Below are 265,055 nucleotides of genomic sequence, written 5' to 3'. Positions count from 1 at the left end.
TGACATGTAACAAAAGCAGAAAGTCAATCAAAAGACACTTCAAAGTACTGACAATTTCAGTTGCCTGCCACTAGCAGTGTGCAAAATTTTTAAGTCTGCATGCTCCAGCGGAACTACTCGTATTTTTATTACTGCAGCCATTTACGTACCTACTGGCACAATAATCTTGCAACGAGTAGAGAATACCCTTCTCTGTGATCACTCTGCAATACCATGAGACAGTCAACTTGACTTTCACAGATGCATTGATGATTCACCTAGGTTTCAGCTTAAAGTCTGCTTTCTAAATAGTTTATTAGCACCACGTATTAATGCAGCTCTCTGTATTCATGAGGAGTCACAGATGCACAGCTCACAGAATCCTGTTAGCCAAGCAGGTATCACAGAAGACAGACCAATTCACCAACTGCCATGAAAAAGTGCCCTTTTTTGTTTATTTTTTCCCCTTAACATTTATTTGGGGGGCCATTTTTTTCCTGCATAGTGCATTCAAGATAGAAGAATATCTAAGCACATGACATCAAGGCACAAAGACCCAAATTACATAATTATTGTTTTCACAGTAAATACCTTCCGTCATTGTTGTGAGCATGGTCCTGCTGAAGTTTATCGCCCCGGACTAATCACTGCTTAAATAGTGAAAGTTGTTCTGAAAATTTGAAAACCAGGATGTATGTGATTTCATTGAAGACAATATTGAATTTAACACAATATATGTTAATATTTGTTAATATATGTTAATACTTAAAGCTGTATTGTAAATGTCATTACTACAATAAGAAATACTTTTAGTTAGTAGGTTTTCATCTGAGTTCCCTAGGGTGGTTGGTATTGCCACAAATTCAACAAATACCTTCTGTTCATTGTCCACATAGTATAAACAGCTGCAAGATCAACTGGAATGACATAATTCTGCAGCCATGGATTTGGTTTTCAGTGCTCCCAGATGAATCCAGCTATATTAACAGAAAGTACAATTTTCTTGATAGCACACCAACGCTGCTGAGTCAGAGTATATATTAGGTAGAAATGCATCTGTGAATTCACCACAGTAACTGCATGGCAGTTGCTCCAGGAGATCATTCCTAACTCTTGACAGTTACTTTACAGGCAGAACTTAAAACAAAAGACATTTTTAGAAAGGAATCTTTATGATCCTCACCTTAAAAGAAGGTGAAATAGTCTAAACAAATCTGAGTTTTAGTGTCACCTACTGTAGGACTAATGTCAAGTACTCAAACAGCAAGTTCTCTAGAACCAAGAATTTTTTGCTGTGTGTTTGCATAATGCCGCAACATACGCTGTGACACAACTATCCATGAATACAGCCAGCAACTTCTGGGAGCTGCCTTAATGCACCCGAAATATTTTTTCGCATCTTGCGCCTTTTTTTTGTTGTTGTTGTTTTGTTTGATTGTTTTCCTTGTTTCAAATGGGGGTCAGTGAGAAGTGTTTCTCAAAACAAAGAAAGAAATGAGAGTATCTGGGTGTAGCTGAAATTACGTTTTCTAAGATGCCCTTTCATAAATAACGTTCATAGGGCTTGGTAATTCTGAATGTTTGGTGCAGTTTTAACTGGAACTATTCAGGTAAGGTCTATCAAATCAAGCAGTTGTACCCTAACTACCTGGCTATCTGTCTCGTATGTCAAGGTTATTTACGTAGCAGTATATTTTGGCCACCTATGCCAACTTTTACAGTAAAGCAATTTGTAATTAACTTGTATATGCATGTAGATGAAGTGTTACATACCAGGGATCAATGAACGTAATTCCATCAGCAGCTTCCTGCAGCTGAAGTAGCAGAAGGTAATGTGATTTGCTGGAGAAAGAGGGGTTTATTTTGAACATCTTTAAAAGTTACAGCTCATTGAATTGTTTCACTTTTCAGTTCTCATCTGTGTGTTGAGGGGGAGAGTTGGCAAACTTTTCTCCGTCACTTCTTGCAATTCTACCTGCAGAACTTGACACAAAACGTAGCAATGAGGCAAATTTATTATGACTGATGATTATCAAGTTTCTGGATTTATCAAAGGTACTTTAATACTCAGTTGCCACTTAGTACTAAATAAGCACTTAATAAACCAAATCAAATGTTGATTAAATCATATACTTTAATTACATAGTACAACAAAAGGATGTTTTGATTGTAAAGTCAAGTTGTTGGATAAGGACACTGTTTTTTAGAGGTCAGCTCAGAGTTAACAAGCTTCTGACTTCAGAGAACCTAAGCTAACTTCCACATCCTGCAGTAAAAGAGCTGTGTCCATTATGTCCCCGTTGCAGGAATTCTTAATTTTAATAATGCTAGTGTTGCTAACAATGCTCACAATTTCTGATGTCCTGCAGTCAGGGTGCCAGTTTAAGATTTTATATTTGTTCCTGTTGAATGCAGAAAATTAGGCCGTGCACTGTGGGCTCCTCTTCAGCCTCCCCAACTGTTCACTGTAACTATCTCTAAAAGGCTGAGTGGATGTTCCAGGCATAGTTCAGGTAAGGAAAACAGACTGCAGACAAGTATTTGTTTTCCTGGTTGTCCTCTCTTTCTGAACACCCATGCTAGGGGTGTGCATGTTGAGATTTCATTTTTTGTCCTTCCTCCCTGAAGCAGAAAGATCAAACTGGATGCAAGAGCAGTAGCCTTCTGTCTGAGTGGTAGCAGAGGGCACCCAAAGTGCACCAGGGAGGCTTCACCTAGACGCATTCTCAGTTGTATTTGTTTGTATTTGTACAGAGACTGAACGGGAAGGATACCTTAGTGTGAGCCATTACCCTTCTTCCTGCCTTTTCCCGAGAACCTCAGTATTAAGCCCACACATTCATGTGTGAGGTTCCCAAATACAGCACAGCTGTGCATTATGAGGCAGCTAAAGTCTGCTGCCTATTGACTTTGGGGGTAGGAGGGGGTGTAATTTCTTAAGAACATGGATTTATTCCCCAGATTCCATATGCTCTACACTTTTTTGTTGTGGGGTATCGTCTTACCTTTGCTTAAAGGTCTGATCATCTAACTCCCATTGAAATTGGTAGACACTGAGATCAATTACAGAAGACTAGCCCCCCAAATGTCCAAGTTCAGGAGAGAGAGAAGCACTAGGCCATCAGACCAGATAGATATTTCAGAACTGCTGTTATCATAGATACAGTGTTTGCATAACTACTGAAGTGTCTTTATATAAATTTTGAAATAGATATTTATTTGCATTGACAAGAAAGAAAGCTCAGCAACCAGATGTTTAAGATGCCTGGACGTGCCTCTGAGTGAAAAGAGCCAAACCTGACCATAAAAATTTTTTATTTTTCCTTCAACTTTCTTTTAAGTGATGTTAGTCAGCCTGAAGTCTAGACACAATACCAATACCGTCACAAGGCCAATGCATCAGGAACAAACAGAACTGCTGCTGCAAGGCAAGCACAATGCAGTGCTAATTAGCATTGGTATGAAATCACTCTGAATGCTAAACTGGTTGGCTTTGTGCTTTTAACCACTGTCTTAAAGATGTTGGCAACTTTTACTCCTTCAAACCTCACTAAAAAAATAAGAGAGACAGCACTATGTCCTATAAACATCAACCCAGATAAAATATTCTCTTAAAGCAGCAAGCGTCAGTTTGAGTAATAGCTTTATTAAATTTATAGTTTCAGCATCTGCAACTGATCCACTGTAGTCCACAGCAATAACCACTAAGCAATTAGTAACCATTACAGCATGACTAATGCTGTAAACAGTACATCAACAAAAATGAATGATTAAAGTACACACTGTGTACAGTGGAAGCATAGGTAACAGCCTCTCTAAATTTTCAGTTTAAAAATCTGTGCAGGTTAGTAGAAATCTGGGTCATCATGTTCTGAAATTTAATCATTCTATACGAGGCAAACATGATTACATCCCTTTGCTTAACAGCGTGAGATTAGCAATTGCAAAGTAACTCATCATAACAGGCATTTTCTTGGCAATCTTCCCAAGGCAGTTGTGGACTTGACTAGCCACCAGCACTGAATTCTTTACAGCAGGAATTATCCAAATATGGCATAACCAGCAGAGATGATCAAACATGTGGTGGATTAAATAATTCAGAGGAATTTTGTGTCTTTAACTGACACAGAAGGAGAACGTACTTTCTGCTAATGCTTGCTAAGCTATCACGTCAAATTAGCCTTATACTTTAAGGGTTAAAGAACTTCTAGAAAACAAATTTGTTTTGGTTTTGGGCTTTTTTTTTTTTTTTTTAAGATTCTGAGATGATTAACTGCTGAATCCCTCTACAAACTCAAATCTGAGACTACTTGGAATCAAACTGCAGATTTAGTACAGGTGATGGACTGTTCTCTAGTTACCCTAACAGGTGAGTATACAGCTCTAAGCCAAAATAGCTCCCCACTCTCCAACTTTGGGAAACTCTTAACTACTTCCTTTTTGAATATTAAGTATATCCAGACACAGCTGCATACCAGCTAGGGGAAAAAAAAGCCAAATTAAAAAAGTTATTAAGAGACTATATGGATGGAATTTATTTATTTATTTTGTTCCTAGCCCCAAGGATGATCTGAAAAGGGCAAAGGATTTACAGCTCATGCCTTGTTCACAGCTCTCAATTTCTTCCTCAGCCTGTTACTTCCCAACACCTCTGTTAACCCCTTACGTCCTCCCATTACCACAACCCTTTTCTCCTGCTGTCCTGGTTTGAGATGCCAACATCTTACCTCTGCTACACACAGGTTCCTCCCCGCCTTTCTACAGGGCTCTAATGACATACTCTCTTGCTGTTTCTCATAATTTACAATTTACTCTGCACATTTCAGGCCAGCCCCAGCATTTAAGACAGAAAGGAGATACCTGACTACGCAGAGGATGACGACATGAAGGAAACCAGTTTGGCACATGAATGCTCTCCGCTGCAATGTAGTATGGATGTAAATCTTGGTAGGATGCTGGTGTTTGGAGCTACTTGAAGGGAAAAAGCTGAAGAGTAGATGAGAAGTCCATCTCCAGAAGTAGATGTCCATGAAAGCGACAAAAAATGGCTTGTAGCACGTGGGAAGGCTGCACATAGGAAACCACCAGTCGGCTGGGAGGTAGGAGTGGCCACTTTTCAGAATCAGGAAATCATTGCTTTCTCACCCAGGAAAGACTGATCAGAACCTAGTTACAGGTAATTTCACCTATTGTAGACTTGCTTTTTTCTATCACTAATTTGTAGGGTTTTGGCTTTTTGTAGAACAAATGCTTTAGTTCTGTTGCACTGATGATTTAGGATAGTATTCACAGAAGTAAGATTCTCTAGTCGAGTTTGCTGTTGTCTAAACTTCACTGAATTTCATTATGAAGCATCTATTTAAACAACAGCCTTAGCACAAAGCAAATTTGCTACTTTCCTGCTAAGATTAAGAAAACAAGTTTGGCTCCCCTACAAATTGCTGCAATGTACATGCAACTTAGAGGCGAAGGGGAGAAAAACAAACCCCACAGATTCTTAGCAGATTTAGAATCCTTTCTCATACCAAAAAGAGTTATTACGTAGTTAAAAAAGGAAAGATTTCTCTTTAGGATGCAATCCATGTTCAATAGTTGTGGGAACAGGAGAAAAAAGTATTAGTCCCAGAAGGGGGAGGGAGGGCCAGAACATTAGAGGTAAGTACAAGCAAGCATACCAGCCATACTTAGAAAGGGCTGCTATATATTGTACCAAAACCACATCATGTGTAAAGCAAATACTTGCCACACCACCCGGAAAAGTTATTGCATGTGGTCAGAACAAGGCAACTGTATAAAGCCAGAGCATTCCGTTAGGTCAATAATACAGGGTGTAATAAGTATTTGAGAATTAAAGGCATTATAAGAAAATCCTTTGGAAAAGAAAAACAAGTGTCTCTACATCCAACAGTTCTTCACAGACTAAGGTTAAGACACAGGGAAGGCTCTATTACAAAATGTAAAAAGGGGGAAGGGACAATTCCCAGTGCAATGCAGCTTTAAGCTTTTGGGCAGGAACTCGCTTTGCTTTCTGCAAAGTAATTAGCAAGCAAAAAGTCAAATCAAATCAGACAATCTATATGCACATCATGGCTAAACTGATGTCAAAGGACTACTAAGGGTGACTTGTACCTATAAAGGTTTATGCAGTTCTCCTGCATCTGGTCCACTCTTGTGATCTAAGAATGTCACAGAAAGAGCAACAAGCACAATATACAACTGAGGAAGATCCGAATCTATGGAGATATAGTTATCAGTTCAGTAATATTTGGCCAGGATGGGCTGATCAAAAGAATTCCAATTACACTTTTCTGGTTGTAGTTCATGGCATAAAATAGAACTGCCATGAGTCGTATCCATTAAGTTCCATCAGTTTTTTAAGCAGATCAGGAATGCTTACTCCAAATCCCTTCAAAATTATTTTATTTAGAATGAAGAATTAGAAAGACCAAGCACTTTATGAAACAAGGGACCAGAGCTTTGCTTTGGTAACAAATTAAGTCCTTATACCTCTGCTTTCCCAGCAAAGGCCATAAACGGTTACAAACATCAGTGGAATGATGAACTAACATTTTGCCATCAGAGGTGTGATTTAGTTACATTTGTTGTTTTTCATCATGTACTTTCTGTTGAGTTTATCCTTCTGGGGTTCTTTGAGTGTATTTTTTTTTTTTTTGTCTCAGCATCTTCAAAATTATCTTGAAACTTATAGAACAAACAAATAACCAACAGATATACATTTCTGTGGTCCCTGGAATTAACATCCTGGTTTGACAGCTCTAATAGGACAAAAAGGCCTTGGTAAGAAAAAAAAAAAAACCAAACGACACCACCACAGCAATCTCTGCAAGTTGTCGGAGATTTGCTTAGGATAAAAATATGAGTTCTTACATTATGTAAGAAGTAGAATCTTGTGCACCAGCTCCACATAAATCCTTCCAGTTAACAAAACAAGGAGGAACACTGTACAGCACCCAGTAAGTGGATGTGAAATAGCATAACAGCTTCCTTTTAAGGGACACTCTTCTAGTGTGTTCTGCAATACTGTTCAGCTACATTACTTAACTGCTCACCGGGCATTGCACAACAGCTGGAAGAGAGAAGCAAGAGTTATGCTGATTAGTGGGGTTTTTTGCTACACTTCTCTAAGTAACTTCAGGCTTCTTAAAGTTAATACAAACATACAAAAGAACTAATACTTTCTCATGCATGTTAAAGCATCATGGGACCATGGTAGAACAAAATTCACAGTGTTCTGAAATTAAGAGTATTCTGCAATTAGTCTGGTTCACTAAGCAAAGCTCATGCAAATATACTGGTTACATGCATTCCATGAAAATCTACAGATATTCATTAGTCTGGGGAAAAAATAGCTACAGTTGGACAATTTTCAAAGCAGATTTGGGAGGTGAGCAAAAGTTACTGGAAGGTGACCCAACAGGATACAAATTCATGGGGTTGTTTTCTATGAGGATTCTGATTTCAAATAAGGACTGAGCTATCTCATTAAACCTGCAGCATAAGTCAAAGCAGTAATTGGATACCCACTGGAAACTCAAAATTCAGTAGTCCCAGAACTTGTGAAACTATTTTTTCCCCCACAATGGGCACTTTCCTAGAAAGCAAGTTTCTTGTCAGAATGAGAGCATGCTTCCATATCCATTTATTAGCGTGCAACAAGTGACAAAACCTACAGAAAGATACAACGTAAATCTTGTATACAGTTTGATCAATAGCTTGTTTTATTATTTAGTATATGAAACTAAACAATCCTCATTTTAAGCCAGCAAAGAAAAACCTAATTTCAGTATTTCCTCATTCTTTTTCCTAAACTTCTGCATCTAAAGCCCACACCTTAAAAAGGTAATATTGTTCTAATGATTATTGCTATACAATAATATGAATATAAGTTTTCTTGTGATCAGTGTTTTATGCTTGTGGTATGTGTCCAGCCACATGTCCCTTGGCACTGGAAGGAATAAACACAGCAGAACACTTTGAATCCAACAGTAGTTTATTACCCATTAATTGCAGATGAAATTAGACACTTCAGTTACCAGTCAATATGCGTTTAAATATCAGTTGACAACTGCAGGAAGTGTACAATGAGTATAAAATCATTAACAATAATATAACAAAGAGTTCCAATGTATTAATTTCAAAAACATCAGTTGTACACTATTATACAGCAACCATTATATGATCCTCAAATAATTCAGGGCTTGCATTTGAAAGTACTTTTTTTTAATATATAAATAAAGTTCTCAAAGAGGTTGAGAGACTGGGGGTTACAACTGCATTATTTCCCAAAATACTGCTAACATACAGCCTTACATTATACAGACAAAGCTGTTTTATATTTTATGAACATTTGCTTTTATCAGGTAATGCAGTAACAAGAAAAAATCTATAGATAAAAAATTAAACTCCAATATGCAATATATTATATATATATCTATATTGTACTACAGATTTCATATAAATCAAGTATAGGCCAAATTTTGGCATCATGTTTAAGTGCATTAAGTTTAATACAAAATCCCCCTCAGACTTTGCTCTTACTTTTCAGGTTACTAGCTCCTGGACCGATCTTTTTCGGTGATGATACTTTAGACATCTAGAATTGTCTTATGATCTAATTTCCATTTCAGGAATATCACCCTTGTCTTTCATTACACTTTCTAACAAAAATAAAGTTGTGGGAAAAGTTTAGTGACTAATTTAGTCAAAGTTTAGTGACTAATAAAATGGCCCAACTTGACGGGACTTTTTATTTACATTTACTGGTCAATATATTTAAGGTAGGATTCTCCTGTGTACCATCTATTCTTTTTTGATCCTACAGGAAGAGTTACTAATTATGCACTGCAAGTCCATATTGCTTTGCTTCATTTTGTTAAATGAACTCTTACCAACATGCAAAATATTTCTGGTGCAGAATGGAGTGCAAAGAAATTTTTCTAATGCATAGTTAAATTTGCCTCAACTCCAGCGTGTGATAATCGCTTTTTAGAGTAACACCTAAAGAGCTATATCCTCTCTGCCACACAATAAAACATTTTTTTTCCAAATTAAGCTTTGTTTGCCTTTGTTTCAAGTAGTATTATAGGAAGAAAAACAACGTTAGTGACTCAACTATTCTGTCAATTTGACAAATACAGTATTATAGTAAATTTTAAAATAGGCTTATATATTTCTGCTGAAATGAAAAGGCCTCAAGCTTTCCACTAGAATAAAATTCTGGTGTGAAGACATTCAATGAGACTTTCTCCCACAAAAAAGTCAAAGTTTCCTCAAAGTCATTTGTAGAATATAACAGTACATTATATAACCTAGAAACAGTCTACATTAGACCAAAAAACCACCCAAGAATCAATTACAGTAAGTTGAGTCACAATACCCCAAGAATCAATTCTCCTGTCATTGTTTTACCTACTGACGTTATTCTGGGATGTCATCATTCAGCACTATTATGGTACAGAGGAGGAAAGCATCAATTAAGTGTTGCAAATGCACAGCCAGTTTCAGTTCCTAAGAAACAGCTTTAAGTTAGGCCCTTTAAAAGTCTTGTAAAAACGGGTTAAGTATGCTGTTAAAAAGAACAATCTCTCAGACCTCAAAAGCAAGGATAATACATTTACACCTTAGAAGGGAAGTCTCTTCACCCACGCTGATGCCTGTACGCATATCAGAGCACAGACGTGACCTTCAGGGTTCATTCTCCCTGTAATACAGAAGGAACTAGTTGCAGAACTCCCAGTGAAGTTAACAGGAGTTAGACAGCAATGCCCCTTCATACCAATTAATTATTAAATATATGTTGTGTGTGAAAAAAATCTCAATTTTATATTGAGAAAGCAAATACTGAAATAGAAGCAACTTTTAGCACAACAGATGTATTTACTTACAGCATGCAAGGTTTGTTTTTATGTATTTGAGCAGCTAATAGCCACTAACAGCCCTTAAGTATTTACAAGTTCGAAGTTACAATCATCACATAAATTGCTTACAAAAAGTTCAGGACACTCCGTGGGAAAGAAGCAAGAAATGCAGTAAAAAAAAATACTGAAAGCAGTAATAAAAAAAACCAATAGCAAAGGAAAACAATAAGCTTTTAGAATCCAGGCCATTTAACACTGTTCTGGTAAAAAAAAAAAAAGCCAGAAATCACATTTAGAGATGCCATTTTAAAAGAAATGCATCTTCCCGTTTTGTTTTTGTTTTTTTTTTTTTTTTCCTTTTTCACCACAGGAGAAAAGCTGTACATAAGCTTAAAACAATTTCCAAGTAAATAAACAAAATACAAAAACAAAATACAACACCCTTTGGTTTGCCAATTTACCTTAAAATAGCTTCTCCACCTCCCCATTCTCCTTGCCCCCCAGTTTGCACAGTAAGCAGTAAGGCAAATGTGATCGGAAACTGAAGAGCTTCATAGGTGATCACACAGGAGAAAGACGCTTCAACCCCGGATCATGGTATGGGAAGCAAAGGTAATAGCTTTTTTTATAAACATGAAAATTTTTTCAAAATAATAAATTCTAAAGCTTACCCAAGATGCAATGCATATGTTAGTTCTGACTGAGGGCCAGGTGAGAAAAATCCTGCTCCTACGCTTAAGGCAGACTAAGACTAATTCAAGTCTCTTCAGCCTCTCAGAAAACAGAATTTTGCGCCAAATTATGCTCCACGTGACTGTTACTTTCAGGTTTTATTTCATGCAGTAATCGATTAAGACAAATTTAATTCCTAGCTTTTATAATAAATGTGTATTTATATCTGCTTCTATGAAGTAGTAGTATTTATTTCTTTGGGACTATACAACCTGGAACTGACGAAGTTCACTAGCAGTGACATATGAATATGTTTCTGCACCACTTCATGAAAGGTTTCAAGAGTATTGTCCTTCTGAAAAGACATTTAACTACCTTTTAAAGCTATGTTAAATTTATAAATAATTTGGTACCAGCTGATGCTTAGACTAGAAACATTTTTCACATTCAACTCTTGGAATATCTTAGGGCAAAGAAAGTGCTCCAGTTTTGCCTGCTGTTTTGTTGTGCCTGATTTAGAGGAATCTTAGCTTATTTTTAAAAAAATATACTAAAATACAAACATTTAAGTTGGATTTTTAAATTCTTGCATTTCTGTGATTCTTTTTTTTATAACAGCATTCATACTGCATATTTTGTGCTAAACTTCCCTCTTGAGCCTAGCCCCTTATAAAACATGAATAGTAAAACTTTTCTCATGCAAACTTCAGTAAAGCAGTTGCAGTCTTAGAGATAGGGTTGTAAAGGTGCTGTATAAACATTCTGATATACATTTCCTGTGTACAGAACTGTATGGTACATGGAGCATGACATTTTGAAGTTACCCAGTGTATTGTATAAAAATATAAAATATATATTTATGAGTGACAGTAGAATAAGCTACAGTGCAATTTTCCTTAGCCTGTTGAAAGCCCTCCCTGCTTATGATTTTTTTCACTCTTTCTAGATCTTCCACAGTAGATTCTATTTTCCATTAATAGTACAAGAGAGCAAGCACAGCCAGAAAATACAGCTTTAAGAACATTCTTATGCTGTAAACTTGAAGTTCCTAGAAGTCAAATATGTACCTTAAAAAATTAGTTTTGCTCACTTGTCTCTTCTGTGCTTGAATTTAAACATTTTTTGCTGTAAATTGTAAAGCTAGGATATTTAACAAGAATATGCCCTAAATTTCAGAAAAAGTTACCCTATTATTTTCTCCAGTCCTCAGACTAATTTAATATAATTGGAACACCACCACTTGCTCCGGGCTTTAAGCGTAAGGCATTTTGTGTACATTCCCCTCAGCTATTTCAATGACTTAGTGTGCAAAGCCAAACCAGTGGAAATCCCCCCCTCAAAACCTTGGAAACCAATTCACCTTTTACTGCACATTCAGCATTAAACTGCAAAAGAAGAACAGATACGAAAAAAAAAATTCAAATGCAGAAATATGCAGTGAAACAAGCTAACCATTTTCTAGTAGGTAAGGTCTTTTCGGTCACACAAGTTGTTTAACACACTGTCAATTCTGAATAGAACAGTTTGAGTACATTCATAGCAGCGTATTCTGAATGCACTGAAGAAACGCATCAGAAAAGTTAGCTTTTCCCATCATCGAATGCCAGCGTACCATAACTTTGAGTGCTTTAAGGAAAGAGATATAGTTAATTTTGTTAATTTACATATTAGCAATTTGGAAATATGAGCTCCAATACAAAAAAAATCCTTCCAATTCCAAATACTGTTTACAAAAAAATGTAGGTTTTGTAGTCTATCTAATCACTACCCAACCAAATTATGTTTTCCCTAAAAAGAAAAAAAGCCCAATACAAAACTAAGTAATTCATGTCTGGCCAGACAGTACTACAGCTGTTGCTGCAATATGGCAGTTCCTGACATGGAAAGAACAGATTAGGCAACACGTTAACATAGACAAAATGAAACACAAGAAGCACATGAATTTACAGTTGAAGGGTCATATTCTACTCATCACTGGAAAAAGGATCATCAAAAGCTGCAAAGTGCATAATAATTCAGTAAAAATTTAGATATGCACAAACCATTTATGCATTGACCATACTGTCTTGACTGCTCCCAGTCTGCCTACCAGAATGATTAAAAATTTAATTTGATCGTTATATTGTCTATAGCTATCTAAATTGGGTAAAGGTGATTATCGCCTTTAAATACAGTATGTTAATGCATAAAAATACATGTTTTTTTCTAGAATAAGGATTATATTTTCTAAGCAAATATCTAAAACTAATGGTCCTTCTAAATTAGTTTGGAATAATAAGCGAGGCCCATTTCTTTGCAGAATGGGGTGTTTTTATTGTTTATATGTTTAGATAATTAATTGTAATATCTGTCCACTGTATAAACAACCTCCAGAAAAATATATCCTCTTCCAGTAACTTACAATACACATTAAAAATACTTACAAAAGGGATTATTGTCCATTTACAACACCTTGAGCTTATGGATGCGATTCTTGGGTCATTCCATTTATGCAATTTTGATCAGGCTAAACTGAATATTCCGGTTAACCTGAACCATGCCAGCAACATGGAAAAATTTAACGTTTAAAAATATCTGCCTAATTGTGTAAGATTTTAAATAAAATTAGGCATTTCTACATCACAGTATATATGGCATTTCTTAATTTAGCAACAGAAAGGCACAGTTATTAAACCATAAAATACAGTACCTGCATCATAAATACTCTAGCGATATCAACCAATGCCAATCCAGACATTTTACTCTGTAGAGGGAGCTAAAGAAAAAGGCGTCTCTGTTTTTTTAGAAACTTCAACCTCATTGCAGGTTTGGTCCATTAGAAATGCCTATTAGCTGAAACATCTTGAAGCAGGACTTCAGGAAAGAATAAAGCAAATTTAGCAGTCTATGGTCCAACAACTTGAATAAATTACTACGAAATGGCAAACAGATCATGAATGGAGCTTTCTGATTAGCTGTCAGACATACCTGTTAAAGTGTCAGTGTATACAGGTACAGCATGACAGACATTCCACATACATTCATTGCATCACACACACACACAGACTTTGTTATAGCAATAAGTCTAGACATAGCATTTACAGAGTTCAGCACTTCTTGTGGACTGATATTTGACTTCTGTCCCCATACCATACCCAAAGTCGTGCAAAGTTCTTTAAATGCTTTGCCTGATATGTATTGCTGTTAAAGTGAAGACCCTGCTAAAGCCAAGCTCACTGGCCTTCCCTTAGCAAACTAGTGCACCTCTTCAAAAAGCAACTAGCTCTGTTCTCCCTACTTAAAGTGATAAAACTGCATCAAGAAAGACCAATAAAATGGAAGAGGGAAGGAACAATAAACATGAGGGAGAACCCAACCATTCCATACGTAATATAGCGATAGGGAAGCTCAACTTCCATGCGTTGTCTTGCTTTCCGTACATCATCGTGTGGTATGCGAAATATTTTACATGCCAGTGGAATAGTGGCTTTTTTCATTGCTACTTTTGTTAACAACAAAACTATTACTCCAATCAACAACCGCAATATGGCTTTTCCAAACACAGTCACAGTGAGAGAGGAAAGAGACAAAGGTAAGGTATCGGGAGGAGGATCTAGCTTTAGACCCATCATGTAGTTAATGTGAGAGCCACAGGCTACTCCTGCACCACAGCCCAGTATCTGAGCTGTGTCTCCTCGTGATGTGCTCCAGGTGTCTAGAGTAAAAGAGAAGATGCCCAGGGCTAAATGGAGACTGATGATAATTAAGGGTGCATATTTGTAAGTTAAGTTGAAGTTATCGATCAGGTCCACAACTGGATGGAAGACAACCAAGATAAGAATAGCATACAGAAATCCAGCAATAACATCCTGTTGAAGAGAGAGAAAGATACAGTTTCAGTGTAATAACTATTTTAAAAAATAATTTAAGTTACCTTAGAATGGAGACAAGCCTAGTTACTCTGTTGCTAAAAGCAACTTGTGGATTACCATCTTTTCTCATTTACTGTAAAAGATTAAATCTTTAACTTAAAGAATTGCATTTGATCACCTATTAAGAGGACATCTGTATGACTATCAGATGATGACTGATCACGATCACAAATAAAGCTACGATCAAAAGATCCATGGTCAAACGAAGTTGTAGATCTGCCTATCTGCTGGCTACAGTCATCCTTGTCCAGGACTGGGGCATTTCAGCCTCCAGTCAGCACAAACCTAGCCCAGCTAAATAAGTTCTGCCACCTTAGTTTGCTGGAACAGTTCAACACTGGATCTAAGTGCCTGAGTGCCAACACATAAGCACGCTGGCAGCAACAGCTGGTAAGGCAGTCGAGGACCACAGCAGCTAGGCATTGGAGCAGCTTAGACTTCCGACTCCAGCTTCAGAACTAACAATACTGCAAGAGTGGAGAACTGTTTCCAACTATTAAACAAGAGGAAGAGGGAACTTCTGTGGCTTCATACTTGATTTTCAGTTTTATTGTTGGTTTAAAAATATCTTTTCTTAATTAAAAGGTTACTCTAATTATTTTTTAATTTAGCATTCAATTTCAGTTACTGTTGATTAATCACTTGGTTGCACAGAATTACCTGCAACTTTTGTCACCTTTAGTTGCTAAGTAATTTGTCGAAAGCTTTTTAGAAGTTGAAGCACTAGAAACCAGATCACCTTTATTTGCATGCTTATCAACTTTTCCATATAAGCCAGGAGGTGGGACTTTCATCAGCAGTATTTGTATTGCTCTGTCTTCAATGAATCATTTTAATTCACTTCCACTAATTGAATGCTTGATAAAAAGCTCTAACACAATTAACTGAAACAAAAGTCAGACTTGCTCGCCTCAGAAGCAACCACAACAACTTTCTGCTACATCTGCCTACTCCCCAAACTTAGGCACCATGGTCGATTTATATTACAGGTAACACATGGTTAATTGTATTCATTCAAACACTATAGAGGATTCAAATATGAAACTGATGAATAACCTAGTCTACATGACGCATTTCTATTTGTTGCGTGACTTTGTTCTAAGATGTTACCTGTCAGCTGAAACACAAGTTCATCCCATCATCCTCCACATAAGTGGTTCTGACTCAGGAAGCCTCCTAATCACTAACGCAAATATGTCATTAAGTTTGCCTGAGCTACCTTTATTTTCACATGTCCCTTGTACACTGTGTCCATCTATCAGCTTTACTACTCACTACCAGGCTGTTTTCTGTCTGTTAGCTATTCTTCTAGCAAGCGAGCCTCAAAAACCTCTTTAGCCATCCTTATTAGTGGTCTTACATTCTGATTACTATTTTGTTGCGTTCTTGTTTTCTTTGTTATTTCATTCGTTAGAATCCTGGGTAAGTGAAACCCTAGCATTTAGCATGGCACTCTGAAATGCACGTGCTTTGAGTAGCTAATGTGGAACTCGAGCAGATATTAACAGCCACTCTCTCATCCTGCAAAATTATTTCTACTCTTTAGAGGAAAACTTAGTCTACGCTTTAGCACAGTCATCAATTTCTGCACTAAAACTACTATTAAACATCAGCTAAGTTTCAACTGTGGATTGAGTTTATGAAAGAAAAGTATAAGTTATCAGAAGACTAACATCTACTTTTAGCTATTGTATCAATTTCTCTGCTGAAAAAAATGCAAGTTTTCCTATATGGTAGGACATTCTAAAAAAATTATCTATATACAATTACTGCACTGTAAAAACTCAAGTGTGATGGAAGTTTATGAAATCAGAGCAACATTAAAATAAAAGTTTAATAGAATTATTTTCTTACCAAAATTGAATGCATTCCCATATAAATTCGACTACAGCAAACCAAAGAACACCAGCAGAATGCAAGGATCAGTCCAAACATAAGGGGATACTGGTAGGGAAAAAATGGAGAGATTATATTAGAATTTGAAAAAAAAAAAATCACTCTATAAGGATTCTATAATTAATTCCAATTAATGTAACTTATGCTTACCCTTTTGTTGCCTTAGCCTACCCAAGCCTATTAGACCACCTCAAGTAAGTCCCCTTTTCATGAAGTCAAACCATTATTAAGTCAAACTTCTTCAACTTTTTCCTTGTCCTCTTCCTTTGCATTCAGGATATACAAATTTCAGGGCATTGGTCATATCTCTTCAGACAAAGCAATAAGAAGTTGATAGATCTTTGTAGCAGTTAGTCTTGCCATGTTACGATATCCTCAATTTACAATATGGGCAGAGACAAGCCTTGCATTATAAACCGTGGAACAGTTTTACACTGGGTAAAGTAGCTACATAGTACGTTAGTATTATTAACAATTATCCAGGCAGAATCTAGTAGCTTCACCTTTCTCCTGCAAAGGAAGAACTCAAGAAAATTTGCAAATAAATTCAATTCCTTACATACAGTTTTAGAATTTCTGCAATTCTTAAGTCTCTGAGCATCAGTATGAAACTCCTAGAATAGTAATCTTTTTTTTTTGTCTCTAAAAACCCAGATAAATTTCCTCTTACAATCCATGTTTATGAAATAAAAAAATATCAAATAATTCTTTCCAATTATTTCCATCTTCTGACAGATTGTGTTATTAATAAGGATTGTTTACCAGGAACAAACAAAATATCTTAATAAGCACATATCAGCACGTCTAGAAACTTGGTATTTTAACTTTCTCGGGTTTTGGATAGAAGTATGCTAATTCACATCTTACAGCACAGTAAGAAATATTTTCCCCACTACCATACTGCAAAATGTTGTGTAAGACAGGATGCAGCTTCCTTTTTTCAGTATTAAAAATAATTATTAGTTCTATAAAAGAAGCAGTCACAAGACAAAATGGCATGTTTCCAAAATTGCTTGAACTTCCTACATGAAAGCAATGATAAACATTTTTTACATAAACAGGCAGTCTAGATGTACTCGAATCTCAGAATAAAAACTAAGAATTACAGGCAGTTTTCTTGACCTTTCATGGATAACCTGAAAGGTAGAATATCCAACAAATTAGAGAAAGTATCTTTACTCCTATCGGAGAAAGCTGTACGTCCTCTGTGAAAGCCACTTAACAGATCAACAAGCTTCTAAATCAGTCTTTCAGTGATACGTTTGAGAAAAGTTTATCAATCTTCTGCACTATTCCAACATTTTTTGAATTCTCAGCTCCAGGACCATGTAGCATGACAAACCTACAAAAATTTTCTCAAACTAACAGAAAATTGGGAAGCTCGTGTTTCACTTAAAAACAGACTTCACATTAAAATAAATTCTAAATGCCCAACTCACAGGTATGTTACATCTAGTTTAATTTTTAATTCCTGTAGCAACATTTTTCTTTGTTTCTACTACCTTCATCTACAAATTGTACCTAAACGAGATTATGTACTTAATGATTCATTTCTAACTGAAATGATGAAGGAACAAATTCCATTTTCTGCCTTTCAGAATTATGCTAATAATGGGCAATACACCAGTAACTAGTTCATACCCAAGACACGAGTGCGGATTTATCAGATGCTGATGTTGCTATAGCAGCCACAAAAGTCATCTTTGTACCCTGTGCTGCAGCGCCAGGATACATCACAACTGTAGCCCCATCATGCCTCTACCATCATTTCCATTGATCTCAAGGTAGAAGTAATAGTGCCTGCTCCAGGAAGACACTCAAGCTACACAACCTCCCTGCCTGGTGCTGCTCCACTCTTCCCAAAGCAGAAACACTGTATGCACCTCTTTACATACTCCAGAAGATGAAAGCCTGGGAAGACAGACTTCTTGTTTGTCAGAGACTAGGGAAGATTCACTACTTCCAGAAGCAATGCAAACCTCTTGACCAGGAAATTTAATAGCATTACAATTACTTGGTGGTAGAATGAGCTTGCACGTGTTCACACACGTGTCAAAAGTTTCAAATGGTTTTGCCCATCACTTGATACCATACATCCATTCTGGTTTCCTGGCACACGTTTTTTTGTGCTTTCAGGCTCCAAACAGGGGTGAGGCTTTTCTTTAATAAATACTTTTTCCACATTTCTGAACTACCTCACAGAAACAGAAGCTGGAGCTTTAACAGGAAGACCAATGAAGTGCCAGGCTCAGCCTGCAATAGCAGATAACGATACTGTGGGTAAAAAGCTGGGATTATGGGGGAGATGTTAGAGCTGCTAAACAGCAAGACCCTAAGAACAGGGACCATGAAGCAAAAGGTGTATGTGATAAGTCTTGTTTTAAGAGTCCTGGGCAGATTGTTTTAAACAGCCCGGAGAGTAGCATCAGTTCTAGAAGTGAAAATAAATGCTTGCTCTCAATTAGGAACTCTCAAGGGAGGGGTGTTTGAAGAAGGAAACTGTCAGAAACTGCAACTTTGAAGGAAATATTGGAAAGAATATTTGGCTCTATGATATCTCACTCTAATTCTGTTTTTAACAGAATTGAGAATAAATCCCCATTAAAACATCTGGAAACACTGGCTAGTTTAGTTCCTCTGTAGCAAAGTGTCTGCATCCGAGACCTCAAACGCTTCCCTATCATATCCCCAATAAAAAGCCAATTATACGTTTAACCCTGATTTGTATATTCTTAAAGTAACAAAGAACTTTTAACTTAAACTCAGTGAAATTATTCTTACTGAAGTAGTTTAGCATGACCTGTCTGCAAATGTGTTTGAAGTATTAGGCACATGCTGATTTACGGTATTTTTAATGGATGATAATCATAATCACTGAAGTCCTAAACCCAGTTTCTTTCCACCCGAGAGCGCTTATTCACTACAGTATACCTAGCTGTACTTTATTCAGTCCACTAAAAAAGCAGAAGACAAAAAATTATTCTAATTTCCTCTAAAATAATATTCCTCAATACAACAGTTAAGTCTATTTTTGTGATTAGTTCCCACACAAAGCATTCTCCTCTATGCTCCCACTATATAACCAGCACACTTGGACAACTGTCAGTTTATGTTTGATGCTTACTTATCAGTCAGTAAAAAAAAAGTATCAGTTTAGATAAAAACATCTTTATACATAAAGTACAGGAATAGATTTTGATCTAAAAAGGTTTTAACCTTTATCTGTCCTGGTTTCTTCTAATGTTACAGCCATACCTCGCAGGATTGCCCACATAACCAATCTGATTTTCTTCCCACTCACATGCAGAGCATCACAGAATGGTTTGAGTTGGAAGGGACCTTAAAGATCATCTAGTTTGAACCTCCCAGCCCTGGGCAGGGACACCTCCCACTAAATCAGCTTGCTCAAAGCCCCATCTAACCTGGCCTTGAACACCTCCAGGGATGGGGCATCCACAGCTTCTCTGGGCAACCTGTTCCAGCGTCTCACCACCCTCACAGTAAAGAATTTCTTCTTAATATCTAATCTAAATCTACCCTCTTCCAGTTTTAAATCATTACCCCTTGTCCTATCACTACATCCCCTGATAAAGAGTCCCTCTCCATCCTTCCTGTAGGCCCCCTTTAGGTACTGGAAGGCTGCTATAAGGTCTCCCCAGAGCCTTCTCTTCTCCACGATGAACAACCCAACTCTCTCAGCCTGTCCTCATAGCATAGGTGCTCCAGCCCTCTGATCATCTTTGTGGCCCTCCGCTGGACCCATTCCAACAGGTCCATGCCCTTCTTGTGCTGAAGACTCCAGAGCTGCATGCAGTACTCCAGGTGGGGTCTCACCAGAGCAGAGTAGAGGGGCAGAATCACCTCCCTCAACCTGATGGCCATACTTCTTTTAATGCAGCCCAGGATGCAATTGGCTTTCTGGGTTGCAAGTGCACATCGCCTGCTCATGTTGAGCTTCTCGTCCACCAGCACCCCCAAGTCCTTCTCCTCAGGGCAGCTCTCAAGCCATTCTCCGCCCAACCTGTATTTGTGCCTGGGATGGCCACAACCCAGGTGCAGGACCTTGCAGTTGGACTTGTTGAACTTCATGAGGTTCACACAGGCCCACCTCTCCAGCCTGTCCATGTCCCTCTGGATGGCATCCCTTCCCTCCAGCGTGTCAACCGTGCCACACAGCTTGGTGTCATCTGCAAACTTGCTGAGGGTGCACTCAGTCCCACTGTCCATGTAAATGACACAGATGTTAAACAGTGCTCATCCCAGTACTCACTCCTGAGGAACGCCACTCAAAGCTGTATGTACCTTTTGGGGCTCCATAGTTCACTGGCCTCCTCAGACATTAGCAGAAATCAAGCAGAGGAACCCCCCTACTTCAACACAAATAACGCACAAGACCCTGTCTACTCCTTGGCATGTTTTCACTCATACCTTTTAAAAGCAGCCACTGGGTCAAGAATTCCTAGGGCACTCAACTAATACCACCTGCTTAAAATCTGCATTGAGGTGATAAGACAACCATGTATTTTGTCCTCACATGTAGGGATAAGCATACAGGGTGACTAAAGGAGAACATGAGCACACTCACACACCTTGTAGCTCAGCAAGAAGACTGCTCAGTAGCATGCCAAGTTGTAACACCTACAAGGGGCATCACCTTGATTCTTATTAAAAAAAGCTGATGTCATAAATTTACTTCCAAATTATTGTCTGAAAATAATGTAATATTCAGGTACTAGCAAGCATTTTTAAATGTTATTTCATCTAGAAAATGACTGCCTGTATGTATTTTGTGTATATACATTGGTTATACCATGGTTGTAAATATCCATAATCTCCCACTGCCTAGACATACAAAACCCTCCCAGACACCAAAACATCTTCTAATTGTGTAGTGCCTTAAGACTATCTAATATTTTTTAATCAGCCCTGCTTTACAATCATGGATTTCAGAAAGCTTCTCTCCCAATCACAAATGAATCTTCAGAGAAAAAAAAAAACAACATAAACAGCTTTTACTGTTTTCTACTGAAAATAAGCATGTTTTATGAAAAATTAATGTGAAAACTTTAGTATAAACTAATCTCAAGCATTCATGGAAGAAAGCCATAAGCAGTAAATTTTTTTAGGTTTTCTTGGGTCTCTTATTTTGGAAAATACTGCATTCACAAATTTGAAAATTAACAGTTATTGAGTTATAAACTTTTGGATCTTTTCTATACAGTTGTATATAAACATGCTGACATTCTCTGCTTAAATGAAAGATATTAAGGCAAGACTGCTGAATTCCAGCAATTTTAGTCCCACAGTTCCTTGCATGCCAAATCAGAACTACAGAGGCACAAAGAACAGAAGATCACAAGTTTACTTCTACCCCTCTTCCCCAATTCATTGCTATTCTTACTCATTTAGGCATAAGAAGGCAGACTGGCATCGTATCTCCTTTCAGATGAGGATCAGAAAGGTTGTCAGAGATCACAGCTAGCAGAGGTAGACATAAAAAACGGGTTTCCTGCTCTCAGGTTGTTCTTTCTGATAACAGAATTGATGAATCTTCATTTTTGACTGTACTCATAGTCACTTAAGAGTCAGATATCCAGGAACAGCCCATTTTAGACACAAACATCTCAAACCCTGCCTCCATGCTCTCAATTAAGACCATCCTATCAAAACCATCGAAAACTCATTATGCCTCTGTAGCTACCATACTACCTCAAGAATTTTGAGTATGGGGAGTATTTATTGAACTGCATACTGCTTTCTTTTTTTCAAATTAAAAAAACAACTTGCAATTTGAAAACTAACCTTATACAAAAATAAAGACACTTACATAGTACTCAATCTGAACTTCAAAAGTCACACGCTGACTCAAAACCCAGTATTAACCTGGCATTTTTCTCTTTGAGAAAAGTACTCCCCATTCCATATTAGATCACTGATACACAGCTTGCACAATTTTTTTTCCAAAGGCCAGAATAAAACTTTGATAATATGCATAAGTATGTAATACAAATACAATATCAGAAGATGAAGTGGAGGCAGATGGAACTGACAACAAGGCAGAGGTTAGAGAGAGACAGACAAATGCAACATATAGATTAAAAAGATACCTTTGTTGACATTTTGGCTTTTAAATGTTTGAATGGGTATGTTCCTTTGAAGGCATCATACCCATTAAGAAAAGTGCCCCAGTCTTAATGTATATGACCGAGGGACAGATCACCAAGCACATTATTTAAAAAAAAAAAAAGATAAAAAAGGATAATTGGTTTCTTAAATTCATATATCGAGTTAAAGACAAAGCTAGGAATAAAGCAGATTGAGTAAACTACTTATCTTCTCTCAGGCCTCAATTTTGTTCCCACATTCGGATTCTTGTTTTAATCAATTAAACTGAATTAAACTGGTCATATTTGGAAAACAGCAGTTAAACTACTCCCAGTAAGTCTTTGAGAATTTTATGCCCTACGTTTTTTAATGGGAAATTCTCATTTTGTTCAGTTACATTCCCTGAAAAGTGCTTGCAAGCTTTTGACTAGATCACATAGAAAACATTTCCCTCAAGTGCCTATCCTCCTCCCTCCCCTTAATCTGACTTTTTGCCAAGAGTCTTAATAACATAACCATTGTTTAAAAATGCTCATAAGGAAACAATCTGTCCTAAAAGCTTTGACCTAGGTCAGAAAATACCTTCTTTCATAATGGAACATTCTTAAAACACACTCTAGATGCTTATTTCTTTACTTTTTAAAAGCATTTTTAAAAGCACATTCTAAACTGGAGAAGTTTCCAGCATTCACAACGGGTTCCAAACTAATTTTCTAATATTTTCAGTGTTCTACAGTATTACTCAATGATTATTTTTTTTAATCATATGATAATTCAGAAGTTCAGCATGAGTTTGAGAAAATCATTTTGGGTCAGAGTTCACTGAAAGAATGTGAGCAGCACTTGCAGCATCATGCTTTTAATAAGATATTTGGGCTATGTATTAGCAATAGGCATATGAAAATCTACAATCAATGTTTACAGGAATGACTGAGACACCAGTTGGACAGACAAGTACAAAAAGCACAGCATATAAATGATTTTGTAGAGGGAGCAGAAAAAAAGGAAGAGGATGGTTAAAAAGAAAAGACCACTTACGAGTCAATTTAGGTAAAATAAAGAGACAAAAACTGTCTTTTCAAAAGAAGCCAAGTGGTAAATAACACAGGTTAAACTACATTTATCAATTATTTCCTTCCTTCTTACAATCTTAACATCAAAAAGCATAAAAATTTGAGTGTGCTACATGTCATTGCAAGAACCTCCTCTTTAATTTCCAAGATAAAGATTTCAATGCCATCCCTGCAGGGATTATAAAGTTTTAACTTACTGTTACACATCATGTGAAAAGAAATTAAAGAGTTACAATAGGAATTAGAGCCTGTTATTTCTTTTCCTTGCAGTCATTAAATAAAAAAATAATATCTCCCTGAACACACCCACAAGAATCACCTACAGCCCCCGAACACCTAAAAAATAGTTTTTCTGCAAACTGAAGTTTCCTCAGGTTTAATCAAGACACCCTATTTAAAAGTAAAAGAAGTGCTTTACATGTGCTAAGGAAAAAACAAACTGTTTGAGAAGTATTCCCTTTGAAGCCTTTCTTCATCAAAAACTCTGCATCTCACCTTACAGCATTTGTTTTTACATATTCCCCCCAAGATCCTGTACATTAACAAAAAATTTGCTTATGCAAAACTAAAAATATATTTAATGCCAATCAACACAGTTTAATAGGACAGGCTGCTGTATACCTGTAGCAGAGATTCCCCAATGGGATTTCTAAGAACTGACTATGCTCTTTTCAAACTTTTAAGAGCATCTGAATCAAATACGCCACACGACTTTTTCCAGCTTCCTTTACAAATAAACTACAGGCATTAATATGGCCCACAACAGAAAGCTTTGTGACTCAAACACACAAGACAAGGCCAGTGCTGACCCTCCAAATTCCCATTGCTCTTTCTCAAGAGCTTTTCATTGTGTGGGCAATTCTGTGTTTTCAGATCAGCCCTTCGGCTACACTTCTTGTGTCAGAAGAGTTTTTGTTTGTTTATTTTAAGAAACACGTGTAAGAAAACCAATTAGACAAGCACATCTCTTTGCCTAAGTTTCTTCACAACTTTTTAGTATTTGAGCCAAAAACCATTTGGGCTTCTCTGAGAGATGAGGCATCTCTTTCTGAAAGGAGTCTGTACTTGCTCTTACACGCAGACTTTGAATGTAAGAGACAGCCACCTATGTGTAGCTTCCAGTTTTATCATTACATAGTTCTTACTGATTATGCAAGCCCTTCAACAAGGGCAGACACTCAGAAACAGTATTTGCCTACTTTCTGTAAAAGTCTTACTATAGCAGTGTTGTGATTAGACTATTCACCCAACCCCGATAACCAATTATTCCCCATTCCCAGTGAGGACCTGAGAGAAGTTAGCCTTTTGAAACGAAAGAGCAGGCAGACAATTCTAGAGGTAATATTTAGTAGTGGTCAACCAGAATCACAGAACAACGCAGATCTCTGAAATCCCAATACAGATCCTGTCAAACCCATCTCATTTGATTAGATTCATCAGCTTTGGTTGATAAAAGTAATAGTGCGGATGAAAGATCTCTGGACAGGCGTTTGTCCTGGTACCACATGCCATTCTTACACAACTGGTATAGTGCAGAGTCAGGAGAGCACTAAGTAAATGAAAACTGAAAAATACTTTTAGGTGCATCAGTCAAAGGTATCATTACAGAATAGATGCTCTCTACTGTGGGTTTAGCAGTATTGCTTATTAAGGTCACAATTACCATCAGTGGGGTGGAAAGACAGTCACTGATGATAACACTGTCAGACAAGTACATAGGGAGGACAACACCGTCAGTGATCTGAACTGCGTCAGAAGATAAGCCCATTCAAACAACATTGGTCAAAGTAGTTACGGAGGCTGGCTACTCATCAATCAAGGCTCTGAGCTCCTGCTGAAAAACAAATTAATGAAGTTAGTTCCATGGCCTACAGTGAGTGTTATCAGTTCCTGACTCAGCTCATTAATGCAGAGCTCAGGAAAGAGTGTGAACCCATCACTTCCTAATCCAGACAACTACTGCTAGAGCCAGGTTGCATCCTGGAGGAACTCTGGGGAAAAAAAGCATATTTTCTGTCTCCCTGACTGACTTCTCCCCCCCCCAGTCCTCAAAATAAAACACCAGGCTTTTGGAGATTTTGTAGATAATTAGCAGTTCACAATATCTTTCCTCCTCATTCAGAAAATTATATAAACCAACCTGGCTCAAACTGTCACTATTTCAAAGAAAGCAGGTTTTCCCCAATGTGATAAAGGTATACTTTTCCTCACTTCATATCAAGACCTATAATCTCACTGTCTTTTAAGTGTTTGTCCTCCTCTTTCAGGGTATCAGAGCTTCAAAGACAGAAAGAAAAGCATCAACAACTATAACACTCCTAAATTCTCGTGAGCCTTTGGCATGAGCTTTTTATTTGAAATACAAAGTGTCTTTTGGTTACTGAAGTGTCTTTGAAACAAGTGGCTTTCCCTGCTGAAATTTAACAATATTAAATAAATAAATATATAAAGATCATGCAAGTGGAATCAAAAGTTTTAGGCAAGCCCTCATAATACAAGAAGAAACTGAAAAATTATATTCCACAATGGACAGAACAGTTAGCTATTATGAAAGTTATCTTAACATATAGTTTGTTGCTGTCTGAAAGTTGGTTGTGTTGAATATTCCCTATGTCCAAAGTCTCTAATTGTGAAAATTTGTCACAACCATCTTTAAAATACATCATCTCTGAAAATATTTTACTTGAACAATTGCATTTATAAGCAAATACGCTTTTGAATACTACGTGATAGAAAAATAATTGTAATAGGATTACTGATAGGCATTGAAAACTAGGACAGCACAATCTTAATTCAACAGGTTAAAAGAAAACCTACTGGAATAAAAAAAAAATTAGTTTTAGATGGACAAATTGGGCCTTACCTAGAAAAATAAGAGCAGATTTGCTCTGTTCTCTATTTGTTCAAGGGAAAGACTCATAGATTGTCATTCTCTGACAGAAAAGAACTATTACACAATAGTAGGAAGTCATAGCCCAATGAAAGCAAGCTCCAAATAAGCTACACAGGAAAGTGATTCCCTTCTCACTGGAGTAACCTCTTTTAGAGCAAGAGTGGCTTTCTTTGGTTTAGTATAAACTTCAAAGCACCATACTCAATTAAAGTTACCTGTATTGCAGAATAAAACTCCCTGCAGAGAGCTACAGCTGCGTCTGCTTAAATTCACACTCAGTCTTGCTCCACTATGATTTTTGGGACCAAATAGTGCTAAGACGTGGACTCATCACGATCAGGATCTGTGTAATGCTTGCTTGTACTGAATATATAGGAAGACTGTACCCCAACATTTGCCAACAAGTTTAAATCTAACCATCAGTACCTGCTGATAAATATGGATAACTTAATAAAAATCAGAGTTATTACAAGCTTCTTTATCATGAAGAAGCTTTCCAAGAAGTTCTGAGGTTAGTCTTGCTTAACCCCATCTATTTCCAGAAAAACATGTCAAAAAGTTATCATGTAGATTCTGCTCTCTTTCAACACCAGTAAAATACAGAGAACAGCAGAAGCACTAGATGAAAGCTTAACTCTCTTTAGAGGTGAATCAAAAGATATTCAACATGCCATAGGTTAACTGCTGATTAATATTTTGAAGTAATTTAAAAATCAGAAGGGGCATTTTTTTAAAAATTAACATTTTGAAATGGTAGAAGTTGGTTTCAGGGAGGTCTGTTACTTATACACTTCTCATAGGAAAAAGAAATTAAAATAAAGACCCAAACACTTTGCTTCCTCATTTCTTAAGCATGGTTCTAAATGAATAACAAGAAGGCTGAATGTTTGTGATTTCTTAATATGCATTCATTATAAATATGTTTAGTCAATTAGCACAGTATTTCACAGACTGCAGTTGCAGGGCTGGCAAACTGAAGATCGAACTCAGCTCACTGGCAAAAATACCATTTCACACAACGTCAGTTTGCTGGTTCTATAAAAGCAATCAAGCCGGGTTCTCCTTTGTACACATGACATCAGAGTCTGCACAAAGCTAATCAACTGATAGTACTAGATGATGTTTCTCACATGCAAATTTGTAGAAATCCAGTTAATTCCTCCAACTATCATCAGCCCTACACATCTAACAAATAATAATCAAGTATTCGGATTGTAGTCAGTCACACAAAAAAAACCCCAAACATTTTAAGATTAAGCATCTCGGTGACAGAACTCCAAATATTTGTTTCAAACACCCCAAACCATGGCATTATCTGATGCCTGCACAATTCTGGCAGAGTGATACTTCACACTTTCCTAGCAAATGTGAAACCCTAATAGCTTTCTGTTGAGCACACTGTATCACCTTGCAGAATCAGAGACATAAACTTTCGGTTAAGAGAGGCCAAATACAATCTCTAACCTTCAATTATTTCTTTCCTTTCAGGTACACAATCTATATGCTGAAATAGACCCACAAAGTGTCACACAGTGACAGCAGACAACTGGTGATTGTTAACAATAACCAGGAAGACAGGAATTCAGCCCACACATAAAGCTTAAAAAGAGAGTTCTCTCTACCAAGTTGACATATATTTGACTTAAAATAAGCAAGTATTACAACAAGAATTTGTAAACATTATGAACTTAAGAGTAGACTCATTGCATAACATCTTAGACGTTACACACAGAGCACTCAAAATCCTGCACTGAACACTTGTTGCCTAGGAAAGCCTTCTCCCTCTTTTACTACTGAAATTGGTGCAGTGATTTAGAGAGCTGAATATGTGTTGTGCTTTCTTTGGAGTTCTTACTGTCACCTGTACCACTAACAGCAAGCACCGAAGCACATGCCACAGCTTGCGTAAAGCAGATATCAGCAGCGTTATTTTAACTTCAGCTATTGAACCAAAGTGCAAGAGGCAGATTTCAAGATTTTGCTGAATGAAGGAGCTGAAAAGACCAGAGATTATCAGTTCCAGCTAATTATTAGCACATTAATAGTTGTAAAACCATCTGAAAGTATAAGTACTCCTCAAAACTGAAGTAATAATTTCCAGTTTATGGGTAATGAAACTAAAAGACACCGTTAAAGAAAAGGCTAAAGCTATAATTTGACTCAAGCTACAAAGTGACTCAAAGCAAAGAAGGACCAGCAAAAGGCCTTTTAGTTCCTGGCTCTCCACCAAGTTCTCGGTCAGTAAAACCAAATGCCTGTAAAAATATCAGATGCCTACCCAGACTTTGTGCAAAGCACTCACCCTACAAGAGGTAAGTTGAAAAAAAAAATCTCACAAGAACAAAATACAGACTGTTAAGGCAGACTTTTAATGCACATTGAGTTAACCATTCACTAGTCTGCAGAACTTCCATTCAGAAGACAGAATTATTAGCACAGCTCTTGCTACCTGAGCACTCGTGTAGATCATAGAAAAACTAAAACAAACAAAAAAGGGGGGAGGCCAAGGAAAAAGAGCACGAATGTCACATTTCACCCAACCTCTGCCCCTCTCCCCCCACAAAAGAAATCAAATCTGTCACAGCCTTACACCCGGGGGCTGGAAAACACAGGGAGAAGGACAAGGAGATGAGCATTACCTGCCAGCGGCCGTAGCTGAGCAGCAGGAGCGCCAGGGGGATGGCGGTGCCCGACATGGCGTGGGTGGAGGGCATGCTGTACTCGGAGTTGTAGAAGACTTCCAGCTTCACCACGGGCGGGGAGGCAGGCCGCGGCCAGCGGATGACATCCTTGGTGCACTGCCCCAGGTACATCACCCACACCCAGATGATGATAAGCCTCCGGCCCAGCCAGGCGTCCAAGTTCCAGATGCAGAAAGGGAAGAAGAGGATGTAAAAGAGCTCGTTACCCAGCTCCGTGCCCAGGCTGAAGAGATAGTAGAGGAAGCGGCTGCGGGTGGAGAACTCCTGGCTGCCGTCCTCCTCCGTGAGGGAGTTGCGACGCGGCCTCCTCCTCCACCGCTGCTGGGGGCCCGCCCCGCCGGGCACGGTCCCGTTCCCGGCGGGATGCTCTGCGGCCGGGGGGCCGCCGTTAACCACCGGCCCCCGACCCCCGGCCCGATGCTCCGCGTCGGCCCAGCCCGAAGGCCCCTCCACCCCGCAGAGCCGCTGGAAGGCGGCCACTTTCCGCGGGTCCTGAAGGTGGGCGGCCAGCCGGGTCAGGCGCCGGCAGAGAGCCATGGCAGGAGGACGAGGCCGCCCACTGGGGGCAGCTGAGCGCGGCGAGGCGCTACCCGGGTCGGGCGGCGGGCGAGGAGCTGAGGGGACTTCGCCTGAGGGGCGGCGGGAAGGACCGGGGCTCCCGCGTGCGCCGCGGGGAGGGGAACCGTTCCCTGAGGAGAAGAAACCTGCTCGAGGGCGAGGCGCCGCGGAGCGACGGACACCGCCCGGCTCCGGCCGCCGGCTCGGCTCGGCTCGGCTCGGCTCGGCTCCCGGCCCCGCGCCCGCTCCCTCTCTCCCCCTCACGCGCGAGCGCGTCCGCCGCCACCGCCCCTCGCCGCCGCCACCCCCCCGCGCCTGCGCACAGACTCCCCCCGCACGGGCGGGGAAGTGCCGGGAAACCTCACCGTGGCGCGGATTGGCGGCGGCTCTCTGACGATCCCGCCCCTACTGGCAGAGGAAGCCAATCAGGGCTCGGCCGTGCGCGAGGCAGTGGGGCGGCGTGCCTCGGCCTCGAGCCTGAGGTGCGGAGGCGGGCGCGGGGGGCAGCGGCCCTGGGCGATACCGGGGGCGCGTCGGTTCCTCCTCGCCGGCCGCAGCCCGGCCAGCGGCTCGACCAGTACCCGGCGAGCTGGTTGCCCGCCCTTCTGACTTAGGGTGAGCTGCTGCCCGCTCGTCTCAGCCAGCATGTCTGGTATCAGCACCCCCTAGGCCCGCGCCCGGCTCGCCCTGCCTTCCTCTGCCTCAGCCCGGCTCCACCCCAGAAGCCCAAATGTGGTAGTGTAAACATGAGAGGGAAAGCTGACTTCAAGCAGAGACTGTGAGGGGTGTTAGCCCCGGCGGTCAGGCTGGTTAAGTGATGGAGGTGGCGGGTTGCCCAGAGGGACGTGGAGCAGCCGGGCGCTGAGGGAGGCTGCTGCTGGCGGTGAGGGAAGGCGTCGTGCCTCGCCCTGTCTCTGCGTAATCGTGAGGAGGTGCCATGCCTCCTCCTTGGTGGGTGTGCAAGGCTTTAAAGTTCAGCAGGACCACAAAATTTGCAATCAGGTACTTTGAAAGCGGACAGTTTCTAGGGTTTACATCCTGGAAATGCCATGAAAAATGCAACCTTTGGTCACTGCCTGTCCAACTGATACTGACCTGTGGCTTGCTAATACCCCAGTGTGTTTGTATCTTGCCTTAAAATTAGGAGGTTAAGCAAGTAATAAATGTGTCGCCTTGTGCCATTTTTGAAAAGGGTGAGCAATATGACCAGAATGACTAGTAAGCTTAACAGCTATCCTAACCAAAATAGAAAATTTTATGTGGAATTTAAGTAACAAAGAATATAATACAAGTCTACACAATGTTTTAGTAAAAAGAGCTATTAATACTGTTTTGAGGAGGTATTGCATGTGCTGCATGATGTTCTCATTAACATTGGGTGCATGCAGTGCCAATAAATCGTGCAAATGGAATTTGCTGCCAGATGTCAAGAAGAGAATCTCATTGAAAGAGATGGTGTCTAAAGAGTTTCCAGTAGTAGGTTCCATGTTGTACTACATTTTTAGCAATGATCCAGAAGCAGATCTAAACCTGCTGCTGCAAAAATTCAGCTCCAGGATTAATGGAGTTATAAACGATGAGGACAGGCCCTGATCAGAAAGGTTGGTAGAAGCAGCCCATTCAAAATTAGTGAATTTTAATCCCGCCAACTATAAAGTTGTCTATTTTATGAATCAAGTGTGGAGGCTGTAACTGGAGAATAGAAGACTATAGCCTGGGAAGGTAATGACTTTGAGAAGCATTTAAGGGTCAGAATAAGTAAGCAATGAGATAAGGACTCTCCTGTATGCTGCTATAGCAGGAAAGGATTAATCAATGTATAAATAAAGGAATAAAATATGTTTATTTTACCTCTCATGTTTGGCCTCAACAATGCCATCCACAGCAAAGTGCATACAGCTCTGGTTTTCATATTTTTAAGAAGCACATTGAAAAATAAGAGAGAGCAAAAGTGAAGCAAAATGTTCTGATGGCTGGAGAAAATGCATTACACTCGAAAATTTTAAGAGCTCAAGCTCTTAAAAGTTATCTAAAAGAGGACTGAGAGGTGACTTGATTGTAGTGTGTAGGAACATTCCTGGGGAAAAATACAGGATATTAAAGGGCTCTTTAATCTATTGGAGAAAGGCATAATAAGAAGTAATGGCCAGAGGCAAAAGCCAGACACATTTAAATAGGAAATAAGACGCACATTTTTACATGGTTAACCACCAGAACACATTCCCAAGAGAAGCTGAGGATTTTCCGTCATTTTATGTCTTCTGTTGAAGATCAGATGTATCTCTGAAAATTATTTTTTAGCTGAGCAGAAGTTATGTTTTATTTTATTAGATAATTACAGGTTGAAATCTGATGGTCCGTGATATGCATAGTGTCAGGTTAATGTAGTGGGACCATCATGGTCTAAATTTTAAATGCCAGAAGCAGACATTTCATTAATAACCATAAGCATTAGAATAAATTTTTTTTTGGCTTTGAAATACTTATGCTCCACAAAAAAGCTGATCTGAATTAAGCTCTTGGCTGCAGAATATACTTACTAAGACAATATCTAAAGGTTTTGGCCTTTTGCTGCCTAAATTTACACTCTTGGTATTACTTGGAAAAATTTCTCTGCATTTCCATTTAAATTTATGAAGGAAAAGATCCTTAGAAGAAAATTTCTTTAAAAATCTGGATAATAATCCTCCAATAAACATTTCACAATGTGAACATCAGTTATGTAAAATTGCCTTAAGGCCAAGAGAATCAGAATGCACGAAATGAATCCTGATAGATTTCCTATATTGTACGTTACATTTGTATGTTGCATATGTTTGCATAGTACAGTCTTAACCTCACTTGAGGCACTATCAGAATATAAACAATTATATTACCAATGGAGGAGTTGCTATTACTGAAGGAGAAATTAATGAAATATAAATAAGATTTCAGATCAGCACCTTGGCAGAGAAACACGAAAAAAACCTACCCCTGAATTGGTACATGATCAATTTTTGTGTCTTGAGAGTGGAAGGTATGCTGTCATTTCTCTGCCTACTGAGGAATGTGTGATGCTAATCCTGCAAGATACATGTGCTTCCTAATTTACATTCTTCCCTTTTTCCTGGTTCTTGAATGGAAAATGCAAAGACAGGAGCTGAAAAACAAGCTGCTGCCTTCTTTTGTGGATTTTCCCAGAGTCAAGCCACAGTCTCCCCTTAAACACAGAACAAACTGAAATCTGTTAATTAACTTTATGATGAATTCTGGAATGAGATCTGAATAACTGTACAGGGAAAAAAAATCAGTGATTACAAAGGATAAAGTGAGACTTGTCTTTATGGTATGCACTTGGTAACTTAAAAAAGCAGAAAGTGTTTGTGTGTGTGGTTGAAACTTGTTTACTTTGCCTTTGAACTATTAGTGTGAAAATTACATTATATTAATACTGAAGTAGCTTTTAAATTACCTTTGTGCATTTAAAGTATATAACCATTGCAGTGGGCACTCCCAAGAGGAGTGTGGTATGCACCCTATAACTGAACTTTTCCAGAAAACGCATTTCTTTGTACTGTCTGCAATAGATTCCCCAAAGCTGTTCTGAATACATTTCAACTTACCACACAAGTGCTGTCTGAGCATGACAGCCGTAACACATGCATTTTCAAGGATGCCTGGCAAACCAGCGTACTCGCAGCCATGTTCCCACAGGCTGTAAATATTTGACAAGACAGCTGTGGGAATTGATGGCAGATGAGGTGCAGAATACATCATGCCTACAGCTGCTGCTGTGACCACCCTGCCCAAGTGATAGGAGCAGAACCAGGAGTTCATTTACGAAGCAGAACATCTTGCTTGGCATCTATTTGGATGACCACTGGTTACAGAGTGTATTTAAGGTACTGGTTCTGCCTTGTAAAGCTTTAAACAATTGGAGACCAGTTTATCTGAGTCATCGGCAGTCAGTTGTTTTTCTCTCCTAATGTAACTGAAAGAGCAGGTGGCAGGGAATTCTCCATGATTGTGGGACTTGTTTTCTGTCATCACCTGAAATAGTTTGAATCTGGTCATCTTTTTGTGCAAAAGACATCTGTTTGATAGCATTTTGTGAAAATAATTAAAATTATTTCACAGCATGATGAAGGATGGAAAGGAGTACCTGTAGAGGTCTGAATGGCTAGTTTCCTGGTGAAATAATTATTCTAATGTTGCTAGGGTTTTGTTATATTATTAATGATGTTAGAGCGCCTAGAGTCAGAGGGAAGCTTCCTTTTAGGAAGGCTTAATTTTGAGTGTAAATTAATAGAATGTGCTAGTCATACCAGGTTTATTATTATTTTTTAAAGAAATTGTTGAGTACCCAGATTTGAGAAGGCGAGAGTCTATTTATCATAAGATTTAGTCTTGAAAAATACATGGGAGAATAAGGAAATCTATTTTATATCCAACGAATACATATTACTGTAAGCAAAAAACCCCAGAGCGCTTTAATTTATTGTTGAGTATGAGCTATGGCAATAGCTCTGTGAAGGAGCACTGGAGAAGTGCTAATGTTCCATTACAGCCATGGGAGAAGGAACATACAGAAGGGTTTCAGCTTACTTATGCTATACTTGGTCATTGATGAATTCTGTACAGTACTTTCTTAGTAAACAAATTAAGGTATTAAAATATAGCTTGTTTCTGTACAAGTTATCACTCATGAATTCCAGTGATAGCTTTTTCAATAGAACTTAAAAGAATTTAGCTATCTTTCATAAAGATGTATTTAATGATCTAGTGAAGCACTTCTCTTAGACAAGGTCTAACTGTTGTTCTCCATGGGTAAAAAAAAGTTAAGTAGTTTGGAAAGAAAAAGGTTTGGTTCTTGTCTCTTTTCTTGTTGGTATTCTGATTGCTATGCTAAAAATTTTCCAACTGCAATAAAAATTAGTTCAATGACTTGCTACAATCCCCTCAATTCAATTTAGCCTAATTATGTATTTATTTTTTCAGGATAATGTTCAAAGTTCCATATGTAAGAGCTCCTTTTTATTCTACATTTGGTTTTATAACATTCTCCCTGTATTATTTGCTTTTGTAAATCTGTTAAATTCTTTAGGCAAGTATCCTTGTTCACACACTATTAAATTGCTCTAGCATTTGGGTATGCTAGAGAAAGGTCACTGGGTACCTCAGAAATTTGATCCGTTGGCAGACCAGCTAAAATGAAAGGTGGAGGCCCAAATAACATTAACTTAGCAATAGCACCATCATCAACAAAAGCAGAGAGTACAGGCTTTGTTTAAATGGTGAATGTTTTGCTTCAGAGTTACAAGCCTGGATTTTCAAGGGAATGGAATCAGATGGCTTTGGTGTATCCCTGTTTTAGCACAGGGTGGCACAGCAGCACATGTTCTCATGTCACAAGATGTACTACTTCTTATACTGCCGCCTCATTTAGATGAGGGCTGAGTGTGCCCATCACTACTGAATCTGCCCAGCTGCTTGGGTTGGGTTTTCTTTTTTTTCTCCATGTGTCTATATTGGCACATAATCTTGGAAAGGCACAGAATTTTAGTGACTAGAGAGTTGTATGCAGATGTAAGGTGTACAATGTTGTGATTTGTTATAAGAAACAAGAATAAAAAAGTTGAAAATAAGTAATAAAAGAAACTGCAGTGATAGGATCTCCTCTGTAAAGTCATTCTAGGAATGCAGTTGTTACAGTCTTAATTCTTCTATGAAGTTAAATCTATGTGTTTAACCATGTCACATGCTATTTCAAACATAATTCAGATAAGGTGACGTTATTTAAGGTGTGTTTCTATTATGTTAAAGACGAGATTGTTCCATTTTTGACATTATCTTGAATTATTATATGTCCTCGATTATAGCATGAAAGTGTCTTACAGTCATTGATTGGCAGCTCAGAACAACTCTATGAGGGAGTCAAATGTGTAATTGCGACCCCTTTCATTTTTCAACTGGGAAAGAGATACAGATTTGATAACAGTTTCATTTTTCTTCCATTTTCCCAGGTTCCTGTAATTTTAATTTTTCAGTTTTGTAATCTGCTGTCTGTATTGTGAGATTTTTCTTTTCCCCTGTGGTGTCTCAAAAAGACTAACAAATCCTTAAGCAACAGCAAACCCTTGGTCTTTTCGCCTCTTCATCTCAGGATTTGGAATTGAAAAAAATTACATTTGGGAAGGCAGGGGAGAGGTTGGTTGCTTTATGGGTGGGTAGGGTTTGTATACTCTTTTTTCAGAAACAAGAAATCAGAAAAAGAGGAGGAGGTTTAGATTCCTGCTTTTTCAAAAGCTTGGGTTAATAGTACCTAGTTGTGGGTGTGAAACTCATTTCTGGAAGGTGTTTCTTTGCTCTGGCTACTGGGAATTAAATTGTAGAATTGCCTGGGTTTACTCAAAATAGCTGACTGTGCATTCATTCCCATGCTCTCCTTTATTATCCACACTGTTTGTCTGTGAAAGAGAAAAGTTATTAACCCAGTGCATGCACCTGTTTGGGTATCATCACTGCATTATTTTATAGCTATGTTTTATTACCAGCAAGACAGCAGAGGAGGGATAGAATAAAAAAAAAACACAACAAACTTGTGCCTAGCTCTTCATCATCCTAGAGCCCAGAATTAGAGGGTTTCTTCTTCCACACATTATCTCAACTTTTGTGGTTATACAATACTTGCAGCCTTTTTATCAGTGTAATTTCTGCAGATGCTTTAAAGATATTTGTCCTTTGAGAAAGAAATGAGTTCTTCCATGCTGACTTGCATCAACTGCAATTATTGCGTATTGGATCAAATTTTGTGTGCAAGAGTGGGAGTTGCATCGGTGTCTGCAAGCCAACTGTGCTGCAGGGGCAAACAACTGCTGAGAACTCTTAGCAGCGGGAAGCTTCTTGTTGGAGCATGCCAAGGGCAGCAGGGATACCAGCTCCCGGTTCCCCAGTGGCAGAACCCGTTCACTGATGGGCCAGTTCAAAGAACATATCCCCAGTCCAAGGATGAAAACAAGCCTCTCCGTAGGGCACTGCAGAGTTGAGGGGCGCCCAAGACTCCTGTCAGAGACAAGGGGATCACATCCTAGCAGTTACAGCTTCACAGAAAAAAAAAAAAAAGAAAAAAGCACCTTTTCAAGAGGCTAGACCTATTCTGATTACTCAAACCCATTAAAGGAATTCACCCCACTCTACGCTAATGGGAAGGAACTCATGGGAATCAACCTGACTAGCAGGACTAGGTGGTTTACCATGTGGCATCCAAGGACATGAAAGGGAGGAGAAAGGTAGCATGTTTAAGTCCTACCATCAGGCTCAAAAGTTCATGTGCAGGAAACTAGGCAAGGCATGTACGCACCAAATAGGCGCACAGGGAAGAGAGATTTGATGTGATGAGAGAGTGAGGGTGTGAAGTATAAGATATAGAGCAGATGGGAATTTGCTTTAGCACATACAGATGCATGCTTTAATCAGTTCTGGACTTCTTTCTTGGAAAATCCCAGTTTGCCGAGATTATGAAATGGAGCCGATTCATGTTCAAGGGTGTGTCAAGTTACTCTCCATTAGAGTAGGAGGAGTGAAAGCTTCCCTAGGGTTCTTTCTGACAACATTTGTTCATTTTCCATTCAGAGGTGGAAAAGAAGCCACAATGTGGGGGAATATGTTCATAATTCATACTAATTATGAATTCTCCTGGGTTTCAGGAGCACTGTTTGTAACCATAGCTGTTATTACAAATGAGGTCATCCATATTAGAACAAAGATCTGATCTGCAGCCAATAAAAAATATGTGTGTGAGCATGTTAAGCACTGTAGTATTTTCTTTTTAACTCCTAACATTCAAACTACAATCTAGAACCCCAAATTAAGCCCTTATGGTCCCTCTGCAATTCACTGGAAAGGGCAGGTATCTTGACAAACAGAGCAGGAAGTCTGCAGGCTTATGAGAAAGCTGTTTGGAGTTAGCTGATACAAATCAAATGCGAGAATGGCTCTGAAACTCCATCCCACACCTCAGGCAGGACTAAAAGTGAGATACCTTGAACTATGTGCGATAGAGGATCTACTGATGGTTGTCAGTTATGAGTATTTTTATAAATAATTGGCTAGATCTCACTTTTTTACAGGATAGAATGCTCACTTTTGATGTAAATGCCTAGTGGTCAGAGCTCTTGCCTGGGAAGGACCTTTCTAAGCCCTTTTAAAAATGTGATAGTAAATATTAATCCACTCTCACTAGGGTCCTGTTTGTTGCAGGTGAATTGAGAATATCCACATCACCAAGGGCTTTCAATCTGCTGAAAATGCCAGTGAGCCACCTCCCCCAGTCTTCCGTCTTCAGGATGTTCCGTGTTCCCAGTCCTGGGGAGGGTCTCAAGGAAAGGCCAGACACGATGATACTCAGGACGACTTGCTTGCCTTACTGCTGCACCCTTTTCCAGGTAATGCAACCCATGCATCCCAGGGCAATTCAGAACCTGTATGACAAGTATTTTGAATGTAACCGGTAGTTCTGCAGGCTCTCGCTCTCAGGGTAGCATGAATATTGCTGCTTTTCTTAATTACGCAGAGTGCTCAGAATTATGTGGGTGTCTGTGATGTTTCCTCAAATGTAAATTAACCCTTAAAATATCATCATGAGGTAAGTAATTAAAATTTTAGGGGTGTGTGAGTTAAAATACATAGGGTTATGTAGCTTGCCGTCAGACGTCCAGGTCCTTAAATAAGTGCATTGTCACTATCGATAGGTTCTACAATATGTCCTTTGGGCACCAGAAATGGGGCTCAGGTGGATTCATTTGGCCAAGTTCAAGAAAACTACCTATAAATCTCCTGCTGTGGCAGCTGTCTGACCCTAGAGGTATGTAGAAATTCCTATCACCTACTCATTTGTTCTGGCAGTTCCCCAGGCCACTAAACTGGAGTGCCCATGACTGGACAGGCAGCAGTGACAGGTAGGGCTAGGCTCTTGGCTGAGTCTTGCCATGGTTCAGGAGCACAGCAAAGACGTGTCTATATTCCACCTGAATCCCTGGAGAAGCCCACTCTGCTGTACACACTTGGAGCCTCGTAGTGATGAGTCCAGCGCTGTTTGTAGAAAAAACGCAGGCTTCTGTGAAAAGGGTAAGGGAAGAGAAGCACCAGAGCTTATCCTTCCCATAAGAGTTTAATAAACGTCATCAACTAGGGAGTGTGAAATCTAAATTCAGTTTTATCTTGGCCTGATGGGATGCAACCCACTCATGACTCAGAGACTGCTTTAGGTACTAGGTTATGGCATAATCCAAGGCATTGCGTCTTCCATCCCACCTCCTGTATTTAGGCTTGGCTGTGAAATGCAGAGGGCTAGAAAGAGACCTAGCCAGACAGTGCTTGACTTGCAGTTTGGTGATTGGGGTGTAGGAGATCCATATTTGATGGAGCTTAACTACTTTGGCTGAAAAGGGAGCAGAGGCACTTGATTAGGTGATCTGAATCAACAGATACTGGGAGTTGCAATACTTGTGTCAGAGGCCCCCTAAATCCTGCCCTTGGAGTTCAGTGAGATTAGTCAATGCAACAAAAGTTAAGCAGCTGTAGATTTGGAATCAGGTTATGTAAATGGTAGAAGTTGTCCAAGAACCCAAGATTGCTGTTTCACAGAGCTGTGGTGCAACCATGCTTAAAGCGTAACTTTAGGATGCAGGAGCTCTGTGTTAGTTTGCCTGTACATCTTCTAATACCACCCTTGTGATCTGCTGTGGCTCCTGAAAAGCAAGCAATAAAATATGATGGATAGTAAGAGAAGCATTTTTTGAAGAAGTTATTAATTTTGGAGGCGGTGGGAGCTGCATATCTTTTTGATCACTGTATTTTAGGAAAAAAAATTTGTTTATAACCAAACATGACTGGAGGAACTTGCAATATAGGTTCATCAGTTAAGAGCCTGAGTGTTCTAAGGATTGTTTAGTTTTGCACCTTTATTGTGCTAGAAACTACATACTGCTGATGAAGGGGCTTTCAAAACCAGCTCAGCCGGACAACAAAGGAAGACAAAACACTATTCATGAAGGGGTTGGAGTTGTCACATTCCCCTCATCTTAAATTTTGCAGTTTTTCTGGCTAATCAGATGGTTTTCTCCTTATTTCTTGTAGGGTGAAAATGCTCACATCCTGTAATGTGGTTTTGCCTTATGATTGTCCTGCTGCCCATCTCTGTGTATCTAGATACAGATGTATATGTATGTACACCTTTTTTAATACACCTTGTTATTAGCTCTGTCTGCTTTCTCCCCTGCATTTTTTTTGGTGGATACTTAACCCATGTTTGCAGTCAGGAAAGCTCTTAAAACTCTCTTTGGTTTTGTGCACATAGTGTGTCTGCCGGCACTTTTGCAGCTGCGAACTGTACAACTGCTTCTGTCCGATGCTGTAATCCTACCAACACTGGTCGACTGCTCACACTTCTGGTCATGTGGTAGCACCAGGGCCATATAACTACATTTCACTATATTTTTCTCACCCTTTAAATATCAAGATAAAGCTTTGTAGGTAGAATTGCAGGTTTCTGTGTATTATCCAGCATGTAAATAGAGCTTACCCTTCTGTCCTAGAGAAATTTCCAGCCTCTCAGTCCACAAGATTTGGCATTCATGCTATAACAGCTTGCTCTGTGTTGTGTCCAAAGAATAAGGGAGAGAACGAGACAAAGATGGTATAGCAATGACTAAGAGCCCTATTTCAAGTGCAGATTTAATAAGAACACCTTCTTAGTGCAACAAAATCACCACTCTCCAACAAAACCCTTACTAAAATGGGACTGGGACTTCTGTACCCAGAAAGAAATGGCATCTACATGGTGCAAGAGACTGTTCATCATGCTGCTATTGCATATCACATTCAGAGAAATCGTGGCAAATGGTACTTCACCCAAGTGGCAGATCCTGTTGTTTAACTAAATGAGAACTGCCTGCAAGATTTTTAATGAAGATGCGGTAGGTTTTTCAGTAACTTAGCAAGCTGGTTTGTTTTTTGAAAGAAGCGCCTAGAAAAGCCACATGTCAGGCTCTCTTGATATGAGCTCAGTGCCTGTTGGAGTGCAGTCTTGCAGCACCCCAACAGGCTGAGCAGAGCAGCCGCAGTGACAAGAATTGGGATTAGCTGTAGCCCAAGGATGGCTGGGCAAAGCCATGACAAGGAGGTAGGGCCATGTTCAAGGCAGAAACGCAAGTCAAGGAGGCAAGAGCAGGATCAGGCACAAGGCCAGGCGTAGCCTGGCCCAAAGGAGACTTCTCACAGCTCTTTTCCCTGCAGTCTTGTCCCAGGTTTAGAGACCTGGCCCTGAACACGGGCACAAACCCCCTCGGAACAGGGGAAAGAGGTTGCAGAGTGTGTTGGTGCACAAGGGACCCTGACACTGAAAACTAAAATGCAGTTGTTAGGGCATGCAAAATACTTGAAGAAAAACTGAAACCAATGTAAATCACAGATCTGAAGCTGAGATCAGATTCTCTGTAAGCCTGGCTAAGTTTTATGATCTGTATCACTGAACCTGAGCCATGTGTTCAACAAATCTGGCTTGTTTTATATATTTTGGCTTAAATGGTTTAAAAACTGAAGTTGAAAAAGTTTGGATAAATGGTCATTTATAGCCTTTTGGTTTCAGCTGCTTTTTTGACCGCATACAGTTACTAATATAAGTACTCTTTTGATGCAGAGATGGAGGAAGCCTGTATGCGTGAACCTGGGTGGCACTTAAAAAAAAACCTTAGAAAATGTCACCTTTTACTTCAAGGGTTATTTCTTAGAAGGCAGTCTGTGTAGGTTTTCAGTATGAAGTGATCTCCGAATTAAAGCAGCCACACTATGCTCCCAAATGTGTAATTAGAAAAAAATACCTCTTTGTACGACCTCACCATGAAATGTTTAATTTCCAGTGAAGATATTGCCCACTGCTGTGATTCTGCAAGGACTTACCTTTATGCATCATGCTCACACATCCCTTTGGAGTCACAGGGGTTCCACTCCGTGCTGAAAGTTGAACGTGTCTGAATCTTGGTAAGGTCGTAAAATGTTTGAAATGAGTTTTGAGAAGCCTGTGAGACTACTGCTAGTAGAATCATGATGCAACTTCCTTTCTTAGTGTCGAAATACTCTCTGTAAAGACGGTAAATAGATTGAAATGTAAAGAAATTATTTAGGTCAACGTTAATAGTTGCCTAATGGGCCTCCAGGGCTCTCTTAACTCCAAGTAAAGTCAAGAGGAGCCAGCAGTCTAACATCTCTGCAAAGCATTATGTTGTTAGGAGGCATAAACCTTATCAAGTCCTTTTTCCTCTCTTTGCTTCTGTACCAATAACAGGAAAATACGGACACTGATTTCCTTTGTAGATCATCTGATGAAAAGTGCCAGAAAAGCTATTATCAATGAATACCTGCATTTGTGAATAATTTCCATGTAGCCTTTCAGATGCAAAAAGCTTGGCACCCATGTAGAAAAATACTATTAGATTGAATCCACTGATGTTTCCTTACCGTGAACAATTAAAATATGAGGTATAAACTGCCAGCACAGTCCTTGATAAAACAAAGTTGATACCTTGCAAAAGCTGTTTTTCACACTCTTCCCCATACGGTCTAACTGCACTCAAAAGAAAATAATTGAGAATAGAGGATTATAACAACATGTTTGTTGTGCTGGAAAATTGCTGTCAAAGTCCTATACATGTCCTCTAACTATACCAAACCAGTAAAAAACATCACACCACAGCATGCATGTCCCATATTTATCATAAGACTATTTCACAAAGGCATAAAAGCAAAGAAGATAATTCTGAAGGTGACAAGAGAGAAGCTTTCAAGAGGAACATCTAACAGAAATACCAACCGCGTGTAAAGCATATCAAATGTTCCCATGACCAAGAGCCACAGCCTCTACAGCAGTGGGTATCTCTGAGGGCTGGGAGAAAGGCAGGTACCTCATAGGCAAGAGGTGGCCCTGGCCCGGGTGGCTGAGCAAGGCTTTGAGAGGTGTCCAGCTGCCTCCTGCAGTGGCCCCAGGTTTTTGCTTTGATATCCCCATTGGGTGATGCCTCCTCTGCTCAGGGCTTGCACTCACTGACAGACGTCATACCGAAATCCCTTTGCACAGCCAGGCCTGCAGAAGGTCCAGGAATAACCCTGACATGGACACCCCACTTTTCATTGCTCATGCGCTGTAGCTCTCGGCTTTGGCTTGTGGGAACAGTGAATTAAAAGCAGATGATGGAAATCCATGGAGGGAAGTGTTTAAAAACCATGCAGGGCTGTGACTAAAGTTTGCTTCCACAAGGACTCTTCAGGCGTATGAATAAAGCTCCATGAGGTGGAGAGGGGAAAAGAGAGCATTTGACCTGAAAAAAAGTTCTGTATAAAGGGCAGAGCTGACTGAGGAGTACAAAGTTTGATTTAAAAAAAAAATCACAGGACAAATCTACGGACTCTGGGCACAGGGCGGGGGCTGCAAAATGTTTAGCTAAAAGAAGCCAGGGAAAAGACACGGAACTTTTTAAATTACTCTGTCTGAAAAAAGATTGTATATAGATTAAGGGAAGTGCATGTTTGCAGAGATAATACAGCTTGAGGGGCAGCCAAGAGATCAGAGGTTGTCCTGAACTTTACTAGTCATCCAGTGCCTTTCAGCTGGTGAAGCCATGTACAGCAGCGCTCACAGGGAGTGAAATACTGCCGGCACTGACTGGCAGGGCTTTCGGTTCATGCTGTGCAGGTACATTAAACTCTGCCGGGCCAAAGCAAAGGCACAGATTATGATGAAAGGACTTGAGCGTGACAGATCTAAACTGCCATGTTTGGGGTTTTTTTTGTTACGATTATTGTAACTTGAAGATCAGCCTAGACATGCACCTGCATGTGTATTGCAGGTAGGTCTGGTACGTTGGTGTGGCATGCACTGAGATACCGCAGACGACTCTTGCTTGTGCTCCATGCCCACCAAAAGCTGTGTGCCTGCGTTCGCATAGTGCCAAGCCGCAGCAGAAAAGCGCCATGGGAGTAGAGTATATTGACTTTGAATCAGGACCAGGCTAATGTGATAACATGGCTTTTAGTTGGCTGCTCAGGCAGAGCTCACTTGGGTCTGAGCGGATTATACTATGGACGGTTATGCTATTTAAAGGCTGCTTGAAAGGTATTTGTATAATAAAGAAAAGTCACGTATTCCTGATTGCTTTATTTATTCAGCAATATTACTACCCTGTTTTAATGAGTGCCAGTTTACTCCACTAAATTTAACTATTATCCTCCTCTTTCCCTCAGAAATCTGGTGTTAGTCCATGGCCTCTGGGAAAGCTGCGTATTGAAAACCAGTTGGTGTAAAAAGCTGGCTGCTACAATCAGGGCAGAGACTTGGATTGAAATGGTGCAAACTGGCACATAGAAACCAAGAGCGAGTAGTGCTGCATCAACACAGAGCAGCTCTGAGTGTGTTTTTCTCAGACAGTGTTTTTGGGTCCATCTTTGCTGATTATCTGGAGGTGGGACCAGCTTTTACACAGATAATCAAGTCCAAAAGGCTCTCTGCGGTTTTCTAAAGCAGGAGCTTTCTCCAGCCTTTTCATCAGCAGCTGGCATTCCTCTTTGAAATCTTACCTGATGTGTGTAAAATCAGTTGCAGGATTAGCTCCCCTAAAATTTGCCTGTGAATCCCAGGTGTGTCACTGTGTTTTTCCTGAAAGGGCTGTTGATGCAGCTTTTCACACCACTGAATGGTACTTGTCAGGACAGAGCTCCATGGTTTCTCTCCAGTGACTATATGGCCATTTTTATAATAGAAAACAAGAGTCAAACATGTGAAAGGAACAAACGTCTGAAAAGAATGAAAAATGCAAATCCTGAGTTTGTCTACCAAACTTTTAATATCTCTCTGGTCTGTCTCTGCCCAACTCAGCTGTGTTCTGCTTCCAATAAAATACTTGCAACTCAACATGGCCAAATTTAAAGAAAAACTAGGGGAGGATGTATTTTTTTTTTAACACAGCTGTGGATATGTGGCCCTCATCCCTCCCCCCGTACTGTTCTGTACTCTAGTCAATGAGCCACTCGGGGCTTTCCTTTTTGGGGAGAATTTGAGACATTGAGTGCTACTTGGAAAAGATACTACCAGTAGCCAGACATTTGCAGTGTTTACATGTGAGTAAAGTTCTGTAGTTAAAAAGTTTAAGTTAAAAACTGGCATAAAATATCTGAAAAGGCAAACCTGGATTTACTCTTCCTGAGAACATGGTCATTAAATAGTACACATCCTGTTTCTGTGTTACTAATTAGTTTATTCTGATGAACTACAAAAATGTCTATCATAAAATCAGACACATGTGGTACTTGGCAAAGTTTCATAGCTGTAGAGAAATGTATCTGAGCACATACCTTATGCTACTCAAAATCTAGAAGTAAGCTAGCTAGCTGTAACTAACTTGAAACAACACATTAGAAGGACTGACAAGGGATTGGTAAAGATTTTGCTAACGTATGGGGAGTTTAAGAGTTCATCTCCTGAATGATGTCTTAGCTTCCTTCTCTCTTTTCCACCAGTTTGATGGTTGCACTTACCAGCAGATTCATTGTACTTGTAGTAACTTTGAAGTGACTTTGAAGAAAGAGATACAGACTACCAGGTGGAAAAGCCACCTAGTGGTACAGAGAAATGGTGCCGAGCAGGTACCTCTGAATTCCAAGGAAAGATTTGTTCTCATACTGGGCGACGGTGCTGTGGCATGCTATAGAGGTTATTTGGTATTATTCTTGGGAGTCTGGAATGTGTATTACACACAAGCAGGAAACCCACAAAAGTATTAAAGAAATTTTCTGAAGGACGCCACCATGAAACTTTATGTTGGATCATTGCCTGTTTTATATATGCTGTGTAAACAATAAAATCTCATTTAGGGCTGTCTCAGAGAATTAAAATAGCATGAATGAGTTTGCCCCGTTCTTATTTCCACCTGTCCAAATAAATGCAGGAGTTGCTGTAAGGCCAGCTGTCCAGAGCTCAGAAAGGGAAGAAAGCCCATAAAACATCTGTCCTCTTTATTTTAAATCATCTTCATTATGTCATGGCTTTAAAGCACACTAACTTCATGCCTTTGCAGAGCTAAGGAAGAGCACTGGTTCAGTCTCCCTTCTGGATCTCACTGGTTACTTTTTTGAGTATAATTTCTACACCTGTTGGAAAGAATTGGGAAAGGCATCCCATTTGGGAAAGCAAAAATTCACCCCCTTAGCAAAAGGCTGCTGGGTGAGGTGGCTCAGCACAGTGTATGATCAACACGTGAAGGTCTGTCTCTTAAAAAGGCTGAGAGGAGCTGGCAAATGATTACAACAGCTCCATTCCTTCAGGACCCTTCACCTCAGCACAGGCAGTGGAGAGTTATTGCAAGAATGAAGGCGTATCTCCTTGCGGCACAACAATGACTAAACCTGAGCCTTTGTAAAGAGTAATAGAATAGGTGGCGTGTTCTTATCTAAATAGTTGAAATGCGAAGTTACAACCTGTGTGCTGGAGGCTTGGTTTTCATAACATCAAGGTCTTTGCAGCCTTGTGCTCAAACCGTAGTGTTTTCTCATTTGCAGATTCATCTGTGAACGCGCAGATTGGGGAGTTTTGCAAACACGGAGAGATTAGCTCATACACGTATGCAGATACCCACATTGCGTAGCCAGACCTCGCGGGATTCTTCAGCCTGTGTTGGTTACTGAGTGGGGACAGAGGGAGGGAGAAGAGGATGCCACGCCAAGCTACAGGTGGGTTATATATCTAGTAGAAATTGTGGGATTGTGCAAGCAGACACAACTTACTGCAGACTGCCTGTGACACATGCATCCAGCTCGGAGGATTAAGCAGCCCTAGCCATTGCCTGCTTCTAACGTGAAGGGTCACGGTGTGGGAAGGGGGATATGGCAAAGCTGTTGGCTGTGTAAGTGGCAAATATGAATGAAGGAGACTATGAAGATGGAGCCTCTTTAGGTAAATCAATTTCATCTTCAGAATGGGAGTCTTAACAAGTCAGGCGAGGCAATTAGAGTAATTACTCCTAAATGTTCAATTACATAAATGCGTCTGTATACACACACCAGACCTGAGGTTTACTACATGTAGTAAGTGCATAAATGTGCCAGTCTGTGCATCAGATAAATCACAGCATTTATGAATGTGCACCAACAGAAACACGTCTGCTGAGCTAAAGGAGGAGCAAAGATGTGTAGGAAAATATCCAGAAGTACTGGCATTGCCGTCGTTGGCATGGAGCTTGGTAGCTAGGGAGATTGGGATGCAGGATCAGGGAGCAAGGACAACTGATCCAGCAACTGGCTTGTGCTCACTGAGACCTGCTCCAAGTCATGGGATGTTGCTCTGACGACACTAATTTCTTTCTTCTTTCTGCGGCACTTGGCCACTGTAAGCCTTTTAGGCATCCTTGAAGTAGGTACCCTGTGGACAAAGAGAAACCTAAACCAGGGGGATGGAAATCTGTGGTAAAAAATAAAAGGGACCTGGGAAGGAAATTCTGGAAATGTGCCCCATTTGTAGGGTTGTGAGGAGCAGTGTTCCCAGCCTGTGTGCACAGACATTACATATAGCTTGGAGTGAATGAGTCAGCTTTCCAGATGAAGGTAAACGGAAACCTGTGAGAGTGTGAGAAGGCACATATAAATCTCCCAGGACACTCACCTTTGGCTCTCTGTGCTCATTAAAATTAATTAGGAAGTTCTGGGGATGGATGTGTGGGTGTTTCTCAGAGTGCCTGAGAGCGCTAGCATTTATAACTGGACTCAAGGCTCCACTGATTTTCTCTGGTTAAGTCCTTTCTGTTAACTAAAGATTTCCAGAGGTGCGGTAGCCAAAGCCTCAGTGGACTGTCTCTGAGCACTTCACATGGGTCAAGAAATCCTGCGCGACTACAGGACCTGCGCACTGTGCTGCACATGCCTGTGCAGTGGGTCCTCTGCCCTCCAAAAAACCTCAGCCGCGTTCGGTCCAACTGCTTGATGTGCTTTCCAAAACCACGGGATTTACGAACAAGTCTCGCCCACGCGGGCACCACGGTCACAGAGGAAATCTCACACCACACACGTATTCTCATTAAGACTGTTTACAGGCAGAACAGCCTCATCTGTAACCCATTTCCAACCTTTGAAAGATGTGGGGAAGTCGCTCCAGTTTGCACTCCATTTGCTTTGGTGACTGTAAAGAGAAATGCAGAAACCTCACGAGCAAACACTCTCTGATGAAATTTCTGTAGTAGCTTTTCCTAGTATGCCCAGATCCCCAAATCTCCCCTGGTGCAGATCCCTCCTTTAAATGGGTTTCCTGCATCTATCGCCAGAAAATGTAATCAGTAGAAATCCAACAGCCTCCTATTTGCTTCAAGAGGGGAAAAATAAACCAAAAACTTCCTACACCAAGCTTTTACCATCCCACTGTCTGGTTTTTCAGTGAAATTTCTTTGCTGTCCTTCCACAGGGCAAATTCCCCAATCATTTACACCAAGTTCTTATCTGTAAATCCTCTCACTGACATAAGGACTCACAGCTTTTGAACCCTTTTCTGATTTTCTGCTCTGCCCAACCTGTGTAACACAGGCCAGCAAATTTCACATGGTACTTCTGCATTACATCCCTCACGTTTTGTGGGGAGTTTTAAACGGTCACAGACAAGCCTGTTGAAATCAGCTGGGGTAATCCTGGAGTAAAGTGCGGCTTGACAAGTATAGCAAGTATACAGGCATCACCTATAAGAGGGTACTGATCCATGATAAACTAGTGCAAGCCTTGAGAAATGATAGACTAAAGGGGGCTGATATCTTGGGAGCTGCACATCTGCCCTTTTCTATACAGCCCGGAATACACAACCGGGAAACGAACCCTGCAGCTTTAATTGCTTTCCTACTTCTTGTGCACTGGCTTGTGCTTTATGGGCACGTGGTGGGGACAAAAATAAGCCACTGCTGGTAAATAAGTAAAAAAGGAGCACTGCTGCTTAGTCACCTCGAGCGGAGCGTGGAGATTTCCTGAATCTCAGCAATGAGTTCGGTTATCTCTGTGGGCAGCTCACGTTGTGTGGAGGAAAGGGGAGCCCTGTGTTTGCACTCTGAGCGATAACATTAATGGAAGAGCGGGGTGGGACTGGAAGGTGTTTGGTCAGTAACTCAGGGTTGCCTGCAAGCTGCTGGGAGCTGCAGGACATGAGCTGGCACATGTAAGATGGCCACAGCTTACCACCCTCTGTACTCTAGGCAGAGGGCAGTGCCGCTGCGTGACTACCTGTTGCTGTCCATAAGCCGTAAGGGGTGTACTGGTGTGCCTTGTGCAGGCGTTTGAAAACAGAAAATAAATACATAAGCATGTATGGGGAGTCTGAAATATTGATACTGTTCTGGCCAAAGAGCCAATGCCGGGAATGGGTTTTCAGCATCTAGATCTGCCATTTGAGACTGGAAGGGAATACTATAAGGCACTCAAATACAGACGTGATTGCCTGTTCGGTATGAATTGCTATTTCCATGCAGTCCACTCTGAGCAAACACGACTTGGTGCTGGCAGGGTTTACTTTTCATCCTCTTCCAGCGGTTGCATTTTTGTTTTGTCTGTGTGTGACTTCGCAAGTTTCAGGTTAGCGTCCCAATAAAGCTTTAACAAAGCACCAAACTGGAAAGGCAAACAAAAGAGAAAGACGTGTAAATGTCATGAGTAAAATTGCAAGAACATGGGATGCTGGGAACTGCTCGTGAAGGCAATTTGGTTTAAAAGAAACTATCACAGTGGAAATGACTTCAGAAAAGCCCTCCTGCTTTTTGGTGTTTCTGTGGGCATCTGCCATGCGTGGATGAGGAGGATTCAGCATCCCTCCGCATCTAAGTCCTGCCAGTCTCGCCAAGTCAGGCAGGGAGCCATGCAGGGTCTGCAGGCTTTCTGCAGCGGCTGAAAGGGATATTGTGAGACACAAGACCCTTTATTCAGGGAGAAGCTTTATTGCCTATTTAATACACTCCCAGAGCAGAAAATGTGAGTCAAGTATTTACCTTGAGATTTAGGCGGAACACTACAGTAATCCTGAACAATCCCAGAGTTCTCTATTAGTGTTAAGTTTTAATGAACAAGACTAAACTGAGGAATGCTTTAGGTCTCTGTGTAACTCATTATTTAAGGTCTTGATTAAATTTTTTTAAACAGCGCATAGGAATGCAGCCTTTGCAGCCATAGGAATCCCTACTTTTTAAGAAATTTCCTTAAGTCAGTGAAAACTAGACATTCTCTTCTACATATTGCCTGAGAATATTCCCTATTTGATTACAGGTCTGTTATAATTCAAGATTGAAAAAGCAGAGTTTTCTCAAGTTCCCAGGCCATGCTCTTTGCACACAGTTTCTGGGATCGGGCAGTCCTGCCAATAATGTTTTGCTGCCACCTCTCCTAGGGAAGCCCCTGGAAGCTGCTTCTGCCTCTGTGTTTCCTGTAGGAAACCTGGGTCTTGGAGGAAATTTAACCTGTACAGTCTAAAGGCTTTGCCCTGGACACGCAAATAGCATTTTCCAAACAGGATGCTTATGGGTAGACCTCATGCACTTTGAGTTGAAAAAAGCAAAATAAACTTAAAAAACATGGTGCTTGTCTGGTTTTCCAGCCTCTCCTTGCTGGCTCTGGTGGTAGCAGGTTTTCCTAGTACCCCACTGGGGGCTCTCCCACCTTAGACTCACACTCGTTTCTAAGCCATGGGAGGCTTATCATTCCCTTTGATATCTTTCTTCTTATCAGGACTATAAAACCAGCTATTGCCTTTTCAGGTTTCTTGGGAAACACCTTCCCCTTTAACTTCTCTCCTGATCCAACTTGTTGGCAAACTGTCCTTTAAAAGCACACAGAGAGGCACGGACTACAGGCATAAAAAATCTGATTTCTCATGTTTTCACAGCTGACGTCAGATATGATTACAAAGGAGCGATATATAGTGTGTGTCACTACTCAGTATTTACAGAAGCATGCAACGTCAATCGCCGTAGTACAAAATGGGCAAAACACAAGAGTCACAAGAGTTTAGCTCAACAGCAAGATCCCTTCCTTCTGCTGCTTTAACCTATCATTTTTAAGGCTGGAACATGAAAATTTGATTCCATGGTGCTTAAAACAGTGGAAAACAATAGGGCTGGTCTCAGTGCTGGGTACCAGCTCTCCCCCAGCAACTTGGGGTCACGTAACATTTACAAATCATTGGGATAAACTTTCAAAAACGTTCATTGTTGGTGCCTTTCCAACCGCTAGCAACAGTGGTGGTAATTTCTCCTTGGAAAAATCCCTCCCAAGTACTCGTGACCTGCTGGCCCGCAGCATTAATTGCGATTTCCCCCTTAGTGTGAATAATGCGCTTCTCCACTAGATGTCATCGTTGCTTCTGCAAATCACATGGGTTTTGATTAAACACATTTAATGTCAGTTCGTCATTTAGATAGGCCTTCACCGCGCTGGTGGGAGACACCCCTCCCAGCCAGGGCTGGGACTAAACACTTTCTGTAGGAGATTTGCACCAAAGTGCTTTTGACTTCATTTAGGAGGATTTGCCATACCAATACGTGTCGCTAGGAGCCCACCTACTACCCCAGCTCTTGGCATCACTCTCCCAAAAAAACACTAAGATCATTGGAGTTATTTAATTGTATTTACTCTTTTGGCAGTAAGGCTATTTATAATTAAATATGTCCCACATCAGCCACAGTTTAATGCAGCTGTAAAGACACTGCATGTTGTAGAGCCTGTCTCCTGATAAGGTGCTCTGGTCTGAGGCTCCAGCAGCCAGCACTGGCGTGAGGCAGGGTCCTGGCTTTAACAAAAGCCTGCTCTGCAGGAGCAGAAAGAGTATTTCTTATTTTCAATTCAGTCAGTTACCTGGTTAAGGATAGCTCAAGAAACCAACTGACAACTGAAAAAGCGGGAAAATTTGCTTTTTTCCTCTTACCTGAGAGCTAGCATTTCTGAAATCCTGAAAACCAGAAAAAAAGTCCAAATCCAATGACAGAAAATGCTCCTTTATTTAATAAATCAGTTGGTTTTATTTTTTTTTAAAGTGTAACTTCTGTGTCTTTTCCTGTATGTATTCGGGACAGTTAACATATTTTGTACGGTAAAAATAAATTTTAAAGCACCTGTTTACTCGTTTTTAATTGCAAGCCAACCTCCATTGGGTCTGACCTAAGTGAAAAATAACCTTCTTAAAAAAAAGTATCACTCACCATTTCTAATAGTTTTATTAAAAAGATAATTAGGAATCTGGATAAATCCTTGTAAAGTACAGACTTTCTTCAATAAGCAAAAGCTACAGGTACCCTCCTGGTTAGTCACATCTGATTAATTCTAGCAGTTACTGAAATCAATCTTTCTTTAAAAATGGAAATAACTATGGAGCCCTAATGTAAAAAGAAAATAAAAATACTAGATACACTTTTTAAAACCAAGATTTCCCAGTTGTTGAACTCTGTCATTGCTAAAATTCATCTTTTCAATCCATCACTGGAATATACAGTTAATTGCCTCTTCTAAATATAATGCACAGTAGGCAATTACCCTTTTGCAATTACATCTCTGGATTCAGCTTTTTCATTAAACTATAATTATAATAGATCTTCAAAGTTGTCATGAAAATGAAGGACTAGCAGCATTGAAAATGAAGGTTTAGTGGCACGAACTAAACATCGGCGATGAGCAGCTTCTTTTTGCATTTCAGCTCTGGCCTCTTACCCCATTCCCATTTCACTTTTGGACTTGCCTGAAGTGAATAAGGAGCCCAGAGCCAAATTACGCAGTGAACTTTGTTATTAAAACAGCATGGGGTAATACTTTGAACTTGTGAGAGATTTACATTTTGTTTTATCCATGGTGGCAGTGCAATAACAGCATCTCTGTGTCACACAGGGCTTTCTCAGGGGCCCATCTGGCACTTGCAGATGAGTCGTTTCATTGCTCCAACAAGCACATGCTCTCCCACATCCAGCTTACCTTTGCTTGCACTAGCGAGAGTTGAGTTTTGTCCTAAAAGATGTGTTCTTTTATAGAATACAGTTTGCTCATGCACGTCTGCCTACAGCTTGTTTTGTATTGCCTGGAGAGACCTTGACCCAGCTTTTTTTTCCGGGTTGGTGAAACATCTGGAGCCCAGCGCTGCATCTTGCTATGGAAGTGTAAGCTGCCACACGGCAGGATGGTTCACTGCACATCTGCTTGTGAGCATCAGTTTCTGCCTGCCAACTGGCACTGCAGGTCTTGCTGTGGTCTTACTCTGCTGCAAGGTCATGCTGGAGGGGCAGCTTTCGGGTACGGCTCAGCTCATCAAACCACCAGCAAATCCAGTTCCTCTGGTGATCCCTTGCTTTGGTGCTCACTGGCACGGTGAGTCAGGGCACTCAACCAGCCGAGCCAGAAGCTATTGTTATTTCTGCAACGAGCTGTTGGTTACTTTAGAGATTGCTGCATGGTCAGTGGTACCAGTGCCAGCACTGCAGCCACAGGTGCGACGGGGAGGGGAACAGGGACCCGACTGTGCACACTGGGGACTCTGGGCAGGTAAACAGGCTCAGCCACATCACAAAACCACATGCTTAAGATTACTCCCTTTGCATTGCCTCTAGTGATGGCATGACCATGGCATGAATTTGTTCCGTAAGCTGATCTGATTGATCAGAAGCATCCCAGAAAGTACCTCCATGAAAGAGTAGAATAGAACAGAGCTTTTCAGTTGGAAGGGACCTACAATGATCACCTAGTCCAACTACCTGACTACTTCAGGGCTGACCAAAAGTTAAATCATGTTATTAAGGGCATTGCCCAAATGCCTTTTAACCACTGAGAGGCTTGGGACATCAACCACCTCTCTAGGAAGCCTGTTCCAGTGTTTGGCCACTCTTTCTGCAAAGAAATGCTTCCTAGTAGTTTTCTGTTGGATCTGCTAGTTGAGCTGACTCACCCTGCGGGCCTCTCATCACTAAATCTGGTGTAGGACAGAAGGAGAGGGCACGGCTGGGGTGGCTCAGGATGGGATCACCCTACTGTGACCGCCCCACTTAGATAAACTTAAACAAAACGCTGGCTCATGCTCACCCATGTGGACATTGCTGCCAGAAGCTGAAGTCCTTGCCTTGCTTGCTTGCTCCCCCCGCCTCTGATCCATCAACCATCGTCTCCTGTGCTGGCTCCAGCCATCCAACTGAAAACCCACTACATTCCTTTTTCCGGACTGTTCTGCAGCTGTATCAGTTTATTTAAGCTGGGATTTATGGCTCTCACAAGTGCCGGTCCTGATGCAGAGGAGATGTGAAGACCATCTGACTAGAGGTGGTAGGGAAGGATAGAAATGCCTCTTGGAGTATCAGTGAGGTCTTGCTTCGGCCACCCTTCACCCAAGCCCTGGCCCTGACAGGACTTCATCACTCTTCATGCCTACGTTTCCCCGCTGTGACCAACCCCTTCTCATCTGTGTGAGCTTCTGCTCTGACAGGGACCCCTCTGCTCCTGTCTTCGTCTGGCTGCTGACTGGGACCATTTTGCCACCTGTCCACCGAACCCTGGAGAGGCTCAAGCATGAGTTCAACTGACTGAGGCTTGAACTGGTCCAACCTCCGCCTGCCTCCAGCAGGAACGAGCTCCTGCACAGGCACCCATAATGACTCCATTACAGCTGACACCTCCAGGGCTGTGCACCAGCTCCTCTTACCCTTTTTCTGCTGGCGGCAGCGATACGCACCTTTGCCACAACAGAGTCCTGGATTTTACGCACTACAAATCCTAATAATAACAACTCCCAGAAGAACTGCAATCGTCACAAAATTTCCGCTGTGCCTGAAAGCTGTACTTCTTTGACCTTGTTTTTTCCAGCGCAAGCATTGTATGATACATGATAATGTATCGCACTGGCCTACGTATCAGTAGATGTTCTCCAGAAATTAAAATTCAGAGAAAGTATTTACTTTATTTCTGCAGAATAAGGGCCAGGGATTCACTGTGTGGCAGCCAGGAGATGTCCAGCAGCTTCCTCTGGTGCCCAAAGCTGGAGGCGGCAGCACGACTCCCCAGTGCACACTGAGACCAGGTCTTGGTAGTACGTATCTGAGCAAGAGATCTGGGACTTGCCGCAGGACAAGCCCATGTCAGGAGCAATTTAGGAGTGATAATGAGAGGAATCACCGTGATTGGCAGAGAGGACAGAGGGTTACTGCTGCCCTCCGAGGCTGAGGAAGCCCAAAGCTGGCTGTTGGAGGTGTGATCGGCTGCCTCTGATCCAGGTTCCTCTCCAGGGCTGGCAGCCAGTGTGGTGGGCAAGCACACCCTGACACGTCAGCTGTGGGGTGCAGCATCCCTGGGGTGGGGCTGGCAGGTTGCAAGGCCATGGAGAGGTGTGCGGAGAACAGGGGTCGTGGGTCCTGTCTGTGGGGCCCTGCAGGGGCTGGGGTGGGATGACAGCAGCGCTGCACCGACCCCACGGATTTAACCCCAGCTTTGTGCTGGTACGGGCTCTTTTTGCCGTTTTCCTTCCCTTTCTTTGAGATGTGAGGCTGACTGTTGATGTTTGGGCTAAACACAAAATAACAGGTTTGGGTTTTTTTCCCCGCAAATTGCAAGCAAGGCATTGCTCTGCGGTCAGTCCCGGGCAGTGGATGAGCAAGCAAACCTGTCACCAGTACAAACATGTGGCTGGTGGCTGCCTGCCCACGACAGGATGGTGGTACACGTGCTCCCGCGGACCAAAAGGTCCCCCAGCGCCCGGCACCCAGACCTTGACAACCAAAAATAGCAGAGCCTGTCACAAGGAGGGTGATATCACCAGGGATCCAGGGCCACGCTTCAAGGGACAGTCTGTCATGCAGTCAGAAAACACATCAGCATCTTATTTAGCATGCATTTCCCTTGGTTTCAGGAAAACGATTTACAAATAAATACCAAAGCGTTTGCTCAGGAGAAGAGGACTTGGCTAAAAACCTGCCGTGCCACTGCACAAGTGTTTGGCAGCTCGGGATCCTCACAGTGGGTTTAAGGGAGAAGACATGACCTCTAAACACTGCTTTTAAAATAGAGCAGTGTGTAAATGAAAGAGCAATTTAAGGACTCCAGGCAATGCAGGACAGCAAACGTTTCTCAAAACATGGGAGCCACACAAGTTATAACACATGACAGTTTACTAAATATATCCGCAATGCCAAAACAAACAGCATGTACAAACTAAGTACCAAAACAAGAGGTCACTGCAGTCTGTCTTCCATGTGCCACTTGTCTTTCTGATCTGCAAGAGATTTTCACCAGGAGGACTGAAGCAGAGAGGTGGAGTGTATGCGAGCGTCTGCCAGGGAGATGCATTTCCATTTTGGCAAACACTACCAATTGTGACTTCGAGGGTCAGCGTAATATCTCATTATAGTCCCTACCTATCCCTTCTGACCAAAAAAGTGACAGTCACACAGAAAATCTTACACTAAAGACAACGGCAACTTTACCAGGTAAGGACTGAGTGAGACTTTTGAGCTAGAGACCAGGATAACTTGGAAAATAATAAAGGTAACAAAAAATTAATCGTATCTCTTGCCCCGAAGCACATTTTAAATATTGTCTGCTTTTCAGTCTTGTGCATAAATATACATAATTCTGCATCTTTAACTGAAATATGTATTCAGCGTGGTTGTTTTTCTGCTGACAGCTCAGTGGAGTTACACTGTTAATAATCATAACAACTATTTGGTAGTATGTACATTGCAATCCTGCTAAGAGATCTGAGCCATGCTCTAAGATTATAGAAACCTGGAACCAAAATGTATTTATTCCAAGCCCAAGAGCTGAAATCCAATCATAAATTTTATAGTAAAACACTCCCTTTCTAGCCTTTCGTATGAAAATATCAGCCTAAGGGAGTCAGGAACCCACATCCGACAAAAATTTTTACAAACCGTAAATCTAGTTCCCTCAGTCCTTGCAAATCTCAGCCAACTGAGTTATCAGTGAAGAAATAATCATTTTAGTGGAATTCCTAAATAGCCCCCTGCATGGGTCTTATCCCAAGTGAGAGCAGTCGACGGAGTAGGGCAATATCCAGGCGGGCTCATGTTTGCCCGAGCTTTAATCCCCTTGCAGACAAAATCCTGAACTTGAATGCATGGAAAATTGCTGTTGCTAATCTTATTTTGCAGGAAAAAAATGAATGTATTTCAACCAGCATCTGGCAAGGTACAGGCTTTTAGCTTCTGACTTAGAAGAAACCTTGTCTGCATATGCATTTTACTGGCTGGTAAAGTTTCTGGAATCACGTTTTTTCCTTTAAAATTCTGAAGATACAATAGCAGCCTGAATTCCCCTTTTCTGTGTTATGTATCACTGCACAGTGGCAGCAGGGCAGTAGACATTTCATAGGCCATAAAACCAGAATGGGCTTAATCCTCTTCTCACACTAGATTTACATTTGTGTGACTGTTAGTAAAGTTGGCAGTAAAGCTGTTGACAGAGCTGAGGGCTGGTTGGGGCCCAAGGGCACTGATTTTTAAAGGTGGTGATGGGGATTACTAAACCCTGCTTCCAAAGAAGCCTTAGCCCCACTTCCTTCTCTTGAGAGCTTTTTTGTTCTCCATTGAATCATGGTTGAAAATGGGCTGTAGCCACCCAAGACATGTAGGTGTTGCAGTGGAAGCAGAGGCAAATCAAACCGCTGCCGCCCGAGAGCTGCCCAAGGGTGCCGTTCCCCAAAGACGGAGGTGTGAGAAGGGTGCCTGGTATGGTATAATGGGGAGGCAAGCACTGACGTCGTTTCTGCAGTCCCCAGCCCGTGTGTGTCTTAGAAATATCAAGACGTGCAACTACGGAGAGAAGGCCTTTTCCTGGAGGTGGCAAGGAAGGGAAAGGCTGCCAAGAAATTAAAACAGTCACTGCTCAAAGTGAAACTACTCCATGTCTCGTCTGAGCCTCAGAGAAAGGGCCTCAGAGGTGAGAGGAAGCCATCAAATGAAAACTGCGTAAGCCCTTAGGTGCTTTCTGCTGCCCAGTTTTGCTTTACAAGTGCCTGGAGCTTGCAGATGGCCAGTTGGAGCTATATTGCAAAGAAGCTGCTTGCCCAGCGGCTGTTATTTTCTCATACGTCCTGCAGGTTCCTGAATCCAGACCTGGCATTTGACCACCACGCAGTGTTTCTCCAGCTTCTGCTACGGTTGGCTGTATACAGTGTTTTTTGGCAGGTTTCTCTCACCCAACTTCCAAAAAATAGAGCAAAACTGAGATGCCAAACTACTGGTGGGATGCGGCACGCTTGGGAGGCACCAGCCAGCTTTGGAGCACGAGGGTAAAGCCGATAGGACTGGTGTGGTCTCAGTTGCAGGCTCACTATGGTGCTCTTACAAATACACTGGAGTACAAGCGCTGCAGCAGCGACAGTCTAAGGACAGAAGAGATAATATTTTTTATTAGATTGACTAACGTAAGTCAAAAAGGCGGGTAAACTTTGGGGATAAAAGATAAGGGGATTCTTTCTGCAGTCACTGATAAGACCGGCTCAAGGTCTTATGGACCTTTAGGAGTCTACGAGTACTGACTGTCTACTTGTAGACTCCTAAAGTTCCATAAGATTTTGGCCCTGTCTAATCAGGAGTCTAACAGACTCCTAAAACACAGTCTCCTAAGCCCACTAAGCTCATCAGGATAGCAAGGTGTCGAGTGGGATCCAAAAATGCACTTTAAGTACCCAAAGCAGAACTTAGGCAGGTTGGAGGTGCCTCAATAAAAACCTCTACTCAGCAGGTATTGAGGGCTGGGGGCGCTCAGCTTTGACTTTTAATTTCCAGGGTGTAACCTGAAGTTACATCTCTTTGCGTAACAAACCCACCTCGCCTGCAACCAAGGAGCTGGCGCACTTTGGGAGGTGGGAAAATGTAGATTGTAAACCTTTATCAATGCACAGCACCTGTATTATGAACGGAGTAAAATGAGCCCTGCTCAGTTCAGATTGCAGGTGCCTGTCCTCAGGCCACTAACCTGGGCTGTGTGTATCAGCGGAGTCACAGAATCACGGAATGACTGGAAGGGACCTCTGGAGATCATCTAGTCCAACCCCCCTGCCAGAGCAGGGTCACCTTAAAGCAGGTTGCACAGGAACGCGTCCAGGCGGTTTTGGAATGTCTCCAGGGACGGAGACTCCACCACCTCCCTGGGCAGCCTGTGCCAGTGCTCTGCCACCCTCAAAGGAAAGAAGTTTCTCCTCGTGTTTAGGTGGAACTAAAAACATTTGGAAGTTCACCCCAAACTGCATGTTCAGCATTGGTTACCTTAAGACAGCTACCCCCTTGAAACACCTCCCTCATGCAATGCTGCATAGGAAGATGGTACAGCACGGTGCAGGCTCCCAGGTGCTGCTGTACGATTCAGGCACTGATTTTTAAGTGTAGAAGTCTTCAGTCTGTCCTGTCTTTACCCAGGAACCACAGTCCACTGGCAAAATCAGGGGAAAAAGGGAGCTGAAGAAAAGGTGAAAATATTTACTTTGGGAAGGGTCGATTTACTAATTACGAACCTATTCCAGGAGGCTTCCCACAGATTTGCTGCAACTTCAGTGTTATTAACCTATTTTTCTCTTTCGGAGCTGTGCTTCTCTGTCCTTAAATTAGCTTGTGACCTAACAAAGCAGTTAAGCATGTGCAACTTCAAGCATCGAAGTGTTTCCACTGACTTCAGCAGGAAGAGTCAGGTGTTAAAGGCAGCGTCCATGCCTAAGTGTTCTGCTGGACTGCCGTCTTACATGCTGGGGACTGTGTCATACGTAATGCTTAGATTAAATGGGAGGGGAAAAGGGAGCATTTCTAACATGATTACAGTCAGATTTCCTTTTATGTTTTGCAGAGGAAAATAGTATGCAAATGCTGCACGTGCCTACACGGATTCAACCTTTCTTTCCTCTTTTTTTGATCTCCCTAATTCTGACAAACAAGTTGCCCGTGATTGCTGAAGAGAAACGCTCCCTGAGGGACTGGGCCATGGGCACTTTTTGAGAGGCACCGTGGATTTACGCAGACCCCTGTTCGCCTGCTTCTGGCTACACTTTCCCAGTCCAGCACTCTTCTTGCAGTTGCACCTCGGTGGAGACGAGGTGAATCGCGCCTTGGACCTGAGCCAGGGTAAAAATAACTGAGGTGGGGAGGGTACTGCTTTTTTAAAGCAGTCTCCTGGTCTGTTTGACAACACAACTGCACAAAGAGCTGCACCAGCACAACGTAACCCAACCGCTCCATCAAAGCGCTGCCACCAAAAAAAGATGCTTGCAAAACCGCAGCCTTATTTCCTCGGTGTTGCTGCGCCAGCGGGATGGAAGGTAGGACAGTCCGAAGGTGAGTTTCCACTCTCACCCCTCCCTCCCCTTTCCCAGTCCTCTCTCCTGTGAGGGACGGGGTGAGCAGACAGCAACGGGGCACAGCAGCTGAGGTTTCTGGCACGGTGCTGGTCCCTTGTTCTCTTGGTGTATCGTTCTATCCCCAGCTCCAGCTCGTCCTGTGCATTCCTGTCTCTGTGCTGGATCCTGCTGCCCCCTCAGTTGTGCTGACATACCTCTCTGTGTGTCCACACCACAATCAAAGCCTGGGAACAATCCAGCCGAAAACAAAGTATTCTTCTTCTGGGCTAATTTCCATCTGGCTCCCAGTTCCAGCGCACACACCGTGCCACTATGGCACAGGGGGTTGCACGCAGGGGAAAGAGGAGGGTCACCAGGCCAAAGGTTTGTTCTGGCAGACTACAGAGCAAACATGACTTGGAGTATCCAAACAAACTTAGTTTACACAGCCATCACTACCCTTCAGAGTTAACACTTTATCGAGTGGACTTGGGGCATTTGATCTCCCACCAATGCTGGAATCTAGTCGTGCGAATCCTGCACTATAGAAGGGATGTCCTACCATGAAGGTCATGCCGTTCATCCACAGGGACTTGTGGACATACCTGGATGCCTTGTACAAGAGACATCCAGTCCTGTGAGTTTGCTGTTCAGAGTGGTGTTGGAAGGTGGGGGCAAGATACATTGTTGAACTGACCATACATTCGTTCAGGAGGCACGCGGGAATTGTGAGGGCTTCTCATCCCCACCGCAGTTACCTTCACCATCGACGGCTGTAGCCTGCAGTGCTGCTCTGCGGGTCTTTTCCCCAGTGTCCCGTGCATCCATCCAGGCAGCTCATTTTGGACACTCGTGGGCAGTAGGTGAGAGCCCTGCTCACGCAGCTTCCAGATGTTCACCTTCCACGAAGGCTGATCCATGGCAGTTCCTTGCCAGCCTCGCTGGCAGCACCGATATACCTGTCAAAACACTAATCTGAACACAGGCTTTAGCAGTTCCTCGCTGTAAGGCTGTGTATAAAAAGAGCGATGAAAGCTTATTTTCGGAGTGTCAGGCTGTACTGAGTAATCAACATCCGTAAGATGTGGATATAAAGTAGGCATATATGACTTAATGACTTAATTCTACCTTTGTGTCCCACACCTGTTTTTATGGTATTACTATTTAATTGCTTGCATTATGCCTGTCCAAAAATACCATTTAGCATTAATAATACTTAGTGCTGTATCTTCAAAGTGCCTTCCAAGCTAGTTATGAAATGCATAATTTAAGTGAAAACAAGCACCTTGGGCTGGGACCTGTGCTTGTGTTTGACAGAGCTTGGCAGGTGCCTGCAGTGCTGTGTGTGCTGGGACGAGGAGCTGCGTGATTCACCGCAGGGTTAAGCCAGTGAGAAGAGCATGGAGCGATAATGCAGGGTGGTGTTCTCCAAGGCACAAAAGGTCAAGACTCCATGAGACGTTTTCTGCTGAATTTGATGGCATGTGGAAGAGTGATCAAGAGGGGGGTTGAAATAATTCTTCAAGTAATAGAGCTTGGCTTTGATATTGCATCTTCTTCTCTCCTTCCTTAAGCATAAGACTAAAATCTGATGGTCAAGAATAGTAAATCAGTCAGAAATGCTTGTTTCACTTTGAGGATATGCAACACAGTGGCCATAACACAGAAGTTAGGAAACTACAGCACAGCCTGAACGCAGCCCTCTGCCTTCAGCTGTGTCCGTGGAGTACCAGACAATTGTGTCGCTATACCAACACTAATTAATCCTCAATAAAACAAGTAAAAAAGTACACAAAGAGCACTCACGTGTTGATTTGTTGCAAGGACAGCATGACAGGTGTTTGCCAAGGCAGGGCAGTCGAGTTGTAACCAGCTTTGACTGATGCTTCTGCAAGACATTGTGTTCTTGGGCTCCAGCTGAAACAGCACAAAAAAAGTACAGGGTTCACTTTTGCCTGGAGAAGAAAAATTTCCTTACAGAAAATCAGGGCTCCAAATCTGTCAGTTTCTTTAGACATATCTGTGGGTATGAAGAGAAGCTTGAGTAAGTAGGTACCTTTGGCTTTGGAGCCTTCAAATACAGGACCTCGCTTGCTTCCACTTTTTTAAGCTGGTTGATGTTTTATCAGCACACATTGAGGAGAAACCCGATGTAACGGCACTGCAGGAAGTGGCTTTTGGAAAGTTACATTTTTCTTTGGATAGCCGGCTGACCTCTGAGCGTGTAAAGCAAATCTCAATCTCAGTATTTATATCCTCTAACTTTGTGAAGCCTACAGCCAAAAGCTATCTGGTATCAAACAGAACAAACGTAAGGAACTCCTTCCTCTTCCCCTCCAAAACCCCTCTTCTGAAGTTCCAAACAACCCCCAGTTTGCTCTGTGTTCGTATAACTGGCTCCCATTTACCCTTTCAGAGATCTGTCTGGGCAAGGCCAGGTGGTGCTGCCCCTAAAGCTGAGGAAAGTCTGCATCTGAGAGAGAGAGGAAGGCAGCTGGTGTCTGGGATGTGTGCGTGAGGCGAAGGGAGCTGAGCTTGGGGAGGGCTGCGGAGGCTGTGCAGGAACTCAAGAGGTCTCCAGTTTTTGCCCACTTATATTCCTGATCTTCTGAATTTGATTTGGGGGTGCTGCAGATTTGTGACAACACTAAAGCATTTTAATTCTTTGTATCACCTCTGACCCCAAATCTTCCCAGACCAGAAAAAGGTTCTTAGCACTACACAGGTTTTCTTACTTACTTCCAGCCCAACCCTTTACCCAAAGCGCAGGGACACCCAGCGCTGGTGGCGTCGCCTGCCTGCTTCCCAGGGGTGGGATGAGCAGCATCGTCCCGGCTAGCGCTGGGAGGGGAAACCCCAAGAAGGAGAACAAGCCTGGCGATGGCCAGGAGCGGGGTGAGGCAGCTGAGGACCGTCCCCTTGCTCTCGCCGGGTCGTCCCACGAAACACGCACAGCCGCGGCTCAGCCTGGGGCGTTCCGGATGGGAACGGCCGGCCCCGGGTGGGAGGCTGCAAAGCGCGGGCAGCTGCGTGCGCCGGACAAACGGCACGCGTGGGCTGCGGGGGACGGAGACCGCCCCGGAGAGGCCCCCCCGCGGCCGCCGGCGGAGGCGGAGCGGCGGCCGGGCGGGCTGCGGGGGCCGCGGCCGCGCCGCCTTCCCGCCCGGGAACGGCCGGGGCGGGGAGCGCCCGGTCCCTCCTCCTCCTCCTCCTTCTCCTCCTCCCGCCCTCTCCGCCGCCGCCCGCGCCCGCCGCCGATGCCGGGACTGCGCCCGCGGTGAGTCTGCCCCGCCGGGAGCCGCCGGCGGGAAGTTGCGGCGCGGCCCGGCTGCCCCTTTGTGCGGGGAGCGGCGGCTTTGGCGGAGCCGGCCCCGGCCCGCCGGTGCCGCCGCCGCCCCGCCCGGCCCGGCCCCGCTCCGCTCCCCTCCGCAGCTCCGCCGCGGCGGTACCTGCCGCTCTTTGTTCCCCGCCGCCTTTGTTCCCTCGGTGCCGGCTTCACCTTCGGCACCGCCCGCGCCCCCCGCGGGACGCCGCTGGCACGGGGGGTGCGCAGACACCCCGCTGCCGGAGCGGGTTCCACCCCCGCTTCTCCTGCCCTTTTGCCGGGGAAAGGGGGAGAACACAGCTGCGGGGCAGCGGCGGGAGTTCACTCGGCGGGGCGGGGGGAGCGCGGCGGGAGCCGGGTGCTGCGGGAGGTCCCGCTGCCGCCGCCGGGCCCTGCCCTCCCCGCCCCGCAGCCGGGTCCGGCCGGCAGCTCCGCCGGTAGAGTTTTCCCGGCCGAAAGCGGGAGCCGGGCTGGTTTGAGGCGGTGGGGAGCGAGCCCCGGGAGAGGGAGCGGCGCAGGGGGGTGGGGGCAGGTAAACGGCGCTTCCCTGCGACTCCGCTCCCTGCGCGGGCGCGGCGGGTTGTCGCTTACAAAGCCGTTATCTCTTGGGTTGCGTGTTTTGAAACTGATGGCGATACTTACTCAGGCAAAGTTTTCGGGAAAAGGAGTAACTACTTTTCTGCGAGGGCCACGGCGGTGCAGGCGTGTCTCCAGTCGCTGTATTGTCAGTGCCGGGCCGCTGCCGCTGCCCTGGATAAAGCGTTGCCCGCTGAGGGATGGTGCTTTCTGTTCTTCCCACCGCACATGGGTTCCTTTCTCTTCCCCGCCTTGCGTGCCATCCTCCCTTCTGCCTTCCCTCCCTCCCATCTTTCAAGGGCTCCTGGCAGCCTCCTGTGTCCCTTCGGAGCAGTTATTACTGATGTGTGTTACTGCGGCCCATGGGACGTGGCACGCGTGGTGACTTGGTGGTGACTTTGTGTGAGGTGCTGTGCGTGCATGGATTTAAGGGGAGGCTCTCTGTCCTCCTTTCACCTCAGTCCTCTCCCTCTCCTCCCCCAAATGGGGTAATCTTTCTTTTTTTTCTTTTTGCCTGAGAGCTGCTGGGGGAATCGGGAGGTTGAGCAGGTGCACGCTCCTCGGGTTATTCAAAATGTACAGAGAAAAAACTTTGAGCAAGTTTGTTTGAGAGTTTCTCCCAACCATTGTCAGGTCAGTGGCTGTGTATTCCTCACACCTCTGCTTCTCTCTTTCACGGTACCTTGTGTCCCATCCATCCTCTCCCCGCTCTTGCCATCATTCTCTCTTTTTCGTCCCGCTCAGTTTTCAGGGCAATCTTCCGTCACAGGACAGACAAAGACGTAAGCGCCATGTGCAGGATCTCGTATAGTTATTGCGACTGCTGGCCAAGCTGACAAAACTGTAGCTTGGTGGGCACGTCTGTTTATACTTCTTGAAATGCAATACCTGCAGAAGGGACACACATGGCCTCTGGTGCCTGGTTAGCTGAGTCATGGGCTTCGGCCACTTCTGGGGTGGTTTTATAGCTCCAAGGAGGAGTGCGGTGGCGGCTGTTAACACTACCCACAATAACAGTATCCTCCACCCCACAGGCACACGCACAGACACCTCGCGTTGAAATCAGGGCAGCCTAAATAATTGATTTCCAAGGCAGAAGGCGGCACGTTGTAGCGGGAGGGGACGGGGTGGTGTGGAGCGAGTGTGCGGTGGCAGGGGAGCAGAGGCCCTGGCATCTGCCGGCGGGGGCGATGGGGACGAGTTGAAGCAGAGAGGGATGGGCGGTGACACACGGGAGTTTGGAGGGGTGATGAAAAAGCAGCGGTGACCGTAATAAACGCATCGCCCTGGACTGATGTGTACTGTGGCGATGTTTGGGCTCCCCTTGTGCGAGATGCTGTACAAACGTGTATTCAGAAGTGTATAAATGATGTTTGTTCTTCCTTCCTTCATAATGAAGGGTAATGAATGATAATTGCCTTTTTACTCTAGTTATCTATAAAAAACATATATCAAAGTTCCTTTATTTAAACAGTTCTTTACAAATAACCTCAGGAAACTGTATTTTAAGTGCTGTTAATATACCGTGTTAAGAATTGAGCGTGATGGTTTAAGAGGGGCAAAGGAGCTTTTTTTTCTCCAATAAAATCTGATCAAAAATTCATTAAAATAAATGAGAACTTTGTTGGTGTCAGTAGCACCCGGCCAGTCCTGTAGTGTGCTAGCTAATTTTTCTTTATTTGTCAGGCAAAGATTTTAAGCGTAGACACAATGAAGTAATTCAAGAAGCGACATGCATTACTGGCTAATGATCTAATAGGTTGAAAATGCTTTATCTCCCTAGTTGTTAATTTTAAGTTTTATGGTATAAGGGAAAGTAACAAAAGAAAAAATTGTTACTATTCGTTCCTGTGCTGTTTTTAAGCGTGGGTTTTGTGTTATTTCATCTGATAGGTTTTTGGGCAAAGTTGCTTCGTGTTTCAGGAGAAAAATGCCTTGTTTTGGGGGAAAAATGGGCCACAGTTTAGCCCGTTTACTGAGTTCATTGTAAGTGTTGTAAAACCCCTTTACCAGTAATTAATTCCATAAACAGCAAATTTAGCTCTGCTCGGTTTCCTCGCCGTTTGAATATAGAAATGAATTAGAGAAAAAAAAAAAAAATCCCAAAGAGGGCATGAAGAAGCACAGCTTGGAAGATCAGGTATAAAGAGCCTCATTCATTTTGGTTTATCTGTAGTACAGGGATATGCCCTTACTCCATGAATCATCTCCTGACGTCTGTTAGCAGCGCTGTTTTCTTAGCAACTGTGGCTCTGTTTTAGATCTGGACTCTCAATGGCCGGGTTTGTACGGAGAGATGCGACGAGACGATCCAAACTCTTCCTAGCGAAGCTGCGCCTTTCAGCCCATTTACCCAATTTCTTTTCTTCCCTGGGGCACAATAAATACTGGTTTTAAAAGCCTACCAGCTGAGATGCTTTTTCTGTGTATGTGCAGAAAGATGCTTATCTGTTGCTTACCACAACAGAAGTGTTTCCCCAACGCGATCTGGCAGCGTGGGAGAGCACCTATCAGGTTGCAATGGGTTGTGTCGTTTCTCACGTTGAAGGAATGAGCCGTGTGTGCCACCACACTTGCCTTAGGTTTCCCGCGGTTTATTTTGAACTGTCACAGGGCTTTTAGGTGTGGGAGAGGATGTGGTCGCGAAGGAACGCTGGAAATGTAGACAATGATGGCAAGGACCTACTCCTAGCAACGTGCCTGTTTGAACAAGTAGTTGGATTAGGCGGTGGGATTATACATGTGGAGTGTGGAGCGCTGTATGAGTAACGCTTTGGGACCGGATCCATAAGCTGTGATTAAAGGGAAGGTGACATTTCATATACTTCTCAACTAATCTGCCTTTGCCTGAATTTCATCCCTGGCTGGTGTGGGTGGAAGGCTCCTGTAACTGAGGCAGAGGTGGCCATGTAGCCACTGGGAGATCAAGTTGATCTGATTTTTGCTGGGTGTGCCCGGTGGAGGGGATGAAGACTGGGATCAAGGATCCGGGAATGTTTTTTACTTCAGCTGATGTGACTGAATTGGTCTGGAGTGTAAATATATGTCCGGGAGTACAAGTGGTCTGTCCATGCTAAGGCACAGGCTATGTTCACCCTGCTCCCTCCCGTGTCGACGTGCAGCTTCCCCAGGAGGAGCAGGAGATTATACCTACTGGACTATGAATCAAAAAATAAAGTGTATGTTACCCTGGAGGACGTGGATTTGACTGTACCTTTCCTGGACCGAGTCGTGTCCTGTGGAGCATGAAGGATGTCAGCAGCAAGTAGCCACTGTGAAGGATGAATGTATTTTGGCTTGGGATAATGTTGAGAGGGGAAAGACCCCCAATGTCTGGAGCGTTTTGTCTGTGAGGGGATTGCGGAGCGGAGATGGGAAGGCTAAATAGTGTCTCTGAACGCTGGCCAGCTTCCTGTGACCTTCATGGACCACACACAAGTCCCGGTGTTAGTGAGGGTATGGAGAAGACAGCCTCTATAGATCACCGAAATCACACTGTTCACAGCAGGAGATGATGCAAGCTCCTTCTGTGGAGATGCTAAAGGGCCAGGACAGGGACAGAAAGGGAGTGGGGAAAAACTTCTTTAGCTCAGCTGAGCACACAGGAAGGGAGCAGAAAGCTGCGCTGGGGAAAGAGCTGGTGAACAGGCTGTTATCTCCCCAAAGGAGGGGAAATGGGGCAGAGCTTTGACTCTGGGCTTAACTTCGGTCTCTGGTCTCTCGTAGGGAGGCATGTTTGCTTTTTAACCTTCCTGCAGCCTGCTGATAACACCCTACACAATGCAGCTGCACAGATTGGCTCGAGAGCTTTTAAGGAATTGCTGACCCTGATGCAAGCAGTACTGTTTGTGGCCAGGGATGGGGAAGAAGAGGAAAGAATGGTATTAGTTATTTGAGCTTTAAGACTCAGGCTGCAAGTTCTATCAAAGGAAATGACAATTAAGATGGAAAACAAAGCACTTGTAATTACTTTTATGGAAGTCTAGGGAGGAGGCAGAAATGTGGGTTTGACAGGAAAAAAGTTTTGCTTGCTGAATCTTTTGGCCTGTTGGTTGACAGAAGAAAGACAAGAAGTTGGTGAATGATGGAGTTGAAAGGGCGAGGTGGGGGAATGAATACGCTGCTGAACATGCCTTGCTGGTCTGTGGCAAATGGCCTGTGTACAACTGGCCACAAAGTGATTGTAAAGACGCTTCAGAAATGGTTTCGGTTCAGTTTGTGTTACTGAGTCTTTGTTTCATGTTGGATTGGTTTTTGTTGTTAACAACCACCTAAATGATACGGCAAAGAAATGAAAGCTGCCCCACAAGCAGCATGTCCTGCTTCTTGGAGGCTTCTTGTGTAGTGAGCAACGTGGGACTTTGGCTGTAGGCCTGTCTGATGAGAGCTTCAAGTTCAATGACTTAAAAGTTCAATGACTGCTCTAGCAAAGCCAAGGCCTCTCGGTGAAGGTGGTTGCATATTGTCTAGTTACAAGATGTTTACCAGGGAGGGAACCACACGGCACTTGCCCAGTGTGTCTCTGGTGGCAACACTCTTTCTCACTGAAGTGTAAACCGAGGAGGGTACTTCTTTGCTTTCTTCCTTTCCCCCAATTTAAAAGGGTGAGATTCATCTTGCCAAACTACAACATAACTATCTGCATGAGAGACAGTTGTCCAGACTCCTTTCATAGTCACTAAAGAGCAGCAAATACTTTTGGGCCATGATCCATCCACACTGAATTGGACTTCTAAAAATACATTGGACAAACTGCCCTAAAAGTGCCCATTTCTCTCCATTGTTTCTGCAGAGTTCAAACAATGAATGCGCAGGGAGGCATCTCTCTTGTAGCTGCTTAGTGTCAGGAGAGCTGAATCTCGGCCAAAGTGTCTCATATCTCAGCAGAGAGCCCTCCTAGAATCCTAGTGTCCTCATTTTGACCAGACTCGGCGTCCACGTAGGTTGCACGGCGTAAGGTGGCGTGCCTGGAGGGCTTTACGCAAGACCAGAGAGCAGATAGCAATGTCCAATTTAAAGCCGTCCTCCTCCCCTGGTCAGTCATTGGATTTAGAAAGGCTTCGGGCTGGACCCACAGCGCCAGACAATCTTCTGCTATAAATAAGAGGCCGAAGGGGATTTACAGAGTGGCTCTTTCAAGGTCGCACATCAGGTTAGTGGCAGAGGTGGAAGCAATGAGGACAACTGCAGGTTCCCAGAAGTGTGTTCCTTCCCCTGCCCGTGCTCCTCGCGGCTGCCCTGCAATCTGCTGCTCTCCCCGGGGCGAGACTGCCTGCCTGGCGCTTGGTGGTGGACGGCACCCGGTAGGTGCTCATTTCCTTTTTTGTGAAAACTTTTTTGCAAAATTACATAGGCTGTTACTCATCCTCCTTTCCCTGTCCTTTCTCTTCCAAAAATCCATAGTTCAGGCACACAGTTGAATTATTGTGTATGCGCCGGGCTGGCGTGGATGACTGTATGCGTGCCCTCAATCTGCAGGAAAACGGCTAAACCTTGAAGGGGTGAATGTGCTTCGCTTCAGGCTGGCAGTGGCCTAAGGCAGCATGTGTAATTATTCAGCCGTGTTCAGATGATGTGCGGAAACTCTTTAAACTGACATATGTAAAACATGCAACGCATATCTAAATGCAAAGCTCGGGGAGCTTTGGAGCCGCACAGGGAGCTGCGACCTGGTCTACTCCGAAGCGTCGCTGCTGCCGCCGCTGTGTTATTTAGTGGCATGGAAAAAAAGATCACTAGCTCTTCTGGAAAAAGCCTGACTTATCTGCACAGGTAAACCAGGTAGGTTGAGGATAAAATGCCTCCTGTGTGGAGAACTAGTTTACAGCAGAAAGAGCTGTGTGTCCAGGGGGAGAATTTGTTGAAGGAATTTGCTTGTATAGCAGAGATATGAAGTACAGGCAAGTACGGAGTGTTAAATAGATCCTGTGCGCTTCTGATTTCAGACAAATACCAGAGCATTCTCCTATCTTTTTTGATACATGAGAAAGAATATGATAGCAGTGAAACAGAAAGAACGTGTTGTCTGAGCCAGGATTTGATTCCTGAAGTCCTGCTTAGGGAGTCTGTGGGTGAACTCCGAGAGGTGAAGCAAATTACAGTTTGATCCCAGGGAGAACAACTAGGGAGAGGAGGGAAAGAACAAACTATTAAATAAGAGCTGGGAGAAAAGCCAGTCTCCAAAAATAAACATTGAAGATCAATTCCAGGTATTTCCTGGAATTGTCACCCTGCTTCATCAAGCACTTGGACTGTAACAAGTGGTTTCACAGTTAGTGGACGGACAGGTTTAAGGTTGCTTGTTAGGCTTTTTTAAAGAAAAAAAAGTGTCTGAGATATTGTTCGCAATGTTGTTTCTTACGCAGAACTGGGTGGGATGTTGGTGATGAAATACCCCGGGGGTGGAGAAAGCAGAGCTTGTTATTGTAAGCGGAGCCAGCTTCGTTTCGGGGGAGTGAAAAATCTGACTTTTCTTCCCAGTCGTGTGCTAGGGCACCTCAGCAGCCCCCGATGGGGAGGAAGCAGATACTCGTGCAACGCAGGTGCGAGCAAACACTGTTCCTGCAGAGCAGTTGTGCCTTGCTAAGTGCTGTAGGTGGACTTGGAATGGCTTTATGGCTATCGTTTGCAGGTGAAAAACTTGGAGATGGCTCTGAACGTGTTTCTTCTTGCAAAGGTTCTCAGAAAAGCCAGTCCAGGAGTTTACTGTACCGAAAGCCAGTATGTGGATTGTAAGGAAATTGAGGCATATCCTGTTCCAAGGACTTGCGTTGGCGGTCACACGCCAGCTCGTTGCTGGAGTTTTGCCCTGGATGGGGACTCTGAGGGGCGCGTCTCTGCAAACGATACAGAAATGTGCCTCGGTGGGCTGGAGTTGGCTCGGGCGGCCAGACGTGGCTCATGGCTTACCTCGCCTGCTTGGCCGTGGCCTTGCTGCGGCTGCCTGGCCCGACAGAGGATGGTACAGCAGCTCCGCTTACGCAACACGCATTCTCTGTTGCTTGACTGAACTTGTCTATAAGTAACTTCTGTGTTAGTAATATTGCTGCCTTTCAGCGAGAGCGATGCACGGGGCTCATGAGCGTTCATCCTGTTTTGTCTCTGTTATTGTACCAAATACAAATTCTTGCCAAAAGCAACCTGGACAGCTCTGTGATTGGGGCACTGACGAGGAGACGCTGTTGTCCTGCCTGCGCAGAAGGGGAATGCGCGAAATAAACGAGGCGTCCTTTAGCCTAGGCTATTTCTAATTTGAAGTCCTTGGCTTTGCAATTGCAACTGTATTGTTGTTTGTTTTGTTTTTGTAGTGACAACAGTTTATTCTAGCAGGCTACTGCGTAAGCACCAAGTTCTTTCTCTTGGGTTGTCTATGCGCAGTTTGGCTGTTTGGTCCTCTCTGGCAACAGCACTGGTAAGAATAACAGCGTTTGGCCTGGTTTTCACTGTACACACAAAGTTATTCTGCAGGCTTGAAACTATGCTGTAAATCAGAGATTTAGGGGTTTGTGTGTGTGGTGGTGTTGTTGTTTTTTTTTTTTTTTTCCCTAAAGCAGCTAATTCTTTGAAAACAAAAAGAAAGACATTTTGTTTGTCTCAAGCAACGAACAAAAGTGCTTTTACTCTGTGGAGAGGTGCAGAGGCTCTGCAGCGGAGGGTCCCGTACAGTCAGCGTGGGAGGCAACACCGTCAAAAGGCCCTTTCCATGTGGAAAGAATTATATGGACGTGAAAAACTTGCTCTTCGGAGAGCCGGCCCCTCCAGGTCAGAGCGGAGGTGTGCTGGGGAAGAGCGGTAGTTTGCATTGCTGTAGCCTCAATTGGACACGCTTGAGAGAGAAGCTGATGCATTCACAGCTGCCAGGCTAGGACCTATCATTTAAATTGTAATTTGCCCTTCAAATTTTGGCAAGCTTCGTTTGCCATTTGCTTGACAAGTCTCTCTTTTGTGTCTTCCTTCTCCCTGCGTAAAACAGCAAGCGCTGCCGGAGAGAGCTACTTGCAGTAGATTCCTTTTCTCTGCTATATTTAGTGATCAAAACAAGTTTGTGATCTTTACAGGAATACTGCCAAAGCAGATAGGTTTAGCATGAGATGTGCCCTTTCTCTTTTGGCTCCCAAATACACATTGCATTTCACTTTCCTCCCCTTTCCTGACACCATCAATGGTGTCTGCCGAGGTCTGTTGTGCAAACATTGCACTGCCGCTTCCAGTGATTTTGCTCTGTAAGAACAAGCCCCACTTTAGTGACAACTCCTGCATTTACATTGCCGCTATCTCTACCTTTCCCCTTTCTTAATTTTCCGAAAGAGCAGATTACTGCTTTTCAGGAAGATCTTTCTGAACAAGAACAGCCTTATGATTTAATTGAGGAACTCCAGGCCTTTTATTGCTTAGATATATAATCTGTTTGTTAACCGTCTGCCTGTTTCCTTTATTTGGGGAAAAAGGGAATTAGGAAGGCGGTGGAAAGGAAATGTTTGTATTCCTTCAAAGGCGGAATATTACTAGGAGTCTGATTCTCATTAATATAATGTAATTAATACAAAACAGTTATTATATACTGCTATTTTAAAGACCTTTTACACCATGTAAAGTGGCTCTGGTGTTAATGAGAAGCTGGCTGTGAGTCTCTATTAAAATATTAACCAAAGAATTTCAGTTGCAATCCAGGTGAAAGAAACATACATTTGTAAGTAAGAGAAAGAACTTCTTGCAGTTCTTCTTGCTTGGTTGAAGTAGGCGGCGTTGTCCCGTTTGTTCTGCTCAGGCAGTCCCTGGCGCGAGCGTTCAGCTTTCTCTGATCGCAGGCGATTGCCTCCCCCTTCCCTTCCTTTCTCCATTGTCAAAACTGAGCCTGGGCCAGGAAGCGCGGAGGAAGAGGTATGATGAGCTCTGCGCAGCCCTTCGCTTTTGTGATGGGAACTGTGTGCCTAAAGGTCAGAGGCCTGTCTGCGCCCCGCGGCGCCGGGACTGCTGCGGCCATGCTGCCCTCTTTCCCCTTGCTGAAAGGAGGCCAGGCGGAGCATGGCAACTCAGCGCTGTGCCTGGCTACTGGCCTTGCCTGAGCCCGCATAGCTGGGGCAATGGGGTCAGATAGGGGTGGCTTTCATGTGAAAATGGAGAAAGGCTTGCAGGAGTGAAGTGGCAGTAATTGTTGTCTTGTGCCCGCTTTTCTCGTTAACCAAGTGGGTAGGAAGAGGTTGTGTTTATGCCCTGGACGTGCTTCCCAGGTATAGCACAGATCTTGAGCCAGCTTGTGTTTCTCGTGTTGTTTTTATGATGACCCTTCCCTGCAGCCCCCTTATCTGTGGGAAGCAGCCTTGGGGCTGCGGCGCAGCCGGCGCGCCGGCCGGCAGGGAAGCGTGTGAACGACCCCTGCTTTGGAAATGCTTTTCCATTCTGGCCCTGTGGCAACACACCGTATAAACCTCGTGGCTTTTTGCACATAATCGGAGAGTCCTGGGCGTTGCACAGGTAGACGTTTGGGCTGGGATGTGCTTACGGGCTGTGTGTTTTGGAGACTGAATTGTCATCCAGACCCTTGACTTCGACAGAGCCATGAAGTCGCCATAGTATTTTTGGCTTCCTGCATAGCAGTGTACTCTGGCGGGATCGAGGGGCATGGCATCAGCCTTCTGAGCCTCCAGGTGTTCGTCGCTCTCCCTTTTTACAGTAACAACTGTGATTTTGTGTCTTGAGTGGTTCTTGTTTTTATTAACAATGTGGGAAAACTTAGAAACCAGTTGAAAACTGCATGTTTTCTCCAGCTTCAGTAAGTATGCTTTGACGCTGCGTTTCCACTTGGGAGTAGGTAAATGTGAGAGGCTCTTATTCTGAGGGCAAACAAATGCACTGTGAACCTCCACAGCTTGACTTTTGTGAATGTGCGAAGAAGGCATAGCTCTGTTAATAAAGGTATTTTTGTGTGTGTATGTTAACAACAGCGTGGAATTAGTGCAGTTTTCAAACTGTGTAATTGTACCAGGATGACTGATATATTCCCCACCCCCCCCACCCCCCCAAAAAAAAGAGAAGGTCAAGAATGACACTTTCCAAACCACGTTTTTAAATTGATTAATGCAATGAGAAGATCCATTGTGCTTCTGTAACAGGAAGTATTACTGGTGTGTAAATCAAAGACAAACCAGCAACATTTGCTGGCCTTAAAAAGTGGTGTGGCTTTTGTATACTCATACGCTTGTCCTGGCATGTTTTCAGAAGTTATAAATAGATCACTGGGAAGTCCCTGGATAACAAAAATGTACTGCTGCTCGTTGTCATAAATAAACTAATAAGTGACGTCTTGGTCTTGCAGCTCTTTTTCGTTGGAGGAGTCCTTACTTGTGCATATGGTTTCAGTGTGTCAGTTCACGTGAGGCGAGACTGTTTCTGTGGCAGGGGGGTGTAGCTTTGTGTCCACCTCTGTGTCTCTTGCAGATGTTAACGCTCTCTGGGCTTGGTTCTTTCTGGGCAGAGTTGTTCAGCCTTTTCCAAGCTTTTCCCTTTTCGATTCCTTCATCTCCAGCTACTGATAGCTTAGGAATACCCAAGGCCAGACTTGTTTCAGCATTATTCCAGGCAGGGTGAAGTCTTTCTAATGCCACGTGCTCTAATACCACTTATTAAAGGACTGGCTGATACCTGTCTGACTGCTGTAGGGTATTATGTAGGATCAGAAAGCTATAGCCTCTTTTCCCTATCACCTTCAAAGTGATGGAAACCTAATGGAAGCCCTTTTCTTCCTCCGGGAAAGTGCACAGAATGTGCCATTATGGCTTACTGGGTGATGACAAGTATTTTTTTTCTGCCAGACAGGGAGAAGTCATCAGCCCCTCAAATGGGGGAAGTCAGGGTAGATCGGTCAATGGTGCTATCCTGATTTTTGCTACCTCAGAATCTGTCTTTGAAGGGAAGGGGATCAGTATGTTTGCTCTGTGATCCCATTCCAGCTGTAGACCCGTAAACAGCCTGAGATAGCCCACGAGAGCAATGTTGGTGAGTATTTTAAATGTGGAAGGGCTGAACTTCAGTCTGGAGTAAGACCTTAAGAAAAGAGAGTACGTTAGTGTAACCTTGGAGCATGCATGCATGCATCTTGGAAAATGCATGCTTTAAACAGACCTTCCTCCCCACCCCTGTTACTGGGTGAAAAAATGGTGAAACCTTTGTAAATGAAGTGTTGAGGAGAAAGCATCACCATCAAACTTGAGTGCTGTGTGAACTTCTCTGATTTAACAGAGGTGTGAGTACGTCAGAAGTGAGGAGGGAAAGGAAATACTGTGAAAAGCAAAAACTCAAACTAACTCGATGTAAAGGATTTTCTGTGATAATTCTTTAGGTCATATTATCATGATTTGGATCCCAGTGATTTGCCTTTAGGGGGGCTGTGACAGACTTACAGAAAAATGTTTTATCAAAAGAAGGCGGCCCAGCAGCACTTTGCGAGGCTCAAGACCTGCACTTCTGAATGTTACTGCTTCTTTCTGAATGTAAAATAAACTGAGAACTTTGTTAATAATCAAAGAGGAAAAGGGTCTTCAGTTTGTCTGCATTGTGGAGCTCTACTTCCTTTGGACTACTTCACCAAAGATAAAAATCTGCCGTTTCTGTTCATGATGTTGGCTTGACTGAACACATGAGTAATAATAATCTGTTGCTAGGAACAGACTTCAGTTTACACGTAGAGGCCTCTATGGAGGGAAAGTCTTTTGAGTCCCAGAGTGGGTCATAAATAATCAGTGGCACTTCAAAGGAGGAAAAGTAAAAACAAGCGGTTGGAGATGCCATGCAAAGATGTCTGTAATTCCTGTTGCAACACCAGTGGAAAGCATGTAGCCAACATAATTGGGAAAATATGGGGCATGTGTCTACAAAGGCAAAACAAATGAAGCCAGGGTTTATTAACAGTGGGTTATAATATTCAGCTACCTCTAGCTGGGCTTGTTTGCAAGGTATCTGCTGCAAACATTTCCGGTTTAAAGAGTACACATCTGAGCGGATTTCATGCCATATGATTTTTCAAGATTGGCTCATGGGGAGGGGTGTGAGGGTACATCTGTGCAGCAGGAGGCACATCTGTGGCACGATGTAGGGGCATGCAGGAGTTTGCTGTAAACTCAGAGACTGCAAATGGTCTTACCTGGGACAGTATGGAAATCAAGGCAACTAGTTTTACCTTGCTTTCTAATTAGTGTGCACAGATGTTTTGTAGAAGTAACCTTAAATAATTAATGAAATACACATTTTATATTTTAACAGTATTTACATGCATTCTTTTGAAAATGGCAGCAGTTTCACCATAGAGGAGCGTATTGTATAACTGCTATTTTTTTTTCCTATGATGAAATCTTACCAATCAATACTGGGAATAGCTGAAAGACAAGGTTTGCAAACCACCCTGATCTCAACTGTAATCTTAAGGCTATGAAGTCCTTGCTAATGAATCTTCCAAATCCATCTGAAAGTTTTTTTCCCCCCTTTTTTTCTGAAACAAGAAAGTCCTTACAAAGACCCTGCTTAAGAAGAACATCTCTTAGGTCTCATTGGGACTTAAGCCTCACTGGAGACATGGTATTTAAATCAGTGTTGTCTATTCTCATGATAAAATCTCTGGAATGTAAAGCTTGGGTATGATTTATTTTCATGTTAGTTCCTTGAGATTTCCATTCCGCTACCTGCTTTTAGGTTTCTCTCTGTCAATGTTCCTATGTCTCTGTGTTAATACCCAGTACGTTTTTCAACCTGCTGGCTTATTTCAGTTGAACTTGAGAAAGGTAGAGAGATTCCAAGGAAGCTAAGTTGGAATTATGTGATATGACCGTGCTGTTCTAATTTCCACCTATGTTTTTAGGTGCCAAGTATGGGAACAGCTGGAGAGGGAAGGGAAAAAGTACTCTACCAATACCCACTAGAGGAAAGCCTGGGTTTGAGTCTTATGAGTGCCCTTATGGCGGGAAAAGCTGTTGTTGATGGTTGAACCATTTGAGCTGCAGGTTGAGCCCAGGTGGTCAAGAACTTACTCCTTTGAAGAACACCAGTGGAAATCTTTTCTCTCGAGGAGAACATTTGTAATGCACCTTTCTTGTGTGACTTCTCTCATGCTGAAGAGGAGTTCGCACAAAGGCTCTGGTGCAATTCATGTAAGTTAATCGACAGGAAACAAATCCATTGGAAACAAGGTCCCAGTGTTCCTGGAACTCTCACTTTGGCCCTGTGATGCTCCACAGGTTATCCCAAGGCGTAAGCAATTAATGCTTTCCTGTATTAATGCCAGAATCTCGAAAAAAAGGGAAAGACAAGGTCATTTTCTTCATCTTCGGTTTTATCCCCACTGAAAAGGCACGATGTCGTTTGAAGGCATTTGGTTTCTTTCCAACACTATGGGTATATATTTCATAGTTGTCCGGCATCTCGTAGAAATGAAGGACTTGGTTTAAGTTCGTGGAGTTGTTATGAAACAAAACAATTGACTTAAATACGCAGTAGAAAAGGTGATCGTTCCTAACGTCTATGTAAAGCATTGCTGAGCAATCTTACCAATACCCTGACAGTTTTAGACTCTTCAGAGGTTGATATGATATAGTTACACTTAATATGCTTTATTTGAATGAAATTGGAGCGGGGGGGGAAGAGGAGGGCAAAGGGACTAGGCTATTGTCCCTGTATAATCCCTTCTCAGACAATCTCTACCTTTTAAAGAATACTAATCCTTGTAGGTATGTCATCCAAGAGTGTGTGCATGTCTCCCGTTCAAAGCAGCTGTGGAGTCTTCTGTTGAGGCAGGGCAGGAATCAGAGGCAGGGAAAAATGTATCATCTGCTGTGTTGGATGGTGAGCAGAGGGTTTCAAGGATGTGAAAGCTTTAGCATGAGCTTATCTTGTATCTGCTGTCCATTTTTATAACCTGCACTGTGCATGTGTTGAATGGATTCCTGCGTTTAAAAAACAAAAAATAATGAAGAAATCCTATCCTTTTGGGAAGGGGGCCTTAATTTGACCTTAAAAGAAAATAGGAGCATATGCTTTTTTTTTTTTTATTTATACATGTTCTATGATCATGTATCATCATATAAATTAATTAATTAATAAAGTAACTGAATTAAAGTTAATTAATGCTTTAAATCTTAGCATACTTTCGGCTTTAAAATCCTGAAAGTTTTATTAACTTTAACTACTTTGATGCTTAGAGATCTGAACTGAGATTGGGGTCCCGTCACTTGAAGTGCAGTAGAAGCACGTAGAAGGAGACGCTACGTACTGTGTGGTTGCTGTAGCTGGAAAGGGATGGGGACAGAGGAGGAACAGTCACAGCAAGGTTGAAAATGCGTTTTGTTTTGTTTATGAAATTTCCATTAATACTGTTCATGGCTCTTGCATATTTTCCTGTTGTTATAGAGGAATTTTAATGCCAAATCTTGCTCCCTTTCTCTGGACTAGGCTCTCAATGACTTTAGCATCGTGCAAGTTAGGTGAATGCAACTTGGGTCCTCTTATGTCACCATCTCAAATTTCGATGTATTAAAGTCTAACAGATATGTATGTTTTCATTGTTTGGGGATTTTGTTCTGCTTTTGTGCCTTTAAAAGAAAAACTTAAGTAGTGTTTAGTTTAAAATAAGGTGAAAAAAATGAGAACAAACTTGTGTTAAAGAGAAAAAGAGCGTGCATTGCCACTGATGTTGAGTGCATGCCTTGGAACCACGGATACGTACATACGTACATAATTTTGGGGACATCTTGCTTGTAAGTTATGTTGATGTGGCAATGGTGGGTATCTACATGTGTGCTTCTAGTCCTATCCCGCGTCCTTTACATGGACACCCAACTGGAGTTATAACTTCAGGTGCAAATTCAGGCAGGCTCATTGATTTTACCTGCGGATTCACTGTTGTCCAGGACTTAGTATTTCTTAAATATCTCTGAAGGCCTACAGTTGGCCAATGGAAAATTCAAGGTGGAGAGAATGCAGCTAACTCTCCCTGTGTCCTGGGGGCAAAAAGCAACAGATACGATATGGTTTGGATTTTGCTTCCATAGTCCCCATTTGGGTCTTGCTGCTAACTTGGTAGCCTTCAAGATGGCAATCACAAAATCAAGTTCAGGACATACAGTGATACCCAAAAGATATTAAGGTCACCTGATGTTTTGCATTTTTAGGCTTAGATTTTATATTGCTTGATCTTGAGGGAAAAAGGAAGGAGTTTCCCAGGAAAGGTTGCATCGCCTTGGGCATAGGCAGCGCTGCCGGGAGAACTGGATTCTTGCTCAGCCCTTGCCCTCGCTCAGTTCTTGTGAGATGCTAGCCTTGGCACTTAAACTCCAATTTTTATCAGTGGTAGCTAACTGTATGGTTAGTTTTTGGTCGTCTGACTTGAAACTCGTACTTCCAGCTTGAGAACAGAGGAATTCTGAGAGCTCTCCGTGGTTGGAAGTCCGAGTGTCCCTTTAATAAAGGCAACCACTTTTTCTGAACCGAACTATTTCGGAACAGTTCCAATCTTAAAATCACATAAAGTCTTTGTGCCAGTTGCCTGTATTGGGAGGCTTTGTTAGAACCCAATATTTAGAAATCTTCTGATTTCCATCCTAACCTCAAGGCATGGCTTATTTATATCATCTTGTTCTTGTGCCTGCCAAAGGTCAAATTAGTCCTTTTCCTCCTCTTTTCGCTAGGCTAAGCAAGCCAAGCTCCTGTAAAACATTTTTTTCTCTTTTCTTTGATAACCTGGATATCTTTCATCTTTACCTGCCCCAGCTAGAACTCCCCTTTCTTGAATCTGATGCCTTGAGTTTTAGGTATACATTGTTGGTGACTTGCAGAAACACTGTATACTCACTGCAGCAGGTGGAATCAGTGCTTTGGCCATATGAACTAATATCTATTTTTGTGGAAAATCAGAGTCAAATTAGCAACTTTATTTTTCCCCTTTTTCTCTCTGTGCCTTTGCTTGTCATCAGTAAAATGATGTCGCATGGCAGGGGAGTTGGGACTAGAAGATCTTTAAAGGCCCCTTCCAACCCAAACTGTTCTGTGATTCTAAATGTGGTCAGTAACCCCTGATCTCGTGTAGATGCTGCAAATGTGAATTGATTGATGTTTGTGAAGTGTTCAGACGCTGGGGTGATGACTGCCATAGAAAATCTTGTGAGGACTTAATAATCCTGTCATCAGAGCAGCTCTTGGATAAAGCACAAGGACACACATTGTTCAGGGTGAGGAAAACAAAATATTGAATAACTCCTCATTAAACACATGTTGTCCTTTCTGTGCAGTGAGGGAGATGGGGACTGAGGAAAAATAGTATATAGTGGAGAAAACAAAGGCTGCCTCATGTTCATGTGCACGAGGGGCTGAATGTAAAAAATTTTCTGGCATTCTTTAATGTTGTATTTTCTTACTCATTTATTCATGTGCTTTATTTTGACGTATAATTGGTAAATCAGTTATATGATGTGTAAACCCTAGTACTTCTGATGAAAAGGTTGCAGTTATTTAGGCAACAAAGCTTGTTTAAGGTGAGCTCCTATTTAATTTTCAGCTGTAGTTCTTTCTGAATTTGTTTAATTTGTAAGTTCTTGATAAAAATGAGTCTGTATCTAAGTATCCAGTTTTTCCAACAGTGGCAAATTGAACAATAGCTACTGCACTACCAGAAACAGTATTAGACTTTTAAGAAAGATACAGCATATCATTCACTAAAGTTGCATTAGACATAGAGGAGGTGCCCAGGGAGAGGAAAAAGGAGGAGTTGGAAAAAGTCCTTCATGGGGGATGAGGAGTAACAAAGGTACCAGAAAGAGACAGCAGCTGTGATTATTCTCATACGATAACCACTGCTTTTTCATTTCATCTTAATCTTTGTAGATTCTGCCTAAGTTGTTTCCATTCTGCAACAATTATCTGCACAGAAAGAGACATCTGAAGAGTACAAAGATGTAAAGAAAACCTTTGAGGTTTGGCAGCAACAAATCTGCAAAAGGCCCTGTGAGCCTTTGTCAACCTGGCTTTCTCAAAGAAAGCAGCTGTCTTTGCATTGTTTCTAGTCCTAGTGCTTTTGTTTTCATGGCAAGACACACTGGGATCCATGGTTCGTGTTGTAGAGTACTGCTGGCCACCATTAGAAAAGAGACAAGGGACGAAAACTTGGATACACGCAGTAGGAACATTTGCTTTATTCTGTCTGAACTAAGGTAACAGCCTACCAAGGGAAGAAATCCCAAAACAAAACACATGTCTCTGCACACACTTGAACATCAGTTCTCATGTAAAATTGTACTGACTTTCTTCTTCTTCTTTCATAATTTCAGTTTGGAAATCCGTAGGATTTAAACATGGCATCAAAGCAGTCATCTCCCTCAACAGAGGAGCAGGCATCCTCTGAAATAGATGATCTCTATTTATCGCTGCAAGGTAAGTTGCTGTAGTTTTCTGCGCCTTTTTAATGTAGATTTTTGGTGAAAATCTGTGACTGTGCACAAGTTGAAGTGAATTCTGAGAAACCTGTTAAAACTGGTGTTAAGACCAGTGTAGTTAGTTTGCATCTGTGCTTCTTTGCAGATGTTTCTGTGTTATATGAGAGATGCTTCAGCAGTGAAGTGAAAGGTAACAGCTCTCATAGTACTTTTCTCATGGTATTTTCAGAGCTGTTGGCTTTTTTGGTACAGATGTGCTCACTGGTTCTTATGCTTTGCTACTCAGAATACATGTTACCGTAAACTGTTTTCAAGGGAACCGCCAGCATGAAAATAGTTATGTCATTTCATTAGTTTCCTTGTTTTCAATTTGCTGACAATTAGTTGGTTACACTAAGCGGTCTTAATGAGGCTATTAACTACAGTACTGTTTTGTTTTATTTTATTTGTTTTTCTGTTCTTACTGCTATATCCCCTGCATGTGTAGGAAGACAGCTTGTGGCCAAAACAAGTAGAAAAGTTTTGTGGCTTCTAAACAAATTTCTTACAGTCAGAGTCTTTCATCCTTACTTGCAATGAGTTATAACTTGTTAAGCAAGCTGGCTAATTTGTAATTGTTCCAATTTAATGGCAGCTACCTGAACAGTTAGGTAATGATGAGTGTGTAAGATAGGCTTTTTCGTCTTTCCTTAATAACGTGTTGAATTTTCTTCTATAAGAATCTCCTTGGAAGACTGATTTTTTTTCCTCTAAACATATTCATGTAAACATTCATGGTGGCTATCAAGGAGGGGTACTCCAGGCAGCAGGACTAGTGCTGCTGGAGAGGCTGTCTTCGATCTGTTTAGGGCCTGGTTATTCTGGGATGGATGGGCTAAGTCATGTTTCCACAGAGCTATTTCCTTTTAGCTCACTTACAAAGAAATTACTATGGTGCTTAGTTAAGAGAAAATATGTTTAAAACAGATGGTGCAAAAGAATATTCTGCCAAGTCACTTTTACGATCCATATTTGCACTAATATTGTCATTGAAGCCATGTGTTTTGATGGGTGAGTGTTAACAGTGGTCTCAAGGCAAAAGTCTTTAAAGGTGAATTTTCTTCTGTTTTGCTTCAGTGTTACGTTTTCAGGAGGTCAAGCAAAAACTCCTAGCAGACAGGAGCTAGTCTGACTGTTGCACCAAGCACAGTTTGTCAGACACGTATATGTTGTCCCAGTCGAACTCAGCCTTCAGTAGAAAGACTGAGGTGAAGGTTACCATGAAATGGGTTTGGAAAACATGATCTAGCTTTAAGGCAGAGGGTGCTGAATTAAAGTTACATGGGATTTTAGAATATAGAGTTTTATTTTGAAATAATCATGCTATTTTCTGAACGGTCAGGTTGGTGTTTATGTGTCAAATAACAATAGGGGGTTTTGGTCAACATCTCAGTGAAAGAGCCATGCTTATTAAAATTCAAATGACCAAATTATATTTCTTTGCTGTAATAATTTGAGCTCCTAGACTATGCTGAAATGAACACACAGCAAATCTGGGGCCAAGCTGTATGTGGCTGGCCATTGAAAAACATTCAGAGACATCCCTTAGAAGTGACATAAGCAATTTTTGTAATGATTAAAGATGCAACAAAAGTACAGACGTGTCCTATGTATGGAGCTGTGGCGCTGCAGCATCTGCTCTGGGTCAAACAAGCAAATGGTGACACAGCTGTGATGAAGCACCGAAGACAGATTCCCTGACGTGGCATATAGAAACCATTAGTAACTCTACCTGCAGATCTGTGGTAGTGTGGGTGAAATAAGAATAATAGGATCACTCAAGGAAAAGGGTTTTTTAATAGGAAACTTGGGATGAGATTTGCAAAGCAGCCAGAAGTCTTCAGGTTCACCTGCAGAAGTTTTAGAGAAACCTCGGATTCAAGGAGTGGCTGCTTGTAACTATTAGAAAAACAGCTTACTTTTCTGAGTGACTAAAGACGAATGTAAAACTGGTTATGATCTGCTTTTCAAATGGTTAAGGTATAGCTTCGAGGAGTATGGTCAGCATTGCATAAACACAGCATAACAGGAGATACACATAAATAGTTGGCACTGAAGAAAAAAGTAGGAGCGAGATCTACTCTGGATTGCTCATATTTTAGTCTACATTTAGATTCTTTGTGATCCAATCTCTATTATTCTTGAAAGGCATCCAGTGATGATAGAGCACTTGTCTAATCTGGTTAATTAGGACAAGATCTACTTAATGTGCCAGTTGGTTTGGTCATTGAGTTTGTGAAGTTGTATGCCTAAAAATGTAACAAAATAATTAGCTTTTTTTTTTTTTCCTTCCCTACCATGTGTAAAACCAAACACTCATTTTAGGTATGTTTGGCTGTGATTTGAGTCACAGCCTCTGTGATGAGGACAGCAGTTTTGGCAAGAAAAAGAAGGAAACAAGGGAAGAAGAATCTCCTTAACATAATTAATGAAGAGGTTACTGCTTAGTAGCTCTAATTATTATAGAAATCCTATTAAATTAATGCCAGTGGCTTAATATCTTAAAAACCTGCTTTAGTGGAATTTCCATTGGTGGGTTTTTAGGTAGAAGAGTGTTCAAGGATGAACAATCACTTTCCTTAATAGTGTTCGACCTAGAAGATGCAGTAAAGAAAGTCACTGGAAAATAGGTAAAAATGTAACTTTGTTCTCAGTGCATCTTTCTTTTCAGCTAAATATTTTAAGGACATTTAATAAAGCTTGAAAAGCATGAAGAAAACAGGTAAAGAAATGAAAGCAATATAGTTTCTAGTGTTCCCATCTCCAGACATTTTCAAATGATGAAGCTAGTCACAAAATCATGAGGCTGAAGTAAAAAGCTGCAAGAATATAAACCTTCTTTGTACATCTTTTCAGATTTATATATTGCTCTTTAACCTTTTCCAGTTTTCAAGCTGATCTCCACAAACAAGAGGGTAATAGTTACCACCCTCCTTCCTCTCTGCCAAGAAAACTGAAATTGCTATGAAATTGCATGATGTCAGGACTTGGGCTCCTTCTTTTCTGGTCTGTTTTCCTTCCCTTTGTCCTAGATGTTATAATGAAATTAAATCAGATTAAGGTCAACATTATCTGTGCCCTTTCCTCCAGCACCCCTCTGCTTTCTCCCAGTTTTCTGATGCAGCACAACTTAACAGCAGCAAAGCTGTTTTGTGTCCTTGCGCAGCCACCTAGAAGTGCAGGTGAAAAACCTTAAGCTGGACCTATTATGGATGTATACAATGGGGAAATATTTAAGGGAAGGGTTTCTCCTGCCAGGCATGCTGCAAACATTTTGGTGAACAGAGGATGCTTGCCAGGGAGATGCTCCACTGCAGCACATGGGCCATCTTTGAAACCTGAAGTCACTTTTGCTGTGGCAAGGGCTTGGCTGGCAATAAGCATGGGAGGAATAACGCGGGAGCTCTGTCCTATGTCTCCTCCTCCCATAGCTTCCCTCCCAGCATGGCATTACGGGCTGGCCCCATAGAGGGGTCCAGCCTGGCACTCGGCCTTCTGTAAATGCAAGAGGCACAGTCAGGGTCCAAAATTGTTTTCAGCTATGTGAACCGAGGAGGCTTGTCTCCTCCTTTGGTAAGAGAAGGGCTTCATGGCAATGTTTTTGAGAACTATAGGAGGTATGACTGCTCTTTGCTGAGGAGCCTGACTGCAGGATTGCTGCACTGGGAATATGCAGCCGCTCTTATTGTGGATGGGGGTAGCTACAGCAGAAGCTGAACGGGTTTGTGGCGCTCTGAAGTGGGAATAGTTTTTGCTTTCGGGATATAAATCTGTTTATCTGTGGGAGGATCCAACCTCCGCTTTCCCTCACATGCACAAGTTCTTCCCCTTTCTTCTCTAGGACAGCAAACAGACCCTATGTGTGGCATTTCCCACCAAACCTGTGCAGAACTCTGTTTTCACTTTTCATGCTAATGAGCTAATTCAGACATAAGAGAGTGTGTTTTAGCTCTCGGAGTTTGGAGCATGTACTTACTCTTTCACTGCTGAACTGCAGAGGTCCTAATTTTTTTCCCTGCTTATAAATCTGTTTGCATGTTACTATTTATTACTGTAACCCAAAGGATGATTATATGAGAACACGGCTGCTAAAACTGTTTTTGAAGAGTGTTTTAATGATATAAATGAATTATAATATTTTCATGCAGTTATGTCTAATCCTTTATGGATGATTTCTCTTCAACTGAAATTGAAAATATGGTGATATGTACGGATAGATTTTGTTGTGCAATTTGTAGTAGATTGGACTCATCTCCGGGTAAAGGAGGATATCTCTCTGAGACTCGTTTAATTCATCCATTCATCCAGAGGTCAGGTAGACTCCTAATTCTTACCCAGCATTTTTTTTTTTCTATCTGTATGCCTCATCTGTTGAGGCCACTATGTTATTACAGCTACACTTTTTCTTTAACCAGAATGATCAAAGAAGTCCGTTAAATGTTCATTATGATTTTTCAGGGGTGACTTTTAATATTCGAAGAGCTCCCATAGGAGCTGCACTGAAATTTATGCCCTGTTTATGCTGCCTGTTGCCCAAGTGAGGAACTGGTCTGCAGTTTCCCTAATTGCGTGGCTTTGTGGCATGTGACAGGGCTGATGGCACTGGAGAGGCAACTGACACATGAGACTGCCTAAAAAAAAAATCAGTTCATGGGTATCTTTGTGTTTCACATGCCTAATGAAAGAAATAAATTGTATAGTTGTGTAAATGTGTTCCCTGCTAGATAAATTTCAGTTTTTTAAAGGTATTACTAGGTGCATAACTGGTTAAAAACTGGCATTAAAATGCCTAAGGAGTGTACGGCTTCTGAGGGACCAGTATAGGGCATTGAAGGCCACTTATATTCAAATCCCTGCTTCACCATGGATTTCCTTTAAAATCTTAGAAAAGCCACTTGAGCCCTTAACTTTAAAAGTGTGTTGATATCTAAATGGTGAGTCTTAGTGTCTTTAGGTGTTTAATCTGTAACCTCTGACTATGCCCCCAAGTACTGCAGTGCCTCACTTCGTGGGCTGTTGTGGCAGTAAGGACAGTGGTGATTCAGGCCACAGCTGCTCTAGGATCACGGCAATGAGAGGAGCAAAACTGTTTAAAAAAGCCAGGAGGGCAAAATTCAGTGTGAGCAGGCTTCCTGAGTTAGCAGCACTTTTGGTAAATTGGATAATTTGCTTTCAAAAGGAAAAGGAGGTTGAAAGGAATAATGTAGAAAGAAAAGAAATAATTCCTGAAGAAATATTTTCATCACTGCTTGTGGGCTTTGGATAAACTTCTTAATCTTGACAAAAAATACTGGGTTTGTTTTTCATTGCTTAACACCATGTTGCTGAACATAAATGCTGGAAATAACTCTTTTCCCTGCTTTCCTGTCTGCAGAAAATGAAAGTTTGTTACTGGGTGGAAGGCAAGGGACTATATAAAATGTTCAGGGGTGAATTGCTCACCCTCTCCCAGGGTTGGCAAGTACTTAATGGTTCTTCTTATAGTTCCAGTCATTTACCGGCATGTACCTGCTTGATTCATGCCAGCAGTGCTGTCTTAAAGGAGCTCTCCCAGTTATCCCTGCTGACCATGCTTTGGTTCATTTTGCTGAGCCATCAGGGAGTTATTTTGTATGAAACTGAAATAAATGCTCCAAGAAGGTACCATGGCTGTCTGTGGGCATTCAGGCTAGAGCTAGTTCAACACAACCTTTCTTCTCTACACATGTGGTGGGTACGCTATGTCATGAACACCAGCTCTTTTGGTCTGCTGATCTGTTCGTGTTGAGCTGCACTACTTGCTACTGTAGACGTAGCCTCAGCTGACCTAAATGGTGAAAGGAAGATATAAAAATATCATATGCAAGAGGTAATTCCTTCTGGTGAAACAGAGACGGGAAGATGACAGACAGGGTTGTGCTCATTAATTTCAAATAATTATTTTTAAAAGTTGTTTGTTTTTTTTTTAAAAAAGAAAAAAGGCACACAGTTGTAAATGGCTCGCTGATAGTGATGCACTGGTCCTCACGATAGAAGAAAACCTCTTTGCTGTTTGGTGACATTGTTTGATGAGCATAGACTAACAGGCTGCATGTGTTCTGCCACAGTTTGCTTCTCCCAGCTCCCTGCTGAGGGAGGAGACGGTGCTTTCCTGTGAGCTGCCATCCCCAACCTTGGTAAGGGAGGCACGAAAGGCAGCAGAGGAGAGGAAATTAAGTCTGCCTTTTCTGAATCACCGTTAAAGGAAGGCTGAAAGTAAAACCGTGTCTGGCAGCGCTCCTGCCCTCCTCTTCCTCCTGAGAGACAGTTCAGCACTGCCATGGTCCTTGCCATGTCCCCATGCTCCAGCCCTTAATGATTCGCCTGGTTTGTAGCACTTGTTGGTAGCTCATTACTGGATAAAACAGTCATTGTCCAGCAGTGTGTATTGATTTTCAGCTAGCCTACGTGACGCGCTGCTTCTATGTGTTATTCCTCCCTAGAGTGTTGTTCTGAAGATTAGCTTTAAAACACAGGGTGAAATGTGGTAGATTTGGGGTGTTTTCAGATTAGCCCGTTCTTATTTTACTGTCTCAGATTTTGACTTGGTGAGTTTTGTCTCACTGTGAAGGAAATGATCAGGTTTTTTTGATAGCTTTTTTATTCTGGGTCAGTGACATTTTGAAAACTAGGGCAAGAGAAAACCAAGGTCGCTTAGAGTCCTATAAAAAGGCCTAACAAAGAATCCATTCATCCTCATAAAAACAAAAATCTGTATTAATTAAACACATGGTAGAGATAAGAATTTGAAAGCTTGATTAAATCATTAGCGCCTCTGAGCAGTAGAGTCGGAGGGGACCTGGGAGGGAAAACACACTGGGCCTGAAAATTGCAATACGACTGCCTGCCACGGTGCCAGAAGCACATCTGTACTGAGCTGTGCGTTGTGTGGTCTGGACGGAAACAGAGTGACTGCTGCAGTACAGTCTGGGGAAATATCGCCAAGCATGGAGTTTTGTTATTAATTGAGGAGGAGATTTTATTATTATTATTTATTTGGGTAGGAAAATAAGCCACGCTGCAGCTGAGGCAGCAGCTGCTTGGAAAGCAGCCTGGTGGGTTGCACTAGGCAGCAGCTGTAGCCTGGGGAGGGTGTAAGGTGTGCTTAGGTGTGAGATAACTGCCTTGTACTTTCGCCAGGTGAGACATTTGTCAGAGAGCTGCCCATGTGAATCAACTCTTGCAGTATCTGGCCCATATTGCATAATGCAGCACACTATAATGGAGAGGTTCAACCAAAACAAGACCAGATGTCCTCATCTTAGACATCTTTTCTGTAACCAACCCCAAAAGCAAGTTCTCCAAGTCAGTAGCAGTAGTGTGTGTTTGGCAAGAGCTACAGCTGGAAGACTCGCTGGCGTCAGGCAGAGTAGTTAATATTTGCTTTCTGTCCCTTTTCAAGTGCCAGCAATACCAGCCTTGCCTGCCTGATAAAATTGAGCACAGCTACTCAATAATCACTTGTTAGGTAACTGGAATGGCTCCCGCATGGGTATTCAACCAAAGGGTGTGGTTGGGTGCTGTGCTAACATGAACCGAGTATCTCCATGCTATTTATGTCCTCCTTGCAAGCGTTGCGACGTCGATTGGTCTGTGTGGCATGTTTGCACTTATCTTCTGTTTTCCAAACAAAACAGAATTTTGAAATTGTGTTTTTGTCTGTGTCTTTAAGACTGCCCTTATCTTACTAGTCATCACAATCTCTGTGACATTTAAAAAGGAGCATAAAACAGTCCAGCAAGCAGGGGAAATTGACTGTTTCATGCTCCGACAGGATCGTAGTATTGCAGATTAGAGGAGGACTGTTGAAAGGTGTGTTAGCTACAGGATGCAAAACAGCCCTCGCCGCATGTAATGCGTGAATGTTTTTCTCGCCACTCGCTTGCCCAGTGAAGCAGGAGGAGGTCTGCGGGTCGGATGGTGGGGTTAGGAGCAGGAAGCCGCATTATCCTTAAGCGGCTTGCTCTGCTTCGTGAGCTGATGAAGCTCTGTGCAGCAAGTCCTTCAGGTCATCTTGGATGATGAAGAGCCATCCAGGACCGGGGTTTGTGTTTGCAAAATTATCACCATGTAATAAAGTGTGGGACGGTTTCCTCTGAGTGGCATTTTCATTTTCGTGGCCAGAGCAGTCAGGGTGGGATTTTCTCCCCCAAGGGCTTCATTATTTTTGGTGTCTTTCACCCTGCCCAGCCTACAAAACCATACATACCTATTGCTGAGTAGTCTTGCACTTGCCTTATGTTGTCAGTCTTGTTGTCACATTTTGTTCAAGAGCATGCTTTCAGAGCCAGAAGAGATTGTCCACTCCCACCCCCATCTCCAGGTATGTTTCTTCTCGCAAGCTGATGGCCTGGTCAGAGTCTCCCGCTGCCTCTCCCATGCTGCGGGAGGATTTATCCCAGCTGGGAAGTGGGCGGCGAGTGTCCCCACAGCCGCCTTGCCCATCATCTCCCTCCAGGCCTGGGCCACGGACGCTGCCCGACCGCCTGCCACTCCTCAGGGAGCTGCAGCGGGGACATGGCGCAGGACATGCACTGTTACTTTCTTGTCCTCCTGGCAGGCAGTGGGCCAGCACACCATACCACCTCTGTCCCCTTACGCAGGAGCTCCGAGCCTCTGTGTCGCCATGACCCAAAGCCTTGTCTGCTCCAGGCTGCCTGACGCAGCCTCCCCTGCCACCCAGCACAGTGGGGAGAGAAGCTTACTCTTTCGCTCCATTTTGTACCTCTCCCGCCTCTCAGGCTTTGCTTCTCTGCTGCCTGTGATGAGAGGCAGCACCATTGCAGGCCCACCTCGGAGGCAGCTGTGCACGGAGGGGCCGGCAACTGCCTCAACCCTCAGAGGAAGGGCTGGGACAACCATGCAGCTGGTGCAGGCCAAAGATGGTGGTTTGGGTGACAAAAACATCAACTCTCCTAACTGCATAATCTCGCCTCCCTCAGTTAATAGACCTGCTTTGTAATGTCTGGGCTATTAAAACCCAGTGCAGCCTTTTGGATTTTTATTCAAATGGGGAAAAGGGAGCGGATGACCATCCTTCCGCAGCTCCAGGCAGGCCTCTTGGGGGTGGTGGTAGGCGAAACGTTACTGCTTTTTGACCTTTTTTTTTTTTTTTGGGAAGCCAACCCCAGCGCTTTCAATCACAGCTGATGTGTAAAGGAGAGAAAAAGGAGTTTGTGTTCACACCTGCTCTCATGAGTCGTTGGGATGGCTGCTGGCAGCAGTGCCTGCACAGCGTTGAGGCCTGAAAGACTAATGTCAGGGGCCAATACCTCCTGCCGTTACCTCAGACCTGCATACAGATGTCCAGCAGGGATGTAATGTTTTGGTGGTGACACCTGGGTCTTGGGAAATGGGTGTGGTTTTGTTTTTTTGGGAGGGAGTGTGGGCTGGGCAGTGGTGCTATCCGCTGGCCATGACCAGGGATGGGGCCGGGGCGCTGGTCTGTCTGGCTCTGCTGCTCAAACTCTGCTTCACCTTTTGGGGGAACTAGACTTTTCTTCATTTCTGCTACCCACAAGCCATGGTGAAAGGCTTTCCCCTCTCTTGATCTTTTCTCTGATGGGAGAAGCAATTTAAATATTCTGATTTTTTGAAACATGTGCTTAAGCAACATCCTCTCTCCCTTCACAACTGCTGATAGTTTATCACTGTGTACCAGCTTGCAAGACCTGGGTGAAGATCTGGATCTCTGTGTGAACAGGTCACCCTTTGAGTCCCATGTCACCATTTTTTTTACTGAGACGTGTGTTCAAACACTTCCTTCTTCCTCCCTCCTTTTTATGACCCCGTGTGCCCCTGTTTGGCCAAATTAACGGTCTACGTTCCCTGGGGAGGGCCCAGCACTGAAAGGGATGCTGTTAGAGGGTATATTCCCCAAAGGCAGCCTAATAAGTCTCCCTAGCCCTTCAGTTAGCCAGGACAACTGTTGCATGGCTTCACCTACAGCTTTGCATTTATCACCTAACCACGGTCTCCATACTGGTCTCATCACCCAATTCCATGCGTGGCTTTTGCCAAATTTCAAGATGGATCTTGTACTGATGATTGCTCTGAGTATTTGGTGGAACATTTATGAAGGGATGGAGTTATCCTAGATATTTTGTTCTGTGGGATGATGTGTTCACTCTGCTGTTTGCATTTGCTGAGCTTTTGAGAAAACCTTCTTTAGTTGCTCTTAACTGCATCCAGTAGAAGTAAGCTTGATGGTTGTGGAGGTCCTTGCAGTATCATCTCTGCAAGTAAGCAAACGTCAGCACTAAAATAAAAATTGAGAAAAACTAATATTAAATTGTATCTTAATATCTGCAAGAAAGGAGCTTAGGCTTGGGTTGGATGCCATGTATCTTTTTGAGAAGGAAAAATAAAACCAGATCATTTTTTCCATTAACCATGTTTATCTTTGTTTTTTCCCAGTACAGCGAGAGTTTACACAGAAGAAAACCTTCACTACATGGATAAATTCGATACTAGCAAAGGTAAGGGGTAAAGGGGATTCTTTAGGAAAGAGATGACTTTTGCCTTTTTGATTCAGATGTGCCATACAGAGACTAAAATTTTTAGGAATAAACAAAATTTATATAAGAATTTTAGACGCTGGCTGGAAAAAGTAGCCCCTGGAAAGCATTTGTTTAATAGGTGTAACAGCATTGTATGGGTGATCATCCAAGGACGTTTGTAAGAGACAGTTTGTAAGTAGATGACTATCTATCTTGCTGAAAGATTGTGCTGGATTGTGGCATGCATCTCAGGCTTTTATGAGGTTCTGTATTTATGATTAGTTTTACTGTGTTTAGGTAAGTACTATTCTGTGATGCAAGCCAAGAACATGAGTTTAATGGGATGACCTTAGTGACTTATAAGTATTAAGACAAACCACGCAGTAGTGTAGGTGCTCTTTAAACTTTCACACAGCAGCTCATGCAGCATGTGGTGGGGCTCTTACTTGCTTGGATGAAAAAATTTCTGTTTTTGTCCCTCCTTGAGCAGAAGATGTTGAGCTCATGCTAAGTTTGTATTGTCCACAAGTGGATGAAAAGAGTTATTCAACTCTGTAGTCAAATTTGTACTCAGTGTACATTGATTAAGAAGTCAAATACGAATTAAGTGCTTCTCTAAACTTGCCCCTTTTCAAAGTTTCTGGCTTTTTTGCCACATACCTCCTTGAAAAGTATCAATGCTTGAAAATGAGGCTTAAAGTAATCCTTATAAAACTCAGAGGCAGGGCAAGGGGGAATAAGAGACACATGTAATAATGGGTTAGAAGAAGCAGGATATGGCTGACTAGATGCAGGATTTATATTTCAGCTCATTGAAAAAATAAAGACTGCTAAACATTTTTTTTAACAACAGAGTAGTCTGTGATGTGCTGTAGTGTGTTGAGTTCAAAATGACAAAAGATGATGTGACAAGCATTGAAATTTATTTTGCAGCATACACCTCCTTCTGTTATCTCAGACTTGTATATAGACATACAGCAAGGACATTTGCTTTTGGATCTTTTGGAAGTGCTTTCAGGTCAACATCTGGTAAGACAGAGTAATAAAAATATTACCTCAATCCATCATCAGATTGATCAAAGATTTCTGGATATGCTTAATTGTAAGCATATGAATGATCCCTCTGGAGTTATAGAACTATTTGCAAGTAACTTATTCTTACACCACTAACATTGAAACACACTGAAATAAGTTGGTCCAAACTAATACGTGAATCTTTGCAGGACTTCCCTTTCCAAATATATAAAATAAAATTAATTTTTACAACTGAGGATATAACCTGTTCTTTTTGCTTCACAGCCACGGGAAAAAGGATTTAATACCTTCCAGTGCAGAAGCAACATAGAAAATGCTTTGACATTTTTAAAGAGCAGATCAGTGAGTATTAGCTTCAAAATTCACAACTAAAGCCAGTTTAGCTGGTGGAACATTTCCTTTGTTAACAATGATCCTTTTTTTTTTTTTTTTTTTTTCTCTAGCTCAAGCTCATAAATATTCATGTTGCTGACATTATTGAAGGAAAACCTTCCATTGTGCTTGGCCTAATTTGGACAATTATATTTCATTTTCATGTAAGTATTTCAGCAATGTAAGAGAGTTTTTTAATAGAGGGGGAAAAAGCACAAAAGTGTGTTGACCTTTGTGGTTGCCAAACAGGATCAATTAGTACAAAGCATAAGACTATTTTCTGACATCTTGAAGTGATGGCTCAGGGAGGAGATGCACCAGTGCGTCTTGCCTGTGTCTCTGAGCTGCTTCACCAATGCAGTGATGGCATTACTGCCCAATGAACAGTATCTAGCTGTAAATGGTAGGAAGGAAAGATACTGAGATTCTTTTTTCAAGTAACCAGTTAAAAAATGGGCTAAACTTTGCCTATCTCTCTAAGGCCTGTAATGATTAAGCTCCAAATAGAGCAATTAGTGCAAAGTGGCTCACGTCCATCTCCAGAGGAAGAGGGGAAGCCCGCCTCTTCAGTGTTGGCTGTGCTCACAATGTGTAATTCTTGCTATTATTTTTTTCAGTAGCAGGTGCCTGAATAACATGAAGGCTGTCGTAGTGATGTTTCTTATACAAGATACCAAGTTAATATATCTTATACAAGATACTGGGTTAACTCAAGATACTCTTGTGTGGCATGAGGTTATGGGGAGAAGGGGTGTTTGAAAGCACAGGGCTTTGTTTTAATCAAGTTTAGAGGATGATGGAGCCAAACTCTCTTCTAGCAAGAGCCCAGCAGTGAATTAACATAGGGGCACTGGGAGTGAACTGGTGACTGGGGCTCAGAAGAACCCTAAGAAGTAAAGTTATTTAACAGTATTAGATGTAGCCCGTATTTTTCTTGGTCAAAGTACTTTGTTGCTGAAGGTTCTTGTACTGCACATAGCCGTATGCATTACCTTTTAACCTAAACCAAGCTTCTCTAACCAAATGTAAATCTCTCAGGTCTATCGAGTAGGTTTTCCTGCACCCTGAGTCAGCAGGCAAACTCTCAGCATGCCTAATACATGACACTGTTGGCAGCCGAAAACACAGCTGCCACAAGCTGCTCTCACTGGTAGAAGGAGTAGAAAAGCACACTGAGTGAGAAAGTCCCTTGATGCAAGTGCTGGTACCCACAGTATAACATGGAAGTGAAGTCATTGGGTGAATATTTCCTGCCAAAAAAACACCTAAAGATGGGGATTCAGCATGAAATAGTACAGGTTGAACAAACAAAAAAACCTGATCTGATCTTTGGGGGCAGGGAACTATTACAGCTGTCATTGAGTCCTTTCTAATTCTATGTGGTTTTCTGCTGTTGATGTCTTGATAATTTTTCACTGAAGCCTGATTAACTCTCCTATCATCTCTGATAGATTGAAGAACTTGCCAGGACACTTGCTTGTACTTACAATCAGCCTTCACTTGATCGTTCAAGTGCTGTTGACTCCTCTTCAAAGACAAGCCGATCAGCTAAAAAAAGTGCTAAAATTAAGGAACGGTGGAAGATTTCTGCTACAAAGGCTCTTTTGTTGTGGGCAAAAGAACAGTGTTCACTGTAAGTTCCATCCAAGACTTACAAATAGTATGTTACACGTTGTATTTACGGCTTTCCTCTAAATGTGGTTTTTCTCTCTTTTTTTTAAACGTTACTTAGTGACAGCTTAGCAGAAAATCCTTTAGATTTCAGATGTTGTTACCAGTACTTTTAGCATCAATCAGGCCCTCAATGTTTTGACATGAGCCCTTTAAATATAATAAAGCAAATCTAATTCTGCTAATAAAATACCACAATGTAAATTGAGTTGTTTGGCTTTTCTCTTTTAGGGCCTTCTGTGTGATAACTCTAGTGGAATGTTTATGTGATTTGATAGTATTAATCCTTGTGGTTGGCACTGGTAAACAAAGTTTCAATAATTAATTTTTTTGAAAATAGAAAATGTGGGATTTCTAGGATTCCCATGCCTTGTGTTTTTCTGTCGAAACACTGCATGATCCCCAAGAAGGACCCTAGTGAACGTAGGAGGTCCAAGTCCCCAGTTCTAACAAGAAGTTTGCTTATGCTTGATGTACACATAGCTCTGTTGATTTCAGTGGGATTATTCACAGCACACAATCTAGAACAGATACAGGTATTTCTTGCAAGGGGCAGGCTTTACATTTTCTTCAAGGGCTAGTACTTCAATCCAAAATGTTTTGAATATGTTTTACAATAATGTCAGCCCTTTCTCTCCAGCTCTTTGGTTGCTTTATATTATAATAACATCCTTCCATGTTGTTAGTGGGAGATAAAGGCCTTCATCAGCACATCAGATACTTTCTGCTGGGAGAATGTTTTCAGGCACTGAAGTTTCTCTTTTAGCTGTGTTTTATCAGGACAAGATTGATTGGCATGTAAAAACCAGCTCGCTGTCCGTTAAATCTTCCTCTTTCTTTTGCTTGCTTTTCTTTTTCAGCAATATTGCTGTCCGTTTTGTAGCATCCTTTCTGAACTGTGATTACCTTGAATGATTTTGTTCTCAGTGAATCCTATAGTTTTTGGTAAAAGAACAAATCTTGTAAGTCCTGGCCCATTGTTGGTAACTAAATTTGATCACCTGAAACCCCACATCTTTTCCATGCCATAACACACTCAGAATACATGAGGTGTTTCTGGAAAGTTATCCCAGAATTCCCTGTGGCTTGTAGAGCTGGACACCTCACAGCACTGTTCAGGCACCGCTTAATACAAGATGTTTTAAAGACACAAAGCTAAATAAGAGAAAAAGGAGTATCTTTCTTGCAGTAATAGATCTCTTTTAAGGTCTGGATTTTCTAAAATGACAGAGGTGATTCCAATACTCAGTGCTCTTACAGTCAAATACCTGCATGCTCTTCAGTGCTTTGCTTGTTATTTTTCCTTCTCATAGAATGCACAGATATTGAGCACAAAGTTGATGTTCAGAAAGGATATTGGATCAGCAAAGCTCTGTCTTCAGAATGCAACATAAGATAAAAACATTGAGTCATTTTGCAAAGAGTCATTTTGCAAAAATAGTAAAAACATATATAATTATAGGGATTGGTAGTACTGGCCGTACTGTTGTCTGACCCAGCTTTTCCAGAAATTCAGTGGCGACGTCCTCTATAACTCCTTACATTTGGTTCATACCCCATTTTACTGAATTTATATTTTGTTTCTAAATTTCTAAATCTGTACTTGGGACATCTGAGGAAACAGGCTATGACATTTTGTTTCTCATCATTTTGGGGATAGGCATGGCTCTATCAATGTGACTGATTTCAAGGCAAGCTGGCGAAGCGGACTGCCTTTTTTAGCCATCATCCAAACCCTACGACCAGGTCTAGTTGATTTGGAGAAGGCAAAATCTAGAAGCAATAAAGAAAACCTGAGAGAGGCTTTCAGAATTGCAGAACTGGAGCTGAATATTCCACGGCTTCTTGAACCTGAAGGTAAATGATCTGCTTTTTTTTGGTCTTTATTATCAGAAGTGAGATTAATATAATCCTATATGTGTTGACTTATAATACAGGAAAAAATAAGGCTATGCTTAAGTTTGAAATGGAACATTAGTCTTTACTGTAATGCTCATACCTGAGGTTCTTTATTTTATGACACCAACTATACTTAAGATTTTTGAATTGGCAGCAAATGCAGGAATGATATGCAGAAGAAAGGGTGTGAAACTTTCCTGTTCATGGGAGAAGCTTGTTCATTAGCTCATCATGTAATATTAAAACATTCCCAAGGAAAAAATGTTCATTACATATTAATTTCTGTCAATGGTATGTTAACTGAGCTGCTGCAAAATAAACATGCTTCCGGTAATGTGTTTTAATAACTGCAGTATAGTGTGTAATTATGTGATCAGGCCTAGAGGGCTGTGTAATTATGTAAATGATGTATTGGTTCTTGTAGATGTTGACATTATGAATCCAGATGAAAGATCAATCATGACTTATGTGGCTCAGTTTCTGCAATACTCCAAGAATTTACGTGAATCTGAAGACGACGTGCAGGTATGTCATGTGATTTATCACTGAAGCATTTTTAAATGAATGCGCATCATGGATGCCAAGAGTATCAAGTACTTTCTTTACCCAGTTTATAACCTGACTCAGTAACAGTTAAATCATGGTTTGATCCTCCGATTCAGCTACTGACAGGGCTGAATTGGCTTGAACCTTATGATGCTCCTGTGTCATAGTCAAGACTCAATGTGACTGATTTTTGATGATACAGGTGGAATTGCTGTGCAAGTTGTCTTGTTTTTTCATTTAACTGTTACAGAGGACATTTTCAAGCCTGGTTGTCTTCATGCGTGCTCTGAAGTCTGTATGTAAATGTTGGGGTAGAGGCAGACAGATTTGCAAATGTGCAGAACCACCAGCTTTACATTTAATAGCTCACATGTAAAGCAGACTAAAGTTGTTACTCACAGATCACACTGGTTGCAAAACCAAGTTTTCTATTCTCTATATTCTCCTATGACAGTCTATGTATTAATTGATTATCTACATATCTCCATACTGATAATCTCCTTTCCATAGGTGTGCAGTGAGGCTCTACTTTTAAGATGCCTTCATATATCCAGGTGCCAGGTTTAAAACTTTGGCCTTGCCCTGTAATAGTGCCTGACCCAAAACTCACTAGAATCCCAGGAATTATTATTTGTTTTTCAATAGCTTTGAATGGGTTTTGTCGTACGCTCAATGTGTGTTGTTTTATGGCACAATGTAAATTAAAAACAAGGCTTGCAAATTCGAAAAATGAGATTTTCTGCTCTAATTACCAGGAAAAAGTAAGGGAGGCCATGAGCTGGTTGGCTGCACAGGAGAAGAAGTTAGCAAAGTTGCTCATCGACACAGAGAATGAAACATATTACCAGAAGTACAAAGTAAGTTGCATTTCATATTTAACTTCTTTTGCAAAAAGAAATAGTAAAAATATTCCCAGAAACAGCTTTTCATCTTCATGACCTAAACTGAAGTGTTAAATAGACTTTTAAACAAGAGTTGGAAATATGACAATGAATTTTGTAAATGCCCTCAAATGACTGAGGGAAGGATAGGATAAAATTGTTTCTGTTAGGAAACAGATATATGCTGCTTGGTTTCCGAGCAGAGCAAGAGTTTATGGAGAGAGTAAAGTAGTGTCTTTTAATTAACTGACATAGTTGAAGACTTGGACAAATTCAAGCACATAGGCCCTTTACAGAGCCGCCTTCACCAATTCTGTGATAATAATAACAGTAGCTTTTACCCAGCCTAGTGGAGGAGTTGAAATGTTAGCTATAGATTGTGCCTGAAGTAAAATTTTCTTTGTTTATATTGTAGCCAAGAGTTTGTAATAAAATGTCCCATGGGGGATTGTGAGGGGAGGAATTTTCCCTTTCCCTTGGTGGGAGGGGAGAACCATGTCCTGACCGCGCTGATGTTATATTAAATACAGATTTGCACCTATAATTTCAGACCCAAATACTGCCTGGAGACTTTTTCCTGCTGTCTTGCCTTTCTGTGCATCACACCCTTTGAAGTTAATGGAAGTCATACCAATGTGTTCAAAGGCAGTACTTGGCTCCATGAGCTTCCATCTGAAGTCTTCTATGAATTATTCTTCCTTTTTATCCCTAGGAAATGATGTCATTTATGGAAGCATTTCACCAAGAAAAAAACCCCTTTCTGCCTGTGTTGTTATCAAAAAGAAGTGAAGCTGAGCTGAGCGAAAGCCACCAGCAGATGAGAGAAGAGTGGGATAAATTGATCTCTCAGGTCAGAGGCATTTCTAGCTCACTTCGTTACTAGCATGGTTGTGTTTAATGAAGAAGCCTAAGTCTAGCCCAGGAACTCGCACAGGGAAGAGTGGGGAGGTGGTGTACAGTGCCCAAGAAGAGGCAGAGAGTGACCGTGTATTACCCTTCTGCATCCTGAGCCTCAGGACATCGAGACATCTGTTAAAAATAGCCTGCATCTGATTATCTTTGAGCACTTTTCTGATCAAAGTTTTTGGCCTATTTATGCTTAAAAGGTTCTTTTGGGACATAATTATGGCTTAGTTAATGATGCAGCTGGGAAAAGTGTGTTAATATATTCTTTCCCATGGTATGGATAGTGACAGTGAGATTTGGTTGGTCAGTGCTTTGCGATGAGGTTGGCTGTGTTGTCTCCCTCTGCCACAAGTGGGATGTGTTGGGCCTTGCTTGTTGGTTATTTCTCTTTCTGGAAGAGATGTTCCCCTGTCAGCCCCATGATGGAAAGCTGTCCAGAGCGTCCCTGTTTCCCCTCTATTTTGCTACTAATTCACTATAAATTTTCTCATTGCTGGTCCTTCAGATGTTCACCAGCCAAGGATAGTAACTGCCAAATTCTCTGTAGTGTTACAGAGATTACAGGCAGGTGAGCAAATCTGGGTCTCGGGTAAACATCGCTGATTTGCAGCTGACTTCACTGGAAGCTCCTTTTCTAAATGGTGACAGGTGGGGTTTTTTTCTGGCATGCCTAGAGCATCAGCTTATGGAGCATATATCAGTATCTTGAGGATGGGGAAGAAAATAATAGTGAGAAACTTAATCACTTGTTTTCCGTTTAAAGATCAATGAATGGAAAGCGAAGCTGGACCGGATGTTGCCCTCCCCTCTGGATGGCATCGAGGCCTGGCTTCAGGAGGTAGAACACCTGCAGGCGGAAGATTTGCCTGATTTGCAGGACCCGTTTAAAGCAATGTTTGTCTTCAGAGAAATAATTGTAATGTTTAAGGTATGCTGATCGTAAAGGAATATTCTGCTGCAGTCTGACCCAGCAAAGCACTTGTTATGGAGTTTCTATTTGACATTTTGGGAAGTGAGATGGATATGTTTATCTTCTGAAGATTAAAGGCTCTTCTGAGCATACCTTTAAACAATGATGAGTTTAATTAAATAACTGCATGGGTATATAAAGATGTTTTCTGACTTCACTGGGGTGAGATTAAATTTCAGTACTATCTGAATGAGTAAATTATGGTATTTTTTATGTGGTTCCTGCAACTTGTTTGTTTGTTAAGTAATAACACAGGGTAATTGCATTCTTATCTTTAAATCTATGTTTAATACATACCTATTCAGAAAAGCACTTGGGCTCAGGGTTACATTCCAGCGAGTTCACGCAGTTTGTGTGTTTAAAGTTAAGTATTTGCTGAATCACTCTGTAATTCCATTCAAAGCAATGAGAGGTATTTTGATACCTCAGAACCATGCAAGTTATTTATTCTGCTTTTGAAATCTTTACACTGATAATAGTTTAAACGGTCTCTTGAGTTTGAAAACATTAAAAAGAGTAGATGTGTTGATGCCTTGCTGATCATCATAATTCTGTACTTGTTTTTTTTATGAACAAGGGGGAAGTTGGATGGTTCTGTGGCATATCCTTAAAGTGAATTTGAAAGAATGGGAAATAGACGTTCTTGTGAATGGCTTGATAACGCCACTTTTTGTACTATTGCCAGTCAGTTTCCAATATGAGAGGGATTTTTAACTGATAACAACTTTGCCAGACTTTAGCTATATGAATTTTGGTTTTTGTTGGTCAGTCTAAGTAGTTAAAGCATTTCTAAGAATAAGACAAACGTAGTCGGTTTAGGTTGGGTTTTTTTCCCATTGAATATGTAGATAAAATCATTATGTTCCTTAAGAAGAAGAAACCCAAGATACTTAATTTCTGTCAAATCCACTTATTCTAATGGAAAGACATTCTGCTGAGAATTCTTTTTCCCCTCCTTCATCTAGTCAGTCCTTCTAGTATGTCTCATATAGGCATCTTGTTGCCAAGGTGGTGGCTTATAATGGAAATTTTACTTTCACTTAAGATCTAGGAAACTACCCACCAATGCTCATAACTGTCTGACTGGAAGAGTGTTAAGGTTACAAAATCAAGTGTTTAAAGTCTATGCACTATTTTGGGGGTTGAGGGCTATCCCAGGATTCAGCTATTTCCACTAACATGCTTTGTGGCAAGTTTTATTGCATAGAAATGAACTTTTAGCATATTTCTTTATATGTCACTTATGAATAGGCTTATATTCTGTGCAATGCATTTTATGGTTTATTTTTACATAGGGAATTTGGTGCTGAGACACATGCCCATAAAATATTCCCCTGTCATGTGATACCGGCCATCAGAAGCTTAATGTGATATGCTATCAGCATGATGTTAGATGGAAATTTATTGAGCTGTCAAATGAAGTATTAAGCAAGTTGTGACATAATACGTTGATATTCAACAGTTTTTGCTGCCAGCCTTTGCTAACATGTAGCAAAGAACAACTTAATATCCTGAAACCATTACAATGACACTTTTTGGTCCTAAAGATGATAGTGAAAGTGCAGAAAAACCTGATAGCATGGGTAGTGTACATTCATGTTCCTTATATTTAACTAGATGCACAATGATAAGAGAAATCAGATCGTGCTGCACTAAATATGCATTTTAGAAGGTGATGAGGTAAATACTTTCATTGCACTTTAATGAGTAAAGACATTGGAAGATTGCCTTGTGCTGACTGCTTCTTAATAGCTCTCACTCTCAGGGCAGGTGACTTGCATGTTCCCAGATGAAATACTTTAGAATTAAAAGGAATGGCTTACTATGTCTTTTTCTTCACAGGGCTTGATGAGTTGTTTTGATTCGCACTTAGACACCCTTCAATCATTTAAGAATGAAGATGAGAAGAATATGCCACTAGTCTTGCCTGAAAAGTTAGAAGAAATGAAAAGAAGGTTGTGATCCTCAAATTCACTCTACTTTGACTATGTTGTGTTCTAGCTCTGTCATTGACTTGCTCTGCTGTTCTGAACAAAGCATATAATTTATCCATGCCTTGCAGAAAAAGAGCATTTTCCACCTAAGAACAGATTGACTGTCCAGTGGAGCGAGCAGGTTCACTCATTGGTTCAATGATTGTCTAATTATAGTTAGAAAGTGGAGCTCATTAACAGGCCTTTTTCGGATGCCTTTTGCTGGTGTGGATAGGAAACACTCACTACATATAGGAAACATGAATATTTTGAATGTAAAAATTTCTCTGGGGGTGGGGATTCTTTCTCTGATTTTTTAATTTACACCTTTTAAAATCACTGAGATCTACAGGTTGTGCAACCCTGTATAGCTGTTGGAGGGTATTTTAAAAAATGACCAGTGAATCTGTGTATGTAACCTGAGACCCTTTGACATATATATGGCAGATGCCCTTTTTTTGGGCATTTAATTTTTTTCATAAATTAAGGAGTCAATATTGACTCAAAATTGTTGCTACTTAAAAAAAACCACAACAAAACCAGCTGTTGTTACCTTAAAATTTTACTCCTGTCATAACAAAATAATGTTTACATATATGTCATTCTGAGTTTTTAGGCTTAAAACCTAATACATTAATGCTTTCTATATCCAGTGATTTTGAGTCAACTTCTGTAACATTTCACTGTTTGCAGATTTAGTAATATTTGTTTCACAAACTCCAACACCTTTCTTGAATACCACTATGGACTGTGCTCAGCTGTTGCCAATGAGGTGATTTTAAAGCTGAATATCTGGGACATGAAATATGGGACAAAAGAGTCCGTGGAATCACTGCTGGAAAATTGGAATGTAAGTTTAAAATATATGTATCACACCCTGACAATAATTATTCTTCCCCACCTCTCTTTGATTCAAGATTCTCTTTGATTCTTTGATTGTGTCTGTCCTCATCTGAAGATACTACGATAGTTGGTAGAAGTGTGGTAGACTTGTGAGATCTGGGATTTATGCAAAGAAGGACAGATAGATACATTTCCATAGAAGTTTTCTCTATGTCTTCCCATTTCCCTCTGAATGAGAGTTCTTTCTTCAGTTTGGAGAAATAGAGCAAGCAGTGACTATTTGTAATTTTCTCTTTGCCCTTTTTTATTCTTTATTGGGAATATTTCTTTCTTTCTAGACTATTTACAGGGCCAGCAGTAGCAGCCGTTCCCTAACTCAAACCTCTCTGGGGTAGTTCAGTAGTTGCTGTCTTCAAAAACAACCATTACCCACAGTGCTGGCTAATACTGCCTTTTGCTGTTGCCTCTTCCTTTTCCAGCTTCCGTTACCTCCTTATGCTTTGCGTTGAATATGAATAATTTTGTTTTGTTATATTGTGTGCTTAGCTCAGCTTCTGAGCTCAAGTTATTAAAACTATGCAATTTGTAGGCCTATGGGAGGGGATGGATTGCCCTACCCCAAAACCTGACAAAGATGCATCAAGAATAGCTGCAGAGAGATGAAAATGCTGATGCCATCAATTTTGCCCCATCTCCAGTTACTAGGACTCCTTGTGAATTACATCTTAGTGGAGTTTCCGAAGAGTTTCTCATAAGCTTTTCAGACTGGCAAAGCACTAGTTAAATTAGTGGGAATTTCAACATCAGAACTGTGGAAGGGAGGCAACAAGAGGCTGTATAAAATATCAGTTTTCCTGAGCCGTGTTAACCTTACTCTGTGGTGAGGTGGGAGTACAGAGTTAATCTACGCTGAGTTTCTTGATTCAGTTGGTTTCATAAATACTTATTATTATGTTATTTCTACAGTTGTGGTTCATAGTCTTTCTCAAGCTGATAGAATATAGAGCTTTCCCAAGGAGTTTAAGGCTTGTTGCTCTGGTTCCATGATGTGCTGTCCTGGCTGAGTGGTGGCACGGTGGCCCAGGTTTTTCATGGCCACAGAGAGAGGTTTGTTTCGTAGCCTTCTAGATAGGACATTTGTAGGAGTGGGGAGCTCTGGGGTGAGATGCAGCTCAGACACAGAGAGGCTGAGGATCAACTCTCATTCCCTGGATGAATGTTCAAAGCACAAGTCTTCTCCTCTGCTCCCATTTCTTCCTCTCTCACCCTTTCCATGCACAGTTTGGATTTTACTTGATCTGCGGCAGGAACGAGGCATGTCAATATTTCTGTGCATGCAGGAAAACCAACCTTTCACTTTCATCACTTTTCTGACTTATGTGATTAAATTCTGCCTGACTTGTGCGAGATGCCATTTCTTAATATTGCCTAGGGACGTAACTTTTTGAAATAAGCAGTCCTGATTTGTACACGGCTATGACTCAGGCAATGGCATTCAGGAATTAATATTCCCATTTAAGTTACTCACCGCACGAGCAGAAAAAAGAACAGGTCTATTTCAGACTAAAGGGTGCAGTGGAGTTGCTGGATGGGCTTTCCTCTGTTTGCATTTAACCTGCGGGTTATAGGCTCATGTTAAAAAAAAAAAATCTAACCCAAGCTGCATTTCCTACCTAGTTTTATGTGGGTTAGTGTTACCCATGCCAATTACTTTTCACTTTGGGCAGAATTTCATTGAAGAAAAGAGACTTGAAACACAACTAGAAACTGCTACTCACATCTGTGAAGATTTGAAAAACAAAAACATAACCGATCCTGACTTAGGTGAGTTCATGCATATAAATTGATATGAAGACCTCTATTTTGAACTCATGTGCTGTCACCAGTTTTAATTCCCACTATGTTTTGTGTAAAATACTGCTTCTGTGTAATTAACCTCTCTGTTTCCGAATCTAAAATAATAGTCCCTATTTGATGTCCTAGCAGGAGATCCTCAAGAAATTAGCAAGCTTTTTAAGACAGTGGAGTCAAAGATTTCTATGTGCAGAGACTATATTTCCAATGTGAATACCACACTACAGAAAGTCTTGTCTTCCTGGAGTAATTATACAGAAAACATCCACTTACTAAAGACGTGGCTGGACGAAAAACGAAATGAGCATCCGAAAGAGGTATGTAGTTGTAGTTGGATTTCTCTTTGTAATGACAGACAGAGATACTTGGAAGCCTCCTATAAGGAAAGCCATATGCATGACAGTGGTGGTTGTTGTTGCTTTTCTGTTCCCCATTTTGGAAATAAACTTTTGGCAGGGTTCTGCTTTAAATAATTTCAGTGCCTCTGTCTAGATCCCGGCTGAGACCCTGGCAAAGTGGAATTCGGTTCATGGTTCCTTAAATGAAGCTGGAAATTATCTCATCGAAGTCAGCAAAGAGCAAGTTGGATCGAATATTGCCAAAGAGCTGAAGAAACTGAATAGGAGATGGGCTAAGTTCATCAAGCGGACGCACTTTGTAAGTTACTAATTTCATATGACTCTCTTGTTATGCAGCCTTCAAAATCATATTTTCTAGACTTAACAGCTTCCTAATCAGAGGTTAATAAATCTTTTAGTCAACTCCGAATTTCCAGTTTTAAAACAGGAGGAATGGAGAATACACAAAGGCATTCCATTCTTAAGTCTTTGTGACTCAGTTAAATGCTGTTTATGACACGATGGAAAATGTTCAATTTTTTGAATGGAAATTTTAAAACCACTTATAAAAGGAAATCTTATTGCATGATAAAGCTCTTTATTCAGTTCTAGAGATGGAAGTAATCGATTTGTTAAGAGCTTGTGAGTCTTTGCTAAATTGTATAATCTCTGTCTCAGCTCGTAGAAAGTAATTATTGCTGCATAGATATTTCTAGGGTTGTGCAACTTTACACCAGCTCACTTGACAGGTTGCTGTAAATTCCTATACAACCTGCTTAATGTTACATATATTATGTTTCCTAAAATGCTTTCACAAGAATGACATTTTTGCTCTGGTTGGGAATATTAGAGCTCGTAATTTTCTAAGTTGAGCCTTTCATTGACGTTTATTAAAGGTCCATCTGTGACAATAAATGGTGGCAAAAAATCACAACATTTTTGTAGGATATGAGCTTAACGAGAATGCAAGAAGGTCAAAGGAAACATGTTCCCAAGAGTGAGGGAAATCTGGAGTTTCCTAGAAAAACCTGTATTAAGAGTTGCTTTTAGGAAATACATTCAGAAAGCAGAGATAAAGAGGCCTCTTCCACCCTCAGAAGGGATGAAGGACATCAGGAGGGTTTTTTTTCTGGCATTGCTTGGGACATTATGGCTATAATGTATACTATATTTATTTTTATATATAAAAAAGCAAGGGCAAATGCTTGAGCTCTCACCCATGACTGCCAGTACCATTAAACTGTTAGCATGCTCACTGGTCTGGATTTGACCAACACCAGCTACTGTTCTCTTGGAAAATTCCCTGGCGTAGCCTGGGGATGCTGCAGCCCAGGATTTATTCTTCATAGTAGTGTGGCTGTGGCTGCTTGCTTATAGGGGAAGAGGGCAGACCATATGGGCACAGGTTGTGCTGTCCCTCTTGCTCTCAGGGTTGAAGAAGTGAGTCTCACATGATGTATTTACCAGTGTGTTTGGCATTTATTTCTCCTTTGTCGCCCATTGGATGCACAAGCCTAAGTGATGACTGGGTTTTGCAGGAGGATAGTGGAGAGGCCCATGAACCAATGATGGGTATGAACATCTTAGCCTGTTTTTTGTTTGTAGCTTGGTGAAGAGAGCGCAGGTGCTCCTGAAAAGACCAGGGAGCTTCCGGGTAGCCTGGAGAAAATTGAAGAGCTCCTTGGAGGGGTGGACAGCTGGGCAGCAGAGATTGGACGCCTGCTTGGCGAGGTCAGCCATGAGAGGCCTGTGCAACCTGAGCTGGAGGAACATTTGCAGGTGAAAATGGAAATACACTGCTTAAAATACTTGTTCATCAGCTTCTTATCTTTCAGCATAGATTAGTGGCTGAGGTGAAATGAGCCATCATCAGTGAAGCAGAATTGAATATGGATTTTGTGCTGTAACACTGGCAAGAATTCAAGGCAATGTTAGTGTTTTGATGTTATATGCCAGGATCGCTCCCAAATGATTCTTCCAACATCAGTGCGTCCAGATGACAAGCAGATGCTAATGAAGTGCTGTTGGTGCTGCTGAGCAGCCGCTTGCTCTTGAGTGATATTAATTACTCCCTCTCCAGCACAGCATTTGCAGCAGACTAAAATTTTGCAAGGTGCCAAGTTGACAATTTCTCCTGGTCATCCAGTGCTTTCTATCATCTACCCTGTAGTGTAGGGAGGAGGTTTGGGACAACTTGGCTGTATTCAAGGTTTACCTGTCAAAAATGAATACCTGAAGTATTTTCAGCAGCATGCTGGGTAGCTTGTGCATCTCAGCTTATAGGCAGTTGCTCTAAACATTCACAATGAGCACTGATGAATTTCTTGTTACTTCCAATAGTCTCTAATGTTTCCTGTGTGTCTCTGCCAGGGGTTATTGTTTCCTCCCCCTAGCAGATGGCAGATTGAAAAAAAATAAAAAAATAAAAAAAAAAATATATGTATAACTCAGCAGCTTCAGTGCAAAGTCTGATTTATTTTCTTCACCTGCCAGTGAAGGTGAGACTGAACAAAGATGCCAAGCTTTGCGCTGGAGAAGCTGAAGCACTGTCCTGTGTTGCCTCTTGCTATTTCTGCAACAGGGCCAGTATAATCTAACAGTAGGAAGGTGACCACCAGAAGGAGGTTTGGTTGGAGCTCTTCTGTCTAAGGGCTAAAATTAAACAGAGATCTTTGGTACGTTAAATCCACCTACAATAACTGTGAACCAAAGGAGTGTGAGCCTAAGAAAAGGAACTATTCATCTTTTTGTAATTGTGGGCCTATGTTTATAAAATAAGCCTCATTTTGCAGTGTGACATTAGTTTGTTAAAAACAACGGAGTAACAAAAGACATCCTGAAATACAGCCTCCAAAAATGTGACTGATATGGTATCTCTCTATGAGCAGAAGAGATCAAGTTGCTTATTACCTGCGGTACAATAGGTTGAGATCCAGGATAAAGCACCAATTATCATTAGAAGAATGCTAATTGACAACTTCAAACAGGAAAACTGCTTGAATATTCATAGATCAAAACAGCTCTAATAACGACATTTCATGATAAATATTTAAATATGGCACATTGCTTTTGCATGCAAAATACCCAGCTGCTTCCTGCCTTTTAGTACTGAACACCCCAAGAAAATCTGAGCCTTGATATATGTGCTTACTTTTGGATGACTTAATGATCAGATGATGCATATCCAAATGTGTGGTTTGTACATTCATTTGGAAAGCTGTGTGGGTGGGAGAGCATGTTTAAAAAAATACTTCTAATTGGCTCCGAGGCAAAGACATGGGAGGTATCACATTGACAGGAAGGCTGTTACAGCAAACAGAATCCCCTGTGGATGGCAGCAGACTTCTTTCTCTCTACAGAGAGATTTTGCAGTGCAATATACTGGCCATAATTGGAATATAAGATTTTTTTCTTCACCAAATATTGACCATCCATGACTAAGGCTGGTTTTTTCATTCAGTTCCCTTAAACAAAAAGACATAAATACTATAGAAGCTTCTAATGTTTTTCATTCAACCAGAGCTTGGCTGCAAGGGGAGCCTCATGCCAAGAACAAGTTGTGGCAGCAGAAGAGATATTGCAATCCCTAACGCAAAATGTTTCAAGTCAGGTGTCCCAACAGCATTCTTACACCACTGGGCTGCAGGCACGAATTAAAGAAGCCAGAGACAAAATAGAGGTATTCCTTTCTTATTGTTATTGTACTTTATACATGCAGACATCTCTAATTTTTTAGGATTATGTGATTAGGAAGAATCTTTTTCATTCCTGTAAAATAAAAAATGGTTTATACTCTTGGAATCAGTCTCCCAGACTGTTGCTGGGGCAAAAACTAGAACATTTCAAAGATCAGTATCTCAACTCAAAAAAACTTGAGTGATGTTATGAAGCAATAGCTTTATGTAATTACTGACACTCGGGCATGTTCTGAAAAGAGTCTTTTTCTTCCAAGGCTGTCATGGGTGACATGAACAACATCTTGTCCAAATCTGAGAAGAGACCCTCAGAGAAGGAGGCTTTGCTCAATTTTGAAGAATCCCAGAAAGAACTTGAGGCCTCCATTTCAAAGGCTGTGCAACTCATCAGTCAAAAATTAAATCCTGAAGAATGTATAGCAAGATATGAGGTGCGTTTGTTTTCTGAGCCATCTGAATTTGAGTATTTCTTAGTGGTGTTTAGTATCTAAAAGGCTAAGGGACCACCGTGAGAAAAATATCAAATTTTTTTTTCTTTGGTAGCTATTGCTGCTTTTCTCAGCTCTTTGATTTAGCACTGTTAGCATATATTAGCTCGGCAGACGGCTTGAATGAAGAAATGTAAATTGGTATTCATTGCCCTGTCTTAACTTAAATTGCTCCATCATGCCATCAGAACTCATCATGTTCTGAACTACAGCCATTCTGTTTGCCTGATTAATAATTAAGATTCCCATCAAGAATCACATGCCTGAATTCTTGGACAGGTTTTTAAAGTGTGATGATAAATACTGAATCGCCTCTTTTCCTAGGGTCTAACTGGTAAAGAAAGTGCCTAATCTCAAAATCTGCATCATAGAATTGTAGAATGGTTTGGGTTGAAAGGGACATTAAAGATCATCTTGTTCCAACCCCCCTGACATGGGCAAGGACGTCTTCCACTAGACCAGGTTGCTCAAAGCCCCATCCAACCTGGCCTTGAACACTTCCAGGGATGTTGCATCCACGACTTCTCTGGGCAATCTGTTCCAGTGTCTCACCACCCTCACAGTAAAGAATTTCTTCCTAATATCTAATCTAAGTCTCCCTTCTTCCAGTTTAAAACCTTTACCCCTTGTCCAATCACTACACTCGCTGATAAAGAGTCCCTCCCCATCTTTTCTGTAGGCCCCCCTTAAGTACTGGAAGGCCGCTATAAGGTCTCCTTATTTTCCATGTGCCTTAGCATAGTTTCCAGGAGGACCTGCTCGATGATCTTGCCGGGCACAGAGGTTGAGAGTGACCAGCCTGTAGGTCTTGCTTTTTATCCTTTTTAAAAATGGGGGTTATGTTTCCCCTTTTCCAGTCCGCAGGAACTTCACTGGACCTCTTAAAGGAGTCCTTAGTGAGTTATCAAAAATGGAAGTGCCCAAAATCTGTGTTGCCTTATCTTGCACAGCAAGTCCTGGGTGGCCATGTGCCAGGAGCAGCTCAGAGCCTCACTCCAGGCCATCGTATAGGGTCCCATCACACTGGTACAGACATTTCACCCACTTTCTGACAAGCATGGGACATGGCCACATATATTCCCTAGAAATGATGCGAAGTTCACGGACCTTAATCTTTCTTCCTTGGTACCAAGTTTGCTCCTAAAAGAGGAGTTACAAGGACAACATCCGCTTTTCTCCAAAAAGCGTACACAGATATTGTCTGCCTTTTAGCAGGTATCCAAGGATGGTAAATTCTTCATACACACCCTTACAAGGATGATCACAGCCCATGCATGCAATGTGTACATGCTTTATCCATGGTTTTTGTATGCTACTGATGTAATTTTATTAGGTAAATAAGCCACATTCAGTTCTATTTATTTTTCATTGTGATACTTTTCTTGCAGGAAGCTTTTAATGCTCTGGACAATAAAGTTCTTGATAAATTTTTGAAAGCAGCTGAACAATTGAAAAATATTTCATCTGATCATGAAAAGGTGGTGGTGGAAGAAAAGAGTAAAGATGTTCGTAAAAGATGGGAGGTGAGATAATATGGAAAGATAATCCACTGTCTGTTCTCAATTTTTTTGTCGCAATATGTTCTGAGGTTTTTATTTGCTTTGTAATACTGTCTCACAGGGATAATGTGTTTTGAATTTTACAGGCAGTTCGTGATGAAATTGTATCCTGTGTCCAGCTCATAATAGAAAGGGAAAAAAAGAATTTCAACGCAACTTTAAAAAAAATCAATAAGCAATTAGGCAAAGAGAAGAAACTCCTAAGTATGGATAAAACCAAAGGGCTCATCAAGGAACATGAGGTACTTGCCCCACTCCTTTTCTGCTCACCTAATTCTCTTTGTGAATGAATTGTCTGACCTTCTTGCTCCTTTTTAGGTACGTTTTTGCACCCTGTATTTGTGGAACAGGGTCCTTGTTCTTGGTGTCCTGTAAACAAAGAACAAAGAGGCCACCCAAATTATTTCTTTACCTTTTTGACTGCAGATATTAGCCTCCTTGCAGACTTTTAGAATTAGCTCCTTGTTATGTGGATGGTGTCTTTTTTCCTTTTTTTTTTTTTAAGACAGCCTTGAAGCATTAAAACAGATTTAGCTGTGCAAATTGTAAAAAGAGGAAATGATTATGTGTTCTCTGACTCCCTTGATTGTTACAGTTGCATAGTTGGTGTTAAGTGCCTTCAGGTGAGAGTATCTTCTCACAGTGCAATAGACACGTTTTACTTCTGGTTTTGTGCTGTGTATAAACCATGGAGTTAAACCAAGACATTCAAGTTTCACTTGCCAGGGTGAGTCATGGTGAATCTTACATATTCCATAAGCAATGGATTTTATACTTCATTGCTTCTAGTATTTTCCTTCATCCTTCTCTTTGAGATGCATTGATGTGGTGAGTTTACCACTTATAATGGTAGGAAATTGCTCTCCTGATGAAATTCTGGTCTTCACTGCATTCAGTGGAGTTTTAGTCTTTGCTTCTTGTGGGTTCATGTTCAGCAACTATTACACATGCAAAAGTAAAGAGAAATAAGCATTCTTAGGTGCATTCCTTCTGCTCCTATTTTTGTTAGATTTCTAGTAGATCTTGATTCACCGTAGAAAGTATAATTATTGACAGAGAATATTTTAAATAAATTTTCCAATTCTACTTTTTCTGTAGTTGATGGGATGTATATCTGATGTCAGTGTGAAGAGGACTTTGGACAAAAGTAGCTAAAATTGTAGTAATGTAACGATTTTCAAAATCAAGCAAGGGTCAGTATAGCCTTGTGAATGCAGCTAGGGAACTTGTTGCCAGAAATCCTTATTTCTTTCCTGGCTTTATTTGAAAAAGAATTGAGGGAAAATAAATGTTTCTCTCCTGGTTTGACAGCTTACAATTTAAGTGCACTCATCCGAGAAGACAATGGAGATAGAAAAAAAAAAAAAAAGTATGAGAATAACTGCATATCCTTATGACTTAACATGAGCTTATTATACTGTTTTTCTTTGTTTAGGCCTTTTTTTCACACGAAGGCAGCCTGAGGGAACTTAGCAAGTCATTAGAAGACCTTAAAATATTGGGAAGACTGTCAGAAGAAACTGTCCCAGGCATACAGACACTGACTACAGACTGTGAACAAAAGCTAGAAAAGCTTCAACGAATTGTGGAAGATACTTACACGGCCCTGCTGTCTCGTGCTGGAAAAAGACAATCGTCTAAGAAAGAGTGAGTTGACTTGAGTGCATGATGTGTTGTAGCTTCGTAGAAATCAGATATGCGGATAGATTTTTGTGATATTGTAAATGTACTACCAAGTACGTTACTATGGGCAACTGTACATTTAAACATTTAGTATTAAGTTTCATAAACTAGCAAGTACAATGTTTGATTACTCTTCAACAGAGCTGCACTGTTTTTAATCATTAGCCAGAATGTCATTAATTAATCATTAGCCTCTATGGCACGGAGACATGGTGGGATGGCTCCTATGACTGGAGCATTGAAATGGAAGGATACAGGCTCTTTAGGAAGGACAGGCAGGGGAGACGAGGAGGGGGTGTCACGCTGTCTGTCAATGAACAGCTGGAGCACATGGAGCTCCAACTGGGGATAGGTGAGGAGCCAATCAAGAGCTTATGGGTCAGGAATAAAGGGAGGGCAGGGACAGGTGACATTATAGTGGGGGTCTACTACAGGCCACCTGATCAAGAAGACTGAGTGGATGAGGGTCTTCATAGACAGATAGGAGCAGCCTCACATTCATAAGGCCTGGTCATCATGGGGGACTTCAACCACCCCGATATCTGTTGGAGGGGCAACACAGCAGGGCATAAGCAATCCAGGATGTTCCTGGAATGTGTTGATGATAACTTCCTTTTCGAAGTGACAGAAGAGCCAATGAGGAGAGGTGCTATGTTGGACCTTGTTCTCACTAACAAGGAGAGACTGATGGAGAATGCGAAGTTCAAGGGCAGCCTTGGCTGCAGTGACCATGAGATGGTGGAGTTCAAGATCCATGGGGCAGCGAGGAGCTGCCCACAGCAAGCTCGCTACCCCGGACTTCAGGAGAGCAGACTTTGGCCTCTTCAGGGATCTGCTTGGTAGAGTACCTTAGGATAAAGCCCTGGAGGGAAGAGGGGCCCAAGAAAGCTAGTTAATATTCAAGGATCACCCCCTCCAAGCTCAGGAGCGATCCATCCTAAAAAAGAGGAAGTTGGGCAAAAATGCCAGGAGGCATTCACAGATGAACAAGGTGCTCCTGGAGAAATTCAGACACAAAAAGGAAGCCTACAGAGGGTGGAAGGAAGGACAGGTAGCCTGGGAGGAATACAGAGAAATTGTCCAAGCAGCCAGGGATCAGGTTAGGAAAGCTAAAGCCCAGGTAGAATTAAATCTGGCCAGGGACATCAAGGGCAACAAGAAAAGCTTCTACAGTTTCATCAGGGATAAAAGGAAGACTAGGGACAATGTGGGCCCTCTCCAGAAGGAAACAGGATACTTGGTTATCTGGGCTATGGATAAGGCTGAGGTACTCAACAAGTTTTTTGCCTCAGTCGTCACTGGCGAGGGCTCTAGCCACACCAGCCAATTCACAGAATCAAAAGGCAGGGACTGGGAGAACAAAGAACCACCCACCGCAGGAGAAGATCAGGTTTGACACCATCTAAGGAACCTGAAGATGCACAGTTCCATGGGACCTGATGAGATGCATCCGCAGGTCCTGAGGGAACTGGCGGATGAAGTTACTAAGCCGCTATCCATAATATTTGAGAAGTTGTGGCAGTCTGGTGAAGTTCCCACTGACTGGAAAAGGGGAAACATAACGCCCATTTTTAAAAAAGAAAAAAAGGAAGATCCGGGGAACTACAGGCTGGTCAGTCTCACCTCTGTGCACACCAAGATTATGGAGCAGATCCTCCTGGAAACTAATTTAAGGCACATGGAAAATAAGGAGGTGGTTGGTGACAGCCAACATGGCTTCATTAAGGGCAAATCGTGCCTGACAAACCTGGGGGCCTTCTATGACAGTGTTACAGCATTGGTGGATAAGGGAAGAGCAACTGACATCATGTACCTGGACTTGTGCAAAGCATTTGACACTGTCCTGCACGACATCCTTGCTTCTAAATTGGAGAGATGTGGATTTGACAGATGGACCACTTGGTGGAAAAGAAATTGGTTGGGTGGTCGCACTCAAAGAGTTGGAGTCAACAGCTCAATGTCCAAGTGGAGACCAGTGAGTGATGAGTGGCATTCATCAGTGGTTGGTATTGGGACCAGTGCTGTTTAACATCTTTGTTGGGGACATGGACAGTGGGATTGAGTGCACCCTCAGCAAGTTTGCAGATGACACCAAGCTGTGTGGCACGGTTGACACGCTGGAGGGAAGGGATGCCATCCAGAGGGACCTGGACAGGCTGGAGAGGTGGGCCTGTGTGAACCTCATGAAGTTCAACAAGTCCAACTGCAAGGTCCTGCACCTGGGTCATGGCAATCCCAGGCGCAAATACAGGTTGGTCGGTGAATGGCTTAAGAGCAGCCCTGAGGAGAAGGACTTGGGGGTGTTGGTTGATGAGAAGCTTAACGTAAGCTGGCAATGTCTGCTCGCAGCCCAGAAAGCCAACCACATCCTGGGCTGCATCAAATGAAGTGTGGCCAGCCGTTTGAGGGAGGTGATTCTGCCCCTCTACTCCGCTCTTGTGAGACCCCACCTGGAGTACTGCGTCCAGCTCTGGAGCCCCCAACACAAGAAGTATGTGGACCTGTTGAAGCAGGCCCAGAGGAGCACGACGAAGATGATCAGAGGGCTGGAGCACCTATGCTATGAGGACAGGCTGAGAGAGTTGGGGTTTTTCAGCCTGGAGAAGTGAAGGCTCTGGGGAGACCTTATAGCAGACTTCCAGGCTCTTTATCAGGGGATGTAGTGATAGGACAAGGGGTAATGATTTAAAACTGGAAGAGGATAGATTTAGATTAGATATTAAGAAGAAATTCTTTACTGTGAGGGTGGTGAGACGCTGGAACAGGTTGCCCAGAGAAGCTGTGGATGTCCCATCCCTGGAGGTGTTCAAGGCCATGTTGTATGGGGCTTTGAGTAACCTGGTCTAGTGGAAGGTGTCCCTGCCCATGGCAGGGAGGTTGGTACTAGATGATTTTTAACATTCCTTCCAACCTAAACCATTCTATGATGCTATGATTTCTTTTTTTCCCTTTGTATTTCATATTCTGTTCTTAAGATGATTTTTCTTTTAAACCATAGGAACTCCATTGTTGCTTCTGAGAATGGAGAAAAGCCCAGTTCTTCTCAAAAAACTGGTATCCTTATGGCACAGGAGGTAAGAAGTCCATACTTACTGCTAGAAGGGAGTGCGCTGTCTAGGGGAGATCACTGGCAAAAGGAAAATATGATTACTTCTGTTGCTGTCCTTATTGTGGCGGGACCTCAAGCTTCTGGACAGACATCAAAAATCCATTGCGCTTAGGAATATAGACTAAGTAAATATTAAAAAGTAACATGCAAGAAACAGCATGAAGCATCTCGAGGAGATGTGAGTCTCCAACCTTGTGTTATATTTTGCTAAAGAGTGGGTCTCTGCTGGAAGAGTCATGTGTGAAGCTGTGTTCAGATGCAAATCCCCCCTAGTATTCCAGTCATTTGAACAAGTTTCAGAGAGCAGAGAGAGAAAAAATAGTGAAGAGTTGGAGGCACTTGCTTTAGAAAAATATAGGGAAAACCATAACATATATATCTTATTAGAAATAATTTCAGAGGGAGAAGATGCTGCATTTCATCATTTGGATGCCAGAGAAGATGTCTCGTTTAGGATAAATATTCACAAAAGCAAGGCTGCAAACAGCTCATCAGACAGCCTTCGGACTGGTGGTTTATAGGAAGGAACTCATTGCATTTACATAAAGTTTGAAGATATGTAGAAATTGACCGTTATGAAGGGAGATCTCTTGTAAGGCTACTAATGTTGTCCCTGATACAATGATGAAATCTGTTCTCTCATGGATAATCAAAGTATGAATTATATAACTAACATCAGCCAGCCTCAGACAGCATATCAGTATCAGAGGAGTAGAGTATATCCTGGAATCAAAGACCAGCGACATGCGAAGGCATCTGGTATAAGCAGCCTGACAAAAGCTGCAGAAGACAGTACCTTGTGGTTGTTCAAGGGTGTCCATGGAGCTGCAGCAAAAATTTGCACAAGTGGCTTGTGCTCACCAAAGACCTAGCATCTGTGTAAGGAATGAATGACCTGTCTGCAAGTGTTCAAAAATTTGCCTTTTTGGTTCATGAATGGTATCTCTCATACCCTTTGGGACACATGAAGCAATTCCTTCTTTCAGGAGTTCACAGGTGTCTGTTAGTATTCACTGTGTATTAACAGAGCATGATGCAGAGGTCATTGTTGCCTTTTTTTATTTTTACTTAGACCTCAAGATCTGCTGCAGATGTAGTTTTGGAACCAGATGTGAAACATCATAATGGAGAAAGCTGTGCAAAGAAATGTGAGGAAGGCAGTGATTTGCCCATACCAGCTTTATTAGAGAGGTAATTTTTAAAGGAAAAAATGCATGTATATTAAGAGATGATACTATGATAGATATTCATAAATTAATTGAATGTATCAAACATAGGGTGCACTTATGCTATGCAGAACTCTGTTCTTGTTCTGCTACAGTTTACTTATTATTGCTCTGTAATTGATAAGGAAGCAGTATAGTAGCTAAATGCTTGAAACATTAGGATTTTGTAGCAAGGACACTTAGAGCTGTAAAACTTTTTCTTCTGCTCTTCTCTTGAGCCAGAAAAATTTGTATCTGCCTTACTAATTTCAAATATTGCAAAATTTAAAAAATGTGTTAAGTTTTTAAAGAACTTACATTTCTATGATCATAAAACTGAATTTCGAGAATGCAAGCAGGTATTCGTACTTGAAAATCAGGCAGGTGAGCAATTTCTCAGCTCTTTTATACATTGCTTATTTATGCCCATTCATTTGGGACTTAGGTGAAACTATGCATTTGCAATAGACTGTGTGTATTTTTTATGGTAATCTATTGGTCATCAAGTCTCAACTCCTGCCTTTTTTCCACTAAATTAGAAGTAATATTCTCTCTGACGTGATTGCATCTTTCTTTAGCTATAACACGCAAAGAAATAACTTGGAGGAACTTTTACAAATCAGCAGAGATAAAGTAGCATCTGGCTTTACTGATGAAATAAAAGGCACTTCATGTCTTCAGAATAAGCTGCTTGAACTACACGTAAGTATTCATCTTTTAAAAACATATTTGGTGTCTAAATTGTTACTTTCTCATGTAAAGTCCTCGCCCCTCTGTGTTACTTGTATTGCCAAGGGAAAAGGAGCATCCTTACAACCAGGTTTATTAGAAGTAGAAGGGAAATCAAGGATTTAGCATTCAGCAAGACTACATTCCTACTTAACAGTGGAGTTTTGCAAGTGTTGCTGAAAGAAGAAATTGGTGGCTCTCAGTTTGTGATCTGCAGGCTGAAATAGGTCTAATGGAAAAAATAACTACGGAAAGCAGGTTTTTTTGTCACGAGGAGTGGTAAGTGATGGATTCATGGTCAGGGCTGGAGGAGTTCTCAGAGCTGAACCATCAAATGACAGTGGTGTATGTGCATAATGAAACTATTCCAGGACTTGAACTTGATTAGGTTTGTGAGAACTTGAAGGGCATGATAAAAGGTGCATAATTGGTATTGAGGGAATTTATTACTGCAATTTTTCAAGTCCTTGCTTGGAAGGAGTACAAAGGTTATCTAGCATCTCAGAACTTGGTTCAGTTCTTACATTTTTTGTTGTTCTTTTGAACACAACTAAGTTGAGATATTTTCCCATTCATTCTTGTAGTAAAAATGGCTGAATCATATTTATTGAGCCTTTTAGAAAATGTCGCCAAGGCATATATGAGCCATGGAAATACTAATCATAAAAAGTTGTTAGAGATTTGCATGCAGCTACAAATGTAGTCTTAAAGAAAAAGAAAGCAGTAGATACTCTTACTTTCAGGTGATGTCTTTGCTTTTTCTGCAGAGACTCTTGTGACTGTAATTTTATGAACTGTCCAGTCCATTGAGAAATACAGTATCATATTAATGCAATTAATGCTGCATGTCTTTTAGGTGATAGAAAGTGAAACCAGTTCTGGTTGGACACAATTGGAAAACATCTCCTCTACCTTAGAAAATCTTGTGGATGAAGTGCAACAGGCTGCTATCTCTGATAAGAGAAGCAAACTAAAAGGAGAATGGAAGGAGCTTCAGGATATTATAAATACCAGGTATAAAATAACAATTTGTGATGGTTGGCTAAGGAATAGTTAGTTGTAACTAATGTGTGTATTGTGAAGGGAATAGTGTGCATTACAGAAAATATCTGCACGTTTTTAATCTTTTTTTTTAAATTGCATAAAATTAAGGTTTTCTTAATTATAGTTGGTTCATATATACCTTGCAGATAGTGTGAATCACTCCAAGAAACACAGAGCCAGATCTTTGTAACATCACTGTGTGGTATTCCCGAGTTTACTGTTATTTCCTTCAACTTTTTGGTTAAATTCTCTGGGATTCACACTGCTTTTCTTCTTAATGGAAGAACTCCTTTGACCTCAGGAGGAGGAAGATTAGATGTATTAGACAGTCAGTTACATTATCTTTGTGGCTTTTCATGATGTAAAATGCTGAGTGTCTTTTCTTGCTTGCTTTCCCACTTCATGTTTTGTTACCTTTCTTGTAGAACAAACTCATTAAGGACTGCTTTGGAAATTGTTTTGCCAATAGAAAACGAATCCATTCTTCTATGTGAATTAGATCAGCGGCTGAAGAAAAAGGACATCCAGCAGTTTAATCTGATGAATAGTGATATTGCTTATAGGGAACTAAAGGTAAGGGAATATGCAGAGACCACGCCCTAGCCAAAATAGTTTTTAATATGTCTAAGAACAAAAGAACTTAGTGGGATTTTCACTCAGAATTTTGGGACTGCTCACAAGACTTCCCAAACCTTCTAATACCTGACAGCATTTTACTCCCTTTGTTTTAAATGTTCTTATTCCTGTAAAGCCAGCCAGGGGACCCTCAATAGGCACTACTGTAAAAAGCATAGTCATGAACATTTTGTCTTAGGTTAGGACATTTCAGATTTACACTGTTGCCACCTGGCTTTATATCATTTTGAGGAGTCATATACATAATGAGGCGTTAATTTGTGAGCTAAGCTAAGCTGCCTTGTGTCACATCTGCTGAGGTATCTGAGCGCACCCCAGAATGGTTCTGTAAGCTCTGCATGTATGCAATAACTTGTTCACCTGCTATCAGTATCTCATGCCTAGGCTCCGCTCTGTCTGTTAGGCAGGGTGAGTATTGTTTTGTTCCAAGCTGAACACAGTGACTGCTACACAGAACTGAAAGTTTGCATTTGTCTGCCCTTGGCTCTTGAGCTAAGTAGGGTTTAGGTCTCTCAAGCTGTAGGGCAGAGATCATGTGCACTCTCTGTCTGAGATGACTCTCTTTGGCTGGACAGGCCCTGCATTTTTTCCCAGCTCTCTGCACGTTTGGAGTTTCACAACACTGACAAACTGCTGTTTGTCTGAGGGCTGTAACCAGATAGCATGCAGACGTCACCAAGAGATTTTTAAATGCGTGTAAGTCTCCTCCAAAAGTATAGCATAAAAAACTTAAAAGATGGCAGGGTAACAAACATCTGTGTTCCCCCCCTGTGCTTGCAGTGATCTCCAGCTGCAAGAGACTGTTGGTTTTGATCCCCGGGCTCTTATAATCTTTCTCTCCTTTTTGTCTGATTGCTGAAAGAGGCTTGGGCTTTCTGTAGTGCTGACCAAATTCCCTGTGTGTGGAATACCATTTTATTTGATTTATCTTCTTTTTCCTTCCCTCCACCAAAGTCCAGAGTAGGAAAAAAGGGGTTTTCTTTCTCAACCACCCTATTTAGCATACTTATTTTATTGCGAGTATAATTTCTTTTTCGGTCATAGGTGCAGCTTGAATGCAAGATACAGATTTTATTTCACTTGCTAACACTGTTGGTCATTCTCTCAATCTCAGGAACTACAGAGATCCATACTAAATCAGATTGAAGTGTGCAAACAATTGGAATACCTAGATAGTTCAGCAAGAGATGAATTTAATCCAATAGACCTGCAAGCTGCAAGTAAAATTATGATTTACTATCAAAACCAGCTTGAAGAAATGAGCCATAAAATGCAGATCCGCGAGACAGTGCTTAAAGATCTGGAAGCTTTTATGGCCTCATTGAGGAAGATTCAGTCGTCCATCAAATGTCTCACAGATCCCTCAGGTCAACCTGAAATACAAGGAAAAGCATTGAGAGACGCTGCACAAGAAGTTTCTCATATGGCAGAAGAGGCTAAATGTTTGGATGAACGCTTGAAAACAGTTGATATCTGTTTGGAAGATGCTGAATGTGGGAGAAAGACTTGCTGTGAAAACCTTGTTCTGACTTTATCTGAAGAGCTACATGCGATTTACGATCCCTCGAGTGAACAGATGCTTACAGAGGAAAAAGACTTATACAAGATTTTTTCCACAAAAAATGGTGAACTCCTTAAAAACGTCCAGGATCTACGTGCCAGAATTAACAAAATAGGCTTGAAGGATCCAACAATTCCAGCTATTCAACAAAGGTGAATTCTTTTTTAAAGCTCTTAATTTCATAATTTCAGCGAACTCAGAGGGCCTGTGGCCCCTTTGCAGTTGAGCACTGAAACTTGAATGTGTCTTGAAGTGTCTGTGGAGCACTGAAAGAAGTTGTGAGCTTATGGTTTATTCTTAGCCTCACAGCCTAAATAACTTTTATTTTAAACTTTTGTGTATGTGTTTGTTTGAAGCAACATTGATGAAGAAAAAACAGAAGACGTTGATTGTTCTATGATCATAATGTTCTGTAAGAACACCGTCAAAGAGGGAGACTGGTCTTCTTGCTGAACACTGACATGTGTGACATGAAACTGCACTGTAGAAGCCTTGTGTTATTTTACCACATCCCAAGAAAGCCACTAACATGATTTGTATGTCTCTGATGCTGTTTCAGAGGAGCTCTCTGCAGCCTTGCAAAGGATGAATAAACAATTCACTATTGTTTATGTGGATGGAAAAAGGGAGGGGAGAGGAGTTTATAAGCTGTGTCCATTTTTTAAAGTTCTGAAATCCTGTGCTATGGCATAGCTTCCTTTCTTAGACCATATTTTAAGATAACCAGAATGCACTTACCTTTTAATAGAAAATAACTCACTATGTTCATATAGACCCTGTTGGACTTTAGGATTTGGATTACTTTCTGAAAGGGCTTAGGTCAGCAGAACTCATCTGAAGGACTGTTTCAAATTACATGAACTGAAGACCAAATTAGACTTTTTATGATGTCATTTAATATAGTTGGTGTGTGCAGCTCAGGATGAATTTCTTGGGAACTTAATAATTACATTGGGGGAAAAAAATCAAAGACTTATTTTAATATAAGGCTGTATTTCATTTTTTCTAATAAAGGGTAAAATCATTAACGGAACTGGAAAAGGAATTGGATTGTGCTGCTGTTGAAATGAAACCTGTGCGAGAAATTGCTAATAAGCTCCCACAGATCAAAGAGGAAAAAGCAGAGGAAGCAAATGAACAGTGCAGAGTTACAGAGAGGTTATGGGAGGATACAAAACTCTTGCTTGCTGAATGGTAAGGAGAAAAGTTACGTTTTAAAGTAGTATTGTATAAGTAAGAAGTTTGCTTGTAAAACAAAACAACAGAAAAGCATTAGACCATACTTTAAAGTAAATTAAATACCGATACAGTAGCAAATGTTACTATTACGATGCTGTAAACCATCATAATGCCAAGAATTGTACATAGAAATTTGTAGCCAAAGCTCATTAATTTTTTTTTTTTTTATTTTTAAGACATCACATTCACATCATTTAGCAGGTATGCAGTGATGTGTTTGACTTAATTGGTATCCAAAAGAAAAACCTGGCTGCTGCTTGGAATCGAGTCTTCTATATTTGCTGCGAATTTCATGCCAGCCCGTTCAAAAAGCAAAGTCAAATTGAAACAAATGGAAGAGGACAGCTGTGAAAACAGTCTCTTATGCAGGAACAGACTAAAGGAGCTTGGTTTGCTAAGTCTGTGAGAGTGAGGACTGGGAAAGGCTAGGATTGATCACCCAGAGGATCTGTCCTTCTCTTATGGTTTTTAAAGATGTCTAGAGGCTTTGCATGGACTGGCACAGTTCACAGTTCTTGTTAGTCCTTATGGCTTGCAGAGGTGTCAGTGGGAGTAATCTGTTTTCGTATCCCACTGAAGGCTGGGCTGAGGTGGTATTTCCCACCCAAGCTGTTGTGATATCTGCTGCACATTGTATTTCAGTTTCTGATGACTGAGCTCACCTTTCAGGTGGAGAGTATCATATAAACAGAACTGCTCAGGTCACATCACAGTTAAACGTGAGTCAGAGGCGTATGATGGTGAAGGGCATTTCTCGTTCCAAAGACTGCCCAAATACCACACCAGGTATCACACAGTATTGCAGGGTTTATGACTGGTGCAGTTTATCCCCCCTTTTCTCTCTTCCAAACACAGTAGTCAAACTTACCATATGTTTGAATATAGGAGAAGGAAGCAGACAAGAGGTTGAGGCTGCTGTTTTATGCTTAGAGATAAATAATACATCTCTTTTTAATAGCCAGGAGCAGTGTGCAAGGGCTCTGGACCTCCTGAAGCAGTATCAAAGCTGCAAAACTAGTCTGACCAGCATCATCCAGAAACAGGAGATTGTGCTTTCACAGCAAACTTCTTACATGGGGAAGGAGAATTTGAACAGACTAATAACAAAGGTGAGTAACAAGAACTAACTGAAAAGGAAAGCAAGGCCTTTCCTGGGAGCTTTCAGGTGTAGGGTTGCCCTTGCACACCCAGCCATCAGGGCAAATGTTAAGATCTTGCTTTCACTTTGGCTTCCAAAATACATTTAGAGACTATACTCTGGTTTTGTTTTAAGTTGATGTCTAGCTTTGCTTCGTGAATCAAGGTCTTGTTAAAGAGGAGGGATTAGACAAAACAAAAGAAACCCCAAATCCATAGAAAAACTACGCTCTAGTATCAAAATAAAATGAAATCCTGTCCTACCAAAAACGTATGTTAAAATCAGCCATATTCACCCACTCCGTTTAGAATATTTCTGTATTTTCTACTGAGTTAAAAACCTTTTAGTGGGCCGTTTGTAAATGTAGAAAAACAGCAAATTCATTTGTTACTAAGAAGACACTTTAAAATGTTCTGCCACTTAAAGCAAAAAATAAGTAATGCAGCTCCTTGCGGCTGCTTGTTTCTCTGCTGTTGCTGTAGCTTATAACCAAGAATTTAAATCCATGTCCTCTCCTTGTTCATGTCACTGGGTCCCAGGCAGGGCTGTGAGGTTTGTCTGCACCATGCAGTGCTGTGCAGAGATCTTCAGCTAGCCCCGAGCAAGCAGGATCAGGAAAAGGATCAGGATCAGGCTGTGTCAGCATGGCACATCTGCTCAGAGTCTGGGCCATGACAGATCTACCCTGCTTCCCAGGCTGGAGCTTGTGTACCTTGCTGTATGTCATTGCTACAGTGCTCAGTCACAGCTTGGGGATTGCCATCATAGTGCTGCCTTGGGGTCTGGACTTCTGGAGACCAAAATGATTTTGACTGGGCTGATGGTACAGTATTTCCTTGGCCTGGTTACATTTGCAGCATGAATCTCTGTCGTCACACTGACTTTGCTGACCAACCTGTGTTGCAGTTAGAAGCCATAACAACATAGTTTGGTATTTCTCCTCTCGCTTCTATGTTACAAACCTGCTTAGAAGACAGACCTTCTATATATTTGACAGTCGGCTACGTTCTTCTTGGCTAAATGAATACAACCCCTGGACATAGTTGTCCCTGGCTAATGGGTTAGTGAACAGCAGCATGTCCATCATGACCATTTTACTGTACAGGTGTCACATTTTCTGGCTGGGTGACATAACTGGTTGTTCAGGTCCCATTTTTAGGGCTTCCGATGAGGCATCACCTATATCATTGATGAACGTTTGCTCTCAGGCAGTGCCTGGGCTGGTTAAATTTAAGCAGGAACGTGAGCGATTTCTTCCTCAGGCAATGGGACGGTGTCTGTGTGTGCCACCTCAGCTTCAGCTGAGGCAGGGTCTTTTCTTGGTTTCACCAGTGAGACCTCTGGCATCTCGTATCACTCAGGCTTCCTGCTGCAGGGGAGATCGTCTGCGTACCCTGGTCCCTGCTTGTATGGAGACCCCTCACTCTATTAACAACCCTTCCTCCTCAAGTTGAGTTTTCCAACTCCCACGCTCAAAATTGTGGTCCACAACAGCTGTGGCACAGTATAAGGCACATCCTTGAGTGCTGATGATTTGTTATTTATAATGATATAAAATAGGTTTCTCTGCCTTATTCTGGTTTGTGAGTGCTGCTCTGCTGTCCCTCCCTTTATCTCGGTGGCTGGCAGTATCTGTATATCAGAAGATGCAACGCTTGTCTCTGGGAAATAAGGAGGGCTTTTATTATCAAATTGCCTAACGCTAGAGGTCAGTGTTTCTTTTCCAGCGAGCTTCCATGGTGTTTGTAAACACTGACGTTGCAATTAGGCACAAAGATGCAGTCTAGTGTTTAAATAGAAAGTAGGAAAAAGGGGTATTTCAGTTTCTGTCCATGGCATATTTGACAACAGCTGTTTAAGTAGGATTTAAGCTTTTTTTAAAAAGTAGTTCAAAACCTGGGGATCAGAATGCCAGGATATATTTTTTAGAGTTGTCATAGTATCTCAGACGATTATTACATTGTGCATTGTTTATTTCTATAACCGAGGTTCTGTGTATGGATGTACAGTCACCTTGAATCTTGTGATTATAAATTTTAAAACAAACTGTAGTTCTGTCTCTCTTAGTCAGAAATACATTATCGGTAGTTCCCACTCAGCTATTTTGCAGCCAGTAAAGGATGATATGGATTTCTAACAGGGGAATGTTGCTATCAGCATGACAGGGATATAACAACACAGGATACATTCCTAATCTCGACGTATTGTATAAACGAGATCATTTTGCGTGATGCTCTGTGTTTCTTTAAATTAAAAAGAACACCACGTCAGTTAAAACTGTTTTGCTGAATCAACAGTCAAAAGTAAACATGCTCGTAAATATCCACTTGGTCTTTTTCACAGATTGAAGAAGCAAAAGAGGAATTTAATGATCACTCTGAAGATGTAGACAAAATAAATCAGATCTGCAAAAACCTTCAATTCCAGCTCAATAAAATGAGGAGCTTTGAGGAGCCTCCGTTCGAGAATGAGGCTAACATTATTGTGGACAGATGGCTGGATGTATGTAAAAAGTAAATTATCAGGGTGGTCTTATCTGTTATGTATTATAGTAATTGATTTTGATGGGTGTGTAATATTTGGAATAAATTAAATACAATATGGCAAACATTCTTAAGAGATAAATCCAAGTGTTTACCAGAGGAAAGCTGGCAGAGTGTTTATTGGTGTAATGTTTCTGATCTCTCAGGTAGTTTATATCATGGGTACTCCTTGACAGTAAATGATTCTAGGAAATGCAGAAAGGCAGTATTTGTGCTTTCTGCATGAATCTGTAAGCTTCCATAACAATTTCTGTGGATTTAGACTTTGGAGACAATCTGGAGAATTACAATGCTGGTGCTTTTGGTGAGAAATGTTTGCCGCTGTCAATCTAAGCAGTGCATCAATACTGAGATTAGATGGTATTTACTGAGAGTAGATAAACATTAATGAGCGAGGCTCCTTCCTAAACCTGCCTTAAAACTGGCAAGCTGCCATTGTGATTGGTATATTTGGCGACATGTGTGGCAGGGATTTAAATATCTTCTTCGTGACCAGTTCACTGTGAAGACACATGAGATTTTTTTTCCCTTGCCGCACTTGTTGTTTTTGTGGGTGGTTTCATCTTGCTTAGATTTTATTATGCCGTGCTTGCTTTTAGAATATAACAATATTTTTGAAATCTGTGTGTGTTTTCTGTATATAAATCACATGGTAGATCAATGAAAAGACTGAAAACTACTGTGATAATTTGGGAAGAGCTCAGGCTTTGTGGGACAAACTTCTTGGTTTATCTGGCACAATCGATGCTTGGGCAGACGCAGAACTTAAGAATGCAGAAGACCGTTGTCTGACTGAAGAGGACCTTACACAGTTGAAGGTAATCTGAATGGAAATTTTTTACCCTTAATTTATACTGTAGCGATATGGACTTCAGACTATAAACATGCTTGTTGCATAGAAATACCAGCACTGCAAAAGCAGAGGAAGTTGCAACATTTGCAATTGTATCTGCATGGGTAGTTTCACTGGAGGTACTGCATAATGTATTGGGGAGATACGGGTCTTGGAAACTAATAAATAGATAGCGTGTATGTATACTAAATTGTTTTAAATTAATGCAACACTGCAAATGCTGCTTTTAGACTACAAAATCACCCTCATTCCTTTGTGCTGTACAAACATACAGCAAAGAGAAGGCCTGGAAAGCTCGTCGTCTAGAGTACAGTGGTGCATGTATTTCCTTGTGCCTAGAGAAGAAAGGGAAGAGAGTGTGTATAGGCTAATGACTAGTTTTCTAGTTAGAAATTGCTTATCAGTGAAGACACTGGAGACTCAGAAATGGCTTGGCAATGCACAGCTCAAAAAGGGGTTGTAGAGGTGGCATATTTGCTCCTGCGATTGTTCTCCCGCTGTGCTCCCCAGTGTAAATTAATGCAGCCTTAATAGTGACTGGCTGCTAAGGGTCTCCAGGGGCTGCGCGCAGGCAGACACCAGCAGAGCATGGGCTGCCCATGCCCCTTTCGCACAGATTATAGCATTAACTCAATCGGGGTGCAGTTGGTGTAAAAAATACATGCGCTAACTCTATGCCATTGAAGAGCCTCGCGTACAGGGGTAAATATTTTAATTTCTGACTTTAGGGCCGTAATTGACCAGCTGTGCTGCTTCGCTGTGGTTATAGTTGGTATCGACTGAATAAAAATAATTTCCTGCTTGAGTGGGGTTAAGACATAAATATATCCCATATCCGCTTGTTTGAAAATATGCAGCAGTTTTTTCTTAGTGTTTACATGGTACAAATGCCCTGGTTTTTATTATGCTTGTTTGCAGCATGACTGCTACTGTTAGCACTGCTTATTTGTTTAAATTTGCAGTTCAACGAGAAGCCAAGGTGTTTGTTGTGTATAGATCTTCCCAGTGAAACAGCAGTATCCACACTGTGCAGAGGGGGAATATTTTGTCACATTATTATTGCCTTTGCCACTGTATTGTTAGAATTTACCTGGGGTGGTTCAGGTCCCTGAGGGCTCCAGTAAAAATGCACCAGCTGGCAACTGCATCTTAAGAGCCGTTTTGTTACCTGGAAAGTGCTCAAGCCTGGCATGATGTGACCATGCCCCCCGACCCGCCTCTACTGGTGCTCAGGAAGGGCTGTGCTGGAGGTGGCTGTGCTAAGGTTACTCCGCTGCTCCCATGCGAGACCTTAGTTCTCAAAAGAGAGGGGAGGAGAGGGCAAGGGAGAGAGAAACCATGTTTACCATGAGCAGAAGAGGAGGGGAGAAAACTGAACTCAGTGCATTGCTGTTTTTGTAAAATGATTTAAAGTGCAGAGGGTGTCAGGTTCATTTACCAATTTATTGTTATTATTTCCTTTGTTGTTGATCCTGACACATCTCTACATTAATGTTCATTACAAAAAAAAAACCCAAACAACCCAACTTTTGCAATGTGTATCATGTTACATAGAGTTGAAACCCAGGGTCCCTTGTGACCACCCAGCAGGGCACCAGTGTGTGTGCTTTTGAGAAGCCTGCTGCAAAAGAACAGGGTAATGAATTAACTGGCTGTATATTTAAAGATGATTTCAGTATAAATAATGTGAGAGAAGTTCTGCTTTCCCCTGTAGCCAGTATGCTAATGGGAACTCTTTTAATGACTGCAACACATGGATGGGTTTTGATGATTGCTTGTACAGAGACTGCAAAGAAATACTTTGTCCTGAGGGAGTTTGGAGTATCGATTTGGGAATATGAGACAGTATAACTATTTTTGATATATCCTGTTTCATATGTTGAAGCTGGTATTTACTTTCACATTACTGGCTTGTTCCAAATCCTTTCAAATGAATAGAACTCTTTTTGTATACAAAGGATTTACATTAAATAAGTGCTTTTTAACAGAGACAGCAAGAAATAAATACAAAATTTACATTATTTTCCTGCAAATTTACTTGGGTTAATATAGAAGTAAAATAATTAAGATTGTTAAATTTGTGCTAGATTTGCATGAACAACTGCTTTGTCTGAGAAACATAGAGGCTCTCTAATACAAAAAAAATGTCTGAATTGCTAAAATGAAAATCAGGAAATCAACCAGTTGTGGGAGCTCTATATGCCAAAATGCAGAATCAGAATATTAGAAATGTAATTTTCTAACAGAAACATGGAAATTTAATTTAGGGGGAAATTAAGTTATCGATGTGTTTTTTCCACCTTTAGGCATGCTTACGAGTCCAAGAGCAGAAGCTCCAGAAATTTGACAACACGGTGGCCGAGATAGAAGAACTTCTGAATAGTAATGAACCTCCACTGGAGCTACAGGTACAAAGAAGCTTTTACCGCTAATATGCCAGTACTAATTACTACAGCCCTGCTTCTAATATTGTCTTTGCCACAATCATTTTTTGGTTTGACTTAAATGTACCCAAAGAGAGTTGGAGGCATTTTGTTTGCTATAAGCAGTGACATTTCATTTGTTGTCTTTCTCGAGCTGTTAGAACCAAGCCTGTCATTTTAAACACAAAGGCTTCTCTCAGTCCTGTATCTTTTAGAGGCTTATACCTGCCCCAACTGTCTTGCAGGCTTGCTGAAAGAGGCCAATATCGGTGGTAACTGGCTTTTATCTATTGGCCAAGAACAAGGCACGATGGACGTCATCCCTTTGGGAATCCCAGCAGCCCAGCTTGCTGTCTTTCTGTTTTAAACTGTACCTTTACCTGGATATGCCTTAATGTAGCTTGGTAGTATGCAGCTATTTGCATAGAGTGGTGTTTACTATGATGCTTTCCTTTGTGATATCACAAGGAAACCTCCATCTTTTTTGTGTTGACTTCACACAGCAAAGAATAAATCCTTATCCACTGTTTGAGACCATGTTAGCCTACCTGATCCTATACCAGTTCCCTAAGCATCGGCTCCTAGTCTCTGTCAGATGCACCTTGAGCTTGACCTGGTTTGGCTATTTGTGTGTTTATCCTCAGCAGCCAGTGAACTCAGAGGAGTTTCACTGGGTAAAGTGATCTAAGGAGCTTAGGAAGGGACTCCGCAACCTTGTACCGTGCACACTATGCTACTCGGGAGCACCAGACGCCCTGAGGCCCCTGGGGTGGTGTTTCAGCATGTGGCCATGATCCCATTGAGTTGCTGTCTCGTGCAAATCTGTGGAAGCCTTAAGGATAAGGTTAAGGACCTGTTGCTCCTTAGTGACTAATCTTGAGCCAGAGCTCCCCACCTCTCTGTTGTCTTTGCCTGGTTTTTGTATCGCTGTGGGGAATTTGCCCTGGTGGGATCACTGCAGGGAGGTGTGTTACAGAGAGAGCTGACACCCTCTTTTTCCAGGTAGCCAAAGCGCATGTAAGGCCTTTATCCAGCTGAGAATAGACACTTGACTAGACTGACAAATAAATTTATTAGTAAAGCAGCACCAGTAAATGCATCACTAATAAAGATGAACTAAGATCATTCCTCCTCAGTAAAAGCAGGGCTTAAATACTATTATTTTTCAATTTGTGGAGTGGGAGAGAAGGAAACTGGAACAAGCTGTGATTGAAATGTCTGGACTTCAGATAATTTCATTGCTTTTTATGTCTATCCTGGAGTTCTGTAATATTCTAGGAAATCAGTCCTGTATAATTTCTTACGTATGTTTATTTCCAATTTCAAGGTCATCAGATCATCTGTTGTGCAAAAAATGGAGCTAATCAAAGAGCTCTTGTCAACAAAGCAGGGGACCAGTGAACTTGGCGTGAATACAGCAGAACTAAAAGGAGACCTTGATCTGGCCAAGACACAGATTGGAATGACTGAATCACTTTTAAAAGCTTTGTCTCCTTCTGACACTTTAGAGATCTTTACTAAATTAGAGGTAGCGTACCACAAATCATGCATCTTTTATGATTTTGTTCACTATTTCTCTCCTGGGCGAGTCTTACGAAGTGTTTCTCTTGTATGTGTTGTAAACTGCTGGAATAACTCAAGTGAAGAGCCTGGTTTGAATATTTCCTTAAGCTGCCAAAAACGTTCATGAAAAGCCTGTTTTCACTGGATGTTATCAGATATAGTTAATTAACCCTTGCAGCTACTGGATATGGTTAATGATGGGCACAACAGTATACCACCCAAGATATGCTGAAGGCAGTACTGGGGGTACTGAGTCGTATCTTTTCTAAAACTCCGTAATACACAGAGATTGCCTCAGTGCTACCTGAGTCTGCCTGCAAGGGGAGCTCCCAGCAGGCAATTTAAGCCAACTTTTCTATCGTCTTTGCACCAGGGAGAGAGGTGAAGAAAGAACTGCTTCCTGCTTGGAGGTTTAAGGCTGGTGAGATTTAAACCTCCTGTTGAGTAGTGAGTGGATTATGCACATTCTGGGTGTCAGACTGCTAGCGTTTGGGGCAGTGAAATCATAGGCATTGGAAGAAGAAAGATACTAGCTTTTTAGTTAATTCTCTCAGCTCACTCTAAGTTATCTTTCAACCCACTTGAAAGGTAATTGACATACACAGTAAGGCATTTAGGGGTGGAACAGTGCCTATGTCAGCAAAGGCATTATAGCTTCTAGGTATTATATTCTCTGAACATACTATATTACTGTGCGCTTCACATATCTATTCTGTGTGATGCTCAAATGTGCATGAGTGAATGTATGTGTGATTTTGTCTGCATACAGATGTATATGCACCGCTCAAGAAGAGTTTAGTGCTTATGTCTATGTATTGATTGTCTTGTTAATGTCAATATACTTTAAGAAATTATTTTGACATATAGGCAGGAATAAAACCTTATGCAAAACTCTAGTTTGTACTAAAGTAGCTCTGTACAGTGAACTTTTGCTTGCACTTCAAGTTTTTCTTTTTAACAGTTGTCCTTTTTTTTTTAACTTTAGGAGATACACCAGAAAATTCTGCAACAAAAACACCATGTGACATTACTCCAAGAAGAGACGGATTGTCCTGATGTGGATGAATTAAATAAGCAGCTTAAATGTGTCACTGATTTATTTAATAAGAAGAAACATGTGTTTCAAGATCACTTTATCGGTGTTTTGAACCGTAAGCAAACACATTTCACACTTTTGTGGCTTTATAGGTTTGTATTGACCATCATAATCTCTTAAAGGTTATGTGATTAATTTACTTTTGGTTTGGTGTCTGAAACTGCTTCGATATCTCAAACTGCTTCAGAGCTCTGAACAAGAGAGAGATTTGGATAAAAATGGCTTTTGATTCCAACAAACCACTCAATCAACGTATTTTGTTTCTTATTTTTGCATTTTAAAAATTAGATAAAGGAAGTATAAAGAGTAATCCAGGAACATTTCATTTAAAAATACAGAAATCAAACTTTTTCATTTTTTCCAGTCATTTTTATTTAATCTTAGGAGAATGAATAATGTTATTAGTTACTTTTTGTTTTATGCAGACAGAGGATTGTGCAGGTGTAGAATTAGGCCCGAAGGTAGTCTCATCTTCAAATGGTTTTTGAGTGATATTTATTTGTGTGGAAATTAGAAAAGTTGCCAATAGGCTAATCCAGGTCTTGTTTACTGAAACTGCTATGTATAGCAGACCGTCCCTCCCAATTGAACAGTTATTTTTATTGTCAATTAATGTTGGGTAAAAAAATGTATGAACTGCAGCATTTTCTGTCACATGGTCTGTAGCGAAAAGCAACCTTTCACAGTAGCACTGATAAATGTAATTACAAATTGTCTGAAATCTTCATGTTAAATAGGACTTTCTTTTACAGAATACAATTAATGAAGAAAATTGGAATGTGTCTTTTTTCAGGTCAGTGCAAGAATTTTAATGATTGGTTCAGCAGCACTCAGCTGTCTTTGAAGGACTGCTTTGACCCCTCAAAAACAAAAATGATACTGGAAGAAAGACTGCAGAAGCTAAAGGTAAAGTATTAAAATGTTCTAATTTTAAAACTGATGGTTCTTGAAGTTTAATCTTTTACACGGGAGTTTTTTCTTGGGTATGAATTCACCTACATTGGTTTTGTACCTTGAGGTTGAAGGAACATTTCATGTAACTTGAAGCATTAGGACAATAAGCAGAATGAAAGTAAAACTTTGTTAAAATGGAACAGCACTGTTCAAGTTCATACACAGTTGGGTAAGTGAGAGACAGGACAGTAGTTAGTGAAAGTCAATGGACTTTGACCAAGTACTTCAGTGTGCAGAGATGTGGAAAGTCAAATACGTAGAGATTAAAATGAAATTTTGACCCTCATGGGACTCAAATGTGAAAAATTTGCATTCACTTTACTGTAGACAAACTTTCACTCTAAGTCAGACAGAATCAACAGAAAAGAGATGGAAAAGCCACCTGCAAGAAGCAATCACAGATAAGTGGCAGAAGACAGTGATGTCAATGCTAGATTTGAATGCTGCTTGCCTATTTCTTCTGTATGTATTTGTGCTGTAGAGAAGAAATCAAAGTCATCTACTTCATTTTCTCTTTACTCTACAAACAGCAACTTTTCCATTTGCAAATGGAATAGTCAGCAAACTGTGAATTAACATATATATTATGTATATTAACATATATAGAAACTGGAATATCTGTAGACAATGTTGGTGGAGATAACAGGAGCTAGTAAACTCTTGTGACATAGTTGTCTATTATACAACAGCAAATTTGATAAATGCATCTTATGTTTGTGCTCTTATTCAGCACTTCCTAACATCTGAAGGCAAAGACCAAGATATCCAAGAGGTTAAAACTTTATTGAATAAAGTGAAGCATTACTTGCCCAAAGCAAGCATTAACCACCTTAACAGCCATGTGAGAGATCAAGAAGCAGAACTACAAAGATTGATCTCCAAATGTCAAAAACGGGAAAAGGAACTTGATGCTTCTCTCCAGCAGCTCAGTAGGTAGGGAACTAACGTAGTTTCTGACATTTTAATCACAAGCGATATAAAATGATTCATTATTAAACAGCCACAGTGAATGACAAACCCCCCTGCTTTTTATTAAAGATAGTATTTTAATAAAGGGTAGTGAGTGTTTTGTTGTATGCTTCATGTGTTTTTTCACTTTGTAGCAGACTCAGTTTTATATGAGAGTATGTGCTTTTGGATAGCTTCAGTGACATGAATCAAGATACTTAAAAATTAGGCTTGTGCTTAAAACTTTGCTTGAGCAGCCGCATGATATTTATGTTACTTTTTCAGCAAAACACTGCTGTCAGCAGGTTTTAGTCATGTAACGCCTCTCATTTTGACCTGTGTCTCTACTTATACTCCCTTTAGCCTTGAAGAAAGCACCACAGTCTTGGAAGAATGGCTCTCTGCTCAGGAAGCAAAACTAGAAGAGATCAAAAAAGATGAGACAAAACTTGAAAACTTCTATAAAACACTATTAACGCAGAGGTATCGTTTTCTTTGGTCTCTAAGAACTGTCTTCTAAAGAAGATTGCTCCATGTTGTTACAACAAATAGATGTTTGTTTATTTTTTGTATTTTTCAGAAAACCATTTGACTCCATAGCGCAGCTAGCAAACTCTTTGAGGGAGGCTCAGTTGACAGAAGATGAAACCATTTCAGAAGCCAGTGATCTTATTAGTAGATATCAGACACTGATAACACATGTAAGTGAAATGGCAGGGAATACTAAGAGACTTCCAGTGGAAGGGCAAAATTTTGAAGAACTTGCTCAGGATGTTTCTTGCTGGATCAAAAAGCTCGAGGAGGCTGTTAATAACCTGAGTTCACAGGAAAGTGAGTTGCCATCAGACGAAAGGATTAATCAGGTAAAGGTATTGTGTTAAATGTGTTTCTTTTCCACTTCACAGCTCATGCTAATATCAGGGGAATGCTTGATGAGTCAGCACCTCCTAAAAGATGCTGTCACTGCTGATTGCCTGTGGTTTTGTGGCTTATGTAGGGGGGTTTGGGGGAGGTGTTGGGATTTTTGTTTGGTTTTGCATAGTTTATTACTCAAATAAGATAAAAGGCTCAGCTGCACCTCTGGGTGGAGCAGCACTGAACTCATAAGGTGCTGGTGGCTGTGCTCCTTACCATCATAGCCTATTCCAGAGGTGGAGAAGAGAGGTCAGTAACGTAGCTGGAGAGCGTCTGCAAAGTGTGTGGCTGCTTGGGTGTCCTGCAGTTTTGTTGTGCTGGGCTGCTCCACTGCCTGGGTGGGCCTCAGTCCCCAATGTCTGCTTTGGTGTCTCCTGTCTCTGACTGCTTTGGAGGCCTCCTAACAGAGTAGCCAAAAGTGAGCATGCTGGAATTTATGTGCTTCATTCTGTGGAAGGGGTAGTATTGTGACAACTATCTCTCCCTAAGATTTGGACCATTTTTTTATTTTTCAGCACAATATTAGTTTTGTTATGTAGAGAATAATTAATAAGTCAGCTTCATTATCCCAGACTTTCTAAAACTAGATGATCCATTTATATATCAGTTATGTGATATATTGGAAGGAGAATTCTTATGTCTTGGACAGACAGCAGTGTACAAAGTATGAAAAAAGTCATTGGTAATACATTTTATTTGTAACCAAAAATAGTTGTATATGTACTGCTTCTTGTTTAATACAGGAAATCACAGCTCTCAAAGATGCAGGAGAGGACAAATTACAGAACATGGTAGCTCTAGGAGAATCTTTAATGAAAACTGAGAAAAATAAGAAGTCAGTGATTCAGCAGATTATTTCTGAGCTCCAGAACCAGTGGGAAAGTACCTGTCGGTTAGCCACTGAATATAAAAGGTAATGTGGAATTTGTCAACTGTCAGTATAGATCACTTCCTGCTATATCGACTTTCTTATCTTTTTCCTGAAACAGTTCCATTGAATTTGTGTTCTTTGGGGGCAGAACAAGATACCTACAAAAATACTTGTATTTCTGCAGTGTTGTTGGGGGCCAGATCATAGTCTGGATTGAATGGTCAAGTGGGGGGTGTAGCCAGGAGGTGTAAGGGGGAGTGGCAGGACATCTGATGGGGTCTGTCAAGCTTGCCTCAGATTCCGTTTTGATACTAAAGTAGCTCAGCCAGTCTTTAAAAAAAAAAAACAAACAAAAAAAAAACCAACAAAAAACAACAAAAAAAAAACAAACCCAAAAAAGCAAACAAAAAAACCCCTGCATCCGTTGCTCTTTGTTTCATTAGTCTGTGCAGTGAGGGTGCACTGATTTAACCACTGTGGTGGCCCCTCCCTGCAATGCGATCTGGGCTGTGTGTCCTGATCTGGGCTGTGTGTCCCAGGCATGGTCCCCCAGCAGAGGTGGGATCTACCCTTGCACAGATTTATACTACTTCAGAAGAGAGTTTTGGGGTAAATCAAGAAGGCTGGGATTTTTAAAGTAGAATTTCTAAAACCTGGATTATTCTGGCTCTGTGAGAGGCTTTCGTGGCTGTGGCAGCTGATATTGTTAATATTGCTAATTCAGTGAAGGCACTTTAGTGTCACTGGCACTGTGGCAACTGCGTCTGAGAGCCAAATTGATCCTTTAAAACATGTCAGATGATTCCAGCTGTGTCGTGTAAACTTAAACGGAAGTTCTGATTTTGCACATGCAGACACTTTCAAGATGTTTGTCTGCTGTAACATTCTTGAACCAATTTTCACTAAAATCACTGGGAACTTCGCTGTTGAGATCAATGGAAGCTAGAGTAGGCCTACTGTATATTTTTTTAAAAAATGACAACCAGGGAATGAATTATTAAAACCAAGTATTTTTGAGAATATTCAGTTGCCGTCTCTTATTACTAAGCACTCCGTACAAGCAATACAAGTGGCGTTCAGGAAGATAGAGCATTGGCTATGTTGGATCCAACACAGCAGAATGCAGAGCACCCTCTTCACCGTATGTTGAAGACAGGAGATGAGGTGCTCAGCATGTCTGAAGAGAGGCTCAGGACCTTGCAGGATCAGGCCTGTGAATAACAGATGCAACATGGTAATGGCAGCGGTGTGAAGCTGGAATAGGGAACTTGAAGCAGGAGTACTGAACGTGTGTGAGGCTATGCTTTATCTATCATATCCTATTATCATATCATATTCTCCTGCTCTAGGTGAACCTGCTTTGGCAGGGGGGTTGGACTAGGTAATCTCCAGAGGTCCCTTCCAGCCCCTACCGTTCTGTGATTCTGTGATCTGACAAAAAATATGTATCCTGAGGGGCAAAAACCAAAACATTTAAGCTTTGTTTTTGTCCTCATTTATCCTGCTGTACTTTACAGAACTGTAACCAGACTTTATTTTGTTTGTGTGGGATCATATTTTCAAATGTTGGCATTTAAGTTCCATCTGGAAAATATCTGAGCTTAATCACTAAATGTGAACATACAAATGTTACTTTTGTCTCACTGATCGTAGTTGCATATTTCCTGTGGACAAAAGCAACCTGTTCACCTGCAGCAAATCAGCATGTACGCTTATAAAGCCCAGAAATCAAAATCCAACGTCAAGGTCAGGAAAGTAGGCACTGGACTGTGCTAACATGACCCATAATTACATATGCTGGTTTTGTTGTCTGTATCTCTAAAACAGTCCCCCACCTCCATCTCAACCAATACAACATGTATCTTCTACAGAACATTCCCTTTCAGGAGACTGTCATAAGAAGTTGTCAAGGAAAATAGATTCATAGCTGTACTGTAGTTTTTAAACAGACCTTCTGCTGTAATGGAAAGCAGAAAAATGCAGAGCATGAGCATCATGTCTCAGATACTAGAAACTATGGGCTTACAGGTTAAGGTTTAAGAGGGTTAGTCGCTTGTCCTGCATTTAAGTCCAGTTCAGCAGCAATAGCTTCAGTGTTTTTCATCACCTTGAAAATTCCGGTCTAAAGCTGATCAGTAATTTAAAACCTGAAGAAAAATATTCAGAGTGCTCAAGTTCATTCTAATGGTTGACTTGTTCACAATTTGACATTTTCTAGGTAATGAATGAAAATTTTTTAGACACTATTAAGTGCAGTATTTTTTCTTAGCCCTCAGGAGCAACTTCAGTTCAACAAGGAGCAATATGAGCTAAGCAAAGAAGATCTGAGACTGGCTCTAACTGAACTGGAGAAACAGCAACAGGAGATAGGTTTTGCCCCTCAGCCTGGTTTGCAGGAGAAACAAGCTCAGCTGGCAAACTATGCTGACCTCCTGCAGAAAGCAGAAGGCTTAACTTCCCGATTTAAAGAATTGAAAAGCCGAGATCATCACCTACAGGGTCACACTGGGGATCCCTGCTTCACAGAGGTGGAATGGTTGGAATTAAAACACCAACATGAAAATCTGCTCAGCCATCTACAGGTTGGAACCTCACTCTTTTCTTATGAGCTTGGTATGCCTCTTGGTTGCAGTTCTCACTGTTTGCCTGTAGAGTCATTCAGCTAGCAAGTTTATGGGTAAAACTGGGAGTGGTGAAAGTTCCTCTGTAAAAAAAAAAAAAAAAAAAAAAAAAAAACCAAAAAAACAGGGAATTTCCCTCTCTCTATCCCTCACTATGGGAAAAAGAGCACCAGAAGCTCATATTTTTCCACTGCCTTGTGCTTTGCAGAGGGATAAATGTTTAAACAAATGAGACCAAGGTAAGTATGAAGAATAACATTTTTTTATTTGTATAAACAGATTCAGATAGCTATATAGTATCAAGCATTTGTTCCTGCAATCTCCAAGCCATGGTAGTTGTTTGGTTTTTTTCCTTTTTGGAAGGATGAATGGCTTTTCCTGCATCTTGTTTGTTATTGATTCCACCCAGTTTAGTGGAAGTTGCATTTGCACCCCATGTGGTGTTCTGCATCTAATCTTTCATCCATTTTGAATAGAAACCATCCCTTTTAGAAGTATATAGAAGTATATTTCCAGTTCTCTTTAATATCTTTATCAATGATCTGGACGAGGCGATTGAGTGCACCCTCAGTAAGTTTGCAGATGACACCAAGTTAGGTGGGAGTGTCGACCTGCTTGAGGGTAGAAAGGCTTTGCAGAGGGATCTGGATAGGCTGGGTTGATGGGCTGAGGCCAGTGGTATGAGGTTCAACAAGGCCAAGTGCTGGGTCCTGCACTTGAGTCACAACAACCCCGTGCAGCCTGGGGAAGAGTGGCTGGAGAGCTGCCTGGCAGAAAAGCACCTGGGGGTGTTGGTCGACAGCTGGCTGATTATGAGCCAGCAGTGTGCCCAGCTGGCCAAGAAGGCTAAGAGCATCCTGGCCTTTATCAGGAACAGTGTGGTGAGCAGGACTAGGGAAGTGATCGTCCCCCTGTACTCAGCACTGGTGAGGCCCCACCTCGAGTACTGTGTCTGGTTTTGGGCCCCTCACCACAAAAAAGACACTGAAGTGCTGGGGCCCATCTAAAGAAAGGCAACAAAGCTGGTGAGGGGTCTGAAGAATAAGTCTTATGAGGAGTGGCTGAGGGAGCTGGGATTGTTTAGCCTGGAGAAAAGGAAGCTGAGAGGAGACCTTATCGCTCTCTACAACTACCTGAAAGGAGGCTGTAGAGAGGTGGGGGTTGGTCTCTTCTCCCAAGTAACATGCGATAGGACAAGAGGAAACGGCCTCAAGTTGCCCCAGGGGAGGTTTAGACTGGATATTAGCAAAAAATTTTACTTTGAAAGGGTTATTAAGCATTGGAACAGGCCGCCCAGGGAAATGGCTGAGGCAGCATCTCTGGAGGTATTTAAAAGACGGGTAGACGTAGTGCTTAGAGATATGGTTTATTGATGGTTTTTGTCAGTGTTAGGTTGATGGTTGCACTCGATGATCTGAAAGGTCCCTTCCAGCCTTGACGATTCTATATTCTTATGGAATGAAATCTCTTTTGCTTCCTGCTACTAATGAAGATTTTGTTCATGGTGGAATCCATGATGTGCTGGGTAAGAGGGCAAGATATTTTCTGTGCGTCTATGGTTAGCTGCGTATCTTACGGGAAACAAGCAAGGGGTTTTTTTTCTGCTGCTGAAGTCCTGGAAAAGCTGTGGCAGTCTGGGGATGACTTATATTTGTTTGACTTAATGACGGACTAATCCTAGAAACTCCTTGGTTTCTAGACCATAGTGCAGACATTGGAAAGGCACGTTCAAGAGCACCAGCAGTTTCAGGATATGGTAGCAGGCCTGAGCACTGAGCTGAAAACTGTCTCTGAGAAGCTTGCTGGTTGTGAAGATCCAGCAATGCAACAAACATCAGCTGAGCAAAACCAGTTGAAATCACAGGTAAGCTGCAGGTTTTCCATCATGGAGAAAGTGGGTCCGTGCCCTAGGGGCTTGTACAGACCATCACATTTATAGAAGAGAACTGCTAATGGTGTCAAACTGAAAAACTAAGAAACCTTGCTAAAATACAAAGTATATCTGGTCTTCCTTTTATCAAGGTAGCTGTAGCCCTAAAACTACCCTTAATGAACTGAATGGACCTTTACTGTCAGCTGAACTGAAGCTAGAATTGTCCTAGCTCAAGCATGCAGGCTTCTTCAGTTTTGTTTGTTAGCTTAGGAAAGCTTAGGAAAATGTCAGTGAGCCAAGTTCAGTTTTAAGAAGCGTCCTTCATGCATAAGTGGACATTCTTTTGCACTCTGGTGGCATGGATAACAGTCTTGTAGCTGTGAGCGCAAGGAGCTACTGAAAGGTGAAAACATAGCTCAGATATGGAACACTGCAATTCCCCTTCCTCCAGAATTTGCTATACCTCTAACAAATAAAAAGGAATAGAAGAGGAAGGGGATTATCTGTTCAGAACTTGTAAAGATTTCTATGCACCTCACAGCATACTGATTATTTTATCATTGTCATAATGCTTATAGCTTCAGGTGTCCTCTGTTCACAAAAATGGCTGACTAAAACTACTGGTTTAGTATTTGACTTTCTGCAGCAAATAGGTCTGCATGTACTTTTCAGCACAGTTTGTTGTTCACAAAAAATATTTATGGTTTTAGTGATTGACTTTAGATCTTAGCATTAAGTATATTGAGTGAAGATACTTGTCAATAAAATGTTTTCTTTGTGTTTAAAGGAACAACAAGCACCTCTTAGTCAATGGGAAGACACATTAAAGAAGATTTTGGTTTTAGCAGAAACTGTTAAACAAAACACCTCTTCACCAGGACAGAAGTTTATTAAGGATGAGATAGAAACACTTCAGAGTGAACACAGGAGTCTGGAAGAAAGACTTGAAAATGTCAAGCAAAAGGAGGAAAGTATTTTCAGTAAAGTCCTTGAGTTAAAAGATGAGTTTGGTAATAAAATACAAATGGAAGATAAGGCAGGTACAATGCTGAAGGGAGAGATACGAATCACTTCTGATACTCCTGTCACTGCAGAAGAGAGCCCCACAGCAGTGGAGTTCAAGGACCCTCTGGAAATGCATGATGTGAGTATATTTGTTGACAATAATGACAGTGGAAGACTGGTTAGAGAGACATCTGTCTCTCAAATGCCTTTTGTATATTGCATTCTTAATTTCATTGCAGTTAAGCCTTCTGTAAATATATGCGTGTAAACCAAAGATGTGGAGAACTCCTTTAACTTGTTGTAACAAGTCTGTAATAAGCCAATAATGTCTGTTCAAAACTGGAGTTTTCCATTTAAACGCAACCTGCATATAGCTTTCTCTTGCATGTAATTAGAGCCAGGTATCTTTGGTCAGGACACAAAGGGAGAAGGTGTATAGATGAGAAAATTGCAGATATGCCTCTGACAAAGAACTTGGAGAGCTTCTCTTAAACTAGTAAGACTTGTTTAGAACTGCAGCACGATATTTCTCCTGTTTGTTTTCATAGATAGTAATTTTTGCCAATCAGAGATCTAATGTTAAAATACAATGTATACAGTCACACAAGCAGGTTTTCTTTTATATCATTTCTCTTAGGGTCAAGATGTAAATGGAAATATGTCAGAGAAAGAGAAGCAAAATGATTCACTTTTGGAGGAAAGCAGCGTTTTGTCAGACAGTCCCTTGAAGGCTATCTGTCAAAACAAGGACAGCTTGGGGCAGACTGTTCAGGTACCTGACAAATATGTTCTAATACATGTCAGTATATATATATCTGTGTGTGTCTGTTCCCTAGAAATGCATATGTAATTCCTTAAAATTTGTAGTCTTATAGAGACATATTTTCCTTATCTGATGAAAGGAATGATAAATTATGTTCTCCAAATCATCCCCTCAGCCTTGCTTCTGTGAAGTGTGCAAGAGATCAATGTGATGCTCTCTACAGGCCCCCAGGGCTTGGACCCACTTTCTCCATGATGCAAAACCTGTAACATACCTGCATTTTCAACAGGTTTTGTCACCTGCACATACCAGGTAGATAATGAGAGGACACTAACCTGGAACCACTGATCTTTAGGGGACCTCAGGACATTCACACTGTAAATGACTTCACGTGTGCAAAGCTGAGGGAACAACTTGGAGAATGCTCTTGTTGACCTGACCATTGAGTGATAACAGTAGCTGGGAGAGATGACCATCAAAATATCAGTGTAAAATGATCTGTATTGGGATTCCTGGAGAGGAACAAGATGAATAATTAGAGTTGCCAAATGTGTCTAAGCAGAAACTTCTATGACAGTATTAAAAATCATGTGAGCACTTACTCCTGTTTCGTTTGTCCCGAAACTATTTCATAGTGATTAAGGTCCTGATACGGCAAACTGATCTGGGCAGGCATTTCGAAGAGACTCTGGGTTTGGGTTACCTCAGCCTTTTCCTTCATTGCTTAAGCTAAGCTGAAGACAGAGAAGACAGCTTGTGGAGTGTGATGTTCCCTAGTAAACTTAGATTTTTCTACTGCGACTTTTTGTGAACTGTGACTGATTGTAAACATTTTGTATTTTTCAAATCAGGGGGAGGTTGATAAAGAGAGCCCAGGTATGGACGAACATAATAGGGTCCAAGAGGACATTCTGGACAATGTGGCTCAGAGTGGTGAAGGAGAACTGGAAAGGCATCAAGATGGTGTTAGTATTGAAGGTGATGAAACAAGAAAGGAAACCCATCCAGCAGAGGTAACTGGACATGAGATTGCACAAGAGTGATTGAATTTGAGATTGTATGTATACAGTTTAGTTGCAGTGGGGATGATAGTACTACTAAATAAAAAAACCCCTCAAGTTACACTGAGCTATTTTTGTCTGATGTGCTGTATACTTAGTACGCGTTAACTCTCTGAATCCTTTCTTGAACATTTAAAATTAGTATGGAGGGTTGTTTGGTTTTTGTTCTCATTACTATGGGCTGCCACAAGGTAGTTTGCTGAGGATATTGCATTCCAAGTCACCCGGAGGTGTTGTGAAGTCTTCTTACCATTTGGCTTAAATACTGTTATTTTGCTTGACTCTTTTTCATTTATTTAGATTTCTTATTTACATATTTACTTTGCATATATGAGGCTGCATTTGAAATGCTCTGTCCTGTGTGTTGCACCCTGGTACAAGGGGAATTTCAACAAACTAGAGCAGTGTTTAAGAGCTGGAGCCATAATGAGTGGGAAGAGGCTAAGTTCTTGTTGGACTTGAAAAAGCTAAGAGGGGTCTTGTTGCTGTCATCCCCTCCCTGAAGGCGTGTTATAGAGAAGATAGAGCCAGACTCTTCTCAGACGTTTAGTTTTAGCAAACTGTGTGGAACGATGAAAGCAGTGTAGTTACGACAAGATGGAGCACAGCGTGCACTCATGAGCTTGCTGAGAATTGGGGTAAATTTGCTCATTCTGGGTTGCAGGTGGGCTACTTTCAGTGTCTATCCTATCTGACTTGCAGTCCCTAGCTCAGATATCTGTCCAGCATGGATAGGTCCCTGATGTTGTGCTCTCCACCATGGAAATGCTGTAAGGATTTGCCATTCTTTATTTGTTATGGTTTGGGCTGGGTTGGCCAATGACAGCACAACAGATGCTCTCCCCCACCTCCTGCTCCAAGGAGAGGAAGAAGGGAGATAGAGAGTTATGAGTGTGGGTGGCGGTTGTATTTCATCTGTGCCCACATGATAAACAAACTCCGTCAGAACTAGCAGTCAGCAAATACCTTGGCATATACATACAGCAAATCCATGGGCTGCCCATGGAAATATCCTGCTTGGTAATTGGTTGGGTGTCTAACCACAGACTGTCTGACTACAGTACAAGTACAAGATTGGAGCCTCAGAAAAAAGCTAAACCTTTTAAAAAATGCATTCAAGGCTGCATCCAAGGGTACGTAGTTCAAGGCCCGTGCTTAGAATGATGAAACATGAATAGTGTAGGTAAGAGGGAGAACACTTGCAATCTGCACTTTTTCTAAAATTTTATAACAAAACTACAGCGCTGCTGCTTCTAAATGGTTTCCTCTGCCGTAACCTTGCCCACAATAAATTATAAGATGTAATTGTGGTTTTCCTCATCTACCTGTAATTATGGACTTAGTAACTTTGTCATCTCAAGCACTGTAATTTCTATTCAGCAGGTTCGATTAGGGCTTTTCAGTTACTTGTTTCTTTTGTTTTTCTTACACCAAAAGGAGAAACCTAGTGATGTAGAGAATCAGTCATATAGAGAAGATGTGGAGCAGGTCCAACAAACGGTGTGCCAGAAGAGTCGAGTCCCGAAATCTGCAGCAGCTGAGAAAGATGGTCTGGAATCTAATCCCCCAGTTTCTGCACATGAGGTAACCCATATTTTCTTATTTCAAGCTGCATTTGTCAGAGTCACTGAATTTTTGTTTCCACGTGGGCTTCAGATGAAGTTCTGTTATGAGAGAAGAGGCATCAAAATCAAGACCATTGTGTATGGTTCTGCTTTATGTCCATGGTAGAGTTGAACTTTATCCTAAGTGCTAGCCACATCATATTTTTCAGTGGATCCATTCAAAAGAGCAATATTGGTTTTCAGCGCCATCATAATCAGTCTTTACTTTGTGATTTCAGAGTTTTTCTTTAAGTTGTGATTCAATGCAACTTTTTTCCATGTTATTATAGTTAGCTGTGATAGTCTTTGCCATCATAAGGAAGGCAGATCAGAAAACTGAAATCCAAGGGTGATCCAGCATAAGAAAATAAATGAAATAAAATAGAGAAAGGAGAATGAATTCAAGCTGAATCAATAACACGGTACATTACTAAACAACGTTACTAAGTCTGTTGTTCTTTAAGGGTAAGGGTGTAACATCACAAGTGGCCCATGACTGCTGATCCTCAGTCACCACGTTCTTAAATAGAAGGTTGGGCCAGATCTAATCTTCACAGTTAAATCTATAGGCAGGTCCTCAGCTGGCCTGTCCATTGCAAGGTCTTACCTGGGACTTGCACATCTGGTCTAACTGGAAACCCCAACAAAATCTCCCAAAGGTATTGGGAATCAGGGGAGGTCCCTGCTGACTGGAAGCAAGCCAATGTTATTCTGATTTACAAAAAGGGGTTGAGGGAAGACCCAGGGAACTACAGACCTGTTAGTCTAACCTCAGTTCCTGGAAAAATTTTGGAGAAGATCATACTGGGTACTATTGAAAAGCATTTAAAGAACAATGTAATCATCACAGAATCATTTAGATTGAAAAAGACCTTTAAGATCATTGAGCCCTACCTAGCACTGACAAGTCCACAGCAGGATTTAGGCATGGCTTAAATACATGAAGCAAAGTTTTGCAGTCAGAAAACTTGTTGGTTTAGGACCTTCAGAAATAAGAATCCTGTTTTGCATTGTAGGACACAGGTGCAGAAGTGGTTGTCCAGAAGGAACTATTTCCTGGAGTGCAAGTAAACACTGAATATTTTGAAGAGGAACAAAAGGTCAATGAGCTGAAAAATGAAGTGGCTGAACTGGATATCGTGCTCATAAATGAACAACTAAAAGAGCTGGAGGTATGGAAATTGCAAAGCCATTCCTCTTTGTTAATGTAGTGATACAGTTACAGAATTATGATTTGCGTCGCCAAAACAAAATTTGTTACATATAGTCTTATGATTAGTCAGTTTGTCTACCAGGTAATCTACAAACACAGTTCCTTAATGCAAATATGTCCACGTAAATACCATATTTCGTATCTAGAGTACAGTAGTAGATACACCTACGATTGTGCATGCACTTCCATGATGTGCACAAGCATGCGTGCTCATTTACATGTGACTGAGCAAGCATACGTTTGTAGATCTATCAGCATTTAGCTATATTTTGTGCTGAAAGCTGAAAGTGTTTAAGATCCTCTTTTAATCCTCTCTCTGTGGTGGGTTTGATTGCAGAATTTACAAACTGAACTGGAAACATCGAAAGCAAAGTCTTTGTGTCGTAGTCAAGAAGCATTTCCCAATGCAACAGGATCAAACAGAGCAGAGCTGCAAACCACAGAGCCTGTGGTGCCCTGCTGGGACAGGCTGCTTCAAGAACTAGATGCTGTTAAGGCAGTGAAGCAACAACAGTACTGTTTAATGAATGAGTACCAGAAAAACCTTTCTGCTGTGCAGTCCTCAATGAAAAATTTGTCAACAGAAAAAGATAACATAAAAATGTAAGTATAGTTGAGGGTTTCTGTTAAGATTGCAGAACAAATATGGTCCTAGACTGAATTTTGTGTCATACTTCAATACTGCTCAGACAAGGATATGGTGTTTTATCCATCTCGTTAATGTTAGGTAGCAAGAGGAGTCTCAGGGGGTTGTAAATTTAAACAACCTTAAACAGACACATTTCTGGTGGTTCTCTGCTATCCTTTAGCAACATCTACTCTTTATTTTTTAGGCAAAATGTAGAAATGATTGTTGTGCTAAAAACCTATTTAGAAGCTATATTAAAATATTTTTGCAAAAATACCGCAGATATGAAATACTAATTTTTCTTTAAGGACTCATCAGTTCTAGTTCTTTTCTGAGCAAAATATCTCATTACTCTGAAAATGAACCTTGTTTGATAGGAAGAATTCTGTGGCAATAAATAAGTCTACAGTACCAATTCAGAGGTAACCAATGCACACAAAATATTTAGTACCTTTTATGAATTAGCATTCAACACATGGAGCTAGCTTATTGGTCACAAGAATGTATCACAATAATTTGAAAATCCTTAAAAAAAAAATCTATAAAATTGTTAATTTACAGCAAAGAGATTGGAAAAAAAAAGTTGAATAAAAATCTAGCTGCTAAATGTATTTTAGGCGGGATTTTCAAAATACTCGTAATAAAACATGAGTACATAAATTCATCCAAATTAATCTTGAATGAATGGGAATTTTTTAAGTTCTTCTTGTAACTAAGTTTTATCTTCATTGTAAATCAGAAATTACCATAAAATGTTGTTAATTCACTTGGAGATGACTTAACACTATTGTTGATTTTGAAAAAAAAATATTATTGTAACTTTAAAGGGAGGCTACATTCCTTTAGGGAATGACACATTCTATATTAGTATGTACTGCAGTTTTAGAGAATATACATTAGAATGTGCTTTTCCTGTAGAGATATCTAGAAATAACTAATGCTGTACTGATAAGCAAGAAATCATGGTACTGCAGTGGTGGTTAGAAGACTTATGAGAGAATATTGAGAGATACATGTGATTAAGTGAACGAAGTGAGTGAATTGTTCTCGAAACAGTGAAATTCTCTTTTTAAGACGTGTCTAGACAATGTTGTAGGATTATTATTTTTTTTTTTAAACATTACTTATATTTTTGGCAGGGGTCCTATGAACAATACAGTTCTTCTGGAGAAAATTAAGGCATGCATAGAGTCCTTACGAAAAGAAAGAGATGTCTTAAACCAGTTGAAAACTCAGCAAGAAAGTTTATCTCAGCATTTAACATGCATGGATAAAGTGTTAACTGAAAGCCAAATGAGGCAACTGGAGCAATGGTGGCAACACATGGAACAAACAGTGCAAAAGAAACATGATCAGGTTGTGGCAGAAATTGACGAATTTAATCTGCTTATGAATAAAGCACAGGATATTCAGAGGCTGATACAAGAACAGTATTTACAGGCAGAGTTATATTCCTCATCTGAAAGAAAAGCCAAATACGCTGTACTTTGGACCACAGAGCTACAGGACATTAAACATGGTCTTTCTCTATTAAAAAGAAGGATTGAACTGCAGATGAAAAGAATTTGGAGTGATCAAGAGAAGGTAGCTTTGGAGAACTCTATACATGATTTGCAGAGCAAATTGGAAGCATTATCAGCACAACAAGCTCCTCGAGAGGATGTTCAGATCTCTGGTCCTGCTCTCATGAAACATGAAATGATGAAGAGGCTGAAAGAAAATATTTCATGGGTTAAAGATTCACTGTCCTCTCTTGATCAGAAAGCAGCACTTTTCCCCAGTGATGTTAAATCACAGATCAGAAGTTGTCAGCTTATGAACACGGAAGTTGTAAACAGAGAGCCCGTGATTGTGTCACTGGATTATGGGCTCCAGCACATCGTTCCCAACTTGAATCCAGAGGAGATCTCTGATTTGACCTTCCTTTTACAAACATTGCAGAATTCATACAAGGCTCTTGTTTTAAAATCAGCTCAAAGGTTACAGCACCTAGAGCTCCAGCTGGAGGAGAGGCAAAGACTTATTGCGGAAGTAGAAAAAGTCCATTGTCAGCTTCGAAATGCTGAGGTGCTTGCCAGGCCTGACACGAACCAAACCAGCACATGGTCAGAATTAATCAATCAACAAGCCATTTTAAAGGAGATTTTAAAGGACATACAGGAAATAGAAGGGCTTATCTCATCCCACTGTAAAGAGAGTCAGGTCACAGCTGGGGAACTGAGCCTGTCTGAACAACTATTTTTGATTGATCAATTAAGAAGTCTGAAGAATAGAGCAAGGAAGACACAGAGGCAAATTCAGAGTAAACTTAATGAAGTAGAAAAAAAGATAGCTGTCTACAGAGAGTTTGCTGAAGGAATAACTTCATTGCAGCAAGATCTTAATGATCTACAGCATGGTGAAATGAACCTTGAAGAAGATGAATTATTAGGTGCCAAGCAGGAAGTAAAGAATAAATGCAAAGCACTTAAAGAAAAAGTATTAGCTTTTCAGTCCAATTTGTCACAAACACTGAAGTACAAAGAAATCTTTGAGCGCGTAGGTCTAAAATGGGACTCACTGCAGCTGGATGAATTGCAAACTAAATTTTTTAAAATTAAAAATAAAATTAAAGGGAGGATAAAACGCTTTGATAATGTTGTTAGGGAATGGGATAAGATTCAAGCATTGCTAAATGAAATTCAGATGGTGACATCCACTGTAAGAAAAGAAGCTAACATCTTAAATGATAGCTCTAGCTCTTCTCCTGCTGAGAATCTTACATCTGCACAGATTCTGTTTCACACAGTTCAACAAATCTTGTACTTAACCCAGGAGGTAGAAGATCAGCTAAACAAAAGCGAGGTCTTTGATACACCATTCAAAGAATCCAAGAGGAAAGAAATAAAGAGTGTGGAGAAAGATGCTGAGGAATTGAATCAGTTTCTTCAAAACTTGGTCTCTGGTCTCCAGTGTGTAAACAAAGATGATGTCCAGAATGAAATAGAACATATATTCCACATCATAAAGCATATTCAATTAGAGCTTCAGCAACCACTTCTGATAGACATAAAAAATATGCAGTATGAGAAGATGCGATGGGAAGGAATCCAGAATATGATTCAAGGAAAGTTTTCTGATTTTAAATGTATAATGGAAAAAGAGAGGGAAAACCAAGATGAAAAATCTCTTGTTGCTGATATAGAAGAAAGATTAGAGACACTACAAGATCGTGAAATACAACTGAAGACAGACATTGCTGCTCGTGTTGTAAGTATATTTAATAAAAGTAAGGTATAGCCATATGTCTTTTCCCAATAATTAGATTAGGTGTCTGTGACTGCCGTGTTTATGTTTTCATGACTTATATCCTCCTTTTGTTCAAACAACTGATTTGGCCCATCATCATCTCTGCATTGGTGGATATGATGGGAATCATATAAGAAACTAAGGATACAAAGAAACCAGTTGTATTCAGTTTGATTATAATCAAGCAATGGGGATTAGCACAAGAAAAGAAAGGTAAAGGGGAGGAAGGAAAAAAATTGCATTGAAATATTGAGCTAAAGAAAGACCAGGTGCAATTGTTCTGGAATTATCCTTGGGACTGATTTTATGGAACATTTTCAGTAGTGACAATGATATAAAAAACAGAAGTTCCTTGTTTCTACTAGAAAGACAAAGCTTACCAGTTGGGAATGATCAAGTAGAGTAAAGCACAGGTCAAACCAATGTGATCAGGCCTCAGGGAGGGTGAGCAAAGGAAAGGCAACCAGGATCCAAGGCTTTAAAACAAGTATATAAGGCATTGCTGGAGGATAGGTCTGATTCTTGATGCCTTTGTCAGGAAAGGTCCGCTCAAACTGGAACAGATGCTGTTAGAGGGATAAGGAATATTGAGGACAGTTAGTAAAACTGAATTTGCTCAACCTGGTGAGCTGAGGGCGAGTGGGAAATCTAGCTGAGAAATATAATTAGGCTGGAGGTAGACTTAACAGATGGAAAAGGACTCCTTAAGCTAAAGGGCAGTGTTAATACACGGAGAAAGATTTGGTTTCCAAAATAAATTTATTCACTAAAAGAGTGGTGACCTTCATAGCAGAGAGGTTCTGCAACTGTGTCCTCATCAAGAAGACCTGTGCCCTGACCACCCAAGAGATCAATGGATACAAATGAGGAAATATGAGGTAGTAGCTAATAACAGGGGGGAGGGACTCAGCATCCCTGATGGTCCTGCTGACACATTTCCTGGTTTGCTGTACTTCATCTTCACTGCTTGGGTATTGTGTGGGAAACACAATGACAAGGTTTCTCTGCCCTGTGGGAATCCAAGAGCTGGCAAAGTCACCCATCGTTCTGTGTATAAATACATAAGAGGGTTTAGTGAGAAGCAGTTTGGCGAGTCATAGTGGAGATATCCCCTAGAGGAAAATAAAGCATCAGCCTATGGGCTTTCCTTGTCTGAACAGGATGTATACTGCCATGTCCATAAAGGATCATATGGCTCTTGTGTCCTGCCATCCTTCTCTCTGGACTTTTCCAGTATTGGCGGTTCCCTCATAACCCCTGATCCTATGGTTGAGGGCAATCAATCCCCAGGTCACACCACTGCTCTGTGACTACCTAGGTATCAGAGTGTATTTGCCATGTGTCCTCCCTCACCTCCTCAGGCCAATTCTGGTAGTATTGGTCTCAAAGACAATGAAGCGTGAAATTCTGAGAAGACCGTCTGGTGATCCAGAGGAGCACAGCCGTCTTTCTTGATTGTTCCTTTGTCTTTTTAACACTTTCAGAGTGCTCTGGAGGACGCATGTGAGACTGGTGAGCTTTATACCAAAGCTGTTGAGAGGGCTGCCAGGTTCCTCGAGGACTATGAAGATCAAGTCAAATCTGCTGCAGCAAAGCTCGATAGCTCAGAGGAGGTCTGTCGGACTCCACAATGGAAACAAGAAGAGTTCAACTCTGCAAAGGCTAACATAGAAAACCTGTGCTCCAAGCTGAAAAATCTAGTGAAACCAGAAGACAAAATATGTCTGGAAAACACTTTAACAGAACTCATCGATAAGAGTTTGGCATTAAGGGAGAAGGCTCAAAGAAAGGAAGCTGATGAACAGAGGTAGGTTTAAGAGATCTTCCTAGATCATGTTCGTTATTGTGAGAAATTTGACTGATAATAAATGCAGTGTTGTTTCTGCTCTGGTAGAACCAGGTAACTCAGCAGAAAGAACTGTAAGCATTTCTGTTGTTCCCAAATGGGATTGTAATGGAAGGAAAATTGCCAGACAATAAGCATATGAGTAATAATTTACAATGCAATCATTTTCAGTATCTTCCAAAAAGTATGTGTGGGCCTCAACTGAGTGTCATATGGTGCCAGAATCAGAAGAAAGCACATTTCCACAGTCTCTAGTTCAGTGCTGGTGCAGATTAGAATAGTTTTCAGAGGGGCCCTAATGCTTGTCTTCCATAGGCTATTCTATGGCTTGAGAAAGTAAAGAACAAACAAGATGCAGGCCATAGTTCCCTTCCTTCAAATATAGGTACAGAAGAGATCTGAAGGGCCTACAGAGACACGTACAGAAAAATCTTGGGAGACAGAGTAAAGGATTTTTAAATTCCTTACTCATGATCCAGTGCTTCTAATTCTATTGAGCATAAACTTAAAATCTACTTTTATAATCAAAGAAGTGGGTGACTTTAAAGACTTTGGTAATAGAAAAGAGATGATAAGATATAGAAATAAGAAATTGGAATTGTACAGACCACACATTGTAGGGACAAATAGAATGTGTGCTACAAACTGGGAGCTGATTTTTGGGAATGTCTGAGAAGGATGGAGTCTTAGATCAAGACATACAATTCTTTTGAGAAGCTCCATGGATGATACATGGAAATATATACCTATATTTCTTTACCTCTGGGGCATTTGTACCTGCATATCTGAAGTATCTCAGATATCAGACCAGAAGTGTATGGTAAATGCTAATTGAAGATAGCTTGCCGTTCAGGAGACTTTTTTTTTTTTTTTTGTATTCTAGTGGGCATTATGGTTGGAGAGAGGAGCAATCACAATAAATTTTAATTGGTCTATTAACTGTTTCCTACAGGTATTTTGAAAAATACAAAAGCTACACAAAAACCAAAGTTGAGGTGTGTGATAATCTTAACAAACTGGAAAAGATGCTTAGACAGTCTTTGTCTCAAGTACCAATGTCTTATAAGGAAGCTTTGGAGCACTTAGAAGAAAGCAAGGTAAGAGACCCTGTGAAGAACTTGAAAAGTCCATGCAAAACTGATGTGGCAGCTATGTGCACCATATGATATCATAGTAGAAAGAAGTTAAACTCTTTTTCCTGTCTTTATGTATATATAAAACCACAGAATATATTTATATACCTGTAAAAAGACCAGATTATAATAGGCCATGTAAAATGAGTGCATCTTATTGCTGTAGAAATCAAACATTATCTGTACTTAAGACAGTGTTGCATTTCTGTTCAGATCCCTCATTACTTCTTTGCAGGACCCAGGGTGATCAACATCCTGTTGGTTTCCCTCAGAAGTGAAAATCAGAGGATTTCCAGTTTCCCCACCCAGAACTCTCTTGCTGCCTGCCTGCCAGACCTCTGCTATAACCAACCTCTTTACTGTCATCTCTTTTAGTACTTGTTATATTGCAGGCTTGCCATCTTATATATCTGTAACTCCTGCTCATTCCTCTTCCCTTCCAAACAACCAGAAAGAAGTAAGAACAACCTAATTGCCTGGGCACACTGTTCTTCTGTTTGTTTTTCTTGTTTTATTTACTCCGTCTTTCTCCACAGTCTTAGCCAACAGAATTCTCTCATTACAACTGTATTTCACCAGCTCAGTGGAGCGATGGCCATTTTAGTAAAGAATCCTAATAATGTAACTGAATGCTTCATTAACACTTCTGACTATTGTTTTATTTATTTACTTGTTTATTTTTTCTATAAGGTTTTAGTCTCCAACATTGACTCAGCTGAAGATGATCTTGTGAAGCTGAGGCAGGTCTCTGGAGAGCTGATGAGATTATGCAAGGGAAGTGACAGGGCACTGGGCAGCATTGTAACAGCGCTGTGGGAAAATTGGCTGGGTTTGCTTGAGGCGGCGAAAGGGCTGGAAATTAACTGTGAGGAACGAAAGCAGGAATGGAAATTCATCAATGAAGAGGTGAGTTGTTCAACAAACTGTAAGTTTTGGGGAACATGGTAGGGATGGAGCCCTCAGTAAAGTGGCATGTAAAGGGCTGAGATCAGTGCAGAACATAATTTCCCACCCACTGATCAGCCAGTTAACTGCAGCCTTTTTGAACCTGGAGTCAAAAATGACGGGCATATTTATAGTACAAATTCTCTGAACCCAGATCTCTGTGTGTGGTATGTGCTTTGTTAGAGGAAACTCAAATGTTTTGGCACACTTCAGAGGTTCAAGCTCTCTGGCTATGTAATTCCCAGTACTTAGTCGTGTGTATGAGTAAATGAATAATGTAACTTAAGGTGATGGAATAAAAAAGCACTTTATCTCATGCTTTGACATGCTGTTTACTTAGCTGGAACGCGAAACAATAATTCTCGATAAGCTCCAGGAAGAACAGCCAGAAAGTCTTAAAGAGAAAGAAAAGGCCACCAGAGAGGAACTGGTAGAATTACTAGATTTTGTGAACTCATTTGAGGAAAACATCAACCAGCAACAGCTCCTTTTGCTCTTACTTCTTCACCGAATAAGAAACCTCCTGAATACATCTGAAAATAGTGAAGTGGAAGCTGCCCTTCCCGCCTTATGTGAAATAAAGGCAATGCAGGATCGCTGTAAAAAGTAAGTGGTGTGAAAATTCTGTTGAAGATATGACATAGGACTACTTATAAGCACAGCATTTTACTGGGTATTGGAGAATATATGAAAGCTCTAATGCACTTAAAAAGATAGTGAATGCCCTACTGCGTTAGACCAGTGCTTTGTCTAACCCATCTGCTCTCTCCAGTGTGGACACTGGGAGATAGTAGTTAGGGAGAAGACCTGAGCCTGGCCATATCGTGTGTGGCCTGCAATTTGTGTTCAAATGTAGAAGGAATCAGAGGGGATGATGATCGAATTTGGAGGCTCCAATCTCTTGTGAACTTGCATGAGATGTGTGGGTCTTGCACTCTTAGAAGAATCAAACCTTGTACTTTTTGCAACAATGCAACTTTTGCCTTACTGAGTGACACTGTTTTAAAATTTGCCTCAAATATTTTTTGCAAATCTGTGATTGCACTCGCCCATCTCCATGCCTCCTTTTTGACATGGAAATTTTTGTGAATGTTTTCTGCTCTGACAGTTTTTTTCAGACTCTGAGAACCTGAGCTGTGTTTGCTGTTTAAATATGCGTGCTACCTGATTTGGTCTACCAAACATACTTTGTTTAGCAATATCTGAAGATTCATCTTTGAAGAAACTGAGAAAATAAAGGACAGAAACTCAGAGATTTAGTTACAGAAAATAGTATAAAAATACATACAGATGTGGTTCTGGATATATATTTTTTAAAAATATCTGTATTAAGCATGCTCTTTGATTACTCCTACCTAGTGTAGAGTCTAACACTTAATATTTTCTTGCTGTAACTCTTTCATAGGTTGTATGAAAAAACTCAAGACCATAAGGATTCTGTACAAGCTGAGATTCAAGAGAGGAACAAGATCACTGAAGAAATAAGTGCTGTGACAAATGCATTACAGAAAGCTGCATCTGTGTTATCACAAGATGCTGCTGGAAAGGCAGGACAACTGGAGGTTGGTAACGGTGCTGTTATTGTGTAGGGACTTTCGGAATACGTTCTCTTTTATGCTGGGGTTTGAACTTGCTCCAAGTAAAATTAGTGGCAAAGTATATGTATATGCACATTGACTTCTAGAGAATGAATCTGGCTGAGCAGAATATGACTGGCCCTGCCACATCCTTGGTTTGTGTTCCTCTTCTTCTATGTGGTCGAGCTAGCAGCCATAGATGTCTTTCCAGATTGCAGAGAGATTCACAGCCAGTTGCATGCCTTTTAGGAAGGACTGCTTAGTATATATCCTGTGCCTCTTCCCACTCTGCGTACCTAGCCAAGGCACCTTCAGAGGCTCTGGATTTGATGTACCACATCAGGAGGTTAACCTGGTAAATGCTTTTTAGAAGTCAAGTTGTGATCAAGAGCACAGTCTCTGCCAGCAGCAGCCAGCACTCTGCAGCAATCCAGACTATACATTCCTATCATTTCAGTATATTTTTGTTATCCTTCTTTGAATTCTTGACTTTATGAAATAGTATTATTCCTAACACTTCCTAAATGTGGGTTTATTTATTGTTTTAATTTGTTTCAATTTAGTCTCATTGTGTTTATAATACTACCTTAATTTTGAAATATTGATCAAAAAATTATTTTTAATTAATTTAATTGCGTTATCTTTTAACAATAAGACTTTATAATTTATTTATTCTAGCCTACTAAGGTCTATTACAAATTTGGGCTCTCTTTCCTGTGTCTTGTATAAAAACTAGTTGGGGGTCCCCACCACATATTTTCTTTAGGAGGTGGATGCTTGAAGCTGGCAAAGGACTAGGAAAAGTATAGAAGTCAAAGACCATGGTGGCAGATATGAGCATTTTCACAAGGGTTAGCGTGAGAGAGAAACGTTAACTGCATCTTGAGGAAGTTCTGAAAACCCATGAGCCAGCATCACTGTGGTAAAAACCTTATGGATTTTTCTGAAAGGGATGGTTTTCTATTTAAAATTATTTAGAATTAAAATTTAGAGTTGGGTCTGCTCTTTTACTGAGTTCTTTGTATCCAGGAGGAAATGTTACCACTGCAGTTGCTTGATGCCTGCACTTTTCCCTTATATCCAAACTGTGCTACTCTGAGCACCTAAAACTCATCCAAAAGTGAGTTTATCCTGTTCCTGAAACAATGAGAACAAGCAAATGTTAGCAGCAGTCCCATTAAATTATTTCTTTGTAGCATTATATCCCAGCGGGCCTGTTCCTTTTGTGAAAATTCAGCTGGAAGTATTGAAAAATTCCTTAATTTTACCTAATGCAAACACCAGTAAGCCAAAATCTGCAGGGCAATTTCATCCCTACTTCCAAAGAAAATTTGTTTTCTATAAAATCTGTAGCATTATTTGGGGCTCCATTGCGTTTTTTGAATGGAAATACCTATTTGTTTTGGAGACTAATGCTGTAACTAATTCTTTCAAATTCAAGTCAGGGAATCTATAAATTCCCATAAATGTTGGCGCAATCTTAATTCAGCCATTTGACAACAACAGCCTTCTCTGTGGTAGAATTATGCACACAGCTGTTTCATGGTTTTGAGTTTTTTTACTATCAGACACAGTTGTGGTGGGATGACAGGAAATAAATCAATCACAGACTCTTATGTATTTCTTCTGTGCATTGTGTTTGTGTGATGTAAAAGATTCCCAAGTGGAGACCAGGAGATAATGGATTACCATTACCTCAGATTAAAAAAGAAAAGTTTGTTAATTTTAATGTCTTTCATTGCTTGGTAGGAGCTTTAGATCATTTTCACCAATAACTTGAGTTAACATTTGAGTTTCTCAAACAGCTGAGCATTGGGAAAAGGAACCATAAAGCAAACAAACAGAACTTTCCAACTTGAAATTCTAGAAAACCTTCAAAACAAATGAGTTTCTTCATTCTTTCTGCAAGAGGACGTAGATCAGGTTTTATTTCTAGGCCACAGGCTGTAGACAGTTGTTCAAGTTTCTTTTATCTCATAAAACCTACATTCTTCATGCAGAACTGGAAACTACTCTTTTGAAAGGAGCCTGCTGTGCTGCTCTGCATAATTGCCTGAAAGCAGACACTTCAGCTCGAAACCTGTTGCTTTTTGTGGCCTTTGTGGTGTTAATAATAATGAAGGAATGAACGTTGGCTATTAAACCTCTTTCAAAGAGAAAATGCACTTTTGGCAGAAGGGAGAGCACAAAGGTTAACATTTAATCGTAGGAGCACTTCGAATAATTACATTGCTATACCTGTCAATAAACATCAGTGCGTCAGTTGCCTGACATGGAGTAGTATCAGGTTTAATTAATTCTTACAGATTAAAATGCGTCGTTTGATTAAATGAGTGAGTATTTCTCAAGATTAATCTGCTTGTAGAGGTAGTCAAATTAGGTTTGATATCACAAAAACAACTTTTCCAAACTGTAATCATGGTAGGAAATACAAAACACAATATGTATGTATGTATATATATAAATATGTACGTATACATACATGCATCTGCATCCAGTAAAAACTGGGTAAAACTGCTGAAGTTATTCTTAATTTTGTAGGAGGTTCAGAGTGTGATTGGTAAAGAAAGTCAATCTCTAAAGGATATAATGGAGAAACTCCGGATCAAGTATTCTGAAATGTATACAATAGTTCCTGCAGAGATCGAAACACAGTTGGAGGACTGCAAGAAAGTATTGGAAGACCTAGAAGAAAAGGTAACTGTTGATGTACTTTTCATATTTACCTTTTTGTAATGTATAAATAAGTACAGCAATATTTGATGAACATTGCAGCTATAAATTTCAACTTGAAACATTATTTTCATTTGCATTTTCCTCTCAGTGAAAATGTATTCATGAGGAAATATTGCTGTCTCCTTTTAGAATAACCTTACAGTAAGCAGTGTGAATATAATATTTTTCTTTTCTGTTAAAAGAGGACAGGCAGAACCACTAGCAATAAAGTCTTGGATACAGTATGGATCCTGTCTTCTATCCAGTCTGATTCTTAAACCGAACGAGTAGTCAAAGTTGATTGGGAAGTTTGTATAGCTTAACTGAGAAGATGTTTTCAAAGCTGAATTAAAAGAGGACTTTGAAACTGGAATTTTATTTTTATTTTTTTTTAATCCAGTTTGCACACATGGTGGGGTATCAGGGCATGGTTCTTTATACCACCCTCAGGACATGGTTGCATTCCTTTAAAAGCAGGCAGGGAATTTAAATAGCTAAATAACATCGCCTCAGCTTTTTGCAATGTTTTCTGTCTACAGGGGGTATAAACAGTTAACTGAAAGAAAAATTAAAGGAAAAAGGAGTAATACTATAAGTTTGAGGTCAAATTTTAGCCTGGTATAATTATTTTCATTGTTACTTATTCATTTGTGTTACTTTTGAAAAGTATCAATATCTTTCAGTTCTCTTATTTCGGAAATAATAATGTTTAATGCTAATTTTAAAGGCTAAATCTCAGTTAATTTGATAAAACTTGAAAGTTTAATAAAACAATTTTGAAATCCAGTTACTTGTTAGTGTCTGTCAGATTATTCATTCCTTTTACGTTGTATTAAATATTTAGAGACATATTTATTACAGCTTATTAGTTTTAATTTGGTTAACTTTGTAGTTTCTGTTTCAAAATGGAACTACTCATTTTAAAACCAACAACTGGGTAGGAAAGAAAGGAGAAGGGAAGAAAAATGCTGTTTATGGTTTTGGGTTTTCTGTTTGCTTGTTTACTCTTTCATTTACTGAGATAAAAGATTATCCCAATGCACACATCACATGTGGGAGTTAAAGAACTGGTCCTGGAAACTAGATAACAATTGCTTTCCACATTTAGATAGTGGAAAACAAAATGAACTATCTTGGAATTTTTAAAAATGCATTTAGGAAACAAAATAAATCCTAGTGGAACTGGAGATCAGTTTAGTTACATACTAGGAGATATCAGCATGTGTTAAATTGAATTAAGTTGTCATATTTTAATGGCATTCTGCTTTCTTCTAAATCTGCTAGCCTAAAAATGAAACCAAATTGTACTTTTGATCCCATGCATTTTATCTGAAAAATATAATAAATTCATCCCAGTAGGAAGTCTTGAAATTAAAATCCTATTCTCCTGATGACCAGAGCATTGACAGATGCAGCATTTTTTCTGAGGAAAGATAGGAAGTCAGTGCTTGGTCTGCTTTCTTGTTTCCAACTGTGTTGCATCACCATGTTTCTCTTCTGTTTTGGAAACTAGCACGACAAGCATCTATAATTATACGTGTTTGATATACTCCAGGATAGTAGTAACGGCCAAGTGTTTAGCGATTACAATATAAGTTCTTTTTTCCAAGGAGTCTTAGGCACTAAGTACAGACTGGACTTGATAGCTTTTTTGTATGAGCATGAATATTTGAGAGAAGCATTGTAATTCTTTTCTCCATATACTTATTTTGATTAATGCAATTTAATCAATACAGTACCTTATAGGTATTGTTATATTGGTCTGACACTACATGGTGGAATCTATGAATATTCAATAATGTTAATACAGAAATAAAGATGGATAAATAATTTATTAACTAAATAATGATCTTAATTCCTCTTCCCACAAAAGGATAAAGTATTTCAGTATAAGGAGCTTCAAACCAGAATAACTACTAAACTAGAAATCTTTTGCATCAATGCAGCATAAAGGTGTGCAATGTGCATATGCCCCATAAATCCTAGGGCTGACCTAAAGTTCTTTTTTACCATGAATTTACCATGATTTAACAATTTCCTGGTGCTTGACTGACCCTAACAGCTAGCAGGGTTTAGTAAGAAAAGATGTCACTTTGGGCTAAGAGCAAGGACTTTTTCATTCCCTGCACTTCATCTAGTCCATAGTAACCTGGTACCTTACTGTGTCGCTCGGATCTGTGCTCAGACATTTACTTGAGAGCTTTTCTCTTTACATACAAAATCAGGCCCTCCAGTGTACTGATTTTTCATTTCTGTGGAATCTGCAGAGTAGAATTAAGTTTCACATACTTTATGGGGCTCAGAGCCTTTTATTTTAGTAATAAGTCTCTAAATTTATATTTCGAAATTCACTATATAGTGATGCGCTTCCATATTCCCTAATTTTTTACATGGAAGTAATACCTGAGACATAAAGGTGTCATTCTAGGTTTCTTTCTAGGCATGATTAGTCTCTTTTACAGATTAGAACAGGGGCAGTTGAACTGAAGCACTCAGGAGGTTGCAGTGTCTTATTGTTTGTTTCTTCAGGGGATACCTTTCTTGACCAGTCATTTTTAAGTGAGAGGAAATTATTGAGCAACATGTAAACGTTGAATCTGCTCACATTAATGCTTCTCCCTGCAAATGTAATTCCATTCCTCTGTTTTTAGAGTAGTTTGATGGGTTTTAAGTAACTCATCAAGAGAAACATAAAAAGAATTTTGAATATTTGTGGTAAAGTGGTGCACAGAAACAAGCAGGTCTTTGTAATCTCCCCTATTGTTTTCTCTTTACTTTGACAGGTTAGCTTTGAAATCTTGCAGAGCTCTCCTCAGTATGCGCTGAAAAGAAAAGCAGAAACTATTACCAATGGTCTTCAAGCTATTGAAAAGATGTTACAACAGAAGAGTGAAAACATTGCAAAAGCCAAAGAAGTTCAGAAGGTAATCTTGCCAAAAAAATTTTGTGGGCGTTAAAAGATTTTTGGTTGTTTCTACAGAGCCTGGTTTATCAGGAGTGTAAAATGGTCCTCCATTCATTTTATGTCTGTAAAAAGAGAAGAACAAGCAAGCATTTAGCTGGTGAATATTTACCAATTCTCTCTCACAGGAAAATGTGTGGCTTTTTTCAACTGTGAGTCACACCGGTAGATGCAGAGTGTTCTGTACACTCTTTTGTATCGGTTCCGAAATCTTTGTAATTCCACATGCCCCACATGGAGAACAAATAACTCTGCTGTTATCTTTGAGCCTGACTTTATATTTCATTTCCCCTCTCTCCATATGCAGCAAATCTGGGATATGCTGGACCTTTGGCATTACAAACTCAATGAACTGGATGCAGAGGTGCATGATATAGTAGAGCAGGATTCCTGCCACGCACAGGAGTTGATGGATATCTTAGTGACCCCCCTTCAGCAATATCAACAGGTCTCGCAACTTGCTGAGCGCAGAACAGCCATTTTAAACAAGGTAGATGCAAATGTAAAAGCCTTTAAAAAATTACATCTTAGGAAAAACAAAACCTTTGCCTAAAATATCATCGAAGGCTCTCAAATGAATAGAGAGTCAAAAGCCTGCTATAGCTAAGAGTTTCTGGAGTGGCAAACATCACCTCCAGCTGCTACCCCAAAGGATGGGCTCTGCACCGTGGTTGACAGGGATTAGCATGGGGAATTCATGCCCCTGGATGGGTCATGATATTGGTTCTCTATCACTCTGTTAATGGGCTACCTATTGAAATTACATTGCCGTATAAATCTCAACAATAACCCCGTGAAATGTAAGCACTTAAGCACCAAAATTATAGCAGATTAGAGGAGATAGCCTGAAATCTTGAAACTGTTTCAGAAAAATTATGGTCCTTATTTCACCATACTACTTTACCGATCTTGATGAAAATGCATCCAGTTTTCTTTCAGTCTTGTCCATAGATGCGTTTATCCTATACATTGAGTAGAAATGCATTTGTGCCTTTCTGTAAAATCCTGTAATTTCCTAGGCTGCCAACAAGATGGAAGAATATGATGAACTCTTGAAGAACGTGAAAAGTTGGATAGAAAACACCAACTGCTTGCTAAGAGCACATGCTGAAAATGACTCTGCAAAAAGCTTACGCAAACATACTGATGACCTTCAGGTAAGTGTTAATGCAGATATATGGTCTTGTTAGAACTGGTTGCTCTGTACAGACACAATTTTGCATTCTGAAATCTTACTGACATAAACAATTCACGTTTTCAGTAAATCCTTTTAAGTGAAAAATAATTATAGTTGATATGAAGTATAGATAGATACTTTTCATTGTTAAGCATATCTGTCTTGCAAAAGTGCTGAACTGTACTACATCTATCTTCCAAAAATGTGTGATTGTCTTCTGTTACTCTACTGTGCGGCTATAACCAGTTTCTACTGCCTGAATAGATACGGTTCTTTCTTTATTGTGTGTGTGTGATCCAAAAAGGATAAAATGATATATTGATGGCTATGTATTTGATGGAAACTTTGAAGTGAACTGTGGTTTGGAAGGCAGTTCTCACTGTGTCTTAAAGGTAATTCTGACCAGTAATTTCAAGAATTAAATGTTGTTAATATTACAGGGATGATCAGGGACAGGCAAGTGCCAAGAGGTTTTCTGGCAATTTTGTATTTGAAATTTGAGTTTTCTATACATCTGCTTCTTGGCTTAGGCCAAGACAGAAAGTTGGTGCTCTGCACATAGGCTTTTTTTGTATTAAAACTAATAAGAATTCCTTACAAAAAGTAGCTAACTGTTCTGGGCTGATGTGTTGCAGAGCATGTAGCCACAATGGGGAGACTGTGTTTTCCAAAATTTGTAATTTTTTTTGCAACAAAAGCTTATTGTCCCTTGTGTTTGTCATTTGGAGTGTTTTATGTGTTCTGGGCTGGGAAACTAGTGGGTTTGAAAATGCGTCCAAGGCTTGCATTAGAGTTGAGACATGCATTCAGTCCTTTCCTTCATACACCCCAGAGACAAATGGATCGCATGCATTTCTTGCAGCCCTCACTGTTCTTCATGAAGACATTTGCTCTAATTAATCCAGAAGCTTATCCAGTTAGCTGCAGGAGACGGGAATAATCTTCCCATCACGCACAACTGGCCAGATGTTTTCTGGAGCATTTTGTTACATCTGCTGTCTTCAGGCGCGTGTGCTTAAACACGTCTCAGGTGTTTGGCTGACATGTCTTGTTCATGTACAGCGGTCAGCCTGACTGTGGCACAGGAGCTGGAGCGGAATCTTCTCCAGGTTCTCGTACTTTTCTCTTTTTTTGGGGTGGGACCTCCCACTGAGTTTGAAATCTTCCTCTTCATGCCATTTGTCACGCTCATGTAGACTTATTTTATCTATCTGATTTCCTTAAAATCATGGCATCAGTCTCTCAGTTTTCTTCTGGCAGGATGCAGCAGTTTTGTTCCCTTAGGAATGAAGTGCTTTAGTCTGAACTAAGCTTTTGGGAATATACGCAATGGTCAATGACATACAGGAAATTAAAACTGGTTTCTTCTGGTCCTAACCTCTGTGAAACTTCCATGTTCACCATTGATGGATCAAACTAAGCTCTTATTTTGTCTCCAGATGGCTTTGGAAGACTCAGAGCAAAAGCAAAATCTTCTACACAGTGTTTACTTGGAGCTGGAGGAGCTAACGCCAGTCTTTGAAACAGACAGTGTAATGCAACAGCTAAATGAAATAGATGATCAAGTAGCAACTTTACAGCATGAGATAGCAGAGATTCTTCCACAGATTCAGCAGGTGGCTGATGTAAGTTTGTGTGATCTATAAGTGCCTTTTATCAGAGCTTCATCATATGTTATGAAATACAGCTTATATTGCTTGCATAGAAAAAAGGTGTGCTGGTTTTAGTTGGTATCTAATTAAGCTATAAAGTTTAGAAGTATTGATGAAACTCCTTATTCAGGAGGAGAAATGCAGGGCTTGTTGACTGGCAAATTAAAAGGGCTTATCTTGCTGAAGGGTAGGGCTCCTATTCAGAGGCACGTGGACAGTCTGGAGAAATGGGCTGACAGAAACCTCATGAAGTTCAACAGAGGCAAACGCAAAGTCCTGCACTCAGGATTGAACATGTCCAAATACCAGTACAGGTTGGGGGGCAACCAGCTGGAAATCGGCTCTGCCAAAAGGGCCAGTGGTTGTGGTAGACAACAAGTTGATCATAGCACAGCAGCGTGGCCTTGCAACAAGAAGGCCAACAGCATCCTGGACTGCTTGAGGAAGAGTGTAGCCAGGAGGTCCATGGGAGGGGTCTTTCTTTTTGGCACCTGTGAGATCATATGTGGGTGGTGTGCCCAGTTTTAGGTTTCCCAGTGTAAGACAGACATAAACATACCTGGAGCGAGTCCAGGAAGTCCACCAAGGTGGTCAGAGGGCTGTAGCACAGGATGTAGGAGGAAAGGCTGGGAAACCTGGGTCAGTTCAGCCTGGAGAAGAGACAGCTTGGGGATGGGCAGGTGGGTATTACTGCTGTCTACTACTACATAATGGGAGACTTTAGACAAGATAGAGCCAGACTCTTCTTGGGGTGTGCAAAGAAAAGATGAGCAAAACCAGACCCATATTATAACAAAGGAAGTTCCATATATGTATCAAGAAGGATTTTTTTTTTGCAGTGAGATTGGTGAAACACTAGATTGGGGCCGAAAAGAGGGGGGGTAAAATTGCCTTCTCGGGAGATATCCAAATCTCAATACATCAGGCCTTATGTGACCTGCTGTGATGGGCACCAGACACCTACTGAGGTCCCTTCCAACTTAATTTATTCTGTGGCTATCTCAGTGAGTGCTCACAAGCAGCTGTACTGTATGTGGATCCATTTTTCATCTGACATAAGATTCTTCATATAGAAAGCTGCAACAGCATAATTAGAGCAGTTTCCTATGCTGATAACTATCACCACTGGAAAAGTGTCTTGTCACTACTGGTAATTTATAACGTGACTTTTCAATGATATTTCAATTCTGTATTCAGGGTTTAAAACACACCATGTGACTGTAGATAGTTAATTCCTCCAGAAGTTATGATGATATGTATTTTATAATAACTAGCCTTTTGATTGGTAGCATCCCTTAACATATCCTGCATACGCTGCACTTGTTTTTCAGTATTTCTTTTTAAGTGTAAGTGAAAGGCAGAAATGCAAGCTGGCTTTGGTATTTGTATTATTTACAAATACTCTCTTTGTTCCCAAAATTTAGGAACTGGATGCCATTGAATCTCATGTGAAAGTGTTCGAGAAGGACATTGCCAAAATGAAGACAATCCTGTCATCAGAAGATCTGTTAGAATTTTCTCCTAAAGACCAACTTAAACATGGACAGGTCCGTGAAAACTCCTATATGGGCTTTGTTCCTTATATATTTACGCATAAGTTAGCATAAATATGCTTTCACAAGCACAAGGCTGTTTTGTCACTGCAAACTACCACGAGTAAGTTTTTAGTATATGACTTTGAAGTGTTAGTATCACACAAATTCTATTTCTTGGGTCAAAGATTGGAAGTATTATTTGAGTCATGATTTCAGCTACATGTTTCTACAGTAGCAAGTAGTGCAATCCCAGAGGAGCACATTATAGGACAAAACAGTTAGTGCAGAGCACCTGATATCTGTGTTGTGTGTGTCTTGGGGACTTTGGACTGATCGTGTAGAATGGACAGCCATGGGTGGCTGCGTGTCATTAGAGGCTCTTCTGGAGAGTATCATCATCTTTAGTTTAATTTGAAAGGAATCTGGTTTGCATGATCCAAGACAACTAATCAATGTAAACCTTAAGGTGAGACTGTTGAGCGATCCCTTCAAGAAGCACAGTTGTCATTTGAATGAAAACATTTGGAATTAAAGCACTATGCCCATATAGAACTCGAGTATGTAACTTAAGCGCCTGTTGTCAGATATACCTGCTGTGTTGAGTGTCTCCATTTTGTAAAGTTTATGGCCTGGCCTTCAGAGACGCTTGCTGCACTGTCATGCCCACTCAGAAGAGAGGGGTGCTGAGTGACTCAGATTTGCGAATTCCCAGTGGTGTAGATTACAGTGAGACAACTCAAGGTCTGTATACAGACATTTATTAGATTCCCACAGTGATTAATATACGTCTTAACTAGGTCCACAGTAATTGGTTTGGTATATAACAAATTATGGCAAGCAGCACAGTAACACCTTGTGTTACTTAGCAACAGATATACAACAAATTACAGCAAGTGGTAAGGTATGCCTTGCGTTACTTAACAACAGATATATAATGAATTATGGATTTAACAGCTTTAAGGGAAAAGAGAAATGGGGGGGAGAGACAGAGAGACAGAGATCAGTGGTCCTGGTTCCAGCGTTGGTCCAGCCACCGTGGGGCCTCTGGTTCATAGGAGCACACCTCTGTGAAAAATCTCCCCAGGGGCACTTATCTTCCCGCTTTATGTTCAGTTTCAGTACAACCTCTCCCACTGCTACTGTGGCAGTTTCTTCTCAGGTTTCCCCCCCTATCCCAGGTGATGTGTAACATGATTTGGGTGGAGGGACGAGTGCTATAGTCATATATGTTTAGCATGATCTCGGTAATCTTCATTAGCATATGCAGGGGTGTCAACTTTAGTATGCATTTTGTGGATAATGAGGCAAAGGTCATTATCGGGCAAAATAGCCTTTCCAAGAAACAAAGAACTACACAGATTCCTGTTATCTTGTCCTTGCTGACTAACAGCAGGGCTGCTGTGTCTCCATAGGGCTTCCTCCTCCGGATGCCTCAGGCAAGGTTTCTCTGCATGAGCTACACAGGAGATAAGCAGGTGTTAGTCTTATCAGTTCTTTGAGCAGAAGGCCTGCATTATCCAGACTCCACATTATCCACCCTGTGGCTATAGCCTTATTTCTAAGACATTCCTCAAAATGGTTCAGAGGGCCTCCTCTCCCTCTCTTTTATCTCTCACCATTTGTTTTGGGGAATTTACGAGTCATCTCTTACATGCACATCACTCTACTTAGCATCAAACAGTAAGTAATCTGAAATTTTGAAAATCAGGCACTATTCTTCAAAAAACAGAGGCAAAATTTAGCCGGGTTCTGGTAATGTAGGCTGGAGTGACTTAGCATAAAACCATTTCATCATGCAAGGGCTTCACTGCAAAGGTGCCTTGGCCAGATGGTTTTCCTTTCTCTGCTTGAGTTAATAAAGCAAAGCATTATAGTATCTTTTCTTTTATACCACGTGCAGTCCACATTGTTAGCTGACTGAAATGCAAAAAGCATTGGTTCAGTTTCAGGGGAGGGATAAAAATATCATTGAATTTCTCATAGCTTTGTTATCCAGAGAACAGTTTTGTAATGGCTACATTATATGGAAAAACTTCTTCTGGAAAATAGTATTCACCTACTTTTCTTATTTAAAACTGAAGCCTGGATGGTATGCTAGTAATTAAAAAATCCTAATATAGGCTGATTATGAATGAGAGAATAAACATCACTATTCCAATTGGGGCTTTCTAAAATGAAATCGTCTTCAGAGGGAATTTAAGAAAAAATATTAGTAATTAAAAGGTCCAGAGGTGGTTTATATTTATTTCTTTTTTTCTTCTGAAGTTCCCAGCTAAATGAGGTGTCAGTAGGATTTTTTATTTCTTTAGGAGAACCAAGAAAGAGTGAGTTGGTATTGCCATTCTGTCTTTCATAAGTTGAGTCTTCCATAAGACACATATTGTGGTATGAAACGGCACGTTTCTGTTCATCCAAAACTGATAAAGGTGACTGCATCTGCTTGAGGTATTGTGATATGGAATGCTGACTTTAACAGGAAAGCCATCTTCAGAGGTTTCTCCTGGCTTTCATCCCTGTTCATTATCTCTGCTATGTTGGTAAGGCTGTTTATAGGACCATCACAAAAGGCTAGCTTTAACATAGGAGATTTCAAGGCTCATTTGCAGCACAAAAAAGAAAAAACAGAGTTGGCTAAAGTGACATCAAAGGGTTTGCACCAGTTTTTTAATTGTCGTCACTGACAAAGATGCGCCTCTTTGAAATGACATGCTTAGCAATAAACTAGTAATTAACTAATCTGAATGTGACCCTTTTTTGTCACTGTGCAAACTTTATGTATATATATGCAGAAAAAGCAGAATTGTAAATGCAGGTTATATCTTCATCTTGCTTTAGACAACCTCACCATGGATTTTCACTTGTTCCAAGACTAAAATATTCTTCCTTCTTAAATGGGAAACTTACCAAAGAGAACTTTTGCACATCATGACAGTAGTACAAATTGTTCAGTGTTAATTTTTCCAACTCAGTATCACATCCATCATCTATCCTGTATCCTAATAGGTTATACTTGATCATGTTGGTCCCATGCAGAAGACCATTGTTCATATACAGTCCTATGAAGAAGCACTTCACCTGCCTGGGGTGAAAATGCAACCTTTCTCAGTCTTCCAAAGAACAAGACAACTCTTAAGAGAAATGAAGAAATTAGAAAATATTACTAAGGAACAAAACAATCTACTGGAGGTAATTGATTTTTTTTTTTTTTTTTACTGTCTCTAAACCACGTTTATTTTATTATAATTTCGATCACTAGACAATATTGCTTTTACGGGCATATAGTATGCCTACTACATCTTCTGTGTAATGGCTTGGGGATATTTTTTGTTCTTTTTTCTGTGTTATTTAATAGTACAACAAGGCACACTGGATAGTCTTGAAATTAATTTCAGTTTTGCAATTCAGTCACAACTGACACCATGTGTTTTAGCATACTCTAGAAGAAATGAAGGCCCAAGTGTCTTATGACCCAGGTTTGCACAACTGATGCTTGAAGTCCAGTGTCATATGCAGGTTTTCACATCTGCAAAATTCAAGTCCTTAAACTTATCTTGAAGTGACTTATCTTGATGAGTGACTACATCAGTGGACCCTCAGTAAGTTTGTGGATGACACCAAGCCGAGTAGTGCCTGAGGGACAGGATGCCATCCAGAGGGACCTGGACAGGCTGAGAAGTGGGCCCTTGGGAACCTCATGAGATTCAACAAGGCCAAATGCAGGGTCCTGCACCTGGGTCGGGGCAACCCCTGGTGTCAATACAGGCTGGGGGAAGAAGGGATTGAGAGCAGCCGTGTGGAGAAGGACTTGGGGGTGCTGGTGGATGAAAAGCTGGACATGAGCTGACAGTGTGCGCTTACAGCCCAGAAGGCCAACCGTATTATAGGCTACATCAAAAGAATCATGTCCAGCAGGTTGAGGGAGGTGATTCTGCCCCTCTACTCTGCTCTGGTGAGACCCCACCTGGAGTACCGGGTTCAGCTCTGGAGTCCTCAGCACAGTAAAGACATGGAGCTGTTGGAGCGGGTCCAGAGGAGAGCCACAAAAATGGTCAGGGGGATGGAATACCTCTCCTATGAGGACAGGCTGAGAGAGTTGGGGTTGTTCAGCCTGGGGAAGAGAAGGCTCCGAGGAGACCTTATTGCAGCCTTTCAATACTTAAAGGGGGCTTATAAGAAAGATGGGGACAGACTTTTTAGTAGGGCCCGTTGCCATACTAAACAGGGGGATAGGCAGCAAAACACTGGCACAGGTTGCCCAGAGAGGTGGTAGATGGCCCATCCCTGGAAACATTCAAGGTCAGGTTGGAGGAGGCTCTGAGCAACCTCATCTAGGGGAATGTGTCCCTGCCCATTGCAGGGAGGTTGGACGAGATGACTTTAAGGGTACCTTCCAACCCAAACTATTCTATGATTCTGTCTTAAATTCTTACTGGGCATTTTGGAGGCCAAGCAGACACAAGTGGCAGCTAAAACATTTGTGTCAGTCTCTGATTTTCAGTTTGTGAAATTGAGCAGAAAATTGAGAAAAAAAAAAAACACAAAAAACCCACCAGCAGAAAAACTCAAACATGCTACATGACTAATGCATGCTTGGAGTCTGGAAAAAGGCAATGACTATGTGAGATCTGTATGATCAATATGATCTTTTTTTTTTAGTCCATACAATTTCTTATGTCTGAAAAATGGATGTGGTAAAATGTACCTTTTTCAGCGAGTTGCCAGATTAAATACTTGAGAATTTTTAAAACACTTTAAAACCATCGGAAACAGCGTGCTTTGCAATTATAAAGTGTTATCATGAGATTTCTAACTGGTTTATGTGGAGCGTTAGGTCAAGGTTTAGATTTTTCTCCTTTTTGAAACAGCTGTGACCTTTTTTCCTCAGCATTTGCCTTTATCTGATAGGCATCCAACAATCTGTAGCTGAGTGAAATTTCTTTGTGAGAAAACAGACTGGAAAAATCACAATTCTTGGTAGCTAGGATATCAAACTGTGCAAAAAAAGATTTTCCAGTCCTGTTGAATGGGTTGAAAGTGGCCATACTACAATACAAGTCTAGCACCAGCTACGACATAACAAAGGATAAAGCTATTAAAGGATGGCATTTTGAGTGCTGCATTAGAAAGGTAGTTAGTATCCTGATAGAAAGGAAAGCAGATGGGAGCCAGGCTTCCCGTACAAATATGTACATAGTTACTTTTTTCCTGAGGATTAGTTTTGAAATTCTAGTGTTTAGATGCATTTTCCCATATTTTGTTATTGGTGATGCAATAGGATATTGCTCTCATAACTTTTGTTTAATAAAGTTACAGTGTGACACCTGAAAAAGTATAACAGAAACAAAACCTGTAATAGGTGGTGTAGATGCCTTGGGGCAGGATTTTAGGTGACTTAGATCCCTGTTGAAAGTTGCCATCTGTTTTTATTATGGCCTGTCAAGTACCACACCTATCTAAATACCAAAATTATGTCATCAGGAAGAGGAGTTGGAGGCCACAGCTGCTTCTATGGGTTTTCTGTGCAAGAGAGTGGCAGTATTTGCATATCTGATGATTTACCGTGCTCATTTTTAGTAAGCTCTTCCATAACAAATACAATGCCTGCCTGCCCGTACAGTACGAGCAGGCAGGCCTTTTCCATGGGTAGGTCTTTTAGTATTAGCACAATATGGAAAGTAAAGACCAAATGTTAAACAGGAAGCAGCTCAAAAGAAATGCAACACTTCTGGGAAGAGAAAGAGATTCAGTTCCACATATAAGGCATAATTTATATTATGTTAGGAAAGGGATAAAATAAGATTTTTTTTTTTTTTGCTCATCAGTGGAAGGCAGGGAACAGATGAGTTATCTTCAAGCAAGTGGCTATATTCACATATTGGCCTGTGACAGAGGACATTGGAGTCTATATACAAAATATTCATATTCTTTAGTTAGTCAAGGAAATTTGAAGTAGTATGCATTTTACCTATTACTAAACAGTCTATTCATGTGGAAGTGAAGGTATGGGTAACAGAATCTCTGTTCTAAAAGGACTTTTAGTTTCTCATTAGAACCCAGCAGAACAAGACTTACTCTTTTTTTGGTTTGGTTTTTTTTTTTCCTCCTCTGATTCTTTAGCTATGGCATTAAGATTATAGGTCACAATTAAATATCTTCCTCTCCAATTTGGCTTTTTTTTTTAAGGGGTAAAAATGGTTTTTTCTTCCTTTTAAAACCTGTAAGTAAAAAAAATAAAATACTAATTTAGAACCTTATTGGTTTGCATTTTCTTGAGAGGGAGTGCTACTGTGAAGAAGTGACTGAAGAAAGGGCACTGTTACTGTTCACAGCAGGAGAGACTCTCTGCTCTGAAAGGCAGTCTGTGCACGCTTTGCAGAGAGATTTTTCAACCTGTCAGGCTGTTCCGGTGCTGCTATCAGCAGAGTTAGGTTCAAGCCTGTGGACAATAAGCTGTGTTTTCTTCATTACCTTTTGCAGATACCCGACGAATAGTCCTTAGATATTCTTTGGTTCTCAGCCCATGGGTTGAAAACCACAGAGCCACCAAATGTTCTGCAAATTAAATGTTTTCGCAAAATATTCTGATTTGTAGATGTAACAATTTCTTAATTACCTGAGACATTGTGACAGGCTGTGGCTGACAAACATTAGCAACGTGTGTGGGGAGATTGCCGATTTCTGCACGAACACTAAAGCATGGGGGTTGATGAGATTTTGCTGTCACTGTCAAATGAGTAAAAGTTAATTTGGCTGTTTAGAACATATAATATGTTTTCCTATAAGTCATGTAAGAAGAGGAAGCTCACACAACGTGGAAGTACGTATCATTTTTATGGGAAGTATTCAAATTGTCAGATACTGCGGTTGGCTTATCCTCTGAGCTGCAGTGTCTGCCTGGTGTACAGCACAGTTCAGTTTTGGTCAGTGCAGAACTAGCTGGCAGTAAAGATGTGAGAACCAGTAAAGACCAGGTAGGCTCTCTAACTTGCTATGAAACCCTGTAATTTCTCTCTTTCCCCACCCCCCCCCCCCCCAACCTGTTCTAAATTGTAATGAATGTGATTAAATATGCTCCATTTTCATTTCATAGCCAAATTCATAGCTCTAATCTGGAGTAAGCAAAGATGTGCTCCTAGGCAGAATACCCCACCATACTTGGACTTATGGACCGAGCAGTTTGTTTGTCTTTAGCAAGTGAATAGTAAACTTAGTAAGGACAGGATTATGCAAATTTAGCAGAACAAACACAGTTTCTTTTACATTTAACTACAGATGCATAGGAGGCTTCAGTACTCTTCAGCACAAAGTTGTTGCATTACTGACTAGTTTGTTTCTGTACTACTTAATTCAAAATTGTTTATGAGGATTACTATTTCACAGGAAGCTGTAAAGAAAACAGAAGAATGTGAGCAAGAAATTGACAAGTTGAAACAATTCTTAAAGAGCCACTTGGTTGAAATATCACATGAAGATCAGCCACTGGCTGAGAAGACTCATTGTCCAGAGGTAAGTTTCGTTGTTTCTCTCTCATGTCTGTTACTTGTCCTGCCTAACACTAATAGTGACAACTCAGAGTACTGAGAAATGGCAGTGTGCTTCCCCTCCCCGCCACAGTCAAGCAGACAATTGAATGCCATAGGATGACTATGCATATGTAAGCTGACATATACCAAGAGATATTACAATTAATATTGGTTTGCGAGTTGGGTTTATCTTTCAGAATATACTCCTTATTGACTTTGATGTGTCATTTGTACCTGTATCAACTTCTAAGGGAAAATTGGAGTGCTGTTTTCATGTCAGCTGACAGCTGTTTTGGTGAAACAATGTGCAGCGCTGATAGCTTGCCTGTGCTCAGCATCCTGCTAACGTTGCTGAGGTAGCAGCTTAGGATAGCGCATAAGGAGAGAACTGAGTCCCTTCCTGATCACTGACCATGCAGTGGTACTTTTGGTAATTCTGGTTAGAGTTAGATTCTTTAGACTCCTTTCCTCATCCTCACTGTTACACTGTGTTTTCATGAAGTGATAAACATGTGTTGCTTTTCTCCCTGCAATTGGTTGTTTTCTGTAATGAATGAATTGATTATTTAATGCAAAAATTAGATGTGTTTTAAGGACAGCACTGCAGAAATCAGGAAATGACTAACTAAGTGTAATAACTATTTATAAAGTGCTTCTGAAGTGCTCAGCTTTTTGCAGTCAGTCACAATAAAGTTAATACACATACATTGTACTTGGCTAATAACTATAATCACTCGGCAGGCTCCTAAGTACATAGCTGCTCTGTTTTCAGGTGTTTGGATGTCGGAGGCTTGATGCTAGTACTAAGCATGACTCATTTCCTGATTCTTACTTGTTTTTGTCTTTGAGTGTAGGACTTTCTGTTTAATAGCTCTTGTTTTAAAAGAAAACCCATTTCACAGTTGTAGCAGGTAATTAATAGAAGTGGGCAATGGAATTGCCCATCTTACTGAGGGGCTTCAGATGAAGTGATGTTAATACAGATTTGGTTTCTAAGGAGGTTTTTGGCTAGCTAAGTTTGCAAAGCAGCAACTGGTAAATGTATGCTGTAAAGTCTCCTCCTGCAATGAAACAAATAGAAGTACTGTTCTTATGGACATTTATAAAAATATGCCAAATTATCATGAATGGCTGTTTCTTGATTCCAATGACTTTTTCTTTCCTCTAGTTTTTGAATATTTTTCCTTGTGTTTTTGAGTGTACAAAAGGAAAAAAAAAACCATCCTTGTCTGAGCAGAGTTACCAAGTGCTTTGAAAACTTGATGGAGTTCCTGCCTTCACCTTCCCTGTCATGCAGCCATGCTAGCATTGTTAACAGAAGAAGCTGTAGTCCAGACAAAACCACCAGTCTTACTGCTTTCGTCTGTCACAGATTATTACTTGCATAGCATTATTCACACCATGACAGAGCATACTGTTATTATTTCAAGCCTAGCATCAAAGCTTGTGCTGATGGACTGAGCCCAGTGTGCAATGGAATGTTTAGCCATGTTTCATTTTTCTCAGCGAGCAACAGTGCTTTGAAGAGCTTTAGCATTCAGTAATGAAGTGAGTAGGGCATTTTATTCCTTGCCCTGTCCTACTCTGTTATTTGTTGTGCTTTCTTTGCTCTCCTGGAGGCTGGGTGGTAAGGAAAGGCACTAGCAGAAAGCTGTAAGGGCAGAACACCAGCTAGAGCAGTAGTCATGGCCAGGGAGGAGACCAAGACAGATTTATTTCCCCCTTTGTTAGTGCAGAGTCACTTGGGTTATTGTTTAATCCCTGCAGAACATTTAATGATTTCCTTGTACTTTGCTGGGGGCCATTGTTCCCAATTCAAATACATGGGATAGTTTTGTCCATAGCCATGTCACTAAAACCCACCGGATGGTTTATTTTCCCTTCTTTTAGGCCAGCTTCAGCAAAGAAGACTCAGCCCTGAGCTACCCTTGTTGCTGTCTTTGCCCTCATCAAGGCTATCTCAAGTGTTTTGTGTCAGGTTTCCAGAGAAGGTAGTTGGAAGTAACATCACCTGCTCTGACACACAGAGTAATGTAACCCAGCTGCATTCCCTCTGTCCTGAAGGAAACTCGTATTCCCATGGCTATGCAGGACCTAGTTAGAATTAGTTTTCCAGCCTTTCACATTTCCTTCCAGAGTAGCAACTTCTGCATTACAGGCAACAAGAGCTGAACCAGTTGCTGCTGTTTTGCATGTATCGGGACCTCTCCGGCAGTGGCAATGGGGAACTGTCCCAATGCCCTGAAAAAGGAAAAGGAGCAAATAGCCCCAGTCCCAGTAAGATATATCGCTGGTATCATCTGTCGCATTACTGTTTGGTTATGTAAGAAAAATGGATGCTTACAGATGTTGTTGCCCCTTAGGGAGAAATGGAAGCTGTAAAAGAAGAAATCATAAAGCTGTGCCAAAGAAAGGAAGATATCCTTACTGGGATGAAGAATTCAATGTCTGAGCTTCACCAGCGCTTACAGCAAGAAGTGCCTGAATCAGGAGATGAACCCACAGCATCTGTACTAGCACAAAGTGACTTGATTGGGACTGATGTTTCTGGTCAGCAGGTAAGTGGAGTGTCACATTGTGATCACTTACCTGAGAGCCAAAGAGGGAAGATAAATAGCTCTTCTTCCTCCAGGAGGAGTGGCACCTGAGAGAGGAGCACCCCTGCAGCTGTGAATCAATGCTACTTCTCCTCCCCTTTGTGCTTCCAAATGGTCCCAGAAGGACTGAGTATGATGAATGTTTAGGAGAAGGCGGGAGAGAGGTGTGCCTCTGGTTGTTTTTTAGCATGAGCAGATCCAACATGGAGTTTGCATCACGCAATCAACAGCAAAATGCTCAATCTGTAGTTTTGTTGATAATCAGTTTTTCCGGGATTTTTGGTATATTGTTTTCATGGAGCAAAATAAAATGTATCCCAATTATAGCTGTGATGTTGAAATGTTACAGCATAGAGAAGAGTCCCAGTTTTCAGAGGTGTTTAGTACCTGCAGCTTTCAATTACTTTAATGTAGGGTGGCAGATGTTCAGTGCTTCTCTAAAAGTGGACCCCAAATGGTAACTTTCTTTTGGTTTAGAGGCAGTAAAAACATGTTCTTGTCATGAATAATTGGGCTGTCTCTGTGTGTATTTTTGTAGTTGAAAAAAAGAGGAATGTTATCTCTTCTGCCTTCTTTAGATGAAGAATCAGAAGACTGTTCTTTCCACAGCAAGGTAAGTTCAGTATATATCTCATATATACAGCAGTATATGGAAGATATAAGATTTTGCTACAGGACAAATATGAAAAATGTGAAAATCCAAATACTTCAGAACAAATTTAAATATCTGTTATCACTCCAGGATACTAAGAAATTGCACTCGAGCCAGTCTACCAAGATTACGATACCAGTATTACACAGCATCTCATTCTGTGATGTGGGATTGCTTATGTAGTAATACTCCCTTTATGGAAGTGTTAGTATGTTTAAGCTTAAGAAAAAAAGAGCATGATCAGACCATTTTGAATAAAGTTAAGATAGAGATTTCTGGGAGAATGGGAGAATCTGGGAGACACTGCTCCACAGGTTGCTTTAAATCTGGGGTTTCTGAATGCCCAGGTGAACTGCAGACGGGCAAAGCTGGGAGTAAAGTTTCATGATAAAGTTAATTTATTTTGAAAAAGGAGAAAGAAAAATCCGTGAACCTTTCTGCACGCTTTCCTGCAGCCTAGGGACTAAACGAGATGTATTTGAATGAAATCAGGAATGTGCAGGAGTGCTGGTGAGGTTGTAGCCTAGTTACCCACTTGCACAGCAGTTCACAGACTGCCTAGGCTGGTAAGTGACCAGCTATTGTCATCTGCTTCTCCTGGGGAGGGACTGTGGCTTAACGAAGTTTTGAAGATTCTCTATTTCTCTGAAGTCCTTGCTAAGGATATTAGCCTTTTTGCTACTTCCTTGCAATAAGAATCAAAGGGAAATGTGACAAAGAGGCAATAGCGTATTGGAGGGGTTGCTTTAGGCTAGGCGAGGATGAAAACTCCATGACTAGACAGTGCAAAAACGTCCAAACAGCTTGAATAGAGGTGCTGTCCTGCTACTCCGATCCAAGCACTTCAGTTTCAAGGTTTCTGATTCTGCAGTTTCATTCATGCAGTTTTCTTTAGATACAGGACTTTTCAGGGGACAGAACAGGAGAATTGTTTCCTGTCACTTTTTAATTTTTTTAAATAGCATGAAAAAATTAGGATACTCTGAGGTCTCTAGAAAAAACTATCAGTGTCATTCAGCTGCCATTCATCTTGCAGCAGAGCTATAGAGCAAGGGAAGAGGTGGGATTTGGGAAACATAATAAAGATAGGTAAACAAGGCAGAAGTAGAGCAAAGTGTTACTAAAGGTTTACAGTAACTTACATTGCCTGAAGGAATATCTGAGCTTCCTGTACACAAGCTAATGCTGAGCTGTTACTGCTTTCAAAGGGAAGTACAGCAGCAGAGAAAGATGTGAGCTTTTGGCCTTCAGAAAGAGATGATGAAAGGCACAAGGAAGACAGTGCAACCTCCTGGTCTTCTGGTACCTTGTCGGATGGCATCATTCAGGTAATGCACTCAAGTTTATCTCCACGGGGTTGGGAACTCGTCTTTGTGGAAAAGATCAGCACAAGTCCTAGGTATTGCTGAAGTCTGCAAAGCAAGAGAACTAGAGAAACGCTGGACATGATGGCCTTATTCAGATCCTCCATCTTCCACATCACACTGGATTTTGCCATTTAAAATCTCTTTTCCTGTTGCACGTATTGGTTGGACTCGGTGACCTTAAAGGTCTTTTTCAACCTAAATAATTCTATGATTCTATATTAATTTCTTCTACCCTGAAAAAAACCCAAAGATAGAAATGCATGTTTGGAAGCAGTAAAGCAGCCTCGTCTCTGTAACCATTCAAGGTCAGGTTGGACAGGGCTCTGCGCAACGCAATCCAGTTGAAGATGTCCCTGCTCATTGCAGGGGGGTTGGCCTAGATGACCTTTAAAGGTCCCTTCCAACCCAACCTATTTTATGATTATAGGATTCTCATTTGTTTCACTAATTCCTAGAAAAGGCTGTAAAGCGTGCATTTTGTTGGGGGATGATTTGTTGGAGAGGTTCTCTTTGTACATGAGAAGATCAGCATCTAAGACACCCAACTGGCTACAATTTTGGAGGCATTCTGTTCTTCATGGTGTCTCAATAATGCTGTGATAGCTGCAATTGTTAGTTTCTGTATATCAAAGTTACAGGCATAAGAGAACTTCTCTCTGTAAATACTCTTAGGCCAGGACCACTATAGGTCGAGTGGCTGCTGCCCTTCGAGGCTTCTCTAGCACAACGAGGCAATAATGATACAAATATTTCCGCTGTTGCCTCTCTCTTTACAGGATGCTGATGAGACAATGCAGTCACACAGGAAGAGTGGTGAGGACACATCTATGCAAACTTTGCAGAGCACTGAAGGCCCTGGCACAGGTGATGGCAGTCAAGCTATGGTGAGTTTGAAGGCCTGAAGTAGGCTGAACAAGGTGACCTGAGCTTGTTGTGTAACCTCCCTAGTGGGCAGAGGCTCTGTTTCGTTACGGTTATGCTACAGGAGTTTGTTGCAGTATTTGTGATACGGTAGGATACCTACAGGCCTTTGTGGGCCTCTTCATATTGCTGCTTTGGGTGATAATAAATACATCTTGACTCGCTCGTTGAAAATGCACTTTACTAGGGAACAAACACAAGTACTTTCAGGAAGTAAGATGCTGGCATTCATATAGGCATGAATGGAGGGGTTCAAGTGATGTAAATATACATTAACTGTGGGATTTTTAAGTGGCAGTTAAAGGAGAAATTAAGGAGATTGACACTCCTATATGTTGCTGCTTTGTGGAAGGTATGCACAGGCTAAGGGAGGAGTGGGCAGCAGCCTAGAGGTTATATACAAAAGAGCGTATGGAGACAGACACGAACGCTCCAGGAACACTGAGAGCAGCAGACTGGTGGCAGAGCAGCCTCAGTTCTCCCTGTGTTTAGAGCGTGGAAGATGACAGAATCCATCATTGCCGGGGCGGGAGCAGGTCCCCAGGTCACTTTGTCTCCCATTCCCCCTGACTCCTTCCATTATGCTTAACCTTTAATTTATAGTTAAAAAACCACAGAAAACTATTAAAACCCAGCCAGCAGCACAATATATTCTGTATTGGTATTAAAGAAATACCCTCATGTGAGCATATTATATATGATGTCATTGTATGTGTGATCTCCCTGTGTTTTTTCTCTCTGCTACACTGGGATGCTGTTGGTCTCTGCGTGGGCAGGACATACCTAAGCTCCCTTTGCAGCCACAGGAGATGTCACTGCAGCACACAGACACAGCGAGCAGTTCAGCTGAGCTTGCGCTACTTGTCTGTGTTAGGCTGAGCTGAACCCCTGGCTGCACTGAGTAATTCTCCATTGAGGATAACGGGATTTTAGACACCTGTGTTCAAGAGACAACCTCCAGCTGAATGTTTTGGGTTTCCAGGAGACTTAGAAGACAGCACGCGCCCTCCTAGCACCTTCGTGTGCCACCACTGTGTTTTGTCAGCCTCTTGCCTTCAGGGGCACCCACAGCCTGTGGGACCCAGTGATACAGAAGTTCAGTGGAGTGGTGTCTTGAGCGGGACACAGTGGCTTTGGGGTCTGTGGAGAGAGTGCTGTCAGTCTGTGAGTCAGGCTCCTTCTCTGCTCAAGCAGACAAGTTTTTTAAAGAAGGCCTCCTTTCTCAAACCATACCAGACAGCTTTTTTGCTTGCAACATCTTTTCCACTTCAGTGTTTTGCTACACTGTGACATTTCCATACCCTACACAACTCCCTGTAGCAGACGGGAGACATTTATTTTTATAAATGGTAAATCTATTTGTTTTCCCTAGACGCGTGCGCATGTGTAGAGATTTATGAGTCGATTATGTTCTGCATTTAGACCTTAACTGCAGGCTAAAATTAAATAATTCCTACTATCTTAGTGATTGCTAAACAACACCATTTCTTCCCTCTGGCATGTTGTCCTTCCCATGCAAACACACCTGCTTCCAAATTCAGTTATAGCAGCCTAAACCACAATTTAGGTTTCCGAGAAACATTTGAATTACTGGATGAGGAAGAGAAGACAGGTTATAGTTGTAGGTGACTCCCTTTTGAGGGGAACAGAGGGTCCAATATGCCAGACCGACCCTCCTCTTAGGGAAGTCTGCTGCTTCCCTGGGGCCTGGGTTAAGGACATCACTAGGAAACTTCCTAGCCTGGTACAGCCCTGGGACTATTACCCATTATTGCTCTTCTCTGCGTGTGGCAATGAAGCTGCAACGCATAGTCCAAGGGCAATCAAAAGAGACTTCAAGACCTTGGGATGATTGGTAAGGGAATCTGGACCACAGGTAATTTTTTCCTCTATCCTTCCAGTTGTGAGCAGCAACACTGGAAGAAAAAGAGGGACCTAGTCTATAAATACATGGCTGTGTGGCTGGTGTCACCACCACAATTTTGGGTTTTTCGATAATGGGATAGCCTACACGGCACCAGGCTTGTTGGCTGTCACATCCCACTCAGAAAAGAGGGGGGATTTGCAAATCCCTAGCAGCATGGATTAAGGTGAGACAAATCTCAAGGTCTGTATACAAACATTTATTAGATTAGTAACCAGGTCTTAACTAGGTCTGTGGTAATTGGTTAGGTATATAGCAAATTGTGGCAAGCAGTAAGGTATGCGTTGCATTGCTTAGCAACAGGTATACAACAAATTATGGCAAGCGGTACTTAATAACAGATATACAATGAATTATGACAAGTGGCACGGTATGTCTTGTGTTACTTTTTTGAAAGAAAAGAGAAAAGGAAAAGGAAAGAAACAAAGGGATACAGAAGAAGAGATCGAGGGAGATCGATAAAGAGATCACTGGTCCCGGTTCCAGCGTCGGTCCAGCTGACAGGGGTTGTTGCCGTAAGAGCGCTGTTCTGTGTGTCCCCAGGGAAGAATCTCTTCAGGGTCTCTTCAGGGAAAAATCTTCTCAGCAAAAATCCTCTCCAGGGAAAGTCTTCCCGTTTTTATGTTTGCCCACTCGTAGGGGCAGTTTTGTCTCAGGTTTCTCCCCCCGCCAGGTGACGTGTAGGATGATTTGGGTGGGAAGATGAGAGCTATAGTCATATATGTTTAGCATGATTTCATTAATCTTCATTAGCATATGCAGCGGTGTCAACTTTAATATGAATTTCGTGGATAATGAGGCAAAGATCACCACCGGGCATAGCATCTTTCCGAAGAAACAGCTCATCCTTCATGAGAGAAGAAACAGGGCTATTCTGTTTCTGTAAGACTCATCCTCTGGGTGCCAGGAGTTTTTCTTCTCTCTCTCATGAATCACACAAGAGATAAGCAGGTGTTAGCCTTATCGGTTCCTTTAGCAGAAGGCCTGGTACTTGTGAGTGTTTGAGACATTCAAGCTGCTTTGTTTAGGGGAAATTACTAGTCGTTTCTTACATTGGCGTGGGATGAGATTCACCTTTCTCAAACGGGGAAGAGGGTCTTTGCTCTTGACCTAGTGGGGCTGATTGACAGAGCTTTAAACTAGGCTTAAACTAAACTTGGCAGACTTGCCCGTGACAAGCTGTGGGATGAAATGCTAAGGTGCACCTCCTAGAGGGTGCTAGCAAGGGCCCTCAGCCTGTTGCTGAGACATGCTATGTACACTGGCGCACACTTGAAGTCTCATGTAGATGAGCCAGGGAGTCCTGAAGTAATAGGAGTCAACAGGGAAACACCGTGGAAATACCTCAAAGGAATTAAGGGGCATTCCTCTAAGAAAGTGACATGGCCAACAACCCAGCTGGAGTGCCTTTACACCAGTGGACGCAGCATGGGCGACAAACAGGAGGATTTGGAAGCCACCATGCTACTAGAAAACTACAGCCTAGTTGCCATTACTGGAACTTGATGGGATGAATCTCATGACTGCAATGCAGCTACCAATGCTACAGGCTGTTCAGAAGGAACAGACAAGACAGGACAGGTAGGGGGGTTGCCCTCTACATAAAGAAATGGATATACTGTGAAAAGCTGTCTCTGAAGAATAGCCACATATGGTTCAGAATTAGAGACTGAGGCAACAAAGGGCACCTTGTGGTTGGTGTCTATACAGGCTGCCCAGTAGGAGAGCCTATTGACAAAGGCTGCTTAATCCAGCTACAGAAGGCAATGCGCTGGCAGGCTCTCGTCCTGTTGGGGAACTTCAACCATTCTGACATCTGCTGGAAAAGTAGCGTGCGAGCTGTAGGCAATCCAGGGGACTCCCGGAGTGCATAGAGGATAACTTCTTAAGAAAGTAATAGACAGTCCCCCGAGAGGAGATGCATTACTGGACCTGTTGGTCACCAATGCAAGTGAGCTAATTGGTGGTATCAAGATCGGAGGTAGTGTGGGCTGCAGAGATCACACACTGGTGGAGTTTGCAGTCCTGAAGGATATGGGTCAGGCAAAGAGTAAAGTCAGGACCCTGAATTTTAGGAAAGGAAACCTCCAGCTCTTCCAGGAGTTAGTCAGTAGGACCCCCTGCCTTATTAAAAACCTTATTGTGGCCTTTCGATGCTTAAATGGGGGTTTATAAGAAAGATAGGGACAGACTTCTTAGCAGGGCCTATTGTGATAGGGCAAGGGGTAGTGGTTTTAAACTAAATGAGGGCAGATTTAAACTGGATATAAGGAAAGAATTTTTTACTCTGAGGGTAGTGAAACACTGGCACAGGTTGCCCAGAGAGGTGGTAGGTGCCCCGTCCCTGGAAACATTCAGGTCAGTTTGGACAGGGCTCTGAGCAACCTGATCTAATGAAAGATGTCCCGGCTCCTTTAACGGTCCCTTCCAACCCAAGCCATTCTATGATTCTACTGTATCGTAGTCGTCATACTGTAACTGTCGTCCTGGTGACACCTCCATGGTCTCGGCACACAAACATGTGACGGGTGCATGAACGCCTGCACAAACGATACTGATTTGTTTTATTCAACTCATTTGACTATATATCTGAGTTTCTATTTCTGTAGAGGAAGGGGATAAAGTTTACTGCAGTAACAATGTCTGGCTGGGGAGTGGCAGGGCATGCCGTAAGTGTGAACTAAATGCTTACATACGCATACGTGTGTGACGGAAGGTTGTCATGCACAGTATTATACATGCGTAATGTGTCGTTATTTAACCGAATGAACTAAAACAGAACTAGAGCTAGAAATTTCGGGTGGAACTTGAGGTAAACTGGTACTTTTTTATTTCTTCAGTCACGTATACCTCAGTAGACATATTTAGACTGTTCTGGGATCTGTATACTCAGATTTACTTTCTGTGTTTAATGACACTGTCCCAAACTATCTTAGAGATAAATAAGAACAGTAATGATTAAAGTAAGACATTGGTAGCTGAAACAATGCATTTTCACTCTGATTTTCTGCCAAATCTCATTTTAACACAGAGCTTGTGCACTACCACTGACCATCTTGTTTGCCCGAATGTATGCTCTAGAGCTGTGGGAGTGTACAGGTAGTTTTGTTCTTGTGATGTTGTGCTTGGTTTACTTACTAAGTACCAGTGTTTGCATGTCTTGGAGGTATATACCTATCTTGTACAGCCTTCCAAACAACTGCTGATATCTCCAAGCACTTTAGACTTTTCCTTATTACGGAAGTGTGCAATATTGCTTCTTAAAGGAGAGCAAATAAGTAGAAAGAATTGCACAAGACATACTTAAAAATACACCATTCTTTTCTGTGTGACCTAGAGCCCAAATAAAGCATATTTGACTATTGGAACCGAACGTGCAAGTAGCTTATAAGCATTGCCCAAGAGCTTGCTTTGCAGCTTTAAACTGCGTTGCTTTTACATCTAACTCCCACAGAAAAACAACTCTCCTCAGGGGAGAACTGGTTAATGGTGAGTCATCCCACTTCCTGTGCGCTCAGGTATACCTGTACAAATGCAAATCGCTGCTGGAAACCTGTTACACTAGATCCGGGATCACCTGGCTGCTGAGTTTCTCTTTCTTTTTTCTCTTTTCCTTTTTTTTTTTTTTTTTTTTTTTTTTTTCTCCTTTTTAATCTGGGAACACGGGTGCAAAGTTTTTTCGGAGCCCTGTGAGTGTGAAAGTTAAACATTTCCCACTGGTAAGGGGAGGGGAAAGAAAGAAAAAACCAGATAGATAACTGTGTTTCTTTCATGTGTTTTGCTTCAGAGTGACACGCTGCCTCCTGAAGTGGTGGATGGTGGCAGGCCTGAGCCAGAAACGATCCTCCAGGTGTGCCAGGCCCAGGTTGCTGAGCTGGAACAATGCCTAGACAAAACTAAAGTGTCCTTGGGGTCAGACCCCCAGACCCCCAAAATGCAGCAGATGGTGGAACAGCAGCTGGCTGATTACGAGGTAAGACAGAGTGGTCAGTGTGCTGCTGCCGTCCAGCCAAGTCGCCCTTCCCTGGGGGGTGTGTCTGCAGAAAAGCTGTGTTTACTGCTTCTCTCCCCACTTATTGTGCAGAAAACAGGTAACCGCTTGGCTTCAGTTTCAGGTGCAGCTTTCCAAGGGCTTAGTTAAAATACCTATTTTTAGAATTGGAATCTTTATCCATCTGGGGGATTTAGGTAGAACTCTTGAGTATTTTTAAAGCTTTGTTTTTCTTTGGATTATTTTCAGAAACGTGGCTCAATACAGTTTGAATCCTCTATGAAAAGGCAATTCTTTGTTGGTCTCATCATGATAAATCGGCTAGAAAAAAAGGAATATTTTTTTTCTTTTCACATTTTCACTATCTATTTTTGTCGGAGTGATTTAAAAGACTGGTATAAGATAGCTTCCAAATTAGTAAATTCTTCTTTTGCACTTTTTGCAAAAAGCTGCCAGCATAGGTAGAAAGACAGGGCCTTTTTCCCTGCCCTCCGTGAGTAGTGGCGGTATTTCGACCTTCTGCCGTACTTCTAGGGCAGCCTCTTGCCCCGGATGGCAGGAGAAGGAGAGGAGCGGGTGGTACCCATTGGTGAAAATGAGTGGAGGAAAACAGGACTGGCGTGGTGGGCTGGGGTCGGTGGGAGTCCTGGCATGCAGCTTTTTTTCTCTGGTGTGCAGATTAGAAGAAAATGTGCTGGCATGCCACTTTTGAAGTTCCCTGTGGTGCCAGTCTGGTGTACCTGTTTGCTTCAAGCACTGAGTCTACCTAAAGGAGCAAAGTTCACTCACCATAAAAGAGCCAATACCAAAATGTCCCCATTTTAAATTAGTAGGAAATATTTCCAGCTGTTTTGTTGTTGTTGGGTGGGATTTTTTTAATAGGAACTGAAATGCATGCCAAGAAGTGCTTCTGGGTTTAGGCTGTGATTCGGCCAAGTGCTAGGGTGCTGAACTGTGGAAATTAGGATTCTGAATGCACCTAAGTAGCTGGCTGTGTCTGGATCCCATTCAGGGTTTGTGTCAGCATAGGCTTCAACAGGGCAGTTCCAACCAGTAAAAACAAGCAGGCTTCAGGCAACTGTAAGTGCTGCTGAATTCCTGTTGGCTTTTAACAGTTTGTCTCAATGTTAAGATGTAAACTTGGCAGGGGGGTGGGAGGGAGGTTAGAAAAACCTCCCTTTACTCTAGTAAAGATCTACACATCAAAATACACATAGCACTAAGCAGAAGCAGTCTCTAGATATGGACATATGATGTAAAGCAGTTAATGTATTGCAGTTGAGCCATGGTACCTGACTCCGGATCACCTTAAAAACATGAGTTTAAAGTAACGCAGAGATGCACTTTGATTCACAGCAGCTTGAATGAAAAAACAGACCCCAACAGTTTACAATGGCCTGGCTGATACATGGTAACATTACTATGTTTTGGTAATTCAACATCATTCCTCCCAAAGTGTGATGCAAGCAATCTGTGCGCTGCCGCCTCCTCCCCCGTTGGGGTGTGTTGCCTTCTTGGTTGCACCCAAATGGAGTCTGTCATTTCTGCTCTCCTTTTTTATTAGTCCATATCTGAGTTAATATAACTTCCTGCAGAGGCTGTTCTTTGAAACAGATTTATTTAATTGTTCAGAATAAAAAGAGATCATATTGGAGAAAATGTAGGGCATTTGCAGCTATTTCTCTTTTTGTCTGTGTGTTTCTGTTCTTTTCAGACAAGGGAAGTGTGAGCATTGACTTCAGAATGTTAACAGGAAAGGAGTTTTGTACTTCTAAGAATGAATAATTGACTGCTGTCCCTTTTAGGTGAAGTTATCAGAGATTGAACAAAATGTCCTTTCTTTATGGAAAGATTGTGGAGGTAGTGCACAGTACCAACAAGAGACAGAGGCGCTTTCCTTGAAGCTGAAGGAAGTGAAGTGCGATTTAGAAAAACTCCAGGCAATGCTTCAAGACAGATACAGTGAAGAGCAGGTAAAGCACATGAATGCTATGCAGAGCGAGAGTCACAGTGCTTTAACGTGCTGTAGTTGCAGAGCAGTTACAGCTCACCATGTGAAGCAAGGAAGCGAAAAAAGTCAATCAGAAATGTCAGGTTTGCTATTATTCTACTTCACAGTGCTGCATAATTACTTGTAGTTTGCAGCAAGTGGTGGGTTTTTAATAAGTCCCTGAACAACATCTTTTCTGCTTTAAGTGCTCAGTGACAGAGGTCAAGATTTTGCAAGGAATACAGGAAAAGGATAAAAAGTGGTATTGGGGTTTTTTTTAAATGCCTTTAAAATGCCATCATGTTTGTCTGTGACAGTATCAGTAGAGAGGCCTTTAAGCGGTAACTTTCTATTTGACGAATCCATAAATGGCAAGGGCAGTGACTCTGACAGCTCTCCCGTGCCACAGCTGCACAGTCTTTGCTGAGTTTCCCAATGGGTGAGACAGTAACTCCCAGCTTGAGAGCTAATTCCCACTCTGTTGTGCAAGGGGCAGAGAAGCACACCTGATGTGTTTGTGTAAAAGCAGCCACAGTCTCTCTGGTGCTGGAGGAGCACAGTCTGAAAGGGAGCTTGCATGGCCCAGGAGAAAATTAACACTGGTAGAGCCTCCTGCTAAAATATCTCTGTGAGCACAGACAGATAGAAAATCCAGGTGCATAAGCAAACTTATAATCATAAATTGCACATCCCTATAATTTGGTCAGACAATAAGAATGGAAGGTTAGTATAAATTAATCTGCTAACAGGAAAAGCAAAACAAGCCTTGTAACTGTCAGGGAGAGAAATGTGAGGGCTTCAGCAGCAGGTTAGAATGGATCAAACTTTCAGTAAATGGAACTTGACAGAAATCTTTGCAAGAACAGCAATTGTGTTTATGCACTGCTGATTCTATGTGTGGTAAGTCCGAGAGAGCTCCTCTTTCGCCATTTCCCCACACTGCACCTGCAGGTTCTGCCCTCTTGTCACGTCTGGAAGCCTTTCCACAATGGGTCTCTCTTTTTACAGATTCACAACAGGGAAAAAATTGACCCAGAGCCCCTTGAGATCCTACACTCAGATGGCTCCAGCATGCCTCAGCTTGCCCTTGCTGAACAGCCGCTCATTTGGCACAACGGTTTCCAGCACCCACAGGTAATTCTCCTACCATCCGGGAGCCAGGCTGCTCCACATTCCCTGTGGGTGTGGGAGACAGCTGCGTTTATTACCTGCTGCAGTTTCCACTGTGGGATCAAGTCTGTGAGGGGTAGGTTTCGGCCACCTCTCTTCTCTAGGATTAGGGGAGTTTGTCAGGATGGAGAAAGGGCTCACTCCTAAAATCCTGTGTCCGAAAGGTTTAGAATACTACGAAGCTGGGTGGTACCCTGACACTTGCCTTGTATCATAATGATTCGGATGGCAGCACCCATCCCTCCAATCTCCTATCTTTGAAGCATTGTTGTATTATGAAATCTGAATCTATATATTGACATTGCTTTTGAAAATAAATTTGAAGGTAAAGCTTTGTGAACGTTTTCCCATGGGCTAACTCACAATGACTTTAAGGTTGTTAACACAATAAAAATATCCTGTGATGTTCTGTGCTCTGTAAACTACTTCTGTTTTGCTATCTCAAAATTAGCTTTTGCTCTTTTCATGCTATTAGAAAAGAGTTGGAGAAAGTGATTGAGCCTGCTAAAATTGCTCACTTTTTGCTCAATACTCTCCTTTTAACTAATGGAACTTGACCTCATATTTGACCAAATCCCCATTTTCCCATGCCTTTTTCTCTGTATAAGGATGACAGTCAATGGCCTTTAAATTTCCACATATGCATGAGTTGTTTCTCACTAATTGTTTTTGCTTTTCAAACTTTAGCTCAGGCAGAAATACATTCCATAAAAATACACATTTTCAGAAAACTGTTTGGTAAACTCATGTTTGCACATAAACTGCATCTCGTGGTGACAGTTGTATTCTTACTTTCTTTGCTAAATGAATTAATGTAAAATGTGATTGGAAAAGCACGTTCATTATTTCAGATTAATACAGTGCACACAACTGATTTTACTGTTCACTCTGTTCTCTGTGCACAGGATCTGAAAGCAAAAGCAGCTGAGCAGAAAAGCCTCATTGACTTCATTGAGTCGTGCGTGGAAAAAATGCAGCCACAGTCTGAGGACAGCGTGACTCAGAAATTAGAATCAAGGTACAAAATAACAAAATCAATTACCAAATTCAGTGATGTAAAACTGCCTAAATCTGCTGAAACCTTGCAGTGACACCACGGGTTCTGTGCAGGGATGTCTGCCTTTAGAAGAAAAATTGCAGAAGCTGGGAGATTTCTGCCATCAACAGTCTGGAGAAATGGAGTCCTGTTTATGAGACAGCCTCTTTGATAGTGGCCTGACTCCAGTTTTTAAGAGTCAGTCTTGATATCAGGCAGGACTGACACCTGCTATAAACTAAAGCAGGCCCGTCCAGAGGGAAGCTGGGTATCTCTGTTCGCAGCCTTTACTGTACAAATGCACGGAGGCACCTAGCTAGGTTTAAAGGCAGCATCTTTGAAAAGAGGATATTGGGATCGTGCACCTTCCAGCATGGAACCAAGACATACTGCAGGACTATGCTCCCCATATTGTCATTTCAGAGGTGGAAGTTGCCAGCAGGCGCCTTTCACAGGAACGGAAAAGCCCAAAGAAATGTATCCAAGCTTGGATTAAAGATCATCCATACACTTGGTTTCACTCTAGTTTTGAGGCAATAGAAACTAATCTTATACAAGAAGTCTTACAAATCTAATTTTGCTTATTCTGCTTCAGTATTTGCCATTGTAACAATGTTTTCTCAATACAGCAATGGAGAATCTGATCCAAAGAGCAAGCAGGCTGATCCCACCTTAACTCCAAAGGACCAAACGGGTAATAAATGGCAATATTTACAAGAAGAGCTGTCATCAAAGATGAAGTCTCCTCTCTGCCAGCTTGTGGAACCTCAGGTCTGTTTAAGTTCAGAAAAACACTTTTTCTGCAGGCAGTTGGTTGTGGTAAATATAGCAATTAGTGTATCTTCCTGCATCATATCATGTCTCTTCATCAGATAACTGAAGTCTGTGCAGGCGCTCTCCAGAGGAAATTTTTTCTGCATCCTGTTTTCATGATTGTCTTTTAATTTTACTTTGAAGTAAATAATGTCTCTGAAGTAGTGGCTACTAAGAACACTGTGAGAGCACATAGGTAGCACATAGGTATCCTTGTAGCTAACATTCAGACCAGATGTTATCTGCTTAATTCTTTCAAGAGAACTAAGTTAGTTAGCCAACAAGCTCCCAGCTGATTTTCATGGATGTGATGTGAGTCTCAATTCTTGCAATTTTCAATTCTTGAGATTCTTGAAAAAACATTTTCATCAAAACAAATCTCTGGCTTAAACTTTGTTCTGCCATTCACCATTGCGTTCTCTCTTTTCTCGCATATCAAAAACAGAGTTTGGACCGCAACAAGACCACGCTATGTACTTATTCTGAACAGACTGCAGAATTTTACTGCTTGGACAAAACTATAATTTCTGTTATTAGTGGTTTTGTTCACGTTCGATTAGAATGACTAGATTCCCTGTTCTCTGAAATTAATGTGTTACATGTCATGTAAAGAGATCCCAGAATCACAGACTGATAGGGGTTGGAAGGGACCTCTGGAGATCATCTAGTCCAAATCCCCCTGCCAGAGCATGTTCACCTAGAGCAGGACGAATGTCAGCTCTTCTTTTTCAGGCAGGACTTACACTGCAGTGGGCAGCAGGGCTGCCTTAACACAAACTACAACTTGTGGCCCTTAAAGCTGGGAATCAGAGGCTCCTTTTTCAGTCAATCTCCCATCAGGGCATAGCCTACCCAATGAATTTTTGCCAGTAAAAGGGGAACCCTGCTATCCAGGTCCTTTACATTAATATCTTGAAACTTTCATTTTAATGCTTTTTGATAGGAATGTTATCTGGTTGCTCGTAGCCCTGTCTTCATTTGAGCTGTTCGCCTAATTTGAATGTTCTTTTTCCAAATGTTAGATTACAACAAAGATGAACATGCTGCCCCGAGGCACGTTTGCTAGCGCAGGAACCCCAACTGTGGAAGAACTGAAAACTTTCACTGTTCAGCTGGGAGACCTAAGCCAAGAAGCAAATGTGGTTCATGCACAGGTAAAAATGGCATGTCCTAGCATTGCAAAAAAATACCAGGGATTCTAGACACAAGTCACTGTTTGGCTGCTAGGAAACATAGCCAATAATCATATTGTTGCAAATGGCATTCGCTAGAGTGTAGCTTTGCGTCAGGTATGGACGATAATGTAGAAATCACCTTAGGATTTTGAGAGGAAACATTTCAAGTTTCAGCTACGATACTTCTGCTACCTGAATCCAAAGATTTGCTAGTGTGGATAAAACTTCTCAAACTGCATAAAGCAAGGAGCCTGTGAATAATTTCAGTAAATCTGCAGTATTGGAGCTGACAAGACAAATTGTATTGTGCCCATTCCTGAGATTAAAGACTTTTAAGACCACAGCCACTCCCAATACATAAAAGGTCATTTTCTCAGCTTTGGCCCTGACAGCTCTGAATATTATACGCTTATAAATGTCTCATGGAGTCTGTCCCTCAGTATTGCATTAATTCGATTTAGTTATTAGCTGACTGAACCTCTAACCTTATACAAGTGAATAGATCTTAGCCATGCCTTGGGTGAAAGTATTGAAAACTTCTGACTTGCCTTTATCCAGGATAATGTGGCAGAGGAAGTCTCTTCCAATTTGGACAGAAAATTGTTTGAGCTGCTTCTGGCAATCAGCCGATGTTTGAATAACATGGAGGAGATGTTAAACACCTCAGTCCTCTCCACCGAAGAGGCAGCTGTGCAGCAAGCTCTTTTTGAGGTAACTGTCCTAAAGCATCCAGGGAAGGAGAAACCCCAGCGGATTTCTGTTACAACAGAATACATATGGCCTGATAGTTCCTCTCTGTTTTGCTGATATTATTCAGGAATAACTCCACCAAACTATCTGGTGTTGCACAGATTTGGGCCTATAGCTTTTAACAAAAATTATCAGTTTGAGTCCTGCTGCTTTTTACAGGCAAGAGTCCTTGGATAGAGACCATTTTCACTCATGTTATCTTTCTTTCAACCCTTTAGACTCTTTCTGTCGAGCTGCAAAAACTTCATGCTGATCTAAGTGATAGAAAGGATGATCTTCTGAAGTCTATTAGCTGCGCTGGTGGGAGCACAGATGTGTTCTGCGAGTGCTTTAACAACTTGCAGGCGCGGCTGGAACAAACTCAAGCTGCCACTGCCTCAAGGAGCAGCTCAGTGAAAGCTGGGCTGGATCATAATAGCAATTATCAGGTACTCCACTGCCAAATGCACATCTTGTTTCATAGCATCTGTTAGACTTGTCAGTGTTAATGCATTTAGGTTGCAGATGAGCAGTCTATAATGGGCTTTCTTTTTTTTTTTTTTTTTTGATACTAAACAAACTAGTCTTGGCCTCTGAAGAAGTAAATTAATTTTGCTGTTTACAGTGCTGTTTGTAATGCTGACTACCTTAGAGGCCTTGATCACAGTAGGAAATTAGCGCGTAAAAAGGATGGAAGTAACCTGGGATCCCATGCATGTGGAGCTACAGGCTAAAGCAAGGTTCTGTGTGTAGAGATTAGGCCAAGGAGGGTTTCATATATTCTTTCTGCTGCTGTATGGACACACTCCCTTTTGTTGCCATTTTTGGGCTACTTTTAGCTATGTTTTGGAGGTTGATTTGACCCTTTGTATTTACTGTTCCTTTAAACTTTGTGCCACAGTAGCAGAAGCCATAGTTTTGTGAATTTGCATTTTGTTGTTCTTTTTCAGAAAAGCAGATAATGAGAAACTTTTCTATAGATTCTTGCGATGGGCTAAATCTACTAGCTATTGCTGGAAAATATTCAGATCAGGTATTTATGCTGAAGTAAGGAAAGAAAAGCCTGGTCTTTGAAATACAGTTTCCAGTGTCCAGCAAAACTCCAGTATGCTCATCATCTGCAAGTCTGCCTAGCTCTTCACTGCTGAATAATAAAACAGTTCCTTTGAAGAACACTGGGATGCTGTCTCCAAATAGTAGCAGGACTAGTCTTGCAATGTTTATTTATGCAGAATCCATGGAGCTCCATCAGTCACCAGTAATGGGCTCATTTTCTCGTTTTCAGAAGAGAAGAATTTGTTTCTCTATGAGTTTCACAAATTTTTACGGTCATAGAGGATTTGTGTGACAGAGTAATCTGCTTTCTTACACTACACAGACTACCGAATTTCCCTCTCTAAATTACTGCATTAGGCCCATAATGCACATACTTTATTTTGGTTTTTTAAAGAGGGAAAAAAGTGCTTTTGTCACAAGAGGTAACCATTTTGTTTGCTGTGTACTTTTGTCTCGTCATTACTATATTCATGATATGTAATATACTTGTGATGTTTGATTCTTCTGCAGAATGAAACCAGGCGGCTCTATGATCAGTTAACTGAGAAAAAAGCTGCTCTGCAACAATGCTTGAATGTAATACGTGGACATAATATTTCTGAACAGCTTCAGGTAATTTCATTCAGTCTATTAAGTTTCATATTTTCTAAAGTTTGAGGTTTTAAGAATGGGAGGAGAGAGTTCAGTATTTGCTGCTGGTTTTTTTTTTTTTTTCTTCTACACCCCAATCCATAGTGAGACCTAATTCCAGTCCTTTCAGTAGTTGGAGTGGAGAAACCAGTCCCTCCACAACCTCTCAGAGCAATTACACTATAGCAGGGAAGAAAAAGAGCTATGCAAAGTACAGCATTTCACACATTGTGCCTTTTTATATGTAAAACTAGCTTTACTTTGTGGGAATAGAACTCCCGCATTTAAGTCTAGTTATTCAGCATTTATGAGCACTTTATCATATGGCATTTGACCAGTTAAGCTATTTTCTTCGGCCTTGATAGGGAATAGCAGAGAATTAAAAATTAATAGACTGCATATCCATCCCAGAATGGTCATCAGCCATCTATCTGCTTGTTGGTGAAGCAAAGAGGGTGTCCTGAAACATTTTTTTTTTTTATTACAGGCTCATAACCTTGTTTACAGGCATAACTTTCTAGCCAGGCTGAAAGATATGTTCAGAACTGTTGAATCCCCTAGCAGGGACTGCTGCCCTAGATATATTCTGTCAAGTTAACCACTCTTGGAAAAGGAATGCTAGAAGTACATAACTTCCCCTCCTTCAGAGAGAACCTGTCTCAATACATCCCTGACTGAGTGTTTCTAATTCACAAGAAAAAATGGTATTTTCTGAGTCCATGATGCCTTTTAATGGCTGTTCTTGAATTAGTAAACTGAAATGCGTGTTGAATGTTGGACTGAGACACCAGACCTGAATTCCATTCCTGGCTGTGTTGTGTGAACCCAGTAAGCTGTGTCATGAACAGTCTTGTCTATTTAGTTTATAAGCTCATTGGATCTCAGGGTCTCATTGTGAACTTATGCAGTACTGGCACAGCAGAGATCCAGCCTCTGGATCTGCTGCGGTACTAGCGATAATAGGAAATGTGATGGAACAGGACTCTACCTAATAGCTTATTTTGTCCTTGATTCAGAAAACTGATGCCTGTGCTTTGGAGCTGCAAAACTTTGAAAACCAAGTAGCAAAACTGAGAGGCCATGGGGAAAGATTTCAGTTACCTATCACCTTAATCCAGGAAGCTTATAAATTAGAGGTAAGAGCACAGTACAGGTTCCACTTACTCAGCAAGGTTTGATTTTTCTAAGCAAGGTATTTTTAGCATCAAAAGGCTGATGGTTATTTTGTATTCTGGGAATGTTTGTGTGGGTTTGTAGGATTCATTTCTGTCCTTCGTGAATCACTAAACTGTGTTTACATTGTAGGATGTTTTGGATGACATGTGGGGGATTCTGAAAGCAAAGTATGCAGAGCTGCACTCGCCTTCCGTCAGTGAGAGCCAGTATGAAGACTTACTTCATGGATTTGCAGAGCTGGTAGCTATTGGACGAGAGAAAATTGCACAAGATCCAAAGCAGCTAACAAAAAGCAGAGCAGCTCTACTGTCTCACCTGGAAAATCACAAGGTATAAGATGCTATTGCAGGACCGCTCAGATCAGCATAGCAGGAGCGCTATTTTCTGTGACTGGTTTCTCTCCAGTGTTATGGAGAGGAATAACTAGCTAATAGCGTAGGGGAAGGTTTGGAGTATGTGCAGAAAACAAAGCAAAGGTTTTCAGTAGACCAAAATAGGACCCACTAGAATATGAAAGAGAGGTTGTTATAACAACTGCAGGTTTGGTGACAAATTAAGATCAGGATTTCAGTTTTGTCAGTCTAATAATACTTTGGCTTACCTCAGAATATATTGATATGTGAGGAAAACACATGTCCTTCTAGTACTGAGGTTCCTGAAGTTGATGACTAGTAACTGGGAGTTGAGCCTTTGCTGTCAGCATTCTGTGCCATCATGATCTGATGGAGGAAGCTTACCCATAACAGTTCCTTTTCTGAAGAGAGGATAGTTTAGGTCTTTCCCTTGGCAGCCCAGTGTCCTTTTTACCCAGCTGCTGCGTGCTTGATGAGAGGCGGCTGAGAATGCACCTGCATCCTCACTGTCCTGCCGCTTGGCAAGAAGCCCTGGCCAATGCTAGTCACTCAAAGGTGTCTCTGTCATGTCAATGCCTTGATTTAACTGCTCCACATAGCTCAAACTCCCTTAAGAATTGTTTCATGATGCCAAGCACTGCAAGCCACTACTCCAGAGTCATAGGAATTGTGTTTGTCACTCGCAAATTGCCCTTAGCAAAGCAAAATATTAGGACTTCATTTACAAAGGGAAACAAATAATCTATCTGCAGTCCAAATATACATACATTGATTTACAAAAGCAAAAGAAAACTGCAAAAGCCGTTTTTCCTACCCTAGTTATCAAGACTTATTAAAGATGTTCACATAGATTATGCCTGGGGTATGGTCCTGAAGTGAAATTCTTGTACTAGTTATTAGTTCTTAGTGAAGAAGATCTTGGTTGAAGAGTGTGATCTTAAACCCTCAAAGCTTTTTGGTGGGGGAAAGTGTTCTGTTGAGATTCTGATGTTTCCCAAGAGCTCAGCTGAGCCATAACTAAATCAAACTGTTACCCAGTTATCCCAAAGGATTACGGTGCCCTGCCTACTACTTAGGCCTTAGAACTGCTAATACCCTTGATGCTTGGAGTCACCTCCCATCCAGGTGAAACAAACTGGATAGTGGCAGTCAGGTGACAACTACCTCATGCTAAACTATGAATTTATTTATAGTTAAATACTTCCTTCCGTCATCTTCCTGCAACATGTTTGTATTTCATATGAACTGAAGGTATAAATGTAGATCTTTTTCTTTAGAAATGTATAAATGAAAATAGTGTATGCGTCTCATCTGTGCCAGAGGAGATTTAGACTGGACATTAGGAAGTGTTTCTTTACTGAGATGGTGGTCAAACACTGGAACAGGCTGCCTAGAGAAGTGGTTGATGCCCCAAACCTGGCAGCATTTAAGAGGCATTTGGATAATGCCCTTAATAACATGCTTTAACTTTTGGTCAGCCCTGAAGTGGTCAGGCATTTGGACTAGATGATCATTATAGGTCACTTCCAACTGAAAATATTTCATTCCATCCTATCACTGGTTCTTGACTAACTGTAAAATGTTCAGTAAGTGCCCATCTTGGGGTGATGCAGAATTTGGGTAGAAGGCTCCTGAGAGTCCCTGAAACTGGCTGCTCTTCTCAGCGAGTCTTCTCTGTCTTCTTACATACAAACCTTATGAAGAATGACTGAGGGAGCTGGGGTTGTTTAGCCTGGAAAAGAGGAGGCTGAGGGGAGACCTTATCACCCTCTACAACTACCTGAAAGGAGGTTGTAGAGAGATGGGGGCTGACCTCTTCTCCCTGGTGACAAGTGATAGGACGAGGGGAAACGGGTTCAAGTTACATCAGGGGAGGTTTAGATTAGATATTAGGAGACATTTTTTCACTGAAAGGGTTATTAAACATTGGAATAGGCTGCCCAGGGAGGTGGTGGATTCACCATCCCTGGAGGTGTTTAAAAAAAGGGTAGATGGGGCACTGAGGGACATGGTTTAGAAGTGGCTCTTGTCAGGGTAGGCTAAAGGTTGGACTCGATGATCTTAAAGGTCCCTTCCAACCTCAACAATTCTATGATTCTTCATACTCCTGCTGTGGGTGTGTGATCTCTCTTAAAGAGCAAGGTTTAACTTGTTGGGGGTTTTTTTTTTCAGGACTTTTTCCACAACCTCATGACCCGTATGGCTTTCATGCAAGCGTTTTCCAAGAAAGTGACTCCCTCCATCTTACAAAAGAGAGAGGAATTCTGGAGAGTGCTGGTGAATGAAGTCAAGTTGCTGGAGCAGAAGGCCTGCCAGTATGGTATACACTTAGAGAGCCTGTTAAAGGTAATGAGTCAAAAGAAACCCAGAGTAAAAGCTGGAGGGAAGAAGAGTTGCATCTAGGGGAACCCTTTCTGCACCAGTGATTCTTTGGCTGGTAGTTGTCCTTTCCTGTTTCCATTGGACAGCAACAGTCTATTACTTGTTCTGTGTGTGTCAGTAAGCTGCCTTTTTTCCTTGAAAACCTCTGAAAGCGGACATTTCAACCCATTACTCTGACATGGGGGGGACTTTATGACTTCTTGTAGTAATTTTTGAGTGCCTGGACTGACAGGAGAGCCATTTAAGGCACAAAAATACCAGCACCACTTTAAAATAAAACCTAAAAATTGATCTTGAAACACCCCTAGAGAGTAAAAAATTAAGTATACTACTTTAAAATAAGAAACCTTGAAGATATTGGAGAATGAATTAATAAATTCTTCTCTGCTGCAGTCACGTCTCACTTTCATATTTCCATACTATTCACCTATTTTTGTGTTCTATTTCATTAAAATTAGAGCTGCTGGTGCTAGAATAAGCATTAAGCCCTCAGTATGGTGCAGCAAAAAGGCAGATAGGTTGTGCTATGTTAATGATGGAATGTATTTTTTAGGAATGGATGGAATTTGATGATGAATGCCTAGTTTTCAATAAGGAGTTGGAGGCACTTGCCTCTACGTTGCCTTCTGTGAATTTGGTTGAAGAAACAGAAGAAAGATTGGTGGAAAGGATTGCAATTCTACAGGTATTTGTGTGTCTGTGTCTCTGACTGGTTTTCTTCATGGATCTGTATAGCTTTATGTCCTTGTCTGCGTGTAGATGCAAGCTGAAAACTTAACTTCTAAAAGTAGCAGGAAATTGGGTTGCTAATTTCAGCCAGGGGCTATAAGCTCATTTAAGTGGGACTAATGACTATAGCTACTTTAGAACTTGGTCTCCAAATGCAGATATTTGGGAGAAGATAGTATGCAGGCTACATGGATCCCAACTACAGCAGGGAGCCTTGGAATGAACACAGAACCACCTCTCTGTAATTCAGGAAAAATTTCATGCCATGGTGTAGAAAATACGGAAGAGGAAAATCAACCCAGTGCCTTCAAATATCTGAACCCCTCGTTGCAATAGAAGGTCTACAGATTTACCAGCTCCATTTAAAATCCTGAGAATTCAAAATGAGGTGTCCTGATTTCTATATGACCAAAGAGAATAAAATTCCTTTTGTATAGAATGGCAAATAGCCTCCTGGTTTGTTCCCAGATGCATCTCTGATGGGAGAGCTACACCTTTATGTAGAACACCAAGTCCAGTTGGAAACATTTTATCTATGTTTTAAACACATTTAAATAGAAGGGTATGAAAGCAGCCTTTATGGTTGTTTTATAAAATTAAGAAGAAATAGCGTTCAATAAACTTAATGATGAATCTTCAGAGAGTGCTCTGCATTCTTCACAGGTTTGACTTTTCTCAGTCTTCAGAGGACCCACTCTATTAGAAATTTTTGAGTTGAGTCTTTGGGTGTATATTGAGTCCAGGTTGATATCTAGATTCATAGACTATAAAGGCAAAAAGGAGAGTAGATGTTTACAATCACAGTGGCCCTCTGGTGCTTTTGATGCCTGTCACACTGAGACAGGAGACATGAAATATTTGCATAGCCATTGATTGTGAAGTTGCCTGGTTCACTTTGGTTTTTTAAGTTCGTAACTAACTTTTCACTCTTAAGTCTTTATATATCTTTAAAGACATCAGAAACAAAATAATAAGGCTTTAGAAGGTGCTTTTGGGGGAGTCCCAGCACTGGAGCTTCACAGTTTCAAGGACAAAGAGAATAAAAATCTTTGGGGCTTAACTCCTCTGAGAGAAATATCCCTATTAATAATATTGAACAAGCCTCATGCCTGGAGGCAAGTGAAATACTTGCACGTCACACAGTGGCTATTTTCTGCCTTCTCTCTGGGGCTGATCTACTTCCTGGTGGTTGGGGTTTTTTCTTCTTTTTTTCCCTTTTCGTATTTTGATCTTCCAGTGAACTGTAGCAATGGTAAAATGACGCTTGGTTTTTATTCAATTGTCTAAGCAAACCAGACCACTCCTGTGTCTTTTACTTAATGTCTTCACTGTTCGCTCTTTGTTCATCCCTGCCACCTTTATTCAATAATTATCCCAACAGCTTCCTTCAAAACACTGGTAACATCGTCTTTTTTTATTTTTTTAAATATCATAGAGCCGGAAGGCCCTCTAAGAACAAGAGGGCAATAACTTTCTGTTGGGGACAGTCATATGTTTGGACAATGCAGCCAGATCTGCTAGAGAGTGTTTTTCCATTGCTTGAGGTTTACGTGTGTCAGAAAAGCCCATCAAATCATAACACAGTCATTCTGATAATGTATCTCAATTATATTGAGATCAGTCTTGATCTATCCAGAGGAAACAAACAAAAAAAACCCTGTGCCCCTTTGCATGTAATGAAGTACAGATTTGTTCCGTTTGGAAAATAAAATACACGACAGAAGAAATGTGAGATTAAGTAGTTAGAACAAATGATAAGTGTCTTTCTAGCTGTGTTTTCAGTTTTTAAAATACTATTGTTTTGCAAACTTCCCATATTCTGATAGCAAATCAAAAACAGCATTGATGAAAAGCATGCCAGGCTGTACCAGATGGTGAAAGAAGGGAAGAAATTGCTGACTGCTGTGAGCTGTCCAGAAATAAAAAGCCAGACTGGGAAGCTGGAAGAGCAATGGTTGTCTTTAAACAAAAAAGTTGGCCATGAGCTACATCGACTTCAGACGTTACTCAAACTCTTGGTCAGGTGGGTATAACTCAGAAAGCAGTTAGAGATATCAGCTAGAAATTAGTTTCCGACCTTCTATAGATGTATTTTCTGAAATATGACAGTGAATTAATAAAAAACATAGCTCCTTTAACTTAAAAATGAGAAAAATAAAAAAACCACAACACAGTGATGATCAGAAAAGTGTCCCTTTATTACAAAGCTGATCTTCTCTCACTGCATAGACAAATGTGTCACTTCCTGCTTATTTTTATAGGAAGAATATTTTGATTGCTGCCATTGCAAAGTCAGTGCATCTAGGTGAGAGTTAGCTGCATCGTGCTGCAGTTTGTATGTTGGAAGTGTTAGCACAAGCTCTGATCATGCTGCCCTAAGAATTTTGGCCTGCTACAAATGCAAGCTAGGCTTGATTCCCATACAAAGGCGTAATGCGCCTGTCTGTGCATGTACACTACCCACCTTACAAATGTTCAAGACCTGGCTGACATACGGCCTCAACTTGTGTTTTGAAGCTCTCCAAAGGGGAAGATCCAAGCGTGCTCAATGCTTTCACATGCCTCAAGCCAACTGTCAATGCAGTCCTGGCAGTCAGATGGAGGCAATTTGGGTCTCTATAGCCTGGTCCACCAGCTGATGTACCAATCTCAACTCTCCCTTGCACCTGGTCTGTGTGCTCTGAGCTCAGGCTGTCTAGACCCATAGTGTGGACAGAACATGCCAGTGTTTGTTGTTATTCACCCCTGCTGTGTGTTCTGCACTGTATCTTGCAGTGTGTACAATCTCCTCTGGTGGTTTTGACCTCCAGCAAAGCTCTTTTTACCTATGTGAGCTTGTCCTGGCAACTGCTGGGTGAATACAGAAAGAGAATGTTTTCAGGGAGAGCAGACCAGCTGAAAAGAACTGATAAGAACAGTCGTGTGTGTGTCTCAGCAGAGCTGTTATGTTGCACATCGATCCATGCTGTAGCCAGGCTTCTGGAGTGTTATGTAGCAGCACAGGTGCCAGAATAGCACATGCCTCCTCACAGAGAGGAGGACAACTTGGAGGGTGAGAAATGTATCCTAGACTCAACTAGGAGATGTATGTTTGTGTGTTTTGTTTCCACCTTGTAGCTACAACAGAGACTCAGAAGAATTAATGAAATGGCTGGATTCTGCTCAGCAGAGAATGAATTTTTGGAAGGAGCAGTCTCTTAATGTGTCACAAGATCTTCCTACCATCAGGGATAACATCAACAGCTTGCTTGTAAGTCATTTCTCTTCCCAGATTCAGATAAGACATTGTGACTTCCAGTGAAGATGACTCTTTTGAGTGTTATTTGTATTTGCTAAGACACCGAAGATGCCCATATAATATAGCACTGAATGGCTGTGTGCTGCAAAGACACCCAATTTTCTGTGTGGGGAGCCATGAGGATGGGAGGCCACCAGAGACCTTCTTTCAGATTGTGAGGCCAGCCAGGGTGCATAAATCAGAATGGAATCCTCTTGTAATGAGCTTCCAACTGCAACACATCACAGCCCAGCCGGGACCTACAGTGTAATAGCAATGGTTGCTGTCTTGCTCCTGTTGCCAAATACCAGACACAGCGGTTCAGCCAGGCTGATGGGCCGCTTGCCAACTGAATCTGGAGTGTGGGCTTCGGGAATAGGGGTGAAGACAGCAGGGCTGTGAAGATGGTCAGGCAAAGTCAGTAAAGAGAAACGTGCTGAGTTGCATTTCACATCTTTGCCTGCCCCCCTCAATGCTGTACTCCACTTGTATGACTAGCCAGGAGGTTCGGCCCCAATGTGAGGCCTGACAGAGGGAGTCTTGCACCATGGGAAAGCAAAGCATTGTGAAAGTTGGACTGGTAAGCGTGAGCTGGCCATAGACTCGAGGATTGGGGTTGCTCTCTGGACCTCTGTGTCAAGTGGGGATCAGGATATTCCCAATCCCTGTGAAGCAAAAGGTGGCATTCAGCATTGTATCAAGCTGGGCAGAAAAATGCCTTACCTGCTGCCAGAACATGTTGAGTTTGGATTTTCTGAACTTTACAACCTTGCTAAAATGTGTTTGTTGAGGCAGAACTTCCTGTGACTGAAAACCTGGTTTGTCTCTTTATTTAAATAGATACATAAATATTTACCCTCTCTTAAATTTCTCCTGTGCACCTCAGGCATTCTCTAAGGAAGTTGATGAAAAATCTTCCCTGAAGTCATCTGTGGTGAGCACTGCCAACCAGCTCTTTCATGTGAAGCAAGCTGATGCTGCGGCACTTAGGTCATCTTTGGCAAAGTTTGAGCAAAAATGGGGAGAACTGACGACACAGCTCCCAGCCATCCAAGAAAAGCTTCACCAGGTGAGGAGAAACTCTGCTGCCATCTTTCAGTTTGAGCTAAATAATTACTTTAAAATGTTGCTGCTGGGATTCAGTTGGCTGCTCCGTAAAGCCCCCAAAGCACCTCTTTCCTAATTAGCTGTCTTGCTTTCAGAATATCCCCAATATTGTACTGCAGTTTAATTATTGCAGTGTTCTTCCTGGGCTGTTTTGCACATATCTGTCATCTTTACAGTTTTATATGAAAGTTTGTTACAATTAGATACAATTTTATTTCAAATTTCTGACTTCTCAAACTTTTCTTAATTTAAGCTATGTGCCCCTCTGGAGCACAGGGCTCACTTTTAAGTTCATACCCTGATAATTGCAATTATAGTGCCTGAGTCTTTCTAAAAATACAGCTGTCTTCTTCCTTGATATTTCTAACAAGCAACGTGTAGGGTATTCATTATATGCTTTACCCACAGCTTCAGATGGAAAAACTTTCATCGCGGGAAGCTATTGCTGAACTAATGACCTGGCTGGACCATGTGGAACAGCATCAGAGACATGAGGAGCCAGTAAATTCACAACGAAGTGCTGCCCAAGTCAGAAGCCTCCTTCAGAAGTGCAAGGTAAATGGAAGTTCTAAGTCTAGGCCTTCTGCAAGGTGTTTGGCTGTAAAAAGGGTGGAAACAGCCTACAGGCACTCTCGTATCCTTCCCCTTGCTCTTGGGAGGGTTCCTCAAACAGTCTCAAAGGTGCCTTAGCATCTTCCTTTATAAAACCCTTTTGCTTCCATGCCACACAAAACACTGCCTGCCCTGCAATACAGTTGCTGCCTGGTGTGCTATAATCTCCTTTTCCTCATGCTGTCCCATCTGTCTCGCTTGTTGTCTCTCTCTTACATTTAGATTATAAAATGTGTTGAGCAGGAAAGCTTTGCTTCCTTAGGAAGATAGACTCTATGTTTGTGCGGTGTTTTAGTCTTGCCTTTTCAACAAGGAATACCTCATAATGGAGCTCCATAACCAGGATCCATTTAACTAGAGAACAGGGTTTTTGAATATTATGTTTCATCAAAAGAGATAACCTGCTTAGGAAAGAGGGACAAGATGAACATCCCTGCAGAGAGAGAGGCTGCAGCAGACTCTTGGCTCTGTTCAGATGCTAAAGCTCCAATAACATGTGCCGATTGCCCCAGCCGCAGGAAGGATTCAAGCCATGCTTGTACCTCCATAGACGCCAGGGAGCCCAACCTCAGGGGCTCGAATCCCTACAGAGATGTAGGGCAGAGCGCGCTGCCTTTGTAGAGCTACTGTGCGGTGCGCTGGGCTCAGGACAACAGTTCTCAGTCTACAGCTGCAGTTCTCAAGCACTTTGGCACTGCATATAAAGCAAGTGTCAGCGTAAACATTTCTTTCAAAGCGCCTTAGTATAGCAGATATATAACATTTTGGTCTATATCAGCTGGATTTGGAAGATGGAACATGTGGGCGAGGTGCTGTTTTTAACCCTTTGGTTATTTAGAGATCAGTTTGTAGGTGTGTCTTCTGCACTTGTCAGCAATGTGATGTGTTTCCTGAGAAGAAAGCTGGGATTAGGGTCACGAATTCCTGTAAGGAAGCAGCTATGGCTTCAGTACCTCTACTGTGGTATTCCCTGGTGGCTTTTTTCTGGTTACTACTAGATACAATGAGGACCAATTTCTTAATCTCTTCTCCTAAGACCTTCTGAAATAAAAAGACATTCCCTTTTTTTGTCTTCACTTTGCATGTAGTTTCTGACCTATCTCTGGGCAAGGACACTGGTGCTGGAGGAGAATTTCTCTGATACTCTATTCCAATATTCTATTCTGATACCAGATATTTTGATAAAGGAGTACAAGCTCTTGTCTGCTCTTGCCTGTGAGTCACAGGAGTGTGGGAAGGCCTCAATCTTATCCTAATCCAGGCCCATGGCAGTGTGATGGTATTGTCCAATGGATGAAGTACCATGTCTGGCACCGCTAGGTTTTATTCCCTGCTCCAGCACTAGCCTGTTCTTACCCTGAGCTACCCATGTAATGATAGTGATTTTCTGTAAAAGTTGGATGGATGGAAATAGCTGCACAAATATAGAATGGTAAAAATTGGGAATTATTCCTACAGCCAGGTCTCTTTCAGAAAAATATTTTACACCATGGTTCAGAATAAGCCATGAATGTCCCATAAGCCATGAATGCCTTGAAGCATCATTGGAACTGATCCAATTAAAATGCCAAGCTAATTGTTTTATGGTTTTGTTCTGTTGTTGTTTTTTTTCCCTTCCAGGAATATATGATGGAAATGAACTTTAAACAGTGGGTGGTAGATTTTGTTAACCAGTCACTCTTGCAGATGAGCACTTGTGATGTGGAAAGCAAGCGGTATGAAAGGACAGAATTTGCTGAGTGTCTTGGAGAGATGAACCTGCGGTGGCACAGGCTGCAGGCTTCTCTGAACAGAAAGGTTTGATTGATCTCATTGCTTTTTCTCACAACTCTGATCCTGCTGGTGCCAGCGCTCTGTATTTTACAAGCAGCCTTTCTCCCTGAGTCTGAAAACACTGTTGAACGCAGTGAGACTCCCTGTGCTCTCTGCTGTCTGTCCATCCTGCTGGCTCATGGGCAGACTATGGAGTGGTCTCATAGAACATCAGCTATCAGGTGATGGGAAGGCATCCAAGCTTCAGCAAAGTCTGGGAGGGTAAACTCTCCTGTAACTTGCAGGGAGGGAAACTAGACAAAATCTGCTCTTCATGACAGCCTGGGATTTACCCCAGTTGACTTTACTAGCTGGAAAAAATAGGATTCCTCAAATGAAGATAATACAGTCAGTGACATGTCAACAAAGACCTATATTGAGAAAACTGTGAAAAAGGAATAATTCAGGGTAGTGTCTGCAGGGGAACCTGTGAGTGAAATCTGTTGAAGTTTTGGGGTGCTATGAAAGTTGGGGCATTTAAAACTTAATGGGAGAAAACACTAGATGGTTTGTGGAAATGAGAGGTGCTACACTGCTTGGTACATGCCAGGCCCTGCCCAGCACCAAAAAAGCAAACACCACCTCCACATGCCATACGATGGGAATGAGAAATAGAGATATACTAATCTACCACCCATTTTCCCGTTGTAGCGTTTGGATTTGCCAAAAAAGCAATTATTGAGTAAGTAGTGTTGACAGCTGTATTCAGATGGGGACATATGACCCTTTTGGAAATGAATCTCTCTACCAGCACATTCCTCTTTCATCTCTGTTTCTCTCCCAAACTTACAGGGCTTTGGGAGAAGCTGCCCTCCCTGAATCCAGATCCTAAGACCACTGATCAAACAGAAAGTTCCCAAATTTTTCTGACACAGAAAGTCTTCCAGAAACATTTTCAAGTGGAAAATTCAGTTCCCGCACAACTGAAAATGTCCATGATGAAATTTCAATTTTGGGGGGTTGGGGGGGAAGTTATCTTCTTTAACCATTTTCAAGAAACTGCATTCTAGGACTTACTGGATCCTCAGGGCCAAGACTGAAGATAGGAGACTTCAGGTCCCTTGGTTATTAGTAACTTTGTTAGTGGGTTTTAGGGAGAATAAGTTTTTTGGACTCCATATGAATGTGTCCACGTAGCCTGGTGTCCCCCAACTTGTTAGGTCTGCAGGCTGCCAGCTCTAGAACCCACACTGCCTTGTTTCCTTCCCAGGGACATGGTCAGATCCTAATGAGCCAGTAAAACTTTTTAGCTTTTCCTTTCAAAATATTTTCTCTAAATAGTATCTTCAATGTAAATATTGTAATGTCAAATTTTGTCATGGAAGGGAGAGCCCTGTTTCTGTCTACCTCTAGGTTTAAGTTCTGTAACTTTCAGATACAAGACTTGGAACACCTTTTGGAGGATATTACTGAAAATGAGAACAAAGCACAGACTCTACACAACTGGCTGGAAGCTCAGAGTGGTCGACTGAGATCTTTACAAACCCCAGCAAGTCTGATCTCTGCACAGAACACATTAGATGATTGCAAGGTAAAGCATTATATGTGTGATATTATTGTAAAAAATATAGCATTTTGCTGAATCCAGACTAAAGAACTGCACGGATTTTAACAGAAAAAATGTAAAGGAAGTTGCCATTTCCTAAAAGAATAGTACAAAGTAATTGTAATTAAAGCATGGTAGGTTCAGGTGATGAAGAGCCCAATTCACTTTTAATGTGAATTGCTATTTTATGGGGTTTTTTCCTTCAATTGAAGATGCATCTGCTGTTGTTCCGTGGTATTTGGAGTGTTGTGCAGTAATATTGTCGATCTTATTCTGAGATGCCTCCAAAAGAAGTAGTTCTCAGTTCAGCACAGCCATGGCAAAAGCTATCAGTTCCATTAGTTTGAAGAGCTCTGCGGTGGAAGTGTTGTGGAAACTACACAGTCCCATTTGGAAAAATAGCAGCTCTCTCTGCTCCTGCCCTAGAATGTAGTCTCCCTGTGCTAGCCTCAAGAATCTGGGTGTCTTTTGGTATTGTTGTGTTTTTCTAGGCATCGGTTCCATCAAAATTAGTACAGGTGCAGCCAGCTAATATTTGGCTCTTATTAGCCTGCTATTTTCATTCAGTACAGTGTTCCCTCTATTTTTTAACACGGAATATTTGTTCTTTCATTGCTATGGTTACATGTCTCTCTTGTAGTAGGCTGCTTTTATTGCCTAGAGTGATCTGCTACACACCAAGTTACTTGTCTCTGAAGCACTCTGAAATGTACCAAGGAGCCAGAACGTACAAAAGACACAGGGTATCTTTGACTAAAACACTAACCTGCTCACAGCAAAGTACAGTGCTAGGATGCAGGTGGCTAAAATTAAAATTAATTTGCTCAATAAAAATGAGGTTCAAATTTGAAAATGTTTTGGGGACACTAAGTGGGGGGAAAAAAAGGTCATAGCTTTAAGCGTAGTAGTATAGGAAAATGTTACGGCCCATTGTGTGTGTCTATATATTTACTCATGTTGTGAAGAACTTATTGCTGAGCTTTCTCCAGCATGTCAAGATTAGTTTATAATCTTGCTGATTGTGTTAGGGGGGAAGTTATTCTCCTAGGCATCTCCATTGAGTTCAGTGGGGTTTCAGGCATGGGAGAAAGCATCTAGCTAAGAGAATAAGCTGAAAAGAACTTTCTAGAAGTTGTTAGGATGTCAGGGACCCTCATACTGCAAAATCAGTTCCTATCCAGTCTAAATCCAAAACCAGTCTGCTGGAGTAGAGGAGGGCCTGAATGCTGACCTGCTCAAGGAAATGTTCAGCTGCATTAACAGGAAAAGTTTTTCCATCTGGAGAGGTACAGAGAGACCTGCATGGTGGCTGAGGAATTAGCTCCTGATGATTTGCTTCCCAAGCATGATGTCCAGTGTTCATGCTGACACTAAATGGACTGATTCTAGCTCTACCTGCAGGAGATTGTCTAAAGCAGCTGGCATCATTTTGAATTCCTGTAAAGCAGTTGTTCTGTATCAGAGTTTAAATGGTGGTGGGTGTTAACATGGCTGAAGAATTACACAGAATTGGTTTTAAAGAAGGAATGTTCTATCTAATCTCCTCACACAGAAGGTTTTTTTTCTATAGTCTCACTAAAAGATATTGTTTGTCTTCCTTTTTTTTCTCTCTTTTTCATTTAGGAGATAGAAAATCAACTCGTAACTAAATCCAAAACTCTTGATGAGCTCAAGCAGAGTTTGTCTTTGAATGGTAGTGCAGAACAAACCCCAGAAGCTCTGTCTCTCAGGATAGCTGAGCTTTGTGAAATGGTGGACAGTATTGTAAGCCAGGTAATAGCTTTGTTTGCATTCATATTTCCTGCAGTACATATTCTTACGACCACTGTTATTAATCTTCTTCGTGGGGCAGCAGGAGCTGGTACAAAAAAGATGCAAAGTATTCCTTACTCTTATTCTTAACTTTCTCAAGAACTTCCTTTTAAGTCTGTATCATAATGTAAGATAATATTTCCAAGGCTGGGAGATAAAAAAAAAAGTCTGATCTCAAAGAAGTTTGAATACAGAGGGAAGAGGGGCAGACCTGTAGTTTAAGGGACAGATCTGCAGTTTAAGAAAATAAAGATACAGCACTGCTATTTTTCCGTCAAGCTGCAAATGGAAACCTTAAACTTTCTTGCTCGATCTGCTTCTCTTTCATACCCTGGTCTTTCTCCCCATTAGTACGCTGGTGGAAGCTGTCTACTCATGCCCCATTCTCACTGTAGCTTTTTCATCTCCCAGTTACTCTTTCATCCACACATCTGGATGGTGTTCGCTATCTTCCAATCCTATGTAGTTTCCAGTTGCTTCAAGGAGGGTCTGGCAGATTGATTTCCCATGCAAACTGACTCCCCAGCAGATTGCATTTATAGTTTAAATTATCTTTATACTTGGAACTGATCTTTTATTACCTAGATGTAATCGATAGGTGCAGAAGATAAAAGAATGAGTATATTTATGGATTTAAATTTGTGATAATAAATAACCATATACTGTAGAGGATTATATGTGATGCAGTGATTGTGTTTATCATTAATATTACCTTACACTTTCTATTATAAACGCCTTGTTTTTCTCCCTCAAAACTTTGTAAAACCTGAACCCTCTTGCTTGAACTCTTCCACTTGAGGTTTCGGTCCAGGATGTGTCTGTTGCTTCTTGTTTTAGGTATCTGCCAAATTGATGTGGCTGTTTCTTACCAAGAAAGTAGAGAAAATTTTGTGTATGAAAGTTTTTCCTTCTGCTGTAGAGCTGGGGATCGAAATTGGCAGGATTGACAGCCTAGTGCTTTTTTTCTTCTTATAGTCACTATGGGTCATGTTAATTTTAGTATTTTTATGACCTAAGTATTGAACTTAAAAACCGTAGAATCGTCTTACAGCCTGGTTTGTGCAGTATGTGCAATGAAACACTGAGGGCAGCTTTTTTCCCCACAGGTGACTGCTCTCAGCAGAGCCAGGCTGTGATTTCAAATATGGATCTAAGGAGATGTGATACCTTGATTGTGTTATACTTAGGTTGATCTCCAGACTGTGAATCTGTGGCCCAGAGACATTTCACGAGCACGATGTCTTTCCATCTTCCTTGTGTGGGCAGTAATTAGCTGCAGGCTACAAAAACCAATTAGATGTTCCTCCCACCTATACCATGATTCAAATAAGAATAGGGATGATTAATCCATCTACCCTGCATGCCCAGAACTAGGATACCAGGATACAATGATCCATGCAGTCTATTTAGCATGCACTATGGTGTAGAAAAGTCTTCATCTTCCGTTGTGTGGATGCATAGTCAGAACTGAAATCTGGCATCTGGCTTTGCCAGGTCCCATGGAGACGTGCTTATTTGCTTGACTGGTTTTCATGCTTTTCTCAAGTACTGGCATGACTGAAAATAGATATTGAACTAGATGAATGTGTTGTCTAATCCATGACATGCCTTATGTAGTTACCTGAGATAGAAGAATAAAAATGACAAATCCCACTGAAGGAGGACTGTGGTTTTGTGTTTGCAATGTTTAGGAGTACGTGGCAAATGGAAACCATGCTTGCCCCCATATAGATTAAACAACTGTAATAATGAAAGAGACATAGAAAACAAAGAGGATATCCAGCATTTAATTTTATATGAGAATCCCAAAGTTCCTAGACTTTGATTCAGGTGGGCCTGCATTATTAGAGCACAATGGCATCAGAGGGATGATAGCTCTCCACAGTATTGAAGTAGCATCTTCTTCCGTACAAAACAATTTCTGTTCAAATTTTCATTACAAGGCAACTTGATCTCTGGATCAAACTATCTGCTTTCTAAGAAGATTAAGGCTCTCAACTTCCTCCCACTTCAGGTTGATTTTGGCAGGAAGGAATAAGCAGTTCATTATTTCAGTACTTTTTACTTTTTGTGGTGTTCTGGAGTTGTGGCTGACAGAACAGTTGCTACCTTGAACTCTGGTTAAATTTTTATTTCCGGCAAATTCTTAAACTTCACTCTAAATGCTATTTACTGCTTACTTTGAAGCCTGCGCAATTCCTTACCAAGTAGGAAAATACTTCAACTTGTTAATTTCTTGTGGATTGTCATGGAGTGAGCATTAAGCTTAGATTTTTAAGTCAATTTAAAGGTGATTTGTATGCCAGGACTACCCAAGAAATAGTAACAAAAGTGGTTTGTTTGTAGGTTGCACAGTTAAAGACCTCAATGCAGTCAATACTGGAGCAGTGGAGAGTATATGATGAAGTTTATGCAGAAGTCAGCCTGATGACAACAAGATATTTGTACTGCATAGACCAGTGCAAACGTTCTGTGGTGTCACTGGAAGCTTTGGAAAACAAGGTCAAAACTCTCCAGGTAAATCTACTGAAGTTGTCTTATTTCTGTACTTCTTTCTGTGCCTTTAAACAAACAAACTCCTCTGAAAAAAAAAAAAAAAAAAAAAACAGAGAAAAATTTATCTGAGCAACTTCCTCTTTATTATAGAACCATTGAAGTCAGGGAAATATTTTTGTTTTACCTCCAGAGGACTATTTTTAGACTTCTTGCTATATTTAGCACATAAGTTCAACTTTGGTGCAAATTACGTACCAAGGTTCAAGAGAGAAGTACAGGTCAGTTTCTACCATGTCTGCCTTACTGTGGGCTAGCAGAGCCTCCATTTTGGATTGCAAAGATCCCTTGACATTTTAGTCTTCTGCATGTGCTGAAAGGCATCCCCATATGAAGCACCAGGTCCTCGTGCTCCCTTGGGCTACAGAGTTCAGATGGACATGTGCACTCCACCACCATCCCTCATGCTAATGTCTGCTCAGTCCATGTCTAATCCACATGGACAGCAGCAAGTTTGGCCGAAAATACAGCTGGCAAAGGAAAACCTAATGCCATTGCTGTATGTGTTTGTCTAAAGGTTACTCACTGTTCAGGGGAAAGATGTTGGTTCTTCGCTCATTGGTTGAAAGGAAATTTACCCCTTCACTTGCGCTGCCCAGGGAAATGCCCTGCCATAAGGCTGTAGCATAACCTGGAAGGAGAAGCTTGTACATCAATGCTGGGACTCAGTGCGGAAATGAAGGCAACCTGGGAGAAAATTGGCAAAGGGACCATGTCTCTAGATCTGTGATTTGAATGCTCCCCTTGGGGTACTATGTCCCAGCCCCTGTGACAGTGACCACTCACGCATTTTGCATTCAAGTGTCACTTGTATTAAAGAATCTTTCCACGTATAAACAGCACTGGAGTCGAGATCAAGGACCCAGGATTCCCCTTCCCAAAAATGTGTGGCTTGGGTTGGATGGGTGCAGCAGCCTTGGGTCAGAGCAGGGGGATACTCAAGCCTGGCGTTTCTGATTCCTCCAGTGCAAAGTCAACTGTCCAGTTGCCCTCCAGAGCGCTGGAGTTTCCTGCACAGCCTCTGAATAAGGCTGGGCATAAATGCTGGGCGTAAATGCTCTGGATCATCCTGCTGCTCTGCTTGGCTATTACAGAGTCTAAGTGGGCCATCTAGAGTAGGCACTCAGGCTGGCCCCAGGCCTGAACGTTTTACAGGTGTGGCTAAAATCTGCTTACCTGGCTTTAAACGAGTGCCGAAGGGCTGTGTAATCACTCCTTGTTTCAGTGTAAATGGTTTATTTTCAAGTCATAGCAGAAGTGGTGCAGGCCAGACTGAGGCTGTAAATCCCGGGTATCTGTCTCTCAGCAGTAAAGTGTGTGTTAAGTGCTTTCCATCCTCACCTGGGGACACATGATTAATGGACAGAACTGGGCACCTTCTTACCTTCTTCCTTCCTTCCTTCACCACGTTTATTTTCAATCTGGATCAGTTCACAGATACGATTCATGGCAGGATTCTGCAAATGCCTATATCAGGAAGGGGAACATGCAGCTGGGGACAGGAGTTGTCAAGGCAACTATACTGCCAGTAGAAATTTCCCTGAAACAGTGGCTTAAAATAAAAATGTTCTTGGTTTTTTTGGTTTTGAGTGAATTAATTTAATCTGTTCAAGGCTGTGGGTTTGTTTAATAAGTTGTTTCTTTAAGAGTAAATAAATTACCTCAGTTTAAAATAGGCCTCCTGAATGATTTTTTTTTTTTAGCTGAATGACCATTTTAGCTTCCTAATTTTTAGGATCAGGCTTTATGGTTTTTCACAAACACTTTAATCTGTGCTGCAAACGCGTGGCATTATTGCTACCCTTTTGCTACCAATCTATAGGGTCATTCATCTCCACCGCTAATTGCAATAATCCATTTTGCAGTCTCTTCAAGATGAATCGGAGAACGCTGAAGAAAGTTGGACCAAGCTCCAGGCTGCTGCCAGTAACCTGAAGAATAACTGCTCCCCTTCCTTTGCAGAGATTATTGAACAGAAGTGCACAGAGGCACACACTAGGTAAGCTTGGGAAAAAGACCCACAGTTATTAGTATTTAAAATAAAAATGTTGCTGAGGCAGGACTTGAATGTCTGCCACATTTTTAAATCGCACCCATCTAAGGATACCTGTGTGAGGAGTAGCTGATACTACCTTGTTTGTGATGGATCACAGAGCACAAAATGGTGCTGTGTCAGTGAGCTTTCCGTGACATGGGTATGAATGCAAAGAAACTCCCACAGGAATCCTACACCAAACCATATTATGGAGGAGAATCTACTAGGAAAATGCTCTTACCCTTTGATATGTTGGCAGGTGGAACTCAGTAAATGAAGACATCACAGATCAACTGCGGGCAGCGCAAGCAACCCTGCAGCTTTGGGAGCGCTTCAATACTTTGTGCACTGAAGCAGCAGCCAAGTTACAACAGCACAAAGAGCAGTGCACTCAGCTCTTGGATGCTCACGTGCCTGAGGATAACATGATAGAAACCCTGGAGCAGAGGATACAGGATATAAAGGTACATGACTGTGTTTCTGCTGCCTGGTACAAGCTAGGACTTAATTTTGAGAAACAAATCAAAAGAACACCTTCTTCCCCTGTCATCCCCCAAATCCAGTCAGTGGAAAACATAAAATCTGTGGGTTTTTTCCATTAACAGACATCTTTGTATTTCCTTTAAATACTTTGACCAGATCCTGAGACCAAATCAAATTAGAGTTAGCATAGGATGAGAAGAAAGCTGAAGGGAACAATCATATTCCATATCTGTCCCTTTCTGCTCTATACAAAGAATCAGGCCTGTGCTGGAAGGAATCATTAAACCAAAAATTATTTACTTAATGGGACACTGCTTGGGAGGAGAGATAATATCTACTAGAACAATAGCTGGGGAAAAAAGACCAGTTTTCCAGAGCACAGGACCATCTTGAGGTCTTCAACAGTCTTCAAATCAGTTTTATTTGGGTTTGGTACTCTTACTTGGACTGGTCTGGTAAGTTCACAGATTTCTGAGCTCATTAGATTATTCTAAATACTTCTGACTTTAGGCAAATGAGATCTCATGCTGAGACCACAGGGTACATTTGACTCTCTCCGGCAGCAAAGCTGTCATTAGGTTCTGACATTTTTGGTTTCTCCAGACTGCAATAAAGAAATAGAATAATCCTTATTTCAGGACAGAGCAATGATTCATCATGCTTTATGAACCTCTAGCCACATATTGGAAGAAGTCCAAAGTACTCTAGTTTCTATGGCCAATTAAGAAACTTTACATTATGGGAAAGAGGACTCTCATATTTCTCCCTGTGTCAGAAACAACTGACAGCAGCAAAACTTAGACTAAAACATTTTCACTTTTTTCTGATCTGTTAATGTCTGTGACATAAATTGTAAAACCTTATTTTGCACCTGCTAAGTAAGGCTTGACCGCTAGAGTGCCATTAGCACTATAGATCCTGTCCTGGTTCGTGTGGGTCAGACACGTGGAATCTATTGTGGTTTTTTTGAAAGTGGTGAGTTAGAAGAAGGGGCATCGGTCATATGGCATACGAGTTACATGTATTTGAAAATACATGAGCTTTACAAAGCTGTATTTTAATCTCTCTAATCTTTTCCTCTAGTATGTATTAGGAAAGATTATGGTTTTATGGAACTCTGTTGCCATGATAAATAAAAATTAAGTCCTATCTAGAGAGTAAGAAATCAAAATGGGTTATTTACTAAATGGCTGAAGTGGCAGTTTACAATATGATTCAAGAACTAAGAGCCATTTCGCTTTTTAGGAAAATGTGTCTGCTCTTTGCTATCAGAAGTCTTTGATCATTACTAACACAAAAGACAACATACAGTGGCAAATTCCAGGGGGGTTCATGGCTAAAAGTAAACGACAGTTCTAGAAATACATTTCTAGAGGATATCTGCCATTCCTTGTCCAGGTCAAAAAAAAATAATAATCAAGTATATTGAACGAGTATAAAATGACTCCCTTTGTTCTGGTACTGCCTTTAATTTTTAGCATGATTTCTGTAGTAAAGGGGAACAACAAAGAAAATCAAAACCACAGTCCTCAGTCACCGGTACTTTGGATCCCTTAGTATGTTTGTAACATAATAGCATTTCTCATCTGCAGCATGGTCCAGTTTCTCCATCTGCTAGTGTAAATCCATTCTGTAGAGAGGAATATTCTGATTTCTCTCCCTAATCTCTTTGTAGCAGTAGTATCCCACTGCCTGAAGTCACCGGTGTTCCACTGAACTTTGAACTGTGCCTTTTGCAACACTAGAGTCAATGGATGCAATTCCCATTATCCTCCAAGTAAAAGAATGAAGCTTTCACTGTAGCTGATTTTGGCTCCCGCAGGAGATCAACAAAAAGAGCTTAGTTACAACAACAAAAGATACTAAATGAAAGTGGCACATGAATGATGATCTGATTAATTTGCTGACTTTTTTTTCTTTCCCTTTCTCTCATCAGAATTTACAGCTTGGCCTTTATAGCATAGTAGGATGCCATGCCCGGATTTCTTTGCTGGCTGATCGGATAAAACAGCACGCTGGGACAGCTGCACAAGACATTCTGTTGGAGAAGCTGCAACCACTCGATAGAGCATTCTATTTGGACAAGATGTTGCAGGGGAAGTTAGATGAATTTGAGGTATTTTTTTGAATGTTAACTTAGCTGTCAGTGTGAGGTAACTTCTCCATTAGAGCCCTGTGTGAGCTACCTTCTTCACTAGAGCCCTGTAGTTCTTGAATCGAAATGGAATTTCCATAAAATAAAGCTTGACAGTATGATCGACTATGTAAAAAAATAATAAATGAAGCCAGAGGGACAGATGAAGGAAGGGTTTCACCCTTCTCACCTGCCTTGTGTTGCTCTAACGAGCCTTTGTAAGGGGACCTATTACAGTGAAGCAGTATGGGGCCCTCAGGTGATTACAGGTTAGGAAACGTATTTTTATTCTGTGAACTTCAAAGTTGTAAACCTTCTCAGCTCTGTCTTGGAAAGAACCCAGGGGCTTCAGTTTGCTTTGATAAGAGCGCACACAATATATCTAAAACCAAGCAAAAAACTGTGATCATTTGATGTATTTCTGAAGACCAAGTTCTCATCCCTGTCCAGGCAGAGTAGGGAGGGACCTGGATCCAGGTTTCCCCGTATGATGCTCCGCTCACAGGAGCGCTGTGGGATTAGCTCCCCCTCTGCACAGGTATTCCTGAGAAAACTTCCAAGCAAATTTCCATTTCTGGGTAGTCATTTTCCCTGGTGTAACCCTGTAGCATGACCACAGAACTGTCTGTCTCCCCACACCAATTTTTGCCGTTCATTCCTTATAAAAATCTTGCTGTTTCAGTGTTCTTAAAGATGTGTAACTTAATTCTTGCAAGAAAGAAAAAGCTTCCACAGTGCTCTTCTCCCTGACCCAAAGCAACCAACCTAGTGAATAAAAAAGTTGAATTCCAGCCCTAGTTATTTCTCTCCACAGAGCTCACATAAGCTGCATAGCCTTGGCTCGAGGCACATGAGAGCACGCCCTGTGTGTAGTTCATTTTCCCAAGTTTCTTCCCTCTGATAAACTAAGTTTTGGCTTTCCAATTTCACAATAAATCAAACAGCCCAAAGCTACAAAAAGCTATTGCAGATGCCCCCATTCCTTCCAGATAGATATTAAATCTCTCAGGATTTAGAGACTCGGTTTCTTGCTTTCTGCTTTGGCTTAAGTTTTCCCCTTACCCAGTGCAAAAACTGAAAAGGTTCAGTTAATGAGTTATAAATATATTATAATTTGAATTTGACAACTGTTTGTTTTCCTGACGATACTGCTTATTGCTTCTTTTTGTAGACTGAGTATGTGTATTAAATCATAATTAACGCAAATATGCAATATTCACCCTAGTTCAATCTTTTACAACTGGAGGATTTCCAGAACTGCCTTGAAACACTGGAGGGTCATGTCAAGAATTGCACAGATGCCTTCGATAGTCTCTGTCTAGAGGGAGAAACAGACAGCTCAGAATTGCTCGTGGTATGTTTGGATTCCCAACTGCAAAAAGATACATGTTTAGGATTTAAGTGTCCGTAGGATACCAGCTCTTGCCTACTTCAAGAAACTCTTTGCGTCCTAAGTATCATAGTTAAAGCACTTCCATCACAGTAACTATCATCTCACCCAAAGCACAAAACGCAATGATTTAAGTTCATAAAAACTCCAGGTAAACATTTGGCTGGCAATGCATGCATGGAGGGGAGGAAAATCACATAGATTTAGGATTGATGGGATATCTTTTTTCCCAGCTTTGCTCTGGAGCTATCTTCTTGCCCTCAATGTAGGGTACAAAGTAAATCTGCAAATACCAGCTCCTGAGTATTTGTTCAGTACAGTTGGAAAAAGGGGCCCTGTGTAAGGGAATTGTGACTTTTTTGTTTCCTATGTTCTCTGAAGTTAACACAGAAATGTTGGGCGTTTTTGAGTTAGCATTTTCAAAGCATAATGTTCAGATGCTTCCTACAGAAGAGGCTTCTATATTTCTTTGAAATGAAAGAAGGGCAGTATTTTTTGCAATTATTTTTTTTTTTCTTTTACTTCCAGAATCACACACTGGAACTTGCTGCACTTTCTCCAAGCATAGAGAGTTTGAATGAAGCAAGCATTAAGCTGCCACTCAGTGACTTCACCTTGAAGAAAATGCAGAGCCTGACTCGGCAATGGAGTCAGAAGACAGCAACTGCTCTTGAACAATGCAGGTCTGTAATACAAACAAAAAATCACTGCTAACTATTTCCTTTTCTGTGAGGAAAATCAAAACAAAATTAAAGCATGGGAAGTCTTGAAATCTGTTCTGAGCTTTCTCAGGGGATTTCCAAGTTGAATTCCTGCCCTTTCAATTTACTCCAGATTATTCAGTGGCTATTTGTATTCCAACTCACTTGAAGCAAAAATCATATGTTCATAGGTGAAGAGGTGGTAAAGTGCCAAGCAAAGCCCTACTATGTTAGTATTAGTAACCACCAATGTTAGACTGTATGCAAACATATCCAGAAAAAAAACCACCAGCACAATAGTTCCTGAAGATTTCTTTTTGTTTTCCAGTGTGCTTGAAGGAACTGAAAATGATGAAAAGAAATTCTTTCAGAAATGTGAAAACTGGATGAAATTCCTAGAAAAAATGAGAGAGGTCTTAAAAACAAATATTCCAGGACGTTTTGAAGAACTGCAGGAGCAACAGAGAGTGTATGAGGTAAAGCTAACTCTAAAAATGGAAGCAGCATCTTGAATAGTGAAGGTGGGGCGAAATCACTAGAAAATACTATGTCTTTTGAAAGTAGATCTGGCCAGAGTTTTACAGAGCATTTCACTCTTGAAATGTGGCCTTGTACTTATTCAGAGGAAAAATTTGAAATGTGAAAATCTTTTTCCAAAATGGATGGATCCCATTTTGCAGGGATCAGACCTTTAGGAGTGCATCCTCGAGTGTTGTGTTGCGGAAGTCTTAGATTTCTGCAACCCTGAGGTTACTTGCCTGTCTGCCTGTCCCAGAGCACTGAGGCCTGTGACAACTAGCAAGGCAGTTTCCTGGCGATCTGTCAGGAACCTTACCAGTTTCTGCAAGAACTGCATTTAAAACAAAATGTTTTATTTTGCATATTTCTGTTTTGACGACTTGTTAGATTTTGGTGGAAACCTCTTTCGCTGGCATTTTTCCAAACACTTGCTATTTGTTATAGAGATATGTATAACAGTATCCATTCAGAGGAGAAGGTACACTGCATGCCTGCAGTAGCACGGGGATGCAATTCTAAGCAAAGTGTCTGTCTATAGACTTTGTCCTAGTGGCGGGAGGATGGAAAACCAACCAAAATACAGAAAAAAAAAATCAAGTGGTAAATGCTAAACATTTGTTAGAGTGTTTGTGCTGCCGCGAGTTCCACAGGGTGTTAAGTTTCTGCATGTTAGTGATATTCATTAGGGTCCACAGAAAGTTATTTTCTGTCTTAGACCTCTCCAATTCATTCATTGCAATGAAATTATTGATAGAATATACTTTTGCTGTTTGTGATAAAGAGTAAATTCAGCTTTACATGTAGCTTTTTTACACCTTTTCTATGGGTTTCTGTCTAGGCTGCATTTCTCATGAGTCCAGCAAACTTCAGGCTTCGGGTTACCTGTAACATAGAGCTCCTGGTGGGTTCTGCTATCACACGTGCAAAAAGTGTGGAATCTTTTTGGATGCATTTGATACAAGCATTTGAAAATAGTAGAGCTTTCAGCATTTAAAATGAAATAAATGCTGTCACTCTAGAGGAGCAGAAGGTCTAGTAGTTAAAACTGTTGTTCTCATGGTATTTTCAGATGCTGCAAACTGAGATTTCCATAAATCAGCAGACGTTTAATTCTATCATAGCAAAAGTTCTGCTCTCCTTGGAATCCGGAGAAGCAGAGAAAAGGTAATCTATTTGTTTTTCTCCCTAAGATCTTGGTAATTCAGTGAGTACGCTGTCTTCCTTGGAGTTAGTATTGAATCTATGCTCTCGTGAGCTGTCATGAGGACATAAACCCAAATTCTTGCCTGAGTTAACTCTTTTAATAACCCCTTGGCACCTTTTGCAAAAGCGTGAGGAGGTGCAATGAGAAAGAAACAGAGTGCCCTGGCCAGACTGCATTTTGGATGGTAACTGGATGGTCTGCCTAAGAAAAATGATTGCTCCTTAACAGGAGGCTTTCTTGTCTACTGCTACCCTGCAGTTGGTTGAAACTGTAACTGTGGTTGAGAAGCTACTTTCTTACAGAGGGTAATGAGGATGCTGCATATGAAGGATCCTTTCTCTCTTCCTAGACCTCTCTACTTTTTAAAGTGCAGAGGTGTGAGACTATCCATGTTGCCCTTGGTACGCATGACAGAGCATTGAGTCATTGGACATGCAACCCAAAACATATGGTAGCTAAACCTGTTTTTTATCAGTATCATCTTATACTTTTCTCTTAACATAGAGTGAGAAGCAGCAAGTAGTATTTGTGAGCAGAGGTCCAACTGCCTCAGGCATTTCTGCTGTGAATGCATTACCCCTCTCTGCCAGAGCATGCTGCTTCCAGAGAGCTGGCCAGGACAGCATGTGTGCTCCCCTCAGCTGCTTCAGTATGAAGTCCATAGCTTGGCTTAAAGCTGCCGGGGAAGGTAGGGCTACACTAAGCAAAGCTGCTGGATTTTTGTGTTGAAGCTAGCCACACGAACACAGGTGTTTGTATAACAACTAATCTGTGGGCCACAGCCTCCTGCAGAGGAGCAGAATTGGTAGATGGGAGTTGTCTTAACCACTCCAGCTAGATCTGCTGGATCATCTAACCATATTGTAGGAGAGGCCAAAAAACTGCTTGAGTGGGTTCAAGAACAACACAGAGTCTCTTCACTTTGCAGTTATGTCCCACCCCCACTGCTGTAGGATACAATGGTGGTTGAACTCCTGCTTACAGCCTGGTAAAAGCGTAGGTCAGTTTTGCAGCATAATCAGAAATCTTGTCTCACTTGCATTGACTTCCTTCTTCAGAGAAGTGTTTAGTGCTTATTGTTCCTGCGATTGCTGTACTATATATGTCGCTATACCACAACAACAAGAATAACTTGCGTTATCCGTTCTTGTATCATGTAAAAGCTTTTTTGATTGTTTAAAAGATGTGATACAGACAGCAGGGCTATGCTCAGGGCTGCATAAAGCTTTTGTCATAGTTGGGTATCGTAATTGGAATACAATATTGCAAATGCAAATCCATCACAATTATTGTAAAATGCAACCTTGAGGTCAAAATATATTAACGCTCAACACTTGTCATCTTCAGAACAGAATTTATTTCCAAGTTCACATTGCTGAAAGAGCAGTGGCAGAATGTTATCCGGGTGGTTCAGCAGAAGAAGAAAGATATCGATGGACTTGTGAGCCAGTGGCAGCTCTTCAGGAGTTCCCTGCAGAGTCTCAGCAGATTTCTTGCTGATACAAATAGCTTCATCACAGTTGTGAAGAGCAAGGACTGCTGTAGCCCTTACCAGCTTAGAAATCTAATTCATGATGTCAAGGTACTGTATTTATCGCTCATAAATCTAAAATACGTGTTTTTTTCTCAGACTGAAATAACTTCTGTCCAGTAAGGTACAAAACTTGAAAATCATGTGCTTTTGGAGGGAAAAACAATTGCTGATACTTTTTCTTAAAGCTGAGCACAGATGAGAAAGCACTGATATTATGAAAGGCTCATTATACTAGGAAACTTCCTGCTCAACATTGTCATTTAGTAGCTCTAAAAATATTACTGATATGAACACAGAAATGCAGGGTGCCAGGGAGATTAGGCAGGAACCCTGGTCAGCAGGTACCTTCTAGGTCTGTATGCAGCTTATTGACATGGCAGCAGGTCTTGCAGTTTGCCTGAAGGAAGCAGGCACATATGCGGCAAGAGAAGCCATATGGGTCCTGTGTGTGCAGGGATGGGCAGGAGGGTGCCAGGAACAGAAGATAAAGCACTTGCAGGTCTGTCCTTGGAGCCACCACTCCAGGATGAACAGACTTAGGCAGCAGTTCTTCAGGGTAGCAAGCTGTGCGTTTAATGTGCAAGGGAAAAAAATATTTTCCTTTGTTAATTTTGGATATTTTGGTTTTCCATTTAATTACGCACCTCTTTGTTTTATAAGAAAGTAAAAATACACAGTGAACTTTATGTTTGCTTAAGGCAATCTAAAACCTTTCAAAAATACATTATTGAATGCTATTTGGAAGGTCCAAGATTTATTGTGTTCCCACACACCTAATGTTGATGGATTAACACATTACCAGTATTCCATTTGGCGCTTGCCCTATTTATTTCACCTTTATTTTTACCTGCTGTGTAAAGATGATTTCCAGATGACTTTCGGATTTTACAAGTTAGTGCTCATGCTTTTCCTTAGTGAGAAAAAACAGCAGGTCTTTTCCCTCCTACTACAAATTGCCCTTCCCTCCTGCTGCTGTTTTAGAGAAAGAAACAATGATCTTATCTGCTTCTGTTACAGACCAATTTGTGTTGTAGGCAAATTATTATTGATAGCTTACTTCACTTGGAGTATGTCATGATTAACAGAGCTGTTATCTCTGAAAAATTTGTCTGTTGTTGATGCTAGAGGTGCTAACAGAACTCTTTTTTCATTCAGAGTAGCTTGACAACTGAATTTCCATCTTTCTGTAACTGCTGCACTTTCACTCTGTAGATTCAGTCTGTGAAAACCTATTGTAGGCTTTTATAGATCAGAAGATCAGAAAGAATCTGATTTTCCTGAAAGTAAAAGAGCAAATAAGAGAAGATCTATTCATTACTCTTCCACAAATGTGAACAAACTAGTGCCTTGTAACTCCCTTTGTGAGTCTTCTCTTCTTCCCAAGTGAAACACCCGGAGTGTACTTCTAAAGCTTGCTAAGAACAGCTTAGAAACTTTAATTTTATTTTTTTTTCTTTTAAAGAGTAAGGCAGTGATTCTTCAGAGGTGGCAAGCCATGTACTCCTTAATCATCGATGTTGGCGAGAAGTTACGCACTGTCTGCGATCCCGAGACCAACGCTGTTCTCCAGGAGGAGCTCAGCCAGTTACAGCAGAGTTGGGGGCACACCCAGGCCCTGCTGGAGAAGGAGAAGATCCACCTCAGCAGCACCCTAGAGGTAGATGATGCCTTCCCCAGGGAGGAGCAGCGCCTGCTTCTCTGGCATTGGGTCTCAAGAGCTTCCCTGCCCCAGTGTCCCCAGGGCTGAGCTCTGTAGTGACGAGGCAAATGCTGAGCTGCTGCTTGCTGCAGAGGGACTGAGGGAAGTGCCTGTCATGTGCCATCAGGGCTTGTGGGAAGCTAAAATTGCGGTCCCTTGAATTCTCCAAAGGAAAACGGGGTTGGCATCCGTTTATTGCTACAATGGATGTTTTCCCGCTCTGATTGTTATCGTGGTCCCCGTGCCCTGGAGCTCTCTCCTGCTTTGGGCTGTGAAGCCTCAGCTAAAATTTAGCTTAGAGGGAGTTAGCGTGACTTGTTACTCCTCCTGTTGTTGCACCTCTAAACAGAAGGGTAGGTCCTATTTATTTCCTTAGAGCGAAAGATTTGCTTTCATGGCTAAAAAGCACATAAGTATGTCTTAAAATTGAATATAATCCCCAGTTCAAAAACTATGCTTAAAGCCTCCTAGGTTGGACAAAACAAAATGAGCAGAAATGCTCTGTAAGGCAAACCTTAAATAGCAGAGAGGGTTCAAGTTCTGTAAATCCATGTACCAAATTCTTGTGGGTGGTACTATGTATTAGAAAAGAAAATGCAAATAACGAGAGCACATGACTATTTACTTCAGTGGGTTGAAGAGGCTATTTTGTAGCGTATCCGTATGGTTCACTACGTTATGATAAAGTACCTTAACCTTTTATAACTTCCTTGAGCAGAGTTGGGACTGCTATGAAAAGCAAACCAAAGAATTAGCAAGCAGGCTGCGAGAGCTGAAGGAGAAAGTAAAAGATCCACTTCCAGTTGAACATGAAGAGCTCTACAAAGTCAAGGAACATATTAAGGTATTGAACAGCCATATTGTATTTAAATAGACGTAGCCTTTGCACAACACCTGATCCCTGTAAAATCAGTTTTCCCCCTTTCCTGCTCTTCAGGGACGCTGAATTTCTCTCCTTTATACCATCCTGATTGTTGCCAATCTGCAAAGTCCATCTGATCAAGAAGATTAAAAGAAGAGTAGTAGTGTTTGGCATTTTTTTTTCCTGCTTCTGCTCCCTTTCCACAATCTGAATTTATAAAATAAGTTGCTCAAATAAAATGGAAAAAACTCCCTGGTTTCAGCTCAATTGACTGCTATTCTAATGGCTGAATCTCTTCTTGTTTTCCAATCCGTTTTGGACTGGGATCTCCTCAGGCAAGAGACCTTATAAGTCTGCAAAGCACTGTGCAGACCTGCAGGATCTGAGCATAATTAAAGAGAAAGAAAATTAACAGTAAGGGAGTTGCAAAAGCCCCTGCAGCCTGTATTGCACCATGAAAATTAAATGGCAAGGAAAGCATTTCCAAGGGATAGGAGACATTTTGTCTGGACTGGTCAGTCTTTCATCATCCTTTTATGAAGTGAATTGTTGACCTATGTAGTGGGAGCAGATAAGCTTATTAATGAGCCAAGGCTTTGAACTCATTACCAGCTGTCTGAAATCTTCTTTGTGAGTGCAGGCTGCCTTTCCCATGGCAGCAGTCTTGCTGTAACCCTGCATTATTTGTGAGATGGCAGCACACAGCTCCTGCCTTTTTATTCCAGTAAGAGGAAATTCAGCCGCAGAGGCATCAGGGTCAGACAGTGCCAGTGCAGTTTCTGCTCTTGGGTGTCACAATGTAATAAAATAAAGGACTGAAATGGCACGGGGAGAAGGGACCTCCTTTCCTCTCGCTGTATTTCACTGTTCTGTGGAATAAAACTATTTTTCTCTCCGGCCTGGACCTCATATGAGGCTAGCAAGGTCCCGTGAAATTCCACTGTTAGCACCGTTAATGTGGGGATTCACCCCTTGTTAAGATACATAAAAGCATGTGTCCACATCTGTAGGGAATAATATATTGTGAGCTCAGGTAAATTTAATCTCAGTTTTGTTTGGGTTTTTTCCTCCAGGGATGAAGGAGATCACGTTTTTTTTTTTTTTTGTGATTTAGATAAGTGATCAAAAGACCTGTAAAAATGCTCGCGAGGCTTGGATGTTGCACACTTCTCCTGATACAAATACTCACAGTCTTTTCCCTTTAAAATGAAACAAATTGGATCTTCTGTAAGACCTTTTTTTGTTAGAGGAGCCAGTGACGCTTCTCGGCAACTGGCTTGCAAAATGAGACCTAGTACCTCGTGTGTAGAGTGTCATGTTTCCTCCATGCAGTGGTGTCTCTGCTTTTTAGGTGACCACTGATAACGAAAATACATAACCTTCTTATAAAGGGAAAGGGGAGTCAAGGGAACAAAACAGAAGAGAGCGAGCATGTTTCTGTGAATGAACAGTTTAAAAGCTCCACGTTTCTGACAAATCTGATGAAGTGCCTGTGAAACCATTCATTAGAGAAGGGAACCGGTTTTATTTTTTTAGCATTTAAATGAATAACCTGAGATTGTAACAAATACAGGTGGAAAGCAACTTGGCCAAACTAATAAAAAAGAGAAGAAAACCCAAAGAAGTGGGCGCGTTCCTTCCTGGATGTGAAGCCCCAGAGGCTGCCCTGGAGCATGGGGAGCTGCGGGAGGTCAGGCAGCGTTTCCGCACTTCTGGATGCAGGGGCGGCTGCTGCTGCAGCAGTTAATCGGCAGCAGCTCTGCCCTGGGCTCCCGTGGGCTCCCAGTCAGGCCCTGAGCCAAATACAGGGGACCCCGTCCAGTGCAGCCGGAGAACGCTGCACAAGCGGCTGCACATTCCCCTCCTCTCCTCCCCCACAGGCCAGGCAGGGGATTAACGAGCAGGTTTGGAAACCAGAGGAGCTTAGTGCCAAGGCTTGTTCTGGGTGTGTTTCCATGCAGGAGCTGGAGCAGTCGCTGGCAGACTGGGCCCGGGACATGAAGGATGTGCGGGACATGAAGGCGTGGCTGGCTTACGGCATCCTGGCCGAGGACATGATGGTGGTCGAGGAGCAAGCTGAACACTTGCACAGGCAGTGGGAAGAGCTCTGCTTGCGAGTAAGTCTTCTGCCTCCTCTGGCGTTTTACACCGGGATATTCATAGGGCCTGGCAGAAAAGGGGGAGCGGGTTAGCGGATGGGATTTCCCTTGGGGTTGGCTCACTTTTGCAGTCTTGGGTGGGAATGGGGCTTCTCTTGGTGCAGCTGACCAGGGCTGAAGGTTGTCCTTTGTTTCCTGGACACAGGCTGCTGAGATTTATTTATTATTTTTTTTAAAACCGTTTGTCACTAGTGAGTGCCTGAGTTGCACAGAGCTCAAATGCAGCTGTTTACTGAAATAGGTGGCTTTGTTCAGGGCTGCCAAAGGGAGGGAGGCAGGGAGAGAGGGATAAACACAGGAACTGCCCGAGGGCATGAAGCCGGGAAAGGAAGGGGGAGGTTTCGCAATCTGATGTTTAAAAAAAAAAAAAAAATGCCAGGAGAGTTGATAAAGAAAGCTTAAGTGTGTTTAAATACTGACTCTTTGGGTTTAAACATGTTAAGAACTGACTTGTCTTTTCTGTAGCAGTAAAATAGTGTGAAATGTTTGCATTCCTTGTGGCTTGTTGCTAAATTACACTTAATTTAGTGTTGCATGTAAAATTGCTGGGGAACATCTACCAGCAAAGTCGCATGAACTTGATTCATTAGCTTTTTATGCAGTTTGAGTGTTTGTTTACTTTGCCCTGTTAACAGGATTGGAAGAAGTAAAATACTTAGGGGTCTTAAGTTACTCTGGATGGCCTTGCATGCCAGCAAGCCAAACTCTTGCCTCTCTTTACTCATAAGTCAATAGCTTTTATTTTACAGTTTGTAAAGAAGTATCAAAGCGAGTTAGTATTTTGTATCTAACCTTTACTCAGGCAAAGGTAAAGCAGTCTTGGTGGGAATATTGCCAGAGTATCAAACAGCTATGCTTATTTCACAAACTTTGGTGTGATGAAATAGTTATTTGTGTTTATTTTTTGCATTGCAATGAGAAAGAAGAATTTAATATCTTTGCCTTAAACTGGGCAGTTAATCTACAACCAGTGTTTTCTCTGTTGTTTCTGAACTCTGAAAATAATTCCAGAGACACCCTCTCCCCTCCTGAGGAATATAGGCCATTATTTTTAAATCAAAACGCCTGAACCATTTTCCTAATGGAAATCTGTTGTTAAGCCTATAAATGAGAGAACTCGTTGTTTTTCTTTTTTTTTGTGGACTGCCAATGCCTGCTGTTTCATCTGTGGTGAACAGCCCTGAAAATTAAGCTATCTTTCATATGCACCCTACTACAGTTTATCCAAGTAGTGATTTAAGTTCAGATTGTATTTAAAACTTCTATTTTCATTTCCGGAGGGGAACAACATTTAGTTCAGTCTATCTGGGAGAGAAGAAAGGGGTGACAGTAATGTGACCGTGGTAGGCACACAAAAATCTGTAGTGGGAGGAATCTATTCAGTGCTGCAGCAGAGGGACATACTGAAATGTTTACACAACCCTAATGAGCCTCTGGGGAGCCCGCACTGATGCTGAGCGCTGGACACGAGAGTAGGAAAGCAGACTGTCGGTTCTGCTGTTAGCACGACTGCTTTGTTTTGGCTAACAAATTAGAGGAGTCAAGATGTATTGTGTGTAAAACAAAGCCAAAAAAAACAACCCTGCAGTATAAATGCAGAGAGGTGAAAGAAAGCCTTTGAGAGTGAGACGCGTCGGCAGCTGTCACGGCCATGGGAGCGGGGCAGCCAGATGCCTGTGCCAGCCTGGGCAGGGACACAAACACACTTAGTGAGCAGATGCACTCAAGGGATTAGCGTTTACATAGCAGCCCTTGCAAGGTACATGTAGGTCAAAGATTTAACTAACTCATACCAGTGAGTGTCCTGTTCTAGTGAATGGGTTGGATGCCTGGGCCTTGATATTCTTTTAGCCTCCATCAGGAATGCCCACATTGATCCCACATCGTGCTGTGGATGCAAAACTGGAGCTGGTATCCCGGGACAGCTGGTCTGAAGACCAAAGCTAGGCTTTGCTCAAAGCAAGGCCTGGCTTGAGGGGCTCGTGTTCCTAGAAGCTTGACTAGGATTTTTTTGGCTCATTCTTGTTTTACCCCCAGACTGTATTGTTTAGCCAGCTAAAAGGTGCTTCCTGCTCTTAAAATCCTGCCTTGCCCCATGCTTAGCAGGGAAAAATGGAGTCAGGATCATTTCAGGATTTTAACGATGGTTTTGCTGACATGCATAGTTTCTTCTTCCATGGACCAAGTTAACTCGTCTCCACACATGGGAGATGCTGCAGGTGGTAGAGGAAGCATGAAGGATTTACCCTTTATACCTCTGAGGCTGAGGGTATGAGGGATCATCCCAGAGCAGAGGCCCTCTTAGGGAGACTTTCTAAGATCCCTGGGATCTCCAGCAGACTTCTTCCCATTGAGAACCTTGGAGATTGTTTCCCTGTATACCAAGACAGTGCTTTTGGCCTCATCTCTTTGCTTAGATCAGCATCAAGGATTTAGAAATCACTTTCCTCTCCCCATCCCCTCCTTTAAAAAGAGTCAGAATTTAAAGGACAAAAGAAATATAGTGGGAGATCATTTGGTGCCTCCTATTTTGATCCTGGTGTTACGTGGTTCTGGTTTTGCTTCCAGACTATACACTTAAACTTCACTCTGACGTACAAAGTAGTGTTAGAAATTAGTCTAGAAGAATCAGTGATGGCATTTTGAGGAGTCACATGCTGTATAAGGCAGTATGTTAGATGTGAAGAGGGAATGTTTCCTGCCCTGGGGTGGTACTTAGAGCAGCCATTTGCAGCCAAGGCAAGCAAAAGTTATGCTCAGTTTTTACGCAAAGTTTACTGGTGAGTTTGTTTTGTTTTAGTAGAACTTGTACCATTTTTCACTTCCTTTGTCCCATACATCTTGGCACAAGAATCCATCAAAGTACATAAATTAATACAAATATATATTCAAGACCTCTAGGCTAGGAATAAGTACTATGAGCTAGTAGAAGAGTGACCCTGCTTCTTTCTGTGATGTTGGAGCGGTGATATTAGCTTTGCTGGTTCAGGCAGTATCAGACCTTAATTTCCCTGTCTGTAAACAATTTGTTTATCTGTCCTGTCAAATGTAATTCTGAGCAAAAAAAATCTATAGTTTTCAATAAAAAGGATAGACTCTTGATGCTGGTTTGTTTTTTTTTTTGGAAGTTCTCCAAGAACTGTTGAGCAAATGGAAAGAAAAGAGGGAGGGTTTTATAGAGATAAAATAATTGCAGTCAGTAGTTGCAAAGTTTCTCTTACAGTTGCAGAAAAATGAGAACTGACCTAGGTGTTATTTCCCTTGTGTTATATGTGAGACCATACTGAGCAGTATGTAGTAATTATATATTTTTATGTTCATTCTATGTTCTATATTTTATATTCACTCTATGTTCTATATTTTATATTCACTCTATATGTTCTGTGATTCTTTGGCATTTTCAGATTTTCACTGAGTAATATTTCAATTTTTATATAAGCTCATAATGTATAAAGCTGTCACTCAGTTTAATTCTTCTGAGGGAGAGAATCTGGTGTTTGCTAGTAAATGTTTGTGCCCCGCTATCCAAAATAAGATGTAATAACAATCTGCTTGCTGGCTTTGAAAAGCAAGTTAGAGATACTTGATCACTGCTCCTGGAAAATGGAATATGATCAAATGCAGACTAGAAATTAGAAGGCTCATAATTGCTGGTTTCCTTTGTGAGAAAGATGTTGCCAGTAGTTAATGTGTGTGTGCTTATCCATAGGTGTCTCAGCGTAAGCAGGAGATCGAGGACAGGCTCAATGCCTGGATTGTGTTCAATGAAAAGAATAAGGAGCTGTGCTCCTGGCTGGTACAAATGGAAAGCAAAGTGTTGCAGACTGCAGATGTTAGCATTGAAGACATGATAGACAAATTGCAGAAGGTAAGTAGTAATGCCACTTTTCTTCAATTGCGGTCTGATAGCTCGTTATAGAGACACCATTCCTATTTCTTCCTTGCCTCTTGGAAGCGATACGTGATATAAAACCAGCACGTGCAGGCTTTTGTGAGAAGATGATCTTTTCTAGCCTCAATTCTTGTCATCTTGATGTTCAGACTCGGAGAGTAATGCAAAACAGAAATGCCACCTGACTGCATTTAGGCATGGAGTGTGATGTATGTGAGTTGTAGAGTTGGGGTTGGTGGGCATACGGGCACATACAGCTCTGCTCAGGGCTTTCCCTGCTGGGGATCAGTGACGCCCTGGGAGCGTCTTGCTGCGCTCACCGCCTCCACCTGGTCAGCGGTTACAATACTGGTAGTTAGAGGGCAAAGAAAAGATGGAAGGACAGGGTGGGCCTTATGCCAAGCAAACAAGAAGTTACCACAACCAACAATAAAGCCTAATTCTGACCTTTCTCTTTGATAGTCGGTGCAGTTAGTGCTTTCTTATACTTTCATATTAGCTTGATTTTAAACCGGACCATTTTTTTGTTGCGGTGTTCCTCCCCATGGCTTAAAGGTCTCAATATCTAATCCCAGGTCTACTCTGGATAAGAATACTAGCAACATAAAGCCGTCCTAGACTTGAATTTGTGTTCTTTTGAGGTATCTTGATTGAAAAAATTAATGTTAAATCAGGAAAACAGAAAACAAATTTAGAACATTGCTATTTTTAGGGTACTTACTCCTGGCACTTGTAATTCTTTAAGCTGCTTATTTTTTCATCGTGGCTTCATTGTGAGAATGCTTTTCCATTCAGGTTTTTTCTTTGTTTTGTTTTAAGTGAAAGAGTTCTGTATTGTAACATAGAAACCTCAGCCATGACAAGTCAAACCGGCCTTCATATCACACACATGGGAAAAGGAACAGATAGTTTTGTTTTGTTTTGTTTTGCCCAGAAATGAAGCAATGTTTGTGTGTATTTTTCAGGATTACATGGAAGAAATAAACCTGTTCAGTGAAAATAAGCTTCACTTGAAACAAATGGGCGATCAGCTAATCAAGGCTAGCAACAGGAGCAGAGTTGCAGAAATAGATGATAAACTCAACAAAATCAATGATCGCTGGCAGCATCTCTTTGATGTCATTGGGGCACGGTAAGAAAACTATTTTCAATATTTTATATGAGATAAAGGTCAGAGGCTAGTGTCCTCAACTGTCAGAAACAGACTGACACAACTTTTCAGTTCTGTTGAAATTTATTATTGACAATCAAATTAAACTGAAGTTAATGCTTTTTCATTATGCCTTCTGGCGTGTTATGACACCAAATATCTTAATTTATCTAAAGGTAGAGGGCAGGGTGTAAGAATTCATATAAAATATAATTTTAATCATGGGAGCTATGTAAAAGGAAGAGTCTAAGTTATTTCTGTGTGGCTTGTGTTGAATTGCAACTTAATTTTAAGGCTGTATGGTGGGTGTTTATTTGGCTCATTAGGAGAGCCTCCTGTGTAAGACATGCCTCTCTCTCACCCTGTATCTGAATGCACAGAATTTGTGACTAGATTCCTGACCTGTCTCTGTAGGCAGACAGTGTTCTTTTTTACATTCAAAAGCGTATGTAATTAGTGCTATTTCTTTACTCACTCTCTTTCCTAAAAACGACTGGAAGACCATACAAGTTTATTTTTTAAATTCAGAATCATTTGCATAATGGTGAAATGGAAAGCAATATCAGTTGAAATTAAAACAAAAACCTGCATAGTCTAGGCAATTACTTCTTAAAGGATTAAACATCTTATACTTGACTGAGTTAAGAACATCATGATCATTTTAGTATTAGCCTTACTGAGACGATCCCATTTCACTATTATCTCTGAATTTCTACCACAGCTTGGGAGGAAGATGCCGAGCTGGTCTCACTGCATGCCTTAGTTTATTAGTAATCCAGAAATAATAAGCCTAACACCAAATTAGTATTGGTCTGAACTTCTCTGCCAAGGTTTTGTTTCACCTCCTCTCTGGGGCTGCAGAAGCTCTCTTGCTCAGTTAACATTTGGGGCAGATGAAGTGGGTGGTTGTGCTGTGACGACAAAGTGCTAAGTGTGCTGGATCTTAATCAGGAATGAGATCTGAATTAATGGTGACACATGAGCCATGAATGATTAAGCAGAAGCTGCCGCCTTAAGATCTAACACTTTGCAGATAGTTTCACAGTGGTTCCTCTCAAGATGTCTGTGTATTTGATCTGGTGTAGGAAAGAAGCTTCACTTTCACAACAGCGCTTTACGGTAACATACAACTTTTAAAACACTTACATGATCATTTCTGTTGTGATGTATGTTAGTTTCGAATTGTAGCAATTTTTAAATGCAGATTGCAATGCACTATTTTAGAACTGAGGTAACCATGGCACATTTCTAGTAATTTTTAGGAAGATACGCTAAAGAACTGATGGGATATTTAAAGAGATCTGGCAGTCCTATTGAAGTAGTCTGTGACAACAGAGCACTTGTTTATCTTCCTGGTATGTCTTAAATCTTCGTCTTCAGAGAAGCGTATGGTGGTGCTTTGAGGTATGTTAATGTGGATTTGCATCAGCGTAGCTCCCAGTGTTGCATATCTAAGTGGATATTGTAGCTACTGGGGAGTTGGCTGGGGAGTTGGTGTGATGCCTTATGACTATTGCTGTGTTCTTACCCCAAAAGATCTGGAATATACCAGCTTCTACTCGTGATTTCCATTGTCTCTGTGTTCGGGACCAGGGTAATGAACTGTGAGGACCTGACAAAGCGTGGTTTTAAGCAGTTCCCTCAGTGGTCCAAGGTTATCAGGCAGACCAGTAGGCTCTGCTGGTCCTCTTGGACTTAATGCTAACAGAGGTTCAGCGTATTGCAGCATTTTGCAGCATGAGTGTAGCGCATCCACCTTGCTTGGGCTTGGCTCACAGCTTGGCTGTTCTCAGCTGCTCAGTGATTAATAACCACTAGGCTAGACACTGACAATAGAATCCGAGTATGCTCCTAAGAGTTTATTTTGCCCTGTTTACAACCTTGCGACTTGCAGCCTTGTTTCGAGATCACTGGTGGTGGCTTGCTGCTGAGATCTGAACATTGGTGGAATTAAATTAGACTTCAGTTGACTGAAATTTCAACCTCACTCGCAGGTGTGCTTTAGGGCACTAAAGGGGAGGCTTCTCCTGTGCTTTTGTGTAGCCTCTCTTAAGCTCAGGCGATGGGGAGGAGGCAGCAGTTCTACTGATGACAAATATGACACAAGTTTGGCCTCTTCATGGGGGAGTGGAGCAGAGCAAAGAGCCTTGGGCTGGAGGTGAGATGACCTGTGAGCATGGGTTGTGATGCCCCATGCTGGTACACTGACTCCTGCCTTTTCAGTTTACTTTTGCAAAAACTTAAAAAACCCACCTGTATTTAAGCTGTGTTGAAAGAGCACGTGAAAATAGAGTGGTGGCAAAATTCATGTTGACGTTGTTGCCTGAAGCCGTCACAATCCAGACATCTTCACAGGATCTCAAACATCCGCCGTCACCACTTTCATTCAGTGGACAGGATGGGTTGGCTCCAGGGAGGTTGGAGCCTGTAGGGCATGGTACAGGAGCTGTACACCCACTGCTGCCCTGTGGAGGAGAACAGGCTGCAGTGCTGCACAACCGATGCCGTGGCAGCATACCCAGACAAAGACTTTGTTGTTGGGCACAGCTTCATTTCTTGGGGAATGTAAAAGGGATGGAAGAACTGCTGGAGGGCCTTAGAGGGTTTGGCGTGGAGGGAAATGATGAATTTTGACTGTGGTGGGGAGGCAATTTTGTCTTGATCCTGAAAAAACTACATGTAGGAACTTATTTTCACAGCACCTCCATGAAATGAGGAGGTGGTTTTGCTCCTGGCTTTTCAGATCAGTAGCTGCAGCAAGTGAATTGAAGTGGAAATTTTCTGAGTTTTTGGGTGCCGAATCTGTGACTGCTTGAAGCTTTTCTTTTTGACAAGTATTACAACTTCAGCACTTTGTTAAACACATTACCAGCTGCTGCCTTTATTTGCGCTGGCGGGTGCACCACAGCCCACTTGCACGGCTTCCCTGGCACCCAGTGGCTGTCTGTTACAGGGGCAAGGACCAAATCTCACGCTGTCTTCATGGCAGGCCAAGAATTGAGCAGTAAATAAACTACAGAGCCGTGCACTAAGTACATGTAAGGAAATGTACGTTGAATAGCTGTGTGTTTGAAGCCAATCCTCCATCCTGGGTGCTGAATCTTCCTAGTAGACAAGCACTTTATGATCCTGTGGTTAAAGAGTATAAAATAAACCGTATCCACAAGAAAGTCTAACTGCGATTTATAGGCAGTTTCATTTCTGTGGTTTCTAGTGTCTCTGTGGTTGACCCTGCAACCTAAGTAACGTTTTATTTCTGTAGTCCGGTATATGTCTGTCTGATACCAACATGAAACCAAACCAGTCTCGAGCCAAAGTATCAATACAGAGCATTTGTCCTGTTAGTTTATTTCACCTTTTTAAACCAATAAACGTCCTGGGACAGATGGGCAAATTAGGTGAGCTCTCCATTTAGTCGTTGAAGTGATTCTCTTAGTTCATGGTGACAAGCTCAGATTTGCCATATGGCTGCACTTGCAGGACTTAACACTTTCATTATATGCCTGTGCTCGACTTGTGTGGCGACAAAAGCTTTGCCGTATGCGTTGCAACTGGAGAGTGGCTTGGTGCAAACTTGGAAAAGTCTCAAAATGTTAATTCTCATTGGATAAAGTAACCATCAAGATATTAACATGCCTGGAAAGGAGAACAAATGAATTTCTGTTCGGCTCGGAAGATACTCTTACCAGGGGAGGTTTTCACGCTGAAGTCTCTGTTGATAGAGGGGGAATGCAAACATACTGACAGGCAGAAAGGGAGCATTGTGCTGACTGTAAAAATGGACACAGAGAATCTCTTGCTTTTGTTCTCTTGTCACCAGCCTCATAGCAGCGCTCTGCCAGAAGAAACCACTGCGTGCTTGCACATACACCCAAGTGAAGGCTTGAAACAGTAGGAGAGAGAGCGCAGAGGCTGCACGCGGGTCATAGGCAGCCAAAACCCCATGGAGTGGGATTTGCATCCCCAGCATGTCTGGAGCAGCATTCCCTGGCCATGCATTAACTAGCAAGAATTGCCGATGAACTGTGTTGTGCACAGCCATGTCCCTCGGTGTCCTTCTCTGGCTCATCCACCACTGATACTAACTCTACGCTTTGCTTCCCAGCCCAGCAGGGAAGCGTTTTCTTTCTGCGTTTCTGTGTTTGCACTGTGCCAGCTGGCAGACTGGAGGAGCACCCATGTGTCGCGGGAGGGTGCCTGCGCTGCCTGGGCTTGTGCAAAATGTTCGGATGGTGCTTGAGCCTTCATTAAAGCCACCAGCTTCATAGGGGGCTGCCTCCTGCAGTTTTGGGTCTGCAGGCTGGTCCCTGCAGTAACAGTTGTTGCATTTCTGTACCTCCCGGCATCCTGCAACCAATGCCATGAAGCTGTGGAAGGGGGATGCCGTTTCTCAGCTGCTCTGGCTGTAGGCACAGTGTGATGTATTTTCTTACTTGGTGGGTCAGGTCCATGTTTTCAGCCTTGTGGAGAAAGGCGTATTTTTGTGTATGTAGGAATGGGCTCAAATGACTGTGGTCTTTAATGACAGCATGAAAATACAGGTAAGCTAGCAAGGCCAAATGTGCCTTCTAATTCTTTTAGACGTGAATCCTTGGCAACTAGGTCTTTTCCCTGTGTTTGCAACCTTACAGCTCTCATTGCAGAGTCCAGGAGTCTTAAACTGCCACAACGAAAGCCAGCCCTATCCTTCCCACATCTAATTTGGGAGATTCAAGGTGTTTTCAGCTGGTTTCCTGCATGCCCCGGCTGAAATTCCCGAACAGCCCGAAACTGCTGAGGTTGCAGTAAAACAGGAGGGAGTTGAAGGTCTCCAGTGACACCACCTTGTGCTGTGCAGGGGCTCCTTTCTTTTGGGGAGCTCCAGTGAGCTGTGGCTCTGTGCTTCCCCTTGCTCCTTGCACCCTCGCTATGGCTGGGCTGCCCTGATAGCTGCTCCAGTGGCAGCAGGCCCCAGCTTGGTAGTTATGGGGAGTGAGTGAGTTCATACCGCCTCTCAGCTGATCTCTATTTATTTTCCACCGCATTGCTTACCTTTTGACAGGGCAGACCGTCAGGCACCACGCGTTGGTGTGCTGTCCTACCCTGTCGCAGCTGCGGACAGGCAGCCCACAGTCCGTGTGGGTGCACTCCAAGTCCAAAGGTCTTTTTAAATTGCGGCAGATTGGTATTGCCTGGCAAGGGAAGCAAAGTATGCTGCAGTGAGGCCCCCGGGTGAATGATGTGGCTATGTTCAGCAGAATTATACTGGTTTGTGGCAGTACCAGTGTAAAATCTCATTCTTGTAATTATTTTGGTGCAAAAAAAAAAAAAAAAAATCGATACATTTGAAATCTCACTCGCAAAGTGCCTGCTTTCTTTCCGTGTTCTCCAGGTTCCCTGTCCTTTATGGATTACGTTTCTCTTCAGTGCAAAAGCTGTGACGGAATTGATTATCGTATCAGGCAGGATGGTTGGGTTTATTTTGGTTATGCAATGTGTGCTGAGGTGTGCCGGGAGCAGGGGGGAGCTGGTCGCGCAAGGGGAGTCCTTGCCTTCTGCATGCTCTTGCCGTTCCTGGTGCCTGCCTGTCAAGCTGGGAAGGTTATTTCCCTGCCTTCTCAGACCTAACATTTCAAATGGATTTTTGAACCTCCCTGGACCATACTCAGGTTAAACTGTCGAGGTGACTGGCCATGATTTACCTGAGCAGACGTTCGAAGCCCTCTCACAGTGTGTGGTGTCTTCCCAGCCACTTTTTATCCTGACGTGTGTCGAATGTGAGCAATTGGCAAGCCAATACAGGTCTGCGCAAGATTACCTGAATACTGAAAAACCTTTGATTTCAAAATCATTCCTTGCATTTTTGGTGGGATTATCATAACTTCTTTATTTTTTTTCCTGATATTGTCTGGGTGGGGAGTGACTTTTAAATCAAGGTTCTTTGACTTCCGCCCTTTTTTTCCCACCCCGTGATCTTTGGCAGTCATAACACACAAAAATCATGACAGCGTGTTTTTCCATAAACAAATGATAGCATAAATGAAGATTAGGGGTTATTTTGTCCTCCTGCTTAACAGGCTACTTGCATTGGCAGCTTTCCCCCTGCACTGGAAGGTTAAAGGGAGGACAGGTTAGTGTGTGGGAGACTTAATTCGTACTTAAATAGCTGGTATCTATAACGGTAAAGGCGAGAAGGAAGAACGCAGGGGAAGTAAGGATACATCTGTGTGCGTGGTGCCTGTGCGTGGATGTACATTTTCTCGGGGTTTTTTTGTGTTTGCTTCAAATTGACTCCTGCAAATCATCTGGGTCTGAGGTTCCAGTCCCTCTTTCGCACAAGAAATGAGCACCGCATCTACCTTTTTCGGTGCTGAAGCCTCCAGCCTGCAACCTTTTTGTCACCAGCCGCGGGCGGCCACTCAGCGTGCGCTTCTTCCCGTGCTAATTCTCTTGTGTCAGAATAAAGCTCTGGTGGTTTTGTTCTGAGGAGGGATGCGGCCATTTGCCAGGTAAAATACCAACCCAAAACGTAGGGGTTAAAACGGGGGAGAGCTACAGTGGCTCCCCAGCTCGGGGGGTCGGGGAGGAGGACGGGCGAGCCTCCCCCCCCTGCTCGGGATGCTAAAGCAGTGAATAAATAGGGCATCTGTGGAGGAGGGGTTTCCTCTTCCATGCCTGCCGTGGTCGCACAGACGGTCCCCCTTGCAGCTTGGGATTTGCAAGCTGAGGAATGGTTTTTTCTTTCAAACCGTAAGTGCCATGTTGGTAAGCGGCCGGGGGTTTGGTCGGGGTGGGTTTTGTTGGAGCAGGCATCGCTGGCGCAGCAGGACCTTGGGCGGTGGGGGGGAGGGCACCGCAGCGCCGATGCGCCAGTGGCTCCCTGCAATTCGCCTTGGACGAGTGGATGAGTGGGAGATGCGGCGCGTTAGCAGTAGGAATAGTGCTCAGGGGCCTCTCCCTTAAAATCAGCTGTGTTTCGGGGGTTTTGCACCCAAGACGGTGGAGATCTGTGACGACAACCCTTTGGACTCTCAGGCAGGGTAATGCGAGAAAATCCTCCTCCGGCAAACCCGCTGTTTGCTCTGCTCACTGTGCTAACACAACCCACGAACACGGGGGCTTCCTGTCATTGTACCAGGGCCGGGCGCTGTACAGAGAAACATCCTTGCATTTTATACAAAGGCCTAAAATTTGCCTTTGACATCACCTCTCTAAATGGGGTCTTTTGTCGCTCACATGCTTAAGCTCCTGCTGCAACTTACTGAACAAAGGTTTCCTGGTCTGTGCATCTCATTTGCCTTACTGGGTTGTAAACAATCCTATCTGCAGGCAGGGCAATTCCAGCTCCTCTTCAGTTAACAAGAAATGTATGTAGTATCTTTTGCTGATGACATTTGTGCTTGTGAAGGAGAAGTTTGGAATATATGTCAGAATGTTTTTCTTTCTTCAGACACTAAAATTTGAGAGTTGGTTATTACCTTATTTGAGCTTCCCTATACGTTTTCCTGCAGCATTTTGACAGCTGATGCAATGCAATTGGCAGGCATTTGCAATTCTTTGTTGTGTGAACACATTTCAGTGAACCTGGAAGTGTATTCTATTGCTAGATATTTCCTTAGTAGTTACTACAAAATATTCTGTGTATTTGTGGGGCTGTGCAATGATTCAGCCTAAAACAGCTTAATGCATTTCTCTTGTAACGCGATGCGAGCAATTTCATTGAGGGTATTAAGACCCAAATCCAATCTCGAGTCAGGTCAGTTAGTCCTTCTGTTCACTTTTGCAGGCAGCTTTTAGTTATAATCTACTAGTTTTGTTCTTTTTCTGGCACTTCTATTTTGGTGTAAAGATTAAGACATTTAGAAACTGGCTTTGTTTGGCTTATCCCAGCCATCTTATGTGTGTGTCTAAGCACTGTTTTGAATCAGGATATCTTTTAAGCTTGGCCCATTGCACAGTACAAGAGATGTTTGAGTTTCTTGGGTTTTTTTTAGACTACTGGTTATATTTGTTGGATTTTTTTTTTTAATTATTACTATTTTTTTTTGCTTTTGGGGGCATGTTGAATGGTGGCAGGTGAGTTCTTATTGGGAAGTGAACTACAGATAGTTAGGCCTTTATTCAGTAAAGAGTAAGTCTTCCCTGTTTGACCAAAGAACTTGAGAATTACACTTTGTTGAGGAAGAATTCAATCAACAGTGGTTGCAGCCTCTTCCACCTTCTGGGTAACTGGGAGGAGCTCATTTCCTCTGCTGCACTTGGACTTTTGTTGCTGTTCATTCACTGTGTGTTGGGTGATTGGTTTCCTGGACATTGGGGGAGCTTTTGTCCCCCGGCTTGGTGGCTTGCGCTGTGCACTCCCACCCAGCTCCCAGGAGGCCTGTCTTTCTGGACAGTCTCTTCAGGATGCATCTCAAAGAGTTCATGAGGTTTCTGTCATGCAAAGAGCAGATAATTTGCAAGAATATTTGCAGTGTGCAGAAATGCATCTGAGAATGGTTGTTGCAAGTATAAGGCTTTTATGGCTGTAATTAGTCTGTTCTGTATTTTTCTTTGAGCTATAGCTAGAGAAATGGCAGTTCCCTGTGACTTCTGCGCAAGATAAGTGTGCTCAAGAAGGATGCTCAAATTTTTCATCATTTCACCTGTTACTTCAGTGTAGAACCCTACGCTTTACCTTGGGCTCTGTGTCCACTGACTGCAATGAGCAGATCAGCCAATGTGAACATCTGGACAAGGTTGCCTTCCTATTTACACACTGCACTAATGTGAACTTCTGTTAGATTTTTATTCTTCTCTGGCTGTTTAGCTCAAGGTTGAGATGATTGACTTAAGAGTATTAGGCGTGGTTAAATGACTGACAAATGCCCCATTCTATCCAGAATACGTAGCAAATTAAATTACTTCGTTTCAATGGTGTGTCTATAATGGCAATTACTAGAAAGTAAATAGAAGCCTGCAGTATCACAGTGATGCTGTCTTTGAGACTGTTGTTTCTAGTAACGCTAGTAGATAAAGACCCACGTATTTATGGTAATATCCGTAACTTGAATTTTAGAGTGATTTCTAAGCCAAAATAATATTATTGGGTGGGGTGGGGTGGTGTGTGTGTACAAAAAAAACCCACTTGGATTCTAAAACTGTTGCTGTCGAAATTTATTGGATGTGCTGCCAGTAGTGAAGAGATTTATTTATAATTGAATATTCCTTGGGTTTGCTTTGGACTTCTTGGCTGTGTTCACCTACCTGTTATCCAATATGCACACTGAAGAAAAATGTCTTGCAACCCATGATTTTTTCTGTAACGCAACTTCAGGATAGGGAACAGGTGAGTACAGAGAGAGGAAGGAGTACAGGGGAGCAGAGAGATGATGCTGAGCAGCATAGTAAGCTGTGGTCTCAGCAGGTCAGCTGCAGCGTCAGATGGTCCCACTATGTGCATCTCTTGCAAGTCATCAGAGACACATTTACAAAGCACTAGTGGAGAATGTCATAGAATACACAGAGAATAAATTGCCACTGGATACGGTCAGGGACAGTGCAGCAATGTAGCCTTGCTTTCCTCCCGAGCGGCCTGAGGTCATGCAGAATTAGCAGTGCAACAGCATAGATGTTTGGCTCAGACTCTTCCTCAGGCCTGGCTCTTCTAGTGGTTCTTCCCTTCGGTGCTCAACACAGAGCCTATACCATCCCATCTCACCAGGGAGAAGGACTCCTGAGTTGCCTGTCTTTGATGAGCTACATGCCCTGGGGAGCCACAGGCACTGCTGAGCAGTATAACCAACTGGATCCAAATTGAGTGCTGGGACAGGAGCCGGGGAGAGGGTTGAGGGACAATTAGGTCTCCTGGGTAAATTTCTGCCAGCCCATGATAGCACAAGAAAATGCTGTACAGTTAATGGAATATGACATGTTTGAGTACCAATTAATGGCATTAGAACCAGAAGCAGGAAGATTTATGTAGCTGTTGTTTGCTTGGGAGCCAGATGCCTCCTGCATACAGGGTTGAACTTGGGTGCAGAGCTCTGAAAAGAGGTTGTTAAGGAAGGCGAGAGCTGTGTCATACGTTGGCTTCCTCTCAGCTGCAGTGGTGGAAGCTACCATCAATGTAAAGGGGCAGAGGCAGCTGCTTTGCACTTTACACCAGTGTCAGTGACCAGTATTAGCCTATGGAATTGGGCTAAATCCTTCAGGCTGGTTTGCAGAGTTGCATCAAGCAGGTAAGACTAATTTTACATTTAGGAGAGTGCAGAGTTGCTAAATGCCTGCCAGGAATATTGTGGTCTTCTCTCCTGATAAAACAATTGAAGGTACTGCCTGGTCCTTTTGGAACAACAGGTAGAGGAAGCTGCTTTCTATGATGCTAATTCATATGAGACTGCAAATTTGCTGATATGTCTCTGTACCTTCACAGTAACCAACAGAACTGAACAAATCCAGCAGGGTCATTCCCACATCTCCTCCGTTAAGTGCTTTACCTTAAATCAAGTATCTAGCTGACGTACATGTCCTCTTTTATTACCTTAAGGTTGCTAATAAGATCAGTTGTTGCTTACAGAGCGGCATATTCACTGTGGATTAGCTGTCCTGCATATCTTCTGTCATTGTATCATATGCCACAACAGGAAACTGCAAAAGTCTCAGTCACAGGCAGTTTGGACCTCTCTCCTCTAAAGCTTGCTAGGGTGGTTTGGCAGCAGGCAGGACGGTGGGCCAAGAAACTACTTGTTTTTCTTGCATGAAGCCAGTATCCTGGTACTCTGCCAGGCCACTTCTGTCTTGGTCTAATCTGTGCCTGCCTGCTCTAGATGACATTACATGCCCCCCACCCTGCCCCAGTCCTAGCTTGCACAAAGCTAGTGTTGCCAAGTACATTAACATTCATCTCAGACCCCTCAACAGTCCCCTGCATTTTGGGACATGCAGTCATCCCCTTGTACAAGTTGCCCTTCCAGTCCCAGCTGCTGGTTTTGTTTAGCTGGTTACAGTTCTCTGCAGTTTGGCAAATAGGTCATGGTGGCTAATGAATGGGAAATATTTTGGCCTTTTCACGATGTGTACATCAACGTTTTGCACAGCACTTAGATAATGAGGCTCATCTGGGTAGTTGCTAGACCAGGCAGTAGCTTAGGGTTTAATTCGGAAATTTGCATTTTTAACATCACTTGGTCCAGAAATCCATCCCAAGGCACAGGGATGGAACTAGACAACAGAGGGATGCAAGCAGCCAGGAGGACAGTGTGGTGAAGTGATGCTGGCTAAGAAGGGGGCTCTCCCTAGGACACGGGTGGAATGATTTCACTTGACTTTAGCATCTGCAATGTTGATGTTCATGGTACTGCAGGGTAGACCATTGCACTTCATGGAGAGAAATACCTGATTTTTGGTACAGTTCATCTCATGTTGTGATCTGGGTGTTTAAGACAGGTCTGATGGAAATCACGATCTAGACTTTTTTTTTTTTTCCTCCATTAACTACCAAGGTCTAGATGGCAGTCTCCGATGTCAATCTGAAGTCAGACGAGATGTCACTCTGGTGTTGGGCTTTTTAGTAATTTTTGTTGCAATAAATGAGAATTTCAAGGAAAGATTTGAGACTGGTGAGGTAGTTTAACAGATATTCCTCCAACACATGGGGACAAATTTGCCAAAATGTACAAACATGCTACTTGGATAATTTGAGGGGCTGATAAGGGGTTTTGACATGGGAATATGCTGTAAAGACTGGAAATGAAGAAAAGTTTGTCTGCAGTTTGAGAGCTGTGCTACAAGCAGCTGTAAGAAAAGTAAATGGTCTTGATGGTTCATTTGCTTGTTTGCTGTGCTACTCTCTCTAGTTGTTGGATTGGTTTTTTTCATTTTCACCCACCAGGAGACTCTGGCACATCTCTGCACATTTCGGTGTGTTCTTTAGAAGACCTTTTAATGTAGTGGTGCTTGAAGTTCTAGAGTGGCCATTGTTCAGGCCTTCTCCTCTCATGTCAGCATCCATTTGACCAGGGTTGGACCTGTGGTTTGAGCAAATTCTGCCTCCATTGGCAGATAACCTTGCTGATTAGGGTGGGCCTGTTGGTTGCTGAAGAAGACACTGAATGTAATTCACATCAGGAAAATCAGACCATAGATACCCATTTTGTTTAACTGCGGCATGTTACGATACAAACTCCCACTTAGGCAAATGTCCAAGAACTGGCTGAAGAGCTCACAGGCAGATGAATGATGCTACAAAAACTCACTCTGTTCATACAGTTTCATTAAAGAATTCGCATAAGACCTTCCTGCACCTGTAGAGCAGAGGCCTGCTGAGCCAATTTGGGCAGGTTTTGACTAAAACATGGCTCTGATCTACAGGCAACAGCTTGGTGCGACAGTAAGTGTTTCATAAAACCATGTTTGTCATCACCTTCTGCTAACATAATTTCTACTGATTGCAGATCTCTGTAACAAAATGTTCTTCCTGGTTTGCTTAGGGTGAAGAAACTGAAGGAAACACTTTCTTTTATACAACTGTTGGACAAAAACATGAGTAACCTTCGCACCTGGTTGGCCCAGATTGAGTCTGAGCTTTCCAAACCTGTTGTTTATGACGTCTGTGATGACCAAGAAATCCAGAAGAGACTGGCAGAACAGCAGGTGGGAAATAGGAGCAGCTGGAGTAAATGAGCTAAAATACTGCTGATTACAGTTGGTCCGGGTTTAAAATCACCTGCTTCTTTTCTTTAGCAAGGCCTTCTAACTGTGGTTTTCACAGCATGTCTGTGCCAAGATGCGTTACATGCAAAATTTTTATTTGCTTGCTTTAATTTAAGTATTGTGTTGACTTACCCCCACTTCTCCCTTCCCTCTTTCACCCAAGGAAAACATGCAAAATACAAACAAAAGCATTTTTACATTTGATAGTTTGCTCAGTTAAGTACAGCAGACTCCATAAGGGCTAGGCAGGGCACAGAGAGTGGGCAAAATCCATGAGGATGATGTAGGCTGACAAGGCGTGAATGCTGGGTCTCCTGCAAACTGGCTGTGGCAGATTTAAATGCTGTGATTTGATGTATTGCCCTCACTAGCTCAGTTGTCTTCCTGTCCTTGCAGAGGAAGCTTGGCAGAGAAGGGTGTTTGAGCTTTGGAGGGAGGACTTGTGCAAACACACCTTTGACTGAGGCCTGATCCAGTAGGCAGGCTCTGAAGATCCCCTCAGGGCTGGGTGAGATGGTGCGTGAATCCTGCTGAGCCATAAGCGTGAACCAACCTAGCACTGCTGGATATTGTTTGAGTGCATGTAGGTGTTATCCGAGACAGTGTCTTACCAGGGAGATCTTAAGGATCTATGTGAGTTTTAAGTGCCGGAGATGGCAAGGATTGGGCATAGCTGAATGTCCCGGCTATCCCAGCCAAGTGGAAGTGTGAGATAAATTGGATAGTCCTGGAGAAAATTTCTCTCTCCAGCAGCCATGGAAGGAGAAGGAACTTTTCCAAAGCACATACTTGCTGCTGGAGTCAGCCTTTGCTCAGGGCTGTGCTATGAGTCTGTCGGGGTCAGAGTGCCTCCTTGGGAAGGCTGAGAATGACCAATGCTGTCATCTGGCCTTTGCATTAAACAAGAATATTTGCCCTAAAACTGAGGATCAAGAATAAAGCTGTCAAGCATGGAAGCTTTATGGCATCTGCCTTTAAGAACACCTGTGGGTGTTCTTCCCATCCTTCCCATCTTCTGTATCTCTGGCTGCTGCTTTCTTGTCTAAGGAAAGATCCCTGAGTGACCCAGACCTGAATGCTGTGTTCTCTGCTCGTTGACATGGCTCTCCATCCACTGATGTCCCAGACATCGTGGGAAAGGCCCAGCTCCTCTGCAACAGGAGTGGAGATGGCTCCCACCAACTCCACTGCAGAAGTTGGTCAAACACCAAAAGTCTTGGCCCAGTGCCTCTAGTGGTTTCATCCACATTGTGAATGATCGTGTAAACAACAAGGAAATATTTTCTCCTAGTCCAAGCTTTTTGCATTCTCAAAGATTGTGATAAATTGCCAGGCAGAGAAGAATGTGGAGCACAAAGGAATTGTGTCCTAACTAATTTACTTTTATTATGAGCATTCAAGCTTCAGCTCACTGTAAGAGCCATCATTTGCTGCTCAGACCTACTTATGGCTTTGTTGTTTGGCCTCTGTTTCAAACACGGAGCTCTGGGCACCTCTAGACTCCTCCTACTGTCACCTTTTAGCAGACTGAGTGTGAGAAGACTGTGCTGTCTAAAAAGACCACAGTAAAAAAAAAAAGCTTCTTTCACTCTGCATTAGAGAAACCTTTATCTGAACCCAACACGTAAAAAGATCTTCCCTGGTTTTATCTGAACAATTATTTCAGCAAGAGCAGAGTGATGGTGAGAAATATGCCCTACAGGTTTCTTTTATTTGACATCCATGACTGGAAGAGCTTTTTACCTGTTCAGTCTTGAATAATGACATTTAAAAGCATTGTGCGTCCACAGAGATGTTTTATGGCATGTTTTTTCAATTAAAGGATGAGGATTAAAACATGAATAATATTAATCTTAAGATTTCAAAGCTGTTTCACTAATGCAGAAGTCTAGCAGGATATAGTCTGTATAAGGTCTCTGGGCAGAGTTGAAGGAAAAGTACCGTTTGGGGCTCCATTACTTAGTTTGTTGTGCTTGTCTCACCATAACGCAGTCAGGTCATTTGGAATAACAGCTTGAAAGCCAGCAAGGATTCTGTCTAGGGTTATTCCATGAACCCAGGCATAACCAAAAGTAATGAGATCATATCAGCAATATTAACATAGTGCAAGTAGGATGGACTTGTAATCTGTGGTCCAAATTCTCATTTTCAGTAATACAGCTGTAAATCCAATGAAATTTAATGAATTCGGAATAGTCTCTCCAGATACCAGTGGGGGGTAGAGCCTGCTCTCAGACAAAGTGCCTGTGTTAAAAAGACACTGCTGCCTCTTGCTCAGAAAACAGCTGTGAATCCTTAATAAGCTGTCAAAAATGATGTTGGGTCTGCTTCTGGCAGTCTCTCATCTTACGTAAAGATTTTGGCTTCTACATTCCTTAAAGCTGTATATTACCACAAATCCCACAAGCCAAATTTTGACGATTTATGGCTCAGCCCGTTCAGGTACCCATGTAACACCACTGAAGACCGCCACTGGATGATATTCAACTCCTTGCAGCTCGTTGACTTCTGGGAAGATCTTCCTTGAACTCCTTTTGGATTTACTACAAGTTGTGTCTTGGGCTTTTTTGTTTGTTTTATTTCATTTTGGTTTTGTAAGCAAAACCAAATTCTGTTTCATCTATTCACTAAAATCAGTAACACCATTTAATGAGAGTTCCTGTTCACTGTTGTCAGTAAAATACTCGTTTGTGTGTGTTGTTGTCTAGTGTTATTCAAGCAAAAGTCTCCATATCCTTCACTAGGAAAGACAGAAATGGGCTGAAAAAATGGAAATTTAGTGGGCACTATCATTTCATTAATATTTACAGTTGGTAGCATTGTACGGAGCTGCCTTTTTAATGAGAAATATTTAGATAAGGCTTTCTTTTTGCGTTATTCGAGTGTATTGATTTTAGGAGTAGTTATAGGCATAGAATGAGAGGCCAGAGTACGGTGGAGGTGCAGGCTCTGGAGAAGAAACAGGTAGTGTAGGTTAGACAAAGGGTCTTTGCCAGACCCTTTAAAATAGTCTGTCAAAACAGGAACTCTACAAGAGGGAATAAGTGGTGTAACACCAGCTACCCATGTGCTGTTTCATAATATCAGCCTGTGATCATATAGTCACTAAAGTACGTGAACTGTACTACACGTTCTCTGTCAAGTCTTACCAGTGTAGTAAGCTGATATGAGACACTGTCACCTTGTACTGTTGAAATTAGTAAAGTATGTGTGAGGTTTGGATTTTGAACGCGCATTAAAGTTGTCCAGACTGTTAATGAGAAGACTGAGCTTTCACTGAGAAACCAAAGCTGGACAGTCCCTTTTTGCATGGCAGTTCTGTCCTGACCTGTCAGCCTGTCATCTGCACAGCTCATCTTGCAAGTCTGTTTTCTAAAGCTAAATAAGCTTTTCCCGACACACAAATTGCTCTTTCCCCATCCTCTGCAGCGTTTTGAAAGAGTATGTCTGAATATTACTGCGCATGTTTTCTTCTACTCAAGCTATTCTTTTGCCAATGGCAGGATCTGCAACGAGACATAGAGCAACACACCGCAGGGGTGGAATCAGTGTTTAATATTTGTGAAGTCCTGCTACACGATTCGGACGCATGTGCTAATGAGACAGAGTGTGACTCCATCCAGCAGACTACCAGGAGTTTGGACAGACAGTGGAGAAATATTTGCGCCATGTCTATGGAAAGGCGAATGAAGTAAGTTTCTTTTTCTTACCCCTCCTAACGAAGCCTGTGGCATCCTTTTGAAGAAACACTGCAGCTTTTGCCACAAACTGAATTTTGAAAAAGAAAAAAATTCCAAAATTAGTAGTTAGGTTGTGATAAAACCTTTCCATTTTTCCACCTCCCTCTCAGAATTGAGGAAACCTGGCGCCTGTGGCAGAGGTTTTTGGACGACTATTCAAGCTTTGAAGATTGGCTGAAATCATCTGAATGGATAGCAGCGAAGCCTTTTTCTTCAGAGGTTTTGTACACACATGCAAAGGAGGAGCTGAAGAAATTTGAGGTGAATTTTTTAACTTCATTTTTTTTATGCTCAGCAGCAGGCTGAATGGTCAGACTGCTGAATACTTACTGTCTGTGTGAGATGCCTGGATGACTGAAAAACACCAGTTCAGCGGTGGTGGTATAGGGTACATAAATAATTTGGCCGGTGTGTGGCTCCTAGGTATCTAGCTGATTTATTTGTTTCCAGAATGTTTTTTAACGTGGAGAATCCAATGCTCTGAACTGAAAAGATCCTGCTTATAAGTTAAAGATTTGCGTTTTATAGGCAGGAGATGTTTGTGGGTTGATTCCCCCCCCCCCCCTTCCATTTCCTAATGACCTAAGTCTGAGCAGATGATTTAAAATACGGGTTCTTCTCAGGATTTAATTTTGCAGTTGGAAGGTCTGTTTTTAAGGGGACGGCATCATCATCTCTCTTGATGGATAGTATCATCCATATACGTTCTCTTTTCGACAAGGGAACTGAATTCCTTGATTTGCCTTGCAGGCATTCCAACTGCACGTTCACGAACGACTCACTCAGTTGGAGCTGATCAATAAGCAGTACAGGCGCCTTGCCCGAGAGAACCGCACCGACTCAGCCAGCAAGTTGAAGCAGATGGTACATGAAGGCAACCAGCGCTGGGATAATCTCCAGAAACGAGTTGCTGCTATTCTGAGGAGACTTAAGGTAGTTGCACGGTGGGGTGAGAGAGTGAGGAGTGCTTGCAAGTTTCTGTAGGAATTACCCAAGGGCAAAACACATAGTAGAGCAATTATCTTGTGTTGGTTTGTGTCTTGAGTTATCAGTGTAGGAAAGCAGCTCTGCAAAGGTCACCAAGGACATGGCATAAACATGTCCTTGGTTCCTGGTAGCTGAAAAAGCGTAAGGGAAGAATGAGTACAGATTTTGGAAGGTGTGTTGCAGGCCTTACTGCTCCTATCCCGCTCTTCTCTTATCCAGTCCTGTCATGGGTGGATGTGTTCATGCACTTGCACCTTTCCATAAATAAGAGGCAGAAGGACCCCAGTGCAGATACGGTTTGGAGTTTATAATGCAGCTCTACTTTATGGCAAGTTATGATTCCCTTAAACATGGAGACGCGATGGAGAGGCATGCTGCTGTCACCAGCTCTTGCTGTGCTCTGCCTGATGGAAGAATGTTGTTGAAGAGTTTATTTGTGACACTTACTTGAAGTGTCCTGCTTGTCGAGTTAAACTGATCCCTGGAGAGAGATTCTGTGCTGTGCCCCGGGGGAAACTTGGCACTGCTTGATTTTTAAATGCAGCAGTGCTGAGAGCAGTTGACAGGGAAAACTATTAGATCCCAAAAGTCAGTAGATGAGGTTGCGAGAGCACTGATGGGATTTGATTTGTGCAGTTAGGAGGTGGTGTGTTTGGTGTTTTTTATAATCCTGTTCAGAAAAAGTAAATCCACCGAGGAGAACTGGGGCACTACAAGCTGCATGTAGCAGCTTCTGTGGGAGACAGCAGCAGAGAGAACTCCTCCTGGCTGCCATGCCAAATGGTGCGTTAGTTACACTGTCATGGTCATCCGTGATCCAGCCTCTCCATTGTTTTATTGATTTTAATACCATAGTTTTAATTACTTTAATTAGAGATGGGGCTTGCTTCCTTTGTCTGCCTTTATTCTAAATTGAGAATAAATTAGATGTTAAACTAAATGACTGTTACACTGGTATAATGACGTGGGAGAAGGTATACAGTGTGGAAGCAAGAATGTTTTTTTTATGGAAGCATCTTGCACTGCTGCTGTTTTATTCCCTCTCCCATACGAATAGTTGCAGCATCACTGTGCAGGAAGGGCACAGTTTTTATACATGGTATGCTACCATTTGTGCTCTGAAGGCCTTTAAGGGGAACAGTAGTCCCAAAACAAAACAGTTTTCAGAGAGCTCCTGTGACCATTTTTTTTGGTAGCTACAGTCATATAACAGTCTCCCTTCTTCCTATTCAGCACTTCACCAATCGGAGGGATGAATTTGAGGGGACGAGGGAAAGCATCCTTGTTTGGCTCACAGAAATGGACCTCCAGCTGACAAACGTGGAGCACTTCTCAAAAAGTAACTTTGATGACAAAATGCGCCAGTTAAATGTACGTATCCTTATAAAGCAGTTGTTTAATATATTGGGCTGACCTCTCTTGACAAAATCGTCTACTTTTCTGGAACTTCACAATAGCCAACAAATCTCTGTAGGCCTGTATTTGTTTTAAGACGCCACCAAATTGTTCAGACTTATCCTCTGAATCAAGATTAAAGTGTACAGTATTTAAATTCAGATTCAGTGTTCAAGTTCGATTCTATTCTGCCATTTTCTCCTAACACTGAGTGGCAGTGACAGTGATATCTGGCCTGGAAAGTAGCGCATGCAGGGTAACAGTAAAAGCTACATTCCTAAATTCAGGTATTCCTTTCTGGTGAGAATTTTTTTTTCACTTGGCATTAGGGTAGGATCTCTCCTCTGAGCGCATTGTTTGTAGCTAGGACTTTCCAACAGAAATAAGACAGCAAATGTGTGCAATTATTCTAAAGAACATACTAGTTCTATGCTACCTGCTCATATGCTTGTTCCTCCTTTCCCCCTGCACTGTTAATTGTTTTGGGATGTAGATTTACTGTTCTGTAGGCCCAAACAGTCAAACTTCTTTGCTACTGAGAAAAAGATTGTGTGTACCCAACAGAAAAATAAACTCTGATTAGCTGAACTCTCATATTGTGATTGCCTGCAGGCTCAGGACACTGCAATTACATAGATGTACACATGGGTGGAAAATGCCACTCTGTAATCCTGCTAATAAAACAAACCTCTGAACCTCTTCAGTAAAAAGATACTTGCCAGACAGAATTAGACAACGATGTCAATTGCTGCTTTTCTTTCACTGCAGTGAGCGAGGGAAAAAAAGGACAAACCTTAGGCTGGAAAGGGGCGTTGCAGAAGTAATTATTTTTCTTGTATGTTCCAAATAGGGTTTCCAGCAGGAAATAACGCTAAACACCAATAAGATTGATCAGCTAATTGTTTTTGGAGAGCAGTTGATTCAGAAGAGTGAGCCTTTGGATGCTACTGTGATTGAAGGCGAATTGCAAGAACTTCATCGATACTGTCAGGAAGTGTTTGGGCGAGTTGCCCGGTTCCATCAAAGACTGACTTCAAGACATCCTGTAAGAAGTGACGCTTGTTTTGATGCTTTGGCAAGATTTTGGTGTTTGAACTGCAGTGCTCATTGCTTATCTGTAGCAGCTTGACTGAGTGGTTTGAGCTCAAAGGGGTCAGGAGCTCCTCAGTAGTTGTGCCAGCTTTGCTAAATCTTTGTTGCCGGCCTTGTCTCCTCACGCCTCTCATGTTGGGTCTCCATGTGCAGAATCTGGATAATAGCATGGAAGTAATTCACAGAGTTAATATTTAGATAGTAGTGGTTTGAGGGCTTCAAAAGCTTTTTTGGTGTTTTTAATATCACTTTGTTTTCTTTAATTTCAATAATGTGCTTAGAATATCTCTTTATGGATTTGTTTGTGAGGCTCCATCTGTCCACTTTCTTGTGGGAACTCTGAATGGGGAACAGCACGCTCTTTACTTTTCACTGGGAACATTTAGCTGATTCTCAGTTTGCTTTGGCTCAAAAAGAAAGAGCATCTGTCAGAAAGCCAGGAAGAGGAAGTAACGTGAACATCTATGAGTACCTACCTGCCTGAGCATTGTTTCATTGCTGACCTGTGCAGTCCATTTGTAACTGGGCACCCCTCCCTGCAAACTACAGAGAGATGTTATGGTGGTGGTGGAGTGGCTTGAAAGAGGGGAGGTAGCTGCTGATGTGAGGATTCTTTTGGCAAAAGAGAAAGGAGGCAAAAATGATGCTTCCCTTTAATTTTTGTCATATGGTCTTCAATTGATGCAGCTGATTGCAAACCAGTCACCAGTAGTACTGTGTGGCTCGATCATTATCTCATTAAGCCGCATAGATCTATTGTAAATCTTAATAATAAGCAATAATTGTTCTTTATTTTTAGGGATCAGACGATGAAGATGAGACCTCTGAAAGTGAGACAGATCCAGAAGACTCCAGAGAAATCCAGAACGATCCCTGGCATAAGAAGGCCATCAGCGAGGAGCCCTCTTCGCCACAGTCCCTCTGCCACCTTATACCCCCTGCTCAAGGTCATGAAAGATCAGGCTGTGAAACCCCTATCAGTGTTGACTCCATCCCACTTGAGTGGGATCACACAGGTGATGTGGGAGGTTCTTCCTCTCATGAAGATGAAGAAGAAGCAACATACTACAGTGCTTTGTCAGGTGAGAACCAGTTGCCAGCTGTTTGCTTTGACACAGGCAACTGCCGGATGTCCCTGTGTGGGAAGGGAGGGGGATTGAGGTCTTGCTCCCATGTTGTTGGTTGGTTTTCAAGTACTATAACAGATGTGAGCAGTCTCATCTCATAGATTTCTTGATGAAGGGAATGGTATTGTCTAAACCAAACTCATATTTTCAGAAACATAAGGTTTTTAGAAACCTTACTTTTTTAAGAATGCTTGATGAAACTTCTTTTGTTCTTTGTCTTTGCTATCCCTCATTGTTTCAGTTGTTTTTAATAGTTGGAAAATACTGACTAGTGAGGAAAATGACATTATTCTTTTTTCAGATGTAGAAATCACTGAAAATCCTGAGGCATATCTTAAAATGACCACAAAAACTTTGAAAGCATCTTCTGGTAGGCACCTGCTAATGCATGTGTCTGAACATGGCAATCTCCCTGTGCTGCACGCTATATTCCTCAACCTCTCTCATATGTAATGTCTGACTTCCTGCCTTGTGTGGACACCATGTCTCATCCTGTCATGGTGTTCTTATGCTGCAGTATTCACATGTACATTACAAAGCAGTCAAGAACATACCATTTAGATTTTGCCTGGTAAATGCCAAGGGTGGTTAATGTGCATTTCATTGCATTGATCCAAAGTCTTTTGGTACTTTCTTGGTGGTTTGCTCTGGGTAGTGTCACTTTTTTGGTTGTTTTTAACTTTTGCATATTTACTGAAGGAAATGGTTCCAACTCTGCAAGTATTTTTTGTGGTTTATGCATGACAGAACCGTGTGCGTCCTGTCTGTTAAATCCAGAACAAATGTTCTCCAAATCAGGACTTGTCTGTACTTGTCCCTGCTGAAATGCATTACAGATGTGTGATAGTATCGTTGGGATGTGAACTTTCCAAAACCACAGTGCAGCCTTTTTCTTGTATTTTTTGAATACTCATACCTGTATTCAAGCATTTTCCAGAAGAAAACGGAATGTCCCATAACTGCATGGCTCTCATCTCATTACCTTTGAAACACTGTTGATGTTTTGCAAATGTGCATGCTTTGCAAGGAAAGCTGCAAAACTGTCATTTTTATGCCATAACTTGACGCCATTTTACTCAGAGCGCTTTCTAACTTAATACAAAGCAACAGCTTCCTCGTGGAGATGGGATTTTGCACTCACGGCATATGGCTTTGGTTTTATTTGTTTCAGGAAAATCTGTTTCAGAAGCTCGTCCTTGGCATTCTCCAGACAGCCCGGTCTGCAGGAAACACCGATACAACCAGGCAGAGGTGGTTGGAAATGTGTTGTCTGATCCGGAGACAAGTACTCCCTATAAGCCAGACTATGTGAGTTGGAGGCTCTGTGGGCGCTGAGCCTATACTACACAGTCTGTTTGTTGTTCCTGTGTAACTCCATCCTTTTCCCTCCTCCAGCATCAAGGAAAAGATTTGTCGTGGGGGCAATGTTCACTTTATGCAAACTTAGACATTATTTCTGGTGGCTCAGGTAACCAGTGAAAAAGTCTCTGTCCACTCGCTAGGAAAGCTTCTTTAAAGGAATTCAGAACAACCACATTTGGCTCCTGATCAGAGTCAGTGTCTGGAGTAACTTCCTCTATTGTCATAGGAGAACTCTAGGAGAATTTAACCCCCTCAAGGAGAGGGTGTGAATACCCTCCCTTGATACTGACATTTCTCCCTTTCCTAAGCAGACCGATTTGAAGGGTCCTTTTCTAACGTGCAGCTCCTGTTGTGTCACGAGGTTCAGAAAGGACCCCCTTGCTTCTGGGCACTAAAAAATGTGCCAAAATGGCTATTGTTCATTGTTACCTCAGTCTTGGTGGCTAGTTGCCAGCCATGGCTTCCACAGCAGCTGCAAGCTCAGTGGATCTGGACCACTTGTCAGCACTCTCTCACGCACAAGATGGTACTGGTATCTGGCTGCTTTTGTTATCATTAATCCAGTCTTAGAGCCTTAGAGTCAATATTGCCAAGACCATGAGTCCGACAAAGAACATTAGCAAATGTTGTCTGGTACATGTAGTGCAAAAGCAATTAATTTGCCATGTCCAGTCTTGTAATAATTAGCGTCACTATTGTACGTGTTTGTTTACTGAGAAGGCACAGAAAGCCAGGATAAACTGTTAGCAAAGATGCAGAAGCCCAGTGCTAAATCTGACATGCAGGAGCTCAGTGGCAGCCCAGCCACCCAAAAGTAACACAAATGAAGACTGACCTTTGAAGGCTTGTTGACCTGCAGTGCTCATCCATCAAAATGTCATTCCAGGTGAAGCAGCTCAGCTCTGCAAGCAGCAGCAGCAGCAGCAAGGATAAAATTACATCTGCTAACATGAGTGATGAAGAACCCCAAGGTGACCAAGAGCTGGTGAATATAGCAGCTGCAGAGGAGCAGTCAGGTACAGAGCGTTAGGAGCAGCTTTGGTGCTGTGGTGTTTGTTCTGTGGCTCTGGGGAAGACAAAGCACTGATGTCAGAACATCAGTCTACAAAGTTAAACCTCTGTCCTCGAAGTTAATGTATTTTGCTATGACTTGCTGAGCTGACTTCTCACCTGGTACTATCTAACCCGTGTTTGCTGTTCTAAGCTTTTACATTTTCTGCCACAACTGAGGTTTTTATCACTGGTAATATACTTCTGTCTCTTTGCTAGTTGGAACGAATCGGAACAATTTCACTTTTGCGTGATACTGAATACTTCAGAGACTTCTAATCAGATTTCAAACCAAAGTGGTGTGTGTCTCTGTCTAAAACAAGATTGCTATAGTTCATCCTCTCAGTTATTGGTACTCCATATAACAAGGTGCTAGAGCTCCCATTTACAGAAATGTTTTGTCAAAGCTGGTAATGTATTCTGTTCTTCACTCTCCTTGCTGCGGTCCTTTCTTCCAAGTAGTCCAACAGGCTGGTTCTCTTAACCTTTTAGGACCTCATTCCTGGTTTCAGGTGCTTGAGATTGTAATAAGAACACATCTGTACTGCAATCACAGAAGCGAACTGAGATAAAAAGAAGACTGCAGCTGTGTGCACCAGCTTACTTAGTTTATGTCTCTGATCTCACAAATGGACTGGGGTTGAGTCCCATACATGGGATGAGTAGGAACACATCTGAGATGGGCTTAGATGTGCCTCCAGAACTAGTGTTAGTGATCACACAGGTGGCATCTCCATCTGCTTTGGCACTGAACTGATGAAACATAAACCCAAGTCCTAACTGCTGGATCGTACTTTGTCCCATGGTGAATTTTGGTGTCTAGCAAATTGCAACTAGGCTCACTGAATTCAGTCTCCTTAGATTTGCTCTGTTCTTCCAGGTAAATAAAAACGTCTTCAATTAATGTGATTAAAATCCTGTGTAGCATTAGTATGTGGATAACTTGGCCAGTAACATGAAACTTACAGACTGCAGAATCTCAAGAAAAAATGTGCCTGGGTAACAGTAGTAATGTAGTAGCAATTATTTGGCCTTAAGTAGACTGGAGAATTATTTACTCATAAAACTCCTTGCATCTGTTTTATGCACTCTTTACCTTAAGATTTAAACTTTTGTTCTTCTGTCATGTGCAGGCATTATTGATAGGTGGGAGCTCATCCAAGCTCAAGACCTCAGAAATAAACCTAGGAGGAAACAGAAATTGCAGCCGTGGCAGCAGCTGAACTCAGATCTCAGTGACGTCTCTGCTTGGCTTGATAAGACTGAAGAAGAGCTGGAAGAGCTGCGAAAAGTGAAACCAGCCAGCATGCAAGCATTGGAACAAAGGGTCAAGAAATTGAAAGTAAGTTATGGCATACTGAGAAGTGGGATTTCAAGATGCTGATGCTCTTTATCACTGTCTTTGTGCTCCTAGGGTCTGTCGGCAGCATGAATGCTAGTAACAATGTGCGTATTCCACAGAGGAGCTAAGCTGTTCTCAGCTAAGAGGACTAAAGAGTGTAGTTAAGCAAGGTGCTTCTGTCTTCATATGCAGAGATTTGCAGGCAATGTGCCTGTGTACAACAGGCAGCCAGACTGAAATAAAACCCTCTCCCTTTCTGTTTTCTTGCAGAGACACTTTATTGTCTCTCGAACAAAACATTCAACCCCAAACCTCTCTTTTTAGGCCTTTGTTTTAGGAAACAAACATAGAAAAAAGCTAAATAATGAAGGCTTAGACTCCCCAAATGCCTAGGGTCAGGTCTTTTCTTGGGGGGCTGGGTATTCTGAGCAGTGGTACTGGCATTTTTTTCCTTGTTCTGTGCCATTCCTCTCCATGCGAAACAGAAACAGATTGAAAATTAGCCGGGTCTACAGACTACAAATCTAGACTGATTTTATTTTTTTTAATTGAATTAATGTGGGGAAAATTGTAGCTCCAACAGGGAGGCTGGAAAAGGTCTGCTCTAAAGCTGTGGTTTATAGCAATAGTGTTTGCAAAAAAACTTAGCTCTAAATAGCACCTTTGTCCTGGAGTTGAAGGATACATCACTTCAAAATGTGCAGTTGCATTTTTTCACTTAGCAAGTGCAGATTCCTCATCCAATAGTATGTATTAGTTAAAGATGAGAAACAAAATAAATTCAGTCTCTGCTAATCTTCAGCCAAGTAATAGAACAGTTAGAGAGACAATAATGGGAACATTTGTCAGCGTGCATGGTCAGGTTATGTTGCTTGCTATGACTCTCAGCTTCCATAAATTAAGTAGGTCTAAGTCAGGTCTGCAAGTTGAACGAGCAGGTTACCCTAGGTCCCTAGGACTCGGGTAACAAAATGTCTCAAGTTGAGCTCTGAGAGAGCAAGTGTTCCTAACACTTGTGGGAGTGCAAAATCCCTGCGTGCTACCCTTCTGCCAGCAGCCTTGCATGGAGTCACCCAGATCCTGAGGCTACTGGTCAGGTTGGTGTCACACTTGGTTGGGGTCAGGCTCACAAACAAGACACTGCAGGACAGAGGGATTTCTTAGGCATGTTGAGAGCATGCTTGAGCTTATATGTCCTTGTGTGTACGACGGGGAGAATGACTGTGCTCCAGTGTGTGACTCCTGTAAGGATGACTCTGATTCCATCAGCCAACCTGGTTTAGGCACCAGGCACTAGGAAAGGTTCGGTGGTGCCTCGCGAGTGGAGGGAGGTGTTTCCCTTCAGGCTTGAGTTGGGTGCCTGACCTCTTCAAGAAGCAGAGCTTCACTTCTCCTCTCTTCTGCATTCTCTTAAGAGGAGCCTAGCCATCTGTAAATCCCCTTTTCAGACAGCCTGGCTTTCTATAGGTGTCTAAAAGAGCCAGCACCCACTAAGACATGGATTTCACAAGGTGTCGGGACATCACAATTGGCCTGGATAAGTTAAATCCAGTCTGGCTGCAGAGTGGCTTACTGGTCTTTAGAAGTCTGTGATGGACTGTTTGTATTGTCTGATATTGAAAGAAACTTTATAGCTTGAAGAAGTGAGACAGGGTTCTTTGTTGGGCAAAATGTAATTTAGACTAGCAGTTTTCAAGAAGTGGAATGCAGATCTTGAGAATATATAGATTGACACTCTCAGTTACAAAGGCTGCTAAGAAAAGCAAGCTGAGCTGTGTTGATTGCAGGACTCATCCTGCAGCTCTTGCCTTTCTACTGCAAGAGCCCACAACTTGAAAAAGACTTGAGTACCCTTGATTCAATATGTAAACTTCTTGAGGGTACGAGGTATTGTTTGGCATCCATTTTTTTGAAAAACTTTCAAAAGTACAGGCTCTACCTTAACGTGAAGGTGGCTAGATGATACAGCCATGACTTTGCAAATTCCGTCTTATTTCCCTCTGCACTTTTAAGGGAGAACAGGAAAGCAGGCAGGGCTGCCATTTGGGAGGACCTTGACAAGTCAGAGAAACGAGCTGAGAGAAACTCTGACTCTGAAGAAAAAGAACTTCTCAGAATGGGGTGGCCTGGTGTGGGAGCAGGGGCCCAAAGGGGATGGGGAATCTCAATCCTGTGAGATACTCAAAATCTGGCTGGGTGAGGCCCTGAGCAGCCTGCTCTGACTTTGAAGTTGGCCCTACTTGGAGCAGGAGGATGGAGTAAAGTGTCTATATGAGGCATTTTTTGCATAATTATGCATCATAATTAGGTTCCGAATGAACAGTCTTCATGCTGGAGTAAGACTTAAAATTGCCAAGATTTAATGTCTTTTCTGTATGGATTAATTACTGCTTGAACTATTTCTAAATGCTGGTTCAAACAGGTACAACCAGTCTCTTAAGAGAACTTCGTTTCCTATGTAGCTGTAATAGCCATTCCTGCGTATTGCAGATTCTCAGGCAGGTTGAGTTGTTCTTTAAAGCCTTCCCGAGTTGCTCCTCTTATGAGAACATCCTTAAAGTTGAGAGTAACAGTCTGTTGCACTGTTTTTTGTTTGTTTGTTCTAAGCAACTGGAGAAAGAGCTGCTGGAACAACAGCCTAAAGTAAACTCACTTCAAGAACTCACTGCTTACCTGCTGCTTAAATCAGATGGTGATTACGTTGAAGCTGGTGAGAAGGTCCATGTAATTGGATGCAAACTGAAACAGCTTAATAAACAAATTTCACATGACTTGAAAACAATACAAGGAGATCTGGTGAGTCAGACTTTAAATATTTGGTCATGGATCTTTCTTACTGAAAAGTAATAACATTAAGAGTAAAGGTATTTATAAAAGACTGACTTAAAACTTAAGTACTTCCACCTTCATAAGCTGAAAAGAGAAAATTAAGTCTGCCTATAGGAAAAACTTCAGCACCACTAGGCTGGTGCGGTATTGAAATGGATTGCCCAGAGAGGCTGTGCCGTCTCCGTCCTCGAGGGGTTTGAAGAACAGAAGGATAAAGACTTGAGTAAGGCTTTTGCTCTGGGCTTATAGCTGACCTTGCTTCGAGCAGGAGGTTGGACTGGGTGAACTTTCTGAGGTCCCTTCCAACCTGAATTATCCTATGATCCGTACCAAGTGCCAGGCTAGGAGGGTGTAACGAACACATAGGAGTTATAGTTCATTGCAATGCACTGCTTATCCTGAGAGCTGTCGGACAGAGGTGTTTTCAAGTTAATACCTGTACACACCTGGTCCATCATAATTCCTTCGGGTTGCACATAGTAAAACATTCCTTTATGCTGGAGAGCTGGATCGCCTGCTTGCCACTGGTTATGTATATCTAAAGAGGCAACGGGCTGCGCACCTACAGAGAGGCAATGAAAGATGGCTCTTTGCGCTTCATCTGTTTTGAGTTTTGAACATACATTTTAAAGAGGAAGGTGTGGTTACCTTTCAGGGTACCAGAGCATGCCTGCTAGCTCCAAATGACTTCAGCTCAGGAGTCTATAATCCAGTCGCCGTAAAATCCAGCGCTCCTGGGAGGAAGGCAACTATTTTTTTCCTAGTATTTTGCTGTCAGCATATAGCATATTTTGACATATTTAGCCTGAAACTTCCTCAAATGTAATCATTCTACTTTTTAGATGCATGTACCTTGTTACAGAATTTACAACAGGACTTTCAATCTGCAACTGTCTTTTTGAGAAAGAGAAATTCCTTGTACTTTCTGAAACCTAAAAGCTGTTTCTCTCAACAGATCCCTGTAAGGAGAACTGCAGATGGCAAAACCAGCAGCAGCACAAGGTATTATTTTATATTAGCCTGATCTCTTGAAGGATAGTGAAAGCAGCAGAGGCGAGCTGAGTGCCAGCAGAAACCTGAGCAGCTGTTCCTCACAGGTTGACATGCAGGTGGAGGTGATTTCTGCCTACCTGTAGTGTCTCCTCTACCTACCAGTTCTGGGCTGCACCTTGGCGAAGGGTTTTCCTTCAGCACTCCTGCTCCTAGACCTCTGCACTGATGTGCAGCCTTGGCTTGTCTTTACTCTTGAGAAAATATTTTTTTGTGCCAAATGGGGGAATATTTTCATTTTAAATCTTCCTTTAATTCCACCAGCATACCTGGACAAAGAAACTTGCAGCTTAGAGCCACTTATTACAAACAGACCATGAAGGACAAAGAGAGAACTTCACCCCCGGTCCATTAGGGTCTGTTGAAAGGATAGATCTCAGTAAGGCCAAGGCAAGGAAGAGCCTAATCAGTCTTGACTGGTGGCTTTCCTTTATACTTGCATCTTGGAAGGGTAGTGGGAACCCTAGAGAGGGCGAGAATACAATTTGTTTAATTCAAATTCTAAACTGTCTTTTTTTTTTCTTTTGTTTTTTCTCCTTTGCAGAGGTGAAAGCCATCCAGAAACTGTTCAAGTAATTCCTCGGTCTCCCTCTTTCTTTTACCGTGTATTACGAGCAGCTTTACCTCTTCAGTTGTTCTTTCTACTGCTGTTGCTCCTGGCTTGCATGGTTCCGTTTTCTGAGGAAGACTACAGCTGCACCCGCAGAAACAACTTCGCCCGTTCTTTCCATCCCATGCTGCAATACATCAATGGGCCTCCGCCAACTTAGAAAGCAGCCTCATGTTTATAGCCTCCTTTCCCTGTTGCCGGGAATGTGTTAAATTTCACATCCTAAAATATATATCTTGACAAAATTTCAGCATTTTTGTATGGAAAACAAACTTTTTCTATAGATTTTTAAACTGTAAGCAACACACTTTATACTTTGATGCAATAGATACACTATTTTATAGGTGCGGTGCTCTTAAGCTTGCAAGGTGATTGAATACTGAGTTATTAGATGCAGAAACTACATCACAGTCAAACACAGCAGTCTGTCTCGGGTTAGCACGGCAAACAAGCAGTTGAAGAGGCACTTTGCCTCGAATGGTTATTGCACACACTTCACGTTACCTGTATCTTTTGGTACCGTAGTCACTTGGTGGAAACAAAAAAAACTCTACATCTTTTTGCATCTTTGTTACTGTATTTTGTTCATCTGACACGTTCAATAAAAGGATGCACATTTGTTTTGGTTTACATATAGTGTTCTAGCGGCTAGGACTGCTGTGTTGTCTTTTTATACTACCTTTGAAATAAGAAATTGTTGCATTGCATGGAAATGGTTTATAATGCACATATTTTCTAGGTGAACATGATTATGTAGACTATCCCTGATGTATACAAATAATATAATGACTTTTTTAATGAAAGATTTTTTTCCATTTTTAACCTGCTGAATAGTGTACAGTATCTTTGGAGAGAATTGTGCATTTTTATAAGCTTCGTCTTTAAAATGAAACTGACACTTGGGCAATGGCTAGAGAAACACTGTGTACAGTCTGCGGTGCCATTGCTTCTCAGTTGTACAGTTTGAGTACTGTCATTAAAATTTTGCCAATGTCTGCAGGGACTATCTGTGTGTCTAGTGGGGGGCAACCAGCTGTATATTCCAGCAGTGCTGACCCTTCCACTCCTGTGTAAGTCAGCTTATTCGCATGCTAACGCAACAGTGGCAGAAGCAGCAGGCCCCCTCTCTTGCTTGTCGGAGCAAGAGATTAAAAATTCAGGAGGTGGAGCCTGTGTTCGGTGGCACAGATCCTTTCCTTTGCAATGGATTGTAATTTCCTGGAGGAAGAACACAAAGTTGAACCAACTAATCCTTATTACTAGTTCGAAATGCTGAACCACATCCCCACCCTGGAACTGGTTTTTGAAAGGAGCAGTTACGGCAGTGCTGGAGGGGGGAAGGGCATGTCGAGGAGAGCTCAGTGTGATTGTAAGGGGTTTTGTTGAACACTAACAACTTTTGTGTGTGGTTGCAGTGAAAACCGCCCAGCCATTAGCCAATTTCTGTCATGCTTACCTGTAGAAAATGGGATTTGTGATCAGGCTGTGAGCATTCTCCCGCCTTTTCTACACTTGTCACCACTGGTGACATGTTCCCCATCTTGTGGCAGAGGAATTTATGAAGCAAGTTGCTTTGCATTCTTATGTTTCAGAGAAAGACAGTCCCTGTTGCAAGCCAACAGCTTCCTCCCAACCATGGTGGCAAAAAAAGCATGGTTTATTTCCAGGATATTAAACTAAACTAATACAATAACTGTGATGCAATTAAGCAACGTGGTTTAGGAAAGTCAAAGCTTACAATTTGGCACTTTTTAGTAGTGGTACCGTACAGTAGTTTACATCCACACTGTGTGCTCAGATATGGGTGAAGATAGACCGGCTCCATACTGAAGTGCCTCGGCCTCAGCCACCAGTAGCACTGCCCAGGCTCCGGCAGCACTTCCAGACCCGGCAGCTGGCACAGCCCCTAAGCCAGCACGCCGCGCCGAGGAGCTGTGTCTGTGGAGCCAGGCTTCTGCTACGGCTACTGATTTCACAGCTACAGCTCTCCAGCCAGAGATAAGGGATGGATCCTCCCCGCCCCTCGCCGCACACAGACACACGCACTTTCCTCTCTCCATCTCCCATCATTATTTTGTATTTTGAAGCAATTACTTTCAGATGGAGCTCATTTAAGTTTCTCTCTCTATAGAAGTCAGCCAACTCTAACCATTATTTCACTGCCAGGTTGTCACAAATGCCCATGCAAGCCTTTCTGCCAAGAACTAATAGTCAGTTGCTGACATGATATTCAGTTCTTCTGCCATTAAAGAACCTATGCAGGGGCAAAAGAATTTGAACAATGTTAAAAGGTCTAAAGAAAATTTCATAGCCTGCAATTTCGTTTCATTATGTACAGTTATATCAAATTGTTGAGCTGATGTAATATATAAAACGAGGAGCTTTCATGAAATTATCTCAAAATGTCACAAAAAAAACCCCAAAACCTGGGAAAATAACTTAAATGTCTTTTCCCCCAAAACTATTTTAAATAGTTTTATTTCCAGTTGATTATAACCACTGCACTGTAGGCTGACACTGAAGTCTGCTTCAAACAAGTCATTATATATACCCACCAATTTCTTAATGTCGTCATCTCGCTCAGGACTGGGTTGTTAGCGTTCTGTGAAGGAAGAAAAAAAGATTAAAAAAAGGGGGCAAGAGCAGTAAGGAGAGCAAGCACGCATGCGCCTGCTTCTGCTCATGTAGGAGTGAAATGAGGCCAAAACTAGTTTTGAGTTGAAGTCATCTTTGGCAAGGACATTGAGGCCTCAATCCGTTTTCAGCTATACCTGTCCCCCTCCCGAAAACGGTCTACAACAATTCTGCTAGCATGGGAAGCAGAGGACTGTTTGTTCATTATGACTTCCCCCTCCTACAGTTAAATTTGCTGGTCCTTGAAACACCAGGGCACAACCTGCATCTTCTGTGGTCACTTGCTGCTGGGAAACGTCCTAAGAACTGGAGTAAGTAAATCAACCTGCAGCTTGCGGAGTGACCGCGGAGGTAAGGACGAGACGCTCGCAGATACCGTGATCATGCACGTTATCTACTCACGAAACCAGGCTGAGCTCAGCGACAGGAGGGAAAGCACCAAAAAGGCGTCTATTTAGGTTTCATGATACCTGTTTATTCCTCTACAACTGAATGAAACACACGTCACTAGATAAATACTGTAAGTTCATAGAACTGAAGAGTAGCTGAGTGAAAGAGGGGCGTGGGGGGTGTCCCTCATTAGTATAAGATACATAAAGTACTTTTAAAAGGCACCAACTTCAGTCCTAAATCCATTTCCATTACAAATTTGCAGTGAGGGTGAAACGTTGGAACTAAACCCACATATAAGGTAGGACTCAGAACGGAAAATTCTGGGGAAAACGGACATAGGAAATGTGCAGTAACCACTGTTAATGGCTGTGCCAGTTCCTTAGGACGTGACATCGATGAGAGAAGGAGGTTTTGTCTGTTTAGGCAGTAGCAGCAGAAGTTGGCATTTTTATGGCACAGCAATCTTGTTTTCTTCATGCACTTCAATTGAAATCACTGACGCTCAACAATGCATGAGCGTAGGTGACTCTTACGCGTAAAGATGGAAAGAGTTAAAAAATATCCAGATCATAAATAAAATGAAGTCTTAGCTATGAAAGTGTGCCATTTAACTCACCATACTTCAGTTCACTAGTAAAACACTGTGAAAAATGAACATGGGTAATATTTATTTTCCGTATTTTAGCAATCCACTCGCTTTTCCTATTCCCATTTACAATGCTCTCTTAGTACTAGTTCAGGCACTGGGTCAGCACCACAGATGACCACGTCCTTAACTGCTCGCAGGACATAAATAGCATCAAATGATTTCTCCTGAGAGGAATGGCAATGATAGCAATGACACTTCCATGTTTTCCAGCTCTGAGTGTATGGAAGGATCACGTGCACGCAGCATTGGAAGAAATGGTGCAATCTGTAGCTGGGCTGAGACTAAAAGCAGCTGCCATGGTGGTGATTGTCCTTGGCTGTGCTCGCTTACAGCAGCCAGGAAGAGGGGTTATAAGCTACTCTGCCATCCAAGGAACTGGACAACATACACTGATATATATATATATATTGAATATATATATATATATGATCAGTTTTCAGCACTATAAAACAGTAATTCCTGTGACAGGCCCTTAGACTGTACTCACTTTAAGGCACCTCAGAAAAAGCCATGGAAACCTACTCTCTGTGTGCTGTGGGCACTTATCATAGAATGGTTTGGGTTGGAAGGGACCTTAAAGGTCATTTACTTCCAACCTGCCCTGCCATAGGCAGGAACACCTCCCACTACACCAGGTTGCTCAAAGCCCCATCCAGCCTGGCCTTGAACACCTCCAGGGATGGGGCATCTACTACCTCTCTTGGACAACCTGTTCTGGTGTCTCACCACCCACACAGTAAAAAATTTCTTCCTAATAGCTAATCTAAATCTCCCCCTCTTTTGGTTTATAACTGTTCCCACTCTTTCCTTTAGGCCCGCTTTAGGTAGTGAAAGGCATAAGTTCTCCCGGGAGCCTCCTCCTCTCCAGGCTGAACAACCCCAACTCTCTCAGCCTGTCCTTGTACGGGAGCTGCTCCATCCCTCAGATCATCTTCGTGGCCCTCCGCTGGACTCGCTCCAACCGGTCCATGTCCTTCTTGTGTTGAGGACTCCAGAGCCAGATGCAGTACTCCAGGTGAGGTCTCACCAGAGCAGAGTGGCAGAATCATCTCCCTCGACCTGCTGGCCATACTTCTTTTAATGCAGCCCAGGATGCGGCTGGCTTTCGGTTTGGCTGCAAGTGCGCGTTGCCTACTCATGTTGAGCTTCTCGTCCACCAGCACCCCCAAGTCCTTCTCCTCAGGGCTGCTCTCAAGCCATTCTCCGCCCAACCTGTATTTGTGCCTGGGATTGCCATGACCCAGGTGCAGGACCTTGCACTTGGCCTGGTTGAACTTCATGAGGTTCACACAGGCCCACCTGTCCAGCCTGTCCATGTCCCTCTGGATGGCATCCCTTCCCTCCAGCATGTCAACCGTGCCACACAGCTTGGTGTCATCTGCAAACTTGCTGAGGGTGCACTCAGTCCCACTGTCCATGTCACCGACAAAGATGTTAAACAGCACTGGTCCCAGTACTGACCCCTGAGGAATGACACTCGTCACCAGCTTCCATGTGGACATTGAGCCCTTGACTGCAACCCTTTGAGTGCGGCCATCTAGCCAGTTCCTTATCCACCGAGTGGTCCATCCATCAAATCCACGCTTTTCCAATTTACAGACCAGGATGTCATGCGGGACAGTGTCAAACACTTTGCATAAGTCCAGGTAGATGACGTCGGTTGCTCTCCCCTTATCTACCAATGCTGTGGCAGCATCATAGAAGGCCACCAAATTTGTCAGGCACAATTTGCCTTTAGTGAAGCCCTGTTGGCTGTCACCAACCACCTCCTTATTTTCCATGTGCCTTAGCAGAGTTTCCAGGAGGATCTGCTCCATGATCTTGCCAGGCACAGAGGTGAGAGTGACCGGTCTGTTGTTCCCTGGGTCATCCTTTTTTCCCTTTCTGCTTTTGAGCTTGTCCAGGAGCTCTTTGTTAATCCACGCAGGCCTCCTGGCATTTTTGCCTGACTTCTTTATTCTTGGGATGCACCGCTCCTGAGCTTGGAGGAGGTGATCCTTGAATACTAACCAGCTCTCTTGGGCCCCTCTTCCCTCCAGTACTTTTTCCCATGTTACCCTGCCAAGCAGGTCCCTCAAGAGGCCAAAGTCTGCTCCCTTGAAGTCCAGGCTAGTGAGCTTGCTGCATGCTCTCCTCGCTGCCCAAAGGATCTTGAATTCCACCATTTCATGATCACTGCAGCCGAGGCTACCCTTGAGCTTGACACTCACCACTAGCCCCTCCTTGTTGGTAAGGACAAGGTCCAGCATAGTTCCACTCCTTGTTGGCTCCTCTACCATTTGAAGAAGAAAGTTGTCATCGACAACTTCCAAGAACTTCCTGGATTTCTTGTGCTCTGCTGTGTTGTCCTTCCAACAGATATTGGGGTGGTTGAAGTCCTCCATGATGACCAGGGTCTGTGAAGACAAT

The 265,055-nt window shown here is 41.7% G+C and overlaps 2 protein-coding genes and 1 long non-coding RNA gene across 7 annotated transcripts; 1 reads left to right on the top strand and 2 right to left on the bottom strand.

The window, feature by feature from the left end:
• Nucleotides 1-7,962: 7,962 nt before the first annotated feature.
• SGPP1 (sphingosine-1-phosphate phosphatase 1) lies at nucleotides 7,963-29,993 on the bottom strand. Its single transcript, XM_063333548.1, has 3 exons — nucleotides 29,047-29,993; nucleotides 16,295-16,384; nucleotides 7,963-14,377 (listed from the first exon to the last, which is right to left on the bottom strand). Exons 1-3 carry the CDS (start codon nucleotides 29,644-29,646, stop codon nucleotides 13,826-13,828), a joined length of 1,242 nt encoding a protein of 413 aa, XP_063189618.1. The 5' UTR covers nucleotides 29,647-29,993; the 3' UTR covers nucleotides 7,963-13,825.
• A 28,968-nt stretch (nucleotides 29,994-58,961) lies between these two features.
• Nucleotides 58,962-64,378, bottom strand: LOC134515026 (uncharacterized). The gene is made up of 3 exons (XR_010070851.1): nucleotides 63,981-64,378; nucleotides 61,820-61,930; nucleotides 58,962-61,601 (listed from the first exon to the last, which is right to left on the bottom strand). It is a non-coding gene; the product is annotated as an uncharacterized LOC134515026 (long non-coding RNA).
• A 4,681-nt stretch (nucleotides 64,379-69,059) lies between these two features.
• On the top strand, nucleotides 69,060-259,965 carry SYNE2 (spectrin repeat containing nuclear envelope protein 2). Of its 5 annotated transcripts, none has more exons than XM_063333541.1 (115): nucleotides 69,094-69,217; nucleotides 81,221-81,323; nucleotides 91,799-91,860; nucleotides 92,815-92,910; nucleotides 93,181-93,258; nucleotides 93,360-93,452; nucleotides 94,740-94,921; nucleotides 96,620-96,816; nucleotides 97,283-97,383; nucleotides 98,160-98,261; nucleotides 98,998-99,135; nucleotides 99,955-100,119; nucleotides 102,004-102,116; nucleotides 102,828-102,984; nucleotides 104,705-104,801; nucleotides 104,961-105,148; nucleotides 105,324-105,488; nucleotides 106,775-106,948; nucleotides 108,690-108,848; nucleotides 109,122-109,295; nucleotides 110,741-110,875; nucleotides 110,998-111,153; nucleotides 112,347-112,558; nucleotides 115,593-115,668; nucleotides 116,776-116,894; nucleotides 117,487-117,610; nucleotides 118,494-118,651; nucleotides 119,107-119,254; nucleotides 120,432-121,030; nucleotides 121,893-122,072; nucleotides 123,076-123,226; nucleotides 125,599-125,757; nucleotides 126,455-126,616; nucleotides 128,958-129,059; nucleotides 130,402-130,602; nucleotides 131,623-131,788; nucleotides 132,527-132,639; nucleotides 133,418-133,620; nucleotides 133,999-134,118; nucleotides 134,216-134,498; nucleotides 135,294-135,463; nucleotides 137,691-138,003; nucleotides 139,742-139,906; nucleotides 140,703-141,059; nucleotides 141,558-141,692; nucleotides 142,535-142,696; nucleotides 144,182-144,328; nucleotides 145,365-145,520; nucleotides 145,899-146,164; nucleotides 147,329-149,438; nucleotides 150,962-151,284; nucleotides 152,276-152,420; nucleotides 153,147-153,362; nucleotides 153,742-154,007; nucleotides 154,807-154,963; nucleotides 157,520-157,675; nucleotides 160,477-160,617; nucleotides 160,963-161,145; nucleotides 161,675-161,812; nucleotides 163,272-163,457; nucleotides 164,909-165,031; nucleotides 168,023-168,205; nucleotides 172,400-172,525; nucleotides 174,906-175,100; nucleotides 175,678-175,752; nucleotides 177,000-177,119; nucleotides 177,935-178,042; nucleotides 183,791-183,976; nucleotides 185,800-185,967; nucleotides 186,993-187,118; nucleotides 188,060-188,172; nucleotides 188,820-188,961; nucleotides 190,026-190,157; nucleotides 190,737-190,889; nucleotides 191,147-191,356; nucleotides 192,474-192,575; nucleotides 193,610-193,729; nucleotides 193,899-194,099; nucleotides 196,295-196,468; nucleotides 197,058-197,189; nucleotides 199,060-199,256; nucleotides 200,351-200,483; nucleotides 201,397-201,579; nucleotides 202,026-202,172; nucleotides 203,850-204,026; nucleotides 205,417-205,572; nucleotides 207,211-207,360; nucleotides 209,746-209,916; nucleotides 211,818-211,951; nucleotides 212,247-212,451; nucleotides 214,407-214,586; nucleotides 215,830-215,958; nucleotides 216,523-216,677; nucleotides 217,024-217,171; nucleotides 218,284-218,378; nucleotides 219,766-220,000; nucleotides 221,415-221,609; nucleotides 222,370-222,495; nucleotides 224,475-224,630; nucleotides 228,382-228,540; nucleotides 229,530-229,696; nucleotides 242,164-242,326; nucleotides 245,890-246,077; nucleotides 246,237-246,387; nucleotides 246,877-247,059; nucleotides 248,347-248,484; nucleotides 249,359-249,553; nucleotides 250,400-250,682; nucleotides 251,029-251,097; nucleotides 251,899-252,035; nucleotides 252,976-253,105; nucleotides 254,273-254,481; nucleotides 257,089-257,277; nucleotides 258,266-258,312; nucleotides 258,905-259,965. In XM_063333541.1, exons 2-115 carry the CDS (start codon nucleotides 81,245-81,247, stop codon nucleotides 259,128-259,130), a joined length of 20,574 nt encoding a protein of 6,857 aa, XP_063189611.1. In that variant the 5' UTR covers nucleotides 69,094-69,217; nucleotides 81,221-81,244; the 3' UTR covers nucleotides 259,131-259,965. The 5 variants fall into 5 exon arrangements, 4 of the variants coding, with proteins under 4 accessions (XP_063189611.1, XP_063189614.1, XP_063189613.1 ...); XM_063333543.1 differs by having other exon boundaries at nucleotides 69,095-69,217; nucleotides 91,804-91,860; XM_063333542.1 differs by having other exon boundaries at nucleotides 69,095-69,217; nucleotides 104,964-105,148.
• The last annotated feature ends 5,090 nt before the right edge of the window (nucleotides 259,966-265,055 follow it).

This window comes from Chroicocephalus ridibundus, chromosome 4 (assembly GCF_963924245.1).
Source record: "Chroicocephalus ridibundus chromosome 4, bChrRid1.1, whole genome shotgun sequence".
Classification (NCBI taxonomy): Eukaryota; Metazoa; Chordata; class Aves; order Charadriiformes; family Laridae; genus Chroicocephalus; species Chroicocephalus ridibundus.
Note: the sequence above shows the minus strand (reverse complement) of the source record. Positions and strands in the feature narration are given on the sequence as shown.

Bases quoted from the DNA above. Each gene is read 5' to 3' on its own strand.
- SGPP1 (XM_063333548.1), bottom strand. From the start codon at position 29,646: ATGGCTCTCTGCCGGCGCCTGACCCGGCTGGCCGCCCACCTTCAGGAC. The intron at 16,385-29,046 runs GTAATGCTCATC...TTTCCCTACCAG, and splicing joins TCAGCTACGGCCGCTGGCAG to TATCCCCTTATGTTTGGACT. The intron at 14,378-16,294 runs GTAAGAAAATAA...TCTCTTCAACAG, and splicing joins TGGGAATGCATTCAATTTTG to GATGTTATTGCTGGATTTCT.
- SYNE2 (XM_063333541.1), top strand. From the start codon at position 81,245: ATGGCATCAAAGCAGTCATCTCCCTCAACAGAGGAGCAGGCATCCTCT. The intron at 197,190-199,059 runs GTATTTGTGTGT...ATATTCTGATAG, and splicing joins AAAGGATTGCAATTCTACAG to CAAATCAAAAACAGCATTGA. The intron at 204,027-205,416 runs GTTTGATTGATC...TGTAACTTTCAG, and splicing joins AGGCTTCTCTGAACAGAAAG to ATACAAGACTTGGAACACCT.